The sequence below is a fragment of the Pecten maximus genome, chromosome 11 (genome assembly GCF_902652985.1).
Source record: "Pecten maximus chromosome 11, xPecMax1.1, whole genome shotgun sequence".
Classification (NCBI taxonomy): Eukaryota; Metazoa; Mollusca; class Bivalvia; order Pectinida; family Pectinidae; genus Pecten; species Pecten maximus.
In genome coordinates, this window is record NC_047025.1 from 8,558,806 (window position 1) to 8,847,163 (window position 288,358).

Below are 288,358 nucleotides of genomic sequence, written 5' to 3' on the forward strand. Positions count from 1 at the left end.
TGATTTTGTAACATTACTGTTTATGTTCAAATTTACGTTAAGCTGACGTTGTCACAAACGTGACTTCGATATGTCATGAAAAACACTGTAACAATATTGAAATAACGTTGTAATAACATGGTAATAACTTTTTATAGCATTGTAATAACATTGTATAACTTTGTAATAACATTGTAACAATACTGTTATAGCACTGTAATAACGTTGTAATAACCTTTTTGTAACGTTGTAATAGCATTGTAATAATATTGTAATAACATTGTTATAGCATTGTAAAAACACTGTAATAACTTTTTATAACATTTCATTAACTTCGAATAACACTTATAACGTTGTAATAACTTTTTATAACATTGTATTAACAATGTAACAACATTAAAATAACGTTGTAATAGCACTGTTATAACATTGTATACAATTTGCTATAACATTGTAATAACATTGTAATATCATTGTAATAACACTGTAATAATTTTTTATAACATTTTATTAACTTTGTAATAACATTGAATAACGTTTTATAACGTTGTAATACCATTGTAATAACACTGTAATATTTGTTATAACATTGTATTAACTTTGGTATAACGTTGTAATAGCATTGTAAAAACACTGTAATAACTTTTTATAACATTGTATTAATTGTGTTGTAACATTGTATTAACTTTTTAATAATATTGTAATAAAATTGTAATAAAATTGTAATAACACTGTAATATTTTTTTAACATTGTATTAACATTGTAACAACATTGAAATAGCGTTGTAATAGCATTGCATTAACTTTGTAATAACATTGTATTAACTTTGTAATAACATTGTATTAACTTTGTAATAACATTGTATTAACTTTGTGATAACATTGCATTAACTTTGTTATAACATTGTATTAACTTTGTGATAGCATTGCATTAACTTTGTTATAACATTGTATTAACTTTGTAATAACATTGTATTAACTTTGTGATAACATTGCATTAACTTTGTGATAACATTGTATTAACTTTGTGATAACATTGTATTACCTTTGTGATAACATTGTATTACCTTTGTGATAACATTGTATTAACTTTGTGATAACATTGTATTAACTTTGTGATAACATTGTATTAACTTTGTAATAACATTGTATTAACTTTGTGATAACATTGTATTAACTTTGTTATAACATTGTATTAACTTTGTGATAACATTGTATTAACTTTGTAATAACATTGTATTAACTTTGTAATAACATTGTAATATCATTGTAATAACACTGTAATAATTGTTTTATAACATTGTATTAACATTGTAACAATATTGAAATAGCTTTGTAATAGCATTGCAATAACATTGTATTAACTTTGTGATAACATTGTATTAACTTTGTAATAACATTGTATTAATTCTGCAATAATATTGTATTAACATTGTTATAACATTTTAATAGCATTGTAAAAAAACTGTTATAATTTTTATAACATTGTATTGATTTTGTTATAACATTGTATTAACTTTGTAATAGCATTGTAATAACACTGTAATATTTTTCTTATAACATTGTATTGATTTTGTTATAACATTGTATTAACTTTGTAATAACATTGTAATAACATTGTAATATCATTGTAATATCATTGTAATATCATTGTAATAACATTGTATTAACTTTGTGATAACATTGTATTAACATTGTTTTAACATTGTAACAACATGGTAATAACGTTTTTTATTTGTCCTTTTATGTTTATATACTATTATAATATAAGTTGTAACATTTTCGTAATACAATTTAATTGAATTTCGTACCTGTTTATGTATCTGAGATTTACCTGTTTTATACAAGACACCTTCAAACTTCGAGTAAATAAGTTTTTGTCTAAATTGGGTATGTATAGCTCATTTTCGTTATCATAACTTCAAAACATCAAAAATATTTCCTTGTATTTTGGGGGAAATAAGAATTGTGCATACATGGAAATTTGTAATATAAGAGGCACATTTCTCGACTTAGTAAAGTTAGAAAAAAATGGCATATACTCACTTCAGGCCATTTATTATCAAAAACGTCTATAAGAAATTGAACCGTACACTGAATATTTTCCCCGTCTTGGTTCGTTATGGCATTCTGTGTTCAGGCTGCAGACCAAGCGAGACAACTCTATTTTCATAACCCTTCAACGTATACTCCCGATATCAAAAGTGTTGAATTTGAAAGAAACGCAACTACCATTTAACATAAAATGAATTTAATATATTCATATTCGACCAAAGGGTATATTGATATGATTGGCATAGCGACAATTATGTACATTTTTTTTTTATAAATATCAATATATGTAACTAGTACAGTCATTCAAACGTTATTTTGATATACTCAGATATCTCGTTATTGTTTGTCTGTAAACAATGCTTTTCATTTTCTATTATATTTTACTTGAAGTGTTCATAATTAAAATATTATTTTACAAATTATTAAAAAATTGTAACATATGGATTTCGTTATTTATCGACTGTTTCGTTATCTCGATGTCATTGTCAGGTTAAGGACCAGTCGACTGTCTGTTATCTCGATGTTATCGTCAGATTAAGGACCAGTTAACTGTTTCGTTATCTCGATGTTATTGTCAGATTAAGGACCAGTCGACTGTATGTTATCTCGATGTTATTGTCAGGTTAAGAACCAGTCGACTGTCTGTTATCTCGATGTTATTGTCAGGTTAAGAACCAGTCGACTGTATGTTATCTCGATGTTATTGTCAGGTTAAGAACCAGTCGACTATATGTTATCTCGATGTTATTGTCAGATTAAGAACCAGTCGACTGTCTGTTATCTCGATGTTATTGTCAGGTTAAGAACCAGTCGACTGTATGTTATCTCGATGTTATTGTCAGGTTAAGAACCAGTCGACTGTTTCGTTATCTCGATGTTATTGTCAGATTAATGACCAGTCGACTGTCTGTTATCTTGATGTTATTGTCAGGTTAAGAACCAGTCGACTATATGTTATCTCGATGTTATTGTCAGGTTAAGAACCAGTCGACTGTATGTTATATCGATGTTATTGTCAGGTTAAGAACCAGTCGACTGTTTCGTTATCTCGATGTTATTGTCAGGTTAAGAACCAGTCGACTGTATGTTATCTCGATGTTATTGTCAGGTTAAGAACCAGTCGACTGTTTCGTTATCTCGATGTTATTGTCAGATTAATGACCAGTCGACTGTCTGTTATCTTGATGTTATTGTCAGGTTAAGAACCAGTCGACTATATGTTATCTCGATGTTATTGTCAGGTTAAGAACCAGTCGACTGTATGTTATCTCGATGTTATTGTCAGATTAAGGACCAGTCGACTGAATATTATCCCGATCGATTCTAACTGATAACAACGGACTGGTCGACCACCTGTTATCTCGATGCCAATACCTGACAAAGCCCAGCCGACTTCTCATTATCTCAATTTCAGTATTTACATAGTCTAGACACGAGCCAGTCGATTGTCCGGTTATCTCGATACGAATGAGTCGATTTGTCTAAATATCTCGATGTCACTGTCTGGTAACTGACCATTTGATTGTCTGGTGATCTCGATATCATTGTATGGCTCCAGACCAGCCATAGCTGTATACACGTTCTCTAAAAGATCTAGAAGAAATATGATACATATATTTCTAGAGTCAGATATCAACAAATTTCAGATATGGTCCCGTCAGTGGCTTGTAGACTTCAATCCCCAAAATCTGAAACTATGCTAATAAGTAGAAAACGAAATCCCTATTAACCACCCCTCTATATATATATGAACGATACTCCTATAAATAATGTATCTTCTCATAAGCACATGGGTGTGTTCTTCTCAGGAGATGGTCTTTGGTAGATCAAGTAAATTACTTAATTGCCAAAACTTCATCTAAAATCAATATGACATCGTTGAAATTTCAGTTAGACGGACAAACTTTGCAAACTATTTATTTCTCTTTTATAAGACCACTCCTTGAATATGCCGATATTGTATGAGGAAATATTCCCAAAGATTTGGAAAAAAATGATAATATTGAAGCTGCACGTATAGTAACTGGTGCAACAAAGCTAACCAGTACTGATACATTGTTCAATGAGGTAGATTGGACTAGTTTATTTGATCGTAGACAAAATCGAAAAATTCTTCAATATGATAAAATGTCCTATCAATATACTCCTCAATATTTATATGGTCTTATACCTAACACAGTTTCGGAGGGACATAACTATGATACAAGAAACTCGGACCAAACATTTGTCACTCCAATATTGTGCAAAACTGCTTTTTATAAACAATCGTTTTTACCCTCTAGGCCTACAATAGATCAATGGAATAAACCTCACGTTCGATCAAACCCATCTGTTTCTGCTCTAAAATCCTACCTCGATCAACAGTTAAGCAGGAAAATACCTATCCACTACACATTGAAACCCGAAAGGGTAAAATTGATCATGCTCGTCTACGAATGGAATGTAGTTCCTTAAACAGTTATTTATATAATAGAAATATTGTTCAATCTCCGCTTTGTCTGTGCGGCCAAGTTGAAAACGCTACCCATTTCCTTTTAGAATGTGCCAGGTACGACGACATAAGAAGGCAGTATTTATATTCCTTACCTTTTAAAATTACATGTACAACAGATATCTTACTATTTGGGAACCAGACACTTTCACTACAAGAAAATAAGGTCATCGCCTTAGCTTTTCAAGATTATATACTTAAAACAAACAGTTTTTTATAAAAAAATTATTTATCCCAAAAGCATGTTTTTGTACTTAAAGTCACGTTGTTTGAATCTTTACCCCTTTTCCTTTTCTTTTCCTTGCTTAAACTTTTATTATTCATTGTTATTATACGGCCTTATATGGCAAATAATATGATGCCCATCCTCAATATATTTGCTGTTTATGATAAGGTGATATATTTACATAAGTGTCTGAGACGCTTGTTTCTATTTCCTATTCTGTACATTCAATTTTGTAACTATATATGTTTTGAAATGCCTGAATAAAAGAAAGTTTAAACCAATACACATATTTTGTCTAGATGTTACGTCAGTAGGCCTTACAATTTTCAAAGCTGCATAAAAATTCTGAAAGACACGGTATACATAACCGCTTAGGATCTTAAATGTGCGACAACGCTCGGTCGCTAAAACATTTTCCATTTATCGGGTCAAAAAGTATTAAGATTGCGTAATAAAAGATTAGAATTAAATTCATTACGATAAAATCTCAAGGTAGAAACAATAGCCTATAAACTCCCCATAATATAATGGCTTTAACACCTAAATATGTCATTGTACAAAATCTGCGCAGTGAATGTACTATGGGAGATAACTCCAGTTGTTTCGTACCGACCATGACGGTTTTATTATGAAGGTTTCACAGATCATATAGTTTAGTGTATTTCAAAAAGTATTATAACAACAATCATTTCTAAACAGTCTATAACGGGGGTTGGAATATATATATATAAGATACGGTAAGTGTAACTTGATGTCAATAATAATAACTTAAAGATTTTTTATTATTTTCTCATGATAATTGTAGACAGTTTAAACTAATTAGATGTGAATAAGAATTCACATACAACTTGTCATTTAGATATTGAAGCTTAATAATATGTAATTTGATTTGTGTCTAAAATAAGTTTAAAATATTAAAAACCAAAATGAAGCAGTTTGTTATCTATCACAGCAGAAGTGAAATGTATGAGGATTGGGGTTGTCGAATATTACCGTATATGTCCCAGTTGTCTGCTAAGATCCGACACATTTTAGCATAACAACATTATCGTCGAAATACGATGGCTGATTGATAAGTTGTGAGCCTCATATTGAAGACTTTGACTTTTACCGGACATATTGTTTTATTTTTCAACATTATCCCCTTCAGTATCTATACACTTTTGCCAGCGCTGTTTAAGGGCCTCAATTGCCACTTTTATAGAACTCCTTTTCTTGGCTGTTCAGAAAGTCACCCACTACATGTTAGGGTAAGAGTGCCTGGAATAGCTGTTTTCAGTTTTGGTAATAGTTGAAAGTCTGATGGAGCGAGATCAGTTGAATAAGGCGTAATGCTCAATCAATTTAAAGCCACAATCGTGAATGGCAGCCATGACAATGACAGACTCTTTCACCCTAATCCTAACCGTAACCGATCTTGTCCATTTTACAAAAGCCGCTTGTCTTGTTTACTTTAGAGTGCTACCTCTTCGACATAAACTACCCAAATTAGACCAGTCCTTGGGTACACGGTCTTATCAAGTCAGAGAATAGTAGGACTCCAAAAGAACATCCTTGAGTACCTCCTTCAGTACGAGGTTCATAATTAATCAATCAGCCCTCGTAGTACTACTTATATTTCTAGATGAAGCTATCAATATCATTGACAGCTATTTGTTTCATATTTTGATAGAGACCCTCTCACATTTTGGAATTCTAACATTCCGCAATACTAGGTACAGGTACGTGTACCACAGTGACTTGGCAGGAATTCACAATCCATCGGTCCATATATATTATATTTAATATATATAATACACACATATATATAATATATGTACCGTGGATTGGGGATTCTTGCTAAGTCCCTGTGTTAAGTACTAAACGTATTCCGTGTCACGGGGTATTTCATTACGTCACAAAAGGCTGACCTGTGAAGAAAGGTGTTGACCTTGTTTAGCGGCGGCGACACAGACAAGTGTGGTGTCAAACACAATGGCGGGGCACTTAACGCCGCCTGCCCCTCTATATGAACATACATATGTATTATTATATGATCAGACATAACAGGCAAATTTAAATCTGCGGGTGATCTCCTCAGGAAAAAAACAGTCATTGACGACGATTGACGGATGCCTGTTCATAAACTGGTTACAATTGTATTTTCTATATAGCAATATATCTAAAAACATGGGTCGCTTTCTTTTATTGCAGCCCGAACGATCTAACCAGTCGTTATTCTTATATACCTAAAAGAATTCCTGTGTTATTAAGAAAAACATTCGCAGGTTCCTCAGGATGTTCGTAATTTAAGATATAAAAATTACAGAAGGTCGATTTTTCCACTTAAATGAAAGGCCCCGGGTCTCAACTTTGGCCTCGGAATGACGTCACAACCAGGTTTCTAATAAAGGTTTCAAGTTAGAAAGAGGACATCTTTCAAAACGACGCATTTTTTTCACCTCCAAAACTATACAGAAGAAAATTGTGTTATTTCTTTTAAATAATCTAGAAATAGCCAAAATAAGATATCTAAATTTGAATTCCATAGAAATCTTCTTACATGTCCTTAAACACATTCATATATTCAAAACAGGGGTCTTGAGTGTTTAATAAATTAAAATCACGACAATTTAATCAATAATTAGCTTTGGGGTCCTCATCCCAGCAAATTGCCATGTATTTTTCGCCCGTCATATTTCCCCCTAAAGGACCCCAGTTGGTACATTTGATTTGCAACGATCTGAGTAGAGTTTAGCAATTTACTTTTCAATTTGTCCCCCATCCATTTTTATTTTATTTTAAACCTTATAATGTTTGGTTTTATGTAACGCATTGTGACCCGGATGTATATAGCGAGGGAGGGGAAACGCCCATTTTTTTCGTGTCGTGTTTCTCCTGTGGTAGCGGATAGAAAAAATCGGGTCAATTAACGGCATTTTTGTACCTGAAAGCACTTTTTCTACAAGTGAAAAACGCATTAAAATATGTTTTTTTTGGCCTGAAGAAATAACCTTGTAAAGACTTTTTTATATAAAACGTTTTAGTACTTTCAACTTTTCACCGCGTCGCGATCGAGTAAGTGTGTATATTTTAGTTGTTTTTCTACCACCTCTACAGCCTTGAGCTCTAACAGGCTGTTTCCACTTTAAAAACAGCTAGTCAGAGCTGATATGAAGGCAAGTAATACACTTGTTGACGACTAAGGAGCATATATTTAGAACGTATCAATAGCGTTTTAAATATAATTAATGTTTAAAAAATTAAGCAAGATGAGTCAGTATTAGTAATATTAAATTGACAAAAAAAAATATCTTCCAATCAACAAAGTTATGAATAAATTCTTGTTTATATATACTTTTTCTTCGTAATATTTGGACGCGTCAATATGATTTATAAGTACTCAAAAATTGCTTCGTTAATTGGTAATCATATACCATAACATTGCACTTATCCTAGCAAGTATTTTTTTTTCCTAAGCGTGTTTTTACACAAATATTTAGGTACAACGTGTAGAGGTTGTCCGTCACTGCGGTCATTGTGGCTGAAGGTGACAAACACCTTTTCACGAACAATATACACATAGTCACAGTCAATATTGTCGAGTCAATTGTTGAAATTAACACTCTTTGTTGTGTCGGTATCTGAACTAACTGCTGTGCTTTTCTGAACATTCTCCCTCCCGCGTTTCACATTACAAATGTCTCGTACATGTACGGACAACCAAATCCACGCCTACTAGACAAAGCCTATTGGTTTGATTCGGGTTCTTCAAAAACACAACCAAACCATCAAATGCACTTCAAAAACGAAACCTCTCTTCCACATTAAGGGTTGCGTATCCCTGTCTCATCCTCGCAAAAAAAAAAAAAAAAAAATCACAAGACACATTTTTAATGCACGCTTTCTGTCAAAACTGGTCTGTTAAAAAACGGTTATAATTTGAACGTAAAACTGTTTATGATTTTTTGGTTTTTTTTGTTGTTATTTTTTGTTATTTTTTTTGCATCATCGTAGATGTTGAATAACATTTTATGAAAAAAGTTAGTGAGCTTACTGTGCATCTGGCACAAATCTTTAACTTGATAAATATGCAGAGACTGGCTAAAAGTACAATTCATTCAACTTTTTTTTTTAATTCATGCTAAAAAAGTAGAATTATTAGTTTACGTTTATAGAATTAACAAATTATCTATCTAAAAATATTGGTTTTTAAGTATACGAGACTCCAATCGGAAATTCCCTTAAAGGAAGAATACACGCAAAATACCGGAGTGATATCCGACACAGGGATTTCACTCAAATTTCTAATCCCTGTTCCTGGTCATATAAGTGTATATTTTGTATTATAAAATGTTCTTAGTACACACTTGCTTTGGAATTTAATCGCGTCACGTCCCTGTGATCCCGATTGTGAGGAATTATTCCATTGCATACCCGCAACACGAAAACACGATAAAAAAGAATTGTTATACATGTAGATGATTCAGCCTGTTTAAAAAAAATTAAAGTGGATTACTTCCAAATTAAACACCATATGCTGTTAAAATAACGTTTTATCCTTTGGAGAAATTGCAATAATAAAACCAAAATTGCTCGAGTATTGTTAAATTTTCCAAGTAGTTGAAACAGACACCGGTATTACTTATCCCAAGTTGAAAATCTAAACTGTCTGTCGTAAGCTATCTATATGTAATTCCAAGCACTGAAGCTGCGGACGTGTTTGCTCACACACACACAGCTTACACACACACGAACCTAACGTCTACATGTAAATATATCGTCTGGCGAGGCCAAGACTGTTAGCGAGCCTTCTTTGTCTGGGGCGACCGTCCACCCGTGAAGGGCGTATTTTTTGTCATTGGGATGAACTTATCTTTATTCGGCGTATCGCTTTTCCATCGAGGTGCTCTCGTTTTAAACCAGACGCAGTTCAGTTTACGGAAGAAGTTATTTGAACGCGAGAGCCTGTTTACACATTTTAAATGTATTCATGCGAGGGAGAAATAATCCCAACTTTAAGATTTTTTGTTTTGGATTAAGTGAACGGAAATTTACCTATTCTGGATTTATACGTTTTGAAAAAATAGTGAATAAAAAGTGCAATGGGTGATTATATCGAAATGAGGTATGTTTTTTTAAATGCCTGACTGGAGTAAAATCTTCAACCAGCGCCGTGGAGCCAAAATGGGGCATATATGATTTCAAACAGGTAAGTGATAGACAAAACACACCAAAAGATAATTTTATATCATTTATACTGATAAAACACTTGAACAGCGATTAAATGAATATTTTGATGTTTCGATATTGGTATACAAATATATTTATTGAATGTTAGATAAACAGTTGATATATGCTGTGCCCTGTTCATATTAGTCGCATTGCCGTATACTGTAGATCATCGGTCGTGTATCTCAATAGTGCGATACGGAACATACATTATGTTGAAGAATATGAATATGAATTTCATTTGTGCTTCTGGAAAAGAATATACTTGATTATATGTTTATTTTGTAAATAAGGACATGTACATCTCATATAAATTTTGAATTCAGAAAAAATAATTGATAACTTTATTCTAATATGAAAAATCGACGAAAGCTAAACTTGTTTCGCACGACCAGAATATGCAAATTAAAACCATTTATTCACTTTGATATTCTTAAATCAGTTCGTTCATCAGACGTGAAAAATTACGTCAAGCTTTTAGTTTCATTATTAGAGCCCGTGCTTAACCAAACAAACTGGCATGTACTGAGTAAGTAAAATCTTATCTAAACTGCGACAGTGTTTGTCTTAGTTGGAGCTGAACGTCCAGCAAAAACCGTGTTTGTTAGTCTCTTTATTATTTTCATTTTCGAGTGGATTGACCACTCGTTCGTATTTAACTACTGTGTAGCAAATATTTGTCTTTATTTTTCACGGCCTAACGAGCAAGCAAGGCCAATGTCCACTACCCGGCCAGTACTGACCCTCGTGTATATATTCTAACCAGACGGCTCTCTTTGGTCACTAGATTGTCCACCGATACCCTGTTTGACCCCCGAGCTTATAAATATAGAATAAATTGTTCAGTGATTATATTAGTAATCGCATCATTTGGTCGATACTGTAATTTCGTCTGAGTCACGTGACAAGTATGTTACAATCCCACATTTCAAAGCAGTTTTGACTCACCGTTTACGTCCATATTAAGCGCTAAAACCATTGGGTTAAGTCGTCCATGTCAAACATTTCAGAGACTGATGGTAATGTCCTATAGATTTCGTTGTTGGTGTTTTGCCGTTTGAATTTTGGCGACGTGTAGGTTCGTGCGGTTTTTTGTGGTGAAAGTGTTGTTTCGTATTTTACGGCTGGTGGTGTTGTTGATGTTTGTGGTGTTGTTGATGTTTGTGGTGTTGTTGGAGTTTGTGGTGTTGTTGATGTTGATCTTATGTATTTTGGCGTTAGTGTTGTTAGTTGTGGTGTTGTTGGAGTTTGTGGTGTTGTTGGAGTTTGATCCTGTGTATTTTGGCGTTAGTGTTGTTGGTTGTGGTGTTGTTGGTGTTTGTGGTGTTGATGGTGTTTGTGGTGTTGATGGTGAAGTCGATGCTTGGCGTGTTGTTAATGTTTGCATTGTTGTTGATGTCTGGGGTGTTGGGCATTTTTGTGGTGATGTTGGTGTTCGCTGTGTTGTTGATGTTTGATCCTGTGTATTTTGCGTTTGTGTTGTTGGTTGTGATGTTGATGATGTTTGTGATGTTGTTGATATTTGAAATATTTGTAGATTCGCTGGTGTTGATTCGTGGAAAATTTGCGTTAGTGTTGTTGATGTTTGTGGTGTTGTTGATGTTTGTGGTGTTGTTGGTGTTTGATCCTGTGTATTTTGCGTTTGTGTTGTTGGTTGTGATGTTGATGATGTTTGTGATGTTGTTGATATTTGAAATATTTGTAGATTCGCTGGTGTTGATTCGTGGAAAATTTGCGTTAGTGTTGTTGATGTTTGTGGTGTTGTTGATGTTTGTGGTGTTGTTGGTGTTTGTGGTGTTGTTGTTGTTTGTGGTGTTGTTAATGTTTATGGTGTTGTTGGTGATTGATTCTGTGTATTTTTGCGTTAGTGTTGTTGGTTGCGGTGTTGTTTGTGTTTGCGGTGTTGTTTTGGTGTTGTTGGTGTTTGCCCTGTTATTGATGTTTGTTCCAGTGTATTTTGCGTTAGTGTTGTCGGTTATAATGTTGTTGGTGTTTGCGGTGTTATTGATGTTTGCGGTGTTTGTGTTTGCGGTGTTTGTTGTTGTTTGATCCTGTGTATTTTTTGCGTTAGTGTTGTTGGGTGTGGTGTTTTCGGTGTTGTTGACGTTTGCGGTGTTAGCGGTGTTGTTTGTGTTTGCGATGTTGTTGATGTTTACAGTGTTGTTGGTATTGATGGTGACGTTGATGTTTGTGGTGTTGCTGATGTTTTCTATGTTTGTTGATTCGCTGGTGTTGGTTCGTGGGTATTTTTGTGTTAGTGTTGTTGATGTTTGCGGTGTTGTTGATGTTTGCGGTGTTGTTGATGTTTGATCCTGTGTATTTTGCGTTTGTGTTGTTGGTTGTGATGTTGATGATGTTTGTGATGTTGTTGATATTTGAAATATTTGTAGATTCGCTGGTGTTGATTCGTGGAAAATTTGCGTTAGTGTTGTTGATGTTTGTGGTGTTGTTGATGTTTGTGGTGTTGTTGGTGTTTGTGGTGTTGTTGGTGTTTGTGGTGTTGTTAATGTTTATGGTGTTGTTGGTGATTGATTCTGTGTATTTTTGCGTTAGTGTTGTTGGTTGCGGTGTTGTTTGTGTTTGCGGTGTTGTTTTGGTGTTGTTGGTGTTTGCCCTGTTATTGATGTTTGTTCCAGTGTATTTTGCGTTAGTGTTGTCGGTTATAATGTTGTTGGTGTTTGCGGTGTTATTGATGTTTGCGGTGTTTGTGTTTGCGGTGTTTGTTGTTGTTTGATCCTGTGTATTTTTTGCGTCAGTGTTGTTGGGTGTGGTGTTTTCGGTGTTGTTGACGTTTGCGGTGTTAGCGGTGTTGTTTGTGTTTGCGATGTTGTTGATGTTTACAGTGTTGTTGGTATTGATGGTGACGTTGATGTTTGTGGTGTTGCTGATGTTTTCTATGTTTGTTGATTCGCTGGTGTTGGTTCGTGGGTATTTTTGTGTTAGTGTTGTTGATGTTTGCGGTGTTGTTGATTTTGTTCCTTTGCATTTTTGCGTTAATGGTTTTCGTGTTTTACTGTTTATACATTCCTTTGTAGCTCTGATGCCCAACCCCTTTCAGACGTCAAAAGGCCACATTGAGCCAAATCTCAAACCTATAATTCCGACACACTCTACTGGGCTTGACGTAGTAAAGGTCTCGTGACATTCCGGAAATATATTACCCTAAAAAGCTTCCATTGTCAAAGTCTAATATAAAACTGATATTATCTATTTTTTTCTCTCTCTCTCTTCACAGTCGCGTTGAGTATGATTATATCGCAGGTCGTTCTGGCCTGTATTTATGTATCATCACAGAGTTTCATACACTAGTCTATACGGTTGCAAAAAACCACAACTGGAAACACAAACAAAGTTTCCACGTGGCCACATATAAATATTATCCTGTATATGCTTTTGTATAGCAACTGCACGTTGGATTTTTTTGTTCTTGTTTATGTTTTCTCTCTTAAGTTTTAAGCTTTGAAATGTGAATCCTAGTTGAACAAAAATGTTTTTCCTTGCCATTTGGATCCTACATCCATTAACTGTCAAATAACTCATTATAAGCGCAGGACCGAGTATCTAACGTGTTTTAAATGATAGCGATAACAGTATAAATACATGATAATGTAAATAACCTTCTGGGAAAAAACTACGAAAGACCACAAGTGAATAGTACCTTGAGGACGAATTAGGATATACAACATATATCGATTAATGAATATAAAACTACACCGTACAACAAGTTCGTCCTTCTAGGACTCGTCAGTGGTGCTAAGATACAAAACGGCAAACTTAGAATAGAATATAATCAAGTGGATTTTGGATAATTTCAAAAGAGCATATACATAATAAAAAAAGAGGGCAAATTATAAACAAGATGTCGATTTGGATGGAGACGCATGAAAATATTACAAGGTGAATAAGACCAGGTGTTCCGGAAAAGTAAACGTCTTCTGCTTCATCGACCACAACCGCCATACAAATCTAGGTCACGACGACAACCGCCATACAAATCTAGGTCACGACGACAACCGCCATACAAATCTAGGTGACGACGACAACCGCCATACAAATCTAGTGAGGAAAGGTAGTTTTGAATTAAACTAAAAATTGTTGAAAAACAAAAAAACAAAAAAAAAAAAAAAAAAAGATTTTCAAAATGTTTTTCCATACATGAATCAACTATTCTTTGTTTAAAATGTAAAATACTTTAAATATTACATTGGTAACCATTCTCATTCCACTATAATCTGAGTCACGGATGATAAACGAACTGATATAGGCTAACTAAATAAGTATTTACCCTTTTAACATCAACTTCTACTGAAATCAGAATACATCACAAAGGATGTTGATTAACATTATTACATATCTGTGATGTTTTAGACAATCATTGTATTAGATATGTCTAGCTATAAAGTTCGTTGATGGAAATGTTGTTTTCGTCTCTGTAGTTGTCTTGGTCGTCTTTGATGTTGTTATTGTTGTTGTTGTTGTTGTTCTGGTTGTGTGTCGTGTACGTAAAATATTCAACCAAATTTACATTTCTGTTGAAATTGAAGAGAGAAAAAAAAAGGGTGGGGGTGGGGGGTGTTGTCATCAAAGCAAAAACTATATGGTAATAATGGAGAATTTGCATTTTAAGAGAGTGACGTCACAGATTTCAAGAACCTATCTATGTCTCAAAATAATTCGTTCGATCTCTTGTTTTTATTTTAGGAAATGATGCAGTAACTCTACGAATGATATGCTTATGACGTCAGAGTTTTGAATTTTATGTGTGAATTTGAATTAATCCAGAAAGATGGATAACGACAAATGGTGCTTTTTTGGATTTTTAATGCTATCTCTTCTCCTGACATATCAATGTCAGAGTGTGTTCCGATGGATCAAAGGCGATAACTTCTCGAAAGTTCAAAATCAGATGGATCTTATCGAGAACTCGGACTGCAGAGCTAAGTCAAAAGCGGATCTTACCTTACCCAGGAATACTGTTTCTCAAATCCCCAAATTCAATGAACTTAGGAGTAAGATTTATTACAAAAATAGAACGGCTTTGGTTCAGATGCACAATATGGCGCTAAACCGGGCCATGTTCTATAGCTACATCATGCAGAAAATGAACAGTTCCGAGTCATTTAATATCCAACCAAATTGGTTACAGATATTTATGTCCGTGACTGCTGACATGAACGGAAACAAAGATGTTTTCAACGGTAGTATGGTTGCTTTTGATAACAACTGTTACTATCCAAATTGGATGACGAATTTAAATTTCAACAACACGCTTCCGCTGTTTGCCGCCAAATCTTGGCGAGCAGACGACACTTTTGATATGGGCGTTATCTTGAGAGAGCCAACCGGAAGGACGAATGTTGTTAAGGATATTGGTTCCGGTACAAACATGAACTATTCGAGTGAAGCGTACAAGATGAGCCCTTGGTACCAATTCTGGCTTCCGGATATAACCCCTGATGAAGATTCGACTCTAAAATTCACATATTCCGTAAAATTAAAATATTCCAATGTTACGGGTCAATTCATCCATGACGAATTCGAGACAACCAACTTCTTCGGTCCCAACTCTCCCGGACAGAGCGACAAGGATGAACGACTCCTTCCTGTACGGTTTACTGATCCGTACTTTGACTGTGGGGATTCGAACTATTGGATTTTAAGTGCAGCAGCCCCAATTGTAGACTACATGCCGAGATATTCCAACTTCACTCATCTGCGAAGACCAAGGTAATTAGTTAAAGTAACAAAACATATCATAATGAACACAAAGAGTTTTTTTATTAACTCAAGTTAAGACCTAAGTTATTGTAGAAGGTATTGTTTTCTAGATAATAAGTTTACTCTATTTTTGAGAAGGCTTTGATGTGTTTCATTCATTCTGCTTTGCTCTCAAGTTTGGCGACCCCGAAAATTTAAATACTCCTAAACTACTTTAACAGTAAATAGTTAAATAAACATAACATCTAATTCCCTAAGACCATTTCACTTTAGTAAATATATGATGCACACATTTTAAATCGATACCACTATTGATGAAATTTAGATGTTTAGAGGAAACCTTGGAGATTAAACAAATACAGGTAAAGCGTACCCCAATAACTTTTTTTAGAGGGGAGGGGGGGGGGGGGGGGGGGGGGGGGGGGGTCTACCAGTAAACCTTACCACACAATTAAACCTTATGGGCTAATCATCCATTAGCCGATCTTACCACCCAGTAACTTCTAACTTTCAAATGACTTCATAAAAGCCACCCGAGTGAATATCACCTTTCATTATGAATAATGTAGTAATAGACAGCGTGTAGGCCGAATAATGAATATACATTAACCATACAGCTGTTCTATAATGGCAGACATTGGCGTACAAGCTCTAGCATTAAAACATCTCATTTAAAATCTAAAAAAAAGTGAAGGTGACTGTGCCCTTGACCCAACAACCTTGAAACTCCATATTGTTCACGATATTGTGGTCCTTTATACTTGCGTGAAATTTGAACAATATCGGTAATGTCGCTAGAACGCAGACAAAGGTTTTCTAAAAATAGTAACATTAACCTTGACTTTGAATCACCCTGAAACTCGAAATTGTCGAAATATTTATGGTCCTTTGTTAGAGCGTGAAGTTTAATAAAAAAAATCCTCAATAGTAAACTCAGGTATCTTGAAACTTGAAATAGTCGAACTTTTTATAATTGTGTGACGTTTTCGCAATAAATTAGTGATCAAATATGTTATCCTGTAAAATGCTGGTAAAATTCGAAAAAAATCCTGAACAAAGATACAGTGTCATAAACGCGGTACATACTTTTGGTTTGCTTGGGTTTAACGTCCTATTAACAGCCAGGGTCATTTAAGGACGTGCCAGGTTTTGGCGGTGGAGGAAAGCCGGAGTACCCGGAGAAAAACCACCGGCCTACGGTCAGTACCTGGCAACTGCCCCACGTAGGTTTCGAACTCACAACCCAGAGGTGGAGGGCTAGTGATAAAGTGTCGGGACACCTTAACCACTCGGCCACCGCGGTATATACACGTCACTGGAAATTCCGAACTTTGAATTTACATGAAAAGTGTAGAGCCAAAAAAAACCGCAAAAGATAAAATCATTGCGTTCTGGACACGCTTACGCAAAGAAACTAGAACAAAACCACATATTATAATAGTATCCATCGAAAATAAATAGGGTCGTAAATTTTGTAGTTATATGCAACAGGGGGTTCTAATTTAAAGAATAAAGAACAAAATCTCTGAGTATGCAGGTTGTCCATAAAAACTAAGCCCGTAAATCTTAAATTATAAAGAGCCAGACAATATCTTGTGTCTGGACAAGAGGTTTGTTGGGTTACTCAACTGCTTCACAACCGTATCATTGCACGAGCCGTCTGTCTCCGGTCTGTATAGCGAGGATAAGTGTCGTTAACTGCAATTTAATGTAGCACTCCAGGGAAGAATGTATACTTTTTTTCAAACTATCGGTTCCCTTGTGACCTTAAACATTCCTTGTAAGTCAAAATGAATATAATTTTGTAAACGTTTAGCAACTCCATATACAATATGTCTGAATTATCCTGAAAATACCATTATTATTATGATCACTCTCCGTCTGTCATATACATTGTATTCATCTAATTGTACGTACTTGTATGCATTTATATCTATACACATGTTGTAATTTTCTCTTATGGGCTGAAAGGCCTAAGGAATAAACTTGAATTGAACTCAGAACGGAAACTTCATACCATTGTCGATGCTTTAAAATTCTATTTTGTCATAGGATAGTCATACATGTCATTCGTCAGGGCATGGAAAAACTCGCGTATGAAGCAAATTTACTTTATTGGAAATGCATATACTAATATAAGCGCTTTCTAGTACAATTGAATTAGACATTTACATTCAAATACAAAATACTTGTTTAAACAACTTTGGGCTAAATGTGTCAAATATGAGCCTTATGATGCTAAAAGGTCTCATTGTCACGCTAGACAAAATCTGACTTAATATTCTTATTGTATCAAATGATCGGTTAAACATTTTTGAATCTCAGTTTATTTGTATAGAAGGCTCATATTTTGATTTTTTTTAAAATCTTAAACATAAATTTAGCTTTACTCCTGCTCGTCTGACAAATTTTCAATGGCGTCTAGATTACGTTTCATATTTATAACTAGTCTAATAAAGAAAAGTTCATCCTAATGCTTGACAGCACATAGCCATGACCTATATATTCATTTCCATTGCTCTGTTAGATCACTTAGAGTAAAGGTGATCGTACCTCTGGGTGTCATCTTCTATTCATTGTCGTGCGAGAATAAGCTGAAAAGAACATGGCCATCTGACATTTGTCCATTTAAGAACATAAATATATATATGCATCAGTGTAAAATCAAATCGACGGGGTTTTGCCTTTATATACACACAAGCGTTTTTTCTTTATTGGAATAAAAATGTCTGAGTCGGCAATCTTTTAAGACGTTTATAGGGTAACTTAATGCCATTATGTGCCCTAGGTAGCAGACAGTCATTATACCTATAGTTCGCTTGTACTGTCGACTACAAAAGCTGATCCTACGTACATATTGTAGTTATAACTTTAATCCTGATAACCATAATATAGTTTTTATAACTTGTAACAAAATGTGTCTATCATTTTTAAGGGGCTCTGATTCTCTTGGTCAGAATAAAATCGAGAAAAATAATATATTGAAAATGAAAATTAAAGGATACAAATAAGAGTCCGCATAATAATGTTCACAAAAAATAAATAAATAAATAAAATAAAAAAAGAAAGAAAGAAAACAATAAACAACCTTTATATTATGTTCGTACTCCTTCTGTCACGTGCTTCTCCAGTGAAAACCGCTGATGTTCGCCGACTCTACTTAATAATAAATCTAAAAATACATCCTGTATGAAATACTAGCAGATTGAATCACTACAGTAAATCACATAACTATTGCTTCGAAACACATTTCATTTAAACCACTGTTCATTGCTTAAATGAATGAATTCAAAACTAATGGAAAATGTAATTCTTTGCGTTCTTTACATTTTCAGCTCCTCTCGTCCTAGTTGCATATTTCTAACATAACACACACTTACAGGTTACGTCTGAAACATTTTTTTCAAAACAAATGTGGTAGAATACTGTTTTTTTTCGTACGAATGATGGGAACTAAGTAATATTGTACCTTTAAAGCGAGATACATATCATTCGACGGGGAAAAAGTTTGCATTTGTGAAAGCGGATAAGAGGAAACGCTATTGCAGCGTTTAAGTGTTATAAAGACCCAGACTTATATAATCTAGCGCCTTATTCTACAGATGTCATGCATGACTGACCACTAGACCATTGAGTGATATAATCTAGCGCCTTATTCTACAGATGTCATGCATGACTGACCACTAGGCCATTGAGTGGTGCAAACTGCAATATGAAATGATGTACGTTAACAGGATGAATATGATTATCCCACTTAGATAAAAGTAGCAATAATGTACAAAATGTTAAAAGTTAGTGTTTCTTTGTAGCATCGCTGGGAAAGATAAAGTACTGTATTGTTGTTATCATAATTTAACATTTGAATCAAGCCAATCAAAATGAATGGATATTTTAAAGTTTGTAAAATAGCCGATAAAAGTACCCGTGTTATTAAGTCAATCAATTTTACCTGTACGGAACTTAACTAATATCAAACCTTAACTCAAAGTATATTACTTTATCTCGAGGTGTAAAACCTTAACTAAAATGATGCAACTTTATATCTCGAAGTGTGAAACCTTAACTCCAATTATACAACTTTATTTCGAAGTGTAAAACCTTAACTCCAATTATACAACTTTATCTCGAAGTGTAAAACCTTAACTCAAATTATACAACTGTATTTCGAAGTTTAAAACGTTAACTCAAATTATACAACTTTATTTCGAAGTGTAAAACCTTAACTCAAATTATACAACTTTATCTCGAAGTGTAAAACCTTAACTCCAATTATACAACTTTATTTCGAAGTGTAAAACCTTAACTCAAATTATAAAACTTTATTTCGAAGTGTAAAACCTTAACTCAAATTATACAACTTTATTTCGAAGTGTAAAGCCTTAACTCTAATTGTGCAACTTTATCTTGAATTGTAAAAGTGTAAAACATTACCTCAAAGTTTATAACTTTAAGTCGAAGTCTGCAACCTTAACTCAAATCATACAGCTTTATCTCGAAGTGTAAAACCTGAACTCAAAGTATAAAACCTAAATTTTAGGTATACCAAACTTGTCTCAAAGTAGCTTTATCACAAACCTCAACCCTCCCAATAGTCACTGTGATTCCGATACATTGCTATGTGTATATAGTTAACTTAACGGCTGTTGGATTATATAGACCCGTGACGCAAACCTTGACCTTATTGTTGTATTGTATTGGGGACAAATAGCATGATATAATACATCAATGGTCGCAAAGTTCATGGTTATTTGAACCCTTAATTTAGAATACATAAAATGTCATTCAAACCCATTCACAACCATAACCGCCCGAACGTTAAAGGTCACAGGAGTTCGGGCTCTGAGGAAAGGAAGCGTGACATCAAAGAGCCTCAGGCAATTCTCACCTGTTATTATTCTCGTTAACCGACCCTGTAAATACTTGTACGGGGTAAGTCAATAGCCAACAATAACGTGAGTCACGTGAGTCACTTTCACAGAGTACGTGTAAATATGACCTTGAGGGGCTGCAAATATGTGATCTAACATTTAATACATTATCTACATATTTTTCCTTTCGTGCATGTATTGCCTCATTTACAATATCGTAATTTACCAAATGATCAAATAAGCACAAAAAATATAGGTTTTTGTGGCCTTGAATAAATCATTATTGATTAAACCTATTCATCTGGCCCAAGCTGTTCAAAAGGTGATTTAGGGGGCCGCGGTGGCCGAGTGGTTAAGGTGTCCCGACACTTTATCACCAGCCCTCCACCGCTGGGTTACGATTTCGAAACCTACGTGGGGCAGTTGCAAGGTACTGACCGTAGGCCGGTGGTTTTTCTCCGGGTACTCCGGTTTTCCTCCACCTCCAAAACCTGGCAAGTCCTTAAATGACCCTGACTGTTAATAGGACGTTAAACAAAAACAAACCAAATCAAAAGGTGATTAGGCTAATCACAACTATTAACAATTTTAAAACACTGATAAAATTTCTGGTAAAACTAAGTTAAATTTTAATTTCAGGAAACTATAACACTTGTCAGTCTCTTCATACCTGTCAAACAGAAAAGGAGAAATGAGATTTTCATTAATCGAGTGATTAAGCTAATCACCTTTTAAACCACTGGACCGAGATGGCACATAACACTGTGTTGATAGCCGCTCGTGTCGCTGTGCAGTAACAAATGTGGTGTCAGTTTTGTTCAAATGACAAAATTACCATACAACACTACTACTTTAATAATGACAAATTTTATATAATGATACCAAATATGATTTGTTTTTTCAACATTTTTCACACGAATGTACCTGATGTTAATTGTGTGTTTGGATTGCTTCATGTTTCACGTGCCATAATTGTATGGAAATTTTAATGTACAAGGATGATATGGATTGATTAACTTATAATGAACCAGAAAAAGTTTTTCTTTTTAAATTTCATAAATTTGAATATATAATTCTTATTAAAAAATAAACAACTTTCATGCATATTACAAAGCCTCTTTGTAGAAAGTATTCCATTATAGTTCACCATTTCTTTCTTACACTTATTTCTATTAGCTTCCGCCATTTCAAATGGAAAGAAAACAGAAAATACTTGTAGATGGTACACAGGCAATATTTCTTCACGTGAAATTCACATGAATTTTTTCACGTGAATTTCACGTGAAGGAATATTGCCTGTGTACCACAATGTGTTATATCCTTACTTAATACACCATAATTATTAACTTATTGAAAAACATGTATCAAAATCATCTGTTTAGAATCTGTTCTAAGTTAAGACGTGCATTTGGCACCTTCTTTTTGTTCGACGAATTTGATGCTTCTTTTAATATGTTTCGTTTGAATTACCCTGGTTCTTAGAAGTGAGATTATATGGCTTTAAATCTAGCTTGATTTGATTTGAACGTATTTTATTGCTAAGGCACAATTGGATTGGGCACAAATTTTTAACATATTATAAAGAGCCCTCTCCACAAATATATATTACAAATACTGTGATAGCGACACTGTATACTTATAATGATTAGAAAGAAAGAAAAGCAAAGAAGAATAACAAGAATGAAAGACAGATCTAGAGATCTAAGTGTGAGATTAATGTTGCTACATTAGGATATACTACAAATCAGGATTCATAAACGATGTACACAATATATATCTTTAAATACACTTGCTTCAAACTAATTAAAATCTAATGCATGGCACATTCTAGCTTGATAGACCAATATCCTTTTGAAACAGCTTCTTTCCCGCCTGTTTTATTGCGCATATTTCGCCTTCGATTTAACGACGTGCCTGTCGCTTCAATGATTTTGAGTTTTGTTTACCAGTCCAAGATATTTTGTTTTTGTAATATTACCTACATCGGAGCTCTAATTTAATCTGTTTTACGTCTATGGTAATTACATTTAAGGTGTCGCATGCATATCGTAATCCACCGCATAGACGAAGTACAACAATAAAACATAACAAAAGACAACACGGTTTTACCCCATTATTTATTCTCTATATACATTATTATTCTTTTCAAATAGCCAACACCATCGATTTTCCATATTTTCTTTGCGTGTAGAACGACTTCATGTAATACCAATCGGTCGAGGTTTCGGTTACAGATTTTTCGAGACGTACAAATGGGGATTTTGCTACATTTAAATGATTTAAGGTTCAAGTGTGCATGGTTTTAAGTTAACATAAGAAGTATTGTACATAAGACACACAAATAAATAACACCCTTGAATTTTAACTTAGCAATAGGTAACACCCTTGAATATTAACTTAGTGATAGGTAACACCCTTGAATATTAACTTAGTGATAGGTAACACCCTTGGGTATTAACTTAGTAATAGGTAACACCCCTGGGTATTAACTTAGTAATAGGTAACACCCTTGGGTATCAACTTAGTAATAGGTAACACCCTTGGGTATTAACTTAGTAATAGATAACACCCTTGGGTATCAACTTAGTAATAGATAACACCCTTGGGTATCAACTTAGTAATAGGTAACACCCTTGGATATTAACTTAGTAATAGGTAACACCCTTGGGTATTAACTTAGTAATAGGTAACACCCTTGGGTATCAACTTAGTGATAGGTAACACGCTTGGATATTAACTTAGTGATAGGTAACACACTTGGATATCAACTTAGTAATAGGTAACACCCTTGGGTATCAACTTAGTAATAGGTAACACCCTTGGGTATCAACTTAGTAATAGATAACACCCTTGGGTATCAACTTAGTAATAGGTAACACCCTTGGATATTAACTTAGTAATAGGTAACACCCTTGGGTATCAACTTAGTAATAGATAACACCCTTGGGTATCAACTTAGTAATAGGTAACACCCTTGGGTATCAACTTAGTAATAGGTATCACCCTTGGGTATCAACTTAGTAATAGGTAACACCCTTGGGTATTAACTTAGTAATAGGTAACACCCTTGGGTATCAACTTAGTAATAGATAACACCCTTGGGTATCAACTTAGTAATAGGTATCACCCTTGGGTATTAACACCACTAAATAATTATAAACCTTATGGTGAGTATTACAATTAACCATACAGCTGTTTCGTCTATCTAGGTCTCTTCAGTGACACTAGGGACCCAAACTGTTGAATCCAAAAGGGAGTGTCAAAATTTTTTTTTTTTTTAAATTGGGAGTATTTACACCATTTTTCCCCTTTTGAAATTTGTAGATATAGTTTATTGTATATTCTGAACTGGGGACATGATATGCTTGGAAACTTTTATTTTAAAAATATACGTCTTTCAAATTAAAAGGATTGATTTATTATTAGGATTCATCAGACCAGGGTTTACACACGTTTTGATTCTCCATATCAGATCCCATATATACTAAAATGTGTCAGTCTTGTACCTGATGTTAATTGTGTGCTTGGACTGCTTTCGGAGTCTCATCTCCAAAATGTTTTAACTTAATGTGTTCTACATGAGATGATAAATATCATTATGTATTTTCTTTCACCAGATAGTTTTCAGTCACAACATCTGCAGATATAATGCCTTTAAACTGTCGGAAAATATGAGAGCTGATGATATCAACATGGTAAAATGGATTTCGTTTTAAAAATGGCATACAAAAACGGCGATACGTCGACATTATTTTGCTTTTCAAATCGTAAAACAAGGCAAATGGATCGTCTAATTTAACACAACTTAATTTTCAAAATAAATACATGTATACATCTGCAAACACACTGTCTCATAATTAGAGTTCACATTTACATGTTTCTTAATCGTGAAGTGCTTGATATATTGTATACAAAACAAAAATGATATACATGTATATTCAATTAATACAGATATGTATATTACTTACAGTGAAATATTGAGTTATTAACTTAGAGTTGCTTCTCTGTGGAAATGAACATCTGCCCTTAGACACAAATATAATTACAGTATATTCAGAAATGTGCACATGTTTATAAAAAACAGCAATATATTTAATAATGCATAACATTATTTTCTTCTGTACTTCCTTGCTTTTGAATCTTCGATGAAAGATGTTACAAAAATACTTAATTGATGACCTTTACTGTTTTGCCAAATGTTTTGTAATTATTTGGGAAAGGGCTTTGATGACGTTGTTAAAACATGGGTCCAATTCTATAAATAAAATAAAATGATAATAAATAAAATAATATAAAAAAATGTTAAAATTACAGTGTAAGTACAATCCCCGTCTATATTTTTATATTTGTTTTGGTCCATTTCGAGTTTCACATTTCCCTTTTTTGGTTCCCCACATCACTGACGAGATCTAGAGAACGAATAAGCTGTTTTATATTCATCATTAGTCAAATAACATTTATCATACTATTTAAAAATGTTTTAGCATAGCAAAACATTTTCGCCATCGTGTTTAATTTCCACCATGTTTTTCAATTGTTATCCAATCCAAGCATTGACATTTCGGCTCAACTTTTATAAATGATATCGGTGTTACTACAGTACATTGATATTGAAATTACTGCAATATATATTGGTGTTTTTACATTAAATATTGGTATTACTACATTAAATATTGGTATTACTTCATCAAATATTGGTATTACTACTTCAAATATTGGTATTACTACTTCAAATATTGGTATTACTACATCAAATATTGGTATGACTACATCAAATATTGGTATTACTACATCAAATATTGGTATGACTACATCAAATATTGGCATTACTACATCAAATATTGGTATGACTACATGAAATATTGGCATTACTACATCAACTATTGGTATTACTACATTAAATATTGGTATTACTACATCAAATATTGGCATTACTACATCAACTATTGGTATTACTACATTAAATATTGGCATTACTACATCAACTATTGGTATTACTACATCAAATATTGGTATTACTACATCAAATATTGGCATTACTACATCAACTATTGGTATTACTACATCAAATATTGGTATTACTACATCAAATATTGGTATTACTACATCAAATATTGGTATTACTACATCAAATATTGGTATTACTACAGCAATTATTGGCATTACTACATCAAATATTGGTATTACTACATCAAATATTGGTATTACTACATCAAATATTGGCATTACTACATCAAATATTGGTATTACTACATCAAATATTGGTATTACTACATTAAATAGTGGTATTACTACAGTAGATATTGGTATTACCACATCAAATATTGGTATTACTACATCAACTATTGGTATTACTACATCAAATATTGGTATTACTACATCAAATATTGGTATTACTACATTAATTATTGGTATTACTACATTAAATATTGGTATTACTACATCAAATATTGGTATTACTACATTAAATATTGGTATTAGTATATCAACTATTGGTATTACTACATTAAATATTGGTATTACTACATCAAATATTGGTATTACTACATTAAATATTGGTATTACTACATCACATATTGGTATTACTACATCAAATATTGGTATTACTACATTAAATAGTGGTATTACTACAGTAGATATTTGTATTCCTACATTATGTATTTTTACATTAGATCTTCGTTACCAAATGCCTGGTAACAATATGCGTTATAGGAGCCTTCATATTCTAACGTATGCGTATCGTAATTGCTGTTGCCTTGGTTTCGGGTAGTGTCATATGACCGAGTCGTACTACGAATGATAATACGGTCATTAATATGTGTGATAAAGCTTGCCAGAAGTTATTATTGATTAAATGTCAAGCGGGACTCCCGTAGTGAATATTAATGTATAAATCTGGAAGTTTATGATGACGCCAAACACAATGAATGATATGCCAATTATTATTATGCAAATAAGATAAATTCTATATATTTTTCCGTCGTGGGACATAAACTGCCAAAACTTTTTTACATATCGACCTTGTGGGTATCGGGTATGGGTATCAGGTTACAATCGAATCGTATACGTAACTGACTTGGTGTATTTTTGAAAAATAAATAGATTAATAAAATAAAGAAATACATAAATATATCTGTTGAGTGATTATGCATTATTTATTTATAAAAAGTTGTGGAAAACGTCTTAAATAGAACGGAGATCTTTTGTTTGATATCTATAACCACGCTACACAACAAGTGGTTGTGTTGTATATGGCATTTCTTTTTCTCGAGTTAGAAAGTTACAAAAAAAAACCACAAGCTTTAGCGAGTGTTTCGTGTAACTTTGGAAAGATAATTAACGAGAGTAAAGGAAATACCATAAACATGTATAACATCCATGTGTTTGTGTGACCTGTATCTTCCACAATAGAAAAGCTATTCTGAGGATGAATTGATATGTTTTTGTGTCCAGGTGTTCTCTTTTCTTGATATCAGGTTGGTGTAAGGATATGACTTTAAGTGAAATGCCGCTAATCAATATGCAAAAAAAAACCTGACAATTTCGGAGATTTATGGAAATATAACAATTAACTTCATTACGAATCATAAGAAAAAATAAGCAAGTTTGTTGATTTTAACGCATTTGATTTACAGAAACCTATACATATATATATAAATTTAAAAATATGACAAAAACAACCGCGAACTATTTTTTGTACGTTATCATTTTCGCGACCCGTGAAGCGGCCTTCAAGTGCTAGTCAATCAATACGCATTGAACCATGCAATTAAACGAATAGTCCAAGTCAAAGGTCACCGTGTCAACCAATCAAAACGCATTCAGAATCTATTCCACGTGTATCATAAACTGAACATCATTGAACATATGTAATGATTATTTCATGGCTTGGGAGTTTAATGACACCCGTATATTGTGGTAGAATTCTCAAAGTAGGCGAAACACCTATTGGTTCTTACTTTGACAACGCGACATTGATTTATATGGTAGGCATAACCTTTCTTTTCCCAAACACTTATTGTTCGTCATATAAATCTTCGACTCTGGCAGGAATGGAACAAGGTCTTAAAGTCTGATTGAGTCCAAGTATTTGAACGCATTTTTAATCTAGTATTAGGTTTGTTTGGTTTTTCGCCCCGTGAACAGCCAGGGCCATTTTGAGGCGAGGTCTCCATGTAGTATTTAGTGACTTCCTCTCTGGACAACATGCCCGCCGCATCCAGAGCAATTAGCGTAAAACGTCTTTCCCAAGGACGCAACCACAACAGCACTGATCGGCTCGGGTAGGGAGCGACGAACAACGCACCTAGAATTTTCACTCTCAGGTTACCCAGCTGAAGCTCCTACTGACTGAGCTATCGTGGCCCCGATCTAATAAAAGTGGTGTGATTTAATACAAAACTGTTCTTATTGTTTTACTTTATCTATATTACAACAGGTTCGTTGGCGTAGTCACCATGGATATGCATTTCCAGGAAGTGGATTATAACGCGTGCCCATCGTCTATCGGAAACCCTGAGCCATGCTACCTTTGCGGAGTGGCAAGATGTAAAACCGTTACTACCGGGGTAAGAAATTATATGAATACATTTTGTTAAAATGGCTACAGGGTGTTGATAGGAGGTTGGGAAGAGAGCAGTAATAGATGTATAGAAATTGTGGTCGATGTAGGAGACCAAGGTGAGTTTTCACTATGAAAATGTGATATAAATTGATGAGGCTTGAAGATAAATGAGAAAATATAGTAAGCAACAAAGACGCAACTCGTTTGAGAATCTCAATATATGTAAGCAGTCTTACAGGAAATGCTAATACACCGTAACCTATCTGAATATCATTCTATAGCGTCACACATCACAAACGTACCGCGGAGCTGAAATAGCTTACCTTATCACAGAATCTACGCTGTTTACACTTACTGACGTTACTTGGAGAACACAATCTTACTATCACGAGATCGTAAATGTTCAATTTTTTTAAATCATTGAATTAATTGACATTGCTCTGTTGCATCTCCTCACTCTACGGAAGAGCATTAGGGCCATGAAGCAAAAAAATTCAATTCATTTTTTCATGTAAATAACTCGAAATTTCGACTTACTAACTCGAAATTTCAAGATAATAACTCGAAATTTCGAGATAATAACTCGAAATTTCGACTTACTAACTCGAAATTTCGAACTCGAAATTTCGACTTACTAACTCGAAATTTCGAGATGAAATAATAACTCGAAATTTCGACTTACTAACTCGAAATTTCGACTTAGTAACTCGAAATTTCGAGATAATAACTCGAAATTTCGACTCAGTAACTCGAAATTTCGACTTAGTAACTCGAAATTTCGAGATGAGATAATAACTTGAAATTCGACTTAGTAACTCGAAATCCCGAGATAATAACTCGAAATTTCTACTCAGTAACTCGAAATTTCGACTTACTAACTCGAAATATCGACTTACTAACTCGAAATCTCGTCTTACTAACTCGAAATTTCGAGATAATAACTCGAAATTTTGACTAACTAACTCGAAATTTCGAGATAATAACTCGAAATTTCGACTTAATAACTCGAAATTTCGAGATAATAATTTAGTTATGGAGATTGGTAATGCCCTAGATTTAGTGAAAAAACATGTTTCTCCTAATGTCACACTACTGTAAATATCATGTTTTTGTCTGACAAATAGGACATGATATTAAGAGGAATGCACTGTATGTATATGTATATATAGTTGAAAAATATAAATTCAACATCTTCAGGCGATTAATTTATTCAACGTCTAGGTTACCACATTATGACGTGTATATACAGGTACATGTGTGACCATCTTTCAACTTTTATGAAGTTTTAAGCAGAATTGTTAAATTCATTTAATCAAAGTCTTCGATAGCATCTGTACTTGTAATTCCGTGATTTGTCAAAGACTGAAAACATAGATGAAAGGCCCCTCCTTATAGTCATTATTACCTCCACTATCAATTTACTATAAGCCTTCTTAGTTCTTGGCCCCTTTTAAGTGGCCTCCCACATACATATCTATACACAAGAATGGGAAATCAACTTCATCAGTGCATTAAGAGAAACATGTTTTTTCACTAAATCTAGTGCATTACCAATCTCCATAACTAAAATTATTATCTCGAAATTTCGAATTACTAAGTCGAAATTTCGAGTTGTTATCTCGAAATGTCGAGTTATTAAGTCGAAATTTCGAGTTATCTCGAAATTTCGAGTTATTAAGTCGAAATTTCGAGTTATTAAGTCGAAATTTCGAGTTATTATCTCGAAATTTCGAGTTAGTAAGTCAAAATTTCGAGTTATTAACATGAAAAAATGAATTTAATTTTTTTGCTTCATGGCCCTAATGCTCTTCCGTATCATTCAGATGTTGACATATATGTCAATCTATTTCGCCCTTAGCCCTACTGACGAGACCTGGAAGGACGAGATAGATGTATGATGTAGTTTAATTTATTTTGGATATACGGTGTCTAACTCTCAATTTATTTCGAAAACATATACTAGTATGTAAATAAAAACTTTCGACAGTGTGACAGTATTTTGTTCGGTTCATAAACATGTCTTCCCTAAAATATCTAAAGCAACATTTCAATTCAAATTTTAGTGCAAGCACAAAACTGGTCGCGGCTTTAGACGTGGACCCTACATTTGTCAGTGCAAATCGGGGCACCACTACCCATGGTATAAGAGGGGTCCCTACATGGGTACAAACCTGGAGAAAGCTACAGAGAAGGAGTTCCAAAAAAGTTACGAATGTATTCGTACAGACTGTAAGTATACAACAAAATATGTAGACAGGACTATAGATTTGTATGCAGAACGTGTACATAATAAGACCAGGTGTTCTGAACGAGCAAGCGTCTTCTGCTTCATCGACGACAACCGCAAATCCGGGTTAAATCAAAATGTGAATTGTGGTGACACAATTGTGATGGCCCATATCAGCCGTCATGGCAACTGCTATAGTAAAAATAAGTTGTGCATGTTTTGTGGCTAATTTTAATGGCAATAGTTTTAGAAAACAGCACTTTTCAAAATAAAATGTCATACTGCTTCTCTGTCAACCGTTTTACTAAAACAGTTTTGTCACGTTTCTGTATGGCCCATATCAGTCATTCAAAAAACAAAACCCAGACTACTCTCTACCTCTCTCCGCCCAAAATATCAACAAAAAAATAATATGATGCATGAATAATATAAAATGTTATACATACAAGGTAATTTGTAGGGGAGAAATGACTATAGTCCTGTCATATTATATTCAAATATGAAAGATAGTTATTTTTATGAAGGTATATGGCCATATTTCATTTAGCCCCTTAAGCAGACCATGCTGTATCCATACTCTGTAGGTAGTCCTTTCTGTGTCAATAATCTCTCCTTACCGGCGTTGTCAAAATGTATTTGAATTGAACCTATCATGATTTAGTTAGGTAACTGTTTATCACTCTCTGTACTTCTTCTGAAACTACATCGTTACATTAATTCAGGAAATTTTTCTCCTTAATCAGACGATATCTAAATTTCCACCAATCAGAATGTCTCCATTTCGTTACCACGGCAACCAAGAATTTCCAAAAAATGTCACCACGTTATTCGGCATCCCTAAAATCTATGTACCAGTTTTTACCGAAATTAGAGCCCGAAATCCAAAAACGGAAATGGGATCTGGCGGCCATTTTGGATTTCTTATTGTGAGAAAACATGTGTAAACACGCCCGCCCCTAATGAGTATGCCTGTGAAGTTTAAGGAATATCCTCTTAGTAGTTTCTGAGAAAATTGACGGAAGCCTCGGCTGCTAAAGAAATCAGAAGAAACGGAGCAAAAACAATATGCCCCCCCCCCCCCCTTCGTACGGGGGACATAATTACCAAAGTTAATAAGAAATGAGTTCAGTCAGATAAATTCCAGTAGATTAAATAGAATCCACTCCAATATTTTTTATAAGTAACCAAAATGAAGAAAATAACTGCACAATAAAAAGTGTCTTACTATTCCTAATTATATATAATTAGATTACGACTCAAACTATAAGCTTAACTACTCCATGCATTTCAAAACACTATCTAAAATAAGCACATCAAATCTAATGCTTCTCTATTGATAAGACCTACCCTATCAACTCCTGCTCAAAGAACAAACTCTTAAACTAACTCTAAAAACACCATCTAAAACTTATTTGTTACTCGAAACACACCAGACCAGACCAGACCAGACCACACCAGACCATGCTTTAAGGAATGTATGTTATTTAATCGCGGCTGATGCCGGAATACAGTGACAGGGTCATTAATAAAAAGGGCCCTGACACATTCACCTTCACGCCCCCTCCCCTCCCTCCTCCTACACACACGTCAAGACACATTGGAGCAGTCATAAATGTTATACTTTACCAGTTTTAACTGAAACATGATACATGGAATGGAAGTCAGTCTTATCGGGTTTACCTGTAAGACGTGTTTTGTTTATGGAATGTTTATTGTCTCAAAAGCCAGACGTCTGCGGAAATGGCTGATATGGGCCATACAGGTATGTGACAAATCTACTGCTTTTGTATAACAGTTTCCAGAGAAACAAAATGGCATTTAATCTTGACAAGTGCTGTTTACTATGTTACCATGGCAATAACCTACAAAATACGGACAACTTCTTTTAACTAAAACAGTTGCCATGACGGCTGCTGTGGGCCATTAAAGGAACCACTAGACATATCAACAAACATCGAACACGTCTGACTTGATATCGCGAAAGGAAATAAAATGTTTCCAAATGAGATTATGACATCGACAAAATCACCATGGTCTTCATCAACTTGCTTTCCCCGAAACCTTGTTCGATAATTTCTCAAAAAAAAAGGCTCACAAACTGTCGGTAATCGACATCTCTCGTGGAAATCGTGATAATGGTAACAAACCTTTGAATAACGAATCAACTGGGGAGTGTAAACACCATAGGCAGAGAAGCAGGAATATTACTATCTAGTATCGGAAAATTCACAAATAAAATCATTTCAGCATTTAAAGGAAATATATATGGTAGTATTGTCTACTTTGTATTTAAAAGTTACTGTTAAATTTGTTATGACAAATATTAATTATAACAAAACAATACAGGAATAGATAAACAAATTCCTACCACCAAGACGATAGTAAGATAGGAATATGTGAGTAATTGACAAAAGCCAGATAGGAAAACGTAAGGGGATTATAAGATTATCGATAACGTTACAAAGAGCAGGTGGATAAACCTGACAGTTGGGCTAGCTTCAGATAAACGCACTTGCTGAATATAAATATCGCAAACGTCAACCCAACAACTCAAAAAGCTCGAACTGATGGATTTCTGATATTGACACTGAAAGATTCGTTGGTGTTCTACTAATAGAATAAGCCCATAATCAACCCCATTTCAAACGACAACTTGTTTAAGTGTCTCAGTAAGATGATGGTAGAGTTTAATAGTGGAGCCATATGGGAGCAATGGCTGATGCATATCATACAAAATTGATATTTTTTCTATTACAGTTTTGAGAGTTCCTCCTGTGGTGGAAAATACTGAACCAGTTTCTTTCGAGGGTGGAAACTCTGGACAATTCCAGACACAGAACATACAACGACGAGCTTTGAAATCTGTCGTAGACGGACGTGATTTCATTGAGAAGGTACGGGTGCGTAGAGACGAAAACCATGAAAAGATGGAGAAAAAGAAGCGAAAGAAGCGTTCCACCAACTTTGATGAAGTATCCATTGACAAAATGATGAAGATATTCAAGAAGAAAGCCGCGGTGACCAAAGCAAACTGTCACACCATGTCGCCATCTGCATTGGAGCTACCTGGATCTGTAGCATACGGCGCCGACTCTCAATTCGAAAACCAAGCAAGAATGGCCTTGCGAATTTCCCACTTTCTTAGCAACTTTATGCAAAACACCGCACCAGATGAAAATTTCGGATACATGAAAGGCGGTGGTCGACTCCACTATGACCATCTATTTGGTGAAGTCATCTCCAATGTCATGTCCGATTTCAAAATAGCCTCAAGTGGTATATTCTACGAGCCGTATGTGTTTGAAGATATGGATGGCAAAGCAAGAGAGTTCTTCGGCCCTCTAGCCTACAAGGCAGACGGCAATTATTATGCAATAGATACGGCTGGTCTGAAGGAGCGGTACACCGATGCTGATTGGTATCGAGTCATCAAAGAACGTTGGCAAACGAACACTAAGGGGGTTCTCAAGTACAGGATGAAGAATCTGGTCCGGTCTGATATTAACGGTACTAGCACCATTAAACACGAACATTACCCCATGGGTTACTTCGCCCCTAGTGTACAAGACGGATATTGGACTCGTCCTACATTTAAGTGTGACGGACGAGTCGACGATTGGGTGGTCACATATGTTGTACCCTTCATCGGCAAGAATGGACTCAAGAAGACACTTCATTTCAAGTAAGAAATTAGATTTTTATATTTCAAATCACTTATTTTCAAGATGATTATTATCATTATTTTATTTCAAAGCATTAAGTCCAAAAATATTGTTATAATATCATCAATAGTAAGAAATAGTACAAAGAGGTTTGTTCGAACCTTTAAGTGTTATATGATAAACATTTTTTAGTGTCAATCTTATCTATCTATTTTGAACTTTGGTTGGTACACTGTATGTGGTTGTGTAGACATATCGAATGAGAGATGAAGTCTAACCACGTCCCCATTTTCTGCAATGATACAAATCTTTGACGAGAATCTACGTTAGTAAACGGAATACTCGATACACGAAATAACGCACGTGCTATAGTATTTTACTTGTTACTTGTCATCAAGCTCTTCTGTTAGGCTTGGGAGGCTCTCTGAGCCATTTTATTTACTGTGGGTTTAAATATATATATATATGTTTTGCATATCTTGCTGATATACATCTTAGTGATCAGTCTTTAAAATCTATCCTTCAGATAGGCATCCATTAGGATTAAAATCCTTATTTAGAAGTTTAGAAAGGAGATATGCTTGAAAGAGTTTGTTTGGTTTAAACAGTATTTTATTTTGTAAACAGCAAAGTTGTACACATTACATGAATGTAAGGATTCGAAAACAAGCCTAAAGCTTATATTAATTCGTCTCCTAATAAAAGAAATAGCAAAATATATACAGGCGACGGTAAGTCAAAAGAGCATGGATATGGTAAGTTTAGTACAAAGTTTAAACCAGAAAAATTAGGTAATAATGAAAATCATAATTCAAAATCTTAATTCATGTCCCAACTGTGTCAGTACCAGTATGTACATGATACATGTTGGCGCGTATTCTATTTAATACATTATTATGATAAACATGTTATATATATATTATATTTAGAGATATGATGCCATTGAAAGACAGATAAAGCTCCAAGAATCACCCGATCGAGCTCTTGATATACGATATCAATTTGAGAAGCGTCTGCTTTCTAGAATAAAACGTTGAACAGTAAGGAATATGTCTTCATTTTGATCTGGAAGAAGAGTACTGTCCCCACAGAGAGCAGACTTTAAGTTAACATTATAAGGGAGGGTATCTATTGTTTCTCTTCTAATACGAGTATATTGGGGACAATGAAAGAGGAAATGTTCAGGAGATTCTACTTCACCGCAGTGACTAAGAGGATTATCAGTAATATTTTTGAGAAAGAGGTGTTGTGAGAGACTGCTACAGCCAAGTCGTAATCTGCTATGGTATATCTGACCCAATCTACTTCCACTGTTGTAATATTTTGGAACTTGTACCTTATTTCTAGACAGATATGATTTAAACTGTGGGACCGTCGTTAGGTTTTGTACATGTTCAGGCAATGCATTCATTCGCGAATGACACAAGGAAGAAATGAGTTGAAATATGTTGCAGTTCTACAGAGGATTGTAGGTATATTTCTAGCCTGTCTTGTCTGATAGCGATGGTCAGTAAGACGAGGAATAAGGTTCGACAAATAAGAAGGGCTTAGGCTATGATACATTTTATGAAATAATATCAGTCGATGGTGTCTACGTCTTGTCTCAAGTGTATCCCAACCTACGTCTCGTAAAAGTTTGTCAGTGTTAACTAGACGTGTCGAGCCAGTGACGATTCTTGCGGCTTCAATATTGATATTTTCTAATAAATTTGAAAGGTTTTGTGGGATGTTAGACCAAACCACGTCCCCGTATTCAATTAAGGGTCTTATAAAGGATATAAATATTTTTCCTAGAGAAGATCTATCTAATAAAATTTTAGTTTTCTCATAATTCCAAGTTTTGACTGTGATTTATTAATTATTGTATCAACGTGTTCATCCCATTTTCCATCTTTACTAAAATTTAAACCTAGGTGCTTGTGGTGTTCAACTTCAGAAATAGGGGTATTAAGCATATATAGAGTTGGATGAAAAGGTTTGTAAAGATTTTTGGAAATAATCAATGATTCAGTTTTGTTAGGATTAAATGTAACAAGCCAAGAACTAGCCCAGTTAGAAATTTTTGTTATGTCAGAAGAGAGAAGTTCAGAGTCGGCGATGGGATTATCTACTACAATGGAAAGTGTTGTGTCATCTGCAAAAAGACGAATATCGCAAGTAATTTCATTAACAATATCATTAATGAAAACTAAGAATAAAATTGGTCCCAGAATAGACCCCTGGGGAACTCCAGCATACAAAGTTTTAAGAGATCTATTAGTTATGTCTACCAACTGGTTTATAGTGGAATCGCCGTGCCTAAATCCTGACTGATGTTTAGTTAATATACTGTTAGTGTGTAAGTGATTATAGAGATACTTGAAAATACATCTTTCCATGACTTTACTTAAAATACTCAATAGGGATATTGGTCTATAATTATTTACAGAAGAAGGGTCACCCTTTTTGAAAACTGGTATAACATTTGCAACTTTCCATTTTGAAGGGAACAGGCCTAGTCTTAATGATATATTGAATAATTTTGATAACGGTTGGGATAACTGATTGGTAGCTTCTTTAAGAATACGTGGGTAGATAAGATCAGGACCGACAGCTTTATTAACATTTAATTGTGAAGAGTGTGTTTGCACGGTTGAGTTGAGAACAGTCTATGATATGGAGTTGGAACTCATTACTGGATACACCCCATACATTGCAATACTACAAAAGCCTATTTGTGTCGCAAATCAAAACAAGCAATAACACCAAATGACAGGCATTAACGTAAATTCGAATACATAATCACGAAAACCAAATAAGTAATAACGCGAAAAAAAACCCGTAATAACGCAATTCAAAACACGCAATAACGCGAAAAAACCGAAAGAAAAAAAATGTGCCAAAATCGCGGGATCAGTAGTACAATCTTTGACGACGTGTTCTTGCAACGTTACGCTCCACACGATGGCGTAATTTTTTAATAGACTTGTCAACGCAATTTCAGCGTTTTCTGATAATATGTTCTGCCTCCAAGTGAGCATCATACAAATCAAAGTACTGAGAGTACTATAGCGCTAACACTTTATTATTTATCAGTTGACAATGTTTTAGAAGTCTTTTTTTTCTGTTGGAATTCTATATTCAGTTCTCCTATTGGTTCATTACTGTACTTTGACAGATAACTTATTGGACCTGACTAACCTTACATGACAATTGTATGCATTTTAGTTAGTCAAAAGCCATTTGAATGTGTTTACACAGTTGTAACATTGAATATAAAAACAGCGCGTTGCGTGCTCATCTCTCAAAAGCGGTGACAATAGCGATAAAAAAGATATTTTTATAAAGTAAAATGACCACATTTTCAACTATCGCTTAGATTAAAAATATCTTATTTATCAAAAATTCGTTCCTTACTGTTTTTTTTTTTTAGCTAAGTCTGTATATGAAAGTTTCCTTGAACTAATTACTGATTTTTAAAGATGAAAAATTTCGAGTAATGTTGACATCAAAGTATTTATCAATATTACTATACAACATGTACATTATTATTGTATTAATATTTACTTTTAGTACCTATTTTCGGACTTTTGGGCGTTCGGAATATAAGGGTGTCACCTGATGCAAAAGACGCATTTACACATTCTATCAGGCGGATAATTCCAAATACCTTTCTCTGCGTTCCCTTTGGAATGAAGAGGCGACTATTGACTTATATTATTTAACTATTAGGTAGAATCAAGTACAAAGTCAGAAGAGCTGGTGTACCTTTGTGATTAGCATCAGAAACGTATGGGCAGAGAAAGTGACGTTTCTTATCACAAATGCTTGTAATAGAAAAGTAACGAATAGGTATAGGACACAAGATATACCTTTGAATAAATCCCTAATCACAGCTCAAACGAGGAAATAGATCTATAAGTCTTTGATGTTGTCGCAAAAAAGATGCATTTTTGGGAAAAAACGAAATGGACAATGGGTTTCGCTATATTAACATGTACCATGTTTTCAGGATCCCTTAAAAATAACAGACTTTAAAACCATCCCGTTTAGTCAATTCACCAAGACTTTGAGTATTATACAAGTACTGATTAGATCCTGTCATTTATCATTTGGTAAATAATATGGGAAAGACGGTTTGGTGAAAACTTTCACTGTACAGAGTAAGTCTACATGCATGACGTATTTATCATACGGCTCTTTTATCTTACAGAGGAATGGTGACAGTAGACGTACCTTTGGATTTCCTGGATATCAATCAATGCGCCCAGCCTTTCGCCATTGCTAACGCATTCAAGAACACTGCAAGATGTGACTATCGTACACAAACAGTAAGTATATCGCTCTAGAATTCCTCTTACATATTTCTTTAATTATTTAGCATGTAAACGTCTAGAAACTACAAACACCGAAACATTATGAATCGGTGCACTTTTCTATAAGTTAAAATGATTTACACATAATACCTTTCATGTCAGTAAGTTTGGATAAATGTTCATATAAAACCACCAAAGTTACCTTTCTTGTTACGACAAAAACGTTTATGAAACTTTATTTTTAAACAATTTTCTTATCCGACTTGATTAATAGAATTACCAATTAGTGACATTGGCTGAAAAGTACTGAGAAAAGAGAAAGTGAGAAAGAACGTCTTTAAGAATGAATATTATCGAGTGTATCCTTTCGTTGTGCAAGCTGTTCCTTTGAACGATTTGACTTGCCTCATGAGAGCATGATATATTTATGATTTAACATTTATTTATATGTAAATTAACATCGTTTTGTCCATAGTGCTCCCAAATCTCCGGATACAAATTTACTCGGGGGAACTATAAATGCGCCTGCAAGCGAGGTTACGAGTATCCCTTCAAAGACGGGCGAGAGTGGGTCCAGGGATCCCTCATTGAACTCGAGTACCAGAAAAAACAGCAAGGGCTCTTTAACTTGTAAGTAAAATTTATAGAAACATCAATATCACTATAACTGATACATTTTAAAGCAACAATAACCTAACGGGTACCATTCTATCTATCTGTCACCTAGATTGAATTTATACTGATAATAGATAATACACTCAAACAAGCGTTTAATTGAAAAAACAACACACATATATATAATGACGTGCCAAAAACGTTTACATCCTCTATAGCTTTATTTGTAGTCCTAATTTAAAGGTGTCAGCGTTTCGTTTTTTCTTCTTCCCATAGTACTTTTTTAGGGAAAATGTTTGGCTCTTTATTGCCACCCAGCCCAATTTCTTCAGATCTGATCATTTTCCAAGGTCGATAAATAATTGTATTCACCTAAAAACAGGTTGATAATTGTATTATACATAATTTTATGGTGCGTTTTCGCATGTCGGCAAATCATCGTATACACCTGAAAACAGGTTGATTATTTACAAAATACGTGATTTTATGTGCAGCTGTGTAATTTGCTAAATTTCTATCAAAGATTGTTTATAATTATCTGTATCAGGTATGACGCTATGAAATGCAGAGTGTCCGGAGCCACTGGTGTGTCCTACTCCATTCTGACCATTACCTTCTTCCTCGTACTCTCTACATGCCGACAGAATCGGATTGTTTTAACTCGTGTAACTCACAATCATGTGTTACGTGGTCTGATCACGTGCTCAAGCTGCTAAAAGAAGACAGACTCTATCAAATTGATGAAATGGTCCAACACGTGTTTTTATTCTTTTTTATGTAATTGGGTTACTTCGGCACGTGGTCAGATTATCCAATCGCGTTGGTATTCAAGCAGGTAATCGGATTCATCTATTACTGATTGGACATGTATGTCACGTGGTTAGGTCCTTTTGTTCATAAAGAAGGAAGCGGTGTTTACCTAATCGGTAACAGCCAGTGTGTGTTCAACACTTCTGTGGAAAACAAAAGATGCCAAATATGTGAAAATACAAATACTTGCGCAAATCAGGAAAACACAAAGCAAAATACATATTATGCATAATGAAGAATTATGCTATGCAAAATGTTCTGTTTCGCAAATAGATCGGAATTCGGTAATCATATTTTTGTAAGCATACTTTTCGTGTTTCTTTTTGATAAGCTTTTGGTTTTAGGAGATAATATAAGTTTCAATGTTGTATTGTACAAATAAAGTAAGATATCTAAGCAAATATTGTATCGAAAGCAATGTACTGTAACTAGTTAGTATCAATGTGTGAGAGTGAATGAATGTGTATCCTGTATATACCATACATTTTCAGTCATATCATCTAGTATCTTCATTGTAGTTATGCAGATCATATTTTGTGTGAAAGAGATACAATTATGCATGGAAATATATATTCAGAAAGAGGAAACATAGAATTTTAAATAGTATTAGCTCCCTATTTTGCAATGAACATCTAGACACGTGGACTTATAAAAAATAAATAAATACCTTAAGACAACCTTTTTAATTTTTATTTTTATTTCGTTGACATGTCATATATCAGTGAAAATATATAATTTGAACAGCTAAAAATGATTATGACATTTGATTATTTCTGTTGGATTTTTTTTCTGACTTTATCCGTAGTAAGACCAACTGTATCTATCACAATACCGTGTACATGAACATATTACATACTGCAAACCTACATATTTTAGCGGTTATCCTATTTCAGCGCACTTCACATTGATTAATTAATGTCTACTTAATTTAAAGTTTATATCAGTAATATCAACAATTTCCAGTGCTTAATGTTTGCGATAATCTTATCTTTGCGATTTTCCTCATTGCGCAAATTAAGGATCTTTGTAGCGATGGATAATTCGCGAAATTTGTATGTACAGTTATTATAGTAGAATACCGTTGTATTTGTGTTTACAATGATCTCAGTATTAACAGACACAAGAGGTCGATGAATGAATGATAATAAAACATAGTTATATAAGAGTTACCTATGTTTTACGTGCAGTTTACAATAATCATATTTAATACCCCGACAAATCTTCATTAAAACTAAAAACTAAAGTTAAAGTTTTACATACAAATATTGTGATCTCATTTTCTCTAACAAGGCTCGTATGAAAGTACCATCAAACTCATCTCGGAAGATTTCTGACTTTGTGAGCGATGTCATTTATAATGTACTTACAATACTCAACATCACGATGCTGTTTGATACGCAAGACCAGCTTTAACGCAAGCGCATATTCATTCTTTTTTATGCACAGTGTATGTACCATATTCGAAATCGACATTGCTTATGACAAACAAAGGTTAATCTAGTTTGGAATGTAATCATTGGTGTTTTATACATTGTATGTATCAGGAAATGAGGATCGATACGTTATCCAAAATCTATCGTAATACATGTACACATCTTTATGGTATGTCTACTTAAAACATACTACACGTTATCAGAAAAGAGCTAGACCACAATTTTCAAGTTGCTTACATTTACCGCAAAGTGCTATATTCTTAATCATTATCATTCCAGCTCAGTTTTATGCTGAAGGTTTGGTTAACTTATTCTTCATCGTTGGATTTCATAAATACAGTGAAACCCGACACCTCTGAATCAATGTGTTGGATATGACAGTGTGTCGGTGGAGTCAGTATGGGCAATAACGGTTGAGCATCTCATCGTTCTGAGGGTGTTACATGCTGTTGTTAAAGTCACTGGTCAGTTAAGTCAGTATGGGCAATGACAATGGAGCATGTCATCGTTCCGAGTGTGTTACATGATGTTGTTAAAGTCAGTGGTTGGTTGAGTCAAGTTTCAATGCTCCTTGTTTTTGCGACGTGCCAAACATTTTCTTTTGCCGAAACCAATGTTAATGAAAGAAATAATTTTCAACTTGGTGGTAATAGTTATTTAAATATTTAGTTTTTTCTTTTTTCTGAAAGAAACCTTCAATTTTTTTATTAGATGTTTTCGCCTAAATTGAAATCGCGATAAAAAACAAAACGTAGATTCCAGATGTCTTATTTCAACTAGTAAAAATACTTCTTTAAACAATATAAATATTAAGATAATTCTATCGGACAAGAAATTTATTATTTGACCTTATAATAATTCTTTCTGTTTACTCCCATTGGTGTTTTCATGACTATTTCGTTATAACAAATCAAACCACAGCATTGCCATTTCATCAATATATTATGTACTTGAATCACAGAAAATAAAACAATTACCTACAAAATTATCAGTCTGTGTTGCATTTGGAAGGTTCCATAATCCTCATCAACTTGTCTGGAAAAGTGTTTAAAGTCAATTTCAAACTTTGGTTTGTATCAGATCTATTCAAACAAAATTGGACTTCATCAGAAATATTCTGACAATTTTGTTCTTCATCAGACATTTCCAGACAATTTTGTTCTTCATCAGAACTGTTCAGTCAATTATTGTCTTCATCGAAACTGTTAAGACTATTTTGGTTTTCTTCAGAACTGTTCAGACAATTTTGGTTTTCTTCAGAACTGTTCAGACAATTTTGGTTTTCTTCAGAACTGTTCAGACAATTTTGGACTTCATCAGAATGTCCAGACAATTTTGGGCCTTCGTCAGAACTGTTCAGACAATTTTGTCTTCATCCGAGATGTTCAGACAATCTCAATCTTCATCATCATGACAGTTCAGACAGTGACTTGCCGACCGTCCATAAAACACCTGGACGACTACAAATAATTTCTCCATTGATATATGAAAATCTAGAGCTGAACACTCTGAATTGGCGTTACCTTATCACAAACGTGAATCTGTAACCATCGACGAAGATTTTGAAAACAACGTAACGAAGCCATAATCTTAACTCAAGACCGATAAACGAGGGCAGAATATGAACAAAATTTATAGATTTTTTGAAAAAGTACAAGAATAAGAAAAGGCAAAAGTAGTCAATAATTTACTGTTACTTTGATTTCAGTGTTACGTCCCAACGTCTACTATATCACTACTATGTCACTACTATCTCGCTGTTTGTCTCCGACTCCCCTGCTAATTGTCACTCCAATTTCAATGATATTGGATAAAACAAATGTATAAATGTCGTAATTTGTCTCCAGAAACAGGGACCACTTTGGACGAGATTTAGGAACTGGATTTTTTTTTTTGCTAATGCCAGTAATGGTTTTACTAAAAATCTGGTGAAAATTCTCAAAACATACGAAAATCCTATCCATATTCTCTAAAACCCAGAAATTAGAAGACAACATTAATTAATGACACAGATTTTTTCTCTGTGCTGACTAGATTTCAACTTTATTCATTCTACTATATTGTTTCCCTTCTGCTTATATCATAAGTCTGTGTCAAGTGTAAACTGGAGGTCAAGGCGAGGTTCTTGTGCACATGAACCATATCTATCATTTACATGTGTCAGATCCAATCTTGAAAATGCCTCCAGTGCTCCAGGCTCCGTCCATAACATAAAGTTAACTCTTCTGGTTTTATTCTGGATAACTCACCGTCGTTCATGGATATTATCAAAGTATTGGAAATGAGATGCTAAACCCTTAAAATATGAACAATTTTTTTTTTTAAGTATTTGACCCATTTGATATCCAATACAAGTTCACTCATTTCATTCCAGCGTGTTCATAGCAAGATCATAATTACCCTTGGTCTAATGGTTATCTAGAATTTGAACAAACTTGGGAGCCATTCATTCCAGAATGTCAATGTAAATTAAGACTTTTAATAAGAAGTTTTTAAATATTTTTTTTTACAAAATCATCATAGGCTACCCATGCATGTGACCTTGAAAGTAGATAGATAAGCATGCTGGTAGCCCAGTATCAGGACCCTTGGCTATTGAGAAGTCAATTAAATACAACAAAATTGACCCCCGTGACCTTGAAATTAGGTCATTTAAAGCCCTTTTCCCCAGCATGTCAATGACTGTTGAACTTTAAAAAAAAAAAGATTTTTTTTATCAAATATTTCATTTTTTGACCCTTGTGCCCATGAAAGTAGATCGAGGAAAGGTGTAGCCCTTCATACCAGCATGCTGGTAGCCCAATATAAGGATCATAGACACTTAGTTATTGAGAAGTCATTTAAATATCTTCAGAAATGTGATCCCTGACCTCGGAAGTACCCTTCATACCAGCATGCTGGTAGCCCAATATAAGGACCCTTGGCCTCTTGGTTATCGAGGATCGTAGCCCAATATAAGGACCCTTGGCCTCTTGGTTATCGAAGAGACATTTAAATATTTAAAAAAAAAGGTGATCCCTGTGGCCTTATACTTGTACCATCTAGGCCTCTTGGTTATTGAGAAGCTGTCACTTAAATATGATCATATATGACCCCTGTGACCATGACATTGGTTCAAAGTCATTCATTTAAACACTTGGCAGCCCTTTGTCCTAGCCTGCTATTTATCAAACAGCCTCCTCCTAGACCATTTGGGTACCGAAAAGATTTTTAAAGTAAAATTTTGACGACGGACACCATACCATGGCATGAGTTCACTTGGCCCTTTGGGCCAGCGGAGCTAAAAACAAAACAAATCACAAAACTGATTCATCAATATTTTACTGTTTCACATGACATTCATCAATATTTTACTGTTTCACATGAAATTCATCAATATTTTACTGTTTCACATGACATTCATCAATAATTTCCTTTCATTCCACATGAGATACTCATGTATACTTTCATTCCTATACAGCATCTAATATAATGCATAATTATTTGCATAATTAATTGCAAGATATTATACAATTTTACTATCACTATACTTTTATATTAAGGAGTATGTCTACATACGACAATGTATGTAACACTGTGTGTTTTAAAGACAATTAGTACCTTGTGGTACATATCTAAAGTTTACAGTGTGATCAGCACTTTTTTTTCGAGAATCGACCAAACTGACATTATGTTTTTTGTTCTGGCGAGCTAAAAACAATAAAAATTCCACATATCAACAACATAAACATTAACAAATAAGACTAAGAGAGAAAGGAAAGAAAGACAGATAAGAAGGAAAGAAGGAAGAAGTGATTACATGTGTTATAATATGGAGACATGTGAAGTTTGCTACTTAATTTCAAAAGTAGCAGGAAAGTTGGTCACCTGGACTAGATCCTATATATTTTATATATAAAACAGTCAATCTGACCAATTAAAATCAGATTGGACAATGTGACATCATCATCAGTTGTGCTAATGTGGCAACGACTGATGACGATGTCACACTTTCCAATCAAGAAACTTGAATGATGTTATAGGAGGACATATCTTTATGCCTAACATGAAAGCTATTGCCCAAGTTCCTTGAAAAACAGTGTTGAAATAATGAAACAAAAGAACAATAAAACACCAACAATTCAATACATTATGGTTAAGAGTTTCAACAAGAATTGAAAAACTAAAACGATAAGGAAATTACTGGAGTGTACCTGTGTGCTGAATCACATTCCATATTTCATTTAGGAATCATATAAAATTTATTAGTATCTAAAGCAATTTTTACAAAATCTGACAGAAAAGTTATATTTACAGTAAATTAACAAGGTCAATAATGGTACAACACTTTAAAAACATATTCATGATGATGATTTTTCTTATGGTTCTCATACACACACACACACACAAAGATGATTTTCCAATGATTCTCATAGATGGCACAATGTTGATGATGATTTTTCTAATGATTCTTATGGATGACATATCTGATACAGACATAAATCTACCAACTGATAATTTTCTTAAAAAAAAAAAAAAAGGAAAAGATTAATCAATTTTTTTATGAACATAATTTTGCAAAACTTGAATCAATCATTGTAAATTCTCTATATTTAATTTCCTTACACATTATTAAATAGTTTTCATCAATTAAGCTCAACTGAATGTACAAGTGATTTCTACACAAAGAAATGATTTTCCTACTAACAAAAGAAAACTATATATTTTAATGAATATCTCTAGAAAATGTGTTGGTACACAAGCATATGACTATCGTTTAAAACTTTCCGATAACAAGTTGTATCCTGGAACAACTGACCTTCTGACAGGGCTGGGAGGAAGAATGTCAAAAATATATCTACATATTAGAAAATTCAAGATGGGATATTATGACATAACATTTTTCTGCCATTTTATCAAAGTCATCTACTAATACATAAAAAAATCTAATACAATAGCATAACAATATACCTTTATCTTCCAATGATTTCAAGACAGATGGCGACAGATTAATTTACACTTAAAAATTTCATTTTACCAAAAATTAGAAGTAAAGAGAATGCAATGATTAATCACAGAAATGATTTAAGAGGAAATACCTTTCTCAATTGTTCTGGTTTTTCACAATTTTATTCTCTCTTCAAACATGTTGAAAATTTGTATAGTTGCTGGTTAGTCAACATTTCTATTTTGCAATATCCAAATCTACAAATGCATCATGGACATCCTTCCGCCACATACAGTTGAACTTTCTTCCAATGACCAGATGACGACGGACAAAAGTGTGACCTCAATAAGTCACTTGAGTCTTCGTCTAAGGTGATCTAAAAATTGACTTACAGCACTTCCATACAGTAATAATGGCTCTTTAAAAATCAATAATGTTTTGTGTATTTCAAAACATCTATCAATTGAGAAATTGACTCTGTTACTCCAAAGAATTTTTGGAAGAAAGTTTAACTGTATCATGTATGTTCAAATACATAAAAGTTCATACCAATCAGAGCAGGTAAGATGGAAAATAAAGAATAATCTTCAAAAAGTCTTCAGAAATCGGACTTCTATTCCATTACACTCATGCAAAAACAGTGATAGATCATTAAAAAAAACATAAATTATTTTTTTTAACAAGTTGAAATTAACTTAATCAATAAATGACATAAAATAATCTCGATATCATTCACAATTAAAACATATTACTATTCTCTTTCAACAACTTATACAGCAAAAGCAAAAACCTAAACCCGGTAGTTTATATGTATCAGAGATAGTTCTATGTTAATATGTATGTCATGAAATGGATATGGATAGATTTTATTTAAATGGCTTCAATGGCAAATGTTGTGATGATCATGATGTTATAAGTACATTGTACAATGAACTGGAAAGTTTTGACAATGAGATTGAGCACATTCTGTGTTTACACCAACATGAAAATTTAAGACAATAAATTTGAGCACCATTTTTGAAAAAAATAAAAATAAAAAGAGAAATAACAACCGATACAAAAATGAAGCATTTTCAATATGAATACATTTAACTTAAAACAAGGTTTTTAATGCCAATATGGAAAAAAAATCCTCTACTGTGCAACAGTAACAGGTTTTTTTCCTCTTAATTGTTTTACTTTTTACTGAAAATTTGAAGCACTGACTTTGCATTTTTAATTATTTTTTTTACCCTTTACTTTTCATTTCAACATATATTTTTTCGTGGTTTTACTCTATCCCAAGAAATACCAAACACAACAACCTTTATACTAAACGAAACAGAAATTAACATTTTGCTATAACATATTTAAAAGTTCCTGAATCAAATCATTAGAAACCTTCCTGAGATTGAAGTTGAGACAATAAATCTGCTAAGATTATGATAAATGTGGTAAAAATAGATCAAATGTCATAGAGATGAGAGAAAGTGGTCCCTGATTGGCTATATGTACACATACAATGTAGCACCTGTAGAAGGCGACCAGTCCGTCAGCTAAAGTCTCCCGACAGAAACATTCTTGGTTTCTCCTTTAAATCCTGTTCCTGTTTTATACTGTTAAAGGACATGAGAGGGATATTTTCTTTTTGAGTCCCTGATGCTGATCTGACCTTGTTACTCATCTTCGCCTCCTGAAGTTCTCTTTGGGTCTTCATCAGTTGCTGTGATGGGGAAAACAAAACAGGGAAAATGTATCAACATTTTGGCCTTTAATAATAATCTACATATATCATTACCAGTATTTTCACTACAACAGTACTCTGATTTTCCTGTGAAGACAAAAATATACAATACAATTGCAATGAATGAATGCAAAGCTCCCCAGCAGCAGCAATTACACCATGCACTCATTTTTTTAATGTATGTATAAGCATGTCATTTTGAAATTGTACGTCACATAACATCACTCCTAGACCTCTATTAATGATGTATAAATCAAATTAGAAGGGCGTGAGGTGCTTACTTTTGGACTAACAAGCTTTCCAAAAATGTCTTTGGGTGGGACGCAGATGCCGAAGTGGACGCCGGGGGTACAGCGTTAGCTCACCATTACTCATAACCGGTGAGCTAATAGTTGTACAACAATAGGTTTATAAAGAAGAAAGAAGGAATAAGTAGAGAAAAGAAAGAAGGAATAAGTAGAGAAAAGCTAAGTCTTACATAGAACCCCTAAAGGATCTCTTGTTTCTTTATATTGGCAATTATAATAAAGTGGATTAAATGGCATCAACAACCAGAAGCATAATAGAAACTGAATTAAAAAAAAAAATGAAAAAAATTTGTTTGGTTTTCTCTTCTTTGGAGTTACTACCCCTGATACATGTAATACATATCATTTAAAACGACTTTGGTTCCTGTTTAATGCATTGAATTTTACACATTTGGGGTATTCCTATATTTTCCTTCAAAGTCCAGAACGTTATGATCCCCAAGCTTGAGTACTTACCTCTCGGAGAGAAATATTTTCCTCCTTTAAACTTATAATGTGGTGAATCTTTTGTTTGGGGTTCTGATGCCCCAGGAGTGTAGCATTTTCTTTTGAAATTTCATCAATTTCAGCTTTCAAGGTTTTAATTTCCTGGAAAACAATAAATTGCAGACTTAAAAGACAAATAAAAGGATAAGATTTTATTCTCTCTGTAGTCTATAGCTTGGATCAGTGGTTAACAAGCATTCTCAGAGTATTGCTAAAACAATACATGTCCTCTACCAGCCCCGCTAAAAATAGTAACAGTGACCTTGACCCAAAAACCAATTTTCACCAACATATCTTGAAGCATGGCTGAGAAAAGTGCGGAAAATTGTGTAGACTGACAGCAGATGGACGAGGAGGAAACCTGTAACCCCCCCCCGTTACATCGGTAGGGGAATAATAAGGACTTTCTACCTATTTTGCGGAATAAAGCCTTATAAATATTCCTGTATACAAAGGAATTTGTTTGGTATTTATTTTCGTGCTATATTTGATGATTATGTATCAGAATGTATAGCGAAAATAAATCTTGTGCAATTACTGCCAACTAAACAATAGAATATTTCCAAAATATAGTTAAAATTGTATCTCTCATTGCACTTTGGTTGCATAGAGATCTGGAGGGGCCACATTGGAAATGTTATCCCAAAGACCCAAGACCTATTCAATATTCATCAGCCAATCAAAAATGCCCTTCCAGGTTTCTGACAGTAGTTTCTGGTGAGGTATTGTGCTAAGTGCCAAATGTAGAGTCGAGACTACCTTGGATTGATCTAAAATTCTCTGCTCCTTATTTATATCTGGTAATTCAAAGTATCTATACCCTTTATGATTGTGGCCTCTAATGAATCCTTTATCCCAACATATGAGAGACAAGCAATCTTACTGGTTGATGAATGACCTATGCAAATCAGAATCAGAATTAGAATTATTATCTTAGATCGATTCCAAAGGGGTCTACATCAGAACTCTAGAGAAGTGCTCAGAGTCCTGTGATTTTACTGTTATGCAATTCAAATTTAAAATTGTTAAAACCATTAAATTCTGTAAGGTTACTTTGATATTAGACATACCTCACAACATTGTAGACGTTCATTCATTAACCTCTCCTTTTCTTCCTTCAAGTCTTCATTCTCGTTTGTGTATTTCTTACCAAATATGATCAGTCTGAAACAAACAAAAATAATACAAAGTCACACCTGTTTATTTCACTGCTGTAATGGTATTACAAGATTTTTTTTAGCAAAATCAGCATTATTTTGAGGTGGGGTTTTCATGTAGTAGCTGGTAGCTACCTCATAGTTACCCCACTCAATAACATATTGGAGACATGTTATCTGGAACAATTAGGGTAAAACCCGAAAACACAACCTCAGAAATACAGCAAGGAATGTCTGAAATCTCAGCTTCCTGAGAAATACAAACCACACCTGATAGGAATGAATCAACTTGGCAGAAATAAGCACAATTAATCTTTACTGGATTGACCCCCCCCCCCCCCCCCCCCCCCCCCCATTTACAGTAGCAACAAATATTACTTGGCATTTTCATCATTTTGAAATCATTTGATTGAGTCTATGGCAAAATTAGCATTAAAAGCCACACCAACATCTGTTATAATCATCTACCTTTCCACCTCGCCCTCCAGGTAACGGTTGCTGTCTGTAGTGGTTTTACATTCCTGTGTTATCATGTCAAACCTGGAAAAAAAAAAGATATTTTACATATCAACAAGAGTACCAAGAGGGCGAAACAATACATCAAATGCCATATACAGTTACATACTATCTTCCCTTGAAATGATATTTTCATCACCTTATGTGTGGTTGTAGGTGGCATGCTTTAACCATCACCTCTTACCACAAAGTCAATGTTAAATTTTCTAACAGTTTGGGGAATACTAGTAATCACGAGTTACTCAAGTATTCTCCAACTCATTTAACACAACTTGATATCATGATTATAAAAAAAAAAATGTAGGATCTCGAGACAAAATTAAAACAATGATATAACAGTTCAATAAAAATGCCTCTCAGGGAAAACAACTATTAACCAAGGCTGTTTTATATTGTATAACCAAGCTGGGTTTATGTTGATTTAACCAAGGCTGGTTTATATTGGTATAACCAAGCTGGGTTTGATTTAATCAAGGCTGGTTATATTTTAGTTTTACCGTTTCTGAAGCTCCAGGTTTGCTGTGTCTGCGTCTCGTCTGCGTCTGTCCTGTAGTTGTACTTCATCTCTAGCGTTCTTCAGCTCAAGACGACATGCCTCAGCCACCTGGCCAATCTCTTTCACCCTAGAAGACAAGTTAAACATTGTTTTGTTCACATAAAAGTTGAAGTTCAATTATAAAACTTTCCAAAATCACATGAAGAAAACAGAAACAGCACAAGGAAGCAGGGGTTATTGATGATTGTGATTAAATCAGTCTGATATCAAGAGGATTTTTGCTCTTATCATTGCTAAATTTGATACGACGCCATGTTTACTTGCTTGCTTTCAAGTTATTCTCACAATCAAATTTTTATCTTTTTAGGCTTTTTCAAATACATGCAGCAAATGCTAGATGCAAAGTATGGTAGAACACATCTCATTCATGGGAGAGTGATGTAAAATGTTTAATTATACAGATGTTCAGGACTGGTAGAGCCTTGTATGAGAGGTACAAACTGTGATACACACCTCTCATCGTGAGAAATCCTCTCACATTCTAACTGGTATTCCATCTCCTTTTTATTCGTTATGTGTTTCTCCAGTTCTGTTTGCATGCCTTCTGTTTCAGCTACCTTTGCCTGTGTTAAAGTTATGATACAAAAAATTAAGTACAACAGCTAAAACCAATCCTAAAATAAATCATCTTGGAATTTATACAAACTGCCCATGGACTCTCTTTTGAATCAAAATTGACCTCAGAGAACCACAAAGTTTTTTGCCCTATGTTTAAAATCATACACAACACGTCAATCACCAAAACATGTACTGATGAACATAGCGTAGTAACTTTACAATTTTTTTTTTAAAAATCCAAAGGTATTATATATATTGAGATACTCTCATTGATTAAAAAATAAAGTTGGTTGGAGAATAATCATTATGATTCTCTGGAACATTCACAAGGGAACTCTGATCAATCGATCTCCATAATGATGACCATCTAAATTCTAAAACAAGGGCTACCATCAACCTTTTCTTGGGTATATCTGCCAATGGTAAAGAGGGGTAGGCCGCGTTTAACCCTTGACAAGTGAACGATGTGAAATTTTAACATTATGTACTTACAGACAGGTTTTTGATTTCCTCATTCTTCTCCTTGCGACCCATTTCGTATTCCTCAATGATCTTGTGTAAACTGGAGTTGGACGTTTTTAGAGTGACAACAGTTAAGGATTCATGACTTAAAAGATTTACAATAGTCAAAAAGCTAGATTTAATACAGCCTGAGAAATTAATTCATTTAATAGCTAAGTACATATACCAGGTACTGTCAAACCCACTCAAGGGAGCAAATAATACAATGAATTCCATTACAATGGAACCCAAAACATAGTTTTTTTTAGCACATGTTCAACTGCTCTATATCCCAGGTTTTTTCTCTGTGGACTTTTTGTCACCATTAATGGACCCTGATCCCTAACAGAAATTATTGTAAACCAATTTTCCAAATTTGGAGTTTACTCCTATCAGAATATTTCCTTCAAAGTTCACTTATTTTTTTTTCTTCTCTGTATAAAGCAAAAAGTCCCCATCCCAAACCAGTGAAAAACAGTGAATCTGAGTACTTTTACTTGCTATCTGCAGGACTTAGAAAAAGATTCTCAAAAATCTAGAAAACTAGGAAACATCTACAAGACATGGAGGCCACTGTTCCTATGCAGAGCTTGGGGATATTATATTATAATAGTGCAACCTATGAATCTGTTGAAGGATCCAGAAAGTGTGATATTGATTTGAAACAGGACAAGGAACATTAAGTGTTAGCATAAACAATGCGAATATAACCGAATGTACACTAACTCCTTCTGTACACATTAAATCATTAGACATCAGAGAAAGTGTTCTCGTATCATTCATGACGTCTTAGGATGTCGAGGTAAACACGACTTCTTTCCTTTATGACGTCATTAGGATATCACGAAATATGTCAAACAATGTCAGGCAAAAGTGGCAATCGAACTAGGCCGAGCCCTTAAGGCATTAAACCTTATTTACCAAGTTTGAAGACAATCCGTTACCACTTACATGTTGCAGTATGACAGAAGGACAGATTGCCGACTGGACAAACCCAAATTAATGTTATGTGCAAAGACCAATCCAACAGCTATCATGAAATTTGAATGAGTAAAGAAACAGATAGAGGTCTCCTCCCAAACAATAAAACACTGTCTATGATGGCCACTTGTTTAAACTCACAATGTTACAAATTCATGGCATATGAACCTCTATAAATACCACCTGCCTGTCCAAAGTTGGAAAAAAGTAATACAATTAATAATGTTTGATACCAAAACAATATTCTCTAAGTATCATCAAACCACTTAACCAAAATGGTGATGAAAGGATGGACAAAATGTAATAAATGCCATTTGCATCAGCCACTCTCCACCCTTGGTCACCTTTATAAAAGGCCAAAGGACCAACTGGCCTTCCGAAGCTTATGATCTAGATAACATCTGATAAAACACTGGGTATTTACAGTAGCAATACTCTTGATTTTCGTAGACACAAAAAGGATATGTATCCAGCTCCTCCATCAGCCATTCCTGTTCCTTGGATTCCTCCTGGTTTGAGTTGATGATCTCTTTAATCCGATCGTCCATCTCCGTGATTTTCTGGTTGTGTGATGATTCCCTCTCTTCCAGCTGGAAATAGGAATACATAATTACCTTATATTATAACTAGAAATGTCTGCAACACATAACACTGCCACTTGATACCCTGAAGCACAACAATGTCAGAAGTATACTTGTAATCGACCTTTGTATAAAGTTTGACCCCGAAACACAACAATGTCAGAAGTATACTTGTAATCGACCTTTGTATAAAGTTTGACCCCGAAACACAACAATGTCAGAAGTATACTCGTAATCGACCTTTGTATAAAGTTTGACACCGAAACACAACAATGTCAGAAGTATACTTGTAATCGACCTTTGTATAAAGTTTGACCCCGAAACACAACAATGTCAGAAGTATACTCGTAATCGACCTTTGTATAAAGTTTGACCCCGAAACACAACAATGTCAGAAGTATACTCGTAATCGACCTTTGTATAAAGTTTGACACCGAAACAACAATGTCAGAAGTATACTCGTAATCGACCTTTGTATAATGTTTGACACCGAAACAACAATGTCAGAAGTATACTCGTAATCGACCTTTGTATAAAGTTTGACCCCGAAACACAACAATGTCAGAAGTATACTCGTAATCGACCTTTGTATAAAGTTTGACACCGAAACAACAATGTCAGAAGTATACTCGTAATCGACCTTTGTATAAAGTTTGACACCGAAACAATAATGTCACAAGTATACTTGTAATGGACCTTTTTATAAAGTTTGATGAAAAATCTATGAAAGAATGTTGTTAAAACTGGAACAGTTCTTGATTTTCTATATTTAGCAACAGTGACCTTGGCCTTGACCTTAGAAGCCTGAAACACAGCAATGTCAGAAATATTCTCATGCTCAACTGTTTAAAGGTTTGATGAAAATTTGTTTAAGAATGAATTTGCTAGGTGTTAAAATTGAATTGGAATGGGATTGACATGGGCAACACTATATGCTCCCCCCCCCCCCCCCCCCCCCCCCCCCATTTTATGATGGGTGCATAGAAAATATCTAAATTTTGACCAATCAGGAGCCTCTGTTTGGTGGCCATCTTGAATCCTGTACCAGTATTTTTTTTAAAATGAACATTGTCAGGTAACCATCCCTCCCACTATGTTGCATTGTGATCGGCATCAAATAGATTATAGAACAAAAGTTTTTACTGGATATGATTTCAGCCAATTAGACGGTTATAAATAGCAGCCATTTAGTGTTTTCATCAAATTAACACTGCCATTTTCTTTAGTATAACCCAACCACATGTACACATCAATTTTCATCAAAATCATACATTTTTTTCGACGTATCAGAAGCCTCCATTTGGCAGCAAGCTTGAATCGTAATTTAGCACTTTTTTTTGTTTAAAATGAGGGCTGTTTTGTTATCACCCTTCCTATCAAGTTTCATTGAGATCCATCACATAAAACAAAAGTTATTACTGCATATGATTTCAGCCAATCAGAGGCTGTAGCGGCCATCTTGGATATTTGATCCGTGAAAAAAGAGTAAGGTGCACAACAAGACATCATATTTATTATGTATACAAAGTTTGGTGAGGATCGCATCAGCAGTTCCTGAGATTAGCTAGTTAAATTGCACTGGGTGGGATGCGACAGGACAGGATGTGGCGCGACGGGATGGGACGGAACTAGACGGACATAGGTAACACTATATACTCCCCCATTTCATGACAGGGGTATAATTACAGTATGTTGTCCCGTACAGTCCAGCTGAAAACACAGAGAATGACTAGTTGGTGAGACAAAACCTAGCAATAGGCAGAATAGTGTAGGTGGTAAACCAGTAACTAACTATGGCTGACAGAATGACTTTAGTCATGGAGATGAAAGCTAGCAATAGGTGGAGTCGTGTAGGTGGTAAACTAACTACAGCTGACAGAACAACTTTAGTCATGGAGATGAAAGCTAGCAATAGGTGGAGTCGTGTAGGTGGTAAACTAACTATAGCTGACAGAACAACTTTAGTCATGGAAATGAAAGCTAGCAATAAGCAGAGATGTGTAGGTGGTAAAGCAGTAACATTTAAAATGATTTATTCATCAAACACTTATCTTAGTCATACACCTCCCGAGATATCTTAGTCATACACCTCCTGAGATATCTTAGTCATACACTTCCCCGAGATATCTTAGTCATACACCTCCCGAGATATCTTAGTCATACACCTCCTGAGATATCTTAGTCATACACCTCCTGAGATATCTTCGTCATACACTTCCCCGAGATATCTTAGTCATACACCTCCTGAGATATCTTAGTCATATACTTCCCTGAGATATCTTAGTCATACACTTCCCCGAGATATCTTAGTCATACACCTCCTGAGATATCTCAAGTTGCCATACACTTCCCCGAGATATCTTAGTCATACACCTCCTGAGATATCTCAAGTTGCCATACACTTCCCCGAGATATCTTAGTCATACACCTCCTGAGATATATCAAGTTGCCATACACTTACCTGAGATATCTTAGTCATACACTTCCCCGAGATATCTTAGTCATACACTTCCCCGAGATATCTTAGTCATACACTTCCCCGAGATATCTTAGTCATACACCTCCCGAGATATCTTAGTCATACACTTCCCGAGATATCTTAGTCATACACTTCCCCGAGATATCTTCGTCATATACTTCCCTGAGATATCTTAGTCATACACTTCCTGAGATATCTTAGTCATACACCTCCCGAGATATCTTTGTCATACACCTCCTGAAATATCTTAGTCATACACTTCCCCGAGATATCTTAGTCATACACTTCCCCAAGATATCTTAGTCATACACCTCCTGAGATATCTTAGTCATACACCTCCTGAGATATCTTAGTCATACACCTCCTGAGATATCTAATTAGTGATATACTTCCCCGAGATATCTTAGTCATACACCTTCTGAGATATCTTAGTCATACACTTCCCCGAGATATCTTAGTCATACACTTCCCCGAGATATCTTAGTCATACACCTCCTGAGATATCTGAGTCATACACCTCCTGAGATATCTCAAGTTGCCATACACTTCCCCGAGATATCTTAGTCATACACTTCCTGAGATATCTTAGTCATACACTTCCCCGAGATATCTTAGTCATACACTTCCCCGAGATATCTTAGTCATACACTTCCCCGAGATATCTTAGTCATACACCTCCTGAGATATCTTAGTCATACACTTCCTGAGATATCTTAGTCATACACTTCCCTGAGGTATCTTAGTCATACACTTCCTGAGATATCTTAGTCATACACCTCCTGAGATATCTTAGTCATACACCTCCCTGAGATATCTTAGGTATACACTTCCAGAGATATCTTAATCAGACACTTCCCCCGAGATATCTTAGTCATACACCTCCTGAGATATCTCAAGTTGCCATACACTTACCTGAGATGTCTCAAGCTGCCATACACTTACCTGAGATATCTCAAGCTGCCATACACTTACCTGAGATATCTCAAGCTGCCATACACTTACCTGAGATATCTCAAGCTGCCATACACTTACCTGAGATATCTCAAGTTGCCATACACTTCCCCGAGATATCTTAAGTTGCCATACACTTACCTGAGATATCTCAAGTTGCCATACACTTACCTGAGATATCTCAAGTTGCCATACACTTACCTGAGATATTTCAAGTTGCCATACACTTACCTGAGATATCTCAAGTTGCCATACACTTACCTGAGATATCTTAAGTTGCCATACACTTCCGGAGATATCTTAATCAGACACTTCCCCCGAGATATCTTAGTAATACACCTCCTGAGATATCTCAAGTTGCCCTACACTTACCAGAGATATCTTACGTTGCCATACACTTACCTGAGATGTCTTGGCTTTTATTGTGTCCTGTAATGTTTCACATTTCCTCTGGAAGATATGAAAATATTGGTATTGACTTACACACAAAACGTACTTTTTGGACATATTTTAATTACCCCCGAGTCATATTTGCCAGAAACAATTTTTACCTTTACTGTATTTTCAGAAAATCATTAACATTTTGATTTTAAAGAAACAATGCTCATATCTATACACAAGGATGCTGCGTTTGACTCAGAATGTCTTTCTTCTTTTGTGGAAAATAATAACTTTAGCTGATGACTAATGCTTCCCTTGAGGGGTTTAAAGATGTGATTCCAATAAAAATCAATGCCTTCGTCTTTGTCGCAAGCATGCTTTCAATATAGAACAGGGAACATATATGCACCATTCTTTTTCAAGAATAAGTATCCTAAACTAAACCAATCACAAGTTAAATACAAGAATTCCACGAAAGTAGATGTGTTGCCTGCGCAGAAAGTTGGGTGATTACAAGAGTTATTGCACGGAAACAGATTTTCTATTTATAATAACAAAAACTTTGACCTTTGGCCCAGTAAAAAAATTAAATTAAATCCCATGCAAGCACTTGTGTTAAGGAAAAACTGCATGAAAATTGAACTTGATAGGCCCAATGGAACTTGTGTTATCACAAGGAAACAAATATTCTATTTTTAGCAACAGTGACCTAAACCTTTCACCATTGGACCTGCAAAGCAATCCCAAGCAAGCACTTTTGGTAAGAAAGATCTGCATGAAATTTTAGTTTGATCAGCCCAAGGGAACTTGAGTTATCAAACAGAAACAAATTTTCTATTTTAACAAACAGTGACCTTGACCTTTGCACCAAAAAGCAATCCCAAGCAAGCACATTTGGTAAGAAAGGTCTGCATGAAGTTTGAGATTGATTGGCCCAAGGGAACTTGAGTTATCGCACGGAAGCCTCTGTACGGGCGACGTTGCCTCTGCCGCCACCTACAAAGTCATACCTATATATTGTCTGCTTTTTGCAGGCAACACAATAAGATCTTCTGGGTTTTTCAAATCAGAGTATTCAGCTTGGGAGTATTACTTAATAATTTGACTAAACTGTCTCATATCTTTTGAATCTTCAGAGCTTACATATCCGCCCCATTAAACCAGATGTCAAGACAACCTTGCACTTTTAAAGTATAAGTTTTTACGGTCATGTACTATAATATACAGAACTGACTTTTAACATTTCTGAAAAAAAAAAAAAAAAAAAATTCAGTGTGTAATATACTGCAAGGGGCCCCCATATGACTTGCCGGAATGCAGACTCTTTCGTGCATTGAACTGATCAGGGTATTCATTGACCCTCCTCATTGGAACCAGTTTCCATTCCTCATCCAGTGACGTCAACTGAGCAATGTTAATTGGCGGTTTGGCCTATGTTGTCTCCTACCGTCCAACTCGTCCCATAAATGTTCTATGGGAAAGAGGCCAAATCAACCAGAAACTTGGTAAGAGTACAAAAAACGTACCATCGATGGAGCTAACAGAGTGGCTCCCTATCTTTCAATGACACCGATAATATTAACTTTTTATTTCCCATAACCCGGGCAATTTCTAACTGTGTTTCGTTTTCCTTTCAGTACATGTATGTCTGGACTGTATAAACCCTGCCCTGTACCTGTATGTCTGGACTGTATAAACCCTGCCCTGTACCTGTATGGATTCCAGTTCAGCCTGGGTATTAGCGTACTCCTCCTGGATTTTGTCATTTGCCTCTGTGATACAGTCCAGGTCTTCCTTCATCATGCTCATCTGTTTTAGTAAATATTTTGTATTATTCTGTTAATATGTATTTTAATATATTTTTATAATAATACAACTGAATGTTGATATATGATTATCTCACCTCCAAAACCAGGCACATACATAAATGACCCTGGCTGTTAATAGGACGTTAAACAAAATAAACCAAATGTTTATCTTGAGCTGATCCGAGACCAAATTGCGTCAGTTTATGACCTTATAAAAATTGAGTTATCCTATGAGCCTCTACCTTGATTTAGTCTAGGAACATTTATCTTGAGTCAGTCTTTGAGACTAAGTCGGACCATTACTTACCTCAGCATTGTGATAATTGACCTGAGCCTCCAGTTTGGCCTGCAGTTCTTTGTTGACCTGTTCTCTGGTATTCAGGTCTGTGGATTGTTCCTCAACCTTTCTGTTTAGACTCTGACACTGCTGTGTCTGGTCCAGCAGTTTGTTGGTCTCCAGGTTGAGGGCCAGTTCTTAGCTCCTCGATACGAGACATGTAACCAGCCACAGCTTCCTATCAAATCACGAAACAAAAATCACAGAACAGAAGTATTAGTAAAGTTATTAAAATCTTTGTGAAAAGAGCCATGTTTTAATTGTCAAATTCACTAATAGTAAAAGTATTTTATTGGAAACAAGCATGCTGGGTATTGCTAAAGAAATGCATGTCCCTTACCAGCCCCCGCTAAAAATAGTAAGTGACCTTGACCACAAAACCCAAGAAACTTGAACCTGATCTGTAGCTACTCATACTGAAGTAACATACCAACTTTCACTAACATACCTTGAAGCATATGTGGCTGAGATAAATGTTGAAAACTGAGTGGACGGACAGACAGGCGGACAGACAGACTGGGAGGAAAACTATAGTTCCCAGGTTTCACAGATAGGGGACTATCAAACTTGAAAGCCAATAATGGAGCACAATTAATCCACAGATATTTGCATGTCTGAGTCTGCAGGAATCCATATCATCATCATCTTGACTAAAACCCTTGGATTTTAATACATAAACTTATCAAATGCAGATTCTTACTTGAAAGTCTGACTAAAATCTACCGCCACTATTAGTGATGACATCAATCTGTGTTTGGGAGAATTTGATTTACAGGAAACGACAGCGATAATGACCATTAGAACTCTGAAAAACAAACTCAGTTATTCTCATACTTGACTGTTGTCAATTCAGGGTGTGAGAGGAGTGGACATGACTAACACTACAGTATGTGGCTGCTGACCTTGTTCTGCTCCTGTTGTTTTTGTAGGGTGGAGATGATGTGTTGAGCGGCCTCTGTACTACCCTTCAGATTCTGTATAGTTTTATCCTGCTGTTCGATTTTCAATCTGGCTACCTCCGCTTCTGACTGTAGTAACTCATTCTCCTGAAGAAGCTGCAGGTTTTCTTTTTCCTAATCAACAGGTTAATCATGGCTATAATTATTAAAAGTCACACCTACAACAAGCATACATGGCTTTGCTAAAGCCTGGGTATTGCTAAAGAATATCAATATTGGTTTTAGTGTGAAGCAGTGTATAAGCTGTCAGCAATGTCAAATCTTTACATCTCTACAGTACATTTCATCTTGTCAACTTATTTAAACCACAAGATATGAACTTTCACGCAACTTCCCTTGATATGAATGATTTACATTAAAACTACATAAACCATACTACAGTTCATTCCTCACCTGGGCGGCTCCTTCCAATTGTGTTCGGCTCACCAGCTGGTCATGATTGTGTTTCTCAATGGCTAAACTCTTAGTCACCATCTGAAATGAGGACAGTGAGAAAAGTAAAAAAAAAAAACGGAAATCTATGAAATGACAGCTTAAAGAACTAACCAGGACTGCCAAAGTTTCAACTAGCTTGTTAGCCATGGAGAAGTCAGCAAGTTGTGACTGGAAAAACTATACATTTCAGTTGAACATACATTATGGTCTCTTCTATTTCAAACATACCTAAAACATTTTGTTTTAAAATAGAAATTATTATAAGCACGGTATGGGTTATAATTAGTTGTGTAAACACTTAGCAGGGAAAAAGTTGTGGAACGGCATTTATAAATAGGAGAATTGATGTTTTGACTACAGAGTATACAGTGTACTACTGACCTCGAGCTGCGACTGGACTTCCTCGAGCCTCTCCTTACCCTCCAGTAAGAGTTTCTCGAGGTCTCTCACCAGGCTCTCGTTGAATGTCACTGTGTCCTGTGCAGTCTCCAAGTCTTGCTGTTGAATTTTAAACACAAGTTATCATTAACTTGATCATTGTGTAACTTATCAAAAACAGTTAAATGCATGCAGTTTAAAAACAAGGATATATAACATATTTCCCCCCCCATCACATTTTGATAGTACAATTATACGCATTAAATTCATGGCATGTAACCTTCTCAACAAAGGTACCAATTTTGTTGTGCAATTTGTTTTTGTGCAAATTTTTGAAAGAATGTAATGGATATTTTTCAATTTATTTCAACACTGAACACATAAATTCAGGTACTTTTCAATGCATTCATGACTCAACGACATTGAAATGTGAGGAGCTTTAATATTTGTATGAAGCAAGTTAAACATATGATAATGAGAAGACCACTGACCAGAAGAATATCCCGTTCCTCACTAACACTCTCGTATTCCTGAGACATTTTACTCGTCTCCATTTCTATCTGCATCAGCTAGGAAGGAAAAAATTCATAACATATTAATTTTCTTGAAAATCAAGTTATCATGCCTCAGAACTATTGAGCTATCAAAGACTACATTATCCAGCCCAGCCTTAAGATGGTTATGCACCATATTTATCTATCAATAAGCCTCTGCATACAAATAAGCCCACTTTATTTTCACAGAATCATCAATTTTAAAATATTATGCTGCTAGTGGCTCACAAATAAAATCCTTCTCAAACTTAAATACTAAATTTTTACACTATGGGAGGGGTGTATTTGAGGACAAATATGGTACTTAACTTTTATTCTCGGGGAGGGGGCATATTTGTAAGAGGATAAATATGGTACTTAACTTTTATTCTCGGGGAGGGGGCATATTTGTAAGAGGATAAAATGGTACTGAACTTTTACACTAGGGAAGGGACTTCATTTTTCACAGGATAAAGTTATACATAAGCTAGGGGATGGAATGGAGCTTATTTGAGGATAAATACAACAGTATTAAACTTCTACACTTAGGCAGGGAGCTTATTTGAGGATAAAAATGGTACTTAATTTGTACAGTAGGGAGGGGGTTTATTTGAGGATAAAAATGGTACTTAATTTGTACAGTAGGGAGGGGGCTTATTTGAGGATAAAAATGGTACTTAATTTGTACAGTAGGGAGGGGGTTTATTTGAGGATAAAAATGGTACTTAATTTGTACAGTAGGGAGGGGGTTTATTTGAGGATAAAAATGGTACTTAATTTGTACAGTAGGGAGGGGGTTTATTTGAGGATAAAAATGGTACTTAATTTGTACAGTAGGGAGGGGGTTTATTTGTACAGTAGGGAGGTGGTTTATTTGTACAGTAGGGAGGGGGTTTATTTGAAAGAGAATAAATATGGTAATTTAGCTGAAAATGACAAAGTTATACCCTCCTTGGCAACTAAAGCGTGAATTGTGGAAAAGATCCATCCTCTTTAGCAAACTATTATTGATTATCCTAAGATACTTCATTACTTGTCTAAATCGTATTTAACTCAACTTTGTTGAGATGAGCTAACATCCTAAGAAATTAATGCAGCATCAATCACATCAGATGTTTTTCCTCGTAATTCGGACACTTTTTAAACAAGGTCTAGCCACAAGTTAGACTTACTCGAGTCTGTAAATTCCCAATGGTTTTCTGATATTGATCTTCTTCCTCTGTCTTTTTGGATTTAAAATCTTTTAGTTCTTTGTCAGAAGACTGCAGAACAACTTTTAAATCCTCGGCTTCCTCTTTAAAATCTGAATAATAAAAAAACATTAGCAAGCTTAAATTAAGGATCCCCAGATTCTATCAGGACATCCTAGCCATAACATGACTAGCTCAAATTATGAAAACTACTGGAATCTCATATTATTTATCATTGTTTTAAGATCAATTAAAGAAAGCACAGAATAGTGTCAAAATACAAACAAATGTGATAACTACACAATTCATTAAAGACCTTTTCATTTGTTGACCCAGAAAATGCCCTTTCATATTTGACCCCATGACCATATTTGGTCACTTCTGTCCAAATCAATGTAATGAAGCAAATTAAGAAATAAACATATTTAAGGACTGCTTTTAAATAAGCAAAATTTAAGACACTTTTTCTTATCAAATAAGCTGTGGCTCATAAGCCAATACTGGCTGGGTATCAGTTCGTAACTTGTACCTATTTTACTGTACTCTTTTATAAATATTATTTCCATGATGTAAACAAGTACAGTTTTATATAATATGCGATGAACTGTGATACGTGACACTATAATAAAATAAATTGTATTGTATAATAATGACTTAAGGTGGTTCATTCATATATAGAAGTAGATAGACTAGGACAGATTCCATTTATTGTACATAATTATATCTTGATTTAAGTGGGTGAGCTGTTTTCAAAATTGTTTGAAGATTTTACATGTCAAGTTTCTCTCTGCATCCTTTAACCTTCTGCGGAGTTCCACGAGTTCAGAATCTGACTTTTCACCAGTTGACGTCCTTTCCATTCTCTCTCTCTGCAGGATCTACAGATAAAACATAATTTTGAAATATTAAAGTGTGTTTACACCAGAAATTTAGTTTTGCCCAAAGCAGAAAATCCTATCTAGCAGATAAGGTAAGGCAGCAGAAAAACTGAATGATGCAAAACAAGATTAATTCTGTCTTTAAGATAGAGATATTTTAATAGAGATTTTAAATAGGTTTCAGAAAGAAAGAAAAAACTGTCGGGAATTGTGTCATTTAAGGTCAAATATGATATTTTGCAATTTTGAGGTTTTTTTTTAAGTGGTGACCATGGTTTTCACAGGTCTGAAAAACACAGAAAAAATAATTATCCTTTAGAGCTGTATTATAATTGCAAATGTTGTATAGATTACAAATACTTTTGCTTGTTTGGTTTTTGTTTAACGTCCTATTATCAGCAAGGGTCATTTAAGGACAAGCCAGGTTTTGGAGGTGTAGGAAAGCCGGAGTACCAAAAACCACCAGCCTACGGTCAGTACTTGGCAACTGCCCCATGTAGGTTTCGAACTCGCAACCCAGAGGTGTAGGGCTAGTGATAAAGTGTCGAGACACCTAAACCACTCGGCCACCACGGTCCCAATTATACAAATACAATGTATACATACTTTAGTACAGGCAATAGATAGGGCTATGTTACATCTAAAACATCTGCCTTATTTTTCAGAATTGGGCATTTTTTAATACAGAAACAAAAAGGTTACTGTAGTTATAAAGCGTTATTGAGAAATTTTAAACTAAATTATCTCTTGAACACATGAACACTATGCAGAATCTAAGACAGTGCTTTTCCAAAGTAAAATTAAAGCAAACTGCCATGATAATATTTACAACCTACGCAGAATATATATTTTATATATAACCTATTACTCTGATGGTTTAAAAGTTACCTGAACCAAAAAACATAAATTAAACAGATAAAATGTTCGTTTCAAAAGTGTTGAACACCTGTTATATGTAGCTGTATTGGATAAGAGTATCATGCATATGTGTCAGATAGTTTTCAACAAATCAAAACTTAAATAACGCCAGCATAGACTGTTTACTATTGTCGACCAACGAGAAAAGGCAGCTAGAAATTGTGTCGACTAGTTTGGTTTGTTTTTGTTTAACGTCCTATTAACAGCCAGGGTCATTTAAGTACGTGCCAGGTTTTGGAGGTGGAGGAAAGCTGGAGTACCCGGAGAAAAACCACCGGCCTACGGTCAGTACCTGGCAACTGCCCCACGTAGGTTTCAAACTCGCAACCCAGTGGTGGAGGGCTTGACAACGACTGTACTGGACAACAGTTAAATAATCTAGACCTTGGCTTGATGTATTCTCATCTATTCCAAAGGAGGTTTATATCTTACCTCAGTGAGTTGAGCGTTCTGGTGATCAATTTTTGAGATGTGTTGCTTCAGTTTGATAGCATCAGACTCATATTCATCGATTCTCTCCGTCATGTTGTTGATAGAGCTCTGAAAGTTTCAGGTCATATCTAGGTTAGTGATTTAGGTGAAAGACAGCAAAAGTTATTAATTTCGAGAGGGAAGCGAATGACATCTGATATAAAAAATGTCTATTACAATATATATATTATAATAATGGGACATTAAAATATTAAATGAAAAAAAATACAAACAAACAATTAACAAACTCCTATCATAATTGGTAGTAATCTTTCAAATAATAATTACTATCTGATTTCTTGCCAGATTAACAATGCCTTATGGGTGAGTAACATTGTTCAAAGTTCTAATGAAAATTTTGTAATTTTCTATGTAAAAATGATTTTACCGAAGTTCCAGAGAATAATATATATTAGAAGCTATGATTTTCCCCAAAGCAAACTCCTTTAGGCCTTACAATAAGATATTCAGTGATGGATACAGAAAATTGTGTAACTGAGGGCATGCCCCCATCAAATTGAAAACGATGGGGGCCCTTGATTAGCCTTATGGTAAAAGTTAAAATTTTGAAATTGGATCAGTTTTCAAGTTACTTCTTTACGTGAATGACACAAAGTACTATTACATTTTAAGAATTGACTTATTGCATCATTTCCATTAAATAATTGATAATAAAAGATAATACAGAAGAAATGTATACCACACCTGAAGTTGCTCCACTTCACCCCTAAGGGATTCATTGGCCTGCTGCATCATGAATGGAGGCTGAGTTTCGGCAAACAAGTCATCACCAAGATCCTCAACTTCTATGCTATTGTCCAGGTTGAGCTTGACACTGCTAGAAGAGTTAAGGTGGGTGTGGCTGCGGAGGTTGTATCTTATCTTGTTCGGTGTAGTGATGGTCTGAAGCATACAAAATTTTGTCATTTTAAACATCAAATTAGCAGGACTCAAAGTGGATATTTTTACCAGGTGGCCTATTTGGCTACCAAGTCACAAAATCTTGGCGCCAATTGGAAAAGTTAGTCGCCTGGTTAAGTTGTCTTAAAAAACCTTTTAATTCTTATATACAGTATAACATCTCTCTTGAACTTTTTCAATTGTGAACGTCATTTTAGCATTGACTGCTACCTTTGAAAGATTAACCAAATCGCAAATTTACATAGTTTTTTAGTGGCCATGCAGGTGCCTTATAGGTCAATAACTGGCCGCCAATGGTGAATTTAAGGCGTCATGATTATAATATTGTGTGTTGTTATCTGATAACTTTTTATCATAATGCTTTTATAGTCTATCAACAGAGGTTATTGTTATTGAATGATCTACAAATATTCAAAATGCAACATTTTTGCAAAATCATGTCTTTATAATTTTTTTTAATTGAGAGCACAATTTCACAGAACACCATAATTTTTCATACAGTGGGATGTTATGCTACATCTTTAAAAAAAATTGTTTTCAAGGCACAGTTCCGTTAGTCATTTTAATGAGTGTTTATAGTTTCTTATAGATGGCAGTTTATCTTACTATAATTTTTCTCAACTTTCATGTTGTCCCTACTTTTGTTGCTGAACTGTGTTCCTCCATGAAGTTTTCTAAACCAAAACCTGTATTAAAATCTCAATTTTGTTCATAGTTAGTTCTAAACGAAATTAATGTCCTTTTTTTCCCTTAAAAACTATTTTCACTCTTAAGAATAGTCTAGTGTACAAACCTGGACAGTTTGGAAGTGGACATCCCTCTCTAGCTTGCTCTTCAGCTGTTGAGCCTCCAAAACATTCGTCAGTTCTGTGATGGCCTTTTTCTGTGAAGCCACCTCAGACTCCAGCTCCATCTCTCTCTTCTCTGCAGCCTCCTTCTGCTCTGTCAGTGTTTGTTTCAGCTGTCAAATTTTACAAAATACCAATTTGAGGATGCATATAACTTTCTTTTTTCACATTTTTTTATCCTGATAACAGTGCTGATCTTTGACTTCAAAATATCATTTATATTGTAGTGCATGAATTAGTCTTCACAAAATGGATGGAAGGACAGACAAAGGGTAATGCAATTGTAATTCATGCCTCTAACCACTTCATGGTGGAGGCATAAAAATAAAAACACTGCAGGGCAGAACAATATACCCCCATCCCAATGCTTAAAAATATCCTTCAAAAATAGGATGTACAGTAATATAGTTAATGAAAATGTAGAAGGCTTAAGGTAATAAAACTTTTCATACGATAGAAGTTAATCAAATAATGATTACTAGTTAATGATCAGGAATTAAAAAGACACTCTACAGACAAAAGCATCGAATGCAAGTAGGTATTCTTAAATTTATTAATGATTGATATTATCAAAATAGATTTGCATGGTAATTAATCTTTTTACAATGTCTTGAAATAATTTCTCAACAAATCCTGCAGCAGACACCACAGGCTCACAACTCCCATGATATAATACCTAGTACATCCTAAGATTATACACACTAATTCAAAATATGTATGTTCAGATCACACTCACTGTAGCGACTTGTGCCTCCAGGGACTTGTTCTTCTCTATGGTAGCCACTGCAATATTGTCGACAGCCACTGGGGTGCGTGTGGGTGTCCCGACATATTCCTGCTCCGGATCTGTTATAATCATATCATATTGAATAATCCAAACCGGGACAATTTATATCAAATGCATCAAAATTTATTAATATCTCTTTGAATTTTTCAAAATCTGTTACCTCCCTTACTTCAATACTACTGTTGATGTCGGTACCGATTGATTTTGGATTTCAGGATTAGACTACTGGTCAGGGTTATTGTATCAAAATATACAATCACAGGTATTAGCTTTTATCATGGTTGATATTCTTGTCGTGCAAAACTTTATTTTAGTCAAAAATCCCTTAAAATAATCATCAATCTCCCTTTCTGGTTTACAAAAAGTAGTGTAATTTTAGTCGGCAGTGAAGCATTCTTAAAATTTTCAACTTCATACTCTGAATGATAAATATTACCTTACTGTATCGAATACGGACTAATTTTCTCCAATATCATAGTGTCATTTCAGCTGTAAAAAAGTTCAATCCCAATCCTGTTCTCCCCATGCTGGAAATAACACGTCCATTTATTCCAGTAAACTTTGAATTTTTTTTTAAACATTTCAAAGGGTCAAAACACTTTTATAACATTATGATCAGAAATAATATTGTGCCCTCAGGACAAAGAAAATGGAATTCAATTTTTGATAGAAGCAATATTTACTGGAGTCAGGTTTTCAAACTTCCGTTTATTGTAACTAATAACACAAAATTCCAATGGTTTCAATATAGAATCAATCACCATATTCTTACAACAAACTCTCTTTTATTTAAAACTCGAATGGTGCCATCGCCTTTGTGTACACTGTGTAACTCAGAGATTGAAACCATTATTCATATTTTATGGGAATGTCAGGAGGTTCAAAATCTTCTTCTTAGCTTTGAAACTCTTTTAGATACACTCCTTATTCCTTTTGGTTTTAATAAAGAATCATTTTTATTCCGTCTTCTCACACAAAATGTAAATGGTTAAATTGATAATGAAATTCTCATTGTAATTAAACAGTACATATATAAAATGCGCTGTCTGCACAAGTCCTTAAATTTAAATGCTTTAATAAATACTATACAGGACTATTTTAATATACAAAGATGTGTAGCTTATAGCAAAGGAGGTATGTATAAGGAGAGATTTAGAAACGAATGGCTAAAATGGGAAAAATTAATTAGGTTATAGCTTTCATTTCATAATATATTTAACTGACATGTCTCCTAGGCTCTAAAACACTAAACTGGTCAATAATTTTGCTTTGTTGCTCTGATAATATATTGTGATTTTTCCATCCCCTTTCTCTCCCTTTTTTGTCTATTTATCTTTCTATTTATGTATGTCAATACTGTCTGTATGTCGGTGTCTCTGTTTAGTCTGTCTGTGTCTTTCGGTCTAAGTAGGTTGGTGTTAGTCTATGTATCTGTTTGTCTGTATATGTCTGTCAGTCTTTCTGTATATGTCTGTGTCTCTGTTTAGTCTGTCTGTGTCTTTTTGTCTAAGTAGGTTGGTGTTGTTAGTCTATGTATCTGTCTGTCTGTGTGTATATATGTCTGTCAGTCTTTCTGTATATGTCTGTGTCTCTGTTTAGTCTGTCTGTATCTTTCTGTCTAAGTAGGTTGGTGTTGGTTTATGTATCTGTCTGTGTGTATGTCTGTCTGTTTGTCTGTACATGGATGAATAGCAGGATAATAGAAACAGAATGTGTGTTTAATATGCATTTTCTTATATATGTATGTATACAATAATATATACAACATGTGTAGTATGTGTGCACTTGTATGGGTATATATTTGAGTTGTAGTAGGTGCGGTATGTGGATATGTTTTCATGTAAGTGCTGTGTGTACATGCCAATGGATGGATATCAAAATAGTACATGTATGTGTAGTAAAGCATGTGTGCTCATTGTCATATGCAATAGTTAGTATATGACTATATGTAGTACGTATGAACATGTATATGTGTATAGTGTTGTGTACATGTATGTATATGTACTAGAACATTCATGTGTGTGGGAAGGTGTTTGCGTGGGGTGTGTCATTCTCATTCATCAGAGTTACTTCCCTTCGTTTCATATGTCACTCGGTCAGTACGGTGGTGTAGCTTAGCAGACTCTGGGGGGCGAGAATGGGGGTGTGTTGGTGTGTATGTGTGTGTGTAAGCTTGTGCGTAGTAAATTATAATAGAAATACACATCAGTGCTGAAAGGTGTGAATGACCATAAAATGTAGATGTCTTGTGTTTGTTGATAATATATGTTTAACTGAATAAAATATAAATTACAAAAAAATAAACATTACCTTCATTGCTTTGTTTTTCCATCAGATCAAAATACATGCGTTCCAACTCCATCATACGCTCGTTGCTTGTTAAGGTACTCCCTTGGTTATTGTCACTCATCCGATATTGCTGCAACTCTGACTTGAGATGCTGGATCTCCATAGCATACTTAGTCACAATAGGGTTGTGTTCTAATTTGTCCTGTAAGTTGCAAATTTCTGCTTTCAAATCAGCCTGAAATAGATAAATCAAGACTTATATGGGTCAAGGTCACAGCTATCTAGAAGGTCAAGGACACAAAAAACTTGAAGTTTAACTCTTTCCGTACTCACGACGACTACACACGTCACAAAAACGTGCTCTTGTATCCTTCATGACGACTACACACGTCGCAATAAACATGCCTTCCATCCTTTGTGATGACTCAAATCGTCGGAAAACATCGGGAAAGATGTTGATATTACTTGCTGATTCAGCATAGTCATACGAAGGAATTGACACAGAAATGATGTTTTTAAGAAATAATAAGCAATGTAAATATTGTATTGATGAATTATTTTACATACCAGAAGCATATTCATTCGTTAAGATTGTCTATTTCAAAGAATTCTGACGGTTCATGCCGGGTTGTTTACATAGCTACAAAATGGCGGATTTACTTCTGTTTTCTGCGAGATTGTGGAGGTGTTAAACACAATAAAGCTATTAAAAACGATAGAATATATATAATTGAGTAACGTTTATCATCAAAATAATTAAGAAATATGTAAAATATTTTTATACAACGAAAAAACCATGTTTTGGCTGCGTGATTACTTGCACACGTGATACATGTGCCGATCAATATGTCATTTCCCAAGATTCTGCATGGTGATTCTGCCGTATTTTAAAGAAAAAATTGGGCAAAAGAGTTTCCGTACTCAGTATTCATTCCATATGATAATTTTCCTTTAATATTAAGCATCACACAACAGTAAAAGATCGTTTTATCGACGTCTGATGTGATAGCCATATGCTCCCGAGAAATTTGAATGAGTACGTAAAGAGTTAAGGTCATGATCAGGAAAATTCAAATTAATGATTAACTAGGTCAAGTTCAGTTATCCAGAAGGTCAAGGTCACATTTAAATGCAAGTTTAATGCTATGATAAACTAGGTCAACCTAATTATTAACAAGGTGAACGTCACAGTTAACTTGTTCAGGGCAAACACTAATTTGAAGGTCAAGGACAGATTTTTTTTGTAAATGCTACATACAGCAACTCTCAATCTTGTTTGATGGAAATTGAGTTAAAAGCAAATCAAGCATTGTTTGTGAAGCAGAGAAATATTGGTCATAATGATTGTTGGTCTCCCATAAATACCCCAAAAATGGTGCCGCGACTTCATAATTTATTGTACACAAGAGCAATTAAGTTTGACCCTTGACCCTCTCATTTCGACTAATGACTTTGAATGTGGTCAAGTGTGAATTTTTACCTTGACCACTGATCACAAAATACAATCTGGTGTAAAACTGAATTGATGGCGTGAATATGAACTAAATCTAACCAAGAGTTTATGATATATCATAGTCATTACTAATATACCCTCCTGGTAACACACTTTCCTTTCACCTAGGCGGCCAGGGTTGGATTCCCCGATCAGACATGAAAAGATATTGGGTGAACTGCCCTACCACGTGGGTTTTCCCCAGGTTTCCTGGTTTCCTCCCACAGTAAAAACCCCTAAACTGAAGTTCAAAACAAAATAATCTGTTTTTTTATTTTCAATTTACTCACAGCATGTTCTTCTGAATCCTCCCATCCTTCCTTTGATTTGACGGTCTTCTCCAGTCTTGAGATATGGTTTTCCCGAAACTTTATTATCATTTTTGTTGACTGTAACATTTTATCTTTTTTATTGCAGAGCTCTTCAAGCTTCAGGATCTTTTCTTGCAGAGGCTGAAATGAAAACACATTTTATAAAAGATTAATGCATACCATTGTTTTTAGGTCACCTTTCTATTTGTACAACATTTGACCTCATAAACGCTCTGTGCACTTAAACAAAGATACATTAAGTAAAGTGCTGTAGCATGTAATGAAACTGTTTATAAAGATATGTTCCCATGTAAAATCTGCATGATTGAAGCAAAAGAAATAAAATGATTCCTTCTTCTAACAATCTATTTCTATGGCATAGTCTTTGTGTTTTTCTAGTTAAAATGTATGATACCAAAATGGGTTGGTGTATGAGAAGCAATTTCTTTGCATATATTCAAAATTTCTATATATCTAAAGGGAAGAAAGCAGCTAAAAGACGAGGAAATTATTAAATCCAACAAAATTTTAAGTACTACTGCACAGGATTCACTACAAAAGTATTCATTGACATGTTTGCTGGGTTTATCACCTCTTGAACAGCCAGATACATTTAAAGGCAGGGTCTCCTTGTAGTAGTTAGTGACTACTTCACTGAACAACATATGGGAGGCCCGTCGCATGTCAACCCGAGCAATAAGGGTAAAATTTCTTCCCCAAGAACACAACCACAACAGCAAAGGCCAGCCTACATCTCAGCTTCCCCAGAAACACAAACTGATAGGTAGGGAATGTCACACTACGCTAGACCTCAGATCATCACCCGATATTACATGGCCAGTGCTCTTACGGACTGAACTATCGTGGCCCCTTCGTAGAACCAGACAAATGATTTATTTTCGACATTTTCATTACATTTGAATTGCTCTTTATTCCAAATCCCATTGCAAAACTATTACTGTAGGACTTATTTCATATCTAAAAAGTGCTAACTGATACAAACCCTCTTGTCTACATCTGATTTCTCCTTCAGCATCATGGCATTCACAAATCTCTCCTTCCATACAGACGAACCAGCTTCTTGGCCTTTAGGACATTGTGGCTGTACAGTACCCTGCTGAAAAGTATATATCACCATTCATAATATTATCTAATTGGTCATGTAGTAGTAAAAACAGTACAAGTAAATCGTCAAATTGTTTAGGCAATCCCCCCCCCTTTTTCAATACAAAAGTTAATTACAAACAATCATATATAGATATAGAACATGGAACAACAATTAAGTTTAGTAGATAACCAATGAACAATATTGATATGTTTGTATAAATGATCCCTTCAGTCAATTAATTCATTCGCTATAGTCCTATTGTTATTTATAAGAAAAAATCTTATGTGGTGTTCAGATGGATATAACTAAATAAAGTACAGTGGAACTTCTTTAACTCGAACTCGGATAACTCGAATACCCCGCTTAAATCGAAGTACCTCGCCGGTCCCGGCCGAATTCTCTCTTTATCTTAGTAAAAAAAACTCGGAAAATTCGAATTCGGATAACTCGAAAAACTCGGATAATACGAAGTAAAAATTTGGTCCCAACAATAAAAATCCTACTTGAAATGTTCGAATAACTCGAAGTATAATTTTCGTCGATCAGTGGCAGACGCCGACATTTTTTAAGAGCTAAATTCCGTTTGTAATACTGAACAAATCGGCACTACTAACCTACATGCTATTATAAGTGTTTCATGAATTCATAAAAGAATTTGTCGGTTGAATCTTATAACAACAAGTCTTGGTGATAAAAAGTACTGCTTTACTTACATCAGGTAATTTCCCAAGGCGGTCGCCGATATCAGTACACACGATAGTCAACAACTCATCTACCCGTTCGCTCAAGCGGAACTAATCTCTGACACACCGGTAGATCTACCGGCTGATGTTTTTACAGGTGTAGAAATGACACAGTCACCGGCGCCTATTAAATCTTTAAACTGCTGAAACAATAGCGTAATTACTGCCGAGGTGTTCAGAGTACAACTGTAACGGTCAGTGCTGTCTATTAAATCGGATAAAACGCCAACTCAGTTACAGTAACATTTTATACGCACATGCGCAGCCCAACTTCCGGTGCTAATACACATGGAAATGGCGTGGTTATCAATAAAAAGTAAGTAGGCCGATCAAACAGTATTTTATATATGTCCAATAAAAGGTAATGGTTCTGTTACGTTTTGTATGCAATCTGTGTTAAACTTAAACGGTTATTTGTTTTGACATTAATAACTTGTTATTTTGTCGAATTCCGTTTTATCGTTTACCTTTTGCAAACATGACTTGCACATCAGATCGTTATTGAAGTGACTAAGTGAAAGAAACTTTATCGTGACTGTATATCGGCAAAACTACACTAAATTACAAGTGACATAACGAAACATTACATATATATTTACATGTATTGACCAGTCTTCACACTAAACTGATGAGCGACAGAGCGAAGTTATAATGATTATATAATGTTGACAAATATTGACCAAACTTTTCACCAAAAACGATAACTCGCTTAATTCGAACAATCGGATAACTCGAAGTTTTTCCGTGGTCCCGTCGACTTCGAGTTAACGAAGTTCCACTGTAATAAAAGATTTAAAAAGTAACAGCGCAAAATAAAATCAGCACATACTATGTAGCAATAAATAAAACACTTTTTTTTGCTGCCAATTAATGGAAAAGGAGCTAAATGCAAAATTTAACCAGATTTCTAATTTGTAAAGTTTTAGCATGAAAAAGCTATGAATCATGTGCAAGATGAAGTCTTCCAAAGAACAATGATGATTTTTGCAAAACTTCTTAGTTTGATAAAGAGTTAACAGAAAAGAAAAATGTAAAATCTTAAGAAAGGCTGAAAATAGCTATTTTCGGAGAGTCAAAAGACTAAAATCAGCCAATTGGCTTAAGATTCCCATCTCTGAGAATCATAAAAATATGCGATACACATATCAAACTGAATATGATTGTTTGCCAAGAGAAAATATCAGTCACTCACAGAACATTTTTGGCTGTAAAGCATATCTTACTTAAAGCAGCATCCCCTCTAGCTGACAATAGTTGTTGGTTTTCCTCCTTCAGACGTCGGATCTCTGCTTGTAGAGACATCAGATTTCCCTGTGTATCCTCATTCACTACAGCCTGTTAGTGGGTAACAGTTAAAATATTAATAATAATTATAAATTTGTGTGAAATATCCTAAAGTACCTCTAGGGTGGAAGATCTGTCTATCCATTGAAGACTTGGGAGTAGAAGTACCCCGAAAGGGTTCACCATCATCCAACACCCTCAAAACCTTCATTTATACCAGTGTAAAAGACAAACAAATGAACTTGCACTACTCCAACAACAAGCATACTGAGTGATGATAAGTAATACATGTCCCCTACTGGCCCCCGCCAACTTTTATACACTGTAATGATTTTTAAAGAAACCTGGATTTTCTAAAACTAGTAACAGTGACAATGGACCTTCACAAAACAACCTTGAACCTCAAACTTGTCCAAGACATTATGGTTCTTTGTAGTTGAGTGAGGATTGATCAAAATCCCTCAAGGTACGAAGTGTAAGGTACATACCAACAAGACGGAGAGGAGGAAACCTAAACCCCCCAGTGGGGGACTTTAAATAAAATTGTGAATATTAAAAATGCCAGGTTAATAAATTCGTCAAAATTATTAATCATTAAAATTGTCACAAGCTAACGAGAGCAAGACTTATCAGGTGCTACCCAGAAATGTATCATCTTGATAAAATCTGCTCAAAATACAGTCGAATCTGTCCAAACGACCATCTCTATTTAGCGACCCTCTGTTCTAAGCGACCATTTCAATTCCTCCCGAGCGTTTTCGCTATATATTTTAACTCTATTAAGTGACCCTCTGTTTACGCGGCCAGCGACCACAATTTTTCGTTCCCGTGATAAAAATAACTCTCCAATAAGCGACCAGAAGTCTCCAAAATGCCTTACATTACCATTTTCGCCTTAATAACACCCAAGTAGTTTTACTTTTCGTGCAAAAGGACGGGAGATGAGGCGAAGTGACCGTCTGGAATTCTGACGATTTTCAGACGTTTTATATACGATATATCAATTTGCATGCGAAATATAACAATGAAGGAATGCATAAACAGTTAACTTACTGTTAAATCATGATTTGTTATCTTTTTTGAGACATTAAAACAGATATTTGTCAGTGAAAAAGTCGCCGTTTTTAAAGTAGGAAATGCAGGAACGTAAATAATAATCGGAGCGGAAATCCGAACCAAGATTTCAGGAATTAAAAAAAAATATATAAATAATTTGAAAGTAATCTAATTAACCAATGAAACATATTTCTCATGTTAAATCAATGTATTTTGCTATGCTGAAAGAATTTCAAAAAATACATATAGTGATGAAAAATTAGCACAGTAATAATTATTAAAAAAAAAAAAAATACACAAAAAAACAAAAAAACAAAAAAAATTGTTTTGTTTTATTCAAAGTAGTGGAACATATATATTTCAATATGTATGAAAATATAATTTTCATATATATTATAAATCATTATTGCCAATTTATAAAGCGAATAAAACGCTTATGAACATTTATTAAATTTAAGATACCATCTCTATTAAGAGACCACTCTCCATTAAGAGACCGTTTTTCAACTTCCCTTGAGTGGTCGCTTAATACAGATTCGACTGTACATTCAACTTTATGGAAGGAGAAGGATTTCTCTCTTTAATTTTCTTCAATTCCTCATATTGGTCCCCTCCATGATGTGGGGGTATATTAGGTATAACTGTTGACTATTTCATTCACTGTTTTATTAAGATATTGAGATAATTGAATTCTTTTCATTGTATGAATCGACTTTGACTTGTAGTCTTACCTTGTTCTTTATCATTTTCGCTCGTCTCGCAAACTGAAGTGTCGACAAGGTCTCCCCAAAATGTCTGTAAAATGTCAGGAATGGGATACAATTTCAATAAAATAAATCTGAATCTACTTTTTTAAAACTTTGATTCTATTTCATCTTTACTTTATCCTAAATCCTAATCTGTCTAGACTAAAATCGAATCTCCTTTCAAGGTTTTGATGATAATGAAATATTGCTGTATATCACATTTCAGTATTATTCTTTTTAATATACATCATTACACTATAATATCTCCTCCAATACAATTTATTATCGCCCTGCTGTCTGTTTACCTTGAGTCTGGGTGTACACATGCTATGATACGAGTCTTGGCATTCCCGCCAAGTGAGTCCTGAAAATGTAGAAAGCATTTGAGTGCAAGGCAACAAGAACCTGGCATTTTGTTCTGACCTACTCTTCACTCTTAACTTTTAAAAATATTTGTTTTTGTTTAACGTCCTATTAAAAGCCAGGGTCATTTAAGGACGTGCCATGTTTTGAAGGTGGAGGAAAACTAGAGTACCCGAAAACCACTGGTCTAGGGTCAGTACCTGGCAACTGCTCCTCGTAACCCAGAGATGGAAGGCTAGTAATAAAGTGTCGGGACACCTTAACCACTCAGCCACCGCGCCCCCTCACTTTTAACAATAATCAATTTTATGATACATACCAGGTAGAAATGATTCTGAAGATCCATAAAGGTCACAAAAACCTTGTACAGGGTCAAGCAGTGACTGTGTAGTGTAATAAAGCTTCATTCTAATATCACGGGTGATGAAAATCACACACGACTATTAGAATCTTTTACCCTTTGGAGCAAGACAGGGGGCGATTGATTATTTTCAGTTACCCTGTTGGCAAACTTGGCCTTCTTATGTATTTGATTTTGGCGTTACCTCAACGCACAACAATGACATGACAGTATTGTTATCGTGATGTCATTCATTTTCTGTGAAGGTGAATTCCTCCCTTCTCAATCTTTATGTGAAATGAGTAAAAGTGTGGAAACACTTCCTGTCCATAGGACAAAACTTTTTATCATGACTATAACTCATTCCAAGTTTCAAAGATATCTGTCAAAAAATGTTGGGAGAAGATCTTACAAAAAACAAATACTGGAATGTAAATAAGGGCAATCAATTTTGCAAAATTTGTCAAATTTAAATTGTTTTCAGGGAAACACAACAACATATTAGGATTATAAAGCCTACCAAGTTTCCAAGAAATCGGTCGAAAAAATGTAGATCTCTGGACAAAAATCAAATGCTGAAACAAACATAGGGCTATAACTTTCGCAAAAATAGTCACATCAAAATTTGTTTCAGGAAAACATAAAGTTTCAAAGGAGATCAGTCAAAAAAATGTAGGAGGACATCTCAGGACAAACAAAAGTTAACAGGACAGATGGAGGGACAACGCCAAACCATAATACTCCTGTCAAATTTGGCGGGCATATACAAAGCTTTCCATTGTAAAAATGGCCAACATACTAGCTCAGTTGTGGCTAGCAGGAAGTTCCCTTTATCATGGCCGGTGGTAGGATGTCCGCTCTGAGAGCGAGGAATTGCTAGATCAAGCCCTAGCATGGGTAGGGTATGATGTACCAGCTACTCCCTTCTATTACAACAATATCACAATGATTATCTAGTAGATTTAAAGGAAAATAGACATATGACAGAAAAATTACAACAATATCACAATGATTATCTAGGAGATATAAAGGAAAATAGACATTAGACAGAAAAATTATCATATTCAGTATACTGCACAGGCTTCTTGTATCTATTCTACAGTATCCATACCAAACCTTTATAAACTTTCTCGTCGACAACTCACCCTTAATAGGAAAGTCAACTTGGACTCCCGGTACGGTATATGTCGCACCTTATCATGTGCAATGTCTACTAAAGACATAATACACTTCCCCAATACCGACAAAGATTTGTTGATACTGCCAGCTTCCTGTAATAATTCAAGGTTTATATAAATACATATTTATTATATGTATCCTTTATTTTTTAAGGCTCTTTTTACACTTTCATTTACACAGGTGTCAAACTTTTCAAATCAGATACAGTCGAATCTGTATTAAGCGACCACTCAAGGGAAGTTGAAAAATGGTCTCTTAATGGAGAGTGGTCTCTTAATAGAGATGGTATCTTAAATTTAATAAATGTTCATAAGCTTTTTATTCGCTTTATAAATTGACAATGATGATTTATAATATATATGAAAAATGAACCACCACTTTGAATAAAACAAAACAAAATTTTTTTTTTTTTTGTATTTTTTTTTTTTTAATAATTATTACTGTGCTAATTTTTCATCACTATATGTATTTTTGAAATTCTTTCAGGATAGCAAAATACATCGATTTAACATGAGAAATATATTTCATTGGTTAATTAGATTACTTTCAAATTATTTATATATATTTTTTTTAATTCCTGAAATCTTGGTCCGGATTTCCTCTCTGATTATTATTTACGTTCCTGCATTTCCTACTTTAAAAACGGCGACTTTTTCACTGGCAAATATCTGTTTTAATGTCTCAAAAAAGATAACAAATCATGATTTAACAGTAAGTTAACTGTTTATGCATTCCTTCATTGTTATATTTCGCATGCAAATTGATATATCGTATATAAAACATCTGAAAATCGTCAGAATTCCAGACGGTCACTTCGCCTCATCACAGGCATCTGAAGTTCTGACAGTAAACTGAGATATAATACCATATAAAAATTAAGAGTATCTACTATAAAAAAGACAGTAGTAGATACTCTTATTTTTTATATGGTATTATATCTCGGTTTACTGTCAGAACTTCAGACGCCTATGGCCTCATCTCCCGTCCTTTTGCACGAAAAGTAAAACTACTTGGGTGTTATTAAGGCGAAAATGGTAATGTAAGGCATTTTGGAGACTTCTGGTCGCTTATTGCAGAGTTATTTTTGTCATGGGAACGAAAAATTGTGGTCACTGGTCGCGTAAACAGAGGGTCGCTTAATAGAGTTAAAATATATAGCGAAAACGCTCGGGAGGAATTGAAATGGTCGCTTAGAACAGAGGGTCGCTAAATAGAGATGGTCGTTTGGACAGATTCGACTGTACATATATTTCCAGACAATGCTTTTGAGCATATATACGACTTCAGTTTAAATGCTTGAATAAGGTTAATATATTATATGATGTTTTGCAGACAGTGAAATGTGATTTTATTGTTTTCAATAAAAATAAGATTTTTTGAGCATTAATTCAGTGAAAATATTGTTAACCCATTCAAAAAGGTACGGGTCAGTGTCATACAAAAGCACACTACAGTGTATGATTTGGCATGAGAATATCCTGAACGTTCCATTGCATTTCGCATTACATACACTATACTTAATATTATTTTAACTTAATATATTTTTTGTAATTTGCTGCGATCAAATTCAGTTCATCTTCTAAAGAAAGGGCGTAACATATTTACTTTCAGTCTCAGGCCATCAGCGTTTGAATCTTTCTGTCGTTCACTTCCTGCCAGATCGACAAGGTTTAACAGCGACTCCTTCAGTTTCTGTACACCAGATTTCTGTTCCTGTGTAGATGTAGAAGTTTTATATTAATGTAGAAAATTGGTTAAGGTTAAATCATGTCAATTTGTATCAGAAACAAGAATGGCGGAATTATTATAGCAAATAAAACAATTAACACATTAATTAAATAATTAACACAGATATTGAAGAATAAACTATGATACCACTTGTATTGTCAAATTAATTGGCATGCACATTCAACCTTGATACCAGGGCTAAAATCTTTGTTAGAAATTTACATACAAGAATTAAGTGAGATAAGAAAATGGATGTACTGCAGATTAAATTTTCATCATCTGCATGTGCAGTAAGTAACCTAAATTTTGTTACCAGCTGTGACTCATTATTGAATGCTGTACATGTAGCGATACAAATTTGCTTTTTTGTACAAACCTCTATATCTCCAGCCCCCTTAAAAATAGTTGTGAAACATTTATTAATAAGATGGAATCCTTTTCCTATGTTTTGAAGTGGCATATTATAAACACATGCTTCTTTCAATACTCTGCACTTTTCATAACACTAATTATTGAGAATTCAAGGAGATCAACTATTAATTTTGCATTCTGACTTACTTTAGATTCTATAAAAATTGTAAAAACAGCATGACTTCTTGAGCTCTCTCGGTTCATCGAGGTGGAAGCAACTCGTCTGTTTCTCCATCCATCATTAAGAACCTAGCATATGTATAAATAAAGGTGATTGGTAACAGTTTCAACATTCCTGGAAATTCTTGAAAAATATCAAAGATAGTCAAATCGGAAATTTAGCTATGTTTGGAAGTTTATGTTTCTATAAAATATTAAATATATGTAATACAACTTAAGAATTATAATCTAGATTTCAACATAATTTCCTGCAAAATCTTATAAAATCTGTTTTCAAAATCTTTGTCATACAATAGAATATAGTAAGATTTTTTTCAACTGTCAGAACTTGTTTGTTTTCAATTATGTGTTCAGACCGATTCAACCAAACAGCAAAATTTTCGTCAAACTGTATTAAAGTAAAGGCAGTAATTTTTAAGATCTGTCAGAACAATTTTTTTTTTCAATTACTGGTAAACAGTCAGACTGATTGAATTAGACATAAAATTGTTTTCTCTTTCAAAATATAGACTGATCAAGTGATGTAGGAGCAGACATTCTGAATTGATATGCTAGAAACTTCATTTTAGGATAAACAGTTTTTGTTTTTGTTTTTTTTGTTTAACGTCCTATTAACAGCCAGGGTCATTTAAGGACGTGCCAGGTTTGGAGGTGGAGGAAAGCCGGAGTACCCGGAGAAAAACCACCGGCCTACGGTCAGTACCTGGCAACTGCCCCACGTAGGTTTCGAACTCGCAACCCAGTGGTGGAGGGCTAGTGTTAAAGTGTCGGTACACCTTAACCACTCGGCCACCGCGGATAAACAGAACAGCCTTGCTTACAATTATTAATGATCGCTGGGCCTATTGTTCAATTCTTGCAAAAATAACAACAACAAAAAATTTTAATAAAAATGTACAACAATGTCAGCTTTGCTACTTATCTTTAAAAAGATATTTTTTGTTTTCTTCTCAGATTGTGAATTGGGAAAAAAAAAAAGGATAATTGAGATTGTAGCCAAATTTTGCCCCCCCCCCCAAAAAAAACAACAACCCAACAAACAAGATGCTCAGAGGGCCTGAATCGCTCACCTGGTTTCATGAGATATGAAACAAGAACTATGCTTAAGTATATTTGTCACTGGTATTGCTATGTCAATATATCATAACCATTTTATATGGGTACATGGACATTGGTTTTATTGTAATTCTAAAAATGTCAATTTAGCCAAATTGATCCCTTTTGGCCCCATCCCTCAGCCCATTGTTTGTACAATTTTGAATCCCAACCCCAAGGGGATGCTACCAGTCAAATACGAGAGATATCCATTGCTTATTTCAGAGGAGAAGTTGTTATATCAATTTAGCCAAACTGGCCCATTTTAGCCCCGCCCCTAAGACCCCTATGGGGTCAGCCCCACCATTTGTACAATTTTGAATCCCTACCCCAAGTGGGTGCTACCAGGCAAATATGAGAGATATCCATTGCTTAGTTTCAGAGGAGAAGTTGTTTATATCAATTTAGCCAAATTCACCCTGTTTGGCTCCGCCCCTCAGCCCTTAAGGGGGTCAGCCCCACCATTTGTACAATTTTGAATCCCTACCCCAAGGGGATGCTACAACTTACAAGGCAAATATAAGCAATATCCATTGCTTAGTTTCAGAGGAGAATCGTTCATATCAATTTAGCCAAATTGACCCATTTTGGCCCCGCCCCTAAGACCCCCGGGGGAGTCAGCCCCACCATTTGTACAATTTTGAATCCCTACCCCAAGGGGATGCTACCAGGCAAATATGAGCAATATCCATTGCTTAGTTTCAGAGGAAAAGTCGTTTATATCAATTTAGCCAAATTGACCCCTTTTGGCCCCGCATCCAAGACACCCAGGGGGTTAGCCCCACCATTTGTACAATTTTGAGTCCCCACCCTATAGGGATACTTTTGACCAAAATTGGTCAAATTCCGATCTGTGATTATGAAGAAGAAGGCAATTGTTGACTGATGGACGGACGACAGACGGACAGACGAAGGACGCCACGGTATGGCATAAGCTCACCTTGGTCCTTCGGACCAGGTGAGCTAAAAATCAAAAATGAAACACTAAATAACACTTATCCCACCTGGTAGGCCTCACTGGCACTGGTGACTGCCTTCTCTGCCAAGCCGTCGACATAAACCCCTTTCTTCATACTCTCCCTTAATGACAGACTCATGGTGGACGGATCGAGAAGGTCATACACTTGTTCATGATAGATCTCTAGAAATGTGCACTTCATTAGGAACTCCTTTGCTTTACCATGCTGAAAACCAAACAAAGAAAACATCTTTATTCAAATAACTACAAAAAATTAATACATAAATACCTCATTAATTCAAGATCACTGAATACAAAAATATATGAAGCATTTAAATGCTTGAAAATTTCTTAATTTTATTTGCTAATTTACACAAATACTTTTGTATGATTCATAGTTTTGAAATTTGTAACTGTATATTTGTAATATCATAATAAATAGAAATATTGTATTCAACTGACTTTGTACAGACTCAGATAATCACATTAACTAGACATACAAATTAAGTATATCTTTAAAATGCATCCTGTAACTGGCCTGTTCTTCCATGTCCAACGGTCATGTCATAAATACTGTCAGACACATGTGAAATAACAATTTTTTGACTAATTTGACATCACAATAGATATATGTCATACCATTGTCTCTGCAGAAAAAAACATACCATCAGATTCAAAATTTATTTGTCTTCCATAGAAATTAATTTGAAAAGTTTTTATCAATATTTTCAGAAAAATTAGTTATTTGATATAAAACAGAATCTTACACTGTCACACGCTATGTCATTTGGAATTTATTAAACTCATGATCATTTATAATAAATAATTTCATATGCCACTCACATAAAGGCTCACGACATTAAATTATTTAACTTGTTTTAATAAGTTCCATATTATTTTGACACTCATGTAAGATTCTTTAGTACTAGCTACCAACTGACTGTTTAACCTTTAACTCAGAAACCTAGACCCAAGTTTGGACACCTTGACAACTCTGGACACAACAATGGACACCTTGACAACTCTGGACACAACAATGGACACCTTGACAACTCTGGACACAACAATGGACACCTTGACAACTCTGGACACAACAATGGACACCTTGACAACTCTGGACACAACAATGGACACCTTGACAACTCTGTACACAACAATGGACACCTTGACAACTCTGGACACAACAATGGACACCTTGACAACTCTGGACACAACAATGGACACCTTGACAACTCTGGACACAACAATGGACACCTTGACAACTCTGGACACAACAATGGACACCTTGACAACTCTGGACACAACAATGGACACCTTGACAACTCTGTACACAACAATGGGATCCACCTTGACAACTCTGGAACAACAATGGACACCTTGACAACTCTGTACACAACAATGGACACCTTGACAACTCTGGACACAACAATGGGCACCTTGACAACTCTGGACACAACAATGGACACCTTGACAACTCTGGACACAACAATGGACACCTTGACAACTCTGGACACAACAATGGACACCTTGACAACTCTGGACACAACAATGGACACCTTGACAACTCTGTACACAACAATGGACACCTTGACAACTCTGGACACAACAATGGACACCTTGACAACTATGGACACAACAATGACACCTTGACAACTCTGGACACAACAATGGACACCTTGACAACTCTGGACACAACAATGGACACCTTGACAACTCTGGACACAACAATGGACACCTTGACAACTCTGGACACAACAATGGACACCTTAATAACTCTGGTGGACATAACCAGTTTGGTCACTCAGATAACTCTGGACACAATTAGTTTGGAGGACTCTGAACACAACAAGTTTGGAGAACTCCCGACACAACAAATTTGGGAAAATCTGGACACAACTAGATTGGAGGGCTCTGAACACAACAAGTTTGGAGGACTCCCGACACAACAAATTTGGGAAAATCTGGACACAATGTTTGGATATCACTGGACACAAGTTTTGACATATCGATAACTGCACCCAATAAGTCTCAACATCTAGATAACTACACCAACAAGTTTGGACACTTGGATAACTTAATCCAACAATGGCATTTTTTTTTATCTAATCAGTTCAAATTCTGATAATCTACAAACTTCTTACCAGTTCTTGTTCCCTCGATACCAGGTTGAACAGATACTCAAAGCTTCTGGGAATTATACCTCTGTTCTTATGCTGGAAGTTATCCGCATCTTCACTTGGTCCTACAAACAGATCAAATACATAATGGATTTTAACACATATCTAAAAATTTGGAAGAAATTTCACATCCTAAAATTAAACACGTTTCACTTTTAACCGCAGCTCCTGGTATTAATCTAAATGCTTGCTTCCTAAAGTCAGGTTGAATTCCTGACCTAAACCAGACATTAGTATAGCAGATCCTGGTATCAGTCTAAATGCTTGCTTCCTAAAGTCAGGTTGAATTCCTGACCTAAACCAGACATTAAAAGGTATAACCGTATCAGGTCACCACTCTAGAGGGTTCCCTCGGTATTCTGGTCTCCTATCACAGCAAGACTCCTGCCAGGGCCAGTATGGCAAGACTGATTGATATTAACTGGAATAACTTCTTCCATGATTATATGCGTAAAAACAGTGAGTCCAACACAGAGATTCTTTCAATGATCCAATTTATTGGAGAGCGTTGTTTACATGTTTCGCAATAAATCAGACCATTGAATGAATCTCCATGTTGAGGCTCACCGTTTTTACACATATTTTACCTGGATTTTTGTAGATTCGTCTGGATTGCTACAATTCTCTTAACTCACATGACATTGTCTCCATCTCCCCCCTCCCTTTGATTCTTCCATAATTGTTATAAGATAATATGAAATTTACATTTAATACTCTGAAGACTAGAGGCTTATATTTAGAAATTAATAACATTCATTTCTGAAAGTATCAAAAAGTCATTGAATCAAGTTAATATATCTGGCAATTATTGCTTTCATATTGCTGATGGAACATTTTTTGGCATCTAGTTAAGAACTCCTCTATAGTGATTAATAGATATTAATACAATTTCCTTAATCTGGTTATATATTTCCCCCCCCTACATCTGTGCCATTAGGAAGCTTAATTACTTTATAACAAATCTGTCTAAACAACACAATTTCAATATACAGTAAAACTCAGATAAGTCGAAGTCGGCGGGACCGAGCAAAATATTCGACTTATCCGATGGTTCGACTTATCCGTGTCTGTTTGTATTGGGAGACAAAACACCCGACTATCATCGTTTGTGTGCATGCAGAACTGGTGCCCGTAACAGTAACATAGTCGAAAATAAGCAATAAATAAAAACAAAGAAATTAATTAATTGTACATAATAACACTTATTCCTTTATCTAATAAACAATATTGTGCACAGTTACGGATCAAAACAAAGTTCATGCGTAAATCATGTATCTATGCAAAAGATGATTTTACACACGAGAGTCGTACAATGACAGCATAATATTTTACGAAAACGATAATACATTATAAGAATATAAATGTATAGAGTGTACTCATATTATTTATCTTAAAATCCATTTATATTGTTCTACAATTTAACAATATGAATTTAAACAATAAACAGTTCAGGAAAATTTGATCGACCATACGCATGCTGAGGTGAAGGCCACGGTCAGTGTTTATCGGCTGCATGATCATGCATTGCCACGATCTTTTGAATATAGTAAAAAACATCCCGCATATCATTGTTACTATTGCATCGTCGCATGCAGAATTTAGGCATATATAAATAAATCAATGACATACAAGTATTTTTTCTGTACATTTTTCCATGGAAGATATGTAATTTATCGTTTACTTTTTCCTTATTTTTTTTCGGCGGCCATGTGTATGAAAACAGTAAATAAAACATATAGGCCTATTGGTTTGTACATTAAAACGTGCACATTTTATTCTTAGTTATGTATACCTGAACGTTTTACTTCACCCGTGCATATTTTCATATTTCTTGAATATCTGTAGTCTCTCATAACTCTTTTAGAGTGGCTTTCGTGATGAAATTTTATGTGAATTTCCATATGTATGTATAGCAATGTTTTAATGTAATTACGAAAGGTGAGACTTTAATAAAATATCTGTATCTGTACCCGTGCACCTGTATAAACAATGGGATGATGTGTAACCGACAGCCGAAACCTAACAATAGGCTCTGGTAACACCGTTACGGCTGATCGGTTACACTCGGTCAATCAGGCGAAACCAGCAAATTTTAACCGAGACAGCATGACGCCTCGATGTTCGACACAAAAATGGAAATTTTGGTATAGTTTAGAAGGGAGGGACCACAAAATATATTCGACACAACCGCAGTATTCGATTCAACAGTGTTCGAATCATCCGTGCTTAATTTACTAAGATAAAGAAGGGAAAAAATCGGGACCGAACGAAACGTTCGACTCATCCGATGTATTCGATTCAACCATGATCAACACAAGTGAGTTTTACTGTAATACAGTGGTAATACTAACCCAACATGGTAAAAGTTTTACCTGATCCCGTCTGGCCACTGAGAGCAAGAAAATTAATAAAATTATTGTACATCATTAGATTATATAAATACACAAAACACTTTGACAATTTAAATAGAAATGTGTCATTTACTATTTTATATATTTTCAAAAAAAAGTTCATTAATATGTTACGAGTTTATATATCTATGAATAAATCATGTCATTCAACAGCCATCTGTAAGGGTTTTTTTATCAATAACTTAATCATATCAAAATCAAGACATAAATTAGACTTATCACATTTAAGAAATTCCAATGGTCGGAACAATAATAATAAAGATACTTACTATGCAAAAATAGTGCCATTATAGCCGCTAACACAACTCTCTATTAACGACTTTGCAACTGTTGAAAAAACAGCTTCCTGTGAATAAAATTTGATTATTTTCAGAAAAGAAATTGATGATTCATGATCAGTACATTTGATTTTAGATAAATCTTTCATAACTTGTTAAGGGCTGCCCAATCACAAACTGCTGGGGACAAGTCCATAGTGTATTGCAATTGAAGTAGATCTTTAGATCTGCCCTTACTCTCCAATCGCCATACAAGCCAAAGGACACTTGAACCAATATGTATCCTCCACTACTCACCCAAGTGATGGCTCTATCCTGCAAAACTTGTGATTTAAACATTAAATTGACTAAATATTTTTCATAATTTGATAAATATAACAAGATGGTTGCCATGGTGACCATCCTGGATTTCGGACCGACATGAAAAATAATCTTGGTCAGGATCATCTGAAGGTCAGTTCAGGTAAGTCTGAGCTGCATCACGCTTTTATAACTTGAGAAAAAGTTTGAAATGTGAATAGTTTACAGATAGCATAAGACGCAGGATGAAGCACAGTGGCTAAAGGTCACCAGATGACCTAATAAATCCAAAAGAGCTTCAGAAGCAGCTGGTGCTCATGAAAAAAGAAAAAGAAACATTTTGCTCCCACTTTCAATGTATAAAGAAATGGAACATTAATCATCAAAAACATTAAACTCTTTAAATATTAAAATTATCATTTCACTTAAGGAATAACAGAATAAACGGTGAATTCAAGGTATCCTGGATGAATCTATACACTTTAGAGTGGTCCCAATCACTCATGATCAGAAATCAACTTATAATTTACCTGTTGTGCATTTATGTTGACAACTTGATCAAAAGTGAATATTTTGGGTACAGGTTTGGTCTGTACCACGATGGCACATCCACTCTGATCCACATCCACACTCTGTTGGTGTCCAGAGTCGCCCTGATCGGGGGGACGTATTCGCACAAACACTTTGATAGCATCGCCATCACTGTTTAAACAAAGTTTACATACCTTCATTAAAATACACAGTACAGGATATGACGCGATAGCTTTAACTACATGTTAGAGGCATGACAGCAACTTGCATACAACATTATATCTTGCATCATTTAATCAATAATCACGATTTATTTCATTACTTAATCAATTGATTATTCTGATGCTATTTTCAAATTCAAATAATTACAATGAACAATTCCTTCAGTATATTCTACAATGGCACACTAGAAAGCAGAAGAGGAAAAATTTAGGACTGATCAACTTTTTCTTCAAAGACATGTACATGTACACATTTTTGTGTAATTACCTTTTTACACACAATTTTATCATGGGTATCAAATTTGGATTCAACAAACTGAAATACATCAGGAAACTTAAAGGATAATGAATCCATCTGCTTTAATTTAAATGTATTTCACTAGCTATAAAGTTTATATTGGAAATTGTTTTAATCAAAAGTGTAAAATTAACCGGAATTCAGATTTAAAAGTTCCGACTACATTGTACTGTGTTTTCAAAATTGATTCTTACCTTGCGTTTGCTTCAGTGGCACGATCTGAAAATAAATAAATAACAATATATGATATAAATTATGTCATTTTTCTAGTGCTAATAAATGAATCAGATATTTGTCAAATTTTAAGTTATTTCCCTTTGCAATTTCTTATCACAGACTTATTTTTAGTCCTTTTGGGATAATGGCCCCTAATTATAATCTAGATCTAATATAATATTGGGGGGAAAAAATTCTTAATTTTTATTGTAACCCTATACATGTATGTCATCCTGTCAAAATAGTGGATTTTCATATATCTTTCCTGATGCAATTTATCTCATGGCAAAAACAAACAAAAAACACATTCACAACTGTACTAGTAGGTTATCTTCTGATAGCACCACGCATATGAAAAAATACATCTTTTCAATTCATACTGGTATACTAGCTAGTTCATTTAAAGCCAATGTGATATCTATCTACCAGCCTGCTGCATACAATGAACTCCCACACAGGGACTTGTTAAGAGACCAGCTGTAGGGGTTACCTTCATTGGAATAATCATTCTACACTACAATATTCTAAACTGCTCATGATCAGATATTGCCCATTGAAAATTGCTGGGTACAAACTGCAAATCAAAGAGCCTAGTTGTCAAAAACAGTGAATAGGTATATAACACAAGGTACTCTAAATCTGCCAGGGACGCATGGCCTGGTGTTCCATTGTATAAATCAGGACTTTTGGGGGCTGATAATTATATTGATCCCATTCCTTATTGTAATTATTCTAAATTCATAATTTAGATAATTCTCAAATTTTGGCAATTGCATTATAATCCTGAATATTTCCTTCCTAATTCTCATATTCAAAAACCTTTTTCCTAATTGTAATTATTTCGAATTCATAATTAAGCTAAATTCTTAAATTTTGCAGTATAATCCTGAACATTTCCTTCCTAATTCTCTCATTCAAAAACCTTTTTGTTTTCTGTATTTGTTATTTTATTCTGTTTTATATCTATTACAAAGATGTGACAGAATTTGGGGCTGATTGTGAATGACTATACACTACACCATATTAAAGTAGTGATTAAATTCAACATCATTTCACAATAATCACCCTTAACCCTACATGTATACACTGGGGCTGCTCTCAATAATCAATATGTTATGGTGCTGGCATTGGAACCATAGATTTTTGTTATAGAGTTAATATTGTGTCAAGGAATCTACTTTTTGGATGGGTAGCGATAGGGGGCTCTGACAGCTCAGTCAGTTAAGAGCACCAGCCACGTAATATCAGGTGAAGATCTGAGTTGCGTGGTTCGACACTCTTTACCTGTGTCCGTTTATTTCTAGGGAAGCTGAGAAGTGGACCAGTCTGTGCTGTCATGGTTGTATTCGTTGGCAAGACACTTTACTCTAATTGCTCTGGATGGCATGTGGCGTGCCTCCAGTATGTTGCTTGGTGAGGTAGTCACCAACTACTACAAGGAGATCCTGCCTCAAAATGATCCTGGCTGTTTTACAGTTCATGACAAACCCAGCAAACAAACCAAAAAGTGTAGTGAAAGAAAGTATGTGATTCAATCATGAGTATTCCTCCATAGCATATAGGCCTTGTGTGTTTCTACTTTCAATGCCAAATGCTTTGGCAAAATGTATGTTTTGTTACTTACAGCATGGACATATTAACGTTATACCTATCTATTATAGGTCTCGGCTAGCAGTGACCATAGGGGTTTGTTACAAATGATATGCTATATAGAGTATGATATGGGTTGCACGTCATGTAAGTAAGCAGTAAGGTATGAGATAGCGACTCATCTCATGCTGGGCATCATTTGTAACGAACCGCTGTGCATTGACTGGCCTTTAAGGGGCATCTTAACAGCAAATCCAGCCAAAACAGTTGATATTTTACAAGGCTATACATCCCTACTAGGGTGCAATTTAATAGAAGTAAGGTGATACAATTTTGATATGTATCATGTCAAACTGTGGGCCTTGCTGTTGACATTCAATTTGTTCAGTAGTTCGTAAATTTCAACAAAACATGAGAAAAATGCATGTTTCAGGGGGACATAATTAACTCATTCGTATCTCATTTATTGTGCAAAACAGTCATGTTGTTTTGCTCACAAGGGTCTAAAGCACAAACTAGGAGCATTGGTTTGACTAGATTGGACTTTATGATATGTATTAACACTGATTTTATTTAGACATTGAAATGCAAATGGCGGTTGTGAATAAGATCAGACAATTATGGCATATAAGAAGGTATTTCAAACGTCAAAAATGCTCATATTAGATACTATAGAGAACTCTAGACATGGCAGGAAGACTGTTTTTAGGAAAAAATGTTCATCCGTTGAGTTTGGGGTAAAAGATATATATTTCTGAAAAAGGCCCAAAACTCACCAGTTTGACAATTTGTCTTAAAATGGTCATTCTTACTATAATCAGATGTCTTAAATGTATGATAAAGGAGCATTTTTAATGGCTGAAATGCCTCCCTTTATGCCATATTTGTGTAATATCATCCACAGCCGCCATTTGCATTTCAAGATCAAAACCAAATATGTGTTTATACCTATATAAAGTCAAATCCGGTCAAACAAATGCTCCTACCCTGTGCTATAGACACCTGTGAGCATGACAGCTCTGGGCTATTTTTCAGGTTTGGTTATTTTTGTGGCTTAGAATTATTCCATGCTACAACTTTCCACAAAGTAACTCTATAGAAGAAATTGTTAGCATCTACATCAAATTAGTTGTGATTTTAAGACACTACATGTCCAAACAAACATTTTGGTATATATATGCCTATTACATGACTATTTTTGTGCAAATTTTAAGCTATTTATTCGTGTTTGAAATTCAACATTATTCTGCTAGATCCATAGATGACCCTTAACCGATATTTGATATCATATTCGGGCAACATATATACATGTTGATTTTCATTATCCTATAAATTAAATGCATCGTACAATGGTCATCCTTCGGTGGCAACTTACCAGCAGTCATGATTGACACTACCACTAGGCCGATGACCCGCAATATTTGTTGTTTCGAAAACTGGCGCTAACGAGATTCTCGCGAACAGCGAGATTACAGTAAATTGTTAGTGTAAGTTCCGAGTGATTTCCAGCGGTGATCCAAATTCTAGACATCATACTTTACATTATATTTGGAAATACTTATACGTTTCAGACGTTAAAAAGTCATTAAACGTGTCATATACCTTGTTGTTTAGCATTCAAATAGATATATTCATTTAATTTTTAACTGTTAGAGGGTATAAAATTGAACACGTCACAAGTAGGGGTTTTCCCGTCGCGACGTAAACAAACACACGTGGGTTCCAGCTGTAATGCTTCCGCATAGCGATGGCAGTTTCTCTTTATAAGTAGTTTTCCCCATATATAGAATACATGAAACTTGTGCTGATTTTTATTGCGACAGATTTATTTGTACAATGATGATGAAAAGGGTTCACGGCTTGATGATGAGATCATTACGTTTCGGTCATGTGAGATTGTGGAAGATGTTTTGCAACAATTCCATACCAGACGAGGACTTTGCTGCTGCCCAATCGATATGGAACTATATGAAACTAAATCACACGCCCAGAAAGGTAGGAAGATGAATTTGTAACAGATCAAAACTTAATAGGAAATTAACGTTATTGATATTTCAAAATGGAAGCATATCTGTAACCGAAGTCATTATTATTGAAATCAGATTTAACACAAAAATACAAATGACAAAAAATACACTATTCATTTATTTATTTACTTACAAATGACATTCATTCATTTATTCAAATGATATTTGGGAGGGGAGGGGTGTCATGATATAGCCCCCAACCCCCAACCCCCACCCATATATAAATTAAGTTGTTGTGAACTAGTTTTTAAAAATACTTAAAAACAAATCTGTTCATATCCCGAGCGAGCATTTTCGTACTGTTCACATATATATACCATACACAGTATGAAATGAAAGTACACATGTAATAACATTAAACAGCATATATGGTAAATGAACAATTAATAATTGATGTATAAAATTATTAAAGGTAAATATGGAATGTTTACGAAAGTTAATTAAAGCTGCTACTCCATCGACAGCTATAGTATATACATGTATATTTACCATTGTATGGCACTGCCACTATATAACCCTACCAATTCAGTTGCTAGTTCACCAGCCTATGAACTGCCAACAGGAAGTGATCTCTGCTACTGGTAAGCGCGGGAAATTTGAATTTGAAAATTTCAAAACAAAAATCGCATGACAAATAAAAAATCGCAGATGGTAAATATAAGAATTGAACGGCTTTCAGTTGGCATTCATAGTCAATATGAATGCCAACTGAAAGCCGTTCAATGCTTAAATATACGTGTACACAACATGTACTGCTTGTCACTAAAATGTATAACACGAATATTACACGCACAATTCAGTAAGTATAGTCAGAGACATATATACCTGATATACAAGTCTCTGGTATAGTTAAGTCTTAAGCAAACTCAGAAATTCACTAAAAAAAAATCAGTATCTAAAAAAAATCCGCTTGATAGCATACGTATATATGTACTATAAACGTCATCTAGACTTATACACTATAGCATATTCCTGTTTTCTTTGAATGCAAATTTTTTAACCAAATTGTATGAGTTGGAAAGATTAAATATGTTTCAAAGTTTAAATGCCTTAGGTTTGATTTTGGATTTAGAACTTCTCTTGTGTGGAAATTCATATCTTTCTGTAGACCCAAACTCTCTTGTGTTCCGACTTGTGAAAAACTACACTCTATGTTTGTGCATATCTCAATGATTTCATGTAATGTATTTGTATGGCGGGAGAGGGAGGGTGTCTATAAGTTGAAAAAAAACTTGTGCCTAATCCTTTGTCTTAATCTAATTGACAATAAAATATGTTTAAAGTCACAGACATAGGTAAATATTGATGCATTACAAAACAAATATCAAATTTCGCAAAATTCTCAATTTTCTTCTAAATATATCATTTTTACGAAAAAAGTCACTCTTCAAAGTCTGAAAAGACAGAAGACGAAATCTGATTAGTGATATGATTATAGAATTCAGATACTAATTTGCCGATTTGAGAAGCAATACAGATTTTATTTCTATTTCTCAAAATCTAAGGGTTTTAACCAAAAAATACAGAAATAAATACTGATCAAACTTATGTAATCTGTAGGATGTGTTGAAATCTCCATACTACCGTGCAGGTATACCCAAGGATTTACTGTAAAAACATTGATACCTTTTTGAGAAACTGAGCTAAACAAAAAACCTTTGAAATTCTTGAGTTTTATTTAAGTGAAATATTTATACTTAAGTATTACTAAACTTGAGAATAAACTTAGTTTTTTTTTATGTATATGGACCCAGATGCCCCGCATCACTAATTTACAGTGTCAATTGACCATAAATTCTGGGTTATATTCCGTAAAAAAAGTTGTGCTGAGATGTCCACACTGTGATCTAACTATATACACTTATGGGACAATGGATCATAGTCTCACTCTCGAGACAAAAATGGCATAAACTCCAGAACTACAGCTCAACACAAATAAATGAATAATTGTTAAAAAGATATGATAAAAAAAGAGCAAGAAACTGGTAAACAAAACAACAACAACAACAACAACAACAACAAAAAAAAAAACACTGATCGCTTACTAAGTAGTTATAAGACCGAAAAGTTACATATAGCAAACATAGAAGTGAAGGAAGATTTTTTTTTTTCGATTTCAGTTGCATAACTTTTGGTATTTCATTAGGAAATACAACACCCTCCTCCTTTTTCCAATAGACCATAATTATTAATTTTTTGTCGGAGATCAGATGAACATTGCACCTTTCATCAATATTTAAAACAGCCACAGTCTATCAATTCAGCCCAATCCTAGTATCCCCTAACCCTAGTAAACCCTAACCTCATTTTCGAAATCCCATATCATTACGTTTTCGATATCCTGAACGTAACCACTGGACTGTGATATTATATCTTCCCCGCGAGAATTTCATATTGATTTTCTTTCTTTCTTTTTATTCATCATAAAATTTTGACCGTAAATTATATTTATTTCTCAGAGTGACGTCATTCTGGTCCTGGGTAACCATGACACCAGGACAGCCGACTACGCATCTAAGTTGTTCCTGGACGGAAAAGCAGACTGGCTCATGTTTTCAGGCAAAGTCGGAGTCCTCACACAAGGTATTACAATCTACCTACCATCACCCGCTATATTGTTTGGGACTTCTTTTTCAGATCGAAAGGTCAAAGGTCAGTAGTCAATGTTACTGTAGAATTAAAATTGGTTTCTACCCAATTATTAAAGTTGCCATGGAACACATAAACTCAATTATCACAGACTGCTTTTCCGTTACGACAGAGCTTTGCTTGGGGTTGCTTTTTGGGATCAAAGGCCAAGGCCGCTGTAACCATTAAAGAGGCTTGCCCGCAGAGAGATCAGAAAAATTGGCTAATAGAAAAAGATTTTTTACACATGACAGATTGTTGGAATTGTTGAGTTTTTCATTTTATTTTCCTTATAAAACGCTGAAAAGTGATATTAAAACCTCATTTTTTAAATATCATTTATTTAATCGCAACCTGCAATAAGTCCCCGCTATAAAGTGGAGTCTAATTTGATTGACACATCAAAGAAACAAGCAGGTGCACAGTGCCGCACAGTAATAACTTCAAAGGCAGCGGCGATTTACAAAGAAGATTTGCCGTTATATTCCATACATTACTCTCTCAGGTTGAGTTTTAAAACGTCTTTTAAATACATATTCTGTAATTGTTTTCAAGAAATAACGTCGGAAAGCCTCTAATTTTGTCACATAGAAACGTGTACTGAAGTTTATTTAGTGATCGGAGATGTGCCGTTTACCGGTCCGTCTGCGGGTAAGCCTCTTTAAAATAAAGAAAATCCCACTTAATAATTTGAGTGTGCTTGGACAGATTCCTCCGTTTGAGTTTATCAATCAAACGACACTTCTTTTTTTTATATCGACAGTACTTGCTTGTTTATTTCAATCAAAAGGTCAAAGATCAGATAACAATATGTCACCATTACTGAAAACGACAAGCCAGCCATTGAAAGACGGCGTGGGGGATGGGGAAGTTTCATTTAGCTATACTTATTATATGTATTTTAAGCGATTTTGTCGTAACGTTACAGGGAAATGGAGGAAGACAGAAGCGGAAATATTTAAAGATAAGGCGTTGACAAAAGGCGTACCCCAAGACCGCATACTAACGGAATTAAAGGCCACGAATACAGGAGAAAATATCATATTCTCATACAACGTGTTGGAGGCAAATGGCCTGTTAGATACACTCGGGAGTATAATTCTAGTCCAAATGCCACATATGGAGAGACGAGTATATGCTACGTTTATGAAACAATGGCCAGGAGACCCCACGAAACTTGACGTCTCGGTGACGTCACCGCCAATACCATTACAGAAATATCCGAATCCTGACGTTGGGTCGCTTAGAAACGTGGTAACTGTTATGATGGGATGTCTTTACAGATTAAGGGTTTACCCAGAGATAGGATTTCAAATTTACCAGCAAATACCAGATGATGTATGGAACCATTACATTTGTCTTCTCCGTTCAGGTAAATACAGCGGTCACATACCCCGATGACGTGACTGAGGCACAGGGGCAATCGGGAACCGTCGGCACTTTCCGTAAACGAGAATTTCTCGTTTACGGAAAGTGCCGACGGTTCCCGATTGGCACGGGGGCATACGACTGCATGTAACATATATACCCCGGCGGAGTGCGTTGTGTCGTATTGTGCTAGCATGAGAAAAAACGTCAGGTGTCACTAGTCGCAATATGCTGACACAAGCTTCAGTGACACGAGGAAATACTTCGTCACCAACTACTACACTAGCAACCTGGGATTTCTTCTGAATACAACCCAGAGATGAGGGCGCCAGGTATTGGATTTATAGGAACATAAGGCCGAACAACAGGAAAACGAAAGTGTTTTTTGATGCAAATTAAGTTCACCTGTAGTGAAAAGGAGACGGAAAATGATCGGGTAGAAAACACCGAATTACCAGATACTATGGACATGGGCACTGGGGATGACAAGGAAATTAACGTTGGCTAAGGTAAATGTCGAAAGAGAGTTATATCATGTGTGATATAGTCATCCATTTGTTTGCGCAGAATTATTTCACATACAATAGCAATACACATATATGTGTCTTGGTTCAGTAGCCCTTTTCCCATGCCAACCACAGTTATATTTAAAATGTAACTTCTATTTGATGAAAACATATGGTCATTCAATCAAACTTTATGAAATATGTTTTCTTGCTTCGCCATTCCAACTTTGTCACATAATTTGTGAAATTAACAATTTTTGATGTAATTTTGACGTTTTTTTTATGTTTTACGTCCGCTATGGGAGGTAATCAGTAGGGTGATTTCATTGATATATACATGTACATAATAATAATTACTACGTTAATTTAGTATCTGTCTGTTAATGAATGTTATATAAACAATTACATTTTAGGCAAAAAAACTTGCTTCTCCCCTACATATTTTGTGTGTGTGAAATATTACCATGGGAGGCAACTCTTGTGCACAATTACATTCAACATTTTCATTTGTTTTACTTTTAAAATCATTGTTTACGTGGCAATTATTCTATAATGTGTTATCAGTAGCGAAATGTATAACATATGCTACACACTCGTAGTTTGTCTACTCCCTGAAATTTATTAAAATATAATCAAATACAGTATATTCCTGTCTTTTGTTTTGCGTTCTTTTTTAACTTATTTTCAGTTTTCATGCATTTTTGAAGTGTGCAGACTGTTACGTAATCTGCTTATTCAGGCCTTTGTATTAATAATGCCCACTTGCATTCAGTTACATGAAAGTCCCACTGTGCTAATAATGCCCAGTTTTGGGCAACAAACAAATCCCATTATGTTGATAATGCCCAGTTTTTGGGGTCAAACAAAAATCAATTGTGTTAATAAAGCCCGGTTCTTTGTAAACATAATGCACATTTCGACCACGGCATGAACATACAGCGACATTATGAGAGATAATGTATTCTCCCATACTTCACAGGGTTACCCGGCGGTTGCTAGGGAAAAGATAAATAAATCGATCTTACACGGGGTAGGTAAAGACAGCTGGCACGCTGTAACAATAACGTAACGTCATCATTTTACGTTGAGGAACCAAGTCGTAAATGATGACGTCATGCATTTTGACGCACAATCCAAGGAGCATTGAAGATGGCGCGACGAAAGACTTTCTTTAAAACTTACGTTTGGCTGCAAGTATGTGAGAAAAATAATCAATCACGGGTCTTTTCCGCGAACAAGGATATCTCAACCCTCGTGTAAGAGTTTGGCTGGCCAGCACTCGGCAAGCCTCGTGCTGACTGGCCAAACTCTTACACTCGGGTTAAGATGTCCACGGAACAGACCCGTGATGTTTATAGAGTAATAGAATCTAAGTCTCAGATACCATCAACGATGTGAAAAAAAGAAAAAAAACTTCAGCCACATAAGTTACATCCGGAAGCGTGACGAAGAGTTTGAGGTACTAATGGTTCGGACACTTTCGGCGACGCATGGGAAATATATATTGGTACTACAGTAAAGTAGTTTATGTATGATGAAGACTTTGTGTAGAAGATGCAAGATATTTACAGCGGGTTCATGCAACCCTCGTATTAGTTAGTATATCCATAATCAGATCGCAATCAGTTATCATAAATATGGACCCCCACTTACTTTCCCCTGACATATGAACACATTAGATGCCTAGCAGCAAAGCGAAATTAAACGAGGAAATTAAATGGAGAAAAAAATGTAAACACCGCTTTCTTTTATGTGTATGCAAGCTTGAGATCACAGGTAGAATGAGAGCTCCGGGGAGAGGTAAACGTGTCATCATTTGCATTTTCTCTGGGAATGCGGTAATCGGCGCTAGCGTGAAAGAGGAAAGAGCTAAATTTCTTCTTCTTCTTCTTCTTCTTCTTCTACATGGTAACATAATTGGAAATGTGAATATTGATTTTCGTTAAAATAGGTTGACTACCTTAGGAGTGCCTTGGCGTACTCCAGTGGGAATATTAAACGATCAAAATACTGAATTGTTCGATTTTGGTACATTGTATGTAGGTGTATTATGACACTGCCAACACGACCGCGACTTCCATCTCTGGATTAAAGAAAATGGCCACCATTTCTGGCTTTTGATTGGTGAAACATAAGGTATTGCCAAATTTTGCGGAAATTTGGTAAATAAGGGTTTTGATAGAAACTGGACACGATGATGACAGTTTCTAAAAGCTTGGTTGCCATGGAAATGGAATGAACGCCTCTGATTGATAACAAATATATATAGTGAAAACAGTAATAATAGTAATATCAATAAGTAAAATAATAACATTAACACATTAACAATAATGTAGTTGACAAGGAGAGAAAACATTGGAACGAGAAGGGGTAGAAGTGTGTGGGGGGGGGGGGGGGGGGGGGGGGGGGGAGAAGGGTGAAAGTGGTGGAATACATTTCTTGAAAGGAGTAGAATACAACACACACTCGTAAACCCTCGTAAAGTAGTGACAGCTGTATATATGGATTACAAGACATAGATATTGATATGATAAGTAGCATCATACAGAATCGAAGCGTTTACTTTATCAATGAATGCTTGAACACCCTTAAAATATTAACGTTTTCTGCCTCCGTACGCAACGAATCACCGTGAAGGAGGAGGCCTAAAGACAAGTTGTTGATAGGATTGATATATTGACGGCGTAGCATGCTATCCGTATTGTACTCTAGGAGGTAGTGCTTTACGGTTTCAATTTGACCGCAAGTACAGAAAGGATTTTCAATCAATTTTTGGGCAAGAGGTGATCTCGAAAAGAGCTTCATTTCAAACGAAGTCTGGCATGATAAATTTGACCCAATCGTTTTCCAGTAAAAGAGTACATGAGAATTTTCAATTTTACAGAGTTGAGATGAAGTTTAAGAAATGAAATGGAAGGATTAACTTTTATATTAGGAGGCAAGTTAATAGTAAGAGGAAAGAAAGAGTTATTATAAAACGTTGTTCTGGCCTGTATGTTAGCAATATTTTGAGATAGGCGTGTATAATGACCATGCATTTCATTAAATAGCTGAGTGTCAGTCCATGCATGATTTTATGAAGCTGGATGATTTTATGTTTGCGTCTTCTTTCCGACAATGGCTCTATTCCAGTTTCCAGGTAAAGGGAATCATGACTAGCTAGCTTAGTGGCAAGTCAGCAAATAACTTTATTGTGGCTTGGATATTTTCAACAATATCATTAATATGAATAAGGAAAGAAGAGGCCCAAGGATGGATCCTTGAGGAACGCCTGCATTTATATTAAGCACACTAGAAGAACTTTCATTTAAGACCACTCTCTGTTTCCTATTGGAAAGATAGTTTTCAAACCAAACTAATAAATTCCCACGAATTCCTACTGAAGAAATTTTACATACAAGACCGCGATGCCACACAAGGTCGAATGGCTTGCTTACATCGATATCACAAAAAAAGCTGTTCTTACTTCCTTACCGTTGTCAATTGATTTACAGTAGAGTCACCAGCTACAAAACCAGATTAACGCTTTGTAATGATATTATTACTTTATTATTATTATTATTATATTGGATTTTCAATGTTGTCGTGTCTTGCATTTCTGAAAATTCGGAAACGAGCCCCTGTGAGTGTGACGACATTGACAATTTGATGATTTCATATATATCAAGAATGGCGCTTATAGTAAATTTGTGTTGACTACCTTTTTCAATTATAAAATAGTACCCTCATGACTTGTAAAGTTTCTTTATTTTTTGTGGTGGCTTATGTAAATAAATGCTAGCATTCGAAAGCTCTATAGGCCGAAAGTAACTGGCGGCCGTTGTTCTAACCTGCAACACCTGAAGCTGTATTCCTACACTGACCGAATCACTGTATATTGTAGTATACAGTCTCATGAATACAATTTGGTTTACTGACGACATATAGGCAAATGCAACACAGAATGTAAATATAGAAACTATCAACAATCGTGAATATGGTCCATGAAAACCTCAATAATTGTTTGTTTTCTGATGAACTACGTTGGAACTAATTATTTAAAAAAAAAAAACAGAAGAAAATAGCACTATTCCTCGATATGACTTGACTTGGATGGTTTACGTATCTATCTGATAAACAATGTAAAGAAATTACATAGGATTGGCTGTAGAAATATGATCGAACGTTGTAATTCTAATCCGAGAAGAACTATTACTCCACCTTCGCTTTAGGTGTGATTTCTCTCATAATAGTGATATCCTATTGGCAGGTCTAATCTTAACACCTACATTACGAGTTAAATCCATATTATAAAATGGAAGCGGAAATGGTCATGTCACTTACTCCCCTGTGTTATCAGCGTGATTTCTGTTGTAATATTTTCAGTGAAATATCAGAAATTATCAACTTTAATCTCTGGCGAGGCTAATATTTATATCTGTATTTAGATTGATGACGTATGTAAAGTAAAATTTATTTCATTTTTTTTTTTACTTTTGAAACTTTTACAGTCTTTCAAGTAGGTTTACATGTATGTTCTGACAGCTGTGGTAATAAGTCACGTGAGTTAGGTTTGGCAAAAAAAAAAAGACCTCCTTTTCAAATATGAGTTTTTTGTTTGTTTTTTGTTTTTATCTGACATCTTCTCAAGTTCCATGGCGGCCATGTTAAAACATGATTGCGCCATAATGGTTTTCCTTAACAACACATATTCTAATTTTCTCAAGTTCCACTTTTGTGATTCAGCTTTAACTGTCATGAAATGCTCGCCGCCATCTTGAAAAAAAACACTTTAAATTTCTCCAGTTCCACAGGTGTCATTGAGCCGAATATTGATTGGGATGTTACAGAAGATGAGCCTACAAAGGACCTTTAACACGGCAGTATTGGAATATAATTGTGAACTCACCAAAATAAATGACGTCAGATTTCCTATGCGACACAGATTTAAGCATCTGATAATGTTCGTTCGTTGGTGGATCGTTCCACATTCAGATATCATTTAAAATTATTATATTGAAGAGAGAGGTCAGTTTATGATTCTTTCTTTAGACAAATCATTACACATCTATATTAGCCAATCACAATCGCCGTAGTAACAGAACCTTTATGTACTGGGATGATGATGCAAAGCTTTCAGCCAATAGAAACACTTTATTCAAGTATTACTGCTTAGATTATCAGTATAATCCGCGTTAATAAGCGGGGCGAAATATAGAATTACGAAACTACGGCTTTATATATGACGTGTAACAGGTTAGATTGCGTACAGGTAACATATGCTGCATACAAACCTATTTGTTAAAGTTTATGTATACTGTGTTTTGAACGACTCTGTACCATTCTACTGACTTGTCTTTAACACTACATTGAATTGATTTGAATCAATATTTCTCGACGTATATAAGTACCGGAATACCAGTATGGAAAACTTGTCTATTTCCCTGTGTCAAGATTTAAATGAAGAACATCCAGAAGATGGACTTTTCAATTTTTGCATCAACATCATAACACAAGTGTTCCTATTGGGTCCAACATCACCGGATTTTATCGAATATATTTTGAAAACAATAACAAAAGTGGTTGAATTTTGTAAAACAGTGTATTCGAAAAATTCAATTCCTGATTATATAAAATGTAGTGAAGATCATGGAAGAGCGTTTGGGTACTGTGAAACGGTGTTTAGCGATACTAACTCTACAGAATTCTGGGAATGTTTTAATATGGTCGACCGTTTCGAAGACGCCAACCCGGATACGATTGTTACGAAATGGAGATTCTTCGAGTTGTTCTGCAACGGAACTAGATCGGACTTCTGTAACGAGTATTACTACACACAAGCGTATGTCTTCAGCATGGAAACACAATATTTGAATACATCTGTGAATGACCACTATCATCGCTACATCATACCAGTTATTGGAATTGTGACCTTTATAACAAATGGTTTGATATTGTTTATTCTCTCTACACATATGTCAACAAATTGTAATATCATTTTACTACGCATGAAGTCTGTATTTGATACACTTGTTGTAGTTTTTCAGGTACCAGTACTCTTGTACTTTGTCACGTTTCGGGCCGATTCAGACTTTATACCTTATCCAATTTGTATCATAATTATTCTTTCGGTTGACATTTTACCGGCATTTTCCCATAGTGTTTCAATTTTTATCGCACTTGGAATTGCTATTCAGAAGTATATCATCATCTCATTTCCTTTGAAGGTAGCTGAATATTTGAAAACTAAGTACATCTCTTTCTACATCGCGTTCTGCATGTTTGTCCCTCTGGCAGTGTTCACACCGACTGTTTTAGTCCTCTGTAACGCAGAATCTATAAAAGTTCAATCGAAGGATGATTATAATACAGATATTACCACGATGCTGATGACTGAACCGACCGGAAGTGGACACGAATGGATGAGTCAAGTACAGGAATCGAGCATCGTGTCTAGAACCTCAATTCTTCAATGTTTGCCATGCTTCTTCTTGTTTGCATTTGAAATAATCGGGATTCGTAAAAGTATTCGTTACGTAAAGACAAATGAAAAGTTACAGGCAATTCACCAATCCTCATCTGCGTCCAAAAAACTGGTCCAGGTTGTGCATATGTCACTGGCTAATGTATGTATCTTTCTCTTAGCTGAACTACCCAATACAATAGCTTTACTGTATCATTCTATATCCGAAACAGGTGCATCACAGAAAATACTAGAAAAACGAGAAATGGATTGGATAGCCATATTACTGAATTCTCTCACCTGGCTTTCGTCCGTAAGCAACTTATTTGTATGTATTCTATTTTGCCAAGCATTTAGAACTGCTTGTTTAAAGTTCGTTCGATGTTCGAAGTGTTGATTATTGATCATTTTCCAGATATAACTTTTTTGTTCTCGATTCATGTACATTTATAATGTTTAATTTTGTATGTCGTTAGCGGATTTACTGAAATCCGCAGATGATAATTCATGCATTCTATCAGGTCCCATAAGGGTTGCCATTCCCTATCTTGTGTAGAATGGGTTTACACCAATTTTGCGTTCCCTTACTTATTCCCTCATGGATATCTACATTTATGGTTATTATGGACAGAACGAGCCGTAGAGAGACGAAACAATACTAATCGTTCTGTATTGACAGTGATCATATTAAACTGATATCCATGTGGGTATGTTTTACAGTCATTTGAATGTGTGTAGCATAAAATAAGAACTCATATGTAGAAAACAGGAGGTAGGGAGTGCATACATTGTAGATGCGGGGGGAAATGTTTGAAAACTGTCAAACACTGATGTTTAATTCCATTTATCAAATGTTGCTTTCAAAAGTCATTTTGATCATTAGATGTACAGTACGTTATCGCGAACATTTCAAAATTCCAGAAGTTACGTTCACTTCTGATCTTTAAAGGTGATATCACTTATTCAATTAAATTCTGTGGTATGAATATTATAAGACAAAATATTTTTCTCCAACAAGTTTGTTCTTATTTCCTGAGCAGATTTTCGGAGATGCCAGGCGAAAAGACCGAATGCATACCTCTTATAAAATGTTACATACACATTACAAAAATGTATTATAAATATGTAAAATGTAAGGTTATTTCAATTGAAAAAATTAAAATATAACGAATTGATGATATACTTGTGTATGTTTTCTTTGATGTTTTTACAGGATAAGCATAAAGAATATATCTTTGCTGCAATATATTTAATATGAAAAAAGATTGAAACATAATAATAGGTAATTTACGTTCATTTTCTGAATTCATTTTCTGTGTAGTCTTTTATGGAACATTTTAACCTTTCCTACATTTTATCTTTAACCATTACTTAGTCCGGAGGGCTAGCACAACGATTTTTGCTCTAGCGGTTAAACAGAAAGAAATCAACAATGAAATATTTATCAGGAAATGTCGAGTACTTTTACTTGTATGTTCGTAAATGAAATTTACTCTGATATTCAGATCAAACTTTCTAAATACAAAACAGGGAATGCCGATATACAAACGCGTAACTTTAAACATAAAATAAATACAAACCTTGAACAAAATATAGATTTGGTTTGTGACTTAATGTACGAAAAGGGAGAATAAGACCAGGGCTGAGTTTTACTAAACATCTTAAGTTACGCAAAAAAATCCAACTTACGGTTTTCTTAAGCACAATCTTAAGTTACGATTGGCCCGTTTTACTAAAGCGTTAAATTTTCTCTCTTACTCATACATAAACAAAAACATGTAAACGTGAGCATTTCCCTTTTTTGTGTAAGTTAAGATGCATTAATCAAGAAAAAGTCGTAACTTAAGGGTAGCCCAAGCTGCCGTAAGTTACGACGTTATTTTATGCGTTACTTAAGATATGAGGTTTAGTAGGACGGAGATTTAACGTAACTTAAGGTTACGATACAAATTGTAACTTACGATGCTTAGTAAAACTCAGCCCAGGTGTTTCGGAGAGGTAAGCGTCGCTTGTACGTCATTGATGAAAGTCCTCATGTAAAATGTGGTCCAGGTTAAGTGACCGCATCAAAATGAGAAACATATTGTTGACAATGAAACCACTAGAAGAAATACAGGAGCATGGAGGACTTTGGACGCCATACCAAATAAGGAGATATAATATTCCCGAATAGAATCATAAAGTTTATCATCCATCATACGGATTGTTCAAGACAAAGAAGATATTAATGCCTTTCTAAATAAATTGACAGACACAGTACACATATGCACTCACCACACGAATGCATGTCGCACGCACGGGAGGCCGTCCTTAAATGACCTTAGCTGTTAATAGGACGTTAAACAAAATAAACCAAACCAAATCTTAGAGTTGCAGTGATGCCAAGGACATCAAAGATATAAAGAAAGGCCAAAATCTCGATCGAAAGTTGAAAAAGACCCGTAATATAATTGTTCTTTTTAATAATTAAAAATAATTAAGTACATTTGTATATTCTGAGCCGGGAGATCTCAAATATGAACATATCTTAGCAATACATGGACTACTCGGCTTTTATCACCCGCAGGAAGTGGCGAACAAAGCATAACGAACGTACTTTCAATCACTCGTGTGAACCGTTTGCCTAGTGTCTTACCATAACAGCTATCCATATCGTGCATGTAGAAACCACTTGTTAGACTATAGTTTCAAAAGTTGAATATTAATTTTAAAATCTCACTGGAAAAATATAAGTCGGTCCATATCAATGTCGAACTAAATGTTAAGATATAACAGAATTGACACTTCACACGTGTTAATGATATATTTTAACAGAATTACGCTCCACTCGTATTAATGATATAATGTTATAACAGAATTGACACTTCACACGTATTAATGATATACTATTTCTATGCGATTGAAATTACACCATCCGATAACGTTTCTATAGTCGGTCTCATCTTTCAAACATATCAGTCGTTAAGGAAAAGTGATTATATCAAGAGGATTAAACAAAATCTACGAAATGTAGGTGTGGCACGCCATATGTCGGGTAGCGTTATCTTTCTTCTCTGGTTATCGCATGTGTAAGTATTCATTTCTCAGTATATTGAGTTGGAATTATGCATGTATATTAGCCAATCAGAATTGCCGTAACAACTAAAGACTTCATTTGATCCAAAAGAAACGTTTGAATTTATTTTTATTAAACATTACCTTGTGACGTCACTGCTGTAGTCAACGTAAGAAGGCGTGTCAGGGAAGATATTACATAGAATCCAAAACAAAGGTAGGTTACTTCATTCAGAAATAATACTAGCGAATTCTCGTGTCTCTGTAGACTTGAAAACACACAAACATTTGCATCAGATTGAATTGAACTATTGAATCAAATATTTCATTAGTAGTATTGCATTGAAATACCAGCATGGAAAGTAATCCTGTGTCCATTTGCACTGACTGGAATGAAGAAGGACAAGAAGGGGAAAGGTTTGACTATTGTACTGCAGTCATGACTAAAGTGTTCATGTTTGGACTAGCATCATCAGAATTTCTTTAGCGATACTAACTCTACAGAATTCTGGGGATGCTATAATATGGTCCAACGGTTCGAAGACGCCAACCAGGATACTGTTGTTACGAAGTGGAGATTTTTGAAGTTGTTTTGTAACGGCAGTAGATTATCGGACTTCTGTGACGAGTTTTACTACACACAAGAGTATGTCCTTAGCATGGAAACACGATATGTTGGTACATCGGTGAATGACCACTATTATCGTTACATCTTACCAGTTATTGGAATTGTGACTTTCATAACAAATGGTTTGATATTGTTTATTCTCTATACACGCATGTCAAGAAATTGCAATATTAATTTCCTGCGTATGCATTTTTGTAGTTCTATTACCTATATACCTGTATCTACCTGTACTTACCTGTATTTTGCAATAAATCAATGCCCACCAGACATCTTTCTGCCATATCGACTATAACAACATTAAAAACACTGTTCAATACTTATATTTACATTGTCTTACAATTTTTGTCAACTTTGAAAAAAATTAACCAAAACAAAAAAATCCCGCCTTTTTTAATGTCACATGACCCACTGGTGTTATAGCCTGAGGCACTGGGTGTTATAGGCGTATGGCGGCAACTGCCTCTTAGCATTATGTCAATGGGGAAATGCGGAGCAAATGTAAATATAACAACATAACGTAATGTCATAACCACATTACGTAATGTCATAACCACATAACGTAATGTCATAACTACATAACGTAATGTCATAACTACATAACGTAATGTCATAACCACATAACGTAATGTCATAACCACATAACGTAATGTCATAACCACATAACGTAATGTCATAACCACATAACGTAATGTCATAACCACATAACGTAATATCATAACCACATAGCGTAATGTCATAACCACATAACGTAATGTCATAACCCCATAACGTAATGTCATAACCACATAACGTAATGTCATAACCACATAACGTAATGTCATAACCACATAGCGTAATGTCATAACCACATAACGTAATGTCATAACCACATAGCGTAATGTCATAACAACATAGCGTAATGTCATAACCACATGACGTAATGTCATAACCACATAACGTAATGTCATAACGTAATGTCATAACCATTACCACATGACGTAATGTCATAACCACATAACGTAATGTCATAACCACATAACATAATGTCATAACCACATAACGTAATGTCATAACAACATAACGTAATGTCATAGCCACCCAACGTAATGTCATAACAACATAACGTAATGTCATAACATAACGTAATGTCATAACCACATAACGTAATGTCATAACCACATAACGTAATGTCATAACCACATAACGTAATGTCATAACCACATAGCGTAATGTCATAACAACATAGCGAATGTCATAACCACATGACGTAATGTCATAACCACATAACGTATTCATAACGTTTCATAACATTACCACATGAGTTTAATGTCGAAAAAAGTCGTAATGTCTAACACGAACGTATGTTGCACATAACGTAATTCATGCATAACGTTGTCATAACCACCACGTTGTCATTAAGTAATGTCATAACACAGTACAATGTTCATGACTATCTTCGTAATGTCATGACACATAACCTTGTTATCGATTAAATTAAGTCAAAGCATCTTGAGTTTTAATGTGTTGTATAGTACGTAGCCGACATGAGTCATTGGCAATGGAACGGTTCCTATGACTTTGAGAACCAGTTTGCAATTGTGCGAAAAGCAGAAATCTTTACTAGTTAAATCGAAACCGATGTTTACGATTAAAGTAGACATTCAGTATTTTACAATCCGTTGTCTGTATTATAACGTACCACTTTGATCTATTGGAGTAACTTCCCTTCGACTGAGAGAGCAGTGTGCAATTGTTGATCGATAGCGAACATATTTCTTTTCGAAATACCGAGTCATGATGCATTGCAGGTCTAGTGTTTAACCTTTGTCATGATACGATAAATTAGTATGATTTCAAAAGGCTTCATCCTTGAGTTATATAGCGGTGATAACGTACGTAGCCCTGGACGATGGACGGACGATTTCGGACAGATGGTCATCGTCAGAGGCTAGGCCTATATGGAGAATCGTTCTATGAGTAATATACCGGTTTTGTCAGTATTATCCAAGAAACAAGCACCGTAATCCCTGACCGTGGAACAGTAGACTACACTCGATCGGTACTGTATACTAAGATACGTAATCCCCCAATTTTTTCTTTCAAAATTACGTGATAGACAGTTACCTTATTTTTTAACATAATTTTACCCGTCATCTTTCATTTATCGATTGCCTTCTGTTTATCGATTTTGTGTTTGAATTATAGTTTGGTTACAATATCAGTTTTCTTTGCTGTTTTAACAATGTGATATATTAAATTAGCTTTTATAGAATATTTCAGTCATACATATTAATTGGCATATATCAGGATATTTTTTTTATAATAATCGAAATTTCCCTCTTAAGAATCAAATACATGTTTGATGTTGCAGAAAAAAACGAGTCCATCTTGTAATACAATATGATTATCAAAACAATACACCATTATTGAACGGTTCTGACAAATGTTCATAAATTTTACAAGTAATTAATGTGGACTTAATTACACCTTTCATTACAAGTAAACATAATGAAAAACACATTTTAGACTCGTAACACGTTTCCGAGGATCTAGAAAAATATTAGATTTACATAAAAATGTAAAGGTAATTTATGTATATTTCTGATATCAAAGAAATTTCCTGCACATTTTTTATGACAACAATAAATTGATCTGATGGAGGAGTGAATATTTTTATTTTATAAACCATTTCAAACATTGAAGATAGATTGTGATGATTATGTCAGTCTAAACATTTACCTCTGGTCTTGAACTTATTGACTCTTAAAAATGCAGACACAAATCACAATAAACATTAAGAATCAAATATCGATTCATTAGTATTTAATGTGTATGATTTTGTTGAAGCATAGTTCTGTACTACATGTAACAAGAACGTGTGTATCTGGCTGATTATAAGAGAGCATATTTATATACATTTATGTCACAATAATTGTATTTCATTCCTGCCAATAAAATATACAAATAAGCCCGTGAACCAGGGGGAACTAAAATATCAGGTTTGAGGAACATCATTCCTGCACCTCTCAAAGATTAGCGATAGAAACTTCATTTGTCGAAATCAGACATGGCCGCCAGTTGGCCATTCCGTTTTTCTGATCAGACTTAAAATTTAATTTGCACAACTTGGGACCAATGGAAACATATACATTAAGTGTGACAATATATCATTCTTCTCAGGAAATATTGATTACATCGATTATTTGCGAATGGACGACAAATGATAGACTATGGATGAATGGGAAATTGAAAAGATGATGGCGGGCTAATACAAAATGCTATTATTCACGAACCAACAATCTTGACCGCAGTAGGGAATTTTCTGACCACGAATTTCTCATTTGATCTGACAATATACAGAAACTATTCCTCCATGGCCGGCAAGATATTTTCATGTTAGCGATGGTTGTACAAAGAAAGAGTATTCTTCAAAGCAAGTGTTGATTCTGTTAGAGGTTTCGAAATGTTTGTGTCATTTTCCGCGACTTTCGACGTGATGTACAGTTGTCGACAATGACAATGACAATATTTATTCTCATGAACATATAAAGTGTAGAGAATTATATACATACAAAATTTGTACAGGACATATGATATAATACACCGGTACATTTGTTAAGCAAGAGATTATCTTAAATATTGTTGAGTCGTATACTTGTTTGTTTAATTAATTTTACAAGTGATTTCAATTCGTCGTCTACTACAAAATTAAAAAGGGTATTAAATTTGAATGTACTTGGTCTTTCATAATAGTATCTAGATATATATTTTTTTTCTGTTTAATGCTATTTGTTGATCGTTAGAATTAAAAAAATAATGGAACTCGTCTCCTATTTCGTTCAGGTTGCAAAGACTACAGATTCTATTTTCTCTTGGGATGTTATTCCATCTTCCGTATTCAATTGGTAATTTAAGATTTTCGCTCTAATGCTTCTGTCGTGCGTCCGGAGGAAAGGCCGGTAACATTCTCATAATCACTTTCTACATGAAAGTCCTCCTTTGTTGTGTGAGCCTATCGTTGGTAGTTCCATGTCCTCTAACATCCCTGTGACGTATCCCTCCTCCCTGGTCACACAGGGGCTTGGCACGATTTTCCAAATGATGGTCCATATATATATGTATTATAGTATATATGGACCATCATTTGGAAAATCGTGCCAAGCCCCTGTGCCTGGTCCTATCATAAGTGTAGGTCATAAATCTGGCTGCCAGCCCATGCACTCTTTCCTTCTTGTCAATTTCGTTTTGATGTATGGATCCAAAATTAAAGTACCGTAATCGAGGGTGGAAAAGGGGACACGAATATGGACAATGTTTAACCTATTATGAAGTTTGAGAAATATCTCTCTTGCACTTTTTGAGAAATAGCGAAAACAAGGATTTTTTACGGTTTGACAACTTGCGATGGACGAACAGAGGACGGACCAAGGACATGGGGTGATTTGGAGACAAGAAAAGGGTCTATGATAATAAAATACACCAACCACTTTCGGTTTGAATGGTATTATATTATTAAGACAATTTTAGTAGTTACGATGGTATGTATATATTAAGTGAACTTAACACGATACACAGCAGAAATTCCGTCCTGAAAATTCGATTTCCTTTTACAGTTTCCGGCGATATGCTGAAGTAAGAATGTATTAGTGAAAATTGGCAGATAATATTGTGCTCGGTGAGTGGACGGAGGTATACATAAAGATGTTTGGTGGTTTAACAGTTACGGACGAAGAGACGGCCTACGCTCTTACGATATGGGACTACATGGGCTTACACCATCAGGTCAAAAAGGTAGAGACACGAGGTTTGCTCTCAAAAATAGTCAACAATTGCAATTTATAGGTTTAATTTGATTTTTAGATAATAATTTACGCCAGATAAAAATGAAAAAAAAATCGTTCGACACGCCCTCGTGTTAGGTACCGACGTTTGGTGGCTGTTGTTAGGTATCGAAATGCATATACTAAGTATGCGTATTTGTATCAGCTCACAAGAACATATTTTGATGTTCAAAAGTTATTTACTAATGACAGATAAACTATTGTCAGTTCACAATTTCTCATTGTTTAACATTAAATTTATGCTTGACATTATATAATGACTTAATATAATGTGTTACAACAAAGATGGTTTACAAATTATTAGATGGCACTGACGATGAGCATAAGTTACATACATCATGTGTATTAAATACAAGACATCTGGTTCTTATAGGGCATCATTAAATGCCTTTGAAAGAAGACGGAATCTTAAAAACGTCCGCAAATAAGGGTTAGGTTATGACCCCCAGCTCACACCTGTCAAGACGAATTCCATAAAATGACATGGTGTCAAATGATATATTTTTGACGTTCAGTGGGCGGTCAGGGTGGACGAGTCAATTTTCTCATGGACATTACACCTTAAAGGGACTAAATGGCTAGATTTTCACTTAAATAATATATAAAATTCTATCTTGATCTATGCTCCCGTTTCGTAAACTAAGTGGTCGAGTTTAGCTTACAAAACGTGGAGCGTAGATCAAGATGTGATTTTTATTTACCGAAGTAAAACGTAAATCAGAAATATTAAAATCCTGTCAAAATTTAAATATCCTGATTTATGTAAACAAAAAACAAAAAAAAACTAGAGTGCGAATGTCCGCAAAATTACCCCTGCTTAACTCGTCTCTCGAAGAGTGTTTTGGCTTAATAATACAAGCATCGAAGACTCGTCATTGCACATATGTATGCATTGTAGAATGATTTTCAATTTAAGTCCCATAAATAGTTATGTGACCATCCTTCTGACTTTTCAGAGCGACATAATCCTCGTATTGGGTAACCATGACACCAGAACAGCCGAGTATGCAGCCAAATTATTTCTGGATGGATATGCGGACTGGCTGATGTTCTCTGGAGATCAAGGGGTCCTTACAACAGGTCAGAGTTCACATCGTGTGTGATAAAACGTGTCCCACAGAGAATGGCATCGAATCCTTGACGGTAGAAATGATATATAACTTATAATCCAGTTTATGTTAGAAGTAGCATGCCGTCAATGAAGTAGAGGTAACTTACTCTTCTATGATCTGGTTGAAGTTTTAATTACCATCCTTTGTGCAATATATACATTTGGATGACGAAGCCTCGATATAAACGATCTATAGCTAGATAGACTTGCAATATATGAGAGCATTACTGACCCCTTATCACAGGGACACACGCTTTGCATTTGCTTCAGTCATAGAATATGGTTTTACCGACAAACGTCATAATTGCGCATGAACGCAATTTTGCGGTTGTCTGCAAACTCTGGCATTTAAATCAACAAAAGATACCATATCAAGACAGTTAAAAGCTTACTATCATACTTATCTGCCATTAAAGACTGTCTGGTAGTGTCAAGAAACGACATGTGTAAGCTATTAGTTAAGACATTGGGTACACTGTAGTTGCTAAAGGCCCATGCAATAAACATTTATTTCACATTCTCAATATACAAAAAATCATAGAGGGACAACTGTATGATCATTTTCTCTACTTTTTCATCTCTGGACTATCTGTCTTTGTGAAATGTTAGCTTTTCAAAGGTCTACAGGAATAGAAGTTAACTTTACAAAAGCTTAAGGTCAAAGGTCAACATCACAAAGAAAGGAATAAAAGGAAAGCTGCATAGAATGAAAAGGTCAAAGGTCAACATGTATTAGAAGAAGGCTTGCGAAGGTCATCAGCAGAAGGTTATCTTAATTAAAGTTTCGTTTCAGAATTAATACCTAGTACTCTGTAAAGGTTGAATTCCTTTTGAACAAGATTGTGTTATATACCTTGCAAGGGTTGTTTATGATAAATATGATTTCCTTAAATCATCGTTTTCCTTTTAGGAAAGTGGGAAAAGACAGAAGCAGAAGTATTCTGTGAGGTAGCCTTAAAAATTGGGCGTTCCTAGAGAGAAGATTATACTGGAAACTCGGGCAACAAACACTGGGAAAAATGTTTCATTTTCCTACAAAGTTCTTCAAGACAAAAACTTGCTACAGGACTTACGCAGTTTCATACTTATACAGATGCCTCACATGGAGAGACGTGTTTACGCAACATTCGTGAAACAGTGGCCGGGAGATACAGCCAGTCTGGACATAACCGTTTCATCGCCTCCAATTCCAATGTTATTGTACCCTAACGACCACGTCGGCACGCTACACGATGTGGTCACGGTGCTGGTTGGGTCATTGTACAGAGTCAAGGTCTACCCTGACGTAGGATTTCAGATAGAACAGGACATTCCTAAAAAGGTGTGGTCGTGCTACGAGAAATTGATTAGTACTGGAAAATATAGCGGTCACATGATTAAGGTTTAATATTGTAATGAATAATGACTGATTTAGGCTGAATCGTTTTTCAGTATGACGGATTGGTATATATGCTTATAAATCTTCATTCAGCAGAATCTGATACCACCATAAGCACCACTAGAGGAAAAAAAACAAACAAAAACATGACAAAATCCACAACATCAACAATTAAAAAGACGTAGAGAGATAGTATAAATTTTGTCAATTATTACTGCTTTTTTGTGATATTTCAATGGTGCACGTGGGCCGAGTTATGTAATTTTTTTGATATTAACACAAATTTTGTCAGATTGAATGTACAAACAACAATTCTGATCAAATTTGCTGGTTAAAAATACACCAAATAAATCTAATTAAACTGTTTTACACCAAATAAATCTAAACATTGCTTATACATTATGATCTTTATCTTATAAAACCATATCATGGATATCAAATTGCCAATCGACATAGACATATAATTTTATGTAGGTAGCATTCATAGCAACATGCCTGCCATTGATGGGTTTTTTTAAGCAACGACATTATTACATTAAAACATGGGATCGGTATATATCATATTTTGTACTAAAATGAAAATAATATTCAATTAGATGAGAAGTGTTCAAGTTTTGACAATATTATTATTTTGAATTCATTTGGAGCACTCTACTAGGTTTAACAAGAGGTCCAATGGGCTTGTAACACTCACCTGCTACTAAATGCAACTTTAAAGTTGTAATGTTATTTAAGTGGCAACTTCGCTAGCCAAGGGTGTTCAATACGATACTCTCCTCGTATTGAACACCCTTGGCTAGCGAAGTTGTTTATGTGGTTGCTTATCTGAATACCTCTTCCTCTCAATGTGAGAGTAAGATATGTGTATTTATTTTGACAAACTTTGTAACTCTTCAACCCTGCATATCCATGGACCATATTAGCCCAGCTCTCTAGTTTATTTCTATCAAAACAATATTGAAAGCATTTGACACCTGTGATCTTGAAGGTAAGTAAAGCTAGGTCATTTGATCAGGCATGGTAGACCTTTATCCGACCTTAGTATGTTACAAGCCCAATATAAGATTTTAGCACATTTGACCCCTGAGATCTTCAAAGAAGGTCAAGGTCACTAATTTGAACACATTTGGTAGCCTTATGCACCAGCTTGCTATAGGCCAAATATCGGATCTCTGGACCTTCTTGGCTATTGAGAGGAAGTTAATGTTTTAATGAAAATGTTGAAGGCAGATCGATGGACAGATGTCAGACACCACAATGAAGTTGAGCTAAAAATTGATTAAATCACACATTATTTAAATAAGATTTTATTTTTACTTCCCCCAATTGTCTTTTCCATACTGACTATCTATGTCAACTGGAAATCTTCTTGTGAATGCTATAAATACTTGATTTTTTAATATATTTTACAATGTATGTTATATAAATTAAAAAATTATGATACATCTTGAACAAATACATTTTCGCTAACTGGCATACATGCCCAAACATAGATTTGCTCTTCTATTTCTTTGCATGAGAGCACATCAGAGTTAAATTATTCATCGAACATTGGGTAAAATGTAATATTGATAATATATTATCGACTAAACATCAATTTATGTCAAATATCTTCGCAGCAGAAGTCAACCAAGTTTTATTTCAACATTAGAATTACTGACAGAAATCTGAACTTATTGTTAATTTACCAAGTAAACAACTTTGTACCTATCAGAACTAAGTGGATATATTATCATGTATTGTTTATTTGATACACTGATTAACAACACATCAGAGTAAACTAGTAACAACAACTGTCAGCCAAATGTGGGTACTCGATCCCCCCAACCCCTCCCCAACCCCTACCCCATTCAATCATAACAAAATATTCTGCAAGGAAATCATTTGCTAAAGGTTGGTGTGGTTTGTACATAATGTAAAATATGGTCTCTGTCTTTCACCTAATGTAGTAAGCTTCTTATCACCCTAGAGACCAGCGCTCCATTCCTGTCAGGACACTCGACAAGAATGTTTTTCCCTGCATGTTCAAAATTAAAGGGGCATAATTGTGAAATTGTGTTCTGTTTCTTAAAAGTTGGTTGTTAGATGAAAGAAATATTTTTTCAGACAAACGTTCCTCAAGAAAAATCCTCAAAGGGCCACAACCCTCTGGAAAATCATTGAAAATATAAAACTAATCATGTGACGGCATACAAATTTTCATAAAAATTGATGAGCGTATGAGAAGTATTTGTCAATCAGAATTAATTGCTATGTATACTAAACTTTGATTCCAGTATAGCGACGAAACCCCCATCCTCAACTCCCCATCTCCTACCCCACCTTGTAATACGTATACCCCTATACATTAATGAATAAAGTAATTACAACAAACAGAATATCTCATGGTGCCATGTTGACATTTGCTACATACACCATATTTTTGGTAATCACAAAGAGTTTCTCAACCGTTGCCTGTACTCCTAAGATATTGTCCACACTTTCCAGGGATATAACTTGTTGCTTAGCAACGGAATTCACCTGTCGTCCTGTCTTTCTATTCCTGACCGGAGACGTAATGGGAGCAGGTTGTCTGTAAATGTATACATGTCTAGCACAGTCACAAACTGCAACATATGAACTTCCTGGAGGACATGTGGAATACTTCCGCTGTTGTTTCGAGGCTTGAACATAACCAAATGCATTAAATGTCGACACATGCTTCCATGGTGTCATTTGTTCTTTGACAACATTCTCTGGTTGCCATAGTAATCCGTCAACATCGTGTCTGAGACACAGAGCTGGAGGCTGGTCGTGGCTTAATCTGGCATTGAACAACCACTGATGGCTTCCAAGATTAGTCTGAAAAAACATAGGTCATAAATCACATTACTTCTCTACTTTGATGCATAAACTTTATGTCATAATATGTATTTCATAATAAAGTGAATTTTATTTTGTATCCATAACAAAATTTACTATCCATAACAAAATTTACTATAGTAATTAAACTGTTAAGTTAAGTATAAATAGAGCAAAGGACTACTATGTGCTCAGTAAGACCCCTCGCGTGCTTCTATCCGGGCCAACAAGCGTGATTAATGTAAGTTAATATAACTTGTTTCGCAATTGTTGTAAAATAAATAAAGTTAACATTTTATGTGCTCTGAATTTACCTTGGGGACAGTGTTAATGCCGGACAAAAACAATGAGAAAATACTGATTTCTAATGTGATGACAGAAACTGGATATTTCAAGTTTATAAAGCCTTCACAAATCTGAAATCAGTTTTAAGGCAAAAAAGACTTATTTTCAGATAAAAAGAAAAAATCTTATAATTTCGTTTTACAAAAAATCTCCACTTTAGAACAAAATTGTCCAAAGATTGTCAATTTTTTTTCCAAAAACTGGAAGCTCATGTCAGAAACTGATGCAAGACTTGTGGAGTAAGCTCTGTGTGCATTTGACTTTTACCTGTGACACTGTTCGATGTGTGTCACCATTGATCCGGTGGAGAAGAGAGCTGTCGTCTGGGAATGCGTCACAATCTTCAAGTTGCTGGGCATTGTATGGCTGTCCCTCTGCCATCTCGGGGGAAGGGTTCTACAATATGTTTCAGAACAACAGCCACTCAAATCATGCATAGCTATTTCTATATGACAGCCTTGTGTGTGAATTCCCCCTTGTGATCAATTTGAATTTAAAAACATTTTTTTTGCTGTAGAAATTTGACTTTAAATTCTGGTAGTTTTATCATTATAGTATTAAACTGAATCGTTAATATATATTGATTTTTAGCCGTTTTTTCTTGTTGTTTGGACATCTTTATAACTAATATATGATGATTTGGGAGTATTCTAGAAACGTGATATTAAAGAAGATTACCATCTGATCGGAGGTAAGATGCGCAAGTCTTTCATGAATTTGTGCAATGAGTCCTTCATCAACGGTCATCTCTCCTCTGTCATCTCCCTGGACGATGACCGGCCAGGCCTCCAACTCCGGCTTAGAAAGGGTCAGCTCTATTCTGAAATATGGCATCAATTAGATGGTTGATGAATCATTCATAATTAAGTACTTATTACACAATCTTCCTAAGCCAGCTGGGTGTCCATTTTTTTATGGGATGCCATGGTTTTGAGGGTCACCAGTCTTGTGTATTGTAATGTGAATCACATGATAATAACTCTCAGTGGAAACTATTTCCAATATGTGGATTACTCTGTGTCGCGCAAGATCTTGTCAGGTCACATGAACACTCTCATTACAAATATGGCTGTGCAATGTTTGGAAACTCGAAGTTGGATTAAAAAATTACTGGATTGACCTGTTTATGTGTGGTGACATACCCCTGTCTGTATGGTCCGGTATGTCAAAAAATGATTGATGTTTTGATATACATGTTTTCTATCCACATGATGGTAAGGAACAGTTGAAGACATACAATAAAGTGCCGACCTGAGGGCGGGTCGGCTCCCCCCCCTTTTCAATATCACAGGAGTTCTGATGTAAGTTGGCCCATATTAGATTTTTAAGGCCAATAAAACATCAGAAACCTTCAGATTACAGGATTTTAAATACATTTATCTTTAATAACTACTATTAATAAGTTCATAAGTTTCATAGCCAAAAAATTAGGTTTATTATCAGTTGGAAGGTTTAAACACTTTCACTGACTAAACATTACTCCTGGTTGTGAATACCAACCTTTGCCCACTGATGGTCCAGGTACTGGCATCCACATCAACACGGCGATGAAGCTGACCTTTAAGGAGCGCCCTACCATTCTTTATACCGAAGTCTATGTACTCGGATTTAAGAGTCATATAGATGTCCCCTTTCTTGACTCCCTCGGGGACAGTGAATGTGGCGCAGATCTCGTCAGAGCCCTGGTTCCAGGTGTACTCTGGCACAGTTTCGCCTGGCAAATCATAACAGGATCTTAGTTAAATAAAGAAAATGTTTGATTAAAGATAATATATAAATGACTTGCCCCTCCAGTTTTCCCCAATGGAATGGCTGATGGAGAGACATAAGTTGACATGGGTCGTTCCATTAGTAAATGTGTATGTCTAGGAATGTTCCATAATTGGATGTGGCAATTGTTGCCATTCCCCAATAGTTTTTCTTTGTAGAATTTGTCTTATCAACTGTATCTATGTTTTGTATTTATAAAGTTAATGCTATTAGTTTTAAAAACGTAACAGGTACATACTGATGTCTTTTGTATCGGTCATCCTAATTAATAGATTTTAAGAAGAGCTTTAAATTCAACAGCTGTACTTGTATATTTTGCATAATTGAAGAAGCCTTTTAATATTACATATAGGTATTTAATGTTGAAGCCAGCATAATGAATTTATATACCTACCATTTTGCCCATTCACTGGCACCTGTTCAGTTTCTTCTTGAATTAGTTTTGAGGAATCGGACACGAACTTGAACTCGGCAGCAGCTGATATGATAACGGATGACCCAGTGTGGTCAAGTGCAGCATAGTCGTATGGCTTTCGACCAATCAGCTGTCTTGTTCTTTCTACGCTCCAGGATCTACGATCAACTGTACAGGAAGCAAAGATCCAAGCTCATATATTATATTATATAATATTTATCTGCAAATAAACTTTCTGCCCAGAAATAAGCATTCTTCTTCATTTTTTGGCAGAATCATCAATTCTAACACAGGAAGCTTAAAGTGGTTCACAATTAAGCCCTCCATAAACTTGTTAAATACTTTTATCACATATTCGCCCATGAAATGTTTTTGTGTAGTCACTGGTCATTGTTATATACCTGTAGTGTTTTCCATTGGCTGCGTCAGTCATTATTCAATAATGACATCATAATATGGACAATGATGCGACATCTTGAATTATAAACGGTTCAACAAAATGGCTGTCTCAATCTGTTTGATGAAGTCCTCAACATATTCACTTAAAAACATATCTATAGATTTTTCATTGATTTTTACTCGTCAATTGTCAGTTTTACAAATATTCATGGATCCAAACACTTGTTTTATTTGTCTTAGTTTCATGGATTTGTATCGTGTCTTTTAAACAAGTTAATGACATGAAACAAAATTATCTTAACTGGCAAAAATATATTTATATGTCACAAATTTTGTATTCATATTAACTGTAAAATAGCATCTTTAAAACAGTTTTAATTAATGCTTAAGTTTACCTGAAACTGAGTGTAATCCACTCGAGTATTGTTAGGTTTGGAGATCTATACTTTTCCTTTTGTTCTTCAGTCGCTTCCTCCACATGGACACACAGACATTCCACATGGTGTGTCTCATCTACCGTGTGGACCACTGCATCCACCAGCAGAAATGGCTCTCCATTATTTAACAGATCTTTTGAAAAGATAATCTGAAGATGTCAAAATGTAAGAAAACAAATTAAATAATGATACTGCCTATCCTATCATTATGTAACAGCTCATCTTTGATAATAACCTGGCTGTTCACGGAGCGATAAACCCAGCAAACTTGATATTGGTGTAACAACTAACATATTCACCTATCCGCTCTTTAGACTTGCTTTCATCCCTTACTGTTAAAACCACTCGTGAAAAATTTCTACTTAATAATTTTCCGGGCTCTCTCCGACCACTTAAACAACATGATTCTACTTTTACATACATGCCATACTTTCAGGAGACCAATAAGGGATGATTATTTTAAGGGAGCTTTGCCTAAAATAAGGGAGATTTGTGTGCGACATGAATATCAACATTTTTAATCAATTTTAAAGCATTTTGTGATATTAATCATACTGTATATGAAAACAACAAAAAGTTGTATAGGGTAAAAATGTAATTAGTATACATTCTGATGATATAAGATTATTTTTCATTTTTAATGTAACACAAAAAGTTTCACAGCTTTATGCATATTACATTAACATGTAAAAGATGAATAAAAACATGTCTCATATATTAGAATCCATATAAATTATCTAACTGTTGTTTAGATATTGAACAAATTCAATTAAAAAAAACTTTTTAAGAAAATGTATACAATTGTACTTTGCAAAGTATCAAGGTTTTACTACATGTGACCCATATTGGTACATGGAGCAACAGTTTTATGATACATGTATTTCAACACCAGACATAGTTTCCATGAGATTCTCCTCAATATTAAAATAATGTTATCATTAATGCATTTGTAAAAACTAGTCATTTACAAATACAACTAAGACAAACTTTTTCCTAAACTACACTGAATGGACGTTGGTTTTTTGGGGATTTCCCCACTCTAATTTGTCATGTACTTTGTATATTTGAGGTATATACCATAACTTGAATAAACCTTTCATGCCTATGTCAGTCCAATATACCCTGTACAATTTGAAATCAAGGACAGTATACAGACACCAGCCCGTTATCTCGATCATCTAACTACATACAACCAGCAGGGACAGCATACCACTAAGCTCTATGATAAGCGTGATGATTTCAATAATATTCAATTAAGCTATGACGTCAATTATTTTTAGTTTCATAGGGGTATGAAATTGAGTTTCAAAATTAAAACATGTTTTATGTACAATTCAACTAATCTAAGGGATTCTTTTTCACAAATCAATGGCCGCGTTGTGACGTCAAATTTTTCCAGCCATTATCTTTTTTTTTTTTGTAGAGGTATGAAAACAAAATCTCAACCAATCAGAAGGCTTCGTACAAACAATGAAAAGTTAATTATATTGTTAAATTTCCCTTTCAGATTTTTTTATATCTGCTTTCCCTACAGTGTTAACATGTCCTTGTTGATGTGATAGCCAAAGACTTGGTTTCCATTACACACAAAAACTAACAATACAAGTTGTGAGAGATACAAGTTGATGGATACACTTAGACCTTGGGAAAGTTTTAAAATTGATATTGTGATCTCACTTGGAAATATTCTATTTCCTTGTACAATATGATTCATGAAGTCGACAAAACAGAAGAGGCTCACTCTTCCGGAACACCTGGTCTTATTCTCCATGTACCTTTTCAAGAGTCTCCTTGCAAATCTATTTCCCTGTTCATCTTTTGTCCTCATTTTATTGATTTCGAGTGTATCATGGTTTCATGAGTACATTGCTATTCTCTGTTGTTTTTGACAAGTTACTAACTTTAACTGAGTGCAAGACTAATATAATACCTTCCAGTTGTTAGAGTTGTCTCCCCTGTTTCCTGTATCAACCAAATGGAATTTGCCAGCTCCATCAGATACAACTGCCAAGTCTAGGGAGATGAACTGAAGGACAAGATTCAGTCTCCTGGGAGTCAGTTTCTGGTTCGTGGCATCGGGAATTTGTAAAACTTTCCTTCCAGAATCCAGGGTCATTCCCTGGAAAACCGAAGGGAAATATAACTTTTACAAGAATATTAAACACAGGGACTTTGTACAAATTCATGTTCCTTACATGGATTATATTTGTTAAACTTCATGTAATTTACATACATGTACATATACACCGGGGATTTTATGAGGGATGACTGCCGAGAGCAGAAGATGGCTGACAGAAATTGGTCGCTATAGAAAAGAAATCAGCGACAGCCGTTCCAAAATCACCGGTCGTTAGTCACATTAGACAGGTAGTTGCTATACAGAGGGTCGTTACATACTGGTTGTAAAATCTCACGGGGAATCTTAAAATCAGTCGTTATAGACAGGAAGTCGTTATATACAGGAAGTCGTTATATACAGGCGGTCGTTAGAGCAGGTTTGACTGAACATGTGTTGAAAATTAGTACCAAAGCCCTATATTGTCAAAATAGTTCAAAACAAAAAAATTGGAGCAGCGCATTTTAATGTACACTGCCAAAGAGACAGTGAGTAAAGGTACAATAAATAGAGAAATGTCAGCATCTTATGTACACTAAGTTTACTAATAGCAGCTATGAATATTTCAAGAGGCCCAATTGGCTTTCAATCAACCAGGGGAGATTAAAGATATTTCTTTGTTTTGATATTTCATGGAGTACATCGAATTTGAAGAATGAGCATGAAGAAAAAATTCAAATGAGGGACAAATATATATCTATTTGTATCATACTTGCTGAATCACAGTGTAAAGATTGATGTGTTATTAATACTCTAAATTCAGAAGTGTTAAAGTTTAATGTTTAATTGGTGATACGTTCTTGTTTGTGTGTATGGGGTTTAATGTCCAACAGCCAATGTCATATTTTCTATGATGACAGACATCAAGGAGACAACAACAGAAGAAAACAGAACAGGTAGGGAAATGGTAAAACAATGATTATCACATAAAATCAACTTTCTGTTATGTTTACTGACAACATGCCTTGTCAGTTACATTTATACCAGGTACTTTGTTCTTACCACTGATGCTGATCTGACGACAGCCCAGTCTCTGTCGATGAAGTATACATTGTGTTCTGACCACATATCCAGGAAGAGGTGGTTATGGACGCCATATATTTTTGCATGATGATAGGAATACTGATCATCATTGAGATCAACCACTTCAATTGCTGAAAAAGAAAATTGTGTTTGATTCCATAAGACAACAAAATTAATATACTGGTCTGAAACATGTTTTAGCTGTAATAATCTACTATACTATAAGACCTACATGTAGATTATAATTGTCGGTATTCTAATCTATCTCCCCTCTAACACCAACTAGTAGTGATTACAAAAATGTATGTCGATACATGTGTAGCGGAACTGGATCGGGTCGATCATCTGCGACTAGGTAGCTCAATTGGTAGAGCAACCGGCTAGTGTTCGGAGGTCCTGGGTTCAAACTCCGTTCTGGCCATGCATTTTTCCACTCCTCTTACACATGTACTTTCTGATTTCTTAAAAATTGGCATAAATATATGTACATTTTAGATTCAATATAGTAATTCCTGGTGTTCAGTTTGCTACATGTGCTGTATCATGTATGTTCATGCTTAATAAAATGAATGGTTTTGGATTAAGTATATACATGTTTTGGTAGCCAGAGTTTTCATGACACTGGACTTGGACATTCTGACAGATCGATATACACCAAACACCTATTTGTCATTATGTCAAAGTCTACCATAGAAAACTCATGTATATTGGATCATAAGATTGAATTTCCAATGTAAAAACCATATCATTATGTGCTCCTTACTCGATTTACAGACTCATAATAACAAAAATTTCTGGGCTGATCTTTTTGTTGGGTTATTTGGTTTCCTATTATACGCCCCTACAAATTGTTGGTTGGGGGGGGGGGGGGGGGCCTTTGATCCTGCTCTGATCTAGCATAGTCTTGATCTCATATATTTACCTCAAGGTTTGCTTGTTCGTCTTTAGGTAACAAAACCCTTGCAATTTCGTTCTAAACCTATTGATGGCATTTTGCCTATGCTGGGGGATCACCCCTTGTACCCCTGTTCTGCCCTGCTGGTTGTCTTATCTTTACCGGGAAGGTGTGAGATCCCTCATTTGTACTGGATAATTTCAGACTTTTTGTCCATTGCTAGAATGTATTGGGTTGAATCAAACGTCTTATGAAGGGCATTCTTTCCATTGGGGAGCTGCAAACTGGGCTAACAATACAGGGGTTCCTGCAGAATCTATCAAGCTTTTAGGTTATTGGGCAAATGATTGCTTAATGCGCCATATTGATTCAGATATCAAATAACGTTTTGATGTGTTTAAAACTTTTCCATTAAAATGGCACTCCGCCCTCCTCTAACCCCGGTTTTGAGTTTTGCGATACACATTGTCATTCATGTAAGTACATTTTTGTGGAGGAAGGGATTGTTTTTTTTCTATCCACTGACATAACTGCTAGCAACACTTTCTTTTCTTTCAAAACCAGACTAGTAATCACTTTCGCCAGCCTCTATTATTAACAAATTGTACATGTTATTTACTATCTTTTGTATATACATGAAAATGAAATAAAAAAAAAATCATTATATATACATTCTGTACATGCACCCTAGAGGGATGTATTAAACTCTTTCCAAAGAGTAAAATTATTAATTAAGATCTTGAGATAAGCATCCTAATAATGTCATTAAAGTTAGCAAGTGTCTGACAAATTGTTTCCGTTTTTCTTTTATGGAAAAACTATATTAAAGGACCTACAATTAGATAATGATTGTCAGTATATTTAATCCCCCCAGTCGATACACTGACATGTATTTCGAAACTGCCATTGGTCGTATCATTTTGAACACGTGGAGGTTCCACGCTGTTCCACAGTCTTTGCCTACATCATTCAACATTATTCGACAGCTTTCTACTTATTTAGAAGTTGTCATACTACAATAACAACAAAAAACTATCATTGAAATCTTACCATTGTCTAATTGTGACTTGTATTGTGGTAATTTATCCAAAGAAAGCTTATAACCGTCGAATTTGGGATCCAACAGCTCCCTGCAGATTTTCAACTCTACTGTGTCAGCCATGATTGTTTCGTGGTTTTAACAAATTACGGAATATGTGTATTTGAAACCCAAATACAAATCTTTAAGATATATCTTTGCTCTTTGCTTTATTATTTAATTTTCTGTTTATTAGGTATTTTTTTCTTCAATGCAATTTTAGAAAAATCGCAGAAATGTTTGAAATAAATTAAATGAAACTCTTTGCGTTTCGAAAAAATAGTTTGTAATATATCAGTGACAATATTAACTTCCGGTCACGAGACTTCCGGTGGGAAATCCTGTGAGTTAAATTTAGCGTTCTGGGGAAATGGTCGGTTAGGCGTCACTTGGTAAATCGACAATACCGATCTCCAATAGCAGGTAACGTCAGATTTATAAGCAAACACATATTCTATGGTAACCCTCTTTGCGTTATTTTATACATCGGTTCTCCATCAATGTGTTACCACGTGTTAACGTTATCTCAGTAAATAGGTAAAGTCAAGATCACATTAACTTTCGTTTTCAATATCCTGTCTTATTGGCTTATTTTGTCGAGTACAACCAGATTTGAATGCCTAGACTGATTTCGCGCTGATATTCATATACCAGTTAGTTCAAGTCTACGCTAGTTCCCACAAAGTATGAGTTATTGTAATATTCGTTTTTTGGTTTGTGGGATTTAGATACGGATACACTCTGGAGAGTACCCCAGGGCCGGCTTGACTTTTTACTCAAATACACTCAAATATACTCAAATTCACATACAATATACTCAAATACACAAAAATATACTCAAATACAAATGTATTTCACGCACACAACCTTATTTTGTACGTAACATGGTCGTTAATATACGATCTTGGTGATTCTTACGAACTATGATACCCGGGTCGGTTGGGATATTTAGGCTTTACCGAAATTGACTTGGAATTATCGAAACGTTGGGAAATGGGACTTAAATTAGCATTATTTTCAGAGAACAGAGCCAAATATTTGTTCTGAAATGCCCAACTTATCATATGCAAAACATTAGGGGTTTATTTGACCGAGAAGTAGTTTAAATCAATGTTTTAATCATTCGCGATTCGCGGCCCGATTGTCGTCAGAGTTGAATTACAGAAATGGCCGATAATGGACCCGAAATCGATATTTTCATAAGAGAATGGACTCAATATGGTATTCTTTGGTGTCTATAGAGGTCATATGTAAAATATCTTAGATTTATTTTCACTAGAAGTATTTTGAAATAATTGTCAACGATTAGCAATTTTTGTATTCGATTAATTGGTTATAGGTAATCGATTACTAATCGATTAATCCTTTACAGTCATACTATGTTTGCACATGCCGTTGTTGTTCATGTCCAAGTGACGTAGTGTATATATATATGTTTGACTGTTTGTTTAAGTATGTGATGCAGTTTACACTTTTGATATCCAAGATTCAAATGAGTTTAATACAATTAAATCAAACCAAGTACATTCTTGTATCTAATTCAACTTTAGCTTGTATCTTGCGTATATCTTCATGACGTACACGGTACGCAAAAACAAGTGAGTCGGCATGTAGCTAGCTATGTACCGTCGTTTCCAACTTATTTGAACATGATTTCAACTGACAGTTTTCGACTGTCTGTTTAATTTATGTAAAGTATTACACATTATACTATTATAATATTAATAAGGCTCAAACGTGTTTGATAATGTGTAAGCTAGCAGCTGTCTTCAGCCGGAAAAATGAAACGGGTGAGAATGATCGTAAGTTGCGTAACTGGTTATATATAGTACATATTACAAACACGAATGGATACAAACTTACGGAACGCACACGCCTTGTTCTTCAGAGAAAAGTCAGGAAACCGACAGTTCATTTTCAAAGCATAAACGTTGTTGATTTTATTCAAATTCATCAACATTCAACACTTGGCTAATTGATTTGAAATACAAACATCTAGTACTGTTCAGGTTTCATGAAATATTCAAAATTACATTTTCTGCACTTCAATCAGATTAAAGTCATTAAAATTTAAAAGTAAGCACATAGAAGTCTAGTCTAGTTGAATAAGTAACAAAGAAAAAACATTACTTCAATTTTTTATTTGAAATACATGTACCGAAAATATTCAACTAACTCCTCTGCCCCCTCTAATATTACAATAAAACGGAGTAGAATACTCCATTAACTAGGGCAAGATAATTTCTCACGATGTCAACTCATCTCCAAATGAACATGATAATAAATGAAAAACAAATCTACACAATGTAGAATTTTTATAGACCGTCCCAAGGCCAAGGACTGCATTTTCGTTTCGTTCTACATCGATTCCGTAATATAGTAAAACAAAGGAAAACTTTACGCCACTGACTTCACTGATACACAACAGTAAATGATTATGTTGGAGTGTTCAGGTTTGTAACACATGTCCTCGCGATCGTCGGTCAAACGTTGAAGTGAGACGTCAATGTTAAGTTATAAGCTGACATTTTACACTGATACAATACTTTCCTAACATCTAAAAACATATATCTAGCATGAGTACGGTGGTCAGAACTTAGGCCTGCCGACTGAAACTACATCTCGATGTCGTAGGCCTACTCCAGAGCCACCGCAACACGTCGATGATCAACATGAATTTTATTGACGATTAACGATTAATAAAATTTTTAATCGATTAACACCGATTAGGTCCTGTAACCTAATCGCTGTTGATTATCCGGGCAATCGTTGCAGCCCTACTGGAGAGTGGAGTTGTTTTTTACTTGCATGTCTTGTTACATGGTAATCCTAAGGGTTCAGATGTTAATATCACCATTTAAAGGCTGCCTTGTGGCGATTTAACTGTATAAGCAAGATCATCAGAAAATTTGCACTAGCTACAATGTTGTGAGTGAGTGAGCGATTTATCTTTCCTTGTTTTCACCAATAAATTTATATCTAGGGGGTAGTTCCGGGGCCGACCCCAACAATGACCGAGTCATATGATAACTATATGTTTTACTAATCAGACCTAGAATTTGCTTAGTCCGAATTATTCTGACTGTCTCTCTACCTTACTATAATGCTATGGTCTAGTGACCATCGATATATCAGGATCCGTAACAGTATTATATTGAAAGGAATGATATCTATGGTCTGGTGACCATCGATATATCCGTAACAGTATATATTGAAACGAATAGATGGTCTGAATAATTCTGACTAGAATGTACTAAATTATTTTCATCAAAATCCTAAACTTCAGCATTACATTCCTGTAACAGGAAAGCGAGTAGTGTACATGTGCATCCACTGGAGATGGAACCCACGACCCACCCCTTACTATAATTGTCCTGTATATATATATGTAGCAGTAATAAGATGATTGATACAACTGGGTTAAGATTGAAGTTTATTTCTCTTACAGTATGTATATAACTCATGTTTATAATATTTTTTTATTATTTTTTTTATGCTTATAATACACTGTATACATATGTTTATACATTGTAATGGATGTACCAGTTTATTATGATTTCTTTATTTCAGTGACAGATTTCTGCCCCTGTTAATAGCTAAGACAAACTACATAGCTCACAGCCATGGCTTCACAAGAAGAAGTAGTGAATGCTCCAGTGCTGGTGAAGACAGAATTTGAGTTTGACGAGGTACCCATTGGGAGAGGAGGATTTGGTACAGTGTATAGAGCCAGTCATAAAGACTTTGGAATTGTGGCAGTGAAAACTCTCATCGACAATGGAATGCTCCCCCAAAAGTAAGCTATGTTAATTATTCAAACTCTCATAGACAATGGAAAATCTGCTTCCCCAAAAGTTAGTTATTTATATAAATGTTCAAACAGGTATTAATCCTGGTTTATTTTTCTATACAGTGTATATGTATACATAGATACAATGGAAAATTAATTCTGACTATTATAGCGGAACTAGACTGGACAGTGGCTATATGAAGCTTAAATTGTTAGACTGTCTTGTCTAGAGTTTGGAGGTCCTGAGTTTGAGTCTCAGTCTGGTTGTTATATTTTCTCTCCTATTTATATTTTGTGCACAACTTAATGGTATCAGGTCTTACATGTCTCCAGGGTCAAAGACTTTGTTAGGAGGGAGGAATGTTCTAGCAGAACTAGAATGGGCTGACACTGGTAGTCTGCAGGTAGCTCAAATAGAGTGTCAGTCTTGAGTTTGGAAGTCCTAAGGTGTAAATGCACACAATCTTACATACCAGCATCATCAATTATTGTGCACACAATCTTACATACCAGCATCATCAATTATTGAGTCTCATCATGATCTGCTGTGGGTGAAAGTGAGCATAATTCTTCCCACCATCAGTACAGTATATAATATATGTGTATATTTACTATTCAAAAATTAAGTTGTTTTTTGCTCTTACAGACACATCAAAATATTAACCAAGGAAGCAAAAAAACTGATACAAGTTTGTGGCCACCCTTCCATACTGAAACTGTTAGGAACCATCATGGAAAAAGACAATTACTCTTTAATTCTCGAGTACATGGCACTGGGGAGTTTAGTGGATTTCCGTAAAGAATTCAATGTACAGTGGCCAGTGATGTCTCGAATAATGACGGACATTGCATCAGGAATGGAATACTTACACACCCACAATCCACAGATACTTCATCTGGATCTTAAAGGGGATAATATCTTACTTAACGGGCAGATCCGTGCTAAGGTATGTGTTGATTGAGGTCTAAAAAACATAATGTTGTGTTTCAGACGTCTTGTTATAACTTAACACTGCGTTTACCTTGATGTAAGGCCAAATAAAAAAAATATGGACTGTGTTATAGGTTTCATCCCTGAAAAATTAGAGTAGTTAGGCAGGGATTGTCTTCCATAAGAAACACTCCTGGGTCCAGCTGTTCAAAATGTGATTAGGCTAATCACATTTTAACAACAATTTTATAACCCTGATAAAAACATTTCTGGTAAAACTAACTTGACGAAATTTTATGAAACTTTAACACTTATCAGTGAATACATGCACTCAGGTTTTGACGTAACAGAGAAATGAGATTTTCACTAATCAAGTGATTAGCTTTAATCAAGTGATTAAGCTAATCACTTTTTGAACAACTCGGCCCTGATAGCTATTTCTTGAGATGTACCTGATGGCTGAAACTTTTCAGAAAGTTCTTCATCAAGTTTATGCGTGTCTATAATTTTATATGTAGGTTTCCATAATTCTTTTCAAACGATTAAGTGTAAAAAGGAAATAAGACAAAAGACAAGACTTACAGAGACCCAGAGAAGATCATCATTCAATGGTGAATGCCAAATTCCCTCTGGGCCTCTTGTTTTAGAATACCTGTGGACTAATTAAATTCTTGAATTATCATTTCAAAGAAAATATGTAACAAGCATACTAGGGCCTAATTGGCCCGTGCAATCTGGATGGGCAGTTACCTAAATATGACTGGATAAAATGTTATAACTTGTTTTACAGTTAGCAGACTTTGGCTTGTCAGAATGGAGAACTATTACCATGACTGTGACCAGAGGAGGAGAGTCGGCCGGTGGCCGGAGATGTACGGTCACCCACGTACCTCCTGAGATCTGGTCAAATGTGAACCTACCCTCCAGTACCCATTTTGACATCTACGGATTCGGCATAGCTCTCTGGGAAATGCTGAGTGGCGGAGTCCCTTACAAAGGTAAGGAAATGTCACAGGAATCGGAGACTATAAGGCCCTATCAAAGATACTGTATATATTGTTATAAACCCACTGTTGACACTTTTCAAAGAGAGGGTTTTAAAATGAGCAGAAAATTTAGAGGTCTGTCAGTCCTGGGCATTTACTATAAAGATGTTGTTGGGTGGTAACACACTTGCCTTTCACCTAGGCAGCTGGGTTTGATTCCTCAACAGATGTGGTGTCATGATCACCTGCCTGAACACATGGGTTTTCCCAGATACTCTGGTTTTCTCCCACGTAAGACCCCACGTGCCCTTCCATCCGGGCCAACACGTGTGAGAAACATATTTTATTATAGCTTGTTTTGTAATTACGGTAAATTAATTAAGTTTACATTTACATTAATGTATAGATCGCAATGGCCAAGTGGTTAGGTGTCCCGACACTTTATCACTAACCCTCCACCTCTGTGTCACGAGTTTGAAAGCCACATGGTAGGTGATTTTTCTATGGTACTCCGACTTTCCTCCACCCCCAAAACCTGGCACACCCTTAATTGACCCTGGCTTTTAAAATGGACATTAAACTAAATAAACCAAACCAAACATTAATGTAAACAAAAAACTTCAATATAAAATATTTCTGTAAATAATTGTGATAAAATTGTGGTTTATTTTATTATGTTAATTTTTTTTATAGGCAAAAAAGTGATTATGGATATTTGAATATTAGGGATTTATTAATTTATAAAATATATATATTATTTATAAATTCAATATTCCTTTTTATGGTTTCTTTAAGAAAACAAAAGAATTATTACAGTCACTGTGTGAAAGTCCTGCTAAAGGACTCGCACAACTAAATCAGCCAATCAGCTGGTGTTTCACCTGAACCAAGTCCCTGAGGAAAATATGTTACTTAGGTTTTCAGCTGTTTTCCTGAGTAAATAACATATGAAATGGGTAGTTTCTATATACGAGAATAAAGAGTAGGGTCTTGAGATTTGGAAAATCAAAAATGTACACTAGCTCCTACTGAAAATAGAATGAGGTAGGATTTGAGGTGTAAAAAGGCGAGAATTCCACAGTTTGGGGTTCCCCAGTGTACTGTAAATGTCAGGGTTTTTCTTTTGAGTACCTGTGTGCTCTTCATATGCCATTAAACCTTTACAATAACAACATTTATCCGTATCCGATAGAAAAAAATTCAAACTTTAATTTGATATAAATTTCACATCATTTGAACTTCAAACGAGCGAATAAAGGGATTGGGTCACTAGTAATAACATATAGTGAATTATTTAGTTGTGCGAGTCCTAAAGCAGTTTTTAGCTCACCTGGTCCGAAGGACCAAGGTGAGCTTATGCCATACCGTGGCGTCCGTCGTCCGTCCGTCCGTCGTCCGTCTGTCGTCCGTCTGTCGTCCGTCTGTCGTCCGTCCGTCCGTCCGTCCGTCAACAATTGAATTATTTGACTTCTTCTTCATAACCGCTGATTGGAATTTCACCAAATTTGGTCAGAAGCATCCCTATGGGTAGGGGACTCAAAATTGTACAAATGATGGGGCTGATCCCCTGGGGGCCTCTGGGGCGGGGCCAAAAGGGGTCAATTTAGCTATTTTGATATAAACGACTTCTTCTCTGAAACCGAGCAATGGATATCGCTCATATTTGCTTGGTAGCATCACTATGGGGTGGGGATTCAAAATTGTACAAATGATGGGGCTGACCCCCTGGGGGCCTCTGGGGCGGGGCCAAATGAGGTCAATCGGGCTATATTGATATAAACGACTTCTTCTCTGAAACCGAGCATTGGATATGGCTCATATTTGCCTGGTAGCATCACTATGTGGTGGGGATTCAAAATTGTACAAATGATGGGGCTGACCCCCCAGGGGCCTGAGGGGTGGGGCCAAATGTGGTCAATTGGGCTCTATTGATATAAACAACTTCTTCTCTGAAACTGAGCAATGGATATCGCTCATATTTGCCTGGTAGCATCACCATTGAGTGGGAACTCAAAATTGTATAAGTGGTGGGGCTGACACCCCGGGGCGCTGAGGGGCGGGGCCAAACAGGGTCAATTTGGCTAAATTGATATAAACAACTTCTCCTCTGAAACTAAGCAATGGATATCTCACATATTTGACTGGTAATATCCCCTTGGGGTAGGGATTCAAAATTGTACAAATGATAGGGCTGACCCCCCTGAGGGCTGAGGGGCGGGCCAGAAGGGGTCAATTTGCCTAAATTGATATAAACAACTTCTTCTCTGAAACTAAGCAATGGATTAATATATATCGCTCATATTCGCCTGGTAGCATCCCCTTGAGGTAGAGATTCAAAATTGTACAATTGGTGGGGCTGACCCCCGGGGGGCCAAAAGGGATCAATTTGGCTAAATTGACATTTTTAGCCCACCATCATCAGATGGTGGGCTATTCAAATCGCCCTGCGTCCGTGGTCCGTCGTCCGTCCGTCCGTCCGTCCGTCCGTCCGTCCGTCCCTCCGTCCGTCCGTCCCTCCGTCCGTAAACAATTCTTGTTATCGCTATTTCTCAGAAAGTACTGAAAGGATCTTTCTCAAATTTCATATGTAGGTTCCCCTTGGTGCCTAGTTATGCATATTGCATTTTGAGACCAATCGGAAAACAAAATGGCCGACAGGCAGCCATCTTGGATTTTGACAATTGAAGTTTGTTATCGCTATTTCTCAGAAAGTACTGAAAGGATCTTTCTCAAATTTCATATGTAGGTTCCCCTTGGTGCCTAGTTATGCATATTGCATTTTTAGACCAATCGGAAAACAAAATGGCCGACAGGCAGCCATCTTGGATTTTGACAATTGAAGTTTGTTATCTCTATTTCTGAGAAAGTACTGAAGGGATCTTTCTCAAATTTCATATGAAGATTCCCCTTGGTGCCTAGTTATGCATATTGCGTTTTGAGACCAATCGGATAACAACATGGCCGACAGGCAGCCATCTTGGATTTTGACAATTGAAGTTTGTTATCGCTATTTTTGAGAAAGTACTGAATGGATCTTTCTCAAATTTCATATGTAGGTTCCCCTTGGTGCCTAGTTATGCATATTGCATTTTGAGACCAATCGGCAAACAAAATGGCCGACAGGCAGCCATCTTGGATTTTGACAATTGAAGTTTGTTATCGCTATTTCTGAGAAAGTACTGAATGGATCTTTCTCAAATTTCATATAAAGGTTCCCCTTGGTGCCTAGTTATGCATATTGCGTTTTGAGACCAATCGGATAACAACATGGCCGACAGGCAGCCATCTTGGATTTTGACAATTGAAGTTTGTTATCTCTGCTTTTGAGAAAGTACTGAAGGGATCTTTCTGAAATTTCATATGTAGGTTCCCCTTGGTGCCTAGTTATGCATATTGCGATTTGAGACCAATCGGAAAACAACATGGCCGACAGGCAGCCATCTTGGATTTTGACAATTGATGTTTGTTATCACTATTTCTAAGAAAGTACTGAAGGGATCTTTCTGAAATTTCATATGTAAGTTTCCCTTGGTGCCTAGTTATGCATATTGCGATTTGAGACCAATCGGAAAACAACATGGCCGACAGGCAGCCATCTTGGATTTTGACAATTGATGTTTGTTATCACTATTTCTAAGAAAGTACTGAAGGGATCTTTCTGAAATTTCATATGTAAGTTTCCCTTGGTGCCTAGTTATGCATATTGCGATTTGAGACCAATCGGAAAACAACATGGCCGACAGGCAGCCATCTTGGATTTTGACAATTGATGTTTGTTATCACTATTTCTGAGAAAGTACTAAATGGATCTTTCTCAAATTTCATATGAAGGTTCCCCTTGGTGCCTAGTTATGCATATTGCGATTTGAGACCAATCTGAAAACAACATGGCCGACAGGCAGCCATCTTGGATTTTGACAATTGATGTTTGTTATCACTATTTCTGAGAAAGTACTGAAGGGATCTTTCTGAAATTTCATATGTAGGTTTCCCTTGGTGCCTAGTTATGCATATTGCCTTTTGAGACCAATCCGAAAGCAACATGGCCGACAGGCAGCCATCTTGGATTTTGACAATTGAAGTTTGTTATCGCTATTTCTGAGAATGTACTGAAGGGATCTTTCTGAAATTTCATATGTAGATTTCCCTTGGTGCCTAGTTATGCATATTGCGATTTGAGACCAATCTGAAAACAACATGGCCGACAGGCAGCCATCTTGGATTTTGACAATTGAAGTTTGTTTTCACTATTTCTGAGAAAGTACTGAATGGATCTTTCTCAAATTTCATATGTAAGTTTCCCTTGGTGCCTAGTTATGCATATTGCGTTTTGAAACCAATCTGAAAACAACATGGCCGACAGGCAGCCATCTTGAATTTTGACAATTGAAGTTTATTATTGCTATTTCTGAGAAAGTACTGAAGGGATCTTTCTGAAATTTCATATGTAAGTTTCCCTTGGTGCCTAGTTATGCATATTGCGTTTTGAAACCAATCTGAAAACAACATGGCCGACAGGCAGCCATCTTGAATTTTGACAATTGAAGTTTATTATCGCTATTTCTGAGAAAGTACTGAAGGGATCTTTCTGAAATTTCATATGTAAGTTTCCCTTGGTGCCTAGTTATGCATATTGCGTTTTGAAACCAATCTGAAAACAACATGGCCGACAGGCAGCCATCTTGGATTTTGACAATTGAAGTTTATTATCGCTATTTCTGAGAAAGTACTGAAGGGATCTTTCTCAAATTTCATATGGAGGTTCCCCTTAATGCCTCGTTATGCTTATTGCATTTTGAGATCAATTAGAAAACAATATGGCCGACAGACCGCCATCTTGGATTTTGACAATTGAAGTTTGTTATCTCTATTTCTCAAAGTACTGAATGGATCTTTCTCAAATTTCATAAGTAGGTTCCCCTTGGTCACTTGCATTGCATTTTTGGACCAGTCTGTCCGGAAAACAACCTGGCAAACAACCTGGCAAACAAACAGCCACTATCGTTAAATCTCAAATTTCTTATATAGCTAGGATTCCCTTGTTTGAAAAGTACTGGAGGGATGTCTAAATTTGCACAGATTAGTAAAATGAAGGGAAAAGTAGAGAAAAGATCAATCTGACATGGAACCTATGAAGATCATTCAATGGTGGGCGCCAAGATCCCTCTGGGATCTCTTGTTAGAATTACAATAAAAACAATGTTCATGTAACCATATGAAATGCCTATGATATACTGACATAGCAATACCAGTGGCAAATATACTTAAGCATAGTTCTTGTTTCATATATCATGAAACCAGGTGAGCGATACAGGCCCTCTGGGCCTCTTGTTTTATCTAAATGCTGCTGCCATGAAAAGATTGTAAATGGTATGCTTTTAAATGTCTAGTATTGAATAAATACAGTCCATGTATGTCAAATTATGAGTAAAGTTTGTGAAAATGAAATAGACTTGAGGTTCTGTATTAGCTAAAAAAGACAGATTAATTTATCGTTGAACAGGTGTGGCCGATGATTTGGTACGATCAGCCGTGTTGAGTGGACAGCGTCCAGATTTCTCCCAGATACCCAAGGACTGTTCTCCTAAGTTTACACAACTAATGACTAGATGTTGGCACCAGAAGCCAGCCCAGCGTCCATCATTCACAGGTACAGAAATTCTCTGGTGATCTACAGTTCTAGTTTTATATCGGACCAATTTTCCCTGAGTTTTCAAATTAATTTTTGATCTATTGATTATAACAAGGTCAAGTAATGTATGTACATCAAACCTTCGTTATATGATTGTCTGTTTTGATTCATAAAACAGTTACGTATATAATTGTGGAATGAAAAAGCTAGGAAAGTTTACCTTTAATATGTGATTTGTATATGTAGAAAATCATTCCTAATTATCGGTATGAAATTGTCAGAGAACAATTGTCAATGTCTCCTTAATTGGGATTATGACAATGAAAACAAAACAATATAACTAAATTTTTTTGTTCATATATTTAGCTTGAGACTCATTTCTCTGAAAACTGGAAATATCATTTTCATGTGAATATCGTAGATGTTATGACTTTAAATGTTACACTTTAATCGTTTCAAAAGCCTCATGAAAAAACTGTCTATGAGATACCAGCTCTGAATTCAGCTATTGTTAAAAAAGTATTTTCCCTTTTGATTACAAATCTTGACCACCAATAGTCCAGTGTAATTAAGGGTTTAAACCTGGGCATAATTGCAACAGAATTTCTTAATTATTGCTGTGTATTTTGTAACATACTAAAAGTCTTCCCAAATCAACCTTTGAGAAAATGCTTTATTTGTGCTAATTGTGGTCACGGAAATAAGCATATTTGTTCACTGAACCAATTTTGAAGTGTAATGTTTAAAAATTGGATAATACTGGATATGGGAGGGATGAATATATTGCAAGCTAAGTCCATGTATAATACAGATTAGTCAAAAATAATGCACCATGAATATTGCTAAATTTAAAAAAGCATTCAAATGTTGAACAAATTGACTTTATTGCATTTTAAGATGGAACAAATGCCTAATAATCATTTATATCAACGCTAGCTGAGAATGATTGAATGGCATATTTATTTACTTTTTTTTGATAAATAAGAGGTTTTGTTTGCATGTAATAAAATCTAATCTAATCTTGGTCTGTGGGGCTGATTTGGAATTTTTTTAAAGTCCATATTATTGAATGATTTTTTGTTTTGTTTCTACAGTGATAAAGAAAGAAGTCGACGCCATATACAAAGATCAGTATGAAAAAGACATAGTGAAAGCTTTGAAAAATATCAGATCTGAAATTGTAGCAGACTACGTAAGTTTTATTTATACACTTCCTTTCCTATTTTTCCTATCATATCAGATTCATGAAACAAGGTTAACAATGTGTGCGAAAAAATTGCAAGTCCAAGCCGAGATGTTTTTTATGGTCTGGTTTTAAATAGAGAGTGTTGTTAACAAGTTTTCGGTATATGGTAATGAAGTCTTAACAATGTCTTTTTTTCCAATTGCAAGGAGCTAAAATCAAACCTTGATGAGTTTGATAAATTCCCTGAATGAAATGGAAACCTATATACAACGTATATATCGCTAACCATTAAGTCATAATTAGGAAATAAAATACACATATTGGGAAAAATCCAAAATTTAAGGATATGAAATTATAAATATTTCACAAACATTTCCTGATTGTCAACTTTTTAACATATTGCCTTTGTGTATAATAAAAGAGGATGTTGACCATATTGGACTGTCCTTTGCTCACATCATAGATAAATCTTACCAAATTACTGCATCATTTGAGATTGTTTACACATTCACAATTTATCTTATATTTTGTTTAAATAACATTTCGTTATCCCTATAAAGCAGTTATGTTTCAGAAGGTTCAATAAAATGTTTGTTTTGGTTTGTTTAGGAACATGACGACCCTGTGTACACACAAACTGCTGACATAGACAACATGCAGATTCCAACGTTTACTGTCCCCAAAGTACCTGTGCAAACAAGGCAGGATGTACCAGTGTCCACTGGCATACAAACACCTTCGAGCTCAAGGCCGGGAGAAGGCTCAAGTCGCGAGACTGGTGATGTTGCTATGGAAACAGTTGAAGAGGAAGAGGATGATGACTCACCTGTTGATGTGAAACTGTTATAAAATTGATGAAAAACTTGACACCAAAGAGAGGATGATGCGAAAGATTATACACAATCCGATCGCAATGAGACTAGTACACTCCCCCTATGCTAAAGAAATATTTCGTATTAGTGATGATGTCGTCAATGATCTACGAAATCCAAAGAAAGTTGAACGAATGATCCAGAGTGATTTAACTTTGCAATGGGAATTACAATTTTCAAAGTTTGACATCCGACGAGAGTTATCTGGAATGCATGCGAAAAAGTTTCAATCAAACAATATTTTGTATAATAAGATTCATTCGGATGTTTTGGACAGGGAACGCGGACGTACATATCGTAGTGTAAGTTCAAGGTATGAAACTGAAGGACAGAAAAAACGGGACAGACGAAGGCAACGTGTGGAGGAAACTATGAACAAAAACCCACATGTAGGTGGCTTCAATTCTGGAGGTAAGTCATATGTCTTCAAGTCTGTATTTAACGATTTTGAAGTCACTTTTGAAATTAAGTAAATTTTATTTACAAAGACCTATACTAAGGTACTTTTGAAAAATAAAAAACAGCTATAAATAACAAAATGAAATCAAAATAATTTAAGGGCAATCTTCATCTAAGAAAAACTGAAATTTGTATGAATTTCATTATTTTTTGTTTTCCCAATGTCACATTTTGTCGCGTAGAAATTCCCAATTCAATGGACCCTGGACCCAGTTGAAAAATTGTAGGAAAATCCCTGATAAGTTGATCATAATTCATAAACCAATTTGAGACAGCTATCATATTGCTGTGATAAAGCAGATTAATAGGTATTAAAGTTATTGTTATTAATTACTATGATAATTGTAATTATATTTTTCCACCATTAGGGAACTACTTCCGCCTAAAAAAGGCTCTTGATAACCCAGCCCAGCTGAGACAGGCAATGAGAGACCGGGAAAATGGCACGACTGGTTCCTCCCTCATCACCATAGACAGCGAGATTTTTGATCTAATGAAGGACCCCTATCTTCTGATAGGAGTACTTTATCAGGAAACTGAACTTCTGCATAAGTTGTCAATGTAAGTATAGACACAGGCTGAGACAATGTTAACTAACGAACAATAATTGACATACACATTGATTATCAAGACTATTCACCTTTTACATGGCCAGCATTCCAATTTAACAAAAATTTTAGAGATGCTGAAGTAAAAAATCTGATAAAAATAAGACTGACCTGACATAGGTTTGTATTTCTGAACAAGTATAAAAAAATTCACTTCATGCAAAGAGAATTTTTTAAAAGAAATAATCTCTTTTTGAAAAGTTATGTGAAAGAACAGGGAAAAACACATTCTTGCCAATGAACTGACAAGAAGCAAACCTGGATCTCGAGCATGATAATCCCCCGCTCTGCTTCTTGATCAAAAGAAGAATCTGTCAGCTAAGCAAGATACAGTATTTAACACTAAGCACAATCCACATCAACCCGTTCCTTTTACAGTTGTGTAATTATATGATTAAAACATTTATACCCTGCAATAAATTGTCCTGAGGCATTTCTGAGTAAAATATGGTTTAAGGAAATTACTGCCAATTCTTATTTTCTGTGTGGAGGTTCCTTTTGGGTCTAGTGTTGATTTAAGGAGTTAAATTGATATGAATCTATGATAAACATAAGGGATTTGAGCTTTAGTTGTCAGCGAGTCCTTAGATTGTATGTCAGATTAGAAACATGTGGATGAAACATGGATGCACGGCCGCGATTTGAGGTGCTACAATTGTACTGGGACTACTGGGTCACAAATAACAAAAAAGTTGTAAGGTTTTATTATTTCAATACATGTTTTTTATACAATATGGAAAAGTAATCTGACAATTTGACATCAGTAAAAGCACAAACAAAAACATTGTTTATTAACAATAATAAAGGCAAATATTTTCATCCAAAATTGACCCAAGTCTGACAACCATTATGGACCAAATCCAAGATGGCGACGTGCATTTCGGCTTATTGCATAAGTCGGTTAATCGGGTAAAAAGCCCCCGCAAATAGGCAACCCAATTAAGCGGAATGCACTGTATTAATATTATATACATGTATTGGGAAATTTCTGACAGTTTTTAAACTGCTGCTTGTTTCAGGAACTACACTGACATGTTCCTGAAGATGCTTCAGGGACTCAATGGCTACTCCACCTACACAACCTGTCACAACCCTAATCAAAATTGGAACCGCATGTAAGTTTCAATTTTTTCAACATTATTTTTCTTGTGGTGACAATATTTATTATCTGTTTATGAATACAATTATGCATTCTGGGTGAATTTTCAGATTAGAATCTGTATGAATATTCATAAACATAATTATATAATCTTTATGTTAAAATGGCTTTATGGGATATCATGTAACTGTATAAGAATATTCATGACCATATTATTCATAATTAAATATAATTTTGAGATGACATAATGGGTAAAAAAGCATGTAACTTTGTATGAATATTCATGTATATTATAAATGTGTGGAAAGTAGGGGACAGTACCCAAGAAAATTATATGTTTGAATTTGTTTTGTGAATATCTTTAAGTTAATGTGTTCAAAAGAAAAGAAAAAGACATTTAAGGAGACGTTTATGAATATTCATGACATAGTATTAAATGGATTCCATACCCATATACATCATGAATATTCTGCTACTTAGCCTAAGACATTTATGAATATTCATTAGAGCTGTGTATTGCAAGGTGGGTAGAGATACGATTCGTATCGTGATACAGGGGTCACGATACGATACGTATCACAATATATGAGAAGCTGATGACCTATCAGATATCTGGTATTCCATCGTACAGTAGTCATGTTTTGTTTGTGGTATTTCCGGAATATTAGAGTCCCACAAACTCTCTAACTGAGAGAATGTTCTTGAATTTAGATAATTTGGATTTGATAGAACTCCAACAGGCAGCTTTATAAGCAGCTGGAACGACCTTGTCAGTTGTCAGCCATGTTTTTTACTACAAAACGTACGCTAACGTTGGTCAAGGGAGATAACTACACATTTTCAAGTATCGCGAAGCAAATCAAGGTTAGATGATGCATCGACGCACCACACTGTGATCCAATACATCGATGCATCGGTGAATCATTACACCACTAATATTCATGCAGATGTAAATATGTCTAGGTGTACAATGTATACATTGTAAATTAGATTGTAGTCTAGTCAGTGGGACAAGAAAATTTATGAATATTCATGAGTTGTAGGCATTTGCTTCAGGTGATGGTGAACTCATGAAAAGAATGTGACATTGTAATTATTTGTAGGCGTATGTTTGAGATGATGCGATACGCTGATAAGGACAAGATAAGAGGTCCAGAAGACCTGATGATGATGATGGAGATGGCTGGACCAAGAATGCGAAAGAACATGCGACGACACCCGATGTTTGACATGGACGAAGATGACGACGAAATGCAAATGATGATGAGAGATATGATGATGATGAGGGACATGAGACCGGACAGTAAGTAGAATTTTCCACATCAATAAAAAATGCATAAATTACCAATAATAATCAAAGCAAAACAGTTTATAACAGAATTGAGAAAAATAATAAAAAGGCAGCTCAAAATTCAAAGAACCATAACTCTATCATAGAGGGAGTGACATGAAATTTTAATTTGACCTCTGACATGTACTTACAAAGCCATACATACCGAAAACCTGGAGAGATGAGAGGATTTTCTGCTTTCACCAGAAAAGGGGACGCAATTAATTTGTTGGTTAATCCAGAAGACGTTTGACGTACTCGACAGGGCTGACAAAACAATCTCACTTGGTGTGTCAAGATGTAAATTGCTAATTTCTTGTCCCCAGAAATGGACGACATGAGAATGAATATGATGCACCCCATGCACAGAATGGATATGGAACGCAAGAGAAGAATGGAAGATATGAACAGAGCCTCCAGAAAAGGGTCAGGCTCTAAATCTCCGGCCTACTATTCAGTAAACTCTGATGTAAGTATAATTTCATATCAGATCATATTCTCCACAATTAACCGTTAGTCCCGATAGCTTAACTTAACTTGACAATTAAAAAACTGTGGATACTATATTTTTGATGCACATTGGCCTTGTCTTGTAGTAGGACAGAGGTCTATGTGACCGAATGGGTAGCTGGCACAGGAACTCTGTTGTATCCTTAAACAAGATACTTTACTTTGCTCACAGGCATCTGTTTCTGGCTAGTATGAATTGAACAAAAATTTGGTTTGGTTTGTTGTTGTTTAACGTCCTATTAATAGCCAGGGTCATTTAAGGACGTGCCAGGTTTCGGAGATGGAGGAAAGCCGGAGCACCCGGAGAAAAACCACCGGCCTACAGTCAGTACCTGGCAACTGTCCCTCGTAGGTTTCGAACTCGCACCCCAGAGGTGGAGGGCTAGTGATAAAGTGTCGGGACACCTTAACCACTCAGCCACTGCGGCCCCCTAGAACAAAAGAAATATCTTTTAAAAAGATAAACGGCATACTTTTGATGCTGGTGGTTATAATGTAAAACTGCTGGTGAAATAAATCAACGAACTAATGCTGGTGGCTATAATGTAAAACTGCGGGTAAAATAAATTAACGAACTAATGTGTTTCAGCACAGATAACAAAATTATATCAGTTTGAATCATTTTTGGTGATAATAAGACTGCACTTGAATCAGGAATACCGCTACATTGACCAATTACATACTTCATCTTGACCAGTAACGCAATCTGTCGCGTCATATCAAAAGCATTGTAAACATCGAACGCTGCAGATCATTCAAAATCAACTTATTTTGCAATATATATGACTAAAATAGCCTGACAGACTCAAAACAAGTTGAAATTCTTTAACTTCTCACTTAAGCTAATCTTTCGGTTGAACAACTTCCAAACTGGCAGTAATTTACGCCGTTCGGCACGTGCCAAAATTGCGCACGCTTTATCGGGACACAATCAAGTAATTTTACCGCCTTTCCGCCGGCACATCGGCATGTCAGAATGAAGTTTGCCTAAAGACATTGGCTGGTTCTTAAGGGGAGATAACCACTCATAAAGACATTGGCTGGTTCTTAAGGGGAGATAACCACTCATAGTTTGTAAACCACTCTTAGACAGCTATATTTCTGTGATATAGCAATATATACAAACTTCTGATCAAATTATTATTATTAATAATTATCATTAAAACAGTATATACTATATAGATGTAATAAGATGCCTTAGAGTTTTTAATAGGAAAAATATTCTACCCAAAGTGGGGCTTAACCTAGCCACTTCTTGCCCTTAAATGTAGCCCTCTGAAGTCTCATAACGCCAAATGGGAATTCCCGCTAGCCAGAGCGAGTCATGTGACCCAGACTTTCCACACATTTACCATTTAATCAGTAATACCCCGTAGGAAATCACAATTTCAATTATTTGCCATGTGTGCATTTTTATTTAAAATATTCCAAAGTTAACTGTATTTGTGTGGAACTGTTGGTTTAAGTTCAGATACAGGTAACAAATACATTATACTTTGTAGTTTGTACTATAAAATGAGTGTAGTGTAGTGTAGTGTTACTAATTTGTAAAAATTCAATTATTTAACTTGCAATTATATTTTCTTTTATAACTAATGTAATAATTATAATTGTCTATAATTATCATGTTATTTTTACTGTATGTACTGCACTTACACAGTATTATAACATAAGAGTTATCTGCCCTTGCAGGAACCAAGTGGTAGTTCTGGAATTATCGGATCTGCCGTGGGCAAGGTGAAAGATTTTCTTACTGGTGGTAAAAGCAAAGAGAAGAAAGATGATAAAGAGAAAAAAGACAATAAAGAAAAGAAAGATGAAAAGGTCAAGACAGAGATGAATGATGACAAAGAGAAGAAAGATGATAAAGAGAAGAAAGATGAAAAGGACAAGACAGAGAAGAAAAATGATAAAGAGAAGAAAGATGAAAAGGACAAGACAGAGAAGAAAAATGATAAAGAGAAGAAAGATGAAAAGGACAAGACAGAGAAGAAAGATGACAAAGAGAAGAAAGATGACAAAAAGAAAAAAGACAAGAAGGTTAAAGAGGATGAAAAAAACAAGCAGGAACAGGTGATTCTGAATTGAAATTTTCTAACAATAACTCAAGCATATTGTTCATCTTGTAGTTGACAGACAGGAAATTTAACCTTTTTAATGTTTACATAACTATGGAAAAAACCTATTTGATCTTCATTTTGTTGCTTGCAAAAACAGCAGTGTTATCACACAAACAAATCCTTATCTTAACTTAAAATTGCAAATATAAAATGATGATAGCACATGAACACAGTATAGATTTGCATATTCCTTGACAATCCACTAGAATAACAAGCATGCCGGGCAAAACATGTCCCCTACTGGCCCTCACTAAAAATAGTTACAGTGACCATGACACCAAAACCCTGAATCTGAACTTGTTATGTAGCTACTCATAATTAAGTTACATACCAATTTTCACCAACCTACCTTGAAACGTCGCTGAGAAAAGTGCGGAAAACTGAGTGGAAGGACAAGACAGCCGATAGCATTCTAGGTATTGCAAACGCAATACATATCCCCTACCGACCCCCACTGAAAAAAGTAACAATGACCTTGACCTTGACGCAAAAACTCGTGCTTGTTCTGCAGCTACTCCTACTTAAGTTGCATGCTAGCTTTCACCAACATACCTTGAAGCTTGGTTGAGAAAAGTGCGGAAAACTGAGTGGACGGACGGACAGAAGGAAGGACTGACAGACGGACACAGATGAAACCTATAGTCTGGCTGGTGTCACTGGTAAGGGAGTAATAAGACAGCAACAAATATGATAATTCAGAGGAGACTCACCATGGTTTCATAAAAAAACTATAACATTACTTTGAAGGTCGAAATCACAGATCCCGGTGATAATACCATGCCATAGATTTAAATCATAAAAGACCATTATTTCATTGTAGACAACACTGGATAGTGACGAATTGGATCAAGATGGTCCGAAATCCAACTCCCTGGAGATTGATGCGGCCCCGCCTATTAGTAAGTGTGCGATCATAGACAGAAAGTTATAGTCTACAAGATGAAGTGTTTTTTCATTGCATTTACAGCTAATAAATCGATAGCGAGTATGTGCCGTTTACTTGAACTGCCTATAATTGGATACGATTCGCCTGTACTGTTTCTCCAGGCAAGAGTCTAAATCTATTTATAATGCAATGCTACATTGAAAGTCAAAGTCAGCTAGACCACAATGTCATGTTGTCCAAGTTGCGAAAAAAATTGTGTTCTTTTTTATCCAAGCTAGATTTTAATGGTGACATAATAAAAAAAAATCGTAAAAAGTTTCTGTCTGTGTTACAACTTAAAATGAATAGAATCTACGAGAAATCAACCAAATGCAGTGTTTATTATAGTTGTAGGATAAATAGTTAATGAGATGAAAGCATCATCATTATCCTTCTCCCGTAGGCCACCGTCAAGGTGGCAATGAACAACAAACACAGACAGACTGTCCACAACGCACCGTGCGATGAATTTAATGAACAATTCATTAATAATAAATAATAATCATATGATATTTACAAATACAATTTACAATTTTGTAATCAAATTATCCATGTACCAAATCGCAACCCCAAGCTATTCAATTATACATGAAATGGTAACTGATAACCTAACCTAACCTTATAGATTCTTACATTTCAATTACACAAAAAATTAAACAAGATGAAAATTAACGTCTGTCCTCGCCCGGTGCGCTGCCTGAACTGATCATACAGCACGTGCACCCGACTATACTCGGGTACACGTACTTGATTGCACACTGCCACCTAGCGGACTACCCACAGGAGAAAGTAATTTCACACTAATTCATTTCATTCAAACGTGTGAAACATTATATATAATTACCATACACTGATTAAGATATGAACAACAGTACAGGAAACTTGATTTAGTGACCTCAGAAATACTGTGACAAGATCGGACACTTTTACAAACTTTATCACTGCTATGATGGTCAGAACAAGTGGAGTTTTTGCAATGAAGCTTCCATGACTACTGTACAGCTGGGCATTGCAATCCTTGTCAATTACCAAACTGTGGAGTTGGAAAAACGTATCTGGTATTTGTACATGTTATTGTATATATAGACGTCCCAGGTACAAGGAGGATAAGTGTATATAGATGTCCCAGGTACAAGGAGGATAAGTTACTGTATATATAGACGACCCAGGTACAGGGAGGATAAGTTACTGCATATATAGACGTCCCTGGTACAAGGAGGATAAGTTACTGTATATATAGACGTCCCAGGTACAAGGAGGATAAGTTACTGTATATATAGACGTCCCAGGTACAGGGAGGATAAGTGTATATAGACGTCCCAGGTACAAGGAGGATAAGTTACTGTATATATAGACGTCCCAGGTACAGGGAGGATAAGTTACTGTATATATATAGACGTCCCAGGTACAAGGAGGATGAGTTACTGTATATATAGACGTCCCAGGTACAAGGAGGATATGTTACTGTATATATAGACGTCCCAGGTACAAGGAGGATAAGTTACTGTATATATAGACGTCCCAGGTACAGGGAGGATAAGTTACTGTATATATAGACGTCCCAGGTACAGGGAGGATAAGTTACTGTATATATAGACGTCCCAGGTACAAGGAGGATAAGTTACTGTATATATAGACGTCCCAGGTACAAGGAGGATAAGTTACTGTATATATAGACGTCCCAGGTACAAGGAGGATAAGTTACTGTATATATAGACGTCCCTGGTACAGGGAGGATAAGTTACTGTATATATAGACGACCCAGGTACAAGGAGGATAAGTTACTGTATATATATGCGTCCCAGGTACAAGGAGGATAAGTTACTGTATATATAGACGTCCCAGGTACAAGGAGGATAAGTTACTGTATATATAGACGTCCCAGCTACAAGGAGGATAAGTTACTGTATATATAGACGTCCCAGCTACAAGGAGGATAAGTTACTGTATATATAGACGTCCCAGGTACAAGGAGGATAAGTTACTGTATATATAGACGTCCCAGGTACAAGGAGGATAAGTTACTATATATATAGACGTCCCAGGTACAAGGAGGATAAGTTACTGTATATATAGACGTCCCTGGTACAAGGAGGATAAGTTACTGTATATATAGACGTCCCAGGTACAAGGAGGATAAGTTACTGTATATATAGACGTCCCAGGTACAGGGAGGATAAGTTACTGTATATATAGACGTCCCAGGTACAAGGAGGATAATCTTAGTTTTGTATATTATGGCCATCATATAACAAACTAAAATTATACATTTCAAATTATTGGTGTTTTGTTTTCTTACTTTTCCAGTATGTTATTGTATTTGGTGATGTTAGACGACAAATGCCTCTGACAACTCCTGTGCTTGACACAGCTAGGTTCTGCTCGAGTTGTTATACTGCTATAAATAGCTCTCTTGAAGTTTCTGTGCCTACACAGTACAGAAGAATCATAGCTGATAGGTAGTTCATGTAAACAACACATACAAATCTTTCGCTGTAAACCCCAATATGTTGGTAATCAACTCTTTCAAACATTGGAACTATTAAGCTGAACTTTTTGTTAGCTCCTAAAGTGACATCATAATGCAGCATCCCTTTGGATGAAGGAACTTGAAATGGGGCATCTCTGAATAAAGAGATAAATCAAAATAGTAAAAGTTTTATACATAAAGACTTAAGATTATGACCTGAAGGGATAAAGGAGGGTTCTGGATTGTGACCAAAAGGGATATAGGAGGGCTCTGGAGTGTGACCCAAAGGGATAAAGGAGGGTTCTGGAGTGTGACCCAAACTGATATAGGACGGCTCTGGAGTGTGAACCAAAGGGATATAGGAGGGTTCTGGAGTGTGACCCAAACTGATATAGGAGGGTTCTGGAGTGTGACCCAAAGGGATATAGGAGGGTTCTGGAGTGTGACCCAAAGGGATATAGGAGGGCTCTGGAGTGTGACCCAAACTGATATAGGAGGGTTCTGGAGTGTGACCCAAAGGGATATAGGAGGGTTCTGGAGTGTGAACCAAAGGGATATAGGAGGGTTCTGGAGTGTGACCCAAAGGGATATAGGAGGGTTCTGGAGTGTGACCCAAAGGGATATAGGAGGGTTCTGGAGTGTGACCCAAAAGGGATATAGGAGGGTTCTGGAGTGTGACCCAAAGGGATATAGGAGGGTTCTGGAGTGTGACCCAAACTGATATAGGAGGGTTCTGGAGTGTGACAAAAAGGTATATAGGAGGGTTCAGGAGTGTGACCCAAACTGATATAGGAGGGTTCTGGAGTGTGACCAAAAGGTATATAGGAGGGTTCTGGAGTGTGACCAAAAGGTATATAGGAGGGTTCTGGAGTGTGACCCAAAGGGATATAGGAGGGTTCTGGAGTGTGACCAAAAGGTATATAGGAGGGTTCTGGAGTGTGACCAAAAGGTATATAGGAGGGTTCTGGAGTGTGACCCAAAGGGATATAGGAGGGCTCTGGAGTGTGACCCAAACTGATATAGAAGGGTTCTGGAGTGTGACCAAAGGGATATAGGAGGGTTCTGGAATGTGACCAAAGGGATATAGGAGGGTTCTGGAATGTGACCAAAGGGATATAGGAGGGTTCTGGAGTGTGACCTAAAGGGATATAGGAGGGTTCTGGAGTGTGACCTAAAGGGATATAGGAGGGTTCTGGAGTGTGACCTAAAGGGATATAGGAGGGTTCTGGAGTGTGACCCAAAGGGATATAGAAGGGTTCTGGAGTGTGACCAAAGGGATATAGGAGGGTTCTGGAGTGTGACCAAAGGGATATAGGAGGGTTCTGGAGTGTGACCAAAGGGATATAGGAGGGTTCTGGAGTGTGACCAAATGGGTATAGGAGGGTTCTGGAGTGTGACCAAAGGGATATAGGAGGGTTCTGGAGTGTGACCCAAAGGGATATAGGAGGGTTCTGGAGTGTGACCCAAAGGGATATAGGAGGGTTCTGGAGTGTGACCCAAAGGGATATAGAAGGGTTCTGGAGTGTGACCAAAGGGATATAGGAGGGTTCTGGAGTGTGACCAAAGGGATATAGGAGGGTTCTGGAGTGTGACCCAAAGGGATATAGGAGGGTTCTGGAGTGTGACCCAAACTGATATAGAAGGGTCTGGAGTGTGACCTAAAGGGATATAGGAGGGTTCTGGAGTGTGACCCAAACTGATATAGAAGGGTCTGGAGTGTGACCTAAAGGTATATAGGAGGGTTCTGGAGTGTGACCCAAACTGATATAGAAGGGTTCTGGAGTGTGACCCAAACTGATATAGAAGGGTTCTGGAGTGTGACCCAAAGGGATATAGAAGGGTCTGGAGTGTGACCCAAAGGGATATAGGAGGGTTCTGGAGTGTGACCCAAAAGGGATATAGAAGGGTTCTGGAGTGTGACCCAAAGGGATATAGAAGGGTCTGGAGTGTGACCTAAAGGGATATAGGAGGGTTCTGGAGTGTGACCCAAACTGATATAGAAGGGTTCTGGAGTGTGACCCAAAGGGATATAGGAGGGTTCTGGAGTGTGACCCAAAGGGTTATAGGAGGGTTCTGAAGTATGACCCAAACTGATATAGGAGGGTTCTGGAGTGTGACCCAAGGGATATAGGAGGGTTCTGGAGTGTGACCCAAAGGGATATAGGAGGGTTCTGGAGTGTGACCCAAAGGGATATAGGAGGGTTCTGGAGTGTGACCCAAAGGGATATAGGAGGGTTCTGGAGTGTGACCCAAAGGGATATAGGAGGGTTCTGGATTGTGACCCAAAAGCCATATTTAAATGAACCTAGCTGTTGATAGGACATTAAACAATACTTAACTAAACCAAACTATGAATCATAATTCTTAGTAATTGTCTATTTTAAGATAATGGAATATTCTTTCAATGCCTTGGTCATAGCTATAGAAGATTTATAGGGAGATTAGGTTGGCATTAGGATCAGGATTTGTGGATTTTGCTGGTTTAGATATTGGCACAGTGCCTACAGCGGTTTTAATAATTTAAACCCCTCAGAACATGTTCATATATATACATCAACAAGGTGATTGAATACCAGCTAGTTCCTGAAGTAATTCATCAAATGATGACTCATCCTTCTAGTATTACAAAGCGTTTAAAATACATGTAAAACGAATATCTACTAATTAGTAATCCTTCTATTGAGTTGAGAGTGTAATGATTTGTTGAAGCCAATTCGTTAGTGATGAGTAATAGAGTAGGGATGAAAGGTCTGAGACAATGGCATCACCGGATTGATGTTTTCAATTAAGGATTCATGGAATTATATAAAAGATGATGATTTTTTGTTAGAAATTCCTATGTTGTTGATATGCTGTCTGAAATAGTAAGGTTTATGATGTTTTGTCAGAAAGTGTAAAGTTGTTGTCATTTTGTCAGGATATTGTAAGGTTGTTAATGTTTTGTCAGAAATTATAATGATCATGTTTTTGTCAGATATTTTTAATAATGTGCATTTTTATTTCAGGGAGAGTTGAGGGTACTCCAGATATCATTCCACGGCCGGTGGATCGACATTCCACATCCCCTGTCCATGCCCGACCCCAGGGATCTAGTGGGGGCCATCCAAGTGATAGTTCAATCAGCCGCACTGGCAATGTAGTGACATCAACAACAAGTAGTACCACAGTGTCCCCAGCTGTAAGTAATAATGTGTCAAGTCTTGGACCAGCATCAGCAGCATTGTCCGTGTCTGAGGTGACGCCGATGGAGATCGATCCCTTCCCATCTCTTATGACTCTCAAGGACAGTACACCAGAACAGAGCCATTCATCAGAGACAATACCGAAAAAAACCTTCAATTTCCCAAATCCTGGGGTAGTCTCGAGGTCTAGCACTGTCAACCCGACCCAACAGGAATCGGGACAAAGTACACAAATCTCCGTCCCTCAGGCTTCTGGGAGCCGCAGTGCCACACAGACGCAAGTACGTCCACGCCCCTCAGCTTTCAACTCTTCCCCACCACCATCTGAGGCAAAAAAGACTAAAATAACTGATAATGAAGTAAGCAATCACCAATTATAGATAACTGATTAATAAGTGCCTGATGGTTTAAATTTCATGTCCCGATTTGTAAATGTAAAAAGTACTACATTGATAAGAATTTAGGTGACATCCCAATCCCTATCCCAAGGCCTTGAAGTAATTAATGGCCGAAGTTTAGCTTTAAATTTCCTATTTACTGTGTGGACATCAGGACGTGACATGGCTATGGTAAAGATTTTTTTTGATTTTTTCTTTAAATGGTTTTGAACTTGTTCAAGCAAATAAGATAAATTTTAAATGAAATAATGTTACAGCAACTTGCTGTTAATTTCTCTATCTAATTTTAGCCAACCATTATCAGATAGCCCTTTCTCTTGTTTTTTTTTCTTGAAGAGTCAGAGATAATTACATCTATATGATTTGAATTTACATATGTAATTTATTGTTTATTTTCAAGACATTTGTTTGTCATTGTTTTGCAGAGCCTTGATCAGGAGGTTTCAATAGACGCTGACCCCAGTATGGAGACTACTACTACTGCCACCAGCAAAGCCAAGACTTATTCAACAGAAAGCGGAAACACCCACACAATTTTCCATCAACGTAAGTTAGATACTGACTTACATATTAATGATATCATAAAATCTTAAAACATGACAAAACAACAGATTGAAAAAAAGAAAGGATGGTTTAGTCATTGGTATGGTGGATAAATGGATCCTGGGCCCTCATGGTTGTACAAATAAAATATCTCCCCAACGAGAGGCTTATGAAACAGTAATTAAAGATATTACTGAAAGAAATGATTCCATTGAATTAGTACCATTTAATTATATGATAAGATGCAATTTTTCAGCCCCACCATGCATAGAATTTCTGATTTTGTGGAGTCGTCCGTTAGGATAAAGATTTAACTGGAATGGCTCACACCTTTATATACATTTGTATATATATATATGAAGAGAATTAATAAGTCGTGAGTTGAATCAGGAAAAATGGAATCTTCAATAGTTCTGTTCCATGGACAGGGATATATCAACCCGACTGTTAGAATTTGGCTGGCAAGCGAGTGGTAGCCACAAGTCAAATGCTAGCCAGCCAGACACTTACACTAAGGGTTGAGATATCTATATATGTCAGGGCTTTTTCTGAGGGCTATTTGAGGTCGTTAATGGGCTCCATTTCCAATAAAAATTATTTCATATGTAAGCCAAATTCCCAAAAAGGCCCCATCCCAAACCAGTGAGAAAAAGCCTTATATGTCCACGGTATAGGTCCATGTTTGAGTATTTTTCTTACATGCTTAAAAAATGTAACCAATTTAATATAAAGGTGCTTTTAAGTTGCGAAAACTTTTCATTTTGCCATCAATGTCCCATGAAACGTATGTTGAAATTGATGACGTCATCAGTTTGTGATGTGCTTATGCTACATAAAATGATGATGTTACACTATTGTGAGTAGTGTCATACTACACATCAGTTGTCTTCCCCTACTCTGTGTGAGATCGATTTTTCTCTTACCCTGGACAGGGATATCCACAGTTTTACCGGGTTGAGATCAATTTTTTCTCTTACCCTGGACAGGGATATCCACAGTTTTACCGGGTTGAGATTTTCTTATTTCACCCTAGGGAAAAGACAAGCTACATGTACTCTTTTCACATTCTCAACAATTCACGTCACGTCAACAATACCATGACGTCATGGCGACAGTACAATGACGTCACATTGACAATTCAATCATGTCACGTCAATATTTCCTTGCATTGATGTAACATCAATATTAGATACATAAGAGGGTAAACAGGGTAAGAGAAAAATAATCATTCACCCCCATGGAAGTGAGACAGGGGAATCTCAACCCTCGGGGTAAGATAATTAAGCTGCCAAACACGGAAAGCCTTGTGTTTGGCAACTTAACAATCCTTCCCTCCGGTTGAGATTCCCCTGTCTCACCCCCAAGGGGGTCAAATATTCTAATAATCCCATCCCTGGTAACCACAGGATCACCCTGTGAAGTATATGAGAAATAGAGCCAATTTCATCAGTCAAAATTGAAACCCTATTGTAATGTTTTGGCTGCTGTGTAAATATGTGTATAATGGGTTATATGTTTTTGAATAATTCAAGCACTATTAGAGTACCAAGATAGTGCACAGGGACTTGGCATGAATGTCGGGCCAAGTCCCTGAGATTTAGTGCTAATGTAATGGAATTCAAGAGGTTTGGGGCAACAAAACATGGAACTGAATTCTTATACACCATTTGCAGTGTATTGTACAATTATATATTATTTTTGTGGGCGCCGTTTGTGTGGGGGGGGGGGGGGGGGGGGGGCATTTGTGGGGCCGTTAGGGGACATGTATAATGATTTAGCATAATTTTATAAACAGTATATTTGTTATTTTTCACAGATTCAACTTTTAAAGGAAAAGCTAAAACATTAATTGGGTAGTAAAAGTCTAAAATATGGAAATTTTGGTGTAATTGTACAAAAATGTACAACAGTTACAGTTTCAATCGATGATAAATCTATGGAGATATTATAGCAACTTTAATTAAAATAAAAAATAATACAGATCTCTATTAAATATATTTCAATCTGAAATTTTTAATAAAATTACAGGACCAGATTGCACCACCAAGATCACACTGTCTAATAAAAAGGGAGCTGCCCAGCCAAACATTCAGATTGGTGATGATAATTTCATGGTTGTACATAGTGGGGCAGGCACATCAAATGTCACAAGGAAGCAAATCCCTGCAAAACTCACCAGTAAGTACCAAAGAGCAAATTTGTATGACGTATACATCAAAATTTATCTAAAAAGCAGGACCTGGAGAGATATGTGGTCCTGATCGACAGAGTTAATATCAATCGGATCATTTTTAGCTCACCTGCCCGAAGGGCAAGTGAGCTTATGCCGTGGTGCGGCGTCCGGCCGTCCGGCGTCAACTTTTTCATTTAAACAACTTCTTCTCAATAACCAAGAGGCCCAGGGACTTGATATTGGGCCTGTCGCATGCTGGGGTGAAGGGCTACAAAGTTTGTTCAAATAAATGACCTTGACCTTCATTCAAGGTCACAGGGGTCAAATAGGCTAAAATCTTCAAACGACTTCTTCTCAATAACCAAGAGGCCCAGGGACTTGATATTGGGCCTGTAGCATGCTGGGGTGAAGGGCTACAAAGTTTGTTCAAATAAATGACCTTGACCTTCATTCAAGGTCACATGGATCAAATAGGTTATAATCTTCAAACGACTTCTTCTCAATAACCAAGAGGCCCAGCGACTTGATATTGGGCCTATAGCATGCTGGGATGAAGGGCTACAAAGTTTGTTCAAATAAATGACCATGACCGTCATTCAAGGTCACAGGGGTCAAATAGGCTATAATCTTCAAACGACTTCTTCTCAATAACCAAGAGGCCCAGGTACTTGATATTGGGCATGTAGCATGCTGGAGTGAAGGGCTACAAAGTTTGTTCAAATAAATGACCTTGACCTTCATTCAAGGTCACATGGGTCAAATAGGCTATAATCTTCAAACGACTTCTTCTCAATAACCAAGAGGCCCAGCAACTTGATATTGGGCCTATAGCTTGCTGGGGTGAAGGGCTACAAAGTTTGTTCAAATAAATGACCTTGACCTTCATTCAAGGTCACATGGATCAAATAGGCTATAATCTTCAAATGACTTCTTCTCAATAACCAAGAGGCCCAGGGACCTGATATTGGGCCTGCAGCATGCTGGGGTGAAGGGCTACAAAGTTTGTTCAAATAAATGACCTTGACCTTCATTCAAGGTCACAGGGGTCAAATAGGCTATAATCTTCACACAACTTCTTCTCAATAACCAAGAGGCCCAGGGACCTGATATTGGGCCTGCAGCATGCTGGGGTGAAGGGCTACAAAGTTTGTTCAAATAAATGACCTTGACCTTCATTCAAGGTCACATGGTTCAAATAGGCTATAATCTTCAAACGACTTCTTCTCAATAACCAAGAGGCCCAGCGACTTGATATTGGGCCTATAGCATGCTGGGATGAAGGGCTACAAAATTTGTTCAAATAAATGACCTTGACCTTCATTCAAGGTCACAGGGGTCAAATAGGCTATAATCTTCACACAACTTCTTCTCAATAACCAAGAGGCCGAGGGACTTGGTATTGGGTCTGTAGCTTGCTGGGGTGAAGGGCTACAAAGTTTGTTCAAATAAATGACCCTGACCTTCATTCAAGGTCACATGGGTCAAATAGGCTATAATCTTCAAACGACTTCTTCTCAATAACCAAGAGGCCCAGGGACTTGATATTGTGCCTGTAGCATGCTGATGTGAAGGGCTACCAATCATTTATTTGAACAAACTTTGTAGCCCTTCACCCCAGCATGCTGCAGGCCCAATATCAGGTCCCTGGGCCTCTTGGTTATTGAGAAGAAGTCACAGGGGTGAAATTTGCAATAGCCAAGAGCCTCCAAGACCTGATATTAGGCCAATAGAATGCTGGAATGAAGGACTAGAAAATTTTTAATATGAATAAAACTAGCTTACAATGATATTTGAATAAAGAGGTAATCAACATAGTATCTTTAGAAATGACCTCATCAACTTCAAAGTTGCTGAAGAGCCAGGTGAGCGATACAGGCCCATTGGGCCTCTTGTTATGTTTAGTAAAAATTGTGATAGCTCGCCTCTCAACGACAAGGGGGGCTTATGTTGTCACCTCGGCGTTGGCGTCTGCGCTGGCGCCAGTGTCGGTGTTGATTTCTAAATGATAGGGCTGTAATATTTGGTTTTCGGGTTGCTGTGGTGCTTAATAACTTATACCATCCTGAGTCAAGATGAATAATTTTCGGAATTTTTTTTTTTTTTTTTCATATTTTGGACTTAGTCTTTTTTTTTTTGGTACAAAGTCTTTTTTTTTTGGTACAAGTGTTGAAAGGCAATTCAGAAAAGTCCTTTATAATTATACTATAGCTAAGGGTTCTAATATTTGGTTTGAGGGTTAATGTGGAGGTTAACTAATATTTCACAGAGTTGAACATGTTTCATGATAATGATCATTCTTCTTACAATGCAAAACCTAATTTTAACTATGTCTGTGTTACCTTCAAATATTGCAATATACTTTTGTTAAAATATCAATATACATGTACACATGAACTCACTTCCAAATTCTATTTTTAGGTAAACAATTTAATGATATACAATGTGAGTTGAGCTTTGTACCAAAGACAGTACTCTTGTTAATCAAAAGATATCTGTCAGCAATCAACTTTATTCTGTAGTCTATAAATAAATACATGTATACCCTAAAGACAATACATGGCAGACAGTGTACACATCACTAGATTCTCAAAAAAAATGCATAAATGGCACCCACATTATACAGATATAACTAATTAACAGCAAAAAATGTAGAAAATAATTAATCAACTCCTTAGATGACCGCTTATGAGACTGAAAGCTATATTCAACAGATACATTGACTAACTTATCCAATATTGTAAAAGATGAAATTGGAAGTTCCATCTTTTGGTGGGTGTGGGTGGTAATAGTGTAAAGTTTTCTTCCATGTATTTTCAGTGTATCAAAAATTTCCAAAACTCCAAAATTTAAAAAAAAACGAAAAAAAAAAAAAAAACCTGTTAAGTATGTAATATTTGGTATTGTATAAAAAAAAATGCAGCATTCATTTATTGTTTTCGTTCATTCAAATATGATTCAATCACTCTTTGTCAGACACACATAGCATATTTAGGAAAAGGATACTTACATATATAATAACTTTATGAAAAGAATTAAACGTTATATTTTCACTGAATGGATACAAAATGTGTTTTTAGACTACTTATATGATGTTGATTGGTTACAGAGTCAACAAGAAAGGCGACGCCCAATGACTTTGAGATTGTAGCTGACAACATTGGTTCAGATGTTCGTGTACTGTCCAGGCAACTTGATATTAATTTTTCTGCTATGGATCAGATTGAAATCGATTTTAGGTCGGAAGGAACCTACGAGGTGTGTTTCCAGATGTTGAGGAGATGGTTAAGTGCAAATAGAAAGGCTACTATTGATGTGTTGGCACGGGCGCTCAGTAAAATTAACAGGAACGACATCGCAAACAAGTTACATTAGTAACTAATGTTGGATTGACAAATATCCGATATATACTAGATAGATATACGATAATTAAGTTATTGTTGAGAATGCGACAGTATTGAATACAAATAGTTGTAGTAGTTTTGGGTAAAATGACAAATTAATTTTTTAAGTAATTCAAATTGAAATAAATATGCTTAGTATTTATATGTAAATATACCATATTTATTTACAAATAAGCCCCCTTCTTTGTATTTACAAAATCAACAATATCAAAATTATAGTAATCTAAAAGTGGTTCACATATAAGCCCTCCCAGCCTTTCATTCCGAACTTTTACACAAGGGATGGAGACTATTTTTGAGGATGAATATGGTGTATAGATTGATTCTGATGACAAACATGCAATATGTACAGGATTTACAATCCTCCGACAGTCAGCTAACAAAATTAATACGATAAATGTAGTGCATCATTATCGCCTAATTATTATTTTTGCAAATGGCTCCATTGATAACGGAGTTTTACACTTTAAAACAAGTTGATTGAAATATAGATAATTTCATGATGCAGTGTATAATGATAGTCTGTATTTCTTTCAGATTGACTTTGAAACTTGATATATTTGTGGTGTTTTGGTGACTTGATTAATTAAAACTCTATAACATATGTATTTAGTAGTTAATACAGCCCAAAAGTCTTTCCAACATGGATGTACAAACTTGATAAGACAAGGCTCTGTAGCATTTTACATGGGTACATATTCATAGGTTACACTCATTATAGATTTTAAATTTTCTTTCTTTTCGGAAACTTTCAAGAAAATATTCAAAAGTCAAGACGTTTAAAAACCAAAAAATTCAATTACATTAATAAGGTAATGCACATACATATTTGTTTGTTAATTTGTTTATTTGTTTTTTGTTTTTTGGTCATCGAGGTAAATCATTACGGTATAGATTGTTTTCGTTATATGATATGTACATGTATATTGCTTTGCATAGATCATTATTTTCAAATGTGATTATCCTATTTATTATTTCGGGACCTCCTAGACATCGTTTTTGGTCAAAATTTTTCATGCGCAAAACATACGGATAGAAGTTTTTTTTTCCGCATTTTCAGCACCAAAAAGTACCTGCGCAAATTACACTGTTGCTCAAATTACACAAGTTTTTATGGTAATGAGAATTTGAGTGTGTCAGAATTTAATAACCACAGAAAAGTTGTAACAATTTAATAGGATAATGCTGCCTCTTTTGTAACATGCCACAAAATAGTCCTACATTGTGGATCATATATAGAAAACATGCATCAAAATTCAAAATGCATTTAGTAGACAATTTTTCCATTTATTTCTTTTCCCATGTAGATGAGATATGTGCATGTTATTACAAAAACAGTTTCACTGTCATATAAAGAAAAGGTTTCATTGCATTTTGGTATTTTAATTGATTTAATATAATAAATGATATTGCACAGTTAGCACATACTGTTATGTTCATTCTCGGCCCCCATCGACTATCAAACTTATCTCTATACCAAAAAACAAAGGGAAGTAACTCTGATAGATCAGATACATAATACATCCAAGTCGTGTTACACATGATGACATGACATATATCATGATGGATATTGGAAGAAAATTATGTGGAATAACATGACTGTGTAGAGAAGACCAACATCACAATATTGTCTTAGTATTGGAAACACACTTTTGAGTCAAAAACTTTTGATTTTCGTTTTTTTTTTCCTGGCAATTGATGACAGCTTCTTCACTCTCGTGTATATAATTTTGTGATAAATAGCATATTACGGTCGTCTCAATTTGACATACACCTAGTAAAAGCCCCTGATCGATTATAAGAACTTCTTTATAAAGACAGTATGAAAATGGTTACTTGTGATTTAAGATCTTGTAATGTATACTAATTAGCATATATATGAAGATTTTATTCATAAAAAAAAATGAAAAAAAAAAAATGTGATACCTATACATGCATGTACCAAGCATTCAGTGAGAGGAAAATAAGTCTGCTTTTATCGAATGGTGGACTTCATATTTCACCTAAGAAGTACATAGCATTACCAAACACTTTGTGTACAAACCCCTGTGATTGTATATACGATATAGCTATAATGAATTTGTGTACAAACCCCTGTGATTTTGTGTTATGATAAAGCCGTGCAGATAGTCAAGAGAAAAATCAATGTAAAATATTCCTAACAATTGTTTTGAATATGATTGTAGATAATTTATTAATAAGTATTAGAAATCTATGTCATATAAATAGATATTATTATGTCAAATACTTATTGATAAAAAAAACACTTTGTTTTCTTCATAAAATTATACTTCTTACTACTCCGAGCTATTTGAGAAAAATATGTATTTTCCACTTGAACTGTCTGTGTATATAGAAAGTCTATACATGCTGGTACGATGCAAATTAATGCTGTGTGAGTCAATATTTTGTCTGATACATGTATAATGTTGTATAGATTTTTAGGTCACCTGAGACAAAGTCTCAAGTGACCTATTCTAATCCCCTTTTGTCCGTCGTCGTGCGTCGTCCGTCGTCCGTCGTGCGTCCGTAAACAATTCACATTTTCAACTTCTTCTCCAAAACCCACAAACCAAATTCTATGAAATTTGGCAGACAGCTTCTATGGCTAAAGGTCAACCAAAATTGTAAATTATATGGTCCCCACCCCCTAGGGGCCTGAGGGGCGGGGCCAAAAAGGGTCAAATTGACTAAAACTTCAAAAATCTTCTTCTCTACTCTCAGATATGCTGGAATCAAACACTCTTCATAGATGGAAGGGTCTTAAGGTGCTTTACCAAAATTGTAAACTTCATGACCCAGGGGTTTCACGTTTGCCCCTGGGGAGGGGCTAAACTTTACTATAGTTTATATAGGGAAATCACATTTTTGAATTTAATTTATTTTATTTCTATTGGAATTCATTCTAATTTTGTAAACATTGTCAGCATGGGATGACAGTTTGATGACATGCACATGTTGGCCCTGACTGACCCCCAGGGGCTGATGGGCGGGGCTAAAAAGGGCCAAATTGACTAAAACTTCAAAAATCTTCTTCTCTACTCTCAGATATGCTGGAATCAAACACTTTTCATAGATGGAAGGGTCTTAAGGTGCTTTACCAAAATTGTAAATTTCATGACCCAGGGGTTTCACGTTTGCCCCCTAGGGAGGGGCTAAACTTTACTATAGTTTATATAGGGAAATCACATTTTTGACTTTAATTTATTTTATTTCTATTGGAATTCATTCTAATTTTGTAAACATTGTCAGCATGAGATGACAGTTTGATGGCATGCACATGTTGGCCCTGACTGACCCCCAGGGGCTGATGGGCGGGGCTAAAAAGGGCCAAATTGACTAAAACTTCAAATATCTACTCTCAGATATGCTGGAATCAAATACACTTCATAGATGGCTGGGTTTGAAGGTTCTTTACCAAAATTGTGAATTTAGGACCCTGGGGTCTCAAGTTTGCCCCTGGGGTGGGGCTAAACTTTACTATAGTTTATATAGGGAAATCACATTTTTGACTTTTATTTCTATTGGAATTCATTCTTATTTTGTAAACATTGTCACCATTGTGTTACTATAGTTTATATAGGGAAATCACATTTTTGACTGATTTGTTTTGATTTCTATTGGAATTCATTCTGGTTTACATTTACAGCATGGAATGAAAGTTTGATAATATGCATATGTTGGCCCTGACTGCCTAGGGGCAGGGGGGGGGGGGGGGGGGGGGGCCAAAAGGTTCATTTAAATAAACTGAAATATTTCAAATCTCAGGTGACCGTTAAGGCCCATGGGCCTCTTGTTTTAGATAAGAATTGAAAAGTTTTGGGAATGTCTCCATGTGATCATGTAACAATTGGGTATTCAAAATAGTAGTTCTACAGATATGGATATCTCTTATGCTTCTGTACCCAAGGTTTCTCAAATACGAATTGTCATTTCAAGATTAAGATTTTTGATATGTGAGGCAAAGTAGATGGAAAACCCTATTAAACATTAAAAGTTTTGATCATGTTTATAATGAATGTATTAAGGTTTGAATGTAACAATGAATCAGTTGAATTCAGTTTTTACATTCAACAGAACGCTTGGTGTGAATTTCTAATTGTAATATAATTATATTCAAGCTCGGAAAATAAAACTAATGATGTTTTTTGTATTGTTTTTGTTGATAATTTATAACATACATCATTGAATCTTTATGGTTTCAAGGAAATTATAGACTATACTATGTGGACTGGTAATAGAGGTAATGATATCATCATTTTTAACTCGTAAACCAAAGTGTATGTGATGCTATGCCATCGTCTGGCATCAATCGTCTAACTATTGTCCGTGGATCTGTCTAGCATAAACTTTTTCACATCAATGGCTTCTCAAAAACCAAGAGGCACAGGATCATGATATTGTGCCAGCAGCATGCTACCAAGCACAGGGGCCGCGGTGGCCGAGTGGTTAAGGTGTCCCGACACTTTAACACTAGCCCTCCACCACTGGGTTGCGAGTTCGAAACCTACGTGGGGCAATTGCCAGGTACTGACCGTAGGCTGGAATGAAAGGCTAGCACTTTTGTTCAAATAAATGACCTTGACCAACATTCAAAGACAGTGGTAAAATATGTTAAAATTTTGAGATGGTTTGTTCCTCAATTCCACAATTCCTGGGTTAGGTTTTTATACATAACAATTCCTGAAAAAGAGGATTTCGAGTTCCACATCCGTGACCTAAATTAGATTTGAAATTCCTATGGATTAATTCTTTAAGCAAATTCTTCATTTCATAAGATACACAACAGGTGAGTGATGCGCCCTATTCGTCCTCATTGTTTCTGTCTTTCTGGAGTTGTTATATCTTTAATAAGCTTTATCTTAACCATCAATTGCAGTAACATTGAGAACCAGGAACATCCATTGCTAGGCTAGGTTTTCTAGTCCTTTGTTATCCTTCTGTTCGTCCATCTGTAAACAATCCTAGCTCGTTTACTCACACTTTTTTCTTCTCAAACATGAAATGAATATTGCACTTGAACCATAGTTGTCCAATTTTGATTTTGACATTGATCTGAACACAAAATGGCCAACAGTCAGCCATCTTGGATTTTGTCATTCTCTTTTTCTTGATACATATAAGTACTGGAAGAATTCCTCTTAGCTTTGTTGTAAATGTTTCCCATGCTCTCTAGTTGTGGCCATTCAATCTCCAGTGATCTTAAAAACAGGAGAAGATGCCGACATTTGTACGAAATTTAATTATTCCGGGACAGTCGGGCATGGAGAGGTTGATCTATTGATGTGTTGAATTCAGATCCCAAATACATGTGTATCCGTGCATTTCCCAACTCGCGATCGAGAAAAGAAAATCTATATCCTGGGTTCAGTTTTCGCGATTAGGATTTCTTCATGAATTGTCAAAAGCATGGGTGTCTGAAGTTCGGCTACGATAGCAAGGGTACGTTTTAATTCGTGTTTGTTTTCTTGTGATAGAATCCCCGATCGCGAGATGCCGACTTTATAGTGCGACCTCACTGAAGCATGCTGCCGAAGAGATCCAGCAGAACACCCGATAATCCGAAGATTTCTGATGTTTTATCGACCTCGATATAGCCATCTTATATCAGATTTATAAAAGACCAACAAAACATCATAATATTTCGGATTAGACACCCCATGACCACCCGGTCACATTATACCGACAGCAAACGAACCATGGCCAGTCGTTCCACTTACAAAATACAGAGCGTTAAGCACGAGTCATGTCTCGGCTAGAGGACAGAACCTAAATATTAGCTTCCTCGCAGGTACGAACGCTCAACTTAAGGCCAAATGTGAGGTAGTGTCGAGGGAGACATTATGCAGAATAAAGAAAAGAAAATACAAAATCTCAATTGGTCGCCTCTTGCAATTTTTGCGTCCAATCTGCATGTTACGCGGTATTTAGTAATGTTATTTAAAATCTGTTGCTAGTTTTAGTAAAATGAATATCGCAATGTGTGCGTCCATAGGCAGAATTTCGTTTAGCTTGGTATTGATATTATCTAAAATCTCTCCAGGTCATTATGAGGAAAATAAAAGATAAAATAAAAGGTATTATCGCAAGGGTTACCACATAAACATTCAGGGTTCTCTACACAATTAACGTGAAATAGCCGTACCTGAGAGAACTGTTTAATGGCGCAACTTGGTATGTACATCTCTGGTATAACGTTTACCTCCCTCTCACCAACACAAAATGATAGAGATGTAATTTAATTAAATCTGGAACAATAGATATTTTCGACCATGTTCAAAGAAGATGCAGATCTTGTGGTGGATATGGTTTCCGCAATGTCGTAGTGTCACATTGGCGCCCCCGCCATGCGAAGAGCGACAGTGCGTCGTGCGACAAAATGAACGCAACACTGCGACATAAAAGTTCTGTCGCATTTCCGAGGTACAATTGTCGGTTGATGAATTGTCGCTTTTTCGCATGCGAAGAGCGACATTGCGCAAAGTCAAGATTGAGAGTGCGCCACGCGAAGAGCAACAGATGGAACATATAGTATGTGTAATGATTTTCTCGAAACCCCATCAGCAATATGTGCAGATAACTCATCTCATTCCACTTTTTTTCAGCATAAGAATAAATCGGAATACAAAAACCGAGAAAAAGATGTTCGATATTCACGGAAATAAAAGGAGAAGGAATACGAGGATTGACTATTCGTGGTTATACAATAACATAAAACAATGCCATTCATTAACTATGATTCTGCAAAACATGTTATAGAAAACTTAAAATAAAAAAGTCATGGAACTTCAAACAGAAAAAAACGTGCATAATTTAATATAAAAAAATGCTTATCAGGTACAGTGGGCCTTTTCTGTGTTCTACAGGGAATCCAACTCAAGATACATGTAAGTTATTTTTAATGATATTTTGGGCCTGTCAAATGACAATACGACCAGTACTATAAGTAATTTAGGCAAGGGAGGTCACTCGAAAATAAATCGTGTCTTTATGTTAATGATTTCTGATAAATTATTATGTCTTTATATTTTCTTGCTTACTACTGAAAATAGCTGCTATTTTTGGTACAACCTCCATATCCCCCATAATTTTAACAAAGAGAAATGAAAAGTTCGGGATTTTAAATAACAACTCTCAACATCAGAGTTTAATAGTAAACCATATCATATGAGATCAGAGCATTGAGTATTACTGAATACAAATCATAGCGCTATCCCACTTGAAGTAGATTTTGCGATGGATTTGAGATTTCTGAGACTGCTCCAATGGGTTGGCCGAACTTGACCTTTTGTCCTTCTTTAAGAGTGAATCTGAAGTTTTTAGGTGCCTCAAATACGAGTACAATAGTGGAACCAAAGTTAAACTCTCCAAACATGTCCCCCTTTTGTATCTTCAAACCAATGTTGTCTTGGTCACAGAGATTCTTGTCCATGTATCTTTTCCCTTTGTGCTGATAAATATTTGTCTGCAACTCCTGTAAAATATATAAATAGATATTAGTGTTTCCGGATTGGCAGTAGTCATATATCCGTGTATAGGATGGCAAGCCACGAAGGTTGGAACAGCCTGTTACTTATTGTATGGCTAACAACATCCTGACAAGATATCAGAAAGAAGTCATGGAAGGATGAACAGACAATGAATGGGGACAATGGAATGCTGTATCTGGTACAGCGGTTTCTCTGTATGAGGATCGAAAAAGGTCCTGTTAAATACCGACATCTAGAACCCCTAACCCCCGACTTAGTACATTCGGAATATGGGGCCATACCTTGTGATACTACATTCGGACTACGGGTATTTTGTCACTATATATCCGGACTACCGGGTCTTACCCTGTCACAGTATATCCGGACTACCGGGTTTTACCCTGTCACAGTATTTCCAGACTATCGAGTCTTACCCTGTCACAGTATATCCGGACTACCGGGTCTTACCCTGTCACAGTATATCCGGACTACCGGGTCCTATTCTGTCAAAGTATATCCGGACTACCGGGTCTTAACTTGTCACAGTATATCCGGACTACCGGGTCTTACCCTGTCACAGAATATCCGGACTACCGGGTCTTACTATGTCACAGTAGTTCCGGACTACCGGGTCTTACCTTGTCACAGTATATCCGGACTACCGGGTCTTACCTTGTCACAGTATATCCGGACTACCGGGTCTTACCTTTTCACAGTATATCCGGACTATCGAGTCTTACCTGTCATAGTATATCCGGACTACCGAGTCTTACCCTGTCACAGTATATCCGGACTATCGAGTCTTACCCTGTCACAGTATATCCGGACTAACGGGTCTTACTTTGTCACAGTATATCCAGACTACCGGGTCCTACCATGTCTCAATATATCCGGACTAACGGGTCTTAAACTGTCACAGTATATCCGGAATACCGGGTTTTACCCTGGCACAGTATATCCGGACTACCGGGTCTTACTCTGTCACAGTATATCCCGACTACCAGGTCTTACCTTGTCACAGTATATCCGGACTACCGGGTCATACCCTGTCACAGTATATCCGGACTAGCGGGTCTTACTCTGTCACAGTATATCCGGACTACCGGGTCTTACCCTGTCACAGTATATCCGGACTACCGGGTCTTACCTTGTCACAGTATATCCGGAGTACTGGGTCTTACCCTGTCACAGTATATCCGGACTACTGAGTCTTACCCTGTCATAGTATATCCGGACTTCCGGGTCTTACTATGTCACAGTATATCCGGATTACCGGGTCTTACCTTGTCACAGTATATTCGGACTAGCGGGTCTTACCCTGTCACAGTATACCCAGACTACCGGGTCTTACCCTGTCACAGTATATCCGGACTACCGGGTCTTACCTTTTCACAGTATATCCGGACTACCGGGTCTTACCTTGTCACAGTAAATCCGGACTAGTGGGTCTTACCTTAGTGGGTCTTACCTTGTTACAGTATATCCGGACTAGCGGGTCTTACCTTGTCACAGTATATCCGGACTAGCGGGTCTTACCTTGTCACAGTATATCCGGACTACCGGGTCTTACCCTGTCACAGTATATTCGGACTACCGGGTCTTACCTTGTCACAGTATATTCGGACTATCGAGTCTTACCCTGTCATAGTATATCCGGACTATCGAGTCTTACCCTGTCATAGTATATCCGGACTACCGGGTCTTACCCTGTCACAGTATATCCGGACTACCGAGTCTTACCCTGTCACAGTATATCCAGACTAACGGATCTTACCTTGTCACAGTATATCCGGACTACCGGGTCCTACCCTGTCAAAGTATATCCGGACTAACGGGTCTTACACTGTCACAGTATATCCGGACTACTTGGTTTTTACCCTAGCACAGTATATCCGGAGTACCGGGTCTTACCCTGTCACAGTATATCCGGACTACCGGGTCTTACCCTGTCACAGTATATCCGGACTATCGAGTCTTACCCTGTCACAGTATATCCGAACTGCCGGGTCTTACCCTGTCACAGTATATCCGGACTACCGAGTCTTACCCTGTCATAGTATATCCGGACTACCGGGTCTTACCCTGTCACAGTATATCCGGACTAACGGGTCTTACCCTGTCACAGTATATCCGGACTAACGGGTCTTACCCTGTCATAGTATATCCGGACTAACGGGTCTTACCCTGTCACAGTATATTCGGACTATCGAGTCTTACCCTGTCATAGTATATCCGGACTATCGAGTCTTATCCTGTCATAGTATATTCGGACTAGCGGGTCTTACCCTGTCACAGTATACCCAGACTACCGGGTCTTACCCTGTCACAGTATATCCGGACTAACGGGCCTTACCCTGTCGCATTATATCCGGACTAACGGGTCTTACCTTGTCACAGTATATCCGGACTACCGGATCTTACACGATCACAGTATATCCGGACAAACGGGTCTTACACTACCACAGTATATCCGGACTACCGGGTCTTACCTTGTCATAGTTTATCACAGTATATCCGGACTACCGGGTCTTACCTTGTCACTGTATATCTTGATTGAGCCTACGTTGGTGGCCCCTACGGCTGTGTAACTGAAGAATCCATAGTCCCATGTACCCGTGTATACCGCCCTTTCGTTGTAGTTGTATAACCCGGCTACCCTGCGGACCACGTGTGGACTGACACTCAACAGATCACCTGAAACATTCGCCATGCTGAAGGTGACCTTCGTAATACATTTGCCTTCGTCGTTTAATGTGTTGAAGGTAACCTTTGTAATAAGTCATGAAACAAACTTGTTCATCGGACCCCGAATTCATCAATTGAGGCACTTATTTTTTAACTTGAGGAAATTCTTGAATTAAAATTAATCCTTAGAAAAGCATCGTTGGATTTACGGGAAACACCTTAGTTAAATTCTTATCATCTGTATTTTTCCGTGGACACTTTTATCAAGGAAGCAAAGAAATATCAATATTACTAGGGTCCGACTAAAATATATTCCATGGCTACACAGACTAATTTCAAAGCATTATAAATCTACAAAATCTCCATATGATAGATAATGACTTCTCCTGAAAGAAACGAAATCATGATTGCTTCATACAAGCAATTAAAAAAAAAATGATTTTCATCATCACGGGGCTAATAGTTTGTCACAATCTGACCTAGTTCGCGGTTATTTAATTTCGCGCAATCACGCCATACATGCATTCTGTGGTCATATAATAACTGCAAATAAAGCGAAAATAAATCCCCGCGAATATTACAAACTACACAGTATTAATTCCCTTTTAAACTTACATTTCTTTTCGCTATAGTGACAGACAAATTAAGGATTTAGACTGGACCACATACCTGGAAAGTGCCTTCGGTACTGGACAGTCCAATCTGCAGCTGAGTGGAATCTGTGATAATCTCCAGGAGCTAAGTATATCACACAATGATACAGGCAGTGGTCATAATTTATTTTGAGTTTTTGAGAGTATTCCTCATCGGAAAAATCATATTCGGCTCCATACTTCCACGACAAAGGTCCGAGGAATTCTTGGAGAGAATATATAACGCCTTTCACCTGTTCCAACTTTCCGTTTTCCACTTCACCAAAATGTAGCACCGTCCCATCACACGGACAGGTCTGTGAAGATACAAAATCAAACTCGGTACTGTGCAGAACATAGGTCATTACTTATAAACTAAATATATATATATATGTAGATGCTTATGTCATTATGTCAAAATGGGTTACACAATGTTATTTAATTTATCTTTTTTGAAAAAAGAAGAAAGAAAAAAAAAACCAGCCGACTTACCAAACTATGAAGTTCGTCCACTGGTCGCACGTGTGGTTTCAGCTGTCGGCGAAAGAATTCACTTAAGTTCCGATAATTGTTGAGGTTTTCATCGGCAGCTTCATCAAGATCCACGCCCCAAAACCACACGTAGAGGCCAAGTAGGGGTCGCCGGAGTAAAGGGTGAAGGTCAAATTGACTGACCTTGCCCCATGCCCTTGACATATAAGTTAAAGGTAACTTCCGGTACAATTTCACCTGAAATACGTGTAAAACCCAGTCAAAAAGACTCATAATTCTGTTGTAGAAATGTAGCCTGGTCTTATACCTTAACACGTGGTGGCAGCGTGCTATATCCTCAACATACACGGGGAAAAAATATCGGCATAGCTCATACATATATGAATTGCTATCATTATCATTAATCTAGAAAAATAATAATAAAAAAAGTTATAATAAAATCATACACTTTAAATGTCGGTACATTACAAATATCATAATCACAAAAAAATCTCCTCGAGGAAAATCTGTTGTAAATAATATTATAGCTAAGCTGACACTTTTTCTTATTCGCCCTCGCTAGTTATATCTTGGATCACAGGGGCATGTCTAGTCTTAAATAAAAAAAATAGCCAGAACTACCTATAGATATATAGGTATGCCTGGTTATTTTTGCATATATAAGACAGACATACCCCTGTACTAGGATATTGAACTCATCAACACTAAGACAATTATTTTCAGCGAAATCGTACAAAAACTTATGTTATGGAAACATAAAATATCATATGCGAAAAGTCTGTGCTAGCATTACCAACACAACATCCCATCCAGGATGTGCTTTCTTAACTACAGTGTAGATCTTGATTTGTAATGCATTCTAAGGATTCTCAACCCCGTCATATATATACGAACTTATATACAATTAGAGGTTGCGATTTTAATTAATAGCAGTCAATAAAATCAGAGAAATTAATTTTGTTAAACAATATTTTACCCTATAACATGTTTAGTAAATACCAAATTATTTACTAAGTATCAAGTCTATTTTTCTTAAATTTATTGTTGAAACTGGTACATGGCACCAGACTGAGTATAGGGAATGTCCACATTGTAATGGTCAACAAATTGGGGGTTTCATTATTTACTTGAATGTACAGCATTATCTGCTCATACAATTCTATATATAGACAAACACTATTGGTCAAGACCAAAAAGTATTAAGTTTAACGAACTAATGAATATAACTCATGTTATAACACTAATGAAAATGTGTACTTTTATCAGAATAATTCATAACATGATATGTCCTCCTTGATAAAAATAAAAATGTTTCGTTATGAAACAGTGCTGTGTATCAACTACGAACACTACTTTGATTGTATATATTATCTTGTAAATAGGTTTTTCTCTATACATCATGTCAGTATGTGAAAATAGAATAAGATTAATTTGAGTCCTAAAGTTTTCTCCCCCCAGCCACTACAATCAAACATGTCTATAAAGGACACCAAAGGGACAGATCAAAAGTGTCCTTTATAGATAGGTGTCCTTTATACAGAGGTTAATTATATAGTAAATTGGAAGGAGTGGGTCTGACGAGTCTGTCCTTTATAGACAAGTGTCCTTTATACAGAGGTTAATTATATAGTAAATTGGAAGGAGTGGGTCTGATGAGTCTGTCCTTTATAGACAAGTGTCCTTTATATAGAGGTGTCCTTTATAGAGAGGTGTCCTTTATACAGAGGTTAATTATATAGTAAATTGGAAGGAGTGGGTCGGACGAGTGTGTCCTTTATAGACAGGTGTCCTTTATATAGAGGTGTTCTTTATAACAGTTTTAACTGTATATATTTAAGTCCTGTCGTAAAAGACACCAGACCGTTGTTGATATCACAGGGGCTTGTTACAGTTTAGGTGTATTTTGACCCATCCTAGTGTGCAGAGAGTATCAATAACGATTTAGTATGTTTCAATTTATATTCGGTATATATATAAACATAGATACGAGTTATGAAAAATGTATAGATCTGACATAGTGCAATACATGAACATGCATTTCCCAAATTATGAATTAGCGACCCGGTCATGTAATGGACAATTTATGCAATAATCGTGTCCATATATATGTGTGTGTGATTTCGAGGCCTGGTCAGGAAAGGGATAAATCTCATAATTGTCTAACAGGGGGGAAGACTCCCAAACGTACCCCTCACCCTGCTTGCCGTCCTGGGGATGTTTCGGCATCACTTGTGCATTAAGTATACGCTTTGAAATTTGATACCTTATGATATGATATGGTATGATGCGAATAACGTTAAATCACGTCCGAAAATGGACATTCCTACATGTCAATCAAACTTATCAGTCTCGTGCACCGATTCGTTTCCAACTAGTGCCGTCTGCAAAAAAGGCAGCCATGTTTGAAAGTTTAGAATTGTCAAAGTTTGAACGAGAAGGTTGGCGGAAATGCAATAGAAAATGCCTAACAACAGTCTGTCGATAGTTTAAACAATGGTAAAATAATGTGTTGGAGTGCTGTAAGTATTGAAAGATGGAGCAATGTGAGTATTGAGCTTTTAAAATTATTTTTAAGCGATGTTGTATCCAATATGTCGACACATTGTGCTTTGTATCCAATGGCAACGGTGTCGTTTTACAACAGGGATGCATGTCTCTTGAGACCCAAACTTTACTTTGGTGATTTTACTGACCAGTGCTGACTACCAAACTCATTTCTAATCATTAAAGAGGGAAGTTAAATATATTTCCGGGAGGCAATGGTTCATCCTAGCCACAAGGATACTATAGAATAATGGAAAATGGGCTTTTGGTTGTCATGATATTTTGCAAATTGTAAGCCGAAAATATATAAATTCATATAGCCTTACTTATTACAGTAATATCATGAAACTTTTTCTAAGGGGCTAGTAAGTATTGAAAGACATATTGAACTAACTTAAATTGATTTGTGACGTTACCAATGTAGATATTTTATGTAAATTCCAAAGATAAACAAAAAAATTGTGTTAGAATATTGTAATGGGTTTTTGTGACGTCAAATCATGGAAATTCTATTTCGCCTGAATCTGATTGCAGAATTGACGGGAAGTTAGTTACACCTGCTTCAACTGACAATATGTGATCCATTTCACTCGACTCTGATTGCGGAACTGACGGGAGTTAGTTGAACTGGCTTTACACTTATTGATGGAATACAAATGACTGTTTAACAGAACGAGAAGCAAGATATGACGTTATGCTTATGTATGCCAAACAAATTGGACTCATTGTTGTAAGGATGAACAGTTTTGTCAAATACAAATTGCTAAGTCTTCTGGCTTAGACTTATAATTTATTATATAAAATTAAAATACTCTTTACAAAATCTAAACCTAAAGGAGTTTGTTTCGCAAGATTTTCATCCCGACAATGTCCAACATCTCGACACATTGGGGTGTGTACCCAATGCCTTTGTCGTCTTACACAATAGGGATGCATGTCTCGCGACTCAAACTTATGGAATAGTGGAATGTCAACTAGTGTCAGCTGAGTCGGGAAATATCACTCACTCAGTCTAAAAACATTTTTTTTTTTTTTTTTTTTTATAAAAATTATCCTAATTATTCTTCATAAATTGTAAATTAAGGAGGCTTTTATGTTCGCTGCCTCCATTCACACTTCTTCCCACTTCCTAAAATAATATCACTATGTTTAAACTCTAATGTTATCTTGTGTAAATACGTAATGTAAACTTTATTGATTTTACAACACTTGCGAAACAAGTTATATTAATCACGCTTGTTGGCCCGGATGGAAGCGCCTTACTTTGGGAGGAAACCGGAGTACCCTGGGTAAACCCATGTGGTCGGGCAGGTGATCCAATACCTTTTCACGTCCGATCGGGGATTCGAACCCCGGCCGCCTAGGTGAAAGGCAAGTGTGTTACCACTGTGCCACCCGACCACCCAAAATACGTATACATGTGTTGTATTTTGTTGTTAATAAAGGGCTTCCTACAAGTTGTGTCCGAACCCCTTGGTTTATTAATGATACAATAAAATATGTTTAAATCAATTACATAATTTTAAAATACATTCGAACTTAGACGGATGTTTAACTTTCAGTTGTCGTGAATACCCAAAGCCATGTAAGAACACTTACCGTCCTGTGGTATTTTTTCCTGTAACTTATACGCCGTTTGCGCCCAGTCCCGTGTGTCCCGGGCTTTTTCCCTGTCACATGACTGTTGTGGTGACTCCTATAAAGTTTATTCCCCATTAGTAGCTTCCAAAGCTGACGGTTTGACATAAAGACGACACGATGTGTGAGGTTGGTGACAGTATCGTTCCTGTGGTGTCCATGTATTATACACGCCATCGCCAACGAACTGTAGAACAGAGCCTGGTTGACCCGATTAGAAAGTTCAACAATCTGACGAATGCCGAGAAAAACTTCCCAAACTAAGACTATCATCTCGTGTTCCAATGGGCTGATGTAAACTGACGATTTATCTGGGTTTTACGACCTAGTTTAGCCAACAACGAACAAACCAGTAAGGTGAAATCAGCTGATATGGTTTAAGTCCAATGTATTATACATATATCAACATACTGGTACACAGCGAGACACACTTGTTTGCACATAAACACGTGAGTTTCATTAATAAACAGAATTTTATTCTTTTCATAGCAATGACATTTTTTTATTTTATGAATCATTCTGTCGTCCTGGTTGATATTAAGTTGTCTGCATTTAAGAAAAAAAAAAGAAACCGGTGGTAAAACCAATTTCAAACTTGAACTAAACATGACTAAGGCAAAGCTTGAGATCAATCGATAATTCGTAATATGTACGTAATACCCTCCTCGTATGTAAGTTGGTCTGGTGTGATAGTGACTGTTCCTTCCCCGATAAAATCACAGGGATTTTTAAAATTGTAAACACACCAATATTTTCCCTCGTATTGGAATAGATTTTCAGGCCGCGTACATATTTTACGTTCTGAATACAAATAATTTTGCGAATCTACTTTCATGTAAAAATCGTCATTATAAGTACATGTGCCCTTATTTACTATAGACGTACACATGTGTAGCTGTTTACACACCCCTGTGAGTGATGTTTGTGTGGTGTACATTTCGGTCGATATCAGCCCGCTGTCACGCTAGTGTACTTTAACCCTGGTACTACCACAACATGACAACTATCATGCGTATAAACTTGTATTCAACACAATGAAACACACAGGAAGTTAATGCACTTAACAAATATCTATCCAAATTAAATCATTTAAACTTGCAAATGCTGGTTTTCTTTACATTGTAGGTTTATCGATATGAACGACTACGCCTGTATCCTTTTCAAAGTGTCCAAATGTATAGTGCAGACTCGTTACTCCAAACATTTCCGGAATATTGAAATTTCGGATAAAAGAAATTATAGCGCTGTCTCGGTATCAAATAGGCATGTAAGTATATTGGGAAATATTCCTTTGGATTTTTTTTTGTACAGAGCCGAGAGATGAGATAATTTACGATATCAAGCTAGGGCTAAGATGGAAGTGTTCACCATCTCAAAATGTTCTATACTGAGTTAGAAGTATTTTTAAGTTTAAAAGTTACACTAATGGTCATGTTAAATGTATTTATTTCAATAAAACGAAATAGTGGCCAGTGCAGTAAATAAGTTCCCCAAGTTGTTCACTTCAAAACTTTAGAAAACAACAACGATAGTAATTTTACAGCATCGGGTACTTGACATACACGTTCCCATCTAAATATTCATCATTACACACCTATACGTATTTCTATTTTCGTCTCTATTTACACGGAATGAACATTAAAAATTGTAGAGACGTAAGCCTCGTGCTTAATGAAAATTGGTCAAGTGCTTGTATACTTTAAAACCGGACTTCAGACCGGTCGTGTAATTACACGATGGTAAAGGAATTAAAATATGAAAACATGATTTTGACATATTGATGAATATGTTTATTATCATAAACAATATTATCATATATAGTGATGTGCAGTTTATGGCTGTTATCGTTTAAAAGTTCATACCAAATTGTTTTTAAAAATATGAATACACGTTCGTATAATAACCATTGACATTAACGAGTCCACTGCCACCGTACCACTGGAAGTCATTAAGTGCTAGGTCAGTCCACATTGTCATGGCTCCCAGTGTATATATCGGATCATAGGTTTCGTTAGTAATGCCAGTTTTTTGTTAACAATAAACGTTTATAAATCAGAAACAAAAACCTGTAATCAGATTGTTTTGTGCCTACCCTGAAGTTTTTTTAATACTTTTTTTTTCTATATAATAATGTTAAAAACTATTCTAAAAACCTAAACGAATTCCCTACCTAACACCAACCAACATTATTTTTTTCTGGAATGTTAGCGGAAACACATGTATTATTTATTAGCCCTAAAAGATCCGAATTCGAATAAATAAATAAAAAAGACAAAAAAAACAACAACAAACAAACAAACAAAAAACAACAACCCCCCCCCCCCCCCCCCAAAACAAACCCAACAACAACAACAACAACAACAACAACAACAACAACAACAAAACACATCGTTGTGATTCTAGTAAGATGACAGAATAATGGAATAGATTTCCAATACATTTGTTGACAATGGACAGAATAAATATTTCACAATCAGTATGTCCGTCTAGTAGTAACTGTATGTTGCTGACTTATCGCTGTTGTTTATAAACTAAGTTCAATACCCCCATAAAGAACTTTAAGCATTGTCAGTATAGTAAGATACACCCTTAACTATTATTCGTTTGATTCTGAACGCCAACATTACTGTGTAAGTTATTGCCACGTATCTAGTTTTAATGAAATAATCATAAGGGTGCATGTAACTTGTCACAATTTTCAGTAGTTTTCAACAAATACATAATACAACAAAGTACTAAAACGTAAAAGCTGTGTCAATTTGTAATTGAGTTTATCAAGAATTCGATAACCAACAATATCAGGTTATCAGATGACCAACGGTCATTAACACAACTGAACATAGAGAGGATGGGTCCTTATTCCTAGTTTTCTCTATTTTTTCTGTCCGGATCTGGAGTTTGTCTTATTACCGACGTGTGTTATGTCTTATTACCGACGTGTGTTATGTCTTATTACCGACGTGTGTTATGTCTTATTACCGACGTGTGTTATGTCTTATTACCGACGTCTGTTATGTCTTATTACCGACGTCTGTTATGTCTTATTATCGACGTCTGTTATGTCTTATTACCGACGTCTGTTATGTCTTATTACCGACGTCTGTTATGTCTTATTACCGACGTCTGATATGTCTTATTATCGACGTCTTTATGTCTTATTACCGACGTCTGTTTTGTCTTATTACCGACGTCTGATATGTCTTATTACCGACGCCTGTTATGTCTTATTACCGACGTCTGTTATGTCTTATTACCGACGTCTGCTATGTCTTATTACCGACGTGTGTTATGTCTTATTACCGACGTCTGCTATGTCTTATTACCGACGTCTGTTTTGTCTTATTACCGACGTGTGTTATGTCTTATTACCGACGTGTGTTATGTCTTATTACCGACGTGTGTTATGTCTTATTACCGACGCCTGCTATGTCTTATTACCGACGCCTGTTATGTCTTATTAGCGACGTCTGTTACGTCTTATTACCGACGTGTGTTATGTCTTATTACCGACGCCTGCTATGTCTTATTACCGACGCCTGCTATGTCTTATTACCGACGTGTGTTATGTCTTATTACCGACGCCTGCTATGTCTTATTACCGACGTGTGTTATGTCTTATTACCGACGTGTGTTATGTCTTATTACCGACGCCTGCTATGTCTTATTACCGACGTCTGTTACGTCTTATTACCGACGTCTGTTATGTCTTATTACCGACGTCTGTTATGTTTTACTAACGACGTCTGTTATGTCTTATTACCGACGTGTTATGTCTTATTACCGACGTCTGTTATGTCTTATTACCGACGTCTGTTATGTCTTATTACCGACGTCTGTTATGTCTTATTACCGACGTCTGTTATGTCTTATTACCGACGTCTGTTATGTTATTACCGACGTCTGTTATGTCTTATTACCGACGTCTGTTATGTCTTATTACCGACGTCTGTTATGTCTTATTACCGACGTCTGTTATGTCTTATTACCGACGTCTGTTATGTCTTATTACCGACGTCTGTTATGTCTTATTACCGACGTCTGTTATGTCTTATTACCGACGTCTGTATGTCTTATTACCGACGTCTGTTATGTCTTATTACCGACGTCTGTTATGTCTTATTACCGACGTCTGTTATGTCTTATTACCGACGTCTGTTATGTCTTATTACCGACGTCTGTTATGTCTTATTACCGACGTCTGTTATGTCTTATTACCGACGTCTGTTATGTCTTATTACCGACGTCTGTTATGTCTTATTACCGACGTCTGTTATGTCTTATTACCGACGTCTGTTATGTCTTATTACCGACGTCTGTTGTGTCTCATTACCGACGTCTGTTATGTTATTACCGACGTCTGTTATGTCTTATTACCGACGTCTGTTATGTCTTATTACCGACGTCTGTTATGTCTTATTACCGACATCTGTTATGTCTTATTACCGACGTCTGTTATGTCTTATTACCGACGTGTGTTATGTCTTATTACCGACGTCTGTTATGTCTTATTACCGACGTCTGTTATGTCTCATTACCGACGTCTGTTATGTCTTATTACCGACGTCTGTTATGTCTTATTATCGACGTCTGTTATGTCTTATTACCGACGTCTGTTATGTCTTATTACCGACGTCTGTTATGTCTTATTACCGACGTCTGTTATGTTTATTACCGACGTCTGTTATGTCTTATTACCGACGTCTTGTATGTCTTATTACCGACGTCTTGTATGTCTTATTACCGACGTCTGTTATGTTATTACCGACGTGTGTTATGTTATTATCGACGTGTGTTATGTCTTATTACCGACGTGTGTTATGTCTTATTATCGACGTGTGTTGTCTTATTACCGACGTCTGTTATGTCTTATTACCGACGTCTGTTATGTCTTATTAGCGACGTCTGTTATGTCTTATTACCGACGTCTGTTATGTCTTATTACCGACGTGTGTGGTCTTATTACCGACGTGTGTTATGTCTTATTACCGACGTGTGTTATGTCTTATTACCGACGATCTGATATGTCTTACTTACCGACGTCGTGTACGTCTTATTACCGACGTTGTTATGTCTAATTACCGAACGTGTAGTCTTATTACCGAACGTCTGTTATGTCTTATTACCGACGTCTGTTATGTCTTATTACCGACGTTGGTTATGTCTTATTACCGACGGTTATGTCTTATTACCGACGTCTGTTATGTCTATTATCCGACGTCTGTTATGTCTTATTAACCGACGTTTTGTTATGTCTTATTACCGACGTCTGTTATGTCTTATTACCGACGTCTGTTATGTCTTATTACCGACGTCTGTTATGTCTTATTACCGACGTGTGTTATGTCTTATTACCGACGTCTGTTATGTCTTATTACCGACGTCTGATATGTTTTACTACCGACGTCTGTAACGTCTTATTACCGACGTTTGTTATGTCTAATTACCAACGTGTCATGTCTTATTACCGACGTCTGTTATGTTATTATCGACGTCTGTTATGTCTTATTACCGACGTTTGTTATGTCTTATTACCGACGTCTGTTATGTCTTATTACCGACGTCTGTTATGTCTTATTACCGACGTGTTATGTCTTATTACCGACGTCTGTTATGTTATTATCGACGTGTGTTATGTCTTATTACCGACGTGTGTTATGTCTTATTACCGACGTCTGTTATGTCTTATTACCGACGTGTGTTATGTCTTATTACCGACGTGTGTTATGTCTTATTACCGACGTGTGTTATGTCTTATTACCGACGTCTGTTATGTCTTATTACCGACCTCAGTTAGGCCTACATGGCAACCTGCCGTCTTCTGACGCTGTTCAATAATAAACATTATTTAGATCTTCACAACCTTTATGCTACATATATACTGGGCAAATATCATGATCCTATTCCTCTTGGCTAACGAAAAAAACCTGTTTAGATATTTTGATACAGATGACCTTGAAACTATTTTCTTAGTTTTTTGGAATTCATTGACATATTAAAGTATGTCAAGGCCATTTATCCAAGACATCATACTCAGGAAATAGCGACTTATCACGGTCATACATAATGAAATATAGCGATATAGGAGTCCATACCTTGAACTTTGCTGTTTACAGATTTATTTTCGTGATTTGAGGGCACTTAATTATTCTGAACTAAGGGAAACTCAAAGTTTATTCTTTCTAATCAAATTTCATATCTGATAATAAATGCCATCTTCAAAAGTGTTTTTTACAGTTAAAAGTCATCTTAATACCAATTCTCCATGTTCATCATCGAAATGGCATGCACAACTGTATTACAGCTTTGTAGGGAGTTTAATATCGTGTGATCTAATTGATTTCACGAGGATTGTCTATTCAATGTCAATGACTGCCAAATTTGATAAATACTTATCGGCGAGAAGGTACAAAAATCGTCCTTCGAAAAAATAAATAAATAAAAAGAAAGATGATAGCGTAGATGGGTACCTTGAATACTTTCCAAGAAACTGAGCTGAACGCAACTTCTTTATAACGGAGTCGGGTTTTGTTTCTCTCATTGTTAATTGTAACAAGATCAACAAGTGCAATCAATGATTGCCAAAGCTCACCGGCGGCACCAATCACACTATGCATTCATTTTTTATGTATGTATAAGCATGTCATTTTGAAATTGTATTTAACATACTATCGCTCCTAGACCTCTAATGGATGTATAAACCAAATAAGAAGGGTGTGGACTTACAAGCTTTCCAAAATCTAACCCCCAAAATCTTTAAAGTGGGTTTTTGTTCCAAAGAAATTAAGTCCAATAAATGGTAAAATGGCAAAAAAAAATCACAATTTTTTCTGCATGATTTTGCCACAACATCACTCCTGGATCTCTAATGAATATATAAACCAAATTAGAAGGGCGATAGGTGTATACTTTTGGACTTACCCCCAAAACTTTGAAGTGAGTTTTGGTGCCAAAAAAAGGCAACAAAATGATAAAATTCGAAAAAGTCACAATTTTTTTCTGCATGATTTTGCTATAACATCACTCCTAGACCTCTAATGAATGTATATTCCAAATTAGAAGGGTGTGAGGTGTATACCTTTGGACTTACAAACTTTCCAAAAACTTACCCCAAAAACTTTAAAGTTTTGGGGTGGGACGACTCGTAACCGGTGAGCTAAAAATGGATATTGAAAGCAAACTAAGCTGAAATATTTAACTAAATAGCCAATATTAATACCTGCTGAAATTTGATAGATTATACAATTCATTGTTCACCGTTTCAACTACAATACCTAGCCTTGATAAAATTGAAACAATAATTACTTGTATGATTTCACTAGAAGAGTTTCAAAGTTACGGTACTACATTTCATACAAATCGTATGAAATGACAATATCAATAATATTCTCCATATGATACCCGTATCAGAATATATATACATGTATTTTGGTTTGCAATTTCATAAATGTACTTGATCTCAATCCCACACTTGAGCCACCGATTACAGGGTTATTTGGTTTTTAAGTACATCTGAACCTGTATATAATGTAGGTTATGATAAAAGAGTTCAGTGAGGTAGCAAAGACGATATCGGCATAGTATTCAATTCAATTCAGTATCAATCACCTGCTACTAATCATTTATATTGATCATAGCTCAATGCCTCTTCATTATAATAAAATTAAGCCAATTTTTTTTTTATTTGAACGAATATAGCCCTTCATCATACATTTAACAGATCTTGTTTGTTTGGAAGTCATTTAAATATTTCAAGCATGTCAAATGACAACTGACCAATGGTAATGACTATGTCTCTTGGTTATTGAGAAGAAATCTATAAAATTATTTTGAAACATTTGACACTGTGCCCTTTGAAGAAGGACAATGCCATTCACTTTTAGTAGCCCTCATCCAATCATCCTTCTGGCCCAATATCATATCACATGCCTCTTGCTTATTCAGAAAAAAAATTCCTCTGTGACCCTGAAAATAGGTCAAGGTTCTTCATAGGAGCAAACTTCGTAGTTATTCATCCCAACATGCTACTATGCTGTCCCAATATCATGAGTTTGGACCTATTGGTTAGAGACAAGCCATTCATATCTTTTAACACATTTGACCCCCGAAATTTACTTTGATACTAGGCCAAGGTCATTCTTTTGAACAAACTCAATAGCCGTCCATCCCAGCATACTACATGTCCAAATACCATTACACTAGGCCTTCTGGTTATTGAAAAGAATTTATTCAAATGGAAAAAAATTGCCAATGTATGCATAGTTGTGGGATTTTGCACCTGGGCGTTAACTCATTAATAGCTGAATGTCTCCTCAATGGAGACACAGAAGACCCCCCCCCCCCCCCCCCCCCAAATAAAATAAATAAAAAAAAATAAATAAATAAATAAATAAATAAACATATAAATAAATAAAGTAAAGACAGAAAAAAATTAAGTTCTTTGTCTTACAAAATCAGGGACTCAGCAGGTATATTTCTTTACAGGAAGATCCAATAGAGATATATAACTAACAAGCATTTTCTAAAAAAATATTTGTGATTTTACTGAAAAGGATGACAACAGGATCAGCAATAATAGGTCAAACAAACAATAGGACATTGATTAGATTCGTATCCATCTTATCGTCATTGTAAAGTACATATATACACACATGGAGATGGTCGCAGCGTCATGATTACCTCCCCTGCACTACATACACCTTTGTACTGTATGGTATCAAACTGCAGTCTAAGTGGAAGCCAAAGTCCAGATCTGCCTTATATGTACATTGTGTATCCCAAACTTGTGTGCATTATATCATGCATTTAAATTGAAATGAAACAGTTGACATAAACAAAATCTACTTGACTTTAAACCTGGTAGAAATGGGCATAGGACCTCTACAGATCCCCACACCACTCTGCATGTGTATTAATGTTATATCCATATATAGAATGTTTAGTAGGGACCTGTTTTGTCATGCTCCTTTACTCTGTTAAATTTCAATTTCAATATTTGAAGAAAATTTCATACTGTTAAAATGTCATTAAACGACTTTTCTTTACTTTTTAAAATGTTCTGTTTCAGATGCAATGAGACTGAAGTAGTACAAGCATGTTGAATGTTATGACCTCTGTAAAATGCTTTCAGGATATTTCTCACAAAATAACACACGTTTTTTATAGAACAATAGTAAAAAAATGTTCAACAAGGATGGATAGTATTGCAACAGCAATATGTACCTATTCATTTCCCATTTTTTTTTGAAAAATGGTTTTTCGAAAAAAACAAATGTGGGATGCACAACTACATGTTATACTGATCATGTATACCAAGTTTCGTTAAGATCGGAGTAGTACTTTAGAAGGAGTTGTCCGGACAACTATTGCATGACAGACAGACGGACAGACGGACGGACGGTAAACCTCTAGTCCCCTCGTTTTTCAAACGGCAGGGGACTAATAAAGTAGATGTTGAATGTCCAAGTCATTATGGTATCTAGTGCTATTTAATCCTGTCATTCTTGGTTAAGGAACCATCGACACAGTCTTGCTTTTTTCTATGGTGATTTTAATATGAACTTCATTGTTTTTCATCCTTAAAAATTCTGCATGCACAGTAATATAGCACCCAGCTGTTCCAAGTTAAAACAAACCCTCTTGTATATCTTCCCCATTCCACATCACTGAGGTATCAACAACCAAAATTAGAAAAAAAGCAATAAATAAACATTCTGGTTAAATACATACAGTGTTAACAAAAATGGAATATTTCCATAACATTACATACAAATGTAAAAATCTTTTTTTTTTCAGATCGTAACAACAGTCTAGGTACCCTAGATATAAACAAAATTTGGACACCATTGACGGTTGACATGCGCAACTTACACACTTCAATTTTTTGCATTATCCTCATCAACAGTCAGGTATACAGTTGAGTGTAGACTAAAGGTTATACCCAAGTGCACTCCGAGTGCACTCCATTTGGACTTGGAGTGCACTCCGTTTGGACTCCAGGTAAACTTGGAGTGCACTCCGAGTGGACTCCAAGTCTACCTGGAGTCCTATAAGACACCATGTCTACCTCAGTTCTATAATCAGACTATATCATACATACATGTATATTAATACTTTGATACTTTAATATAATTTACATATAGATAAATAGATTTTTACAAATTACTTTTGTTCTGTTAATATTACTATTAACATTTGTTTAGTCTCATAGGAATATTTATTTTATTGTTAATACATGGTAATAATGCCTACATGTTAAATTTATATTTATTAATATCCATAAAAGACAGTTATACAATTTATGCTATAATCAGGTTTCTATGAAAGTTAATTGCTTATTATTTCATATTTTATAAAGATGTAAGTAAATTGTAGTTCATTTTATTAAGGAATTGAAAAGTATTTCAGTTAAAATATTTATTACTGTACATCTATCATGACTGTAAAGGAAGTTTAGATAATGTATCTATATTTTGTTATTAATTATTCAAAATATTGAAAGTTTACAGTATTTAAGGAATGATGTGTTTCTCTACATATATGTACTCAGTTAATACTGTGCATGAAATATATATATTTTTTGTTTTACCGCGGTACATCATTACTGAAATACATAGCAGTCATCAAATATGTTAAAAATAAAAATACTTTCACATTTAATAAGTGTTTGCTAAAATAAAGTAATTCACAAAATGATAAAACAATGCTAGGTTGATTTGAAACAGGATGAATCAAATACTGTCCAAAGTCAAATATCTTTCATAAAGTCATTCATGTCAAACAGAGGAATTTTCTTCTAACAGCTTAATTTATTTTGTGTACAGTCATGTATCTGTCAGAATATCATTCATACAGTCAAAAATCCTCCAGAGAGTCATAAACAAGGTCAAATATCTAGATACAGTCAGAAATCCTCCACAGAGTCATAAACAAGGTCAAATATCTAGATCTGTAAGAGTAAAATATCATTCATACAGTCAGAAATTCTGAATTTTAGTCAAATAGCTGTCAGAAAAAAATACCCTTCCTCCAGTCAGAAATCCTTCATACAGTATAATACCCTTCATACAGTCAGAAATCTTTCATACAGAAAAATACTGGTGAAATATCTGATTCTGTATGATTTAAGCAGGTCATACTATGGCCAATATCAGGTTGGCCTAGCATCTTAATTATAGACCAAATCACTATTCTTATTGCACTGCAGAATTCCAAACATAACTGGACCAATTTGGTCTCCACACAAACTCTCCCTTACATTCATATATTAATTTATTAGTGTAATATACAATTAAAGCTTCGTCATCGTTTCTTTTTTCCGCCACTTTTAGGTCCTTTCTTTGAATCCTGAAAACAAAATCAAATCAGATTGAACATTCTATATCATGTTTTTGAAATCTAAATGTAGAAAGAGCACCAAACCTCACTGTTAACCTTTTTTAATTACTGTAGTTATTAATAGTACTAGTAAATGCAATATTAGAACTATGAAAACCTCAAAAATATTAACCACATTGATTACTAAGAATTCAAATAATTAATATTGACCTGAATTAAGGGTATATTAATTTATTGTCTTTCTCAGTAAAGATAATTCTGCCCACCCTCCTGCATTAGTAAGCTGTTTTAATTTTCAAGGTATCCTGTATTTAAACTAAACAAAAAGTCTGTAAAACATAAATGCCCTCGTTGCTACTTGTTATCCCTAAATAAAAATAAAAATTAATCGGAACGCAACTCGACTCAATGTGAGCAGAAGGGACAGGACGGACTTGGGCAATGCTATATGCCCCCCCACCACCCCATTTTATGGTGGGAGCATAAACATGAACACTGCCGTTGTCTTTGCATCTATTGTACAAAAATATACATATATCAAAATGTAACGAGTTTTATTAAATTAGGAAAATATATAAATTTTGAGCCTCTCTTTGGTGGCCATCTTGAATCCTATACCAGTATATCTGTAATGGTGGGTGCATAAAATGATTTTAATAAACATATTTGTCATTAGGTCACCCATTTTTACTATAGTGACGTTTTCGAGTTCTTACTTTCGACTTGATGTAACCCTGTACATCTAGCAGTACCCTTGCAGCATTGTTGATGTGTTTGAAGCGATCAGGGCCAAGAAGTATGCCTCCGTACCACCTGGAAACTACGACCATTACGTTCTCAGTATCCAAGATCTGTCACAAAAAATACAAACAGCTATAAGTTGACCATGAAACACCTTTTCATAATAGAAAAACCAGAATTTACTTGGGCTGAATAAACGACCGCTTTCAAAACACATGAACATCACCAATGAATAAAACCTTGAAAAAATGAATAACATTGCTGATTTCATAAATGAATATATAATAATATATGTACAAGAAAATGCACACATACATGCACACAGTGTACAGAATAGTGTACATGGCAGACTTATAGGGTATATTGTAGAGGAGCAATCATTTAGTACATAATATTCATAGTCTCCATGAACATATATACCCAATAAGACCCTCCCATACATCACATCATGTGCCTGTGAATTAGTTCCCCCACACTTGTGACTCAAAAATAATTTTTCTTCAAATCTAATGGCAGTCCCTTTACATTGTCAACAAGAATAAACAGAACTGTTTATAATTGTTGTATAATTTTTATTTTATATTTTTGGGTATAAAATTGGCAACATAAGAAGAGTTAATTCAAAACTGGACAAATTTAAGATTGGAAATCATGATTAGAGGTCTTGGAGTCAGAAACAAAAAAATTACAACATGACAGGACTTCAAATGTTAGAGAAGAGTTAGAACTGTTTTTCAGGTAAGGGGAGATAATTTGAACACTGCACCTGTAACAAGTGGAGCATTCGTGAGCCAGCATTGGTTTCACCGTCGTCCTCACAGCCCTGGTAAACCGTACCGCCCTGGCAGATTCTGTAGGCATATATGTTGTGTGTAGCATTGGCAATCTTCTTATTTTGATAGAGAGTGTCCAGCACCTGTTTTACCTAGAGATAGTAATTTATTTAAGTTGAGACTTAATTAATTCATATACCTGTAAATAGTATTGTTAAAATTTGTCATATTTTTGGCTTTTGTATGTTTGCAGGGGAAATCTGACGCTGAGTCCCATTGTCGTAGCTGGTGGCTAGTCCTCACTGAACAAAATATGGGACAGGAGAGGAATAAATATAAGCTTATAGTTTGTTTTCAATTCCTACTCATAGATGTAATTGTATTGTGATGTTAGTGTTTTTGAATAAAATATTGTTTAAACTAAAATATGGGAAGCCTATAGCAATTGTTACTAAGTAAAGCATTTTGCCAAAGGATAAATCGATGACAATTAGTTACAGGTACCTCTATAGATAAACATACATATTACATAATCACAAGAACTTTAGCATGGTTATCCCTTACATATATCCAAATAACATGACAACTGTATCAGATTCTGTTAGAATAAAACATTTAGTCACCACATACCACGTAAATATACTGAATTCATGAAACTATATATGTATGAGTATATAATATTCTTCACAAATACAAATTATAACTGTACCTGTTTTTTATGAATCACTGGGGCAAGATGACCTTGAAACGTACTCTTCCTATCTATAATGGGTTCCCCGCTAGTGATGGGTGGGCACTCCATCACTGAGAAATAAGACACTATCATGAAAACTTCATAGATTGAACTTGTTAGCTATCAAAATACATAATTATGATATTCAACATATATACATACATACAGTATGGGTTTATGTATGACCCAAGGTAGGATCGGGCTTATTGTAAGACTACAAAATACATCGAGTATATTAATAGCATAATAGTGAAGTGCAATAGACATACTGGAAGGCCTTGTTACTTAGCAATGACTTATCAATAAGATAAGTTAGATTTAATATCACAAGACTTTTTTAGACATATATGTTCTTGGAAAAAGTTCTTTTGTTGCGGACTTCTCATTTAAATAGACGATTCAAGCAATTGCATTTAACCATGTACTGGGTAATTATGAGCAAAATCTGAAGGTTGTTTTTTTATAGTTTTGTGCAATCTAATTAAAATCTAGATGGTCATTTTCACCAAGTTACATGAACATCTAACAACATCCCATAAGGGGTCACGTCCGGATGACCTTTTGGATTAGCCAATCAAATGACTACTTCCACAATCTTGGAAGTGAATTTTATATGTCCGAATTAGCATGACTAGAGTGCATAGCATGCATAGCATGAATAATCTGTCAATTTGTTCAAGTTATTTAGTCCTACATAGCATATAGCTATATACATGTTGTGCCAAAATGGTTTGCTTAAGATGCATGCTGTGGCGAAATCGTTTGCTTCGAAGACATCACCAAATTCACAATTCGCCCTGAAAGTGAAATACACACATCTCAAAGGTCATCAGAACATGACCCCTTATGGGATGTTGTTAGATGTTCATGTAATGTAGTAAAATTGACCATCTAGATTTTAATTAGATTGAGTTTTGTGTGGTCATATCTGAATTCAGAGGTGAAGATGAATCTAAGTTTATTATGAAGCAGTTTGCAAAGAAACAAAGCAACAGGAGTGATTCCCCCTTAAATACAATAAAGGTGAAAATATTCAAAATTGTGAGCCTCACATTGTTGCCTCTCCTACATAATTACAGGGTATATTGGATTTTAGTTATTGTGCAAAAGTTCAATCTTAATTGTAACACATCATTTCATTCCTTGGTGTCTTGACTCTGAGATCAAATGAAAGACTAAAACAGAACCAAAATAAAACTAGAAAATGTCTCTAAGACATAAATGCCCCAGCTGTCAATTAACACCCAAAAACACCACATTGGTGAGCATCGCATCAGCAGTCTTAAGATGAGCTAGTTATACTGCATCAGGACTTGACAGGACCGGATGGGACGGACATGGGTAGCACTATATGCTCCTCGATTTTATGGCTGGGCATAAAAATATGTTTCACTGACATCAATGAATGTCTGCCACTATATCTCACAAAACACAGGGTAAGAGAAAAATAATCATTCACACCTTGTGAGTGAGACAGGGGGATCTAAAACCTCAGGGTAAGATGCTTAAGCTGCCATATAAGCACTCAGCAAGCCTCTTGAAATTGGCAACGAAAGAATTGTCCCCTCAGGTTGAGAACCTCCTGTCTCGCGCCCAAGGTGGTGAAAGATTCTATTAATCAATCTTAAATTTGATTATACACCACCAGGGACCAAGGGAATCTTCTACATGACTGTGTAATTTGAGAAATTTCTATGCAGGACATTTGCAGGAATACAATAGCAACTTTCAATTGTCAAAATAATTTTCAAGAGGGCGACGTGTCAGCCATCATCTTTATTTGATCAGTTTAATATTTGATAATGCAAAGCTATAGACCATAGCGACCAGTACATACAAAATGTAAGAAAAAAACACTGACACTTTCTGAGAAATACGAGAAAAAATCTATAACTGTCAAAATTGAAAATAGCAGGTGAAAGCTATTTTGTTTTCTGATCAATCTCCAAATTGAACTTGCACAACTATGGACCAAATGAAACCTACATATGAAATTTAAGAAAGATCATTCTCGTACTTTCTTAGAAATAGGGGTAATAAGGATTATTCATGGATGGATGGACTTTGAAAGAAAGATGACAAAGCACGATTTGAATAGCCTACCATCTGATGATGACTGGTTTATAAAATATTAATGGGATGATATCATCAATATTTTACAAATATTGCTCATTCAAGCCGTGGACTGGAAACGTTTGGTCCCAGCAGGGAGTTTTAGGATATACAGTATACCTTCTCCATCATCTGGTTGTTCCACTGTTGTGATCACCAATTCAGACAGATCAAATTCAAAGTCGTTTTCGTCTTCATCACTGACAGCTGATGCCGAATTTGAAGTACGAGGTGAAGAATCTGACATTTAAAAAAAGTTGCACTTAATAATTTGTAGAATCAGGAACCTGGGTTAAAAGATATTCATATTGTCGATTATTGCATCTGTTATATTTCCATGTGAAGTTATAAAATAAACTTTCTACGCTGTATACAACGTCCTTCAAATGTCAGCTTAACCAGGATTTAATATGTAATAAACAGGAATAAAATGAACAAGAGGCCCATGGGCCTTAACGGTCACCTGAGATTTGAAATATTTCAGTTAATTTAATTTACCCTTTTTGAGCCCACCCATCAGCCCCTGGGGGTCAGTCAGGGCCAAAATGTGTGTACTATCAAACTGTCATCCCATGCTGATAATGTTAACCAAATTAGAATGAATTCCAATAGAAATCAAACAAATAATAGTCAAAAATGTGATTTCCCTATATAAACTATTGTAAAGTTTACCCCCTCCCCAGGGGCAAATATGAGACCCCAGGGTCATGAAGTTCATTACATTAGTAAAGCACCATAAGACCCTTCCACCTATGAAGAGTATTTGATTCTACCTTATTTGGGTCTTGAGAAGAAGATCTTTGAAATTTCAGTGTATTTGACCCTTTTTAGCCCCGCCCATCAGCCCCTGGGGGTCAGTCAGGGCCAACATGTGCATACCATCAAATTGCCATCCAAAGCTGATAATGTTAACAAAATTAGAATGAATTCCAATAGAAATCAAACAAATAATAGTCAAAAATGAGATTTCCGTATATAAACTATAGTAAAGTTAACCCCTTCCCCAGGGGCAAATGTGAGACCCCAGGGTCAGGAAATTCACAATTTTGGTAAAGCACCTTAAGACCCTTCAATCTATAAAGAGTATTTGATTCTATCATATCTGAGATTAAAGAAGAAGATTTTTGAAATTTCAGTCAATTTGACCTTTTTTAGACCCGCCCATCAGCCCCTGGGGGTCAGTCAGGGCCAACATGTGTATACCATCAAACTGCCATCACAAGCTAATAATGTTAACAAAGTAAAAATGAATTCCAATTGAAATCCAACAAATAATAGTAAAAAATGTGTTTTCCCTATATAAACTATAGTAAAGTTTACCCCCTCCCCAGGGGCAAACCTGAGACCCGAGGGTCATGAAATTCACAATTTTGGTAAAGCACCTTAAGACCCTTCCATCTATTAAGAGTGTTTGATTCCATCGTATCTGAGATTAAAGAAGAAGATTTTTGAAGTTTTAGTCAATTTGACCCTTTTTAGAGCCACCCATCAGCCCCTGGGGGTCAGTCAGGGCCAACATGTGCATACCATCAAATTGCCATCCAAAGCTGATAATGTTAACAAAATTAGAATGAATTCCAATAGAAATCAAACAAATAATAGTCAAAAATGAGATTTCCGTATATAAACTATAGTAAAGTTAACCCCTTCCCCAGGGGCAAATGTGAGACCCCAGGGTCAGGAAATTCACAATTTTGGTAAAGCACCTTAAGACCCTTCAATCTATAAAGAGTATTTGATTCTATCATATCTGAGATTAAAGAAGAAGATTTTTGAAATTTCAGTCAATTTGACCTTTTTTAGACCCGCCCATCAGCCCCTGGGGGTCAGTCAGGGCCAACATGTGTATACCATCAAACTGCCATCACAAGCTAATAATGTTAACAAAGTAAAAATGAATTCCAATTGAAATCCAACAAATAATAGTAAAAAATGTGTTTTCCCTATATAAACTATAGTAAAGTTTACCCCCTCCCCAGGGGCAAACCTGAGACCCGAGGGTCATGAAATTCACAATTTTGGTAAAGCACCTTAAGACCCTTCCATCTATTAAGAGTGTTTGATTCCATCGTATCTGAGATTAAAGAAGAAGATTTTTGAAGTTTTAGTCAATTTGACCCTTTTTAGAGCCACCCATCAGCCCCTGGGGGTCAGTCAGGGCCAACATGTGCATACCATCAAATTGCCATCCAAAGCTGATAATGTTAACAAAATTAGAATGAATTCCAATAGAAATCAAACAAATAATAGTCAAAAATGAGATTTCCGTATATAAACTATAGTAAAGTTTACCCCTTCCCCAGGGGCAAATGTGAGACCCGAGGGTCAGGAAATTCACAATTTTGGTAAAGCACCTTAAGACCCTCCATCTATTAAGAGTGTTTGATTCCATCATATCTGAGATTAAAGAAGAAGATTTTTGAAGTTTCAGTCAATTTGACCCTTTTTAGAGCCACCCATCAGCCCCTGGGGGTCAGTCAGGGCCAACATGTGTATACCACCATCAAATTGCCATCCAAAGCTGATAATGTTAACAAAATTAGAATTAATTCCAATAGAAATCCAACAAATAATAGTCGAAAATATGATTTCCCTATATAAACTATTGTAAAGTTTACCCCCTCCCCGGAGGCAAATGTGAGACCCCAGGGTCAGGAAATTCACAATTTTGGTAAAGCACCTTAAGACCCTTCAATCTATAAAGAGTATTTGATTCTATCATATCTGAGATTAAAGAAGAAGATTTTTGAAATTTCAGTCAATTTGACCTTTTTTAGACCCGCCCATCAGCCCCTGGGGGTCAGTCAGGGCCAACATGTGTATACCATCAAACTGCCATCACAAGCTAATAATGTTAACAAAGTTAGAATGAATTCCAATTGAAATCCAACAAATAATAGTAAAAAATGTGTTTTCCCTATATAAACTATAGTAAAGTTTACCCCCTCCCCAGGGGCAAACCTGAGACCCGAGGGTCATGAAATTCACAATTTTGGTAAAGCACCTTAAGACCCTTCCATCTATTAAGAGTGTTTGATTCCATCGTATCTGAGATTAAAGAAGAAGATTTTTGAAGTTTTAGTCAATTTGACCCTTTTTAGAGCCACCCATCAGCCCCTGGGGGTCAGTCAGGGCCAACATGTGCATACCATCAAATTGCCATCCAAAGCTGATAATGTTAACAAAATTAGAATGAATTCCAATAGAAATCAAACAAATAATAGTCAAAAATGAGATTTCCGTATATAAACTATAGTAAAGTTTACCCCTTCCCCAGGGGCAAATGTGAGACCCGAGGGTCAGGAAATTCACAATTTTGGTAAAGCACCTTAAGACCCTCCATCTATTAAGAGTGTTTGATTCCATCATATCTGAGATTAAAGAAGAAGATTTTTGAAGTTTCAGTCAATTTGACCCTTTTTAGAGCCACCCATCAGCCCCTGGGGGTCAGTCAGGGCCAACATGTGTATACCACCATCAAATTGCCATCCAAAGCTGATAATGTTAACAAAATTAGAATTAATTCCAATAGAAATCCAACAAATAATAGTCGAAAATATGATTTCCCTATATAAACTATTGTAAAGTTTACCCCCTCCCCGGAGGCAAATGTGAGACCCCAGGGTCAGGAAATTCACAATTTTGGTAAAGCACCTTAAGACCCTTCAATCTATAAAGAGTATTTGATTCTATCATATCTGAGATTAAAGAAGAAGATTTTTGAAATTTCAGTCAATTTGACCTTTTTTAGACCCGCCCATCAGCCCCTGGGGGTCAGTCAGGGCCAACATGTGTATACCATCAAACTGCCATCACAAGCTAATAATGTTAACAAAGTTAGAATGAATTCCAATTGAAATCCAACAAATAATAGTAAAAAATGTGTTTTCCCTATATAAACTATAGTAAAGTTTACCCCCTCCCCAGGGGCAAACCTGAGACCCGAGGGTCATGAAATTCACAATTTTGGTAAAGCACCTTAAGACCCTTCCATCTATTAAGAGTGTTTGATTCCATCGTATCTGAGATTAAAGAAGAAGATTTTTGAAGTTTTAGTCAATTTGACCCTTTTTAGAGCCACCCATCAGCCCCTGGGGGTCAGTCAGGGCCAACATGTGCATACCATCAAATTGCCATCCAAAGCTGATAATGTTAACAAAATTAGAATTAATTCCAATAGAAATCCAACAAATAATAGTCGAAAATATGATTTCCCTATACATAAACTATTGTAAAGTTTACCCCCTCCCCGGAGGCAACTGTGAGACCCCAGGGTCAGGAAATTCACAATTTTGGTAAAGCACCTTAAGACCCTTCAATCTATAAAGAGTATTTGATTCCATCATATCTGAGATTAAAGAAGAAGATTTTTGAAATTTCAGTCAATTTGACCTTTTTTAGACCCGCCCATCAGCCCCTGGGGGTCAGTCATGGCCAACATGTGTATACCATCAAACTGCCATCACAAGCTAATAATGTTAACAAAGTTAGAATGAATTCCAATTGAAATCCAACAAATAATAGTCAAAAATGTGATTTCCCCATATAAACTATAGTAAAGTTTACCCCTTCCCCAGGGGCAAACCTGAGACCCCAGGGTCATGAAATTCACAATTTTGGTAAAGCACCACAAGACCCTTCCATCTATGACGAGTGTTTGATTCCACCATATCTGAGAGTAGAGAAGAAGATTTTTGAAGTTTTAGTTAATTTGACCCGTTTTAGCCCTGCCCATTAGCCCCTGGGGGTCAGTCAGGGCCAACATGTGCATACCATCAATCTGTTATCTGATACTGATAATGTTAACCAAGTCAGAATGAATTCCAATAGAAATCCTACAAATAATAGTCAAAAATGTGATTTCCCTATATAAACTATAGTGAAGTTTACCCCCTCCCCAGGGGCAAACATGAGACCCCAGGGTCATTAAATTCACAATTAGTCAATTTGGCCCTTTTTAGCCCCGCCCCTCAGGCTCCTTGGGGGTGGGGACTATATAATTCACAATTTTGGTTGACCTTTAGCTATAAAAGCTTCCTGCCAAATTTCACTGAATTTGGTTTTAACGGGTTATAGAGACGAAGTTGAAAATGTAAATTGTTTACGGACGCACGACGGACGACGGACGACGACGGACAAAAGGGGATTAGAATAGGTCACTTGAGACTTTGTCTCAGGTGACCTAAAAATGTCCTGTCTGTTCTTCAGCTTAACCTAACAACCTCTCACTCTCTTTAAGGCAAGTTCCCATCAGCAAGCCTAAGTTTGATAATTAAGGTGACCTACTGTATATACTCTCCACTTTGACATTACGTCCTCCTACACAAAGTCTTCAGCAATGAAGATTAGTCACTACTAGAGCCCAGGATCTTAGTTCCAAGAAACCTGTCAATCTGGTCCATTGCATCATATCAGGAGGTATACTGTATATTTGGTAATATTTGTGGGGGATTTAATTTCACTATAGTCGCGTTCATTAGATATAGCGCAAAAATAAACACCTTTGAAAATTATATTATACACTGACATGTACAAATTAAAGTGTTAATCTTAGAATATTTACACTACAACAGATGGTTGTGCAAACTTAAATACCAGCAAGCTAGTCCCAACTGGGACAACCACGAAATAAATGCCCCGTGAAACTTAACAACTACACAGAGGTACTGCCTCTCTTTCATTATGTATCTATGTATACTTTGAACCTATTCAACTAGTAACCACTCCCTAACAAGATCCCTTGCTACTACATGTAGGTAAAAAGGAATTCCATCCATGCTGTGCATGTTATAAATATAATGAAATAAAATGAAAAATAAATGAAAAAATAAAATATAAAATAGCAGTTTTTTAGTTTGTTGACATCAGGTATTATTGTAGTATGCATTTTGTAATTATTCACTCAAAATATAGTCCCATTTTATCAACATGACTGACTATCCTAGCTAAACTTTATCTATTTTTACAGAAATTGCACATACTAATCACTCTTGTTGGTCCCGACCGAAGCCTGTGAGGGGTCTCAGTGTGGGAGGAAACGGGAGTACCTGGACAAAACCCATGTGGTGGGGCAGGTGACCCCACAACCCCTTTACTGTCTAGTGTCCGATTGGGGAATCGAACCCTGTGAACTGTGCCACCTAACCAACTGACTATCCTTTGATAATGTACATGTACTGACACAACATTACATGATAACTAACCCAATATTGATAATGGTCTAGTTAGGCTTGAAATTACAAAACTTCTGGAATAAATCTCACAAATGACCAACCTGCAACATTGGCAATTATATTGCTTTGCCTGCATTTGCCATCTAAATTGACAATTCTGTTTAATCATTCACATTTACCACCTGCATGACTATCGTGTAGTTGTGCCTGCAGTATCATTAACATTAGCCTACCTGCATGACTATCGTGTAGTTGTGCCTGCATTATCATCAACATTAGGGCTATTTTCGTTTATTGCAGTCCAAACGTTTGGACGGGCTAGAACAGAGTTGTTTGTTTATGAAATAAGGGTGGACCTGGTGATATTTCGTTGTTTACAGACCGTGAGACGAGCTTTGACAAAGATTTTCAAGGCCTGCAATAACATCTGCAGGTCCATCAAGATATATGCCCGAAATATTACATATAAAAACAGATGAACCAGTTTGTTCGCATAAACAAACAGGCCCTTGCATACCTGAATGACTATCGTCTAGTTGTGCCTGCATTATCATCAATATTAGCCTACCTGAATGACTATCGTCTAGTTGTGCCTGCACTACTTCCCGGATTCGTTCAATCCACAGATAGATGATGCTTTCTCCAAGGTTTTCACTGTGTATTGTAACAAAGAGAATAACTTACAATAATGATCAGAGAGTGTAATATGTCAGCACTTGGTAAATTCATTAAGCAGAAAGCATGATAAAATTCATATCAGATGAATGATTTTTCAATCAATAAACAGTTGCATGTGTATTTATTGTTGCATTGCATAGAGTCACCTGAATTTCTGTATGTCACTTCTCCCATTTTTTAAGTCATATGAGATCGGGCAAAAACTGATATCGTTTTCTGTACTACCATTGATAAATTAAGACCTTTTAATGGTCTTCAGTCACTTACCAGTAGATATCTGCTAAAGAATCTTCTAATGTCTGTTTTTCCTCTCGCCGCAGCCAAGGTGCCCTGGTGAGTGACAGAAAGTTATCACTTAATTACAATGTATAATATACGTGTATCCCTACAATAATGAAAGGAATAAAAATTTTGATATAAGGGTGCTTTATTTGTTTGTATATGAATTATTACAGTTTATAAAGACTAATGAGTATTGAATTAAATATTAAAGAACATCACAATGTACCTAGTGATTTTTTTACCAGAAAGTGTCATACATGTAGTCATATCTATATTGCATTCATAGCTAAAATATGCCATTAAAACTATTCTGTATACAGTAATCAAGAGAGAATTAAAAAGATGCCCATCAACATGTAATATCAAAAACTGCAGCAATTCTCTCAATTAAATTGAAAAAAAAATTCTTTTCCTTTTTTTTTTTTGTTTATTTCATTTTTGGGATACCCCCTTAAGCAATAATATATATATAAAAAAAAAAAAAAAAGATACTTAAAAGAGTTACTCCCCTTGGAAAATTGTTCACGGAATCACAGATTCACACACAGCATTAGTGTCACTGAAAGCTTGGTTTAGCTTGTTTGATGACACTTGATTGTCATTTTTAAGAGGAATGGTTACATCTCCAAAACCTTTCTTTTTGACAGAATTCCTTAATAGTAGTAGTATAGTTAAAGTGATTGGTAAAGCAAACGTAAAGATGGGCAACTAATGACAGACACGACATGTAAGGCAAACATTTCAATTCTGCCTCACACACTACTCCTAGTATACTGTTGTTTGGGTTAATCGTCTTGTGAACACCCAGGGTCATTTTGAGGTGGGGTCTCCTTGTAGTAGCTGGTGGCTACACCTACTGAACAACATACAGGATGCCTGTCACATAACATCAAGATCTGGGTAAAGTGTCTTGCCGAAGTACACAACGACAACGGCACAAACTTGCCCATTTCTCAGCTTCCAAAGAAACACAAACTGACATAGGTAAGGAGCGTCAAACCATGCACCTTGGATCTTTACCCGAGGTTAAGAAGCTGACGCTCTAACCGCCCGAACCCTTGACTAATGTTCCAAGTTTGATCCAACAGAACCCTTGACTAATGTTCCAAGTTTGATCCGACCGAGCCCTCGACTAATGTTCCAAGTTTGATCCGACCAAGCCCTTAACTAATGATCCAAGTTTGATCCGACTGAGCCCTTGACTAATGTTCCAAGTTTGATCCAACAGAACCCTTGACTAATGTTCCAAGTTTGATCCGACTGAGCCCTTGACTAATGTTCCAAGTTTGATCCAACAGAACCCTTGACTAATGTTCCAAGTTTGATCCGACCAAGCCCTAATTGACTAATGTTCCAAGTTTGATCCGACCGAGCCCTCGACTAATGTTCCAAGTTTGATCCGACCAAGCCCTTGACTAATGTTCCAAGTTTGATCCGACCAAGCCCTTGACTAATGTTCCAAGTTTGATCCGACTGAGCCCTTGACTAATGTTCCAAGTTTGATCCGACCAAGCCCTAATTGACTAATGTTCCAAGTTTGATCTGACCAAGCCCTAATTGACTAATGTTCCAAGTTTGATCCAACCGAGCCCTTGACTAATGTTCCAAGTTTGATCCGACCGAACCCTCGACTAATGTTCCAAGTTTGATCCGACCAAGCCCTCGACTAATGTTCCAAGTTTGATCCGACTGAGCCCTTGACTAATGTTCCAAGTTTGATCCGACCAAGCCCTCGACTAATGTTCCAAGTTTGATCCGACCGAGCCCTCGACTAATGTTCCAAGTTTAATCCGACCGAGCCCTCGACTAATGTTCCAAGTTTGATGCAACCGAGCCCTCGACTAATGTTCCAAGTTTAATCCGACCGAGCCCTCGACTAATGTTCCAAGTTTGAACTTTGATCCATGATATCTATGTTAGTTTAATATGGCAGTGCTTTTTTCGCCTCTTCATATTTTTCCAATACCCAACTTTGTAACAGCATTTGTCCTGTGAAATACATCAGATGTTTAAATTTAATACATGTGTTGTACATTTCTGTAGAAAACTACTCACATTAACTGGTAAAGGGGAGGTGACTCTGTCGGATATCCAGGAGGCATGGTGATCTATAAGGACAAAATATAAAGAAAATCTTACTTGAATTTCCTTTTAATTTGAAATAAAAAAAAAGAAAATCTTAGAGCTTCTGATGTGGAAAAAGCTAAAAAATATATCCATCCCTTATTATCATTTCTTAAACAAAGATCAAAACAGTAATAGCAAGAAATCCCTTATTATTTTCATGCAAGTTAGTTCATGTTCCAAATATACTCCCCACCCATTATGAATGATTTATAACTAGCCTCACTTTAAACCTATACAGCATACAAACACCAGCATTAATATTGTTTGTGATGTTTTCAACATTGCCAAATTACGAAATTAAGGAATAATTTCATTGTTATCTACTGTGATTTTACTGTTACAACATGAATATAATAATACATTCGGATTGTTTATGGTTTATTTTGTTTAACATTATATAATGTCCTATCAACAGACAGGATCATTTAAGGACATGCCAGGTTTTGGAGGTGGAGGAAAACCGGAGTACCCGGAGAAAAACCACTGTCCTACGGTCATTACCAGGCAACTGCCCCACGTAGGTTTCGAACTCGCAACCCAGAGGTGGAGGGCTAGTGATAATGTGTCGGGACACCTTAACTACTCGGCCACCGTGGCCCCTTTAATACGTTCTGATGCAATTTTCAAAACTCAAAACTCTTATTCTTTCTGTATCAATATAGTGGCCAATCTATTAACTTTTACTAAAAAGCTGGGCAATTATATGGCAATCGTTAGTACACTTCATGGAATATAATAATACATTCTGATTGTTTATGGATTATTTTGTTTAACATTATATAATGTCCTATTAACAGACAGGATCATTTAAGGACATGCCAGGTTTTGGAGGTGGAGGAAAACCGGAGTACCCGGAGAAAAACCACCGTCCTACGGTCATTACTAGGCAACTGCCCCACGTAGGTTTCGAACTCGCAACCCAGAGGTGGAAGGCTAGTGATAATGTGTCGGGACACCTTAACTAGGTAAGCTTACCAGGAACGTATACATGGGCTTATGTACATTTGCGCCTGACTCTTGAAAATGTTTGTATGTTGAGTAAAGACATACGTATCAGAAATAAATTGACACCAACCATTCTAACATAAATGAAAATTAATCAATAGTGACTTGAAACAATGAATCATTTCCTCCCTAAATAAGGGCAGTATTTTGTGTGTGTTGATAATTGGTTTAGGCCTCGACGAGACAACAACATACTTCAACAGTAATGTTCCTGTGTGATTTAGGGTCTTCATTTCGCACTTGTATGCTGTAGATGTGAGCTTCCTCACTGATCACACACCAGTCCTCTCCATAAATAGCTGCTAAAGCTTCCACTTCCTCTTCCTGTAAAATACAATTCCACTATCATAATCTATCACATGTATTTGTATAAAGCAAAATCTAAGTTACAAGTATCAATGGTGCCAAGAATGCTGTTGATTAAATTTTTACATGTTCCGTATTTAAATTGTAAGTGCAACCATCCTCTTTCTCAGAACAAGAGATCCCTTGAGGGATCTTGGCATTCATTATTGAATGATCACGATTCCAATGGTCTCTACTTTTCTACTCTTTCCTCTTAATCATTTGAAAACAAGGTAAAGCTGCATTGTTATGAAATCAGAAAAGAATCCATCTAGAACTTTAAAAAATAATCTGAAAATCTGAAATCTGTAACATTATAAATCTATAGTTATGAAAATATTATATACCTGTAAATAGTTATAAAAACATTATATACCTATAGTTATAAAAAACATTATATACCTATAGTTTTAAAAACATTTGTAGTTAAACACATTATATACCTATAGTTATAAAAAACATTATATTCCTGTAGTTATAAAAACATTATATACCTCTAGTTATAAAAACATTATATACCTGTAGTTTTAAAAACATTATATACCTATGGCTATAAAAACATTACTTATAGTAATTCCCTTGACACAATAACAGCAGATAGATACACAGGAAGGGCGACGGAAGTGACATAGGTGATATTATGTATACAGCTTGATGTTTGAACAAATCGATCAGATTTCAGACAATGTTAGCCTAACTTGATATCCTTCTACAATTGTAGGTCTTGATTTGAGAATACTAGTATTCTGAATACACTCTTGTATGTCAGAACTTTTAGTTTTGGAAACAGTGGGTAGTCACTGACTGCAGATGTACAGTAAATCATAACATGTACATATTTATGTACATTATATCTCATACAAGATTAAGAGAAAATGAAATAAAACAAAAATACCAACATGAACATACAAATACTATTAATACAGTATACATATGTATAAAATGATTTATGATGCCAATTAACAACTCTAATGTATTTGAAAGTAACGCTCATAGAATTTTTCAATTTAAATCATGAAATAAAACAAAAATACACCCATGCACATACAAATACTACAATTCATATGGTTATTCATTCTGGCCAACAAGTCGTAAGCATTACTATATAATAATCACCATCAGGACGTAGCCTATATTTATAATAGGTATCTTAATTTTATCATTGAATTCAAAACTACGAATGCATGTGTACCAATGCAATCTGAGTACGGGATAACTACCATTTTTTTAGTCATCGAACAATAAACAGTGGCTTGTTGCTCCTGATACACGAATCGAGAGCATGTTCAGCATCTCTCGTGAACCACATGTAGTGCACAGTGCCACTGTGTAGTGTGTAGTAGACATAATCTACATGGACACGAAATGTTAAATAATTTCATGAACAAAGACCAGTTATAATCAAATACCTGTCTTGTACAGTTGTCATCTGACATTGTTTATCCTTGTTAAATCATATATGTTCTCGTAGACCACATGTCAAGTTCCTTATATTGTGACACATATTACACTACGGGCGCGGCCATTTTGTACAAACCACGTGATAAAATAAAAGTCACATGATCATGACTTCTGTTGCGTTTAGTGACGCGGTAAACTATATAGACTTAGCCTATGAGCTAATTTATCCCAAATGATAGTTTAAATCAAAGGCCTGAAAGGAACTCAGCTGTTAATATAACTATAACACTTCCGAATAACACTCAGAATTATGGTAACAGAAATTCACAATTCAAATTCGAAATGACCGACTTGTAAGGAATGAATGGCAATAGCGCTAGCTGCTCTAGATATTTAATCAGAGACATCATGTATATCAAGTCCGTCTCTAATTTAATGACAGTTATATAGATAATCAAGACAAAAGATCCAATACAGTCTTGACAATTTATATTCATGTATATAATATTCAACCAGTTCCAAATAAGCTTTGCTTCACAATTGCCTTTTTTGCAATAAATTGACAACAAGAATGCAGCATTTATATCCTAGTGATTACTCTTTATAAGCACATGTCAATTTCATAAATTGTTAATGTTATTTGAATTAGAGGACATGCTTTTCATTTGGTTCAATTAAAATTGTTAAAACAAATCTTGAGTCCGCCTTCATAGTATCGGTGTCATCCTGTTTCTCCCAAAACTGAAAAATATATATCCTGGTTATCCCAAAAACTTATGTAAACAATACAGGAGGAGTGTTGTTTTAACAGTTACAATTGTAAGTTAACTGCTACCTGTACAGGTAAATCAACGTTCCGGTTACCTGTACAGGTAAATTACAGCAATACCGCATATTATTTAGCAAAAGAACTAACGGTAAATATTTTGTAACCCTTTGATGTCCCACATAGCTCGGCGACTCTCAGAAGGCAAACGTTTCTGATTGGTTGACCAATCAATGAAACACTATAAGTTCGAATACAAACGTTCGATTGACGTACAATGTGCTTGCAGTTTTGCAAGTAGGCGGGGCTAAAATAGTCGGTCAAAATTTCCGAATCATTTTTTTTTCAAAATTGATTTTTTATGCAAGTTTATGTAGTTTTGTACGGTGACTGGGAAAGGACATTACATAGCATGATAAAAACATTTTCTATCTCGATCGATCGACTTATTATCTCGATCGATCGACTTAATTATCTCGATCGATCGAGATAATTAACTCGATCGATTGAGATAATAAGTCGATCGATCAGGATAATTAAGTCGATAGATAGGGATAATTAAGTCGATAGATCGGGATACTTAAGTCGATCGATCGGGATAATAAGTCGATCGATCGGGATAATTAAGTCGATCGATCGAGATAATAAGTCGATCGATCAAGATAGAAAATGATTTTATCATGCTATGTAATGTCCTTTCCCAGCCACCGTACCTTTCCCAGCCACCGTAGGATGCATACTTACCATCGCGACAGCACAGATATCGGATGTCTAAAGAAAACTGCGACACGTGTTGAAGTCACGGACCCTCGATTTGATATATCGATCGAGATAATAAGTCGATCGATCGAGATAATAAATCGATCGATCGAGATAATTAAGTCGATCGATCGAGATAATAAGTCGATCGATCGGGATAATCAAGTCAATCGAATTAAGCCTCGGGTTTCACCACATTTTGTGACCCCTCGGGTGGAATATCCCTATCCTACATACACACATAATGAAAGAGTCTTTTTCTCTCATATCATTACCGAATTTCTGGCGAAAGTGTCCCTCAGCCTTCCTTTTTGTTCATTTTTTAATTTCTTTATTTGACGTTTTTACTAAATATACTTGTGATATTCTGAAAGATCATACCCTATTTTGACAAACTATGTTTGCACACAAATTTCATTCATTTTGTGGTTAAGTGATGAACGAATGAACAATTCGCCGATAAAAATTACCGTAACTTGACCGACTTTTACATGGCCGTGATCAAATTGTCAACATCCGAGAAAAAGAAGTTCTATCAACAATACTGAAAGCCAACGCTGAAATGAGTTTTCCAACTTCACATATAATTTGATTTGCACCTCGACATATTTGATCATTTCACAGAACACACTGTACTTTTAAATGTCAAGTCAATTTTTTTTTTATAAAATACTACGTCACTGCATGACGTCACGACTGTCATTGGAATTCCATTCATAGTTCAAGGATATTGAGAGTGATGTCGATCTCGATCGCCATGACGCGGCGATGTTTCGTGGCTGGTAATTTTAAATTCACTGTGATTTTGGCAACTTCGTGTGTGAACCAGCGAACAGTGACTCTATACGAGTATTCGATCTTTTCTGTGACATAGGATTATATGTGTTTAACCGGTTGTCTTGATGGAATGACGAAGGTAGGTCAGTCGATAGGCTAACGATGATCATATTGAAAGGCTAGGATGGCAGTTAGTTTTCATGGTTACTCTACACAAATATAGACTCTGAGTTACAATTAAAATAAATATTTTTATATGAACATCGAGGGGTGTCATTTTTACCGAATGTTCGTTCATTTAAGAGCCAATTCCCAACTTCCAAATACACAGGTTAGTGAGTAGGTCTAACAGTTACTGACAGTACAGTAGAGTAAACAAATTCCAGGGCCCCCTGCTGACGCAAACGGAACCGTTTCATAGGTTGTGACGTTTGACATTTTATTTTTTATTTTTTTTTTATGTATGGCTTTTATTTTACTTCCTGTCATTGCCAGGTGATTGTGTGTGTTTAAATGTTTTTAATGACAAATGACAAATCTGTCGGGTAGGCAAGTCTGTATTGTACTGTAACTGTTACAACAGGCCTGTAGGCGTAGTCTAACTGTTTGTTACAGTAACGGAGTTATATGTTCGCTCAGATGAAATGTCTAATCGTTTAACCGTGTAGCCCTATTGATTTACTGCTGATATGATATATATTTATCTAAGAATGTATGTATTTTTATAGTTAAGTCCAACGTTTCAAAACCGACACCGACGATAAGGACTGTCGGATGTGAACACAAGCAGACGACGTTGTGAGAGTTGTCCCCCTTGAACGCAGATTAATCCGCGAGCGTGAAATGCTATGTAAGATAGATTTATCTTACATAGCTATCTTACATGGACAAACTCTATCCAACATGGCGAGGTATGAGAGAAAAGAGATTTCTTGACAGTCTTTGTTGTTGGTGTCAGTGAGTCGTACAAAGCAATGAATGTATCGTGACTTTGAAAGGCCATCGGTGTTAATTCCGGGTTCCAACAGGTGATTACGAACATCGGTGTTTGTATCAATTGAGTTGATGCTATTTCCTCAATTACCGTGTGAATATTCTCCTTCATGGGGAGTTTTCTGCATTTGTACTGATCAAGAACATCTATCCGATCATCTACTTGGTCTACATCAAATGCAGTCAGCGCCGTCGCAACTACCTCCCGTTCATCAGTATTGAGGTAGTTCAGGAACGATTCTGTGAGTGAGGTGAACGTCTTGCCATAGATAGCATACTCCATAAAAGGAGCCGCAAGTAGGTGAGGGATCTACTTAAATTCCCTGCACCCAACTAGAAAAACTCTCGCCACTGATTTCCAACTTTCCTCTTGAAAGTCATGGCGTAAGTGAGGTACTTTACAGAGAAGACCTTCAGTACACTGCGAGTACATCTCCTCCCAAAATTGGGTGAGTATATCTCTGAAAACGCCATCGCCTACTGCATTTTCCAGCACACCATTGTCCCTCTTCCAACGAAAACTCAGTCTCTTTGACACAACTGTGGAATCGAAAAAGGCTGCAATGACATCCTTCAGACAGAATGCTCTTCTGATTATTATTTCTCGAAACTCTTCCTCATAATTTGCTTGCAATGGCATGGTTGCGTCTAACTGCAAGTCGCCATCTATTACAGGGCCGAATTGAATCGTTCCACTTTCATTAATGTCTAGGTCAACTTCATCTGGGATATCAATAAACGCTTCTGTATGGATTGGTATGATAGTATCGAAAAGCTGGCTCGATGGGGAATTTGTGTCATCTGATTGGCCGACTATTGGGGACAGGAAGACGTTCGTTTGCGTGGAAGGAGAACAAGCTTGAGCAATGTCGCGAACATGCCCGTCTAATGCTGTAGTTGGAGTACTAGTGGAGGTGGACGCCGCTTGCCGGGCGGCTACAGGTGAGCCAAATGCTTCAGTGGCAGTACTAGACATGTACGTAGCTTGAAGGACGGCTACATGTGCGCCTAATGCTGCAGTTGGAGTACTCGTGAAGGTGGGCGTGGCTGGTATGTCGCAAACAGGTGCGCCTAATGCTGCAGGTTGGAGTATTCGTGGAAGGTGGGCGTGGCTGGTATGTCGCAAACAGGTGCGCCTAATACTGCAGTTGAAGTATTCGTGAAGGCAGGCGTCGCTGGTATGGCGCAAACAGGTGCGCCTAATGTTGCAGTTGGGGTACTAGTGGAAGTGGACGCCGCTTGCCGGGCTGCTACAGGTGAGCCAAATGCTTAAGTGGCAGTACTAGACATGGATGTAGCTTGAAGGATGGCTACAGGCGCGCCTAATGCTGAGGTTGGAGTACTCGTCAAGGTGGACGTTGCTGCCATGGCCCAAAAAGGTGCGCCTAATGCTGCAGTTGGAGTACTCGTAAAGGTGGGCGTGGCTGGTATGTCGCAAACAGGTGCGCCTAATGCTGCGGTTGGAGTATTCGTGAAGGTGGGCGTGGCTGGTATGTCGCAAACAGGTGCGCCCAATGCTGCAGTTGGAGTACTCGTAAAGGTGGGCGTGGCTGGTATGTCGCAAACAGGTGCGCCTAATGCTGCAGTTGGAGTATTCGTGAAGGTGGGCGTGGCTGGTATGTCACAAACAGGTGCGCCCAATGCTGCAGTTGGAGTACTCGTGAAGGTAGGTGTGGCTGGTATGGCGCAAACAGGTGCGCCTAATGTTGCAGTTAGGGTACTAGTTGAGGTAAACGTCACTTGTAGGGCGGTATCAGGTGCGCCTAATGCTGCGGCCGCAGTACTTGAGGTGGCCTTGCCTTGTAGCGAGGACGTTGAATTTCCTGCCGAGATATTGCAGCTCATATCATCGTCTTCGTCTCTGTCTGAGAAAGTCAAAACGGTTTTTTTTTCGAGTTGCGAGATAGAATCGCATCGTTCGCATGTTGCTTTGTTTATACATGTCTGCCAAGGTAAGTTCTTCGTCAATATCAGACTCCTTAAAGTCCTTTAGAGCCACTGAGAAGTCGGAAAGTTTCCCCCGAAATGATATTCCGTCTGGAAAATACATCTCCGTTGCTAGTTTCATAATGTCACTCTTTCTGGCTGACTTCAAAACAGATATATGTCGGGTACCACCACCTTTCTTTGCCCTGACCTGCTTATAAGCATCAACCTCAGAGTCAAAGTATAGCCACCCAACCTCAATCATTCGCGATGCTTTCTGTCTTCCACGACGGGAGGTATTGTGATGCTCTGACGTGTCGTGATGCGGCTTGTCGTCGTCGTCTTTTCGCCGAAACTTTTTTCGTAGCATTTCTAGTAGATTGTATTTCCGTTTTTTTATATCGGTTTCCATGCAGTGGCTTTTGAATACTTTCATTGATTCCTCTACAGAATTGGATGGTTGCCAGTCTGTCGTCATGTCTGGGGATGTAATGCGTTAACTGATCATCGCTCATCATCAAAAGCGTGGCTGCATCAATCTGAAATGACAGAAAAGGGCACATTGTAGGCCTAAAATGCGTTCATATTATAATACATCATCTCGGTTCTTTTTGGATGCCATACTATTCGCTTTTAACATGTAGAGCTATGCCCTATATTGATAAGCCTCTTCAGTAATGTATTAAAATCAAATAAAAACGCCATTTTTCAGAAGAAAAGTGAAGCAAATGATTAGTTCTAATTCTTAGGTAAATGAGCTGGCCAAGGTAAGCTAGAACAACAAATGTGATACCTACGTTTTCTTCCTTAATCTGTAATGTTTGCTCTTCTCCTATCCTGGAGGTCAAAAACTCGTATAGGTCATCACAGTCGTCTGCTACATTCGCCTGAAATATTACAAGATGCCAAATTGTTAAGTCAAACTAGATTGGACTGTTAGTAAATAAAGCAATCATGTAAACGTATTGCAGTATCGTTCCAGTGACACTGCTATTGGCGGTTATATCTACAAAAATAGGACAATGTATCACTTGCACCTCCACCTCTGGGTGCCAAGTTCGAAACCCACGTCGGGCAGTCGCCAGGTACTGACCAAAGGTCAGTGATTTCTCTCGGGGTACTGCGGCTTCCCTCAATGGCCTGGTCCGGTGAGTCCTGTCCAATCTATAATGACTGTACGGAAACCCACGACAAACCGCTCTTCGTTACTCAACGTTTGTATACCGTGGGTCATAATGATGGAGCAATCTCGTTTTGGTAAAATAGTAGCCAACCGACGGGGATATCCCCAACACCGCATACGCTGAAAGGCCTGATATAGCAGACTTTCGCCCCATCCGTTTTAACAGAAAGATAAAGCGTCGGGAGACCGAGGTGATGCGGTCATTATGGCCCAAGGGATTCAAACGTAAGAGCGGTATCTCGTGGGTTTCCGACGATGCACATGAAGTAAACATTGTATTTCGTATATTTAATCGATTTTGTAATTACGACTTTAGTATGTCGTAAATACGACTGAGTTATCTCATAATTACGACTTAATATATTCCTCCCATGCATCTATTAATTCGTCATGCATATTGTGGAAATTCACACCGTTCCTAGTCCACACTTGTTTGTTTTTGTTTATGTTTTTTTGCCAGGTCATACTGTATCTAGATGACTAAGAACAAGTTTGTGTGGTGTACAAAAAGGCAGAACCAAAAATATTTCATTTATCCATCTTTAAAACATTATTCTCTAGAGTGTGAGAAGCTTCTTGTTTATACATGCATTTGTTTTACATCATATTATTCGTCTATATATATTTAAATGGATATCTCTGTACGAGAGTGTATAATGTATATTGACATATTGGCATGTATTAGTAAATGCGCACACATGTCCGCATGAAATGTGAACAATATATCTGATACAGCTATATGTTGTCATATAATAAACTTTTGCATACAATATGTCATATAAGCCTTCAATTCCATAATATATACTGCATGTATACTACTTAATCAATTTCACTTTGTACTGCATCAGAAAATAATTCCAAATTGTATACTGACAATTATTCAATGATAACAACATGTCAAATATGAATGACCAACTAGTGTACTTATATGTGGGCATGTTTGTGCATGTGTTTACATGGGTGCATGCATGTGTGTTGGTTTATGATTGCATGCAATGTACATCTGTGCATGTGTATGTATATACATGCATGCATATATGTATGGATGAATGCATGTGTATATGTGCTAATGTATGTTTGTGAGGGTGTGTATGTGCACTGTTTATGTGTACATGTGTGAATCTATATATGTGTGCATGTATGTATGAACCCCTGTGTTATTGGTCGAAATGCATGTCTACGTGTATTTACATACGCATATGCAAGTCTGTTTATGTATGTACGTGTGTGTATTATGTGTTTATGCATATTATGTGCGTACACAGTTACCTGTGATGTATAAAGCTTGTTCATCAAAACTAAAAGATTTAATCATATTCAGAAATATGCCCAAGTTTATAAAAACAGACAATAGATTTTAAAATGTGTGATATTTGTTTGTATAGTACTTCCTGCCTTTTGACAAATCGGAGAATGATGTTACAAAGATGGTACAAAAATATTGAATTGGTGAACTTTACTCTTTTTTTTTGCCAAATATTGTAGTTCTGTATTTGTTTTGGGAAAAGGCGTTGATAAGTTGTTAAAACTTATGCCCAGTCCCTTTGTTCTTGTGGCAATAAAATATGTTTGAATCAATCAATCATAATATAGTCCTTTGCAGACGTAAACCTCGATGTCCTGGGTTAGCACTAAGTCGTAATAACGGGATCACTTAGTCGTGAGAGAAGCGAGAGTTTTGTGTTCGGAGGACGTTTTGTTGGGACTCTGATTTAGATAAAAACAAAGAACAAAAAAGGACAATCATGATCAGTTAATGGGGTTGATGGATATCTGTTTTACATTCTCGAAATCATTAAAATAATCAACGCCTACGAAATGTTCATTTTGGTTCTCGTTTGTCGCGTGAAATTAGAAATAACATGAAAAGGTTATTTTTTAGAAGGAATCGTACATTAAAAGTTGACGCCGGTTTGGTCCAATTTATAAACATTTGTAATACCATTTACTGGAATATATTCCTAATATTTCTCTGCTGGATGTTTCAAGTTTGAATTCGAAATTACAAGATTAACCCTACACCGTCTACGCATTTATTTGAAATTGTAACTAAGCTTATATAATCCAAAAAGACGTGACAAATAGTTTTAAAATGAAATGAATAAATTTGAATAATTTGAAACATACAATTTATGGGTCAAAATAAAGTTATTTCCCTTAGCATTTTTTTCATAAAAGTGACATATCTATTCACTGGCAATAACTGGCCTCTCCTTATTGTCATCACTGACATAACTTCCTAAAACTATTCTTAAGAACAAAATTGAAATATATGTTTTTTTTGTTTTTGTTTTTACAGCTAGGTAATGTAAAATCACTTTCAGTTCACAGTGATCATGATTAGAGGGGGATGTCATGTTGTACAATACACCGTACAGATCACAGGGACCTGTTAATTAGTTACAGCTTGTTTATGACCTAACCTAGGGTGTTTAGAGTAATTTTTCACGGTGGTGGGGGTTGTTCAGTCAATTTTCGATAAAAAAAAAAATGCCCCCCCCCCCCCCCCCCCCCCCCCCTCACACACACATTAGGATACCTATAATGAGAGGAAGACCGCCATCCAAATGACAACAAAAGGCCAGCGCGTGCAGTGACGTCAAAACGCATTTACTATTTAACGGAAATTTGAGTGTTTTTTTACACAATCGCAGATGTGTTTGTATCACACGTCAGTTATCTCTGAAATACTGGTATCAAAAGGGAAAACAGTTCGTGTACATTCTACACATAAGCAAAGTGGCAAACTGTACATTCTACAGATCATAGTCTCATGTGTAAAACGGGGTGTGGTGTGTGTGTGGTGGGGGGAGGGGAGGGGAGGGGGGGTGGTCATCGTAAGTTCCGGTTCAGCGTTTACGCATGAAAGCAAATGATGCCTGCGTACATTAGCAGACCAATGATTAAAATGTCATTTCTACATTAGGTATGTGCATGTTAATGCGAATTGCATAGATCCATCAGTGTGAAAAATAATTCTTAACATGACGGGATGCATACTTACCATCGCGACAGCACAGATATCGGATGTCTAAAGAAAACTGCGACACACGTGTTGAAGTCACGGAGCCTCGATTTGATATATCGATCGACATAATAAGTCGATCGATCGGAATAATTAAGTCAATCGAACGAGATAATAAGTCGATCGATCGGGATATTTAAGTCGATCGATCGAGATTATAAGTCGATCGATCGGGATAATTAAGTCGATCGATCGCGATAATAAGTCGATCGATCGAGATAATAAGTCGATCGATCGAGATAATAAGTCGATCGATCGAGATAGAAAATGTTTTTATTATGCTATGTAATGTCCTCTCCCAGCCACCGTAAGGGTTAGATAGGCTTTTATAACCTTATAAAAAAAAAAAATATTCTTTTAATAGATAAGCCTACACAATGAGTTAAAAATCTTATATCACAGAACGAAACATAATAAATAAAAAAAAAAATGAGTAATGCCACTTGCTTGTATGGTATTTTGGCCAAAAACTTGGATAGTTTATTAGAACTATTTTAAATGTAACCTGTTTTTGTTACTATTTTAAAAAAAATTGTGAGAATGAAGAAACGTTTCGGAACATCAAAATATGTATATTAGAAACAATGACTACAATAATCCGTTTACTTTGTATGGTTCATTAACTGCGTTGAATTGAGGTCAAAATTAAACATTTCGATAATACTGGTGGATGTCAGCCAATGATATTTCACGCAATGCTTCGGAGATGATGGTCATTACTATTTAGTTATTGGCATATTGCCGTGAACAATCACATTACTGTTGATTTTATTATTATTCAAGATTTCATTAAAAAAATTATCATGTTAATTGTAGAACCACTTCTACAATTAACATGCATTGAAGTATCCCGATCGACGGTTCAGAACAGAAATTAGGGACGGGCACAGAAACCCTCCGTCATAACGACATCAAAGAAACACGTGTATTGCACGTGATACCAGGAACATGTATACGTCGCTGATTTATCCGACCTACCATTCCCTCTTGAAAGAAAAACATTGTTGTAGCATCTTGATCATGATTAAAAAAATCTTGTTTCGATCGGCGTCAGAGATATCCTCGACTATAACCTACAGTAACATTGTAAGTGAAGAATCGAGGATTTGCATTCACTTATAAATATAAAATAAAGTTGTCAAAAGTTACACGCAAGACAAATTAAAGTGAAAAAAGTTTATCTGTGATATAGTGTGTAAGGTTTACATTTTGTAAGATGGGTAGGACTTCGCGTATTTAAAAAAAATCCTGTAGGAGAACACAAGTACTAAATGTTTTCCTATGGCTCATTCTAGACTAATAGGCTTGTCTATAATGATATTTACCGAGAAAATAAATCACCATATAATTCTTAATTTACGAACAAAAATCATCCCAGTTGACTTATATCCAGTACCTAACTAGACCCTTACTAACTAGACCCTATGTATCAAGGAAAGCGTATTGTGATCGTAACCCCGCGAGTATCGATGATGATACCACTTCATATTTGTACCTCTATACCAGAAAGAGTCATGGTTTGATTAAAGAAGAACACGAATCTTAGTCATAGACGTTGTGTAAATTATTTTAATAGCCTATCGACTGTGCTGTTACGTGTTGGTTTGGCGTCGATATTTGTACACGTATTCTTGACCGTCGATGTGAAGCAATATTCAATTCAGTATTTTCTTTTTAATTCCATCCAAAATGGGGCAACACTGAATACAATACAAACAAATAAAAATAGAGTGACCAACAGACAGGTAACTGACATGAGATTACATATACATGAACATATGGTATACATTTTTTTAATTACATGTATGCTACCCGATATATATACACGGTTTGTGACTTCACTAAATTTTGACTGTGCTTCAAAAATATCGTTACAAGACCCTGAACAGGAACTAATGCATGATGAAACAAATCGCCTTACGCCAAAACCGTCAGGAGGAAGAATTCGATGTGATACGCGTGTAACACTGACGAGTACTTGGTAGTCGACTCCGATGGGTAGGATGTTGCGATTCGTAAGTGGGCTCGTCTCTGCAATTTAACGTGATTTAAGAAACTTTTCCCAATGGACCGATGCATCGGGACACTTAAATGCACTTGAATGTAAATAACCGACATTTTAAGTGTTTTTTTTAACTTTTGGGTAAAACTGTCAAATTCATGACAATTGGTCCTTTATGTAAAAAGAAAAAAATCCGGTTAAATACCAATATACAGAGACGACTCAAACAAAGTTGTCTAAAGGTGCTGATCCTTATTTATTCTCAAGTATAAACCTCCGGAGAGGGTAAAGAACTGTAATAGAAACAAACGAGTGTGTGATTAGACTACAGTAGAATTATGATGGTTAACTTCGAATGGATAACAACGTTAATTTCTAATGGATTTGTATGTAATTGTTCATTTGAATGTTCAGAAACACATAAATGTCATTGTATATATCGTCTCTTACCCTGTGGGTGTCTATGTATGAAGAAAATGTTCATGTTTCGTATTGTTTTGCCGGATGTCGACCATGCCGTTTTCCTCTCCCAGGGGAGATAACTCATAAACGTAACACTGATTTAAAGGGTCAATACACCAAAATTTACTGGGACGTTACACTCCCCTCCTGATTTCTACCGGAAATCACTGCATATTACCGCGTAACAAAATAAAAAAGAATAAAACCAAGTCCTTGTGTATACTATAAACTGTCAGCTAACCGCACAGTTATTCAGAAATAAGCAAAATGAGTTCAGACACCGGCCTTACAAAGGTTGTGGTCTCGCCATCACACCTAGACACACGAACCTCAACTTTCCTCACCAAACCGTCATCACTTGGGAAAGTTCTCTCAATCACTCCCATAGGCCAGTTGTTCCTGTGTCCCGACTGGTCATCTTTCATTAAAACCACATCCCCTTCCTTATGGTTCGAGGTTTCCCTGTGCCACTTCTGGCTTTTCTGAAGACTGTTGAGGTATTCCTGTTTCCAGCGTTTCCAGAATGTCTCTGCTAGAAATTGTACGTATCTCCACTGAGACTTGTACGCATCGCGGATGTCAAGGTGAGTGAAAGGTTCAGATGTTGGGTCACACTTCTGGGTGAGTAACACTGCAGGAGATAGAACCGAAGGTGATACCGGATCCGATGAGACGGAGACTATAGGGCGCGCGTTGACAATTGCACATACCTCTGCCATAAAGGTGCAGAGGACCTCGTGGGTGAGGTCTTTCTTGTTGTGCGCGAGCAGCATGGAGTCTAAAATCCTACGAGAGGTCCCGATCATCCTTTCCCAGACTCCCCCCATATGGGAGGAGTGGGGAGGATTGAAGATCCAAGTAGCGCCCTTTTCGTAAAGGAAGTTGTGTACCGAATCGTCCTCGACATTGACAGAGTTTACCTCCAAGTGATCCAGGGCTCCTACAAAGTTAGTACCCCTGTCCGACCGGAACTGTGTGACAGGGCCCCGAAGGGACATAAAGCGTCTGAGAGCGTTGATAAATGAAGAACTACTTAGCTCTTCAACAACTTCGATGTGGATAGCGCGCGTCGTGAGGCAGGTAAAGAGTACGGCCCACCGCTTGCTATTGGCTTGTCTTCCGCGTGTTTTCCTAGTCACGACCGACCACGGCCCAAAGGTATCCACCCCAACGTTTGTGAACGGAGGGGTAGGTATGAGTCTATCCACGGGCAGATCTGACATCTTCTGAAATGACAACTTTCCCCTAAGTTTCCTGCAGATAACACAGGAGTTTATTAGAGATGAAATAATGCGTTTTCCTCCTACGCGCCAGTACCCAGCGGAACGTATGGCTCCCTCTGTGATGTGTCGACCTTGATGATGCACTTTGTCATGGTGATGTTTCACAAGGAGAGATGAAACATGAGATTTTGGGATGATGATGGGGTTGATGTCGTTCATCGGTAATCGATCCTTTGCCTTGTTTAACCTCCCACCGACCCGGAGTATTCCGTCCTCGTCTAAGATTGGATGTAATGACAGTATTTTACTGTTCATTGGAAGCGAGTTTCCCTCTGACAAACATTTGAGTTCCTGACCGTAGTGTTCCTTCTGTACCTTCAACTGATCTGTACTCTGAACACTGATGCCAGCCTTTGCACGTCCCTGATGCCTCCTGGAAGGCATGTGCAAGATGCTGAAGGTGTGCGATCGATTCCTAGTTTGTTCCACGAAGAAAATCTTTCGAAGCGAATTGTCCCCAGACAATTTTGTGGCGAAACAGTGGTTTTACAGACAGTTGCATCGGGTCTAATTTCTTTATCCTGGTCAGGAGAAATGAGAGGGTATTCCGTCGGATCGTGTAATTCTTCTCGAATAAATGATGGTCCATTTAGCCAGATGCTGTGTTGAATATTTCCAGCAGAAACAGATCGCGTCCCTAGGTCCGCCGGATTAAGATCTGTAGGGACATGATGCCACTGATCAGGATCACTCAAGTGCCTAATATGATCCACTCTGTTTCCAACGTAGACGTAGAATCGTCGTCTTTCGTTACTAATGTATCCTAACACGATACGACTATCAGTGTAGTATTCTACTCGGTCCAAAGGTAAATCGAGATGTTCATGGACCCGTTGTGCGAGCTCCACTGCGAGGACGGCAGCACAAAGTTCAAGGCGAGGAATAGTGTGACCGTGAGACGGTGCCACCTTGGCCTTTCCCAAGACAAAGCTAACGTGATTCCTGCCTGTCACATCGAAGATCTTCAAGTAAGAAACAGCGGCAATCGCCTCCTTGGAGGCATCGGAAAAAACGTGAAGCTCTCTCCTAGTTACTTCATCAGGCAGTATGTCAGAGTAACAGCGTTCTATATGGACGCTTTCAAGACTTTTGAGAGAGTCCCTCCAGGCACACCATTCAACCTCCTTTTCAACAGGTAGGGGATCGTCCCAATCACTAGAGGTAGACAAGAAATCCCTGAGTAGTAACTTTCCTCTCACTGCCACTGGTGCTATGAACCCTATAGGATCGTATAAACTGTTAACAGTTGAAAGTATGCCCCGGCGAGTAAAAGGTTTGAGTTCTGTAGTAATCTGGAATGTGAAGGCGTCCATCGAAAGATTCCAGCTCAACCCCAAACTCCTCTAGGTAGCGTGGCGTGTCGATGCTCAAGTCCAGATCCTTTATTCCCTTAGCGAGGTCATCCGGAGGGAATTCAGCAAGCACTACTTTGCTGTTTGAGGCAATTTTATGGAGTCTCAATCTCCCACCATCCCATAACGCGGTTTGCGTCCTTTTCATTAAGTCTACAGCTTCATGTGCAGAAGAAGTCGACAGTAACCCGTCGTCTACATAAAAGTTCTTTGTGACAAATGATTTGATGTCCTCGTCTGCATTTTCAACACTCTTCCTGAGTCCAAACGTGGCCACAGCTGGCGAAGGGCCATTTCCAAAGACATGCACGGTCATTCGGTATTCTGTCATGGGAAGGGACGGGTCGTTATTTTCATACCAGAGAAATCTACGGAAATTCCGATGATCTTCGCGGACGTCGAAGCAGTGAAACATTTGCTCAATATCACCGGTGATGGCTATGTTGCCTCTGCGAAATCGAATCAGAATACCAAGCAGACTATTAGTCAGATCTGGCCCGGTCAACAGTACGTTGTTGAGTGAAAGTCCTTCGTATTTTGCCGACGAATCGAAGACTCCCCTTATATGGTTGGGTTTCTTGGGGTTGTACAACCCAAAGAGGGGTAAGTACCAACGTTCTTCTCCTTCCTCTAGTGTAGGTGCGAGTTCCGCGTGACCGGTGTCAAATACCTTTTTCATAAAATTCCAACATATGCTGCATTTTGGTAGGGTTTTTCCGAACGTTGCGATCAAGAATGTTGGCTCGATGTGAGGCTTGTGGACGATTATTGGGCAGGCGGGGGCGATCCTTTCGGAAGGGCAAAGGAGCGATCCACTTGCCTGTGGAGCCTTTCGCAACCTCCTGCATCCATTATGGTGAGGAACTGTCTATCCTCTATTGAAGGGCCAGGCTTATTGTCCTGTTTGGTCTGTAGAAATACAAAGTCTCCAATCGAGCTGTCTGTATCACAGAGCTTAAATTCGCTAGTGCACGGCTTCATGATAGTGGTACGACCGTCCTTTAGCACATGTGTTTTGTTTACGTTGAGGATGTCCGGTTTATGCACCTTCCCTAGGCACACTTCCCCTATGATGACCCAACCGAGGTTCAACTTCTGTGCGTATGGAGAGTTATGTGGGCCTACACGTTGGTCAAGCACGTAGTGAGCGGCCAATAGGTCACGACCTATCAAGAGAGTAATATCAGCTGCCGGCTCTACAGGGGGAATGTATTTCTCTATGTCCTGTAGGTGACGGTAGTTCCTAGCTATGTCGGGTGTAGGAATCTCCTCTCGAATATTAGGGATTTGATTACATTCGATAAGTCTGGGAAGCGCTAGTTCAGTAGTTTCGTCTAGAGACTGAATCATGTAGCCAGTAGCTCTTCTGCCACTGCTAGTAGTATAGCCGGAGCAAGATGAAAGAGTGTATTCGATTTCCTCACCAGACTCGTTGAAGAAGTCAACGAAGTTAGTAGATGCCAGGGAGCAGTTGCTCTGATCGTCGATGATGGCGTACGTCAGTAGCGAAGAATCTGGCTTACCCTCAGGGTAAACTCTAAGAAGGAGGGTTTTGGCACACGATTTCCCACCAACGCCAGTCTTACCGCAGATTTGTGTGCATGAACTATTAACCGAGTCTCCTTTCTTCTCTCCCTCCCCTCCGTGATTAGAGATAGAAGGAGTAGAGTCGACATGCATAGCTGTGGCATGACGGTTGCTCTTACATAGATCACATGAGACTACTTCCCTGCAGTTCTTAGCTAAATGGCTCGTGGGCCCGCAGCATTTGAAACATAGCCCATTGGCCAAGAGGAACTCCTTGCGTTCCGATACTGCCTTCTGCCGGAACGCACGACATTTGTTCAAGGTGTGGTTCGTTTTATGTACTGGACACAATTGGGTATCTACTTTCTGAGGCACTACTGGGTCGAGGCCAGTTTTCCTAGATGAGACGAAGGTATCAGAGCGTTTATGAAGGTCGCCTTCCTTCTTGGTCTTGAAACTTGTGTTCGTAGTATTGTTTTCGTACAAGAAGCTAGGATCATTCTTCACCCTCGCGATATTCCTCATGAAATCGGCGAACACTGAGAATGGCGGGTATGAAACTCCACTCCTTCTCTTTAAACTTGACCGCTTCATTGGTCCACTTCTCTTGTATACTGTGAGGAAGTTTATTTACGATGGGAATAACCCCTGAAGATGAATCGAAGTAGGCGAGTAAGTTTCGGTACTTGACATTGTTCTTCACAGCCTCTACTTCGGTAACGATGTCACACAAGTCATACAACTTCTTGTTGTCCCTGGTAGATAGTTTAGGGAAGGCTGCGAGTTTAGCCTTGAGAGAAGCTTCCACCATTTCAGGACTCGCGTAGCGTTCCTCCAGTCTCTCCCAAATGCAGTACAGACCACGTTGTGGATTATTCGAGTGAGCAGCGCGGATGCTCAACGCATGTCTTGACGATTCTGGCCCAAGCCACTTTACCAGAAGATCCATTTCCTCGAGTGGGGTAACCCCCAGTTCTGACATTACACTTTTGAATGTTGTCTTCCATATGTCGAAAAACTCTGATTTGTCTGAGAACGTTGTTAAGCGAGAGAGGAGAATATCTTTCTTCATGATAAATCTTGTGAAGTCGGAGCACATGTTGGGGCCTCCAGGTTCGAACTCACGAGCATTAGGGTTCAAAGAGGCTGGAGTACATTTGTTAACTACGTAACTAGGATCACAATCCTGCTGCGGATCGGGCTTGCGTTCCAGATAAGTAGGAGGTGCTGTGCCTGGGACAGGAGTGTTTGTCCTATTGTGTTGTAGGGTCTCGTCTCGCGGAGTCTCATGTCGCGAACCGATTCCATTGGGAGCCTCTGATAGTGTTATGTTATCTCCCTCAGGTTTGATTGAAATTTGCGATTGGTGATGCGGGTATACTACATCGTTCGAGATATGGGTCCTGGTATCGGGTACATAGTGCTGAACATCTTGTTGGGGTGGTTTGTTCAGGACGTCATCATTATGTTGCTGTGGTTCTGACTCGCGTGAGCACGTAAGATTCTCATATTGCTCCTGCACATATCTTTCTGTTCTTTCTTGTTTTACAAAGGTGAAAGTGTCCGGTTGAGCCAAGGGTTTATAATCGCGCTCAGAGCCTTCCTCCAGCGCGTTCGTCGTGCATTTTAGTTCTGCTTCAGCTTCAACGAGGTCACGTTTAGATGTAAGAAGTTTCATCTCAGCCTGTAGGGCGGCCTGTTGTTTGCTAAGTTCTACTTCCCTTTCCATAACGAGAGTCTTACCTTTGCGGCTTCTGCCTTAGCCTTTTGCTTCATAATTAAAGATCTTGTGCTGCTTGAAGTTGAACGACGTGAGCCGGATGCGATAGATGAACGCGATGCATGTTCCGATACTGACTGGTATCGACTTCCGGTTTGTTGAGTCTCAAACATTTTTTCAGACTGTTCGGCGTTCAATAGTGTTAAGGCGATGTCTATTTTGGACCTTAAGGCACTCTCAACAAATCTATGGGCTGTTTCCTCTAATTCACTCTCGCGTGTTCGCACACCTCGTAAAAAACTTAAAAAGTCCTCCGATGTCTTTAAGTACCGCTGGTACTTTGATTTAAACTGCTCAGATTCCAATGATGAAACGTTTTGTAAATGGGCTTCTATATCTCTCTTCAGAGTTAATAGTGCGGCTGTATAAGCTCGGACAGTTTCGACATATACGTTTTCCCCCTTTGGGGTAAGCGGTCTTTGCCGGAAGACCGACGGAGTTCCGATTCAGAGTGCGTGTCAGACATGTTCAGCTAGAGCTACGATTGTAAAGTTCTTTACGTTTGATTCTAACGACGATCGCAGGTTCTTTACTATACAGAGACGACTCAAACAAAGTTGTCTAAAGGTGCTGATCCTTATTTATTCTCAAGTATAAACCTCCGGAGAGGGTAAAGAACTGTAATAGAAACAAACGAGGGTGTGATTAGACTACAGTAGAATTATGATGGTTAACTTCGAATGGATAACAACGTTAATTTCTAATGGATTTGTATGTAATTGTTCATCTGAATGTTCAGAAACACATAAATGTCATTGTATATATCGTCTCTTACCCTGTGGGTGTCTATGTATGAAGAAATGTTCATGTTTCGTATTGTTTTGCCGGATGTCGACCATGCCGTTTTCCTCTCCCAGGGGAGATAACTCATAAACGTAACACTGATTTAAGGGGTCAATACACCAAAATTTACTGGGACGTTACAACCAAATAATTTCAAACTCGGACCTAAAGTGGGTGTTTCATCGATGAATTTCTCGGGTAAACCCTGTCTACTCGAAACACTACACCGATATCGTCAGCCAATCGGATGTTTGTATTCGAACTGGCGATGTACACCGATTGGTCAACCAATCAGAAACGTTTTGCCTGCTGAGAGTCGCCGAGTTGTGTGGGACATCATAGGGATCCAAACTATTTACCGTTAGTTCTTTTGCTAAATAATATGCGGTATTGCTGTAAGGTGTCTATCCATATATTTAGTTATTGTGCCTCAAATAGTTATTTTATTATGTAGTGTATTAACATGTTGATTGATTGATTGATTGATAGAGAGACGTATATACCTGATATACAAGTCTCTGATTGATATAAAACAGTCTATCACCAGAAAATTCATCATTCTCAATATGGCTAACTATCAAGTACACAGGCTGGATACCGGTACATGGTGAAGAACAACTACAGAGACACTACCTACTGGAGATGCTGTGATAAAGACTGCCCTGCAACCATCAAGACTACCAACGATATTCCTGTACAATTCAGTCATCAACACAACCACCCACCCAACCATTTCCAGGGGTAAGTTCAAAAGACAAGAAGAGGTGTAGGAAGGGACTCACACCCATATCCGCCATCTACGACGAAGAAGTATCCAAACTGAGACACAGGACTGGGTAGCTGGCAGACCACTACTTGAGCAGATTCCCTACGCAACATGTAAAAATCCCTTACTGTGATGGTTCGTTAGGGCCAAATATCAAATCTCGTATTCTCGCTCTCTCGACCTTAGGTCGAAAACGCGAGAATGCGAAAAATGAGACGGCGAAAACGCGGGAATGCGAAAAACGCGACGGCGAAAACGCGAGATTAATCTCTCACATTCTTGCCGTCGAGTTTTCGCAATCTAATGATGTAGCAACAAAGATGGGTACAAATGATAGCACCGATGATGAGCATTAGATACATGCAATGGATACAACACACGTAGCTCACTGTTCATCATCACCCCATGTGCCCCATCTTTGTTGCTACATCATTATATTCAGTAAATACACTGTTTTTCCATAACATCAAACATTATTCATGTTGAATAATGATATATTGTGGACTCGCAAGAGTTCATCAGTCATTCAATAAATGACCTTTTAACAATAATATATTTTTTGTTGTCTTTGCGAGTCAACTTTTTGCAACAAACAAGCTTCAGTCTTTGAACATGATCCAGGCTTACACAAATGTAGTTACGTTTAGTTCTGTTAACAATGTATCATCCTTGCTATAAATTCATCTTTTGTTATACAGTACAAATATTATACACAGAAAGTAAACTGTTGGTTTACTTATGATATAAATAGTGTTCATTTGTAATGTATGTATGAATGTATATGACGTGCTTATTATATTGTATTTTGAAGATAATAGTGCATATCAATTATCCATTGTACAAGTATCGTGACATCAGTAAAAAGTATATATATACATGTATGTGTATAATTTTAAACTTTTTAAAGTGTAGAATATGTTTGAAAAAACATATATTCACATATATATGATTATGTCAATGAAATTTAATATATAATTTCACATCTTAAAGTATAACATTAAATTGACATTTTTTTGTAGTTCAAATACCTATCTTCATGTATTTACCTGGATTTTGCAATAAATGAATGAGAGAGATAATGACCTTCTGTGTTGACATAATAATTAGATCCCTATGTAAACAAATTCTGGTTCTCCCAAAAATTTTTTACCTGGATTTTCAGTTTTGGGAGAAACAGGATTAAACCATAGTATCAGTAGGATGTTCACAATACTTAGCAATATTAAGCACGGAATGTTATTCGGGGACTGTGTTCCTAATTGAAACTAATGTGTTTTCGAGGTTATATGACAGGTTCACGCAACCTAACAAACCCACAATCGTATGCGTATACTGTGACACGTGTATACAGTGTAACAGTTAAGCACATGAGAATTAATCTCGCTTCAGACCCATGACATGATTATTAATCTTAATACCAATATACCTTATTAAACTGAATTATCTAATTTTAACTTTACCACAGATCATTTATGACCAATATTATCAAAGCCCTACCAAACGCACAAGTACATGCATAATATACAAAGAGAAATAGGACAATTTGTAGCAGACGACACACATGTTTGGTTTGGTTTATTTTGATTAACGTCCTATTAACAGCTAAGGTCATTTAAGGACGGCCTCCCGTGCGTGCGATATGCACGACACACATGTAGTGGTACACAGCTACACCAACCTGAAGTCATGAACGGTGTATTAATATGTTAATTTATCGGCATAGCCGTATAATTTGCTTTTGGCCCCGGATATGACGCGAAAGGCGGCGTTACTGGTCAAGATGAAATATGCGATTGGTCAATGTAGCGGTAAATGCAAAATGCAGATATACAGTTAAAACGAAACAAAGTTAAGATTGAAAGCAAGCTGACACATTAATAAAATTATATTCCTGATTCAAATGCAGTCTTATTATCACCAAAAAATGATTTAAACTGATATAATTTTGTTATCCGTGCTGAAACTGCGCATTTATTAATTAGTTCGTTAATTTATTTCACCACCAGTTTACATTATAACCACCAGCATTAAAACTATGCCGTTTATCTTGTTTAAAGATATTTCTTGTTTCTCTTTTTTTGTATTTATTCGCATTTGTTTCATTGTAAGTACAACATTCGTGTGACAAGCAAGTATCAAACTTTCGAATATCATTTTACATGGACTATTCCTTAGATCGGAAGTTTTTGACAAAGAGTAGAGACCCCTCCAACGGAAACACTGACACCACGTGACCATGTCTGCACGACAGCTATGGTCTATCCGACCAAAAAACCGTCTCCACAACAACAAAATCATAAAGCACATGAACCAAAGTTTCAGGAAGTTTAGTTTAGAAGTTATTAAATTAAATTTGATATTGCCTTATTCTACCGGATTTAATTAACACTTGATTGAAGTAATTTAGATGTCTTTTAACTAATTAAAAGGAATGTCTACTATATTAATTACCACGCTGTACATACGAGTAATATATTTGCGGTTTTGTAATATTAACTTGCAGTTGCGTAATTTATAAAGCGGATGAGAAATGAGCACGGCCGCAACAATAAAGAAGCTCTTTTTCATAACTTTTTTTTGCATATTTCCGACTTATTTTGACCACGCATTTTCATCTACGTACAGTCCGGTTATAGAATTTAAAATACAAAATTGTGAAAACAACAAGAGGCCCATGGGCCTTAACGGTCATCTGACAAACACTTACACTTACAGCAGGGACACACACCCCAATCCAGCATTATTACCATAAATTATTTATCGCAGCCAGTTATGTTTTAGATCAAATTTGGTTTTTATCCATTTAGCTTGTCCAGGAAGAGCAGCATCATAAAGCAAAATTTTAGCCAAGTTCCCATTTTTGGGGCATGCCCCTCTGTCCCAATGGGTCAGACAAGACTCATTTATATCAATTAGGATTGCCTTTCCCCAATGATGTTTCAAACTAAATATGGTTGTAATCAATTAAGGCATTAAGGAGGAATTGCATTTTTAAGAAATGTTTAACCTAAGCGCTCCTTTTGCCCCATCTTTTTTTCCCCAGGGGTCAAACCTGTCTCATTAAAAAATATGATTGCCGTCACCTTATGTTTCACATCAAATTTGGTTGTAATCCACCAAAAGGTTAGGGAGGATTAGGATTTAACAGCAAATATTCACCAAAGTTCCCCTTTTGGGGCCCTGCCCCTCAGGCCCCAGGGGTCACACTAGCCTCGTTTATATAAAATATGACCACCCTTCCCAAAGGATGTTTCACACCATATTTCGTATTAATCCACCCAAGGGTTAGAGAGAAGTAGGATTTATAGCAAAAATTCACCAAAGTTCCCCTTTTGGGGCCCCGCCCCTCTGGCCCTAGGGGTCAAACCAGCCTCATTTATATAAAATATGATTGTCCTCCTCCAATGATGTTTCACACCAAATTTGGTAATAATTCACTATGGGTGTTAGGAGTAGGATTTTATAGCAAAATTTCATCAAAGTTCCCCTTTTGGGGCCCCGCCCCTCTGGCCCCAGGGGCCACACCAGCCTCATTTATATAAAATATGACCACCCTCCACCAATGATGTTTCACACAATATCTGGTTGAAATCCACCAAAGGGTTAAGGACGAGTAGGATTTTATAGCAAAATTTCATCAAAGTTCCCTTTTTTGGGCCCGTCACTCTGGCCCCAGGGCTCACACCAGCCTCATATATAAAATATGACCACCCTCCCCCAATGATGTTTCACAACATATCTGGTTGAAATCTACTAAAGGGTTAAGGAGGAGTAGGATTTTATAGCAAAATTTCATCAAAGTTCCCCATTTGGGGCCCCACCCCTCAGGCCCCAGGGGTCACACTAGCCTCATTTATATAAAATATGACCGCCCTCCCCAAATGATGTTTCACAACATATCTGGTTGAAATCCACTAAAGGGTTAAGGAGAAGTAGGATTTTATAGCAAAATTTCATCAAAGTTCCCCATTTGGGGCCCCGCCCCTCAGGCCCTAGTGGTCACACCAGCCTCATTTATATAAAATATGACCGCCCTCCCCAAATGATGTTTCACAACATATCTGGTTGAAATCCACTAAAGGGTTAAGGAGGAGTAGGATTTTATAGCAAAATTTCATCAAAGTTCCCCTTTTGGGGCCCCACCCCTCAGGCCCCAGGGGTCACACCAACTTCATTTATATAAAATATGACCGCCCTCCCCCAATGATGTTTCACACCAAATTTAGTTGTAATCCACCCAAGGGTAAAGGAGGAGTAGGATTTTATAGCAATATTCACCTAAGTTCCCTTTTTGGGGCCCCGCCCTTCTGGCCCCAGGGGTCAGACCAGCCTCATTTATATAACATATGATTGCCCTCCCCCAATGATGCTTCAAACCAAATTTGGAAGTAATCCACCCAAGCGTTAAGGAGGAGTAGCGTTTTGAAAGAAAAAGTTTACGGACGGCGCACGGCGGACGACGACGGACGAAGCACGATGACTATAGGTCATCCTGACCCTTTGGGTCAGATGACCTAAAAAGAGATAACTAGCCTTCATTTCTTTACGAACATATTTAGGCACTGCTTTGGCCTTTTCACATCAATCCTCCTCCTCCTCCTCCTCCTCCTCCTCCTCCTCATCATCATCATCATCAATCTTTATCCCCTCCCCTTGCGGAGATTTAATGTAGAAAAAAAGGCAAGAAATCGATAGTTATTTTAAAACAAGAAAGATAACAGATTTTGAAAAATAAAATTCAGTCAGTTAAAATTTACTGGACCCCTTCCGTAGGGGGTGTAGCTCGTATCCGGACGCGTTTCACAGAATTATCTTATCAAGATAAGCAAGCGATGTATTTCTCAGAAAATTTACACACTTCAGATGAAATCCATCAGGGATGAGTTGATCAGGCAGTAGGTTGGCACCAAGAGAGGTTCTGAGGAATTGTTCATTGTTGGTGTTTTGTAAGGCCAGGACGTTATCAGATCCAACCTCTCCAGCACTTCAAACATGAAGTTTGATCTTATTTGCGCCGTTTGCTATGCTAATTTGTTAACCTGTGTTTATTTCTGGTTTTGAAGGATTGCTTATTAACACTCAAGTAAAAAGAGAAAATATTGAAATATATCAATCAGCAGTAGCTACGGGTAGGTGCTGTTAGATATTTTTTTAGTTTTTAAACTTCATGAATAGACTTAATTCAGTATTGAACGTTTATATTCTGATCAATACAGTTTGAAAGTTCAGTTTTTGATCATCTGATAATCGCAGAGCACATTATTCAAAACCGCACAATAAATTGCTATTTGTATTTTTAACCGCAAATAACTTTACTTAAAACTTTCACAATTAGTTTCATTTACAAAGGTGCTGTTGCAGGAATGCTCTAAAACCGCCCACGAAGGAAATCGATCCTTTACCTAATGCCCGGATAGACATATCCATAGGGCATCTGCTAGTACATATGAAAACCTTGTTCCGTTCCGGACATGCCAGAACGAGGCCATTTTGTACCAAAGTCGTAAATACTCACAAGCAAACTTTATCAAGTATTTATAAGGTCAAAATGTTAGGAAAATTGTACTAATATTACATTTATATATCGGGTAACATAATCGGATATCGATTGTATGAATCTTTTCGTTAGTTTCTGTGAAATTTGACATCAAACATAAAAAATGATATTTCTCAAAGTTGAATGCACGTTTAAACGGCATTTTGTCTAATTCAAACCCCGAGTACTATCGAATTTTGTCAATAGAAAATATCTCCATTTATTTGTGTAATCCATGAAAAAAAATTGCGCTTCAGAATAACTGGATATACCTCGTTTTTGCAACTTCTATTAGTCAACCCCCCACAAATCTTCATATAGATCAAAGTGCTGAAAGCACTGCATGCTAGTGAAGACATCTCGTCCGGACAAGAAATACGTTGGAATATTATAGGAAACACGATTGGACGAATTCGCCTTCAATTAAACTATTTGTTTCAAGATTTTTGTCAGGATAATGTTAGTCCCTTTACCAATTTTCCTATCTCCATGACTTTGTTGTACAACTAGTGTGCTTTGTTCTTGCTCATTCAGCTCATCATGTATTATTTGTGTATTTAGAACTTAATATCATATATATATGAGTATTATATTCCTTCACAGTAACATTCTAGACACTGTCGATCATTTTTGAAGAGTGACAATGACGCTACGTTGTGTATATCAGAAACATTCAATGTAGTATCTATCCTACATTCTGGATTATATGTATTAGCGGGCTATTTACTTCATTAGTGGCATAAACTTGGTTTGTCGAAGTGGTTTTCGAGACTGACTATGGACATAGACCCCAAGGTAGAAGAGAACACTGGCGATATGAGCACACATACCAACAGTCCTCTGACCGGTTGGACACGTACAGTAGTAATTATGTATTGGTGGTTGTTCGGTAATTGAGAACTGGACCCATATGTTGTATTTCGCTTGCGATTGATGACGATATCGGATTTGACATCGAATCAGGTCAGAAGAGTGTTGGTATGCCATGACTTCATAATCTCCATCTGCTGTCAAATGTTCCGATATATATCCGCGGGGGCCAACTTCACCTGGTACGTCCCACATGCCAGAGTTTCTAGATATTCTTGGTCAAGACGTAGGAACTCGAGCTGGGCTGCCTCTAGCTTCTGCCATTGGGATTTGGCTCTCCGTGATAGGTCTGGCTCTTTCTCAACACGCTCTGCTAGGATGTTGGACTTGTTTAGAAGTGACTTCATCTCCAGAGCAACTTTTTCATCTTGAAGGCTGATATATGGGTCCACGTAGCCAATTCAGACATGCCGTGAAACTTTTCAGAAGACTTTCGAGATTTTTGTTGAAGTAGTTTGATGTGAGTTCAGTTTAAAAAAATATGAATTGCTTGAAACGAGAGTGATAACTTTCGACCACCCATCTTGTTTTAGTGATACACCTGTCTGTGTTTGCCTCTATACCATCATGTTGACTCTGTCCAGGTTTGAGAAATGTCGGCATGTGAGTCTCGTATACGTATCCGTACCTCGAATATTCATATGCCTACAGTTGAGCCGAAAGGCTTAGTATAAAGAACTTAAACTCGTCTTCGCTATTATTAATAACGATATTTAAAGAAACGATCATTTAGGGATACAAAGTGAAACATGTGCAAGGATGAGGATTTTTTTAGTGTGTCTTATTTAAATATCACAGACATGTACATAAATTAACCCACCATAGGATCTTTCTCCCAATATTTTTTTTCTATGCATATTATTCTCGGTTTTGATTTTCCTGCTAGTGCTTGATAATACCGCTGAAAAAAAATGACGTTTGATACCTGAAATTAGCTACAGAAAATTACACAACTATCAAATTATTAGGAACATGTGTGAATTTAGTTGTGTACTCATCACCGTTTGTCAGCATGTCACCCGATCACAGACAGGTAAGTCGTGATTTTTATCACAGGTAAGTTGCAAGGTTCCTTTGAACTGCAGCCAGAAAACTTTAGATCACAGTCCTACCACAGGCGCTAACAGATTACACATACCACTGTCATATAAAAAAAAAATTGAAAGTAATATTTTCTATGCAAGCGTCTGTGGGCTCACATGAGGGTACGTTCTAAATATAAATGAAAATATCTGAATGCGTACCACTTTTATATTGGGAATGACGACGGGGCTAGCAACAACTAAGTTTTATGCCACATGATATATATGTTTTAGCAGAGACATAAACTGTATATATGTCTTTGGTTTTAGTAACGACATAGTATGTTTATGTCCGATAACACAGTATTTTATGTAGCAAATAAATGACCACGACAATGGTACACAGATGAAGATACGGCCGGAGACAGATGTCTGCTTATTGTAATGTTCAAGTCAACAATGTGTCTGTGATTTAAATGCGTTAATTGAACGACATATGGTAATAAATAAATAATCACATGCACCCTAATTAAATTACACTGCGGTCGGTACTAACGATCTGCGGTGTCTGATTTTTGCCGAGTCTCTACGAGTTTGCTATTGTACAGGTACAGACTGTCTTCTGATTAAATATATCAATCAATGTACGATAACAAGCGAATCTATATGTCTGCTTATAGCCTTTACATTAATTTCACGATCCTGCAGTGACATCAGCAAACGATTAAAACTTCGACGAGGTCCTTTGTAAAAATCATCTAGACATGTCAATCACTACTGTGGCAACAAATCTGAGAGTATGTGGGCGGAGCTATAGTAGGCTGTGCCTGATTATGGTGCGTCATCTGGTAAACTGTCCACCCCATTCGATGCAGGTATCCCAGCAATCTATTGTCTAATTAATTGGCTGTAAAAAAGTCTTACGCTAGGATTTATGAGAGTGTCGCCCAAAACATAAGGGTATAATTTCACAATATTTAGTTTATATTTACTTAAATAATTACGGTAGCTGTTATCCCGTGTATTTGTTATTAATTATTGAGATAATACACGAACACTAATTGTTGCGATTTAAAACGTGTAATTTCATTTATTTATTTAAAAAAAAAAAAAAAATCCTACAGTAAGATGTGAGATACAGGTAGTAGACATGGACCAACTTCAGCCTCAAATCCTTCTGGATAACAACATATACTCCCCTCAGGTAAAAAAAAACCATAGGGGTCCGATGGGGTCATTGCGAAACAGGTATACTCTCTATTGTAATTAAAATATGTGATTGACAGGTGTTAACAATTGGTGAAAACATTTCTATAACGGTAATTACACGGCATGTAATTGTTCTGTGTATAGAGAATTAATCTATATCGCTGTCACTAACTTCAATTATGATTATATTACGCGATATAGAGATTTTTTTCTAGAAAATAATGATACACCACTTATAACTCATTATAAATATGACCGTTTAATAGATCATTTAGTTTGATTTCATTCGGTTTTAAACGGTAATGATTTGGAATATATGATTTCCTAGCGAATTTTCAATGATTGCGGTAAAACAAAACCACGGTAATGATATAATATATCTATTATATACTCATCTCCGACATTCTCTTCACAGAAGGTAAATATTTTCTTCTGGAACTCCTTTGTTACCTACCAGTTCAATGGAAAATTTCAAATTACATGATCTATCATAAGGCTTCGTTGGACGTAAAATAGACTGGTCTATAGATAGAGAAAGGACGAAATAGTTCACATTGTTTGGACGTTAGGTCTTGATCGTAATGGTGACGTCTGTATTGTTAGTACGTTATTTTGTTTTGCTTCCAAAATAAAAGGGACGGGAAAGATTCCCATGTTATGCTTATAATTAATTGAAATATGTTAAAATGTATTTTATTGATTTCTTTATTACATACACCAATGTATTGTTTTCTCACAATAAAGAGAGCACATCGGACTATACATACACACCATTCTGTAATCTATGTATTTCAAACAATATTTATTAGACAATGTCCATTTAACAATATACACAACATTTATAGTATACACACATAGATTCCAATCATGCATGTAATCGAAAAAAAAGAGACCTCGCATAATGATTTTGCTGTGACAATTTGGCTGTTAATGAAATAATGAAGTTGATTAACTACTATATATATATAGTTTGGAAAAAATGAGCATGGATTTCTATATCTACCGGTAATTTGAATGTGCTCAAGTGTATGTCTATGCTATTAGCCACGCCGGAATCGTCCCTGTAAACTGCAAGTAGCATATATATCAACATAAATAATGATAGTAAGAAAACACACAACGTCTTTAAGTCGTGTATTTAAACTACGAAATGTTTAAATAATTGTACAGTTTATGTATGAAACCCGCTACAAAAAGTCAGACGAAATAATTATAAGCTATAGTATTCAGGATAAAATTTGGTTTTCTTCAAACAATTACGAAACAAAAAACATACATTATGTCCCCGCGAGGACAAGTAATGATCTTATCAATGTTTATCGTCTTCTCATCCGTCACAGGTCGTACACGTATATGGATCAATTTCTCAAACAGACATCTTACTAGCTAGATACTTCAGATATATGTGATGACTAAATTATGCAATTAAGGACTTTGCTAGATCACGTAAAAATAAGTCCCGAGATCTTTCACTAAATAACGAGCCCCTTATGTGGCCTCTCCGAGGTCATGGCATCTGAGGTCATGCACAAAGCGCCATCTATAAACAGGTCAGCTAAATCAGTAGTGACTAAATGCATAGGCCTATATACAAGTATTGAATTGCAGATCATTTAAAACACATCATTTATCAACAGCAGCAATTGAGACGTTAAGGGAATTTCGTAGACTCACTATACGGTATCCAGATGGTTTTTTTTTATTTAGTTATACCCATGATCGTCACGGAGAACCGTAACGTGTTATCACTTCGAATTCGAGTCTTACATTAGGGATAGGACACTTGCATGTAAGTCACAAAATCTACTAATCGTCTCGACTGCTAGCGGTAAAAAGATCGGTACACGTACAACGATAAGGGTCGATAATGGTCAACTGAGAGCCACACCACCACAGGTAAAACCGAAGGCTGAATGTAAACGTGGACCTCCAGGGCTGCATCATCAGGATTCGCGGCGGACAAATTGCTTTGATGTTTCGCGGAGAAACGATCACCGCGGATTTTGATGAACACATTACCGCCGGGGATCGCGATGACGCCGTTTTCATGATCCCTGATAGGGATTTAGGGTGATCAGTCGCGGTGATTGACCCCTTGAATAGAAAATCAAACGCCGGCAGATGGTAACTTTGTGTTCATTCCTAAGGCCTGCACTGTAATGCGTTTCAGCACGATTAACAAGTTATAGTAGTTTGAATCATTTGTGGTGATAATAAGACTGCATTTGAATCAAGAATATAATTTTATTAATGTGTCATTTGAAAAGATACATCAACTTACTCAGCTTGCCTTCAATTTTGATTTTGTTTTGTTTTAACTGCATACCTGCATTTTGCATTTACCTCTATATTGGCCAATCACATACTTCATCTTGACTAGAAACGCCATCTGGCGCGTCATATCCGTGGCCAAAAGAATATTATACGGCTATGCCGAAAAAAACTGGTGAGATAATATACTTGCATGCTCAGTTTAAACAAATGTATAAATAGTATCATAGAAAGTTGCCGTGACCTATTTCAAAGCAATACGACCTCAAAAACACATGCAATTAACAGTTATCTCTGACCTCTTGATGATGTATACACACTATTTCTCAGCCGCTTCATACTGTTTATTACTCAACCACATATTACATTACAAACCCGCATGTGTATTACTGATAAAATCATGTCTGCAGAGTTCGCAGTATCGGCCCTTCGGACAATGGACCTTCGTCATATAGAAAGAGCCGAATTATTTTGACTCGATTCTGTTTTCATATGCACCAGTCCGCTTTTGTAGAGGTTTCTCTCTTCGATGACCTACTTTCCTCGACTACGGGTATAAATCGTAATGGAATCCGAAGTTGATTTGGTAGTGGGAGGATTTATTAAATTTTCCGTACTATGGTCTGTCGAAACGGTTGAAAGATTGTAGCTGGATCGATATTCAACTCCACATGTACAACTCGCTGTTAACACTATGAGCATTTCAAACGTAATGAGAACGGGAGTTTCTCCCTCGCTTTTCTCCTATTTCAGTGACCGTCGACGGCATCACTTTCCATCGCGTGATTTCCTTCATTTAACCATGTTGCAGCACACAAGAAGATGTATCACATTCTACAACGGATTTGTTTTTTTCTGTAACACATCAGTAAAATACGCAAAAACTCCTGTGTCAATAAATATTGTATAACGAGATGTCCATAACTCACACACATCACTGATCAGTCTCCCTGATATATTAATACACCAAACTGATGGTTTTAATAACCTTATTGACAGTACCAAAAACCCCAATAAAACCGCTTTCTACCGGAGAAGTTTTTTTTTATTTTAACTTTTGAAAAATAACTGACTGAAGCGTAAGAAATTTCATATACATTATACAACGACCACTCGTTATGCAACCTTTACTTATCCAATATCAGGCATACACGTTTAAGCACATCTGACTACTTTCTGCCCAGCCTGCCTCTCCGCCCTTATCTAACCATCTATTTAAGTACATACAATGCAATTCCTTCTTTGAAGTACGAAAGCAATAAGACTCTGATTAAAACAAAAGGAAGAAAAAAAACCCCCAAAAAACCTTCGAACTCTTTTATTTACAAAGTATATTTGTTTCATGCATACAGATCTTATAATCTTAATTCCAACCAAGGTTGAATGAAGCAAAATATACCTGAGAATATAATTTCCCTACATAAACTGAACTAAATTCACCCCCTTCACAGAGGAGAATATAAAGGCCGTGGTGAATTTTAGAATTCCGACAATTTTATCTTAGACCCTTCCAACAAAAAAAATATTGTAGAAATTAATAACTTATTTATATACACTTTTTGGCCCAACCATTCATGTCCATCATGTGGTGGATTTGATAATTTTGGTTGACTGTTTGCCATGGTAGGTTTCTGCAAAATTTCATTGAAATTGGTTCATGATTTTCTGAGGTTTGGTGTGATACTGTATTTCTACAAGGGCCACGGTGGCCGAGTGGTTAAGGTGTCCCGACACTTTATCACTAGCCCTCCACATGTCAATTTCATAAATTGTTGATGTTATTTGAATTGGAGGACATGCTTTGCATTTGGTTCAATTAAAATTGTTAAAACAAATCTTGAGCCCGCCCTCATAGTATCTGAAGGATGTACACAATACTTAGCAATATTAAGCACGGAATGTTATTCGGGGACTGTGTTCCTAATTGAAATTAATGTGTTTTCGAGGTGATATGACATGTTCGCGCACCCTAACAAACCCACAATCGTATACGTATACTGTGACACGTGTATACAATGTAACAGTTAATCTCGCTTCAGACCCATGACATGATTATTAACTCTTAATACCAATATACCTTATTAAACTGAATGATCTAATTTTAACTTTACCACATATCATGTATGACCAATATTATCAAAGTCCTACCAAACGCACAATTACATGCATAATATACAAAGAGAATAGGACAATTTTCAGCAGACGACACATGTAGTGGTACACAGCTACACCAACCGGAAGTCATGAACGGTGTATTAATATGTTAATTTTTTCTCTCTTTTTTTTTGTATTTATTCGCATTCGTTTCATTGTAAGTACAACAAACAAACACTTGTTAATTTACTTAAACTTCAATGATTCGTGTGACAAGCAAGTATCAAAATTTTGAATATCATTTTACATAGACTATTCCTTAGATCGGAAGTTGTTGACAAAGAGTAGTGACCCCTCCAACGGAAACACTGACACCACGTGACCATGTCTGCACGACAGCTATGGTCTATCCGACCAAAAACCGTCTCCACAACAAGAAAATCATAGTGTGCATGAACCAAAGTTGCAGGAAGATTAGTTTATAAGTTATTCTAACGGATTTAATTAACACTTGATTGAAGTAATTTAGATAATTTACATTGTTTGTGTCTATACTGGGTTTTTTAGATACCATTAAAATCATGTAAAATACAATGCATGCAGTAATCAATTCTTTAATTCAATGTAAAATAGCCTCCAAGCCTCAAAATTGCAATAAGTCACGTATTGTTTCCTTAAAATGGTTATTGGTGTTTATGTTTTGATATGGAGATTGCTTTATAGTAACACAATCATAATCAAAATATTGTTCAGTATGAATGGAAATTATGTTATGATTAAATGTTATGCCAGGTATGGATTATATTATATGCGACCCATAGAAGCCCATCCATATACAGTTCTGTCAAGTATTCTTGGAGGTCAGCATGTGATGCGTCATCAACCTTGGTTGTGGAATGCAATGTGGTCAGACATGTTTATCATAACACCATGTATGCGGTATGGCCATGGTCCTGGATGACTTGTGGGAAGATTGTTACCAATCTGCTCTCATACGATGTGCACTAAGCCTTCACGTCTGCAGTCGCCTCATCAAAGACATTGCAGACATGCGCGAGGAAGACACAAAACCACAAGTTATTTCAACCAGGGAGGATATGCCAGCTCGTATACGTACCTTGGGTTTGACAGACATTACAAGTATAGCATCAAGAGTGGCACTCGAAATTTGTGTTCAGGGGAAAGGGCAACAAGATGTCACATGATTACGCTCACTGCTCCCTTACCTTTTCAACAGTCACAGAAAACAAAGTGCATGTCACAGACCTTATTTATCAGCAGATATTAGAACGGGTGCGTAATCTTCAGCCTAAAGACATTGCGTTCAGTCACAGACTGTCTTGCTAGGAGGCAGACTTGACTATTCCACAGCAAATGACGTGTCTTGCAACACAATGGTACAAATGCATCAAAATGCAGTGTGACAATACTTATGTATTCATCTTACTGGTTTACCTGTACTATATCCAGAATCCGACATGCTCTGTCATAATGGAAGCAACCAGTCCACGAAGGTACTCAGTAGATGAACGAACCACGGCAAAGAAACATGCTAATCTAGTACATCTTTTGGCAGCACATGCTTTGTCAGGATGTGACACTATTGCCTACATATTTTGGAAAAGGGACAGTACTGAAGGTTCTTAAAAAAGAACACAATCAGATAGCTTGGTGAGCAGGCAGCAGATATAAATGAAGTAATTTCAGAGCTCACATAAGAGATAACATCTCCAGACCTCACTATCAAAACTAATATTGGTATCTTAACTGGCGAAGAAACAACCTACTGCAACGCCGAAAATAAAGTCACTGCCACCAACATCAAGTCATTTGCTGAAAACGTCAAACGTGCTCATATACAGGTGTGAATTTAGAATGCAGTACTAGAGAAAGGCCCATCTGATCTTGATGCGAGAGGCTTTGGCTGGATCCGGGATGAAGCGTCAAAAGTTCTTTCACCCGTTACACTGCCTTCCAGCGTACCCCCAACTCCCCTGGAATTCTGAGGATGACCAGATGTGGTTGCACTAGTGATCATCCGTGTATACAGCTAGGTGTGGCTGTCAGAAGGCTCAGTTGACATGCACAATTTTCTGTGACTTCACCATGGAACACATCTGGGAGAATCAGTGGACAACATATACAGATCAGTTGGGTGATACTGGAACTGAGGATGGATGAGGAAAGAGCTGAGAGAATATTATATAATGCACCTAAAGTGGATGTTATTATTCGCATAGTGTGTGCATTCGAACAATAGTCATGAAAAAGGAGGAAGTAACACAAATATTACGCCTATACCCCATACATTTGAAGTTTATGTGCATGGACTGTGGTTGTAGTCATTATAGGTACGCCTATACCCCATACAAGTTTATGTGTATGGACTGTGGTTGGTGTCATAAGTACGCCTATACCCAAATACATTTGAAGTTTATGTGTATGGGCTGTGGTTGCCGTGTTGTCATAGGTACGCCTATACCCCCGCAAAAATGTATACTACTTAAAAACAAATAATTTGACTGATAAACATGATTATGGTTTCGACAACCATGGTCATTGCGAGCTCTGAGTTCGTATATTGTAGTTTTGATACTTTGATTTTCGTGGTGGTCATTAAAAATCTTGGATTTGAATAATTCCATAACGAAGTTCGTTTTTAAAATGTTCATAATGTGTCCCTTGCCTCATAAAACCTGCAAAAAGACCCAACAAAGACCATTTTAGGGAAATAATGACTTTTTTGGCGACTATTTTATATTGAATAAAATAATTGATTACTGTATTGTATTTTACATGATTTTAATGGTATCTATGACCCTAAAAACCCCAGTATAGACACAAACAATGTAATTCTAGAGTAATAAATGAGTAACGTATGGCCAATTTTTGATTTTTCAGCCATCTTAAATATTTCAAAATGCTCAAGGGTGCCAAAGTGGCACCAAGCAGTTTTGGAATCAGCAGTATACTCCAACATACAAAAACACTAAATAACATTATGTGGACGCTAATGCAAGGTTTAGTGGGCTGCTGCTGGACTATAGGGGGTGTAGCTCGTATCCGGACGCGTTTCACAGAATTATATTATCAAGATAAGCATGCGATGTATTTCTCAGAAAATTTACACACTTCAGATGAAATCCATCAGGGATGAGTTGATCAGGCAGGAGGTTGGCACCAAGAGAGGTTCTGAGGAATTGTGCATTGTCTATGTTTTGTAAGGCCAGAACGTTATTAGATCCGAACCTCTCCAGCACTTCAAACATGAAGTTTGATCTTATTTGCACCGTTTGCTATGCTAATTTGTTAACCTGTGTTTATTTCTGGTTTTGAAGGATTGCTTATTAACACCCGAGTAAAAAGAGAAACTATTGAAATATATCAATCAGCAGTAGCTACGGGTAGTTGCTGTTAGTTATTTTTTTTAGTTTTTTAACTTAATAAATAGATTTATTTCAGTATTGAACGTTTATCTTCCGATTAATACAGTTTGAAAGTTCACTTTTTGATCATCTCATAATCGCAGAACACATTATTCAAAACCGCACAATATATTGCTATTTGTATTTTTAACCGCAAATAACTTTACTTAAAACTTTCACAATTCATAGCTATGTAACATGTAACTGTTACCGTTTCAAAACGAATAGTTGAGCTTACAGAGGGGACCGCGGTGGCCGAGTGGTTAAGGTGTTCCGACAATTTAATAGCCCTCCACCTCGGGGTTGCGAGTTCGAAACCTACGTGGGGCAGTTGCCAGGTACTGACCGTAGGCCGATGGTTTTTCTCTGGGTACTCCGGATTTCCTCCACCTCCAAAACCTGGCACGTCCTTAAATGACCATGGCTGTTAATAGAACGTTAAACGAAAACAAACCAATTGAGCTTACAGTAGTTATGTTTTGACTTGCTATATTTTGTCTTTTAACTTCTAATATGCGAAACAACCGAAAAAAAAAATCTTTAAAAAAGATAAAAGCCATAGTTTTAATGCTGGTGGTTATATAATGTAAAACTGCTGGTGAAATAAATTAACAATCTAATGAGTTTCAGCACGAATAACAAGTTATAGTAGTTTGAAACATTTTTTTGGTGATAATAAGACTGCATTTGAATCAAGAATATAATTTTATTAATGTGTCATTTGAAAAGATACATCCACTTATTCAGCTGGCCATCAATCTTGACTTTGTTTCGTTTTAACTGCATACCTGCATTTTGCATTTACCTCTATATTGGCCAATCACATACTTCATCTTGACTAGTAACGCCATCTGGCGCGTCATATCCGGGGACAAAAGAATATTATACGGCTATGCCGAAAAAAACTGGTGAGATAATATACTTGCATGCTCAGTTTAAACAAATGTATAAATAGTATCATAAAAAGTTGCCGTGACCTATTTCAAAGCAATACGACCTCAAAAACACATGCAATTAAGTTATCTCTGACCTCTTGATGATGTATACACACTATTTCTCAGCCGCTTCATACTGTTTATTACTCAACCACATATTACATTACAAACCCGCATGTGTATTACTGATAAAATCATGTCTGCAGAGTTCGCAGTATCGGCCCTTCGGACAATGGACCTTCGTCATATAGAAAGAGCCGAATTATTTTGACTTGATTCTGTTTGCATATGCACCAGTCCGCTTTGGTAGAGATTTCTCTCTTCGATGACCTACTTTCCTCGACTACGGGTATAAATCGTAATGGAATCCGAAGTTGATTTGGTAGTGGGAGGATTTATTAAATTTTCCGTACTATGGTCTGTCAAAACGGTTAAAAGATTGTAGCTGGATCGATATTCAACTCCACATGTACAACTCGCTGTTAACACTATGAGCATTTCAAACGTAATGAGAACGGGAGTTTCTCCCTCGCTTTTCTCCTATTTCATTGACCGTCGACGGCATCACTTTCCATCGCGTGATTTCCTTCATTTAACCATGTTGCAGCACACAAGAAGATGTATCACATTCTACAACGGATTTGTTTTTTTCTGTAACACATCAGTAAAATACGCAAAAACTCCTGTGTCAATAAATATTGTATAACGAGATGCCCATAACTCACACACATCACTGATCAGTCTCCCTGATATATTAATACACCAAACTGATGGTTTTAATAACCTTATTGACAGTACCAAAAACCCCAATAAAACCGCTTTCTACCGGAGAAGTTTTTTTTTATTTTAACTTTTGAAAAATAACTGACTGAAGCGTAAGAAATTTCATATACATTATACAACGACCACTCGTTGTGCAACCTTTACTTATCCAATATCAGGCATACACGTTTAAGCACATCTGACTACTTTCTGCCCAGCCTGCCTCTCCGCCCTTATCTAACCATCTTTTTAAGTACATACAATGCAATTCCTTCTTTGAAGTACGAAAGCAATAAGACTCTACTTAAAAAAAAAGAAGAAAAAAACCCCCAAAAAACCTTCGAACCCTTTTATTTACAAAGAATATTTGTTTCATGCATACAGATCTTATAATCTTAATTCCAATCAAAGTTGAATGAAGCAAAATATACCTGAGAATATAATTTCCCTACATAAACTGAACTAAATTCACCCCCTTCACAGAGGATGATATAAAGGCCGTGGTGAATTTTAGAATTCCGACAATTTTATCTTAGACCCTTCCAACAAGAAATATTGTAGAAATTAATAACTTGTTTATAGACACTTTTTTTGGCCCAACCAATCATGTTAATCATGTGGTGGATTTGAAAATTTTGGTTGACTGTTTTCCATGGTAGGTTTCTGCAAAATTTCATTGAAATTAGTTTATGATTTTCTGAGCAGTCGAAAATGTAAAATTGTTCACGGGCGCACGAGGACGACGCAAAACGAATAGGCCAACTCGTCACAGGCGACCTGAAATACATTGCTATCAATGACGATTTATTCCATGAAAATACATTTTTTGGAGGTTTGGTGTGATACTGTATTTCTACAGGGGCCACGGTGGCCGAGTGGTTAAAGTGTCCCGACACTTTATCACTAGCCCTCCACATGTCAATTTCATAAATTGTTGATGTTATTTGAATTGGAGGACATGCTTTTCATTTGGTTCAATTAAAATTGTTGAAACAAATATTGAGCCCGCCCTCATAGTATCAGTAGGATGTACACAATACTTAGCAATATTAAGCACGGAATGTTATTCGGGGACTGTGTTCCTAATTAAAATTAATGTGTTTTCGATGTGATATGACATGTTCACGCACCCTAACAAACCCACAATCGTATACGTATACTGTGACACGTGTATACAATGTAACAGTTAAGCACATGGGAATTAATCTCGCTTCAGACCCATGACATGCTTATTAACTCTTAATACCAATTTACCTTATTAAACTGAATTATCTAATTTTAACTTTACCACAGATCATTTATGACCAATATTATCAAATCCATACCAAACGCACAAGTACATACATAATATACAAAGAGAATAGGACAATTGGTAACAGACGACAACCCGGAAGTCATGAACGGTGTATTAATATGTTAATTTTTTCTCCTTTTTTTTGGTATTTATTCGCATTTGTTTCATTGTAAGTACAACAAAAAACAGTTGTTAATTTAATTAAACTTCAATGATTCGTGTGGCATTTGGTTTGGTTTGTTTTGTTTAACGTCCTATTAACAGCTAAGGTCAACAGGCAAGTATCAAATTTTCGAATATCATTTTACATGGACTATTCCTTAGATCGGAAGTTTTTGACAAAGAGTAGTGACCCCTCCAACGGAAACACTGACACCACGTGACCATGTCTGCACGACAGCTATGGTTAATCCGACCAAAAACCGTCTCCACAACAACAAAATCATAGTGCACATGAACCAAAGTTTCAGGAAGTTTAGTTTAGAAGTTATTAAATTAAATTTGATATTGCCTTATTCTACCGGATTTAATTAACACTTGATTGAAGTAATTTAGATGTCTTTTAACTAATTAAAAGGAATGTCTACTATATTAATTACCACGCTGTACATACGAGTAATACATTTGCGGTTTTGTAATATTAACTTGCAGTTGCGTAATTTATAAAGCGGATGAGAAATGAGCACGGCCGCAACAATAAAGAAGCACTTTTTCTCCTCCCCTTGCCTTAGAAAGATAAAAGATTTTGAAAAATAAAATTCAGTCAGTTAAAATTTACTGGACCGCTTCCGTAGGGGGTGGAGGCCGCGGTGGCCGAGCGGTTAAGGTGTACCGACACTTTAACACTAGCCCTCCACCACTGGGTTGCGAGTTCGAAACCTACGTGGGGCAGTTGCCAGGTACTGACCGTACGCCGGTGGTTTTTCTCCGGGTACTCCGGCTTTCCTCCACCTCCAAAACCTGGCACGTCCTTAGATGACCCTGGCTGTTAATAGGACGTTAAACAAAAACAAACCAAACCAACCCGTAGGGGGTGTAGCTCGTATCCGGACGCGTTTCACAGAATTATCTAATCCAGATAAACATGTGATGTATTTCTCAGAAATTTTACACTTCAAATGACATCCATCAGGGATAAGTTGATCAGGCAGGAGGTTGGCACCAAGAGAGGTTCTGAGGAATTGTTCATTGTCTGTGTTTTGTAAGGCCAGGACGTTATCAGATCCAACCTCTCCAGCACTTCAAACATGAAGTTTGATCTGATTTGCGCCGTTTGCTATGCTAATTTGTTAACTTGTGTTTATTTCTGGTTTTGAAGGAATGCTTATTAACACCCAAGTAAAAAGAGAAACTATTGAACAATATCAATCAGCAGTAGCTACGGGTAGTTGCTGTTAGTTAATTTTTTTAGTTTTTAAACTTCATGAATAGACTTATTTCAGTATTGAACGTTTATCTTCCGATTAATACAGTTTGAAAGTTCAGTGTTTGATCATCTTATAACCGCAGAACACATTATACAAAAACAAAAACAAAAAAAAAACGCACAATAATTTGTATTTTTAACCGCAAATAACTTAACTTAAAACTTTCACAATTCATTTCATACACACATTTTCAATAGTCTAAAAGCTATATGTAAAGGTTACCGTTTCAAAACGAATAGTTGAGCGTACAGTAGTTATGTTTTGACTTGCTTTGTTTTTTCCTTTTAACTTCTAATATACGAAACAGCCGAAAAAAACTGCCGAGATAATATACTTGCATGCTCAGTTTAAACAAATGTATACATTTTTACGACCTCAAAAACACATGCTACGGTTATCTCTGACCTCTTGATGGTGTATATCAATGGTATATATTACTCAACCAGCATATTACACTGTACATTACAAACCCGCATGTGTATTACTGATAAAATCATGTCTGCAGAGTTCGCAGTATCGGCCCTTCGGACAATGGACCTTCGTCATATAGAAAGAGCCGAATTATTTTGACTTGATTCTGTTTAGCATATGCACCAGTCCGCTTTTGTAGAGATTTCTCTCTTCGATGACCTACTTTCCTCGTCTACGGGTATAAATCGTAATGGAATCCGAGGTTGATTTGGTAGTGGGAGGATTTATTAAATTTTCCGTACTATGGTCTGTCAAAACGGTTAAAAGATTTCAGCAGGATCGATATTCAACTCCACATGTACAATTCGCTGTTAACACTATGAGTATTTCAAACGTAATGAGAACGGGAGTTTCTCCCTCGCTTTTCTCCGATTTCAGTGACCGTCGACGGCATCACTTTCCATCGCGTGATTTCCTTCATTTAACCATGTTGCAGCACACAAGCAGATGTATCACATTCTACAACGGATTTGTTTTTTTTCTGTAATGATTCAAACACATCAGTAAAATACGCAAACACTCCTGTTCAATAAATATTGTATAACGAGATGTCCATAACTCCCACACATCATTGATCAGTCTCCCCGATATATCAATACACCAAACTGATGGTGTTAATAACCTTATCGACAGTACCAAAAACCTCAATAAAACCGCTTTCTTCCAGAAAAGCTTTTTTTTTTTTTTTAATTTTAACTTTTAAAGAAATAACTGACTTGAGCGTAAGAAATATCATATACATTATACAACGACGACTCGTTGTGCAACCTTTACTTATCCAATATCAGGCATAATCTGACTATTTTGTGCCCAGCCTGCCTCTCCGCCCTTATCTAACTATCTTAAGTACATACAATGCAATTCCTTCTTTGAAGTACGAAAGCAATGAGACTCTGATTAAAAAAGAAGAAAAAAAAAAACACCCCAAAAACCTTCGAACCCTTTTATTTACAAAGAATATTTGTTTCATGCATACATATCTTATAGTCTTAATTCCAATCAAGGTTGAATGAAGCAAAATAAACCACAATTTTATCTTAGACCCTTCCAACAAAAATACATTGTAGAAATTAATAACTTGTTGATAGACACTTTTTTTGGCCCAATCAATCATGTCCATCATGTGGTGGATTTGATAATTTTGGTTGACTGTTTGCCATGGTAGGTTTTCTGCAAAATTTCATTGAAATTGGTTCATGATTTTCTGAGCAGTCCAAAATGTAAAATTGTTCACGGGCGCACGGAGGACGACGCAAAACGAATAGGTCAACTCGTCACAGGCGACCTAAAATACATTGCTATAAATGACGATTTATTCCATGAAAATACATTTTTTGGGGGGTTTGGTGTGATACTGTACTTCTACATATTCATGAGGTCATTGAAGGACGGTAATGGTGACATTAACGGACGCTTTGTAGTGCCATCATACTGAAATGACACACACTGGCTAGGTTGAGTGGCATCACACTCGGTCATACTGACAACCGTGGCATGTTACATGCGTTATAGCTGAACGCCAGGCAGTGAACGGCATTTTCCCTAACCAGGGGACATAATCAATTTCCTTCCTCATGGGGGCGAAGTATTACAAAAAGCCAAAAGTGATCGAGCCAGTGTCAGTGGATATATTTGGAAGAAAGACGATGTTTAAAAATGAGAGAAATATAAGACCCAAATTTAGTCGCCTCACACTATTTAACAATGGGGCTAGCATGGGCAATTCTTACGCCTTAATTACAGGGCAGTGTTAAGCGAGCAATTCTATCACGTTTACTGTAATGTGCATATGAAAGTAACTATCTCCATCAGATAATGAAAAAGATGAACTAAAAAAAATGGATTTTGAACTCAGATGCGTATGCAGAATTTTGAATCAAAAGTAACGGACTGAAAAGGGAAATATGAATCATAACATCGGACGTAATTAACATTTTAAAGTTTGGAATAGTTGATAACTAGCGTCCTATTGTTGACATAACATTTAAAAAAACCCAAATAGAGATTACTGATACATATATGTACAGTGTTATATAACGTTTTATGAAAGAAGGGTTTCGAAAATCGAGGAAGAAATGAAGGATCAGTTCCCTCTTTAGAAATACCCCCCCCCCCCCCCCTCTTCCTGTTCCGTAGACACATTATGAAACACGGAATCCAACTCTAACACACGTCTATGTAATTTGTAACGTTGGTGTCAGCTAGAACGTTCTCTGGTGTAAAACACACCTTATCTCTATCATTCAAGTACTCTATATTATGAAATTGACACTGCATATGCTTTTCTTTGTTGTACTGCTGGATTAGTCAGAAAAGCGAATAGTCAGAATCATTTAAACTACTGTGCGATATGCAACCGCGTGTTGATTATTATACCCCCGCAACGAAGTTAGGAGGTATACTAGAATCAGGTTGTCCGTCCGTCCGTCTGTAGACACGTTTTGTCCGGAAAACTCCTCCTAAACTGATGGGCAGATTCCAATGAAACTTCACACACATATTTATGATCATGTGTGGATGTACATGCCACTTTCTTTTTCTCAAAATTATGGTTGCTATGGCAACTGGACACTATAAACAGGTTTTCCGATAAGAACCATAACTTTAAGTTTGTCCGGACAACTCCTAAACCGAAGGGCCGATTTCAATGAAACTTCACACAAATATAGAGACCATGGGTAGATGTGCATGCCACTTTCTTTTTCTCAAAATTATAGTTGCTATGCCAACTGGTCACTATAAACAGGTTTTCCGATAAGAACCATAACTTTAAGTTTGTCCGGACAACTCCTCCTAAACCGAAGGGCCGATTTCAATGAAACTTCACACAAATATAGAGGACCATGGGTAGATGTGCATGCCACTTTCTTTTTTCTAAAAATTATGGTTCCTATGGCAAGTGGTCACTATAAACAGGTTTTCCAATAAGAACCATAACTTGAAGTTTGTCCAGGCACCTCCTCCTAAACCGAAGGGCCGATTTCAATGAAACTTCACACAAATATAGAGGACCATGTATAGATGTGCATGCCATTTTCTTTTTCTCAAAATTATGGTTGCTATGGCAACTGGTCACTATATTACTGGGTTATCTTAATTAGCCTCTAATAAAGAGTTCCTATTCACCATTGACTCGTGCAGATTGCGGGGGTATTAGTCAGTCATCCTGGCGACAGTGCTAGTTATGTCAAGAGTCAAGAAATTTTATTTAAAGTCGCATATTATATAACAAGTCAACATAGCACTGTAGTGCTTTTTTTGCGACAAACATAGGTAAAATCAACATGATCACAGTACATGCATACATTGTAACAAATTTAACAAATTTAAATTATATTTCTATCACAGTTTCGAAATAATACAAAAATAGTTTAATAATGGACTCTTGTAACTCTCACAAGCGTCGCTAAAGAATAAATTGAAACACTATCAAAGTGTAATGTACATAATATGCTAACATAGCACACAATAAAAATTGACATAGTATACACTAATGTAGTGTATGTTAAAAGAGATTAGACCTGTCGGTCAGAAAAATTAAAGCTGAAATTTATAAGTTTATTACATAAAATTAAATTTAAGTATATTATCTTTAAAAAATATTGCACTGTGAAAAAATGACTAAGAAAAAATGACTAAGGACTCCAAAGGGGGAACGACTCACACTGCACCGTGAGTACAGATGGCACACGAGCAGACATCGGTATCCCAGGTGTGGAGCGGTCTCCGAAAAGACTCGTAATCCTCAACTAATCTTAGCTGATTCGGCAAGCTGTTCCACACCTGGGAGGCCGCAAACTGGATAGATCTCTTCCCATAAGTGGAGGTGTTCACCTTTGGAATCCTTACCAGATTATCTTGTCTAAGATTGTAAAAAAACTTCTTTCCTCTCAATAAGACCTTGTAAAATAGATGGCGACATACCATTTAAAATCTTAAAAACCTCAGAGGCCATATATTTGATACGCGTCACATGTAAATCTTCTTAAAATATCAGTAACTGGAGAAACATAGTCATTTTCAATAAAACGAAGAGCACGCTCCTGTGCTATCTCCATTTTCCTAGTGTTTGTAAGAGTACAAAAGTGCCAGGCAAGTATAAAAGACTTAAAATTGCAATGTTTCCTTTCTTCGTAAGATTATACCCCAGTCTTTTTAAAACAGCAAGTTGTTTAGAAGCATTCCTGCAAAGGCGAGAGATGTGTATATAAAACTTCAGAGGAAAATCAATATCAACGCCTAACAGTTTTACACTTTCTTCACACATTATCTCTAACCCTTCAATATTAAGATATCAAGATTGTATAGGGATGCTGGTTTTTTCCCCCAAAGCAGATTGCCTGGAATTTCTCTGGGTTTGCTTTCATTCCATTAAAATTGAACCAGTCTATAAGAACTTTGCTCACTTTTTCTATACAATCTTTTAAGTGTGAAAAGTTATCACATATCTTTGAGAGCGTGTTATCATCTGCATAGTTGTATAAACTACATGTGTCTACAAAAGTAAAAATATCGTTAATAAAAATATTAAAAATTAGAGGTCCAACTATAGAGCCTTGGGGGACACCCTTTACTGTCACGGGACAATGATACACTCCATTGTGCTTTTCAAAAATAAGCATGTTTCTCGACTACGTCACTTGTGTAATATTGAGTGTTTTCGCTGGCTGTGCCAGTCAGAAACATGATTGTGACGCCATACTATAGACAGTGACGTTAGAGCATGGATTGAAAATGGCGCAACAAAATGGCTGCTTGGTTTGCTTTTGTAACTTTTACTTTAAAACCTGTCACATGTAATCATTATGAGTTATTTGATAAAAGGTATCGTATCATTTCATGAGATTTTATGAAACTTCTCCCGAAAATGAAATATTTAAGGCTCAGTAAATAAAGTAGATCATAATACAATAATAAAGCTATGAAATTAAAACGCAAAAGGGACCAGAGATGATTCGTCTAAGAAATGACCAAGCACGTGAACAGGCTACTAACATATTCGGTTATATAAAGGTTTTATGAAGCTCCTCGTATTTACCTGTGTGCTTTCCTCCAAACTCTCGATCTAATTAACATATTACTCAACAATTTCATATACGGACACACACAACGGACCACCAACGGAACTAATAAGGACGGCACAATAAGGAAATCAGACTGGACACTAAACTCATGGTGACGGCACAATAACATTACACAAGATTTATTACATAGAATGAAATAATGTAATTAAACGATGTAATTAAACGTACATGTTACATTTATAAGACATTGATAAGACATTTATACTGGTACGGACACCTTAATGAACATCAACGTCGACATCGCCGTCCATGTCTAGGTTTACCTACATGGCAGTCTAGATGCGTTTTTAGGAAAGTCGTGCACTTATGTACTTTTATTCATTGTATGATACCATATGGAGATGTTACCATTACTCCTTAAAGAAATGTCGATAAAGTGCCATCAATTAGCTTTGGTTTGGTTTATTTTGTTTAACGTCCTTTTAGCTAAGGTCATTTAAGGACGGCCTCCCGTGCGTGCGACATGTATGCGTGTGGTGAGTGCGTATGTGTGTTTTGGGAGGCTGCGGTATGTTCGTGTTAAGCCTGCTTGTGATAGGCCGGAACTTTTGCCGATTTAAAGTGCTATCTCACTGAAGCATACTGCCGAAGACACCCAGCAGCACACCCCCACCCGGTCACATTATACTGACAACGGGCCAACCAGTCGTCCCACTCCAAATATGCTGAGCGCTAAGCAGGAGCAGCAACTACCACTTTTAAAGACTCTGGTATGTCTCGGCCAGGGGACAGAACCCAAAGCCTTCCTCACAGCGGCGAACGCTCAACTGAAGGCCAAAAGTGAGGCATTTGCAAGGGAGACATTAGGAAGAAGAAAATTGTTAAGAAAGAAGAGAAAAGATAAGATCCCAAGTTTAGTCGCCTCTTACGATCATGCAATGGGGGAAGCAGGTACAATTCTTACGCCCTACCTGCAGGGCAGGCACAATAGGGAAATCAGACTGGACAATAAACTCATGGGGACGGCACAATAAGGTAATCAGACTGGACAATAAACTCATGGGGACGGAACAATAAGGAAATCAGACTGGACAATAAACTCATTGGAATGGTACAATAAGGAAACCAGACTGGACAATAAACTCATGGGGACGGCACAATAAGGAAATCAGACTGGACAATAAACTCATGGGGACGGCACAATAAGGAAACCAGACTGGACAATAAACCAATGGGGACAGCACAATAAGGAAATCAGACTGGGCAATAAACTCATGGGGACGGCACAATAAGGAAATCAGACTGGACAATAAACCAATAAGGACGGCACAATAAGGAAACCAGACTGGACAATAAACATATATTTGATACGCGTCACATGTAAATCTTCTTAAAATATCAGTAACTGGAAAAACATAGTCATTTTCAATAAAACGAAGAGCACGCTCCTGTACTATCTCCATTCTCCTAGTGTTTGTAAGAGTACAAAAGTGCCAGGCAAGTATAAAAGACTTAAAAATTGCAATTTTTCCTTTCTTCGTAAGATTATGCCCCAGTCTTTTTAAAACAGCAAGTTGTTTAGAAGCATTCCTGCAAAGGCGAGAGATGTGTATATCAAACTTCAGAGGAAAATCAATATCAACGCCTAACAGTTTTACACTTTCTTCACACATTATCTCTAACCCTTCAATATTAAGATATCAAGATTGTATAGGGATGCTGGTTTTTTCCCCCAAAGCAGATTGCCTGGAATTTCTCTGGGTTTGCTTTCATTCCATTAAAATTGAACCAGTCTATAAGAACTTTGCTCACTTTTTCTATACAATCTTTAAGTGTGAAAAGTTATCACATATCTTTGAGAGCGTGTTATCATCTGCATAGTTGTATAAACTACATGTGTCTACAAAAGTAAAAATATCGTTAATAAAAATATTAAAAATTAGAGGTCCAACTATAGAGCCTTGGGGGACACCCTTTACTGTCACGGGACAATGATACACTCCATTGTGCTTTTCAAATATAAGCATGTTTCTCGACTACGTCACTTGTGTAATATTGAGTGTTTTCGCTGGCTGTGCCAGTCAGAAACATGATTGTGACGTCATACTATAGACAGTGACGTTAGAGCATGGATTGAAAATGGCGCAACAAAATGGCTGCTTGGTTTGCTTTTGTAACTTTTACTTTAAAACCTGTCACATGTAATCATTATGAGTTATTTGATAAAAGGTATCGTATCATTTCATGAGATTTTATGAAACTTCTCCCGAAAATGAAATATTTAAGGCTCAGTAAATAAAGTAGATCATAATACAATAATAAAGCTATGAAATTAAAACGCAAAAGGGACCAGAGATGATTCGTCTAAGAAATGACCAAGCACGTGAACAGGCTACTAACATATTCGGTTATATAAAGGTTTTATGAAGCTCCTCGTATTTACCTGTGTGCTTTCCTCCAAACTCTCGATCTAATTAACATATTACTCAACAATTTCATATACGGACACACACAACGGACCACCAACGGAACTAATAAGGACGGCACAATAAGGAAATCAGACTGGACACTAAACTCATGGTGACGGCACAATAACATTACACAAGATTTATTACATAGAATGAAATAATGTAATTAAACGATGTAATTAAACGTACATGTTACATTTATAAGACATTGATAAGACATTTATACTGGTACGGACACCTTAATGAACATCAACGTCGACATCGCCGTCCATGTCTAGGTTTACCTACATGGCAGTCTAGATGCGTTTTTAGGAAAGTCGTGCACTTATGTACTTTTATTCATTGTATGATACCATATGGAGATGTTACCATTACTCCTTAAAGAAATGTCGATAAAGTGCCATCAATTAGCTTTGGTTTGGTTTATTTTGTTTAACGTCCTTTTAGCTAAGGTCATTTAAGGACGGCCTCCCGTGCGTGCGACATGTATGCGTGTGGTGAGTGCGTATGTGTGTTTTGGGAGGCTGCGGTATGTTCGTGTTAAGCCTGCTTGTGATAGGCCGGAACTTTTGCCGATTTAAAGTGCTATCTCACTGAAGCATACTGCCGAAGACACCCAGCAGCACACCCCCACCCGGTCACATTATACTGACAACGGGCCAACCAGTCGTCCCACTCCAAATATGCTGAGCGCTAAGCAGGAGCAGCAACTACCACTTTTAAAGACTCTGGTATGTCTCGGCCAGGGGACAGAACCCAAAGCCTTCCTCACAGCGGCGAACGCTCAACTGAAGGCCAAAAGTGAGGCATTTGCAAGGGAGACATTAGGAAGAAGAAAATTGTTAAGAAAGAAGAGAAAAGATAAGATCCCAAGTTTAGTCGCCTCTTACGATCATGCAATGGGGGCAGCAGGTACAATTCTTACGCCCTACCTGCAGGGCAGGCACAATAGGGAAATCAGACTGGACAATAAACTCATGGGGACGGCACAATAAGGAAATCAGACTGGACAATAAACTCATGGGGACGGAACAATAAGGAAATCAGACTGGACAATAAACTCATTGGAATGGTACAATAAGGAAACCAGACTGGACAATAAACTCATGGGGACGGCACAATAAGGAAATCAGACTGGACAATAAACTCATGGGGACGGCACAATAAGGAAACCAGACTGGACAATAAACCAATGGGGACAGCACAATAAGGAAATCAGACTGGGCAATAAACTCATGGGGACGGCACAATAAGGAAATCAGACTGGACAATAAACCAATAAGGACGGCACAATAAGGAAACCAGACTGGACAATAAACATATATTTGATACGCGTCACATGTAAATCTTCTTAAAATATCAGTAACTGGAAAAACATAGTCATTTTCAATAAAACGAAGAGCACGCTCCTGTACTATCTCCATTCTCCTAGTGTTTGTAAGAGTACAAAAGTGCCAGGCAAGTATAAAAGATTTAAAAATTGCAATGTTTCCTTTCTTCGTAAGATTATGCCCCAGTCTTTTTAAAACAGCAAGTTGTTCAGAAGCATTCTTGCAAAGGCAAGAGATGTGTATATCAAACTTCAGAAGAAAATCAATATCTACACCTAACAGTTTTACACTTTCTTCACACATTATCTCTAACCGTTCAATATTAAAAGATTTTAAAGAGGTGCTGGTTTTCTTCCCAAAGCAGATTGCCTGGAATTTCTCTGGGTTTGCCTTCATTCCATTAAAATTGAACCAGTCTATAAGAACTTTGCTCACTTTTTCTATACAATCTTTAAGTGTGAAAAGTTATCACATATCTTTGAGAGCGTGTTATCATCTGCATAGTTGTATAAACTACATGTGTCTACAAAAGTAAAAATATCGTTAATAAAAATATTAAAAATTAGAGGTCCAACTATAGAGCCTTGGGGGACACCCTTTACTGTCACGGGACAATGATACACTCCATTGTGCTTTTCAAATATAAGCATGTTTCTCGACTACGTCACTTGTGTAATATTGAGTGTTTTCGCTGGCTGTGCCAGTCAGAAACATGATTGTGACGTCATACTATAGACAGTGACGTTAGAGCATGGATTGAAAATGGCGCAACAAAATGGCTGCTTGGTTTGCTTTTGTAACTTTTACTTTAAAACCTGTCACATGTAATCATTATGAGTTATTTGATAAAAGGTATCGTATCATTTCATGAGATTTTATGAAACTTCTCCCGAAAATGAAATATTTAAGGCTCAGTAAATAAAGTAGATCATAATACAATAATAAAGCTATGAAATTAAAACGCAAAAGGGACCAGAGATGATTCGTCTAAGAAATGACCAAGCACGTGAACAGGCTACTAACATATTCGGTTATATAAAGGTTTTATGAAGCTCCTCGTATTTACCTGTGTGCTTTCCTCCAAACTCTCGATCTAATTAACATATTACTCAACAATTTCATATACGGACACACACAACGGACCACCAACGGAACTAATAAGGACGGCACAATAAGGAAATCAGACTGGACACTAAACTCATGGTGACGGCACAATAACATTACACAAGATTTATTACATAGAATGAAATAATGTAATTAAACGATGTAATTAAACGTACATGTTACATTTATAAGACATTGATAAGACATTTATACTGGTACGGACACCTTAATGAACATCAACGTCGACATCGCCGTCCATGTCTAGGTTTACCTACATGGCAGTCTAGATGCGTTTTTAGGAAAGTCGTGCACTTATGTACTTTTATTCATTGTATGATACCATATGGAGATGTTACCATTACTCCTTAAAGAAATGTCGATAAAGTGCCATCAATTAGCTTTGGTTTGGTTTATTTTGTTTAACGTCCTTTTAGCTAAGGTCATTTAAGGACGGCCTCCCGTGCGTGCGACATGTATGCGTGTGGTGAGTGCGTATGTGTGTTTTGGGAGGCTGCGGTATGTTCGTGTTAAGCCTGCTTGTGATAGGCCGGAACTTTTGCCGATTTAAAGTGCTATCTCACTGAAGCATACTGCCGAAGACACCCAGCAGCACACCCCCACCCGGTCACATTATACTGACAACGGGCCAACCAGTCGTCCCACTCCAAATATGCTGAGCGCTAAGCAGGAGCAGCAACTACCACTTTTAAAGACTCTGGTATGTCTCGGCCAGGGGACAGAACCCAAAGCCTTCCTCACAGCGGCGAACGCTCAACTGAAGGCCAAAAGTGAGGCATTTGCAAGGGAGACATTAGGAAGAAGAAAATTGTTAAGAAAGAAGAGAAAAGATAAGATCCCAAGTTTAGTCGCCTCTTACGATCATGCAATGGGGGCAGCAGGTACAATTCTTACGCCCTACCTGCAGGGCAGGCACAATAGGGAAATCAGACTGGACAATAAACTCATGGGGACGGCACAATAAGGAAATCAGACTGGACAATAAACTCATGGGGACGGAACAATAAGGAAATCAGACTGGACAATAAACTCATTGGAATGGTACAATAAGGAAACCAGACTGGACAATAAACTCATGGGGACGGCACAATAAGGAAATCAGACTGGACAATAAACTCATGGGGACGGCACAATAAGGAAACCAGACTGGACAATAAACCAATGGGGACAGCACAATAAGGAAATCAGACTGGGCAATAAACTCATGGGGACGGCACAATAAGGAAATCAGACTGGACAATAAACCAATAAGGACGGCACAATAAGGAAACCAGACTGGACAATAAACATATATTTGATACGCGTCACATGTAAATCTTCTTAAAATATCAGTAACTGGAAAAACATAGTCATTTTCAATAAAACGAAGAGCACGCTCCTGTACTATCTCCATTCTCCTAGTGTTTGTAAGAGTACAAAAGTGCCAGGCAAGTATAAAAGACTTAAAAATTGTAATTTTTCCTTTCTTGGTAAGATTATTCCTCAGTCTTTTTTAAAACAGCAAGTTGCTGAGAAGCATTCCTACAAAGGCGAGAGATATGTATATCAAACTTCAGAAGAAAATCAATATCAACACTTACTAGTTTTACACTTTCTTCACACATTATCTCTAACCCTTCAATATTAAAAGATTTTACAGGGGTGTTGGGTTTTTCCCCCAACACAGATTGCCTGGAATTTCTCTGGGTTTGCTTTCATTCCATTAAAATTGAACCAGTCTATAAGAACTTTGCTCACTTTTTCTATACAATCTTTAAGTGTGAAAAGTTATCACATATCTTTGAGAGCGTGTTATCATCTGCATAGTTGTATAAACTACATGTGTCTACAAAAGTAAAAATATCGTTAATAAAAATATTAAAAATTAGAGGTCCAACTATAGAGCCTTGGGGGACACCCTTTACTGTCACGGGACAATGATACACTCCATTGTGCTTTTCAAATATAAGCATGTTTCTCGACTACGTCACTAGTGTAATATTGAGTGTTTTCGCTGGCTGTGCCAGTCAGAAACATGATTGTGACGTCATACTATAGACAGTGACGTTAGAGCATGGATTGAAAATGGCGCAACAAAATGGCTGCTTGGTTTGCTTTTGTAACTTTTACTTTAAAACCTGTCACATGTAATCATTATGAGTTATTTGATAAAAGGTATCGTATCATTTCATGAGATTTTATGAAACTTCTCCCGAAAATGAAATATTTAAGGCTCAGTAAATAAAGTAGATCATAATACAATAATAAAGCTATGAAATTAAAACGCAAAAGGGACCAGAGATGATTCGTCTAAGAAATGACCAAGCACGTGAACAGGCTACTAACATATTCGGTTATATAAAGGTTTTATGAAGCTCCTCGTATTTACCTGTGTGCTTTCCTCCAAACTCTCGATCTAATTAACATATTACTCAACAATTTCATATACGGACACACACAACGGACCACCAACGGAACTAATAAGGACGGCACAATAAGGAAATCAGACTGGACACTAAACTCATGGTGACGGCACAATAACATTACACAAGATTTATTACATAGAATGAAATAATGTAATTAAACGATGTAATTAAACGTACATGTTACATTTATAAGACATTGATAAGACATTTATACTGGTACGGACACCTTAATGAACATCAACGTCGACATCGCCGTCCATGTCTAGGTTTACCTACATGGCAGTCTAGATGCGTTTTTAGGAAAGTCGTGCACTTATGTACTTTTATTCATTGTATGATACCATATGGAGATGTTACCATTACTCCTTAAAGAAATGTCGATAAAGTGCCATCAATTAGCTTTGGTTTGGTTTATTTTGTTTAACGTCCTTTTAGCTAAGGTCATTTAAGGACGGCCTCCCGTGCGTGCGACATGTATGCGTGTGGTGAGTGCGTATGTGTGTTTTGGGAGGCTGCGGTATGTTCGTGTTAAGCCTGCTTGTGATAGGCCGGAACTTTTGCCGATTTAAAGTGCTATCTCACTGAAGCATACTGCCGAAGACACCCAGCAGCACACCCCCACCCGGTCACATTATACTGACAACGGGCCAACCAGTCGTCCCACTCCAAATATGCTGAGCGCTAAGCAGGAGCAGCAACTACCACTTTTAAAGACTCTGGTATGTCTCGGCCAGGGGACAGAACCCAAAGCCTTCCTCACAGCGGCGAACGCTCAACTGAAGGCCAAAAGTGAGGCATTTGCAAGGGAGACATTAGGAAGAAGAAAATTGTTAAGAAAGAAGAGAAAAGATAAGATCCCAAGTTTAGTCGCCTCTTACGATCATGCAATGGGGGCAGCAGGTACAATTCTTACGCCCTACCTGCAGGGCAGGCACAATAGGGAAATCAGACTGGACAATAAACTCATGGGGACGGCACAATAAGGTAATCAGACTGGACAATAAACTCATGGGGACGGAACAATAAGGAAATCAGACTGGACAATAAACTCATTGGAATGGTACAATAAGGAAACCAGACTGGACAATAAACTCATGGGGACGGCACAATAAGGAAATCAGACTGGACAATAAACTCATGGGGACGGCACAATAAGGAAACCAGACTGGACAATAAACCAATGGGGACAGCACAATAAGGAAATCAGACTGGGCAATAAACTCATGGGGACGGCACAATAAGGAAATCAGACTGGACAATAAACCAATAAGGACGGCACAATAAGGAAACCAGACTGGACAATAAACATATATTTGATACGCGTCACATGTAAATCTTCTTAAAATATCAGTAACTGGAAAAACATAGTCATTTTCAATAAAACGAAGAGCACGCTCCTGTACTATCTCCATTCTCCTAGTGTTTGTAAGAGTACAAAAGTGCCAGGCAAGTATAAAAGACTTAAAAATTGCAATTTTTCCTTTCTTCGTAAGATTATGCCCCAGTCTTTTTAAAACAGCAAGTTGTTTAGAAGCATTCCTGCAAAGGCGAGAGATGTGTATATCAAACTTCAGAGGAAAATCAATATCAACGCCTAACAGTTTTACACTTTCTTCACACATTATCTCTAACCCTTCAATATTAAGATATCAAGATTGTATAGGGATGCTGGTTTTTTCCCCCAAAGCAGATTGCCTGGAATTTCTCTGGGTTTGCTTTCATTCCATTAAAATTGAACCAGTCTATAAGAACTTTGCTCACTTTTTCTATACAATCTTTAAGTGTGAAAAGTTATCACATATCTTTGAGAGCGTGTTATCATCTGCATAGTTGTATAAACTACATGTGTCTACAAAAGTAAAAATATCGTTAATAAAAATATTAAAAATAAGAGGTCCAACTATAGAGCCTTGGGGGACACCCTTTACTGTCACGGGACAATGATACACTCCATTGTGCTTTTCAAAAATAAGCATGTTTCTCGACTACGTCACTTGTGTAATATTGAGTGTTTTCGCTGGCTGTGCCCGTCAGAAACATGATTGTGACGCCATACTATAGACAGTGACGTTAGAGCATGGATTGAAAATGGCGCAACAAAATGGCTGCTTGGTTTGCTTTTGTAACTTTTACTTTAAAACCTGTCACATGTAATCATTATGAGTTATTTGATAAAAGGTATCGTATCATTTCATATGAGATTTTATGAAACTTCTCCCGAAAATGAAATTTTTAAGGCTCAGTAAATAAAGTAGATAATAATACAATAATAAAGCTATGAAATTAAAACGCAAAAGGGACCAGAGATGATTCGTCTAAGAAATGACTAAGCACGTGAACAGACTACTAACATATTCGGTTATATAAAGGTTTTATGAAGCTCCTCGTATTTACCTGTGTGCTTTCCTCCAAACTCTCGATCTAATTAACATATTACTCAACAATTTCATATACGGACACACAACGGACCACCAACGGAACTAATAAGGACGGCACAATAAGGAAATCAGACTGGACAATAAACTCATGGGGACGGCACAATAAGGAAATCAGACTGGACAATAATCTCATCGGGAAGGCACAATAAGGAAACCAGACTGGAAAATAAACTCATGGGGACGGTACAATAAGGAAACCAGAGTGGTCAATTAACTCGTGGGGACGGCACAATAAGGAAATCAGACTGGACAGTAAACCCATGGGGACGGCACAATAAGGAAATCAGACTGGACAATAAACTCATGGGGAAGGCACAATAAGGTTTGGTTTGGTTTATTTTGTTTAACGTCCTATTAACATCTAAGGTCATTTAAGGACGGCCTCCCGTGCGTGCGACATGTATGCGTGTGGTGAGTGCGTATGTGTTTTGGGAGGCTGCGGTATGTTCGTGTTAAGTCTCCTTGTGATAGACCGGAACTTTTGACAATAAACTCGTGGGGACGGCCCAATAAGGAAATCAGACTGGACAATAAACTCGTGGGGACGGCACAATAAGGAAATCAGACTGGACACTAAACTCATGGTGACGGCACAATAACATTACATAAGATTTATTACATAGAATGAAATAATGTAATTAAACGATGTAATTAAACGTACATGTTACATTTATAAGACATTGATAAGACATTTATACTGGTACGGACACCTTAATGAACATCAACGTCGACATCACCGTCCACGTCTAGGTTTACCTACATGGCAGTCTAGATGCGTTTTTAGGAAAGTCGTGCACTTATGTACTTTTATTCATTGTATGATACCATATGGAGATGTTACCATTACTCCTTAAAGAAATGTCGATAAAGTGCCATCAATTAGCTTTGGTTTGGTTTATTTTGTTTAACGTCCTTTTAGCTAAGGTCATTTAAGGACGGCCTCCCGTGCGTGCGACATGTATGCGTGTGGTGAGTGCGTATGTGTGTTTTGGGAGGCTGCGGTATGTTCGTGTTAAGCCTGCTTGTGATAGGCCGGAACTTTTGCCGATTTAAAGTGCTATCTCACTGAAGCATACTGCCGAAGACACCCAGCAGCACACCCCCACCCGGTCACATTATACTGACAACGGGCCAACCAGTCGCCCCACTCCAAATATGCTGAGCGCTAAGCAGGAGTAGCAACTACCATTTTAAAGACTCTGGTATGTCTCGGCTAGGGGACAGAACCCAAAACCTTCCTCACAGCGGCGAACGCTCAACTGAAGGCCAAAAGTGAGGCATTTGCAAGGGAGACATTAGGAAGAAGAAAATTGTTAAGAAAGAAGAGAAAAGATAAGATCCCAAGTTTAGTCGCCTCTTACGATCATGCAATGGGGGCAGCAGGTACAATTCTTACGCCCTACCTGCAGGGCAGGCACAATAAGGAAATCAGACTGGACAATAAACTCATGAGGACGGCACAATAAGGAAATCAGACTGGACAATAAACTCATGGGGACGGCACAATAAGGAAATCAGACTGGACAATAAACTCGTGGGGACGGCACAATAAGGAAATCAGACTGGACACTAAACTCATGGAGACGGCACAATAAGGAAATCAGACTGGACAATAAACTCATGGGGACGGCACAATAAGGAAATCAGACTGGACAATAAACTCGTGGGGACGGCACTATAAGGAAATTAGACTGGACAATAAACTCGTGGGGACGGCACAATAAGGAGACCAGACTGGACAATAAACTCGTGGGGACGGCCCAATAAGGAAATCAGACTGGACAATAAACTCGTGCGGACGGCACAATAAGGAAATCAGACTGGACAATAAACTCATGGGGACGGCACAATAAGGAAACCAGACTGGACAATAAACTCGTGGGGGCGGCCCAATAAGGAAATCAGACTGGACAATAAACTCGTGCGGACGGCACAATAAGGAAATCAGACTGGACAATAAACTCATGGGGACGGCACAATAAGGAAACCAGACTGGACAATAAACTCGTGGGGACGGCACAATAAGGAAATCAGACTGGACACTAAACTCATGGAGACGGCACAATAAGGAAATCAGACTGGACAATAAGCTCATGGGGACGGCACAATAAGGAAATCAGACTGGACAATAAGCTCATGGGGACGGCGCAATAAGGAAATCAGACTGGACAGTAAACTCATGGGGACGGCACAATAAGGAAACCAGATTGGACAATAAACTATTGGGGACGGCACAATAAGGAAATCAGACTGGACAATAAACTCATGGTGACGGCACAATAAGGAGACCAGACGGGGCAATAAAGTCGTGGGGACGGCACAATAAGGAAATCAGACTGGACAATAAACTCGTGGGGACGGAACAATAAGGAAATCAGACTGGACAATAAACTCATTGGAATGGTACAATAAGGAAACCAGACTGGACACTAAACTCATGGAGACGGCACAATAAGGAAATCAGACTGGACAATAAACTCATAGTGACGGCACAATAAGGAAACCAGACTGGACAATAAACTCGTGGGGACGGCACAATAAGGAAATCAGACTGGACAATAAACTCATGGGGACGGCACAATAAGGAAACCAGACTGGACAATAAACTCATGGGGACGGCACAATAAGGAAATCAGACTGGACAATAAACTCGTGGGGACGGCACTATAAGGAAATCAGACTGGACAATAAACTCATGGTGACGGCACAATAACATTACACAAGATTTATTACATATAATGAAATAATGTAATTAAACGATGTAATTAAACGTACATGTTACTTTTATAAGACATTGATAAGACATTTATACTGGTACGGACACCTTAATGAACATCAACGTCGACATCACCGTTCATGTCTAGGTTTACCTACATGGCAGTCTAGATGCGTTTTTAGGAAAGTCGTGCACTTATGTACTTTTATTCATTGTATGATACCATATGGAGATGTTACCATTACTCCTTAAAGAAATGTCGATAAAGTGCCATCAATTAGCTTTTGTTTGGTTTATTTTGTTTAACGTCCTTTTAGCTAAGGTCATTTAAGGACGGCCTCCCGTGCGTGCGACATGTATGCGTGTGGTGAGTGCGTATGTGTGTTTTGGGAGGCTGCGGTATGTTCGTGTTAAGTCTCCTTGTGATAGGCCGAAACTTGACACAAAAGTCACAGAGATCGAGATATAACTGCTAATTTTGTAAAATATATCTTTATTTTGAACACTACATAAGAACAATACATTGATCATACCGCGTTTTAAGAAGCATATGATAAGGAGGGGGTGGGGTAGGGGGTGGGTCGTTGTACTTTTTAAAGTCCAACACTAACTCTGATTTGGTTGATTTCATAACAGTTTAAGCTGCGATATAAATGCTATAATGTTATTACGTAGATAATACATGGTCAGTGTCTTAAAATATAAGCTGTATTCTGTCCCGAGCCAAAAATACAGTTTATATTTTAAGACACTGACCATGTATTCTATTTATCCTCCAACAATAAAAAAATAATCATTTTGAAGTGAAACGGTGTCAAAAATGACAGAAATATGTTCGCCTTTTAAACGTTGTTTCACTTTGAAGTAGGTCAGTTGAATTGACGTACGCGCTAAGATTCCAATAGCAAAATACAGCTGTTTTCCGTCACTGCCGTATACAGCAAAAATATATATGCGGTGGGTGTATTCCGACAATGCGGTGGTAGTTGCAGGATAAATACATGTATCTGTAATAGTGTATTTAAAAATATATTAAAACAAATCAAACAAAATACTTCAAATACATCAAAACAATGATGCCCTGTTCTGAAATATGCTTGTGAGATCATATAAAATCCCGTTCATTTCCTGTTACTCTCAGACTCAGACCAGTTCTCAATGATCATGGCATCATCCACACAGCAGAGATACCTTGATGAGGCAGGTGGATGTGGTGTATCAGGCTTATGATGCTCATAGGAAAGGTATCAGAGAGCGAATGAAATGTTGGCACAGAAGCCTTTTACCCTGGCACCAATTTCACATTCATAGGGACTTGAGAATTAGTAACAGTCTACATGTATTTGGTAAAAGTTCCGGCCTATCACAAGGAGACTTAACACGAACATACCGCAGCCTCCCAAAACTACGATGGCCGATGCGAGCCATGTACTTACAACAACAACGATAATGTTGTACGTGCAAACTTGACAAAGTGTCAAAGTGACATGTCGGCACACACGTCCAAGTAGTATATAGTTGTACATTTGAAATTTGACAATGTGACATGTCAAATTGAAACATTTTTCAAGGTCCCAGTACCCAACAGCAAACACATACCCCATGCGAGGCATAGATCTTTGTCGTTATCAAAAATGAACTCGTATGATTACGGAAAACGAGTGGCGGTATATTGAGACTGTTGAATTAGTCTAGTACAAAAAGGTCCGAGGGTTATCAAGTATAACTGTACCTAAATAAATCAGACAGAGTTCTTGTTTGGTACTGAGACCTTGAAAAATGTGTCAATTTGACATGTCACTTTGTCAAATTTCAAATGTACAACTATATACTACTTGGACGTGTGTGCCGACATGTCACTTTGACACTTTGTCAAGTTATAAATGTCGACTTTATATACTACTTCGACTTGTGTGCCGACATGTCACTTTGACAAGTTTTAAATGTACAACTATATACTACTTGGACGTATGTGCCGACATGTCACTTTGACACTTTGTCAAGTTTGCATGTACAACATTATCATTGTTGTTGTTGTAAGTACATGGCTCACATCGGCCATCGTACAAAACACACATATGCACTCGCCACACCTATGCTTGTCGCACGCACGAGAGGCCGTCTTTAAATGACCTTAGCTGTTAATAGGACGTTAAACAAAATAAACCAAACCAAACATGTATTTGGACCTTTTCTAGTGTGTATGGCACATTTTGAGACGTTTTTTTTCTATGTTACGGTGCGAAATATTTCTAACCAGAATCTGACATGATAAATGCATTTTTCGTATGTGTATCTATGCACAAAAGAAATATCATTGAAATACCCGGTAAGTAGCAGTTATAAAATTGGGTCACCTTGACCTGCTTTTCGACTGGGCTATTTTTTTTCAATCAGAATTATTTTCTAGTTTTGAAATTGTTATTCCATGAATGATAGATTAACCTGTAAATCAACTGAAAAGACAGACGGCTTCAATTTACAGCTATATATCACGATTAACGTATTCATCAAAATACCCCCAACGTCACCGTATATTGAAACTTAATAATATCATTATTGCTATATTTTTAACAGCCCACCAAGACTAAGGTCATTAGGGCCGATCTAAAAAACTTCGTCTCAACAAATATCCCAAAACCAAAATAAAATAAGGCAGTTAAGGTTAACTTACGTCAAAAGTATAGATTAGCACACTGATATAGTTTATTTTATTCTGCTTTTATCTTTCAAACATTTTTTTTTGATATTTTGGATTTTCCGGATTTCTCTCCATGGTATCATTAATTGTACGCCCTAGCATCGTTGGCGAGTCAAAAAAGGGCTGAAAATTCATCATGTTAACGGTTTAAAATAGAAGTTTCATATATTTTTGCTTTTTTTTTTATTATCAAGTGTTGACATCTTCGTTTTGATTTTATTTTTCACCGCCCATCAACTTTTTATTTAGGGAATGCCAACACTAGAAATAGACGCTTGTAAAAATACCTCGAACATCAATCTCTCAAATTTAAAAAAAAAGAGTGAAAAACTAAAATTCTGAAGATCTATTTCAGCAAACGAAACGGCTGCAAAACATGCAATCCAAATACAAGAAATACAGATTTCCTAGAGGGGCCGTACAAATTCAGTTCACGTGCCTGTTGAAGTAAGATCTATATGAAAGAAAAAGGCTGAAAATCGATGCCGTCCTAAAAAAACGTTTAACTGTAAATGACTCGTTTTTATGCTATAAAACCGAGTGTAGACAATCTAATTAAAATCTAGAAGGTCATTCACACTACGTTACATGAACGTAGTGTGAATGATTCATCTAGATTTTAATTAGATTGGAGTGTAGATTCCCGCGTTTCGACAAACAGGAATTACGTTATATACAAACGACCTATTAGTAGACGGGCAAGGAATTCCCGCGAACGGTGCGTTGTACGGGTTATGATGTACCAGAGGCGACTAAATTTGGGATCTTATATTTTCTCTTCTTTCTTAACAGCTTTCTTCTTCCTAATGTCTCCCTTGACAATGCATCACTTTTGGCCTTTAGTTGAGCGTTCGCCCCTGTGAGGAAGGCTTTGGGTTCTGTCCCCTGGCCGAGACATACCAGAGTCTTTAAAATGGTAGTTGCTACTCCTGCTTAGCGCTCAGCATATTTGGAGTGGGACGACTGGTTCGACCGTTGTCAGTATAATGTGACCGGGTGGGGTGTCCTGCTGGGTGTCTTCGGCAGTATGCTTCAGTGAGGTAGAACTATAAATCGGCAAAAGTTCCGGCCTATTACAAGGAGACTTAACACGAACATACCGCAGCCTCCCAAAACACACATACGCACTCACTACACGCATAAGAGGCCGTCCTTAAATGATCTTAGCTGTTCATAGGACTCGGGCATGGTCTGGTCTGGTGTTACATTGTTTAAAGTCCCATCAACAGCTATGGCCATTTAAGGACGGCCTCACCTGTGTGCGAGATGAATACGTGTGGTGAATACAAGTGTGTTTTGGGAGGCTGCGGTGTATTCGTACTTCCCCTTGTGATAATCGTGCGGAGCCGATATCGGCTTTAAAGTGCTATTTCACTGAAGAAAACTGCATCCAGCATTACTCCCCATCCGGTCTAATTATCAAGAACATTGGCGAACCAGTAGTCACTCCCTAAAATGCTGAGCGTTAAGCAGGAGTTGGTTTATTTTGTTGAACGTCCAATCAACAGCAAGGGTTATTTAAGGACGTGTCAGGTTTTTGAGGTGCAGGAAAAACGGAGTACTCAGAGAAAAAAACTCGGAGGCCAGTGGAGGGCTAGTGATAAAGTGTTGGTACACCTTAACCACTCGGCCACCGCACGCCCAAAAAGCAAGAGTAGAAACTAACGTCCTATTAACAGCTAAGGTCATTTAAGGACGGCCTCCCGTGCGTGTGAAATGCATGCGTGTGGTGAATGCGTATATGTGTTTTGGGAGGCTGTGGTTTGGTTTATTTTGTTTTACGTCCTATTAACAGCTAAGGTCATTTAAGGACGGCCTCCCGTGCGTGTGAAATGCATGCGTGTGGTGAATGCGTATATGTGTTTTGGGAGGCTGCGGTATGTTTGTGTTAAGTCTCCTTGTGATAGACCGGAACTTTTGCCGATTTATAGTTCTACCTCACTGAAGCATACTGCCGAAGACAACCAGTAGGACACCCCACCAGGTAACATTATACTGACAACGGGCGAACCAGTCGTCCGACTCCTAATATGCTGAGCGCTAAGCAGGAGCAGCAAGTACCATTTTAAAGACTCTGGTATGTCTCGGCCAGGGGACAGAACCCAAAGCCTTCCTTACAGGGGCGAACGCTCAACTACAGGCCAAAAGTGAGGCATGGTCAAGGGAGACATTAGGAAGAAGAACAAGAGGCCCATGGGGCCTGTATCGCTCACCTGGATGAATTAGACCAAATGTCAAAATAATGTTAATGTTCAATTCGTTTTATTTGTCAATCTCAAAGAATGCTACTGTATATATGGTTATGGTGTGGAGATTCCAACTGCTTTATAGAAATAACAAAGTTCAGACTCGCTAAGGGTATGAAAGACCTCAAGAATTGTTTTTAGAACAACCATTCATAACTTTATTACTAGTAGCAATTTAAAGGAATTACCTCTATTTCCCCTATGGGGCCCCGTCCCTTTGGCCTCTCGGGGGTCAGAGTCACCATTTATGCCAAATCCGTTCCCCTTCCTCAAAGAATGTTTCTGGCCAAATTTGGTACAAATCCTTTCATAACTTTATGACTAGCAGTGATTTGAAGGAATAACCTCTATTTCCCCATTAGGCCCCGCTACTTTGGCCCCTCGGGGGTCAGAGTCACCATTTATGCAAAATCTGTTCCCCTTCTGCCAAGGATGTTTCTGGCCAAATTTGGTCAAAATCCAATAAAAACTGTTTGACTAGTAGCGATTTGAAGCAAATGTTGACGGACGACGGACGCTGCGCCATGACATAAGCTCACCGGACCTTCGGTCCAGGTGAGATAATAAAATGAAAGTAGGAGTTTAAGAAGAGCAGAGAAGGGATGTTAATTAGTGAGAATGGAAGGAGATAATAAGGAAGTCTCCTTCATGTACAATTTATTTTACAATTTATGAAGAATTATTTGGAAATTTTTGATAGGAGTGTTTTAAAATATTGTGAGGGATCTTTCTCAACTCAGCTGACTTTTGTTAACATTGCACTATTCAATACTTTCAGCTGTTTAATATTCATCATATCTCCTGCCATAGTATAAGTATTTATAATTCACATACAGTGTATCTTAAAACAACATTAACTGTTAAGTTATTACATATGCTTACTTATTTATTGATTATTAACAGGAGTATTAAAATTTGTAATCCTTAAAGATTTAAATAATTTGAAAAGCAGGTTGAAAAGACAATATCAATATTCATTTTAATACAAGGAAATAATAATTTATAGAAAATAACCCTATATTGATATTGGTAAGAAATGCAAATCTAGTGGAGAAGTAGACCGGTCATATTTAGTAAAATGTAAAATTTCTACAATCTGAAGACATTGTTCAGTTTATTAAAATTATGGTGGTTAGTTAATCTTCAAATTAAAAAAATATTCTGAAAGATCATAATAATATGGAATCTTTTGAACGTTAATTTCTGAAATGAAAACAAAATACAGTATTTCAGAATATAATTGCAGTTTAAGATTAACAGTACATGTATTTGATATATCATAAAATACCTCAAAGTTGGATTCTGAAGTCATACTACCAGCTGTTTTAATGAAAAACTAAAAGGGCTCATTTCACCATGGCCATGGTATATTGAACCCCCCTACCCCACTCTAACCAACCTATTTTAACTCGAAATCACCTACAGACAAATTTTGTTGTTGTTGTCTTCAAATGTAACAATAAAATAACTTTAGTTTTAAGTTGACAAAAAAAAATTGTTGAAACTTGACCATGAAGGGAAGGGTGGTGGTGGTGGTGTGTGTGTAAGAAATAAGAAAACACAGAACGAAGCAACATGTTATAGTCACTTTAACATTGGGGTAAATACCATACGACACTGGTAACAACAAACAAGAGGCCAAGACGGCCTGTATCGCTTACCTGGTTGGATTTGACCAAACACCAAAATGCTTTATTAGCTCACCTGCCCGAAGGGCAAGTGAGCTTATGCCGTGGTGCGGCGTCCGTCGTCCGTCCGTCCGTCCGTCCGGCCGTCCGGCGTCAACTTTTTCATTTAAACAACTTCTTCTAAATAACCAAGAGGCCCAAGGACTTGATATTGGGCCTGTAGCATGCTGGGGTGAAGGGCTACCAAGTTTGTTCAAATGAATGACCTTGACCTTCATTCAAGGTCACAGGGGTCAAATAGGCTATAATCTTCAAACGACTTCTTCTCAATAACCAAGAGGCCCAGGGACTTGATATTAGGCCTGTAGCATGCTGGGGTGAAGGGCTACCAAGTTTGTTCAAAGAAATGACCTTGACCTTCATTCAAGGTCGCAGGGGTCAAATAGGCTATAATCTTCAAACGACTTCTTCTCAATAACCAAGAGGCCCAGGGACTTGATATTGGGCCTGTAGCATGCTGGGGTGAAGGGCTACCAAGTTTGTTCAAATAAATGACCTTGACCTTCATTCAAGGTCGCAGGGGTCAAATAGGCTATAATCTTCAAACGACTTCTTCTCAATAACCAAGAGGCCAAGGGACTTGATATTGGGCCTGTAGCATGCTGGGGTGAAGGGCTACCAAGTTTGTTCAAATAAATGACCTTGACCTTCATTCAAGGTCACATTGGTCAAATAGGCTATACTCTTCAAACAACTTCTTCTCAATAACCAAGAGGCCCAGGGACTTGATATTGGGCCTGTAGCATGCTGGGGTGAAGGGCTACCAAGTTTGTTCAAATAAATGACCTTGACCTTCATTCAAGGTCACATTGGTCAAATAGGCTATACTCTTCAAACAACTTCTTCTGAATAACCAAGAGCCCCAGGGACTTGATATTGGGCCTGTAGCATGCTGGGGGAAAGGGCAATCAGGTTTGTTCAAATAAATGACCTTGACCTTCATTCAAGGTCACATGGGTCAAATATACTGTTATCTTCAAACAACTTCTTCTCAATAACCAAGAGGCCCAGGGACTTGATATTGGGCCTGTAGCATGCTGGGATGGAGGGCTACCAAGTTTGTTCAAAGAAATGACCTTGACCTTCATTCAAGGTCACCGGGGTCAAATAGAATATAATCTTCAAACAACTTCTTCTCAATAACCAAGAGGCCCAGGGACTTGATATTGGGCCTGTAGCATGCTGGGATGAAGGGCTACTTAGTTTGTTCAAATAAATGACGTTGACCTTCATTCAAGGTCACAGGGGTCAAATAGGCTATAATCTTCAAACAACTTCTTCTCAATAGCCAAGAGGCTCAGGGACTTGATATTGGGCCTGTAGCATGCTGGGATGAAGGGCTACCAAGTTTGTTCAAATAAATGACCTTAACCTTCATTCAAGGTCACAGGGGTCAAATAGGCTATAATCTTCAAACAATTTCTTCTCAATAACCAAGAGGCCCAGGGACTTGATATTGGGCCTGTAGCATGCTGGGATGAAGGACTACCAAGTTTGTTCAAATAGATGACCTTAACCTTCATTCAAGGTCACAGGGTCAAATAGGTTATAATCTTCAAACGACTTCTTCTGAATAACCAAGAGGCCCAGGAACTTCATATTGGGCCTGTAGCATGCTGGGATGAAGGACTACCAAGTTTGTTCAAATGGATGACCTTGACCTTCATTCAAGGTCACAGGGGTCAAATAGGCTATAATCTTCAAATCACTTCTCAATAACCAAGAGGCCAAGGGACTTGATATTTGGCCTGTTTGTAGCATGCTCAGAGCTAAGAGTCACCAAGATCCGATCTTAGGCCAATAGAATGCTGGAATGAAGGACTAGAAAATATATTGACATGAATAAACCTAGCTTACTCTGATATTTGAATAAAGTTGTTATCTGAATCAGCATAGTATCTGTAGAAATGACCTCAATCAACTGCAAATTTGCTGTAGAGCCAGGTGAGCGATACAGGCCCATTGGGCCTCTTGTATGTTGAGATGATATGGATATTTGAAAAGGACCTCAACTGCTTCAAAGGTAAAACCAAAAAAATGAAGTCCAGAATCCCTAGGGGTGTGAGAAGACCCCAGGGATTATTTAAAAAAAAAAGAAATGTATACTATAGTCTAATTGGTATATTGGTATAACTAGTATATACTGGCTTCGTATTTGTTAACAAAAATTGTGTTCGAGATTAGAAATTTCCAGATTTTTGGAGAGAAAAAACAAACTTGCAGACAAGGTAAAATAGCATAATATCCTAATGATGAACATAATTGTCAACACAACATTTATTATGTCATTGGGACAGGGATGTTAATTTCAATAGGTGTTTGAAATTGAGTAGGAAATTGTATCATTCTGGGTCAAAATCATGATATTTTGCATTTTATTTCAGGTTTTTTTTTATGTGGTTGTCATGGTTTCCGCATGTCTAAAAAATATCTAAAACAAGTTTCCTTATTCTTCACCAGGCCTACTGTGTTGTAAAGATTACAAATATATTACTTTTTTAAGGTAATATGCAGGGTGAACTGGCTATGTTTACATATTTAAAACATGAGCCTTATTTTCCCAAACTGGACAATTTTACATTACACTGCTACCACAACATTCAAACACTTAAATCCCACAATACTGTTCCAATATGCTATATACATTGTCTAAAAGGAATTGAGACTGCTTCTTGTGATGTGGTCATTGCATAGATTTTGGATAAGCTGCACATGGATGGATAATCTGCCTTACTGGATCTTCAATATGATTCCTTGTGGTGGTTAACTTATGACACTGGATCAATAAGGAGCCTAAAAAACATGATAAATTAATTAATGAAACACAATAATATCTAAAAAAAAAAAAAAGAAAAAAAAAGGAAGAGTTCATATCATCTGAGGGGCAATTATCAATTAGCAAACATTAATTACCATTCTCGTAACCAATCATCAATCAAACACACATTGTCAAAGACATTTCTTAGTAAATTTGTGAATATTTTCAAGTTTCAAGCTTCAACAGCAGACTGTTTTCGAAGCATATACGTTTCGCAGTGAGAAGTGTACAGAGAACAAGATTTTTTTAAAGTAGTGATGCAGTAGACTAGTCTATGTAAGTTGTTATATGGGGTACTAAATATATTCTAATTCAAATAAAGCTACAACCGTACCAATAACGAAGCTACACCAACAAAGTTAGACGATATAATTATGACGTGCGCTGTCGGTTGGCGGGGACAAGTTCGAGGAAATGTTTACGCTGTTCTCTGTGTGACATTCAACAGGGTCTTGCTGCATTATATACACACCTCGAAAACCGAACACAGACTTGGATTAGTTTTATGCAAGGTGCGCTCCCCATCTTCTTTCGATTTATTTACAGGCAGCAACGTGGTTTCCCGCACTAAAGAGCTCCGATTAATTACCGTAAATACGCGAATCAGTGCGCTCGTTGCCATAACAGTGACAATATTTTGACATAAGTTTAGTCTCAGCTAAGATTATACTTAGCACGTTTCATGATCCATTTAAGATTGCGGTCTTAGCTAAGTAAAATCTTAAGACTTAAGTCCATGTTTAGTCTTAGACTTAAGTCTGCTTCATGATCCCGGGGCCAGGTGAGCTAAACATATTAAGAAAGAAGAGAAAAGATAAGAACCCAAATTTAGTCGCCTTTTACGATCATGCAATGGGGCAGCAGATACAATTCTTACGCTTTATCTGCTGGGCAGCCTAGACTCTGGTATGTCTCGGCTAGGAGACATTAACCAAAAGCCTTTCTTGCTAGATGTTTGAACTAGTTCCAATTGAAAATGGTATCATTTTCCTTTCATAGACACAGTAACATAATGCCGGATAAATAAATAGGTTTTTTTTATCAAGCACCTCAAGTTAGTTAGTTAGTTAAAATGCTTAACGGCCCATCAATACTATAAATGTCATAAGGGCCAAAAAAAGTGATTAAAAATACGAGCAAAATGGACAAGAGACAAAATGACATAAAAAAAACGAAACATGTAAAAATTTAGATATATATTGGTACACTCACGATCAGTTTAAAATAAAAAAGTGGCTATGGTTGCTCAAATAAATAACTTTTAGATAGGTCAAAATTTTGTATATCCATTGTACTTACAGACTGGACACAGAGTCTTCAGACTAGACATGCTGTTGTAAAAACTCTCTCTTGCAAGTTGTAGACCAATACAATCCATTATAAAGTGTTTAAAGGTAAATGGTTCATTGCACACGATGCACTGAGGCTGGTCCTCACGCTTCAATAAGTGGGAATGCGTGATATATGTATGGCCCATCCTAAGACGGGCAAGAACAACATCGTCTCGTCGATTGTCTCTAGCAAGGAGACCATTCGCCGATATTTCCTTTGATTGAGTGTAGTTTATTGTCTAAATCTTGGTTCCATTCACTTTGCTACTGTGATGTCCCTATGTCCAGCTATATCAGCTTGTGGTTGTTGTTTCCTAGGATTTCGCGTCTTGTTGCGACGTTTGATAACACGTTCAAAGTTTGCTTTCCCTCCCAGATTTTTTTCATTTTTAACCACATCGGAACAACTCTGCAATTGGTCGCTGGTTTGTTCACTAGGTAATTCTATGTATATCCTGTTGACATAATAAAAGCCTCTTAACCTGCTCTGAAAGTGTTATGTCGTTCATCTAATTTATTTCTTACCATCGGTCAGGTAAATACTTTATCTGTGTAAAATTTAGAAAGCTTTTCGCCGATACATAAACCAAGCGCATTAGAATAAAAACGAAATATTTGATGAATTATCGTAAAGAAATGAAGCACTGTCTATGCACACTGAAATACATTGTAACACCAAATCTGCCATCGACCTTTCCTTGAATACTGAACAATTATCAACTTCTTGCATGAATCGCTATGCATACCACTTGTATTACAGATGTAAATTGATTTTTATTGGTCACCCACATTCAACAGTAAAACGCTTATATTTAACTTACTATTGATAATCTCAAATTAAAATGTCACTTATATAAATACAAACAAAACTTTGACGCAAGCACAAATTCAAATTCCAGAACAGCCAAAATATGTGTCCTCACGATTATTCACGATAGATGTATTAACCGAAATTCATGGTTTCGAAAAATTTGTTTAGTGTTGATTTAAGTCCATTTAAAGCAAGGCATCCAAGAGGGATTCTGGGGCCCATCATTGAATGATCTTTATTGACTCTATGTAAAACTAATGATTTCCCAGCTATTCTCGTTTGCTCTTTTCCTATCAATCATTTGAGAAAAGGGCAACCTAAGAGAAATCTGATCCAATAAGAACTGCCTGAGAAATTGCGACAACAATCATCAACCAATATTAGAGAAAAAAACTACAAATATACTGTCACAAAAGATTGAGAAACTGTAATATTTCAAATCCAGGATGGTTGGCTGTTGTCGATTTTGACTTGCCTAAAATTGTATAATAGTAACCACTCATTAAATGAATTAAGAATATGAAATTTAAAACATTTTCGGGTCAACCTTTGTAAGGAATGCTTATATCAAATTTTAACTGTCAAAATGCAAGCTGGTCGCCTCTCAGCTATGCAGTTTATTCGATCAGTCTAACATTGATAATGCACCTTTGGGGAAAAAAGGCATATACAAATTTCAAAAGATCAATGAAATACCTCCTGAGATATTGCAACAACAAATTTCATTCTGCAATTCAAGATGGCTCCCCAAAACACACATACGCACTCACCACACGCATGCATGTCGCACGCACGGGAGGCCGTCCTTAAATGATCTTAGCTGTTAATAGGACGTTAAACAAAACAAACCAAACCAAACCAAACCCATCGCCCATTTCATGTTGCGATCATTCTCAAAATCGAACCCGAATGTCTAGGGACCAAGAGAAACCTACATCCGAATTTTGAGAAACAGCCATTAAAACTTTCTGAAAAATCGTGTAAGGAAGACCGGACGGAAAGACCACGGACGCAAAACAATTTCGATTTGAATATCCCGCCATCTGACGATATTGGGATATGGGGCTGAAACAATGCAATGCAAACTTGTATAAGGTCAGTTTAATGACCACCTCAAATGCTATTTCACTAATATATCACATGGTCATTTTCCGGAAAGGCTTGGTTTTCTGAACGATGGTTGGTCACGATCTATAGCCTTCCTCGTAAAAAGTACAAAAGGGAGACTCTGTCAAGGGAGACATAAATTAGTCTTCGGAAGAAAGAGAAAAGCCAACATATGTATTTTATTCGTCACATACGAATCGTGCAATAGGCACAGCAGGTACATTTCTTACACCCTACCTCCATGGCATGGCTTTGAGAAAACGTTTTATTAACACTGAGGTCATAAAGAGGCCTACGAGCCTGAACGATCGTAGGAATTCTGAAATATTTCAGTCAATTTGACGTTTTTTGCGCGTCCATCATCCCAGTGGTCAGTCATTACCAGAATGTGCATTATGTTACAGGGCTTTGAAAAGAATATATTTGAAATATCTGTCATTTTGACCACTTTTGGCCCCGTTCCTCAATACCCTGAGAATGGGTACTATATAATGTACAATTTTGATTTACCTCTGGGCATGGAAGACACATTTTCATTCAAATTGGTCTAGCGGTTTCGACGAAAAATGTAAACTGTTTAGAACGGACGACGCGAGACACACTCACACGACGGACAAAAGGCGATTAGAATAGGTCACTAGAGACCTCGTCTCAGGTGACCGAATCGAAAACGATTGGGTAATAAATTTCGACCCAGACAAAAGGGCTTTAGATTGGTTCATCATTCTACACTTCTCTGAAGACATAACTATCGTGTTGCCGTAACTTATTCCAGTTTGTCGGCCCGATGAAGGGAGGTCTGTTGATTACTTCATATATATGGTTTATCACTTTACACGTATATACATAAATACTCCTAAGAATGATTTGATTATAGAGCTGATGTTGCGATATATTTGGCATAAGGTTGTTTAATGTTTTCAATTGACGTTCAGGTCACCCGAAATGAAGCCTCGAGTGACCTTTTTTAATTACCAGTTGTGAATCGTTGTGCGCACGCAAACAATTTACATTCTTCACTGAAACCCCTGAGCTAATTCCATGGGAATATTGTGTTCATAGTTTCCATTGTTTTATTGCTTCTAAGCTAGAACAACAGTTTCGTTTTCGTGTCGCGTGTCGGTATTCTATTTCTTTCTATGAAATTGTGCAGAAACCTTCCTCGCCCACAGCTGCATCTTAATTTTGAACCATATACATTGTCCCCGTCTCTCTGGGCTCTAGGTAGTTGAGAGAAATTGGCAATCATCTTCTCCAGACTCTGATGTGCTGGAAACAAATACACTTTAAGTAGAGGTCTTAAGATGCTTTATTGAAATGCATTTTTCTCCCGGCGAATTTTTTCGGTATTTTAAAAAGGAAATTGATATATTTGGTTAAATTTTGTTCATTTTATATTTCACTTAATTCAATGTTATACTAACCTGGAGAGTATGTCTGTAGAAAAAGAGAATTGGCTTACGTATCAACAGTCTTCTTCAGACAAAAATATACACAAATGTACTTGAAAGTAAAAAAATAAAGATTAATGACCGAAGTTTGTAAATCAATTTTATCATACTCTCGCAATTCATCCACTCGGGAAGGGGAAGGATGGGGCGAAAACTAATTATTTTAGTTTGAATTTCAAAGCTGATTGAACATGGTTAAATTCTATGATTGGTTTGGTTTATTTTGTTTAACGTTCTATTAACAGCTAAGATAATATTTGACTTCAGCCAATCAAAAAGAAGCTCGGGCGGGACCGGAAGGAGTCAGATTTACTAAATTTTACATAATATAATCAAATACTTTCGCAAGTTTAATATTTTGTTCAAGACAGTTTTTAATTATTTATTTATTAATATTTCACAATTTCATAATACAATTAAATACTCTAGCATTTTACATATTTTGATGAAGACAGTTTTTAATTATTTATTTATTAATATTTTACACTTTTAAAAATATCATGTTGATCATGTACTGAAAATGATCATAACACAACTGTCCGTTAAGGCCTAGTAGGCTCTTGTTGCTACAGATATCCCATATTAGTACAAACTGTATAAGATAGTAATTTATTACCCAATCGTTTTCGATTCGGTCACCTGAGACGAAGTCTCTAGTGACCTATTCTAATCGCCTTTTGTCCGTCGTGTGAGTGTGTCTCGCGTCGTCCGTTCTAAACAGTTTACATTTTGTTCGAAACCGCTAGACAAATTTGAATGAAAATGCACCTTCCATGCCCAAAGGTAAATCAAAATTGTACATTATATAGTACCCATTACCAGGGTCTTGAGGGGCGGGGCCAAAAGTGGTCAAATTGACTGATATTTCAAATATCTTCTTTTCAAAGCCCAGTTACATAATGCACATTCTGGTACTGACTGACCCCTGGGATGATAGACGGGCAAAAAAGGTCAAATTGACTGAAATATTTCAGAATTCATACGATCGTTCAGGCTCGCTGGCCTCTTTATGACCTCAGTGTTAATAAAACGTTTTCTCAAAGCTATATCATGGAGGTAGGGCGTGAGAAACGTACCTGCTGTGCTTATTGCACGATTCGTATGTGACGAATAAAATACAGATGTTGGCATTTCTCTTTCTTCCGAAGACTATTTTTGTCGCCCTTGACAGAGTCTCCCTTTTGTACTTTTTACGAGGAAAGCTATAGATCGTGACCAACCATCGTTCAGAAACCAAGCCTTTCCGGAAAATGACCATGTGATATATTAGTGAAATAGCATTTGAGGTGGTCATTAAACTGACCTTATACAAGTTTGCATTGCATTATTTCAGCCCTATATCCCAATATCGTCAGATGGCGGAATATTCAAATCGTAATTGTTTTGCGTCCGTGGTCATTCCGTCCGGTCTTCCTTACACGATTTTTCAGGAAGTTTTTAATGGATGTTTCTCAAAATTTTGAGAATGATCGCAACATGAAATGGCCGATGGGAGCCATCTTGAATTGTAGAATGAAATTTGTTGTTGCAATATCTCAGGAGGTATTTCATTGATCTTTTGATATTTGTATATGCCTTTTTTCCCCAAAGGTGCATTATCAATGTTAGACTGATCGAATAAACTGCATAGCTGAGAGGCGACCAGCTTGCATTTTGACAGTGAAAATTTGATATAAGTATTCCTTACAAAGGTTGAACTGAAAATGTTTTAAATTTCATATTCTTAATTCATTTAATGAGTGGTTACTATTATAAAATTTGAGGTCTTGTAAATGATGTTTTGCATTGAAAAGATTTTCACTTTCCTTTCCGACTTTAGGTTAGTGTTGAAAGATACTTGTATGTTATGTGTCTGTTTGGCAACCTCTGTCACTATTCTACATATTTTTCAAATTGTAGTATTGTGAACACGTACGTGTCCTGTTTTTACTTCAGCAAACTATGAATAATGTAGTCCTACATGACATAGACTAGAACATGATATTGATTTTCTCGTTTTTTTCTTCCTTACATGCTATTATATGCATTGTCTGTCAAAGACTCATATTTCATTTATTACTTAATCGTTATATAAGGGCGTACGGGCGAGACAAAGAATACTTAAAACAACTTTTCTGATGTTTATTTACGTGTCTATTAACAAAGAGGATCGCTAAGGGTATTAAAATTAATGTTTGGAGGTCAACGGAATGTGACAGAACATGCTTCAAGCTTCCATCCAACAGCCAGAATCATTTACAATAAAACAAACAGGCAGGCACTGAATAAGAAGATATTACCTACTTTATAATTTGAATGGTTATAATAATCTATTAAGTATCATCAATGACAAAGTCATATGTGTACGAATGGCATGATCTATCCCATTTATTTCTAGGATGTTCAGGTAAAATAGAGGTTATACAACACAACGAGTTGTTGAATATGGTATTTCTTTTACTCGAGTTAGTTATGTTTCAAAAGTTATAGAAAGCACTACCTTGTTTGACATGTTTCTACCACAATAGAAAAGCTATTTTGAGAATGAATGGAATTTTACAATATCAGGTTGTTGGAAGGATATGACCTAAAGTGAAATGTCGCTAATTGACATATAAAACTGACATTTTCGAAAATATCTGTACATATTGCAATTTAGAGCTAATCATACCAAATAATTAGCAAGTTTGTTATTTCTAAAGCGATAATTTGATAGAAATCGATATAAAAATCAATTATCACAAAAACTAGGATAACCTACGTTTGTGTCGTCATTTCCGCGACCCCGTGAAGCGGCCTTTAACTATTAGCCAATCAAAAGGCACTGAACCACGTGATCAGAAAAAGGTCCCGGACAAAAGTCACCGTATCAACCAATAAAAACGCAATTCGTGTTTTTATTCCACGTTTGGTCTAAACTGAATGTTATTTAACAGTTGTAATGATTGTTTGATGCCTTAGAAGTTGAATAACATCCACTTATCATGGTAGATTATATATTCAAGCACCAGTCTTGACGATTACACTGATTTCACCATTGTCTACCATGTTAATTAAACCACACTGCTACATCAAAAATCGAACATCTAATTTTAACCAATCAGACGCCTCCAATTGGCGGCCATTTAGTGGACAATATCCATTTTTACCTCTTAGAGAGTGTCTTATTCTTATGAATTCATCACATTTTTCATTTGATGCTCCAAATACCTTTAGAACAAAAGTTATGGTTCAAAATATTTTAGTCAATTGGAGGCTATGGCGGTCATCTAAAATGGTTTTGGAAAAACCAAAAAGTTGTTTGCAGTTGCACATTAAGTGGCCATCATAAATAATCGCTCAAAGTTTGTTACCTTAACTGCCTTATATTTTTAGAAAGAAGAAGAAAAATAAAAGTCCACCTCGTTTGGGGGATTAACTTTCACTTGGCATCATTTAGCGTTACCACTGTAACACGTTGATTTTGCCGTAGACGTATGATGTGTATATTCTTTAACACTTTCTTCGCCCATTATTGGTGTTTGTGGTAATTTTGAATGGCTTCTTCGTTTGAATTGAGACCAGTCCATTGGAGTGTCGTCTGTCCCCATTTATTTCCTAATGTAATGAATTATGACAGATATAACAATAAACGTGTCAACAATCAGACAGACAGAAATTTTACGCGGTGATCTAAACACTTAAATGTAGCACTGCCCCTATAGCTAATAAAAGCATCATATAGTCAAAGACGCGTTTGATATCTGGGTCACAGAGACGGCGAAATCCTAGGAGAGCGACAGAGCGTTAGCTTAATCGTGTGAATCCTTGGAGGGTAATAAGTGAGCGTAAAAAGAAGCATTAAACATCACCAGAAATTACCATTATTTTTACTTAGGTAGTCAAGACGACGGCGGGTAGTACTATTAAGTGAGAATCCTGTTTAGCGAGACCGCAGGTGGATTGACCCATAAGCATGGGTCAACGTTGGATAATTCGTAGGATTAAGCCAGGCGTGAGCGTTGAGAAGCTCTCTAATAGATAATTGCTAGTAGTGTTGTCAAGGAATAAATCGTAGTTCTGTTTTTGATAAATGAAAAATCCACGTGAGCTGATGAAGGATACCATAGTGTTTTAAACATTATTTCGTGTATGTGACTATGCACAGGGATAGTTGTGTGAATTACGAATATAAATGTTGATGCTTTGTAACAAAATGTATCGTTCATGTCAGTACACAAGAGACAACTCGGAACCTGTTTACAAATCATCATGATGTTAAAAACGTCATCGGAATGTATACATTCCGGTATTGTAGCTATACTGTAACTACAGTCGATAGAACACTAACTTTAGTTGATGAAACGAAGCCTAGAAATGGAAGGAGTCACACTGGCGATAAAACAGTAGCTTACTATGGCCGACAGAACACTGACTATAGTCGAAGAGACGAAAGCCTACTTAAAGGGCAGAGACATGTAGGCGTAAAATAGTAACTAAAGCCTACAGAACACTAACTATAGTTGGGGAGACGAAACCTAGCAATTGGCGAAGTCAAGTAGGCGATAAACCAGTAACTATCTAAATCCGACAGAACACTGACTATAGTTGGGGAGACGAAACCTAGTAATGGGCAGATACGTCTAGGCGTACAGTAACAAACTAAAACCGAATGAACACTAACTATAGTTGTGGAGACGAAACCAAGTAATGGGCAGAGTCATGTAGGTGATAAACCAGTAACAAACTAAAGCCGAATAAACACTGACTATATTTGGGGAGACGAAACCTAGTAATGAGTCATGTAGGCGGGAATCAAGCTATTTAGCTGCTATGTTTGGTATTTTGTCTTGTTAGCTCCTGAATGATACCATAATGAATACGCTTTATGTCGCAATATTCAGACCTTCATTCCAGAATAGAATATTTAACGGGTTATTGCATAATGGGAATGTACATTTTGGCTTTAAAGATACAAAATATGCTGTTTATGACAGTCAATGCTTACACAACTAGAAGCCTGTTTACAAACATTGTGATATTGATGGCGTCATCGGAATAAACATTGTGCCATTAATGGCGTCATCGGAATAGGTTTTATGAAAACTCTAACGTGCGTAAGAGTTGTATAACGTAATACTACCCGATTGTTTACGTACTAAGATCCTTGACTGTTTTACACTAATATAATGGTAGTAGGACAGACCATTTAATATATGAAACACTATACATGTGTACGATTTAATTCAGATTTCATTTCACTTTTCATCTCACAAAGATTTATATGAATTAATTCAATGGGTATTGGACAACTGAAGTGTCCTTCTGGTGGTTTTTAACAAATGATAAAGCAAATTATGGTATCGAAATTTGTTTTCTAGACCGCAAAAAAATATTTACTGTCTATCCTTTTTCTTCCTGAAGCTTTTGCTCATTCACACAATTATTATTTCTTTATTTCCTCCAAAATGAGGAGTTACAAAAATGCACATTACAGACAAAATGTAAATCAAATATTTCTTATTGATAATGAAATGCACTAAGATACATCAATTAGTTACAGAGATGACGGGAGAAGTTAATAAATCCTGGGAATAGTTTAATACATACAGAAAGAAAGGTCTTGTTAACAGTTTGGTTTGGTTTGTTTTTGTTTAACGTCCTATTTAACAGCCAGGTTTTGGAGGTGGAGGAAAGCCGGAGTACCCGTAGAAAAACCACCGGCCCAAGGTCAGTACCTTGCAACTGCCCCACATAGGTTTCGAACTCACAACCCAGTGGTGGAGGGCTAGTGATAAAGTGTCGGGCAATGCAATTTGTGAACAAAGCATGTCGTTTTGAGATGCTTTATTTTTTTTTGCCAATTCCAACAATGAATGTTGTCGGACCCGATGATCATTAAATAACGTACCCACTAACTCCATCTTTATCTATGAACTTTTCCTTTTTGACACTTAAGTTGCAATTATTAAGGACTGGTTTTATCAACATTTTATTCGTTTTAAAATTCACATTTGTCATTTACTTATCTTAAGAGTCAGAAATGTATACAAAATACAGATGAAAGCTGTATTGATATCGTACATATTTAAATTAAGTTCAATATCATACACACATTTATATGTTCAATTTAAGACCAATCAGAATCTCAAATGTAAATATTCCATATTACAATTCTTCCTGATATATTTTTGAACAATAACTATAACGCAAATTGCTGTGACTAGATTTTTTTCTAGTCTACATAGGCCCAAACGGAAGATAAGTTACTGGGTTAAATGGCGTTCAGATTATTCAGACTCCGGTTCCCAAAATACAATCTGGAATATTTACTGCAAAGAAATGAGGTTGCTTAAATGACTTTCCTTACAATCGCCAAACACAACCAAGACTTAGACCGAATAAACAATCACCATGACAAAAGAAGTTAAGAAATAGTTTAATAGTCCACAGTTAAATCATGACAGAAGGGTTACTCAATGATTTTACTTTTGTCGGAATGATAATCATTTACGAAGATCTAAATTTCGGCATAGCGCCAATACAACAGGAAGAAAGCTGCGGTCAAAATGACTTGCGTACTATTTTAGAAATGTTTCCGCAGCGTCATTGAGTTTCTGAAACTTGTAAACGAAGACAGGTTTCTTTTGACTAACATTGCATTCATGCTATGGACTGAAGTAATCAGGTGGTATAACTGCAATCACACCTCACAAATGAGATATGCGACTGAAAAGAAAATGTTCTTGAAACTTTTTCGGCGGCAGATTTCTCAAATTTATGTCAGGATTCAACTTTAGTCACCCGCCTGCAAAAGATATGCGACTCCATCAACGGGATAAAATAAACTTCGCAGTTCCTGATTCCAGAGTGTTGCCTCTGGAATTTTTATAAACACTATTCTATTTTATCACAGCAAAAAGATCATAGTTTATGTCTTTGCATGTATATTAGCAGTAATATGTACATTTGATCATCAATAAAGGAATATACAATGTACATTATTGTGAATGGGTTATGAATCCACGAACGTACTGAGAAATAGCAGATTATATCTGCAGCTTACAATCAATCTCTTGGTGTAAAGACGGAATATGCTGTTTGTCAGAACATTTAACTGAAGTTGTATTGACTAGATATGAACCAGCATAAAATAAAAAAACAACACCGATGATAAAAACTTCAATAGATATACAATGCTACATGCAAAACTTAAATTTGAATCACACATTTAAAAACACCATATTTGTTAATGTTAACGAATATCATCATTTTTTTATCGATTTTGCTACCAGCGAATCTTAAAGAACAAAATTTAAACCTCACCATGGTACAAAAAATCTTATCATATAATCTGTATCAAGAATCACAGTCTAACACGAATGCTTTGATTTGACATGAAAACTGAGGCCATTTGGGAATCGGTATGACTTGTTGCATTCTTTGCATTCTTTGCAGCGATGTGTTTTCTCTCCGCTGTGCCGATTAAGGTGATCCCTTAATTTCTTTTCAACTTCTTTTCCGCTGTCGGCATTTGTGTCTTTTTAAATCAGCACCAGTGGCAAATTCCTTGCTGCAAACGTAATTCTTCTCTTCGCCATGTACATTGTACGAATGCCTCTTAAGATTTGCCTTTGAAAAGAATTGCCGGCCACAACAACTTTAAGGTGACATCTGATTGTGTCTTTTTCCATGTTGTTTTAGATTAGAAGTGGAGGAACAGCTTTTACCACATGTTGAGGAAAAACCATTGTTGTCATATCTGAAACAACAATAAAAAACAATACTGATATAGCGGGAATATAACAACTTAGTTAAATATAAAAAAACTTGATTACATATCACGCTGTATTACTAGCTGAATGATATATGTGATCATGGCTTAGCTTATTATTTTTTGAAACGTTGTAAACAAGTTTCCTAGATTAGGATGTGTACGATTACATTTTAGAACATATTGTGTGCGATACGATTTCAATTTTCTTTAATAGTGTTAATATCATTATGAAAACAGTATAGCACCAACCTATTCTTCGCTCTTATGTCATTATGAGACTTTAAATCAAAAATCAATTGTATGCATGCATGACCAAAAATCAGCTTATCTTTACTAAAAGTGTGTACGACACTTGCACGACATTCACAAAGTCAATTTGTCAAGGTTCACTGAAAATCGGCAAAAGTATTGTATGTGTAACATTTACTGGTTTTAATGTACCACTTTGATGGGTCCGTTGCATATAAAGAGAGTAATGGTGAAAATGAAAAAAGGATACCTGAGGCGATGTCCGTCATATCAAATTTAAGCGTGTTCGATACTAAAAAGTCGTGTGGGTTCTACACATTGATTCTATCATAGCAGTACTTGGCCCACCATCATGTACCGCCCGTCCAATAGGACATGACCGCTAATCTGTAGCGGAGACTGGACCCGTCATCATGTACCGCCCGTTTGGTTTTCTCGTTGTCTCTTGAACAAGAAGCCCATGGGCCTTAACGGTCACCTGAGATTTGAAATATTTCAGTTCATCTAATTGACCCTTTTTGCTTTTGCCCCCCCCCCCCTATCAGCCCCTAGGGGTCAGTCAGGGCCAACATATGCATATTATCAAACTTTCATTCCATGCTGAAAATGTTAACCAGAATGAATTCCAATAGAAATCAAAACAAATCAGTCAAAAATGTGATTTCCCTATATAAACTATAGTAAAGTTTACCCCCTCCCCAGGGGCAAACTTGTGACCCCAGGGTCATGAAATTTAAAATTTCAATAAAGCACCATAAGACCCTTAAAACTATACAGAGTATTTGATTCCACCTTATTTCAGTCTTGAGAAGAAGATTTTTGAAATTTCAGTCAATTTGACCCGTTTTAGCCCCGTCCATCAGCCCCGGGGGGTCAGTCAGGGCCAACATGTGCATGCCATCAAACTGTCATCCCTTGCTGACAATGTTTACAAAATTAGAATGAATTCCAATAGAAATAAAATTAATTAAAGTCAAAAATGTTATTTCCTTATATAAACTATAGTAAAGTTTACCCCCGCCCCAGGGGCAAATGTGAAACCCCTGGGTTATGAAATTTACAATTTTGGTAAAGCACCTTAAGACCCTTCCATCTATGAAGAGTGTTTGATTCCAGCATATCTGAGAGTAGAGAAGAAGATTTTTGAAATTTCAGTCAATTTGGCCCTTTTTAGCCCCGCCCATCAGCCCCAGGGGGTCAGTCAGGGCCAACATGTGCATGCCATCAAACTGTCATCCCATGCTGACAATGTTTACAAAATTAGAATGAATTCCAATAGAAATAAAATTAATTAAAGTCAAAAATGTTATTTCCTAATATAAACTATAGTAAAGTTTACCCCCGCCCCAGGGGCAAATGGTAAACCCCTGGGTTATGAAATTTACAATTTTGGTAAAGCACCTCAAGACCCTTCTATCTATGAAGAGTGTTTGATTCCAGCATATCTGAGAGTAGAGTAGAAGATTTTTGAAATTTCAGTCAATTTGGCCCTTTTTAGCCCCGCCCATCAGCCCCAGGGGGTCAGTCAGGGCCAACATGTGCATGCCATCAAACTGTCATCCCATGCTGACAATGTTTACAAAATTAGAATGAATTCCAATAAAAATAAAATAAATTAAAGTCAAAAATGTGATTTCCCAATATAAACTATAGTAAAGTTTAGCCCCTCCCCAGGGGCAAACGTGAAACCCCTGGGTCATGAAATTTACAATTTTGGTAAAGCACCTTAAGGCCCTTCCATCTATGAAGAGTGTTTGATTCCAGCATATCTGAGAGTAGAGAAGAAGATTTTTGAAGTTTTAGTCAATTTGACCCTTTTTGGCCCCGCCCCTCAGGCCCCGGGGGGGTCGGGACCATATAATTTACAATTTTGGTTGACCTTTAGCCATAGAAGCTTCCTGCCAAATTTCATAGAATTTGGTTTGTGGGTTTTGGAGAAGTCGAAAATGTAAATTGTTTACGGACGGACGACGCACGACGCACGACGACGGACAAAAGGGGATTAGAATAGGTCACTTGAGACTTTGTCTCAGGTGACCTAAAAAGCCGCCATTTAATTTCGGAAATTCGCACTACTTTGATGAATGAGCCGTGTATAAGTTGTTCTACTAGAGCTCAATTCCGTTACTAAAAAGGCAATAACTCACGTTAAAATCAAATCAAAATCAAGCAAGTAAATAAGGAAAACATTAAGTTCCATGGAAAGAATAACATAATGGTCGACTGGGAAGCAGTATAGCAGTGTCGTGCGAAGAGCACATGGATTATCAGTAAATGTATGGCTGGCAGCGGTTATTCTCCATGTAAACCATTGTAAATGCGAAACAGGTGGGACTGATATATTGTTACTCATTCATTACTTTATAAGCAAGGACATATAGATACATTAGTTCCCTTCCAGCGCCACACGTGGAGGCTACATTTTGCCCGCAGTGGACAGATGTGCAAGTTAACTTCATTATATTTTTACGTAAATATAAATCATTAGTGTAGAACCCGTCTGCTTTATATCTGTAATATAGGCCCATGGGCATTAACGGTCACAGGGTTTTTAAAATATTTCATTTCATTTGACATTTTAGGCCCCACCCATTAGCCATTGAGGATCAGTCAGGGCTTAACATGTGCATATCATCAAATTGACATCCGATATTGATAAACTATAGTAAAAAAAGTTTACACTCTCCCTAGGGAGAAACATGAGACCCCAGAGTCTTGAAATTTTGATAAAGAACTTTAAGATCATATCACATATTCAGAATATTAGATTCTACTATATTTGGGTCTTTTTAAATTTTAGTTAATTTGAACCTTTTGGTTTCGCTCATCAGCCCCTGGAAGTGGAAGCCATCCAGGGTCAGTATAATGTGACCGGGTGGGGTGTGCTGCTGGATGTCTTCGGCAGTATGCTTCCGTGAGGTAGCACTATAAACGGCAAAAGGTTCGGCCTATCACAAGGAGGCTTAACACGAACATACCGCAGCATCCAAAAACACTCACCACACGCAAGCATGTCTGCACTGTCTGACACGAAGGCTACATTTTACATTTTGTAACGATTGCAAATTATTTGAAAAATACCTCACGTCTTTGAAGTTGTAGGGAGAGGGAATGGAGGGTCCTATTTTACATAATGTTCAAAAATAAATACAGATATAGTTTTTTTTTTTCAGTTTTCGATGTTTCAATTGATGAGATATAGTAGAACATCATCAGATAATATCAGCTATGGATATGGTTTAACGAGAAACGGTCAGTTAAGCGTTAGAATTCTACTTTCACTTTGTCACCGCATTCCTGATCAAAGCCGGGATCGACTGTCATGGCAACGATGAAGGCCTTGGTTTTAGCAACATATTAAACGGACAAACTTGTACGTATAACTTAAAACGTTCCATATAATATATGCATGTATATCTGCAATCATACATTTAATTAATTACGATTCGTTGCGTTCATTTAGTGATGTTTGTTCGTTTCTATGCCACCTTTCTACACTAAAAACAATATTCAAATATTTCAATATTGGGACATGAAGATTGATATCGATCATAGTTTTTCCAAAAGTGTAACCTTGTATCAAACTTGAAAAAAATATGAAATGAGACTTTTTGGATAGGAAATTAACTTATTGATGTAGATTTTGCTGTGCACCTGAATGATTTCCATGATAAATAGCGGCAAAGTTCAATTATAAAGCACAAAACGCCGTAGTTTGGCCTTTCCCGACAATAAATAAACGTTTTTGAAGAGAACCGTTAAAAATCAATCAGATGCATATGAATTTTCAGATGCATATTGATATACCCTTTCCATGGATTCAAGATATCTCGTTAAAAAGTTATTTAGAGGTTGCACTTTACACACATTTATAACGGTGTTAATGCTACCGCATTTACCAGTCACGTGACTCAACTAAATATGCGAGTGACCTGAGAGGGCAGTCGTTCATACAGAGGACAATGTGTACTTTCATTTGAAATGCTTATTGAGCATGTACAACATTGTAAATAGGGAAATAAAGAAAGAGAAGGACAAACTAGTGTCGAAGTTAAGGTGCTTATATAATGGAGGACAACATTAACAGTGATGCGAAACTATCATCCAATACTGAAAATGTTAATCAAGTAAACATGAATTCCAATAGAAATCAAATAAATGATAGTAAAAATATGTGATTTCCGTATATAAACTGTTGTTAAGTTTTTACCCCCTCCCCAGGGGCAAACGTAAGACCAAGAGTAATGAAATTCACAATTGTATTAAAGAACCTTCATACCTTTACATCAATTAAGACTATTTGATTCTACATTGAGGAGAAAAGTTTTTGAAATTTCAGTCGAATTTCCTCCACCCCTTAGTCCCTTTTGGCGTGGGGAAAATAAAATTCACAGTTTTATTCACCGTTCGATGAGGAAAGTTTCTGCATAATTTCACTGAAATTGGATCAGTTTCTTAGAAAAAAATGAAAACGTAAATAGTTTACGCGCGAACGACGCATGACGACGGACAAAGGGCGATTAGAAAAGGTTACTTGGGATTTCGCCTAAGGTAACCTTAAATACATTTTAACGCATGTATTTGTTTACTTGTGCAAGCTTTTGCTTATTGAGCACATTCCTTCTTTTGCTGTGTATTGACTCTGGAACACGGACGTACATAGGTATGAATGTCAAGGCTGCAACCGGCGCGTGACCCACATCTATCGATAGATGAGTGTTGGTAGCCTTTGGTTAAAATCAATAGAATGTTAATTTTCAATTCAGCACTGACGGGAAATATACACAAGTAATTTTTGGACATGATTGGCAGATTGCAAGGCATTTTCAAAAGAAGAAAAAAAATGAGACTTTTCTACGTGGTTTATTTCAATAAGCAAATAATAAAAAATACAATGATCCCCGATTTGGCAGTACACACATACGTGAATATTTACCTGATTATTATAAATAAGTTGATTAAACGCTGATTTATCAATTAAAATCAAAATGATTTGTGATATGATTTCTCAACATCCAGCATATGTGGTTCTATTTATATTTGTGAAGTTCCACAGATTGGTTTGGTTTGGTTTATTTTGTTTAACGTCCTATTACCAGCTAAGGTCATAAAACAGCCAAGCCATAGGGAAAGTAATTTGAACGATACCTATGTAATAAATAAATGATAAGGCGGACGTCTAAAGGGAAATAAGATCACACATGATTTGCATTTTGTTTATCCACAGCATGACCGAATCAGCAACTTTTTACATATATGTGTTATGTCTAGTTTTAGGACAAGGTTTTTTGGTTTCATTCAAATTCAAGGACGCATTGAAAATTCGTGACTTAAAACCGACCAGAAGCTAGTTTAACATGTCATACAAACAGTTGTCTATTTGCGGTGAAGTAATATAAATTGCAGTTCATTAAAAAAAAAAAATTATAACAATAAAAAAAAATAAAAATAGTATCCCAAGATAATGATAAGAATCCTCGCGATGTATTTGCTCATCAAATATGGTGAAACTGTCTTCAATGTCTACGTTTTTCAAAAATTACAATTTTTGTCTTATTGGTATTAACTGGTAATTTCAAGTGTTCACAATAATTTTGAAACAACCAAGAGCACTTTGTAGCCCTTCAGGAGATTCGGACATCAAAACGGTATCATCTGCATATAAAATAACAAATAATCTATCATATACACTAAGAGTTTGTTCACATAAAGTATCAATTTCTTGCAAACAAGAAACATTATTTTGTTGATAATCTTCTAAATCGTTAAGGTATATAGAAAACAAAAATGGCGACAAATTTTCGCCTTGTTTTAAACCGACGTTACACATGAAAAAATCAGCTGTCTCGCTTCCGTTTCGAACACATGATTTAGTATTATATAAATCATTGATAACTTTGAAACTTTTACCCGTGAGGGAAGAGGTCTGC

At 36.5% G+C, this 288,358-nt stretch overlaps 11 protein-coding genes across 11 annotated transcripts; 5 read left to right on the plus strand and 6 right to left on the minus strand.

Moving 5' to 3' along the window:
• The first annotated feature begins 9,544 nt into the window (after positions 1–9,544).
• LOC117337506 lies at positions 9,545–40,393 on the plus strand. The gene is made up of 8 exons (XM_033898515.1): positions 9,545–9,942; positions 14,664–15,689; positions 27,987–28,116; positions 30,176–30,341; positions 33,097–34,021; positions 38,194–38,311; positions 38,772–38,926; positions 39,459–40,393. The coding sequence occupies exons 2-8, from the start codon at positions 14,749–14,751 to the stop codon at positions 39,625–39,627; spliced, it is 2,604 nt and encodes an 867-aa protein (XP_033754406.1). The 5' UTR covers positions 9,545–9,942; positions 14,664–14,748; the 3' UTR covers positions 39,628–40,393.
• Positions 40,394–47,612: 7,219 nt separating this feature from the next.
• LOC117337839 (kinesin-like protein KIF15) lies at positions 47,613–50,914 on the minus strand. Its single transcript, XM_033898965.1, has 5 exons — positions 50,769–50,914; positions 50,224–50,295; positions 49,669–49,762; positions 48,569–48,700; positions 47,613–47,783 (listed from the first exon to the last, which is right to left on the minus strand). Exons 1-5 carry the CDS (start codon positions 50,912–50,914, stop codon positions 47,613–47,615), a joined length of 615 nt encoding a protein of 204 aa, XP_033754856.1.
• Positions 50,915–57,280: 6,366 nt separating this feature from the next.
• Positions 57,281–75,000, minus strand: LOC117337492 (kinesin-like protein KIF15-B). The gene is made up of 17 exons (XM_033898497.1): positions 74,889–75,000; positions 72,818–72,931; positions 71,794–71,955; positions 70,033–70,246; positions 67,672–67,781; positions 66,881–67,048; positions 65,872–66,069; positions 65,128–65,235; positions 63,672–63,777; positions 62,882–63,012; positions 61,668–61,745; positions 61,180–61,296; positions 60,757–60,837; positions 60,307–60,477; positions 59,375–59,582; positions 58,970–59,068; positions 57,281–57,328 (listed from the first exon to the last, which is right to left on the minus strand). The coding sequence occupies exons 2-15, from the start codon at positions 72,851–72,853 to the stop codon at positions 59,466–59,468; spliced, it is 1,797 nt and encodes a 598-aa protein (XP_033754388.1). The 5' UTR covers positions 72,854–72,931; positions 74,889–75,000; the 3' UTR covers positions 57,281–57,328; positions 58,970–59,068; positions 59,375–59,465.
• Positions 75,001–83,553: 8,553 nt separating this feature from the next.
• On the plus strand, positions 83,554–84,655 carry LOC117337840 (probable serine/threonine-protein kinase fhkB). Its single transcript, XM_033898966.1, has 2 exons — positions 83,554–83,580; positions 83,966–84,655. Exons 1-2 carry the CDS (start codon positions 83,554–83,556, stop codon positions 84,653–84,655), a joined length of 717 nt encoding a protein of 238 aa, XP_033754857.1.
• Positions 84,656–92,542: 7,887 nt separating this feature from the next.
• LOC117338338 (uncharacterized protein SCO4629-like) lies at positions 92,543–98,210 on the plus strand. The gene is made up of 3 exons (XM_033899647.1): positions 92,543–93,022; positions 95,514–95,637; positions 96,611–98,210. The coding sequence occupies exons 1-3, from the start codon at positions 92,864–92,866 to the stop codon at positions 97,081–97,083; spliced, it is 756 nt and encodes a 251-aa protein (XP_033755538.1). The 5' UTR covers positions 92,543–92,863; the 3' UTR covers positions 97,084–98,210.
• An 11,258-nt stretch (positions 98,211–109,468) lies between these two features.
• Positions 109,469–115,117, plus strand: LOC117338659 (uncharacterized protein SCO4629-like). Its single transcript, XM_033900029.1, has 4 exons — positions 109,469–109,718; positions 112,273–112,450; positions 113,457–113,580; positions 114,522–115,117. The coding sequence occupies exons 2-4, from the start codon at positions 112,361–112,363 to the stop codon at positions 114,584–114,586; spliced, it is 279 nt and encodes a 92-aa protein (XP_033755920.1). The 5' UTR covers positions 109,469–109,718; positions 112,273–112,360; the 3' UTR covers positions 114,587–115,117.
• Positions 115,118–116,283: 1,166 nt separating this feature from the next.
• LOC117337975 (nudC domain-containing protein 1-like) lies at positions 116,284–126,393 on the minus strand. Its single transcript, XM_033899132.1, has 9 exons — positions 126,281–126,393; positions 124,315–124,466; positions 123,127–123,315; positions 121,159–121,345; positions 120,340–120,531; positions 119,676–119,889; positions 118,854–118,995; positions 118,443–118,571; positions 116,284–117,830 (listed from the first exon to the last, which is right to left on the minus strand). Exons 1-9 carry the CDS (start codon positions 126,390–126,392, stop codon positions 117,372–117,374), a joined length of 1,776 nt encoding a protein of 591 aa, XP_033755023.1. The 5' UTR covers position 126,393; the 3' UTR covers positions 116,284–117,371.
• A 248-nt stretch (positions 126,394–126,641) lies between these two features.
• Positions 126,642–160,875, plus strand: LOC117337254 (rho-associated protein kinase let-502-like). Its single transcript, XM_033898145.1, is given in 18 exon segments — positions 126,642–126,731; positions 129,879–130,104; positions 130,745–131,045; positions 131,820–132,027; positions 137,519–137,665; positions 138,742–138,839; positions 139,443–139,688; positions 139,690–140,116; positions 140,533–140,725; positions 141,792–141,887; positions 142,975–143,174; positions 143,528–143,670; positions 145,404–145,784; positions 146,652–146,730; positions 152,232–152,767; positions 153,232–153,352; positions 155,378–155,527; positions 158,629–160,875. Coding segments are annotated over 17 exon segments (3,765 nt in total). The 5' UTR covers positions 126,642–126,731; positions 129,879–129,931; the 3' UTR covers positions 158,895–160,875.
• Positions 160,876–165,716: 4,841 nt separating this feature from the next.
• Positions 165,717–174,795, minus strand: LOC117338185 (phosphatidylserine decarboxylase proenzyme, mitochondrial-like). The gene is made up of 5 exons (XM_033899434.1): positions 174,345–174,795; positions 170,202–170,438; positions 169,747–170,026; positions 168,926–169,086; positions 165,717–166,397 (listed from the first exon to the last, which is right to left on the minus strand). Exons 1-5 carry the CDS (start codon positions 174,654–174,656, stop codon positions 166,134–166,136), a joined length of 1,254 nt encoding a protein of 417 aa, XP_033755325.1. The 5' UTR covers positions 174,657–174,795; the 3' UTR covers positions 165,717–166,133.
• Positions 174,796–184,958: 10,163 nt separating this feature from the next.
• Positions 184,959–202,231, minus strand: LOC117337992 (protein IMPACT-B-like). Its single transcript, XM_033899153.1, has 10 exons — positions 202,096–202,231; positions 200,537–200,665; positions 199,265–199,317; positions 197,195–197,257; positions 196,818–196,903; positions 190,197–190,316; positions 187,941–188,035; positions 187,225–187,383; positions 186,434–186,568; positions 184,959–185,726 (listed from the first exon to the last, which is right to left on the minus strand). The coding sequence occupies exons 1-10, from the start codon at positions 202,120–202,122 to the stop codon at positions 185,682–185,684; spliced, it is 912 nt and encodes a 303-aa protein (XP_033755044.1). The 5' UTR covers positions 202,123–202,231; the 3' UTR covers positions 184,959–185,681.
• Positions 202,232–214,228: 11,997 nt separating this feature from the next.
• Positions 214,229–215,647, minus strand: LOC117337843. The gene has a single exon (XM_033898969.1). The coding sequence runs from the start codon at positions 215,645–215,647 to the stop codon at positions 214,229–214,231; it is 1,419 nt and encodes a 472-aa protein (XP_033754860.1).
• Between the last annotated feature and the right edge of the window lie 72,711 nt (positions 215,648–288,358).

What these genes read in the sequence shown, in the direction of transcription:
- LOC117337506 (XM_033898515.1), top strand. Translation starts at nt 14,749, where the DNA reads ATGGATAACGACAAATGGTGCTTTTTTGGATTTTTAATGCTATCTCTT. An exon ending in AAGAAGACACTTCATTTCAA is followed by an intron (nt 34,022 to 38,193) that starts GTAAGAAATTAG and finishes TTTATCTTACAG; the next exon opens with AGGAATGGTGACAGTAGACG. An exon ending in GTGACTATCGTACACAAACA is followed by an intron (nt 38,312 to 38,771) that starts GTAAGTATATCG and finishes TTTTGTCCATAG; the next exon opens with TGCTCCCAAATCTCCGGATA.
- LOC117337839 (XM_033898965.1), bottom strand. Translation starts at nt 50,914, where the DNA reads ATGTTTAACTTGTCTTCTAGGGTGAAAGAGATTGGCCAGGTGGCTGAG. An exon ending in AACGTCTACAATGTTGTGAG is followed by an intron (nt 48,701 to 49,668) that starts GTATGTCTAATA and finishes ATTGTTTTCCAG; the next exon opens with GAAATTAAAACCTTGAAAGC. An exon ending in AAAATATTTCTCTCCGAGAG is followed by an intron (nt 47,784 to 48,568) that starts GTAAGTACTCAA and finishes TCCCCATCACAG; the next exon opens with CAACTGATGAAGACCCAAAG.
- LOC117337492 (XM_033898497.1), bottom strand. Translation starts at nt 72,853, where the DNA reads ATGATGCTGAAGGAGAAATCAGATGTAGACAAGAGG. An exon ending in TTGGGAATTTACAGACTCGA is followed by an intron (nt 61,746 to 62,881) that starts GTAAGTCTAACT and finishes TTTCCTTCCTAG; the next exon opens with CTGATGCAGATAGAAATGGA. An exon ending in AACAACAGGAGCAGAACAAG is followed by an intron (nt 59,583 to 60,306) that starts GTCAGCAGCCAC and finishes GTGATTTGATAG; the next exon opens with GAAGCTGTGGCTGGTTACAT.
- LOC117337840 (XM_033898966.1), top strand. Translation starts at nt 83,554, where the DNA reads ATGTCCAACGGTCATGTCATAAATACT. An exon ending in ACGGTCATGTCATAAATACT is followed by an intron (nt 83,581 to 83,965) that starts GTCAGACACATG and finishes CCTTTAACTCAG; the next exon opens with AAACCTAGACCCAAGTTTGG.
- LOC117338338 (XM_033899647.1), top strand. Translation starts at nt 92,864, where the DNA reads ATGATGATGAAAAGGGTTCACGGCTTGATGATGAGATCATTACGTTTC. An exon ending in TAAATCACACGCCCAGAAAG is followed by an intron (nt 93,023 to 95,513) that starts GTAGGAAGATGA and finishes TTTATTTCTCAG; the next exon opens with AGTGACGTCATTCTGGTCCT. An exon ending in AGTCGGAGTCCTCACACAAG is followed by an intron (nt 95,638 to 96,610) that starts GTATTACAATCT and finishes GTAACGTTACAG; the next exon opens with GGAAATGGAGGAAGACAGAA.
- LOC117338659 (XM_033900029.1), top strand. Translation starts at nt 112,361, where the DNA reads ATGTTTGGTGGTTTAACAGTTACGGACGAAGAGACGGCCTACGCTCTT. An exon ending in TACACCATCAGGTCAAAAAG is followed by an intron (nt 112,451 to 113,456) that starts GTAGAGACACGA and finishes CTGACTTTTCAG; the next exon opens with AGCGACATAATCCTCGTATT. An exon ending in TCAAGGGGTCCTTACAACAG is followed by an intron (nt 113,581 to 114,521) that starts GTCAGAGTTCAC and finishes TTTTCCTTTTAG; the next exon opens with GAAAGTGGGAAAAGACAGAA.
- LOC117337975 (XM_033899132.1), bottom strand. Translation starts at nt 126,392, where the DNA reads ATGGCTGACACAGTAGAGTTGAAAATCTGCAGGGAGCTGTTGGATCCC. An exon ending in ACAACTCTAACAACTGGAAG is followed by an intron (nt 121,346 to 123,126) that starts GTATTATATTAG and finishes TGACATCTTCAG; the next exon opens with ATTATCTTTTCAAAAGATCT. An exon ending in GCCAGTGAATGGGCAAAATG is followed by an intron (nt 119,890 to 120,339) that starts GTAGGTATATAA and finishes ATGATTTGCCAG; the next exon opens with GCGAAACTGTGCCAGAGTAC.
- LOC117338185 (XM_033899434.1), bottom strand. Translation starts at nt 174,656, where the DNA reads ATGATAGTCTTAGTTTGGGAAGTTTTTCTCGGCATTCGTCAGATTGTT. An exon ending in GGAAAAAATACCACAGGACG is followed by an intron (nt 170,439 to 174,344) that starts GTAAGTGTTCTT and finishes CACGTATTTCAG; the next exon opens with GTGAAATTGTACCGGAAGTT. An exon ending in TCAAGATATACAGTGACAAG is followed by an intron (nt 166,398 to 168,925) that starts GTAAGACCCGGT and finishes TATATTTTACAG; the next exon opens with GAGTTGCAGACAAATATTTA.
- LOC117337992 (XM_033899153.1), bottom strand. Translation starts at nt 202,122, where the DNA reads ATGTCAGATGACAACTGTACAAGACAG. An exon ending in ACTAGACGATAGTCATTCAG is followed by an intron (nt 190,317 to 196,817) that starts GTAGGCTAATAT and finishes TTTAAATGTCAG; the next exon opens with ATTCTTCACCTCGTACTTCA. An exon ending in CAGTGATTCATAAAAAACAG is followed by an intron (nt 187,384 to 187,940) that starts GTACAGTTATAA and finishes TACTATCTCTAG; the next exon opens with GTAAAACAGGTGCTGGACAC.
- LOC117337843 (XM_033898969.1), bottom strand. Translation starts at nt 215,647, where the DNA reads ATGCCTTCCAGGAGGCATCAGGGACGTGCAAAGGCTGGCATCAGTGTT.